The sequence below is a fragment of the Hypanus sabinus genome, chromosome 12, assembly GCF_030144855.1.
Source record: "Hypanus sabinus isolate sHypSab1 chromosome 12, sHypSab1.hap1, whole genome shotgun sequence".
Taxonomy (NCBI): Eukaryota; Metazoa; Chordata; class Chondrichthyes; order Myliobatiformes; family Dasyatidae; genus Hypanus; species Hypanus sabinus.
Genome location: NC_082717.1, coordinates 82,425,651 through 82,714,008, shown reverse-complemented (window position 1 = coordinate 82,714,008; position 288,358 = coordinate 82,425,651). Strand labels below are relative to the sequence as shown.

Below are 288,358 nucleotides of genomic sequence, written 5' to 3'. Positions count from 1 at the left end.
GAGTCTTGGGTTTCCGGCATCTGCAGGTTTTCTTTTGCTTGTCAATGAACTAATCCTAGGATTTGTATCACTTTCCTCCTCAGGTGGGAATCTCTGATCTTGATACTAATGTATGCAGTCTACATCCTGATTATGAAGTAAGGACTCATTAATTTTTAATGTTCTCTGGAACTTGGTGATAGAAACTGCCCGTTAAATAATGAACAGATCTTTATCTTCAACCCTTGAACAGGGCAGCAAGGAGATTGGTAGTCTGCATCCAAGTATATGGTTGTAACGACGGACCCAGTTTGATTCCCATTCTCGGCTCACTCAGTGATAAAGATGAGCTTATTTGTCACATGCACATCAAAACATTGAAACATACAGTCAAATGAGTCATTTGGGTCAAATTAGATTGGCAAGGTTGTGCTGGGCAGCCCACAAGTGATGCCACATTACCAGAGCCAACATGCCCGCAACTCGTAACTCTTTGGAATTTGGGAAGAAACCGTAGAATGCAGAGGAAACCCACACAGTGACTGGGAGAATGTACAAATTCCTCATAGACAGTAGTGGAAATCAAACCCAACCCTGATCTTACAGCTGGCTCTGTAGAGCAATTACCCTAACCGCTAGGACACTGTGCCACCCTCAATGGGAGTTTTAGGGGAGTGCAGTTATGTCCTTTGTGTTTGTGCGTGGCCAAGTGGTTAAGGCGTTGGTCTAGTGATCTGAAGGTCGCTAGTTTGAGCCTCAGCTGAGGCAGCGTGTTTTGTCCTTGAGCAAGGCACTTAACCACACATTGCTCTGCGACAACACTGGTGCCAAGCCGTATCGGCCCTTGCCCTTCCCTTGGACAATATCAATGGCGTGGAGAGGGGAGACTTGCAGCATGGGCAATTGCCGGTCTCCCACACAACCCTGCCCAGGCCTGTGCCCTGGAAACTTTCCAAGGCGCAAATCCATGGTCTCTTGAGACTAACAGATGCCTATAAGTTATGTCCTTGAATGCTAAAATCCACGTGGAAGAACAGATCAGCTGAATAGGATCAACTGAACGGCCTCCTGTGTTGAAACAATGCTGTGGATCCTCCATACTCACTGGAGACAGACTGGCAGGCAGAAGAACAATGCCAGCAGGTACATGCCTATTGGATGATTGACCCATGAAATTCAGCCGCAGCACTTTCTCCAGGCTCCAGACAGGTAGAACTGATCAGCCCCCTGATAACCACACAGGTTCCAGAGAAGCACATAGGCTCAAGTTGCCCACACACCTGGCTTTGGCAGAGTCTGCAAGAGGCAGAGGCAAAAGCCAGTTCAAAGATAGGAGCCACGTACAGAGCAGAGCTGACACCTCTTACATTCCCAGAAGAAGTATTAAAAGTAAGCATACTACAAACTGTCCATGGAGAGAAAGAAACACTGGGCACTCACAACTACTGTGGGGTCACTTACAGTGGTGGGACCGCTGAAGCAGTACACAAGGTGCGGTTTCAAAGGCCTGCTGTCATTTTTCAGATGACAAGAAAGTAATGTTTCACGAGAAATGCTTGACACAGAGACCAGCCATTCAGCCTAACATTTCTCTGCTGGTCAAAACAAGCCGTCCTAGCCTGAACCCACGTTCCACACTAGGTCTGCAGTTCTACCGGTCACACATCTGCAAGTACACATCCAGCTAGGTCGAGGGTTTCTAACTCCCAACATCCTCTCAGTCCCTGAGCTCTGGACCTCACTGCCCCAGTGAGCACAAAAAATAATGCTTTCCTCCCCTCCCCTCGAGGTCACTTTGGATTTTGACCCGAATGTAGGGTTCTCATTATTATCCTTTCTGGACTCCTCATAATTTTATACATTTAAGTCCCCATTCAGCTTCTTTTCCCAGAGAGATTATCCACAGTTTATCGATCTTATTCCTTCGGCTAACAACTTTCCAGCTGAGTAAATCTCCTCTGCACCCACTCCAGTGTGATATGCTGAGTGGAAATGTGTGTGGTGTCGAACTGTGATGTTATACTCGGATCTGTTTCGTGTCCCCAGTTTTATATTTCACCTCACGTTTGTGGGAAGTTTGAGATGGTTGTTAGGTGAAGGTATACAGTATTTGTGGTGGGACCCTGAAGACTGAGACAGGGTTTCATTAATGAGCTAAAAGCAGCTACACTGTATGAGGCCCTGTCAGACCGATGACACCGTGTGGTGACTGACTGTGTTTCTGCTCCTTTCGTTATCTGCATGGTGTGACCGCTGACTGTCAGTCCTCAATCTCTGTGATGATATTCAGAAAAAAATGTCTGCAGTTTGCACTGTGCAACCATTCATAAAACCTCAGTCCGGTCTTGCTTCTGAGGGGTCCTATGTCTACCCACAGAGCAGAACAAAGGCCTAACTGTGCGCTGTAGGTACCTGCAGTTTCTGAAGAGCATTAGCTCCAAAAAATAAAATAGATTCTGAAAGAGCTGGATCCAAAAGGTCGACGGGAAGAAAAGTAGAGCTGACTTTTTGGGTCAAAGACCCTTTGTCAGAGCTGGGAAGGAGACTAAAGGGACTTGTTAAGCTGCACAAAGGATAGGTAAGAAAGATGACTCATAGGAGGAAAGTGGGGTCACCATGGAGATAAGGCTCTAAATGAGGATAACAACCAAAGGCATGAGGTTATCCAGTCATTGAATGAACAGGACAACAGGCAGGGTGCTAGAGGAAGTCAACAGCCGACACTACCTGACTTGCACCAGATCTCAGCACTGCTGCTGTCCTGTGTCTCCATTGAGTGACTGGGGGCAGTTAAAGAATGAGAACATAGACAAGAGCAGAGACAACGGATGCAGAGCAGGAAGACTGGATCAGACTGGACGTGTCCTCCACTCCGAGGAACAACTTCAGTTAACCAGGTGTCACTCCACTTATTTTTATAGAGGAATATTGGTTGAAGGGTGGGATGACATAGCAAATAGGAATGGGGACAACTGTGCTCAGTAACCAAAGAATACCGAGCAGTGGTACAGTGGATTTCTCTCCCTATTCTGTGGGATGCTGGACATGTCCGTTGGAATACAACTGGCCCTGTGTGCGTGGCCAATAAGTCATTGTAACCTTCCATTCATTAGTTCATCACCTCTTGCAAGCTGATACCGGTTGTTGAGTGAGAGGTTCTCCATCTTATCCAGACACCTGTCCCTTAGCTTACACATTGACATCAAGCTGTTTAGAACATCAACATCCCAAGTCAATGGACAACACATCATTGGAACCCTATGTCCTCATCATCATTAGCTCCTCTAATGCATGTACAGGTTTTTGCTCCCAGCGGATGCAGGATGACTTTGGAACTGTAAAACCTACCTGAAAGTCAACTCATCGTCGAAAGAGCGCAGGAAGTCAAAATTGAGTTTATTGTCATATGCACTCGTGTAATGAAAAACTTGCAGCACAATCACAGACTCAAATCATACAAGCTGTATTCATGAGAAGACCATAAATTAAACAAATTATGCACACATTTTATACAAAATGATACAATTGGAGCCAAAGAGAAACAAAGTCCATTGCAGTGCAAAGCGGTCAGAGCTGGCATCACGCTGCTCTACGGAGCTGGTGGTTAGGGTTCTGCTGGTTGGTTCAAGAACCAAATGGTTGAAAGGAAATTGTTGTTTTTGAACCTGGTGGTGTGGCTCTTCAGTCTTCTGTACCTCCTGCTGGGAGAAGATGGCGTGAACCAGATGGTGGGGATATTTGATGACAAATGAGAACCGTCGCTGGGTCGTTTCTTAATTCATTCATCTTTTGAAATCGAGATATTACTGGCAAGACCGTCATTTATTATTTTTAACTGGGCTTGGGAAGGTTGTGGTGAGCTGTCTTCTTGTACCATGGCGACCAGTCTGACGGAGTTGCTTCCATAGTGCTGTTGGGGATTGAGTTCAGGGATTTGGATCAGCAATACTGAAGGAACAGGGATATATTTCCATGACAAGATGGTGCGTGACTTGGAGGTGAACCTGCTGGTGGCCGTGTTTCCATGTTCCTTTTGTCCTTCTCCTTCCTGATGGTAGAAGCCGTAAGTTTGAGGATTGATGACGGAGTAGCCTGGGTGGGTGGTGCATTTTGCAGATGGCACACACAGCATTTGCAATGTGCTGATGTGGAGCAAGTGAGAACGAGGTGGTAGATGGGGTGCCAATGAAGTCGGCTGCTTTATCCTGGATGGTGTCCAGCTTCTCCAGAGTAGTTGGTTCCATGCTCAAGAGGGTAACTAGAGAGTTTTCTGACTCTGCTAGAAACTCGAGACTTGCGGATGGTTGTGAGGCTTAGGGGTTACGTGAGATGAGTCATTCAATGCAAAATGTTCAATCTCTGGCCTGTTGTTGCAGCTGCATTGCTTATTTACCCAAATCAGTTATGTCTCTGATGATTGGTGACCACAGAATACTGCTGGAGAGGGAATGACACTGATAAGTGGTAAAGCCGTCCCCCATTGGAGGTGGCCGTTACCTTGACTTGTGTGACATGAATGTTACCTGCCCATGCCTGAATGTCATCTCGTGCTTGCTGCACGTCAACATGAACCGCTGTCTCTGATTGGCACATTGCAAACGTTGGAAGAGACAGCAAGGTAGAGATCATAGAAGAATTACCATAAAAGAACCTAGATAACCTGGTGATATCAGGGATCAGAACTCAAAATGAAAAGTTGATCAGTCTCATTATTGGGTCCATTCTGTACTTAGTTCAACTTCCACTGCTACTCCATGATTTCCCGTGATGGGAGCTTTGTTCTTTCCAAGGTGGAGCCTTTGGAGCGATTGGCTGGGTGAAGGACTGGGATGTGGGGTAGGCTCAATTTATTAGAGCAGCAGTTTGAGATTGGAGGAACGTGGGAAATAGGACTAAAGGAGGACAGCATTGATTGGAACAGAAACACCCTGTACAATAGCCTGGCCTAGAATAAACATATTATATAATTGAAAACTTATGAAGAAGGAATGTTCTCCATATGTCTTCTCCTGTCTCTCTACAAGTGCCATAGCAATGAAGTATGTACTGGGCTTCATCATAATTACCATGAGAACCTGAATTAATGTTCAAACTTCAAAATATGTGTACATTATACAACCTTGAGATTTGTCTCCTTACAGGCAGCTACAAAACAAAGAAACCAAAAGAACCCATTAAAAAAAATGTGCTTTTGTAGTACAAACTGAATGTGAAAGAATTAACTTAAAAATACTCTAATTTTTGCTAATTACTGCTTGGACCCAGGTTCAACACGTCGATGCAGATCTTCTTTGAGAGCAAGTGGAAGAAGCCATCTGTGAACATGGCCAACGGGAACACAAGTAATGCAGAAATGGATGACAACAGCAACTGTGATGCCACTATGGTCTTACTGAAGAAAGGTAGGAGTCAGGGTAAATAGCTCGTCTTCAGAATCCTTGGAAATCTTCAGCAGGTTTGCATCACACAGCTCAGGTTGAAGGACGTGTTGCAGAAGTGACTGCTGAGGACAGGAAGGAAGGCAGCAGGAGCAGGGAGGACAGTTCAAAACTGTTTGGCCATGGGGAGAAGTGTGGTCATGTTGTAACTCACTGAATTTAAAAGATTTCCTGAGTCCCTGTTACATAGATGTCCAAGAACTGTTGACTGTCTCGGCTGTGATGCCGCTCTGGTCCATCAGCTGGGATCGTCTGGGTTCCCACTGGCTCCTTAAACTTGCTGTTCAATCGGTTTGGCTCCTCAGTGCCTTATCCACCTTTTTGTTTGAAGTATTCATGCACCATACTTGTGAAAGCCACAAATGAACACACTTCCAGCCATTTCTGCCCTGGGAAAAGTCTTCACTTGATCTGTGTGACTGATACAGTCCCACCCTAGCATAACCCCTCATCATTTTAAACACCTCTATTAAATCTTCCTTTGCTCAGGACAACAGTCCCAGCTACTTTTGTTTCATCTTGATGCCTGAAATTTTACTAGCAAGCAGTGTGAATGACTCTGTCTGCTGTCTCACTTATGATGAACATTGCAGGACTACGCCTGATGATAGGGGTTGAGCAAGCTGGGGCTTTTCTCTCTGGAGCGAAGGGGGATAAGAAAGTGACTCGATAGAGGTGTACAAGATGATGAGGCATAGATCGAGTGGAGACTTACTTCCAGGGTGGAAATGGCTAATACGAGGAGGCATAATTTTAAAGTAATTGGAGGAAAGTATAGGGGAATGACAAGTTAGTTCTTTACAAAGGTGGAGGGTGCATGGAACCCTCTGTCAGGGATGGTGGTAGAGGCAGGTACATGAAGAGCACTTAAGCAACTCTTAGATAGTGATGTGGATGATAGTAAAATGGAGGGGTATGTAGGAGAGAAGGGTTAGATTGACTGTAGAGTAGCTTAAAAGGTTGACACAACATCGTGGACTGAAGAGCTTGTACTGTGCTGTACTGTTCTGTGTTCTGCGGCTCAGTGTAGGGGAACATTCTTTAGGGAAGGAAATTTGGGTTCTTTCTCTTATCCAGCCTCTGGCAAGTTTCTGGTCCGAAGCGTACACCCTCGGCTACTTCCAGGTGCAGGCTATACAAGCGAGGAGTGGGAGGAGGCGTAATGTGGCTTGTGTTTGATCAGGGCCTACTTTTGTTACTACAACTTCATTTTGTTACAAGGCACACCAAAGTGGGGAGAGAAATAGACATTTGGAAAAAATGTGACCGGGGGCACAATAAAATCATGAGGGGCATCAACAAGATGAATGCACACAGTTTTTTTTTACCCCAGGTTGGAGTATCAAAAGTTAGAGGGCAGAGGTTTACGATGAGAGGGGAAAGGTATAAGGGCAACCTGAGGAGCAACTTTTTCACACACAGGGTGGTATGAGTGGAATGAGGCGCCAGAGAAAATGGGTGAGGTAGGTACAATAATAGACAGGTATGTGACTGGGAAAGGTTTTAAATTATATGGGCCAAGCATGGACAAATGGACTACTTTAAATATGTGTCTTGGTTGGAATGGTCAAGATGGGCTGAAGAGCTTATGACACTATGATTGAAGAATCCTTCTGCTGTGACAGCCCACGTCCAAACTGTAGGAGATTGTATAGAGTTACAAAGCGTCTCTAGTTTGGGAAAATATACACAACTTTGGGAAGTTAAGGAGCAATGGCAGCCATTCCACTGGTGAGTGTGATGCCGTGAAAGGGTTAACACTTTGCGGCTTTCCTTTACAGCCAACTTCTCCCATAACTCCTCTGTGCTCATGGTGGACGAACTGTTGTCGGCATACCCTCACCAGCTGTCTTTCTCAGAGGCCAGTCTCAGGATCATGATGACCAGTCACTTTGGACCCAAAACCAGGCTAAGCATGGCCAGCCGCATGCTTATCAATGAGGTAACTGAAAGAAACCCAAACAAGCTTGCATTTATATAGCACCTGTTTTACAACCAATGATGTACCTGCACCGTGGTGATGCAGGAAATGAGTCTGCCGGCTGCAGGAGGTATCAGGTGGACAAACTCAGGTTCAAAGATTCTACCTGGCCGCAGGTAAGACATTGCCTGCCTAGTCTGTGTATGTATTACGGTCCACACCCTAGTGCATGCACGTGCCCAGAAGCGAAGTTCAAAATACATTTATTATCAAAGAATGTATAAATTGTACAGCCTTGAGATTTGTCTGCTTACAGGCAGCCACAAAGCAGGAAACCCAAAAGAACCCAATTGAAAAAAATAAAATAAAGAGCAAAACCCACTGCAGAGAGAAAGGGAAAAACATGCAAATCATGTAAGCAATGCAGTGAGCAACAGTGTTCAGAATCAAAGTGAGTCCTTAGACCCGAACTCCAGAGCAGTGAAGTTGCTGATCAGACAGAAGTAACTTTAAGATAATTTAAGCCTTCTCAGTCCATTGTGTTCACTCGTTCCATTTACCAATTACGGTCACTCATAATCTTCACAAGAAATGGGGTGGCAAAGATCAGGACAGCACAGGTTTACTTTGAGAGGCAGGAAACTTGAGGAGGTCTGAGGGGTAAGAGTGGTTAAAATCTGCCAGAGGAGGTGGTAGAGCAGGGGACAATCACTGCATTGAAGAGGTATTTAGAAAAACACTTGTATAGACAAGGCTTAGAAGAATAAAGTCCTGTAACATGGAGTTAGTGCAGGTGGGCAAGAAGATCAACATGGAGTTGTTAGGCTGAAGGCCTGTTTCTGAGGTAAAGTCAAGTGAGACTTCCCCTTGTCCACGTCTGTCATTACACCTCTGACCTTTGTTCAACTCTGACCTTTCCTAAGATGAACTCCACTTGTCACAGCAGCTACGATTTCCCATGGGTTAACAGTCTCGGTTTTCCTTTATCACTTCAGAGAAGCAGCTGGCTTTGCTTCAGTGCTTCAGTGAAGAGTACTTGCTGTGAAAACAATCTGGTTGCCTGCTACCCCCACTGCACTGCCTCAGGACTCCATCTGCTATTGGATGGCACTCCTCAACCACTTGCCATTGTTGCAGTGAAGGTGGGCCACTCAGTGGTGTGAGCACGGCACCTGATTGTCTCTGTGAGGAAGAGGGCCAGGTCGGCTATCCGGTAGTACGGACAGATGGCACGGAGCTGGCCAAGGCCCAGGAACGGTGAAGTCTTCAGAAAGTGGTAGAATCAGACCAGTCCATCACAAGCAAAGCCTTCCCTACCACCAAGCACAATTACTGCATCAAGAAGGCAGCATCCATCATCAGTGACCCTCACTGTCCAGGCCCTGTTCGATTCCTGCTGCTACTATCAGGCAGGAGATATAGGAGCTTTAGATCGAGGTTGACAAGAGCAGATTGGATTGTTAAATTAGTGAGAATTTAATGCAGATCGAGCCTCTTATCGGTGTTTACATGATTTTTCTGAGGTAAGGACTGTGTAATAACATGATGCATATAAAACACTACTCTGTCTTTTCCTCAGCATCCACCCCTGGGTTGCCGTGGTTCTCCCTCTTGACCAAAGCAGGCTTCATTTGCAGTCACTGAGTGTTAGAGAAGCAAATCAAGGGCAACCACTGTTGAAGTGGGGGAACCGGGCTGGTAAAGCCTGTACTTCACATGCAGCCTGCAGTAGCCAATGCCCTTAACATGCCTGGGCACTGCCAATCTCAGGTGGTCGTGGCAAATGGTTAACATCAAGTTAACCAGGCAGGTCAGCAATAAAATTGTGGTCAGTTAATGTGGTGAGCAGCGCCATTATTTGAAAGGGCAAGCCCCACCCAATCTTTGGCTGTGACCCGTTGAAGTAACGGATTGCCAAGCCCGCGCTGATGTGACATTTATTAGGTCAAAAAGCAATACAGTCTTGCACCTTTCCATTTACCTGTCCAGTAATGACGGCTTTCTTTTAAAAATTCCTCTTTCTGAACCTTTAACTAAATCAGTCTTGGCTGGAATCCTCGGGACAAATGGCTGTTTTCCTGTCCACTGTGTTGCAGAGACAAAGGCTGATCAGCAGCAAGGCCATTTCCAATGGCGAGGCCGAGGTTTCCATTAAAATGCCCGGCAAGCACAACATCGAGAATGGAACTGGGCCAAGCTGCTCGGCGGAGAGGAGCGTGAGCGGGCAGTGGAGGGAGGAGGACAGGGCCGAGGCCAGCAATGAGAGAGAGGTGGAGAACGAGGACAACCAGAACAATGAGAATGATGAAGAGGAAGAGGAGGAGGAGGAAGGCGATGGGCCTTACGTGCCATTCCACCTGCCTGGTGAGTGGGCAGCAGGAGGGAGAGGAGTTTGCAGTCCCTCTACCAAGGGTCTGTTTATTTTACAACACCCAAATCACACTTCATTCAACATTACTAATCCCACATCATCTCAGTCAGACAGAGTGATACTCTGCGGATCTCCTGAAATTTCAGCCAAAACTGCCAACATCTGACTTCCATTCCATTTGCCAATGTGCCTCCAGGATCTTCCCAACACCACCCCAAAGCTCCTGGTCTCTCAGTCCATTCTCTCAGCTTCATTCCTCCCTCCACCTCAGAGTGCTGTATGAGTTATGGCCCAGTTTAACTTCTGGGGAGGACAGTGTCACTGCCTCTCTGCGCTGGACGCCAAGTTCAATCCCGACCTTTGGCACTGTCTGTGAGGAGTCTGGACATTCTCCCTGGGATTGCAGGAGTTTCCTCCAAGTGCTCTTTTCCTCCCCCATGTCCCAGTTGGTAGGGTAATTGACCACTCTCCATTGCCCTGGTGTGCAAGTGAGAGGTTGGAGTGTGGGAGGAGTTGATGAGAGTATGGAGAAAACAAACTAAAATGGGAATAATGTAGGCTTAGTGTAAAGGTTGGTGGTCGCAGTGAAGTCAAGGAGCTGGAGATCTTATCTGTGCTCTATCTCTCTGTGATGCTGAGACTCTAATTCTGTCAGAGTGAGCAGGACCCTAGACAGTCCATGCCTACCTTTTCCACAGCTGCTAGATGTGCACACTGCCCACTTCGTTTCACTTTTCACCATTCTGTTGGGTTCACTGCACAATGGTTGGGTGGACCTGGGGGAGTCTAGACAGGAAAAGATAGACATTTGCAAGAGGCAATCAAAGCAGCTCTGTGGCTAACAACTTGTGAGCTGTGATTGGAACGGTGGTGTGCTGCCCGGGGTGGAACCAGCTGTGTTGGAGCTGGCTTACCTGAGGATGTTCAGGCAAGGGGACTTGAAAGGTGAGACTGAGCAGGTGGCCAGTGAGCATTATTCATCCCCTCCTCCCCTATCAGCCTCTATCTCAACCTCCATTTGACTTCTGAATGCTTATCATCTCCCCCCTACACACTCAGTCCTGGTGCAGAGTCTTGACCTGAAACGTCAGCCATATCTCCACAGCTTCTGTCTGACCTACTGAGTTCTTCCAGCCGTTTGTGTTTTTTTTTAAAACTAAACCTGGGAACGTACTCAGTGGGTTTGCAGAGGAACTGGTGGTAAAACTGCTTGGAACTGTGTTACGAAATGGTCTTGGTTTAAAAGCTAACTGTGTCCAGTACATCTGCTTCACTTGCTGTCCACTTCCAGGTAATTGATGGGCAATGTGGCACATTGTGAATTGCTTCCTGACCATCATATCTGTGGTCAGCTGATAGGCAGAAGTATGAAATTGGCAAAGTGGGAAATACAGGTGTTCCCCCCCACCCCCTTTACAAAGGTAGAGCGTTCCTATGAAACCTTTCTTAAGCCGAAGTGGCATAAAGTGAAGAACCATTAATTTATATGGGAAAAATGTTCATATAAGTGAAAATCCTCTTTGTAATGTGAAAACAGGTTACTAATGTAGGTCTTTTGTAAAAGCGAAGTGGCATAAAGTGAACATTCGTAAAGCGGGGGGACACCTGTAGCATTTTACTGTAAATCCCAACAAATATCAATTTTGATCACCATAAAGAGTTACGTGGATTAGGAACTTGCTGTGGTGTGTTGGTCAGAGCGCAACATGCAACAAAAACAACTTTCAACAATTATAAACAATTCTATAAGAAATACATATTTTTAAAATACTAATAGTTAGATTAAAGGACATATGGAATATATAGGCATAAATAAATAGATACATATAGACATAAATACCATCACATATTTACAATGTAATCAGCATTATAAAAAGTGTTTTAAAGTTTCTGCAGTGTGGTGATGGGGGTATTAGGTAGAGGAGTATGTAACTGGGGGGGGGGTAATTAGAATGGTTAATCAAATTAACTGCCTGGGGGAATGAACTTCTAAGATGGCATGAAGTTTGTGTTTTAATAAACCTATAGAACTTTCTGGTTTGTAGGGTGGCTTGTGTCTGCTGAGATTTGGTAGATGCAGCCAATGACCTTTTCTGCTGTCTTCCACCATAGTTGTCATATATTCCAAGAGGATGCTGAACCAATATCTCTGAGTAATATGCTGAGAAGTTTCCACACGTTGAGCCTCGTGGGCTTTCCTTGAGGTGTGGAGCAAGTGCTGTAAATGATAAAATGTAAAGAGAAAATGCCAGAAGCACTAAGGCAGCATCTGTGTAAAGAGAAAGCATGGCCGTTCACCAGGTGAAATCTGAGCTTTAGGGGCAGTGTGCAGTGGATCTACAGTAGTAACTGAACAGCTTCTTTGTCAGCACCTCTACCAGCCGGAAAGTACAGGGAACACACTCATCTTATAGACCCTGGTCTTGAAATGCATCACCTGCCCCCTGTATCAGAATGCAATTGCTCCTGGTGGGAGCTCCCATGTCTGACAGTGTGCCTTTTATTTCTTCTGCTCTCTCCGCAGTGGGAATGTGGGATGTGATAAAGTGGGTAATTGCGTGGCCCCTGTGTTTCCTGATGTACTTCACCATCCCAAACTGTGCCAAGCCTCGATGGGAGAAGTACTTCATGTTCACCTTCGTGGCAGCTACCCTGTGGATTGCTGTTTTCTCATACGTGATGGTGTGGATGGTGAGTGGTGGGGTGGAATGGGCTTCCCCTGATGTTTTCATGGCTGGAGTGACGGCCGTCACTCTTGGTCTTGTGCCCGTGGCAAAACCAGGCCTGCATCGTGCAACGCACACACAAGGTGCTGGAGGAGCTCAGCAGGTCCCTCAGTGGAGGGAGCAGATACTGCCTGCCCTGCTGAGTTCCTCCAACATTTTGTGTGTCGCTCAAGTTTTCTGGCATCTGCAGAATGTCCTGTGTCTGAGGCCTGCTATGAGTTACCCACCCTCAGGTGAGTGGGACAGCTTCAGAAGAGGTGGGCTGCCTCAGCCTGCTTCCATGCGTCCTTTGCTGCACTTTTGAAAGATACTGCCAGGGATTTAGAGTTCCTGTCTCTGGGCGCCGACCTGCACCCGCATATAGATGAGCAGAGTTTGGGTGGGGACGATGTCACCTCTCACTGCTAGTAGCCTGCCCGCAATCACTGTCCATCTTCAAACGTGGCGAGTGGGCGCTTGAGCCAACGCTAGAAGCCAGTTTATGGTTACCCACCATGACCCAGGTAAAGGCCAGTACCAAATCAGAAAGGAAAGCTTCAAACGTGGTGAGTGGGTGCTTGAGCCAACACCAGAAGCCGGTTTATGGTTACCCACCATGACCCAGGAAAAGGCCAGTACCAAATCAGAAAGGAAAGCTTCAAGGTGCCTCGCCAGAAATTTCATTTGCAAGGCTGTGTTGTGTATAACTACATGGTTGAAACACCTGCTAGGCTACACAATTGATGAGAATAGAGCTTTTCTGTTTCGTCAAAAGGGAACATGTTAACTTTTCTTTCCCTCAACATTCAATCAATCAAACGTGCTATTTGTGACTTTAGTTCAGAAGCATTTTGGCTGCCTCACAGTTTATGATAGTCACAGGCTAATGTTAAAACATTTTGAACCAGCCACGCCATTGGCTGCCCTAGTGTCAGGACGCTCCCCATTTCAAGAAGACGCTGGTATGACATGCAGTCAAGTAAACATTTGTTCAGTTGTTCAGAGCCATCTCAGTGCACTCTTAAAGTCTCCCTCAGTCTTCCAGGAACCCTCTGCTTTTCCTAATTAGCTGTTTGCTCACCTCGTGAAATAGCTTCCACTATCCTTTAGAGCAAAGTACCACAGATTCGGGTCCTCAGCTAATTGTGAGATGCTCATAACACTGGACTTCCATTCTGTAAATTTCATGCACTTTCTTGTGTGACATTCACTTGTCAGAAGATTATACGTAGAGCACAGAGCAGTACAATACAGGAGCAGGCCCCTTGGCCCATAATGGCTGTCCCAACCATGATGCCAATGGTCCGTATCTCTCAATTCCCTGCTAGTTCATTGTCTGTCTAAAAGCCCTTTAAATGTTGCTATCACAGCTTCACCTACCATTGTCTGCATAAAAATTTTCCACATAAATCTCCTTCAAGATCTCCCCCCCTTATTTTAAAACCATAGCCTCTAATACTAAACATTTTGGAAAAAAAACTATCTACCCTATGTGTGACTTTTCATAATTTTATGTATTTCTGACAAGTCTCTCCCCAGCTTCTGATGCTCCAGAGAAAACAACCCAAGTTTGTCCAATCTCTCCTTATAATTCATATTCTTAAGTCCAGGCAATATCCTGGAGATCCACTTTGGTACCCACCCCAAAAAGTTTCCAGTGTCTTATATTTTCATGTTTTATTGAAGTATGCCATAGCAAAAAATATTTTTATGAGCAAAATCATTGACATAACAGGTCCTCATTTTGTTGGGCAAGCTGTTGTTTATAATAACGTACTTCCATAGCTCATTCCATTTCTCACAGGAAGGATGTTATTGCACAGAGTGGTGAAAGTAGCTGGCGGTGAAGGAAGCATAACGATTTCTGGGGTAGGAAGTCGTTCGGATTTCCTTGAGAAATTAGCGGTAGTAGTTGGGGAATGTGCATGGAGACCTTTTTAAAATAATCAAGAGAAGTATTTAGTTAAGAGAGACTTAAGTCTGTAATGAGATCTCATTGACACAGCTTCCAGGGTTTGCAGGAGTTGTTGGGGAAAATCAGTACCTAAACCTAGTGAGATCATTTTAGCTTCTCACTTTCACATTCTTGGTCCTTGTTCTTTGGCAAGGTCATATTGACTTTAGAGCAAGTCAATTTTCTACTGGCTAACTTAATGTGTTCTACCACAATGTCTGAGTCACAAGTCAAGCAATGTGGCTGAAATAGGAGAAGGGAGTGCACAGTGTACCATGTGCATCTTGTTACCTTCTGTTACCAGCTCCAGGTATCCTGAAAATCTAGGGTTTATGACAAGTCATTGTTCTGGGAGGGATTTTAGGAATGTCACCAAAGACTTGAAGGAAAATGGAAACCTTGAAGAAAATGGACACTGCTTCCAAGAGCAGTTGTACTGATATTTTAGATCTTGGAATATTTTTTAAATGTACATTAAATAAAACATTGGCAATCACATCTACAAATGGAAATCATTAGAACTGGGACACAAAAATACAACTGCAGATGCTGTGGATCAAAGAATACGTACACAACGCTGGAAGAACTCAGCAGGCCAGGCAGCATCCATGAGAAAAGAGTAGCCAACGTTTCGGGCCGAGACCCAAAGGATCTCAGCCCGAAACGTTGGCTACTCTTTTCTCATTAGAATTGGGATTTTTACTTCACTTGTGACAAAATTTTTGCTATGCTGCAGCTTTTTGATGTTTTTCATCTTTCAGCATTGGGGAAAGGAGCTCTTCCTGTATCAATATCAAGTAACTCCATGTCATGTTCGATCAAAAGAAAGGAACTCTCAACTCTGGGGCAAGCTGGGGAAAAGAATCCTTTAGTGTGGAGATGATTGTTAGTCACTCCAGCTCTTTGGCGGAGTTGACAGCTTCCAGAAATTCTGTGCTTTAGAGGTTTTGGTTGAGTATGGAAGGTTATAAATTGTAGCTAACAAGAGAAAATGTTAATTCCCAACTCTTTGGCATGAATGAATAAGAAAAAGAAGCTAGAATAGACCATAAAATTAATCTGATCAGTTTGGTGATCTAGTTGCTGATTCTTCTAAGTCCTCATTTCTTCCCTGTCATCTGTAATCAGTTTAAAGGGTGATTTGCAATAGCTGTTATCCTAACATTGCCCATATCCCATAATTCAGATAAAAGAATTCAGCAGGACCAAGACTTCTTTGACCGACTGCTTTCCACATTCAAAAATTTCCTTTTGCCTTCAACTTGAATTGGTCTGTTTGGCATTTCCAAAGCTTCCTTTCAGAGTGTGAGTGTTAATGTTTGCTAAAGAGCTGTAACATGGTTTCCAGCATGCAGAGATTTTGCTACACCGTCATTCAATCGTGATCTGATTCACTGCAAACTACTGACATTGAGCAAGTCTAGGGCTCATTAGACTTGGAAAGAATGGGAGGTGATTTCATTTAGAAATGCAGGATTCTGAGGACAGAAGCTGAGAGGCTATTTTCTTTTGCTGGTAAGTTTAGAAACAGGGAGCTCAATCTCAAGGTAAGCCATTGAGAATAGATGGATATCTTATTTGCACACCTGCTACTGTATATAGAATTCTTTGTTTTGATGGATGATTGCTCAACATCCATATATTTAAAATTGAAATTGATGGGTTTTTTTTTGGTCTCTAGTGAATTTTAGTGAAAAATTAAGTGTTAAAAATGGTTTTGGCATTTTGGGTAAGGGCATGAAATAGATGAGGTTTTACAACAGTCCAATAATTTCATGTTTAGTATTATTGACAGTGGGTTTCTTTTTTTCTTCTTTTATTCTTTTGATTCTGCTCCTGAAGTGTGCCTTACAGTCTTATGTAATGAACTGAATCCAAATACCCCACATGCTGCGCCTCTGGATTATTTGTCCAAAATCCTGGACAACTAATCCAGCAATGGAACTGCAATGTGATTACTCTGTAACAAGTGGCTCAACAGATACAAGTCGATTTTCTACTGACTGATTCGTGTTCTTCCACTAAGAGTAATGTGCTGTTGTCTAGGTCACAATAATCGGGTACACACTTGGAATCCCTGATGTTATAATGGGAATCACGTTCCTGGCAGCTGGAACAAGCGTACCAGATTGCATGGCTAGCCTTATTGTTGCCAGACAAGGTAAGGTCAGTGTGTGTGTCGTCACTGAGTCTTTGGGTGGAGTCTTTTTTAGTTTATGGTTGTTAGTTAATGTTGTAATGTGATTGTTTAATTAAACCACAGTAAGAATCCATTCATGTTTACGCATGTACATTTTGATAGATTTTGTTTTCATTGATGACAAGGGACGTTGTAGATCCAAGCTGAAGTTGGGTTTATTGTCATATGCACAAGTGCATGTATGCAATGAAAATCTTATTTTCAGCAAATTAACATACTTCACCTCACATGCTGGTGATAATAAACCTGATTCCGATTCGAGCATCACAGGCACATAACTTCATATTCACAAGAACCTCACAAATTAAAATAAACAGAATTTTTATAATAAATACAATTAAAAGACAGAACCAAAAAAAAAGTCCATATGTTGGGATAAGAGCACTTCTGTTAACCAGTGTCAACCAACATGTCTACTAGACTAGACTCCTAGACACCTACTACAAACTATTTTCAAATTTAAACACCACATCTGCAAAAGACATGTTATTGCTGCCCTGCTGTGAGATCGGACATAATAAAAGCTTATAAAGCTCCCGATAACCCTTAGCAACCTTACTCCAAAGACTCAAGTAACATTTTGTATTAACACTTCCTGGAAACAGTGCCATGTCACATAATTTATATGTACCCAGAATTCAATGAGTGTGTTGATCTTGGAACAATTCATGTGTTGCTTGAACTTCTCCTCACTGTGTCTTACCCTCTGTATTTGTGAGCCACCGTGTGTGCCAATGAACACAATGGTGCTGCATATTCGGAATGTTATTAATGAGGTTTGGTGAATAATACACCAAGCCAGAAACAAAGCAAGTAAAAGATTTTGGGCTGCTGATGTAGCATATGCTAGCTGGTTCATGTGTGTTCTAATGTTATAACATCAAGAAGGTCATTAAGGAAAAATGTTAAACTCCTTAAGTTGCCATACGTCTTAGTGTTTGATGTGGGATTCAATTCTTCAAAAAACAATAAACACATTCAACATAAAAAACAAAGTGCTGGAAGTACTCAGCAGCTCAGGCAACAGCATCTGTGGAAAGAGAAACAGTTAATATTTCAAGCTGATGAGTTTTCAGATAAACTCAGCCAAGTTAGGAGGTGGAGAGATGGAAGAATTGTTTGATCTGCTGAGTTTTTCCACCATTCATTTTTTTTAATTTTAGTGTAACTGTAACTGTCTCAGAAACATGTTTCATTGAGATGTTTACATGTTTTTGTCACAAATTCATGATTATTTTTATGTAAGGTTGTATTTAAGGACCAGAGTGTGGTCCTTAAATACAACCTTACATAAAATATTTTAAGATGATAAAATAATCATGAGTTTGTGACAAAAACACATAAAATAAGCATCTCAATGAAACATGTCTCTGAGACAGTTACATTTAGATTTCCGGGGTTTGAGGGATTTTATTTTGGTTTTTGATCCCATTACTAATCCTTTGTCTTGTTGACAAGATGCACATTAATCTTTCTTTCTGCATTCTTGTTATGGATATTTTATTTACAATCTCATTTCATTCTTCCTTTGCAAACTTAGTAAACCTTCATGGAAGAGACTCGCAGAACATTTTAAGTTACTCAGTGCGTATATGAGATTTATCATCAAAGCCAACCTAAGCTAACTGGAATACCACAGATACATTAACTGCATGGTGTAAGAATTATCAGAAATGTGTTACCATGAAAGGACTCTCAAAGTATATCCTTAAACAGAATCGCACATTTCTCACACCTCAAATGTAAGTCAAAGCAGAAGACACTGAGCAGACTTGAGCTTTCAAACAGAAGTAAGCTTTAGGCCCAAGAGCATTCACTGGGAGTCAAGGGTTTGCGAATAGATCTTGGGCCGTTCCCCCTCCACTGAATCCCTGTGGAAGAACTTGAAGGCCCATGACTGAAGAACCAGAGATAGTAAGCTGGAGTGATTGTCAAATTCCAGACTACTCTGGTCCCTCATAATAAGCTCATCCAGAAAATTGGGATGCTTGGAATCCATGGTGCCTGGGCCATTTTGATTCTAAATTGGCACAGAGGTGGAGTGCTTCTACCTGAAGATCTGTGACTGCTTGTGTTCTTTATGGATCTGTGCCGGAACATCTGCTGCAATGTAAGATTTGGATGAAATCATCAGTCAGTGGGTTGGGAAGTTTGAAGGTAACACATATATTAGTGGCATTGTGGTTAGTGTATAAGGTTGTCAAACAATACAGTAGAATATAGATTTGTTGCAGAAAAGCGGCAGAAAGAATTCAATCTAGGCAAGAGTGAGATGTTGTACTTTGGGATATCAAATGTAAACACCTTTTAACAGTGTTTATGTACAGAAGGGTATTAGAGTTGAAATGTAAAGGGGAAGTACATGGTTAATGAGAGGACCCTTCATTAGTGTTGATGTACAGAGGGATCTTGGGTTCCAAGTCCATAATGCCCTGGAAGTAACCTCACAAGTTGATAGGGTGGTTACGAAGCCATATGGCATGCTTATCCAAGGCAGTGAGTTCAGGAGTCAGGAAGTTCTGTTGCAGCTTTTTGCAACTCTGGTTAGGCCATATCTGGAGTTTTGCATTCAGTTCTCTTCGCCCCATTATAGGAGTAATGTGAAAGTTATGGAAGATTCACCAGGATGTTGCCGGGATCAGAGGCAGCGTGTGGTATAAGGGAAGATTGGACAAACTAGGGTTGTTTAATCTGGAGTGGCAGAGGCTGAGGGGAGACCTGATAATAATGAGAGGTATAGATGGGGTAAACTGCTAGTATCTTTTCCCAAGTTTGAACTGTCTAGTACCAGAGGGCGTGCATTTAAGGTGAGAGGGGAAGTTCAAAGGAGCTGTGTGTTTTATGCAGAGAGTGGTGGTGCCTGAAATGTACTGCCAAAGGTGGTGATGGAGGTAGATACAATCAAGGTGATTAAGAGATTCTTATATAAGCACAAAATAAGCAGAAATGGAGGGGCGCTGACTAAGTGTGGGCAGAAGTAATTTGTTGCCTTTAACTTAATTAGGTTGTCAAAATATTGTGGGCTGAAGGAACTATTCCTGTGGTGCAGTTCTCCCATGAATTGTTACTGGACTTCCTTGGACCCTGGTCCACAGATCTCACCATGATTACCTTAAGGATGCAGAGTTCCAAAAGTTTACTTGTAAAAGTGAATGAGAAATACAGAAAGGCTTAATGTTGAGATAATCATCTACTCACAAGATACCCAGGAAGTATTGAGATAAGATTCTGAATTTGAATTGATGCATGAAGTGGCTGTACAGCTGCTGAAGAAGAGTTGTCACTGGGCATGACTGACGTGGTGCCTCCAGTGAGTCTAGTAAAGGGATTGCAACAACAGGATCTGCTCAGGCTCCAGGGTTAACATAGGTGACACCACTACAGATACACAGATCAAAGTGATACCTCTGCTGGGTCTGCTGAAGGGACTGCAACAACAGGATCTGCTCAGGCTCCAGGATTAACACAGGCAGAACCACTACAGATACAAAGATCAAAGAGAATTGAAAACAGCCAATCAAGTACCCTGTGAAATGTGATTGTCTCGTTAAACTAGTTTCACTTCTACCCCTTCCAAAGGGTCCGTGGTAGTGTAGCGGTTAGCGTGACGTTATTACAGCTTGGAGCGTTGGAGTTCAGAGTTCAACTCCAGCACTGACTTTAAAAAGACTGTACGTCCTTCCCATCAGTGCTCAGGTTTCCTCCAGGTACTCCAGTTTCCTCCCACAGTCCAAAGACCTACCAGTTAATTGTTGATTGCAAATAGTCCTGTGATTAGGCTAGGGTTAAATAGGTGCAGTGCAGCTCATTGGGCCGGAAGTGCCTGTTTTGCGCTGTATCTCTAAATAAAAAATAAATAAAAACAATGTGTGACATCCCTGTGCGACCATATTTGAGCATGTGCACATTCTGAGGGAGAAACCCACATCTTAGACCTTTCCATCATCCCCTTGTAATAATCTGCATGTTACTGCATTGAAGACTGGAAACCTTACACTATAGATGCTAAATAGGACATGTTACTGACTCCAAGGCAGCAGTTAGAACCTTACGGAGAGAGCCTGATCAGCTTCCTCTTGGGTTATGGAAAGATAAATCAAATTCAATATTGTTAGTTGAAATGGATGACATGTTCTCTACCAATAAGCAATAACTTAACAAAAGTGAGGTGAAAGAAGCATTACATTCTAATTCTTCTCTGAACATATAGAAAGCAGTGAGGTAATAATATAATTGGGATGCACAACAATAACCGAGCTGTTCTGATGTCCACAGGCATGGGAGATATGGCTGTTTCTAATTCCATAGGAAGCAATGTCTTTGACATCTTGATGGGACTTGGTCTGCCCTGGACGATTAAGACAATCATGGTGAATTACGGCTCATATGTAAGTTTTATGCTTAATTACTGAGTGTTTAAAAAAAAGTCACCATAAACATGTTTGAGAACTGCCAACAGCATAGTGCACCAATGTAGCCTGCATTCCCTTAACTTTGAGTTTTTAGAATGCTCATCCCAAAACAGGGGAAATGCCTTTTCAGCTCACTGTCGGTGAACTGGAGTGAACTCAACCTTCACTGCGTCCATATCTTCTCCAAGTAGTGTTTTTAATCTGGACAATTTACAGACTGCATTACTGCTGATAATATTCAAAACTACACTCTGTGACCACTTGATTTGATACCTCCTGTACCTAATGAAGTGGTCACTGAGTGTATGAGCATGTTCTTCTGCTGCTTTCCATCCATTTCAAGGTTCAATATGTTGTGGGTTCAGAGATGCTCTTCTGCACACCTCTGTTCTAATGTGTGGTTATCTGAGTTGCTGAAGCCTTCCTCTCAGCTTGAGCCAGTCTGGCCACTCTCCTCTGGCTTCTCTCATTGACCAAAAGTTTTCGCCCACAGAACTGGATGCTTTTTGATTTTTGAACCATTCTCTGTAAACTCTAGAGACAGTTGTGTGTGTGAAAAATCCCAGCAGATCAGCAGATTCTGAGATACTCAAACTGTCCTGTCTGGCACCAACAATCATTCCACGATGCATGATTTTATGCATTGAGTTGCTGTCACATAATTGGCTGATTAGATATAAGTAATAATGAGCAGGGACACAGGTGCTCCTAATAAAGTGTGTAACAATGACAGAACTCCTAGAATTGATCACTTGCCCTTTCCCATCTCAAAATCCACCTATCGGTTTCTAAATGGAGACACAAAGGAAGACCGCAGATGCTGGAATCTGGAGTGATCGACAATCTGACAAAGAATCTCAAAAGGGTCAAGCAACATCTGTGATAGGAAAGGAATTGTCAATCTTTCAGGTCAAGGGTTTCTCAAAATGTTGCCACCCCAAAACATCATTAATTCCTTTCCTCCCACCAATGCCATTTGACCTGCTAAGGTCTTTGACCAACAGGTGGTTTGTTGCATCAATTTCTGAATCTTTATTTCCTGCAAGTCACAAAGATGAAAGATTCCTCCCTTCCATAAACTCTCAGCACCATTGTCCTACCAAGTACTGCCTATTCCTCCCAAACCTTTCACCCCACAATTATTTTTCTCTTCCCTCATTCAGTAATTTTGGATAATGAATACTTAATAATCCAAAGAGATTAAGACCAGAAGTTCCTAAGACATAGGAGCAGAATTAGATCAGTCAACCTAGTATGCCCGTTCTGCCATTCCAACATGGCTGATTTATTATTCCTCTCAACCCCATTCTCTAGCTTTCTTCCTGTAACCTTCGGTGCCCTTACCTATCAACAACCTATCAACCTCAGCTTTAGATATGCAGCTTATCATGACTTGGCCTCCACAGCTGTCTATGGCAATGAATTCCACAGATTCAGTGCCCACTGGCTAAAGAAATAACTCCTCATCTGTGTTCTAGAGGGAAGTCATTGGCTGTATCCTTTCATACTAATCTCCCCCCACCCAACTATAGGAAACATCCTCTCCATGTCCACTCTACCTAGGCCTGTCAATATTCAATAGGCTCCAATGTGATTTCCCCTTCCCCCTCCTTCAAAACTCCAGTGAATTCAGTTCCAGAGCACTCAAACACTCCTCGTGTTAACCCTTTCATTCCCTGGATCATTCTCGTGAAATTCCTCTGGACCCTCTCTGTTGCTAGCACATCTTTTCTTAGATAATGGATCCAAAATTTCTCGTAATATTCCAAGCGCAATCTGACCAATGTGTTATAAAGCCTTATAAGGGCTATGACAAACCTTATCATTCAGCAGTTTCATTCAGAGCCCATCATGGTGTAATTTAGCCATTTTGTTGTTTTTGGAACCGGCATGTAAAGGTAAATAATGCAGTTTACATTTTCACTGAGGCAGGAAATCCAATCTCTCAAGGTCTTAGCCAACAAAAATAGTCACCATAACCACTGTTGACATTCACCTACCACTTGCCTACCTGTGCAGGCTAAGGAGCTATGGACCAACAAGACATTGCTTGGTTATACAGAGCTTCACACAAGTCTATGGAATGACTTTGGCTAAACTACAAGGACATGAGATCTTAAGGGAATTATGTCCATCATACTCCACCGCTAGTCTTTAGATGCAGCACAACATAATTAGGGTGGTTGCATTATATCAATCTATATATTATGTATTACAGAAACACCAGGTTTGCAAATGTAGCAATTTGGAGATGATACCTGTAAAAGAGGGAAATGCTTCAATTAATGGCCATCCATTATAGTCCAGATGGACCAGTTCTTCCATTGTTAGTGTTTCAAATACCATCAAGTGCAGCCTGCAGATTGCCCAGATTACAAATATTGGTTTACAAAGATACAAAGGTTTCAGATCCTTCCTGATTCAGTACTATTTCTAACCAATGATATTAGGACATGATGGATCCTTCCAGATTCCTACCTCCTCATGTTTCCATTGTCATATACTCCAAACTCACTTTCCATGTTCATTCACAAAGAATATGTAGCTGACACAGATGTCCAGTGCCGTGGAGTAGACTGCAGAGTAACCATGCCTTTGCACTGTGCAAGGCACTTCACATGCCACAAGGACTTGTGAAAAGATCATGAAAAGCTGATCTGTGATTAACCAGTTGGTGCTGGCAAAGTATTGGATTATCTAAGCCATTTGACAGGATAGATCAGAGGGAAAAAATTAATAACTTTGCATTGATGTTACGTAAATGAGACTAAACGGATATTCACATCGTGCAATAGACACACCAGCTGGCAAAAATGTTAAACCAACTAATTTAATACAGTGAAATTTTTGAAAAGAATAAAAAAAAATGTTCTTTCTTTTAGTTATCATTGAACAGTCGTGGGCTTAAATACTCGGTGGGACTGCTGCTAGCTTCTGTTTTCCTAACAGTAAGTTTTCAACCCTGTCATGTTCGGACTGTTGGAGTGCCTGAGACCAGTGCCATTGCCCATTCAATGATGTACTGTGAAGGTTGCTTTTTACTTTAATTTGTACTCTCGTTATGCTCTTCATATCATAACAGCTGCGTTTGTTGAATTTCTCCAAAGCTCTAAGTACATATATGGTACGTCACCATAAACAACTCAGAGATTCATTTCCTTGTGGGCATATTTAATAACACAGAATAATAACCATAACAGAATTAATGAAAGACCTCTCAATTAGGGCGTTTAACCAGTGTGCAAATACAAAAAGAAAGAAATAATACTGATAATTAAATAGACAATATATATGGAGAACATGAGATGAAGAGTCCTTGAAAGTGAGTCCATAGGTTGTGGGAACAGTTCAGTGATGAGGCTAGTGCAGTTGAGTGAAGTTATCCCCTCTGGTTCACGAATCTGATGGTTGAGGGGTAATAACTGTTCCTGAACCTGGCAGTGTGAGTCCTGAGGATCCTGTACATTCTTCCCGATGGCAGCAGTGAGAGGACAGCATGACATGGGTGGTGGGGGTCCTACAACAACACTTCATGACGATGTGCTCAATGTTGGGGGTGGGGGTTTACCTTTGATTGACTAAGCTGTATCCATTACTTTTTGTAGGGTTTTTCTGTTCAAGGGCATTGGTGTTTCCGTACCAGGCTGTGATACAGCCAGTCAATATACTGTCTACTACATATCTATAGAAGTTTGTTAAAGTTTTAGATGTCATGCCGAATCTTCGCAAACTCCTAAGGAAGTAGAGATGATTCAAAGACTGGTCCATAGTTCTTCAAACATCAGTCAAAATCTTATAAGCTTCAGACATGTATACAGAAATTCAAATTAACAGACCAGTCTCTGTGGATTTTTGCTCATACACTACCTAATATGAATTTGTTAGCAAGATGGTGTCAAATTGACAAAGACCCTTTCTCTAAGAATCATTAGAAAAATGCTTTCTCACTACTAAGGGCAAGGAAAAGGAGTACTTTTCTAAACCTTTGTCTCAGATGTTTATTAGCACAGTTCTAACATTATTTTATAATTTGCTGTCCTTTTGCATTTTAAAAACAAACTGTTGAGAATGTTCATCCCTGCCTGAAGTTTGATTGGTTAGTAACAGAAAGACAGTACCACAGTGTTATTTTGTCACGTGCCAGTTCTTCATTGTAGAGGGGCCTTGATCTCAAATATTTTGTTATAAGAAAAACACCACTGATGTTTATGTTATCAGGTGATTATTTATTGTCATTTCAAAAATTTTAACTGATTGGAAGACATTTGCTCCTTCTAAGATTCCATCTGTGAAATTAAAATCAGGTGCAATTTCACTCATTTTGACAGTATTCAACTTAAAAATTGTTAATAATTCTGTTTAAATGATTATCCCAGTCCTTAACACTAATCATTTTGCCAAGAGCACACCCTCAATACATATCACAAATGTTGTTTTAGAACAACATTTTAGAAAACATTTTAGAATTTTTTGTATAAAGTTTTATCATCCTTTCCTAATTCAACTTTGATAGATTTTTCAGATATGATTTTTACTTTAAATCCCTGTCAGAAGAGATTAGTGGCTCTTATTTATAATATGATTATGAAGATACAACCAGCGATATCAGGTAGAATTAAACAGGAATGGGAAAAAGAACTTCAATACAATATTTCAACGGAAAAATGGGAAAAAAATTTACAAATGGTTAATTCTTCTTCTATATGTGCTAAACATGCTTTAATACAATTTAAGGTTGTACATAGAGCTCATATGTCTAAAGATAAGCTTGTTCGGTTTTATTCTCATGTTAATCCTCAATGTGACAGATGTCATTTAGATGTGGCTTCATTGACCCACATGTTTTGGTCATGTCCCACTTTACCTAACTATTGGAAGGACATATTTGCTACCATTTCCTCAATTTGGAATATTGATTTACAACCTCATTTTATCACTGCAATTTTTGGTATACCAAATGAAGATGATAGTCGATTCTCCCCTTCAATTAGATGAATGATTGCCTTTGTAACATTAATGGCCAGGAGATCTATATTACAAAATTAGAAAGAAGTATATCCTCCTACCACATTTCAATGGTTCTCTCAAACTATTTCTTGTTTAAGTTTAGAAAAAATTAGAAGTACTATTTTTGATTTATCAATTAAATTTGAAGAAAATTGGGGACCGTTCATTCGACACGTTCATATGAATTAATTTGACTTCTTCCAGATCTTTACTCTTATTATTCTTGTTCTGGTATGGAGTTCCGGAGTATTTTGACACTATCATATACTTATAAACTATTATTATTGCCCATGTTAGTTTAGGTTTATTTTTTTATTATTTCTTTAAATATACATTTTTTCTTATATTTTACATTTTTTTCTTTTGATGATTATTTTTAATCTTTTCATGTATGATCAATATAGATTAGATTGATATTGTATGATCCTTTTTCGCTGATAGTTTAATAAGATATTGTTATCTTGTTACCAACTCAATTTCAAATCTATTGTATTCATAACATATGTAATATAATATTATGTTATGTTTTTTTTTAAAAACTAATAAAAAGATTGAAAAAGAAAGAAAGAAATTCCTTTAGTAACTGATCTGAAGTCAAATCTTTAATTTTTAAAATCTGTCATTCCAAAATCAACAAATTCCAGTTTACTTCCTTTACAATTTGTATTAAAAATTTTACAACATTGGTGATCATCTAATGCTCCAGGTAAAATCACCCTCTGGGGTGTTCTCCTGCTGAGCTATAGATTTCCACAAATCAAGGTTTCATGCAACTTGCCGTCACATATTCTGGACTATCAGCAATCAGTTTATTGGGTATAATGTGCAGGAGAGGTATACCTGATTAACACATGGTAATATCCTTCTGTAGAAGCCGACCTCCTCAGGTTAGGAGTGGAGCAAGCCAAGGATCAACCGTATAAATGTCAGTCTCCTGCCCAAATTCAAAGTTCAGCGAGGTCTATGGTTTAACATGAATTTATTGGGTTCTCCAATCTCCCTCTTGCCCCTTCTGGGGTCTGTGGCCTCCTTGTTACCCACTTTCTGGTATCTTATTCTGCTCTGTCTCAATTTCCCTTTCTGTTTGCTCCCTACAGGGTCTGGAATCCTTCCTGAATGTTTCCGGAACTCTGTTTTCCTGCCCATTCGCTCCATGGGTCTCAGGCCTCCCTCTGGACTCTGGCCTCATTCTCAGCCACTCTCACATTGCTTGGCCTCGCTCCCATCCAGTCTTGTGTTGTCTCTCCTCTCTCTCATTCCCAGAAACTCTGAATGCTCCCAAAGACTCTGGCCTCTCTCTCAATCTCTCTCAGAGGCTGCAGTCTCTCTCTGTGTCACTGGCAGAGACTGTGGCCTCTCTTTCAATCATTCCCAGAAACATGTGTGTGTGTGTGTCTCTCTCTCTCTCTCTCTCTCTCTCCCTCTCTCCCTCTCCCTCTCTCTCCCTCTCTCCCTCTCTCTCTCCCTCTCTCCCTCCCCCTCTCTCTCTCCCTCCCCCTCTCTCTCCCTCCCCCTCTCTCTCTCTCCCCCTCTCTCTCTCTCCCCTCTCTCTCCCCCTCTCTCTCTCTCCCCCTCTCTCTCTCTCCCCCTCTCTCTCTCCCCCCTTCTCTCTCTCTCTCTCTCTCTCTCTCCCCCTCTTCTCTCTCTCTCTCTCCTCCCCCTCCCTATACTTTGAACCTCCACTCTGTCCACTCACTTGCAAATGACTACAGTTAATAAAAAATATTACTGTTTCACAGCCCTGCTGCCTTGTTTGTAACTCGGACACATTTTTTGAAAGTTAATATTGCAGAATAGGTGGGAGATATTGAAATTGGCTGTGGCAGTTAACACTGCTTCTGATGTTTGCTCTGCAGGTAACTTGCGTCCATCTGAACAAGTGGAAACTGGATAAGAAGCTTGGCTGTATATCCCTGTTCCTCTACGCAGTTTTCTTGTGTTTCTCCATCATGACGGAGTTCAATGTTTTCACATTTGTGAACCTTCCAATGTGCCGGGACCACTGACGGACAGTGAAGATGGAATCAGTGCAATATTAAAACTATACCAAGAGCAAAAGTCCCATGGCTTAATGTTGTGAGCAGCAAGGAACTGCTCCTATTGAGAACTGGGTGCAAGACACACTTTCAGAAAGAAAACAAACACCTGTATTGATGTGAACATATTTTTAATGTACTGTATTTATGTGGAGTTGTGACACAGATACATAAATGGAAACACACACACACACACACACACACACACACACACACACAGAAGAAAACTTATCTGATATTGTTGGCTGCTAATCAACGTAAGGCTGGAAGACATACCTGCCATGTTTGTATATTCTCAGTTCTTTCAGAAAGAAATATTTTGTCTTGATAGAGATGAGTGGGAAGTCTACAATGGCATTTGTTATTGAAGAGTATAAGGTGTACCTTAAAGCAAGGAATTATATTGCCCTGTAAAATTACCTCTTACTCTCTCCCCTCTCCATGCCTTCATCTTCCACCCAGCTTCTCCTTTGCCTGAGGGCTTAAAACCAAGAATGTACATATCAACATGATTCACCTTGTCCTCCTGCTCACCAGCTGCTCATACCACTGACGGCAAGTGGAGCTTAAGCTCTGAGCCATGGTGTTTATGCAGAATTTGAGTTATGGAATTTGACATCTTAAACACATTGCAGTTTGTACCCAGATACTACTCCTGACAATGGTTCATTTCTCAGGAGGTACATTTGCACGATTTTTTTTCTTTGTTGGAACAGTTTGCGCAATCAATGGTACACGTGTGTATATTGATGGTATAAAAAGTTGTATATATTGGGAGTTTTTTTTCCTTTTCATAAAGGTAGAGTATGTAAGATATATCACGGTTTTACGCAGCTGCGCAGTGTTTGATTTGGAAATGTTGATTAAGGTACAAACAGTGCAGCTGAGGAAGCAAAGTTTCTCTGGGTTTTGTCTGTACAGGTAGTTTTAAAAATAAAGCATGTTTAATTTATATATTTATATTAAAACCAGCACAGGAAGCCACTTTGCAGTTTCACAGCACATTTTTACAGGACTGTGTGAATGTCCCATGCATGCCTGCATGCTTGACCCCCTGGTTTTAGCCCGTAGTCTTCCTCAACCAATTTTCTTGCAGAAATGATTGTGGTGGGGAAGATTTTAAATTGTCCTTAACTGTTGCTATAGTTAATAAATTTCTAGATGAATTTGCTATGAAATGACTCCACTAAGCTGATTGTAGTTAGTTGTCACGATCTAACTATAACTTGTTCTCTTTCTTAAATGATTAAGTGATGATACCACTGAAATCCCAAATTGTGATTAGAAATGGAGGGTTATTATTCTATTGATCACACCTCACCAAAGTTTATAAGCCAATTCTTACTGTTAAATAAGGATTTCATTAGAAACCAAACCTTGTTTATGTTCTAAAGAAGTAAATACATGAGAAATTTGTTGTGCTTCAAACTTTTCAAGGACTAATGAGCTTCAGGGTTGTTATTGGCTAAGTGAGCCTACTGTAACCTACGGGACTGCTCACGATATATGTATCCAACATCACTATAATTCCGCTGATTTGTGATTTTACTAAGTATCTTTAACGTGCTTTATCTGCCTTTCTTTCCATCCCTCTCTGGCTCACTCCTTCCACCATTAACCCTCATAAAGAAAGCAGTAGGCTCCTTGAGCCTGCTCCACCATTCAGTGCAATCATGAGCACCCCATCAATGCATCTTTTCTCCATGTTCCTTATTTCCATTCCATTAATATCAATCTATAATTTAGAATTTAAGGTGATCTGATATCAAGTGTGATCTGCACTAAGGAGATGCAATATTCTGGCCTCGTTTTTATGTATTTCTTAATTCTCCCCAAACCCTGGCATTGGATTTTTAGACTACTGTATATCTCTAGTCCTAAATAATTCAAATCATTGAAACAAATTCCTCTCTCTCTCCCCTGCTCTCCCTCGATCTCTCAGCACTCCTTTCCACTCCGTCTCCCTCTTAACATCTGGGATACAATTATCAAATTGCCAATTAGTTTTTGAAATTCCAGGGAATGCAGTCCTAGTTTGTGCCAACTCTCCATGCAGTTCTATTTTTCGAATCCAAGTGATGTTTGGCAAGTTTATGTGCATTCCCTCCCAGGCCAGGATGCCTTTTCTGAGTGGTGCTGCCCAAACTGCCGATTTTACTTCGAGAGGTCTAACAGTCCAGATGAAGGGTCTCAACCCAAAACATCGACTGTCCACTTCCCTCCTAGATGCTGCTTGACTCACTGAGATCCTTCAGCATTTTGTTTGCTATCCCCATGTAAATCTCTGAGAAGTTTTGCACATTCTAATTTTCATAGCTGTCTGCTTCTCCACCCTCTGCAGTAACCCATTTCCAGTGTAGAATCACTTTGCTAAAATCTAAAATGAGACGGGGCTATTGCCAGCAAGGCGGAAGACCGAGATGTCAAGATCATCGATCACGAAGACTTGTACATATAAAGGCTTTCTGTTTGTCTACTAGAACCAGCCAACACCATACACATCAGTTGGTTTAATATCTGTCAGTGCTCAAAGTCTGTTAACTGTTGCTGCATTTTATTTCCAGTTAAGGGAATAGAATCATTGTCTTGGTGACAGAGTTTCAGCACTTAATACACACTTCAACTTTTGTTCCTGAACAAAACCAAGGATTTTATCCACTAGCGTTTAGCTGGAATAAATATTTCATAGCAACGTTTCGCAGATCAATGGATTGTAATTTTTGAAATTTGATGTAAAATGTTGGCTGAATCCCCATGATGTGTAAACAGTAAGATTTTATCTTGCAGGCTAGTCTTGTTCCCCAGCGTTACTATATTGAGTTGATTAAAGTTTCAATTTTGCCAGTAAGATGGTCAAATGCGGATTTTTCACAAAGTATTCTCTTCTAAGTGAAAAGAACTTCTTGGAGTTTGAAGAGTTGGGAATCATACTTATTTTGTGAGATGAAGTGGTAAAGAGTGTAACGTGCATGTTAAAACAAATGGTTTGTATTCATGTCCAGTCAGAATCTTCCTACTTTGGGATTACATTAAAAATTTTTCAATTCTTTTCATAACTGGAATACATTTCCAGCCAGGGTAACACAAAGAAATAGAAGTGTGGCCTGTATTACAAAACTATATTTTCATGTCAGTTCTGCTCAACGTTAAAGGTGGAGTTAGGTAGTGCACACGTGCTTTGACTTTTAGGGACTTTATAGAACATTTTTAGAGAGCCTCGTGCCATTTGGTAAATTTCCTTGTGGAGGTAAGAGGCCTTGATATTGAATCAGTCTTGCATTTCCTCCATTTAAAACTTCGCCGTGAAAATCTCCTGGTTGAGGAATTAACTGTAGATCACTCAAATTATACAGCTTATTGAAAAATATTTCCTTGTCTTTGTTTCCACTGGCAGTTGACCAATTAGGTCAGTTGTAGTAAATGCTGAGTGTGCTTTCTCTTTTTTTAAACTATTGTCTACACAAAGTACAAAGCTTACTGAAAATTAGTTAACATTTCAAATGAATCACCAAGGCTGTAAATCCAAGCCACTCAGTTTTGTGGTTCAGCCTGTGCGAAGCTGGACTAATCTGTTTGACTTTTGTGATGAGCTCACCCCACAAATGAGTATTAACTAATAAAATATATTTTTCAAAGTTTCATCAACATGCACCTTTGCTGCATTACTCTAAGTATACACATAACCATATACATGTGCTTGCCACACTGAGCAATGGTCAGGAAAGTGACTGATACCTCTTTCATGAAGGCAATAAGGATGACCTTAACATCAATATTCATTTTCACATAATAATTAAGAAAAGACCTGCCGTAGTATTCACGTAACATCTCTTTAGGTTTCTCTGCTCATTCCCCTTAGTAGAGCATGTTGACAGGCCATTCAGCTCATTTCCCATTGCTGCCTGTAAGGAGTTTGTACGTTCTCTCCGTGACCGCATGGGTTTCCTTTGGGTGCTCCGGATTCCTCCCACAGTCGCTAGGTTAACTGCTCATTGTAAATTGTGATTAGGCTAGGGTTAAATTAGGGGATTGCACAAAGGGCTCGAAAGATGTGTTCCGCCCTGTATCTCAATTGATAAATATATATGTTGCAACACACCTGCCAAGCTAGTGACACCTAATCTCTTCTACCTGCACGTGGTCAATACCCCTCCATTCTCTGCATATTCATCCGCTTATCTAAGAGTCTCTTACATACCTCTATCATAACTGTCTCCAGCAGCACGTTCCAGACACTCACCAATCTCCTGTTTTAAAAAAAAAATCTTGTCCCACACATCTCTTTTGAATTTTCCTCCTCTCGTATTAGACATTTTGACCCTGGCAGTGGGGTGGTAGAAGATACGGGCTGTCTGTCTCTGCCTCCCATAATTTTATAATCCAATGTCAGGTCTCCCCCCTCAGTGTCTGCTACTCCAGAAGAAACAACCCTAGTTTGTCCAACATCCTTACAGTCACTCAAAGCAAGAGTGATGTTCAAAAATAGACTCTGGGAAACTCCAGGAATGTATAGAGCTGTCCTCCAATGATACTGAAATATGCAGACCTTTGCACTCAGTGTGTCAGGAACATTAACCCCAGACCTTGTCATTTTATGTCTTTTGTCTCACAAATATATTATGCCACTTCATTATCCTACACAGCAGATTTATTTACCCTCTGGTGCATGAATCCTGGATGAAGAAACTGAAATGTGTCACTACTCTCAGAGAGACTGGTTTTGTAATGTAACATAATACCATATTACTGAGCAGTAGTGATCCAAGATCCGATCTGGTGTAATGATCCGTAGTTAATTTATGTTCATGGACTATCCTCCAGTTCCGCTGGATTGGTGTGTCACAGTAGTGTAGAGGTTAGCAGGATATTATAGCTCGGGGTGTCATAGTTCGGAGATCAATTACAACACTGTCTCTAAGCAGTTTGCATATTCCTGCATATGACCGACTGGGTTTCTGAGTGCTCCAGTTTCCTCCCACAGTCCAAAGACATACTAATTTAATTGGTCCTTGTAAGTTGTCTTGTGGGCAAGAGGACCTGTTCCACACTGTGTGTCTAAATAAAACTATATTTAAAATTTTGCCTCGGGTGGAACCATGCAAGTGATAAATTCATTGCAACCACATGTATCAGCTTTACTGAAGTCAAGCACTGGTAGTCCTGCTGTTCCTTTTCTGTGAGGGTCTGCTGCTTCTCCCTGCTAACGTACAGAGCCAACTCTCGGCCTTCAAATCCCCATTTACTCCACACAGGTTAAAGTGACGCACTCGTGACTCAAGTTCAATCCCCACCACTGTCTGTAAGGAGTTTATACTTTCTGCCTGTAACATTTGTCTCCACCTGGTGCTCTGGTTTCCTCCCACATTCTCAGGATATTCTGGTTCGTAGGTTAATTGGTCACATGGGGGGTAATTGGGCAGTGTGGGTTCATTGGGCCGGAAGACCCTGTTACTGTGCTGTATAGTGTTTTTAAAAAAATTCATGTTGCATTAAAGTGGTAAATGGTCCCCCCCCAATGAATAGCCCTTGAGTGGAGACAGCATATACTTGAACATATTGTATTAGCATGTAAAACTGCCTGTGGCTCTTTTCTGTCCCTTTAAAGTGCAGCCCTCTTTTAATACAACCAAATTCTAAGCCAATGTCTCTGAAAACATCCATCAACTGAAAGTTCAAGCTGTTGTAAAAACTTGGATTAAACCACATAGAACTTTTCTAATGGCTTTGGATTTTCTGGCAAGTAGCTACTTTCTTGGCACACACATCCCCCAACTAAATCCGATGGAGCTGATAAACTGCTAGGAAGTGCTGGGACAGTGCTGCTGATGAATGTTGATCTTTGACTGTGCTTTGCGGCTCCAGAGAACACCAGACAGCCATCGGATCCATTCCAATGGAAACAGGGAACTCAGTAGTAGATGCCAGAACCATTGCATTCTCATGATATTTGAGCCAGAATATGTTCAATTACCAATTTGGACATACTGCAAATAACACTGTACTGTGAAACTATCTATTCCTAGAATCATACAGCATAGAAACAGTACCTTTGACCCATCAAGAGTGCAATGACCATTGAGAACAGAGTTATACTGATCCTACACTAATTCCCTCATGTTCCCACCAACTCTCCTTTCTGTCATTTTTTCCTTTTTAAGATGGATGGATGCAAGTAATTCTCTATGTATTTTAAGCAAGATTAATTAACACATTTGTGATTGCTTAAAAAAATGTGGTAAAATTATAAAGTATGCACAAAATGAACATTTCTTTCAGATGGAGACACAGCATATTGCAGCCGCTGGAACCCTGAGCAAAAAAGCAAGCTGTTGGAGGAACTTACTGGGTCAGGGAACATCTTTGGAGGGAAGTGGACAGTCAACGTTTTGGGTTGAGACCCTTCATCTGGACTGAAAGATCAAAAGGAAATAGCCAGTATAAAAAGGTACAAGGGAAGGTGTCGGGCAAGAGCTGGCCAGTGATAAGTGGATACAGCTGAAGAGAGGTGACAGGCAAATGAAGGAGAGAGTGGAAGTAGCAATAGAAGCTGAGAGGCGATAGGCCGTGGTGACAAAGGGCTAAAGATCTCCCACAAATACAAGCGTATTTCATTTCAAAATAGAAAGAAACCTTTTATATTTTTTTCTAATGTCATTCAGGATGTTTTGGGGAAATTTGCAGCATGACTGACAACTCTGTAGAGTAGCGGTTGGGCAGAACAATGGCATAGCGATTGGTGCATCACTTCACGGCGCCAGCAATCACCATTTGGGATCAAATTCCGATCGCTGCCTGTGAGGGGCTTTATGTTCTCCCTGTGACTGTGTGGGTGTCCTCCAGGTTTCCTGTTCCCTCCCACATTCCAAAGACGAGGTTAGGATTAGTAAATTGAGGGTGTACAATGTTAGCTCCAGAGGCATGGCAATACTTGCACAGCACAATCCTAACTGATCTGATTTGATGCAAAACAACACATTTCACTGTATGTTTTTGACATAAATGTGGCAAGTAAAGCACATATTTTTTTAATGTTCAAAAAGCATGTAATAATCCAAATGGACAATGATCAGGGTTCTTCAGATCTAAGTTAAAAGGAACTTCTGACATGTCTTATCCTCAGTACAGTGCAGGAAAAGGTAATCTCTTTGCACAGGTTCTATATTACACAGAAGCAGGCATGGGCACAGGCACAAAGGGTACCTTTAAAAGAGCATTAACGTTCAGATAACATCTTGGCTATTTTTGAAAATCAGTATTTCATCATTCTCTTTGTTTTACTAATAACTTCTGTTATATATATTGGTTTATGTATTTATACAATTTATATAGGTTTAATATGAAATAACTATTTTATTATAATGTACTGGTTTGGGCATCAGAAATCATTGCATTGGCACTGGGGGCTTACTTTAAAATTTCTCTGTTCTCTCAAGATTTACTGTAACGTGAAGTTGAACATTGATACCCACAGGTGTGTCATGATTTTTTTGTAGTTTTCTCTCCGAGAGGTTGTGTTTCCAGCCTGTGCAAAAGTTTACTTTATCATCAATCACCAGAAGCAAAGCATCAGCCTAGGCTGAGGCTGTTTCTGCTAATCATTTGAAGGTGGGGCCTTGGAGAATGAAAGCCAGAAGGAGTTACATTAATATAAATTATTTTTGCACATTAGGGACAACAGACTTCGATTGGTGACTTTGTCCAGTTTGGAGTTGTTGTTGTTCTTCAACATCATTGAGCCTACAACTGTCATAGCTACAGATCAGGCTACTGCTGTGTGGGTTGTCAGTGACTGGGTGTTTAACTATTGTCCCCACAACAAATGCAAGGGAACTGCATCCCTGTTTCGATTAACAGAATAGAATAATTCATAAATAGTTTATTGCTGTGGGATGCTAATAGCTTTAAGAAACTTGCCCCTGGATTGAACTATGCAAGGAAGGAAACAGAAAATAGAATGATCAACCTCTGAGCTTGATATGACTAATAGGGAAGATCCAGAAAGCTATAATAAAGAATGTAATGCAGAACACATTGCAAAGAATAGTAGAATTGAGTAGAATCGTCATGCATTTATGAAATAAAACCATATCTACAGTTCCTTGAGGATATAACCGTAGAATATCCAAGGGGAACCAGTAGATGTGCTACAATTGGAATTTCAGAAGGCCTTGGATAAGGTCCCTTGTGGGATTGGGTACTCAGAGTTGGAGGATACGCTGAATGGACAGAGAATTGGTTATCGGACAGAAAACAAAGGAATGGCTGAGACTACTGGACTCACACAGGAGTCAACGCAGAGAGGAAGCTCCAGCTTTTCACAACTTATGTCAACAATTTGACTGAGTAACCCAAATGTCATTTTCTTCACATTTGCTGCTGAAGTAAAGTCAGTGTGGATGTGAATAGGGAGCTGGATGTGGAAATGTTTCAATGGAACATGAGAGAGTGGGCAAGGGCATGACAGATGAATTATAATGTGAAAACATGAAGGAATTCACTTTGGGACCTACTACAGAAAAGCAGATTTTTTTTAAATAGTGAGATTGAGTGATGCTGAAGCTCAAAGGGATTTTGGTGTCCTTCTACACAAAACTCAGTTTCAGAAAACAGGAGTAAGAAGTGAACTGGTATGTTGACTTTTGGATGAGAAAACATAGCAGCAGAATTAGACCTTTCTGCCCATCAAGTTCTTTCTGCCATTCTATCATGCTAATTTATCCCTTTCAACCCTACTCGCCTGCTTTTATTACAAGAGAATTTGATTGCAAGAGTAACGAGGCCTCTCTGCAGTTACAAAGCAACTTGGCCAGACTGTATCTAGAAAATTGTGCTCAGTTTTGCTCTCCTTACCTGTAAAAGAACATAAGTGCATTATAGCAGGGGTTTCTGACCTGGGGTCCATGAGTTCCTTGCTTAATTGTATTGGTCCATGGGATAAAAATGGTGTGGAACCCTTGCCTTAGTGGAAGCTTTGCTGGTTTTATTTTATGTGGAGAGACTGAGCAAATCTGAGTTTGGTTGTGGAATTCAGAAGAGAAGCGATCTTATCCAAACTTTAAAAATATTTATGGGGCTTTACAGGCTGAACACAGAGAGGAGACCTCCCTGGCTGTAGGTCTGGAGCAAGGTCTAGGGAGGCTATTTGGGTGGAATTGAGGAATGGGAAAGGTGTAGTAACACTTATAGGGGTGTATTATAGATCACCTAATGGGGAGCGAGAATTGGAGGAGCAAATTTGCAAGGAGATAGCGGATATTTGTAGTGAGCACAAGGTTGTGATTGTGGGAGATTTTAATTTTCCAGACATAGACTTGGAAGCCCATACTGTAAAAGGCCTGGATGGTTTGGAGTTTGTAAAATGTGTGCAGGATAGTTTTTTGCAGCAATACATAGAGGTACCAACTAGAGAAGGGGCAGTGTTGGATCTCCTGTTAGGGAATGAGATAGGTCAGGTGACGGAGGGATGTGTTGGGGAGCACTTCGGGTCCAGTGATCACAATACCATTAGTTTCAATATAATTATGGAGAATGATAGGACTGGACCCAGGGTTGAGATTTTTGATTGGAGAAAGGCTAACTTTGAGGAGATGCGAAAGGATTTAGAAGGAGTGGATTGGGACAATTTGTTTTATGGGAAGGATGTAATGGGGAAATGGAGGTCATTTAAAGGTGAGATTTTGAGGGTACAGAATCTTTATGTTCCTGTTAGGTTGAAAGGAAAGGTTAAAAGTTTGAGAGCGCCATGGTTTTCAAGGAATATTGGAAACTTGGTTCGAATAAAAAAAGGGAGATCTACAATAAATATAGGCAGCATGGAGTAAATGAGGTGCTCAAGGAATATAAAGAATGTAAAAAGAATCTTAAGAAAGAAATTAGAAAAGCTAAAAGAAGATGTGAGGGTGCTTTGGCAAGTAAGGAGAAAATAAATCCAAAGGGTTTCTACAGTTATATTAATAGCAAAAGGATAGTGAGGGATAAAATTGGTCCCTTAGAGAATCAAAGTGGACAGCTATGTGTGGAGCTGAAAGAGATGGGGGAGATTTTGAACAATTTGTTTTCTTCGGTATTCACTAAGGAGAAGGATATTGAATTGTGTAAGGTAAGGGAAACAAGTAGGGTAGTTATGGAAACTATGATGATTAAAGTAGAGGAAGTACTGGCACTTTTAAAGAATATAAAAGTGGATAAGTCTCCAGGTCTTGACAGGATATTCCCTAGGACCTTGAGGGAAGTTGGTGTAGAAATAGCAGGGGCTCTGACAGAAATATTTCAAATGTCATTAGAAACGGGGATGGTGCTGGAGGATTGGTGTATTGCTCATGTGGTTCCATTGTTTAAAAAGGGTTCTAAGAGTAAATGTAGCAATTATTGGCCTGTAAGTTTGATGTCAGTGGTGGGTAATTAATGGAAAGTATTCTTAGAGATGGTATATATAATTATCTGGATATACAGGGTCTGATTAGGAACAGTCAACATGGATTTGTGCATGGAAGGTCATGTTTGACAAATCTTATTGAATTTTTTAAAGAGGTTACTAGGAAAGTTGACGAGGGTAAAGCAGTGGATGTTGTCTATATGGACTTCAGTAAGGCCTTTGACAAGGTTCTGCACGGAAGGTTAGTTAGGAAGGTTCAATCGTTAGGTATTAATATTGAAGTAGTAAAACGGATTCAACAGTGGCCGGATGGGAGATGCCAGAGAGTAGTGGTGGATAACTGTTTGTCAGGTTGGAGGCCGGTGACTAGTGGTGTGCCTCAGGGATCTGTACTGGGTCCAATGTTGTTTGTCATATAGATTAATGATCTGGATGATGGGTCGGTAAATTGGATTAGTAAGTATGCAGATTATATTAAGATAGGTGGAGTTGTGGATAATGAAGTCGTTTTTCAAAGCTTGCAGAGAGATTTAGGCCAGTTAGAAGAGTGGGCTGAAAGATGTCAGATGGAGTTTAATGCTGGTAAGTGTGAGGTGCTACATTTTGGTAGGAATAATCCAAATAGGACATGCATGGTAAATGGTAGGGCATTGAGGAATACAGTAGAACAGAGTGATCTAGGAATAATGGTGCATAGTTCCCTGAAGGTGGAATTTCATGTGGATGGGGTGGTGAAGAAAGCTTTTGGTATGCTGGCCTTTATAAATCAGAGCATTGAGCATAGGAGTTGGGATCTAATGTTAAAATTGTATAAGGCATTGGTGAGGCCAAATTTGGAATATTGTGTACAGTTCTGGTCATTGAATTATAGGATAGATGTCAATGAAATAGAGACAATACAGAGGAGATTTACTGGAATGTTACCTGGGTTTCAGCACCTATGTTACAGAGAAAGGTTGAGCAAGTTAGGTCTTTATTCTTTGGAGGGCAGAAGGTTGAGGGGGGACCTGATAGAGCTATTTAAAATTATGTGGGGGATAGATAGAGTTGATGTGGATAGGCTTTTTCCATTGAGAGTAGGGGGGATTCAAACAAGAGGACATGAGTTGAGAGTTAAGGGGCAGATGTTTAGGGGTAACATGAGAGGTAACTTCTTTACCCTGAGAGTGGTAGCTGTGTGGAACGAACTTCCAGTAGAAGTGGTAGAGGCAGGTTCGATTTTGCCATTTAAAATAATTTTAGATAGGTATATGGACAGGAAAGGAATGGAGGGTTATGGGCTGAGTGCAGGTAGGAGGGATTAGGTGAGAGTAACCGTTCAGCACAGACTAAAAGGGCCAAGATGGCCTGTTTCCGTGCTGTAAGTATTATATAGTTGCAAGGGTGCACAACCTCAAAATAAGGAGGAGGTAATGAGAGATTTTTTTTCATTCAGGAATGATGAAGTTTTGGAGTTCTTTAGCCCACGGAGCAGTGATGGCTCAGCACTGAGTTCATTGCATTGGAATCCGGGACATTAAAGTAATCAAGGAATGGTGTTATAAAATTACACTGAGGAGGAAGATTGCCCATGACCTTCATGATGCCCAGGCCCATATGACCCACTTCTGTTCCAATTCCTTCTGAAAATACTCCATACAACAGGTAACATCTTAATCCTCAGCATTGATATACCACAACTAATATGCCAAAAATGTCATTCTCAAAACAATCTAAGATACCTGTTTTATTCAGAATTATGTAAATTTATAATAACTGAAGCAAATGTGTTTATAAGAATCATTCCTTGTAATAATTATCAGAGAGAAGCTGTATTTACCAACCAGTAACCTTTATTGTCTCAACTATAAAGCATCTGGGTTCACAAACTAACTACCTGTGTGCATACCCAGTAGAATTACCTCACCCTGCATTGCAACTAAATAAATTATTCTCTTTATGTTGAATTAAAGCTGTATCACACAATGGTGATTTCTGTGTTTATTTCCAGTTTAAATCTTAAATTATTTTAAGTCCATGTTTTCTATTTGTTTTTCTAGACCATACAGTCTCAACTCCCAATTGTCTTTGGACTCAAGGCATCCAATTTTCCTCACCCAATTGCGTTTCAGGATAGGAGAGACAAATACTGGCATATTTTCCTTTACCTTTAATTTTTTGACAAAACCCCCTTGGTTCTCAGGATGAGGGAACTGAAAACATCCCCTTGATAAAACCTGCCCCCATCTTCTTGGAACAGTTGTTCCATCCTCAAGTCTCCCAAATCAGTGCCATCATGTGCATCAATTCCTGGTCATATCATTCCTGTTTCTTCCCATCAATTTCAGCTGGTTGATATGGTACCATCCACTTCTATCTGGAGAAAGAAATACTTTGTACACTGATGAACTTGCTTTGTCTATAATTTCATAGCGAACTGCAAACCTTGGATTTAAAAATGAGGTGGGTTGGTGTATTCTAATCATCACTCTTTGTCCTGGGCTTAATTCTATGGGACTTAATTCTATTTTGAGTCAAAATAGGCTTTACTCTGTTGCTTCTTCTTTCCGCCCTATTTGGTGGACTACCACATAACTGCCCACTTTCACTGTCTCTACCAATTGTCGTACCCACTTTTCTGACACAATCCCATTGATTTTGTATTCTGACAAATCTATTCCTAACAATTCCTCCAATCCTCTCGTGTCTCTTCCGCTCATGAGATTTTAGGAGGTGTAACCTGTTGAAGAAGCGCAAGACAAAACTACCTGCCATGCTGTTGCACCATTTTTGTAATCATATTTTTTCAGTGTTTGAGTCATCTTTTCCACAATTCCACTAGACTGATCTTTAGAATATATGAAATCTCTGCTTAATCCCTCAAAGTGCCATGACATCCTGCATTATCTGGGCCATGAAATGTGTGCCTTGATCTAATTTGATACTCCAGGGTAGTCCCCAGTGAGTGAATATACTTTCCAATAGGATTATTGCACTGGCCTTTGCTGTGTTTGTCTTAGCCAGGAAAGCTTCCACCCACTTCATAAAGGTATCTATTACTACTAGAATATATTTGTACCCTCCTGGGATGGGCGCTAAGGGACCAACATAATCTATCTACAAATTAGTCCAAAGCCCTTCCACTGGTCTAGTGTACCGAAGGGCCCCTTGCTTTATATTTCTGTCAGGATTATATTGTGCACAGATCAAGCAATTTTTGTCATAATGCTCCACATCATCCTTCATCTTAAACCACAGGCCCACTTCCTTGATCTTTTCCAGGGTGCTTTTGCACCCCTGGTGTCCCCAGTGTATCATCTGCCTTCTTCCGCACTCCGGAACCACAAGCTTTCCTTTGTAAAGGGCAACTCCATCTTTGACAAACACTCCCTTCTGCTATTTTTATATTTCAAACCTTGCTCATTCAATGCTCATTCAAAACTCTTCATCTTTCTGCTCCTCTGTTAAATACATAACCTTAACCTGTTGTTCCTTCTGCCTCTCGACCTCCCCGATCTGTGGCTGCTTTTCCTGCCCAATTAAAGCACCTTGCTTCACCAATACATTAGCTTTTCTGTTTCACTCAGGAGATAATTTAGAGTGGGCATTCACCTTTATTACTCCATATTCTTTTCTCTTTGCCTCCTCAGATATATACTGTAATAAAGCAGCAATAATATTTGTTTCCCATCTGCAGAAACAAACCCTCTGGCTTCCCATCAAGGCCAATGTTCTGTAAGGGTGTTAAAAACATACTTACAGTCAGAGTGTATAACTGACCCTGGCGGAAAACATTCTGGGTGGATAACCACATGCGCTACAGCTGTCAATTCTGCTGCCTGTGCACTCATGGTTTTGGGTAACTTTAAAGATACACTATACCTTTCCTGGCTAGATTCATCCTCTACATGTTTGCTACACCCAGTTCTCCTCTCACCATCCTGTACTGATGTGCAGCCATTTACAAAAATTTTAAAATACATTTTTTCCTTTGTATCTTTGTGCTCAGTTATTACTTTATCTGATCTGCTTCCTTTTTGTTTTGATACATATGGACCCTTGGGATCCTTTGCTATCATAACTTGACACTCATGTTCACTTCCTTGGTACACCAGGCTGTCAGCTAATATAGTCAGTTTACTCGCTCTACACTAATATTTCTCCCCTGGAACAGCATTGTCCATCTAGCAATTCTGTTTTGGTTTACTGAACCAAAACAATTGTGTGGGGGGGGGGGGGTTGTCCTGTCATTAATGTAAGTAGATTAAGTCCCACTACTGTATGTAGGTGAAATGTTGTACCCCACCTCCGAGAAAACTGCTAACAAGTGCTTTTCACATACAGAATGCCCCACTCTCTGGTGAGAGCATGGATGATGTATACACTACCGGTCTTAACTTCCCGTCCATCTCCTATACTAGCGCTGCTGAGAGGGTGGTATCAGTTGTGGCCACCTCCAGTGAGAATGGATGAGGACCACGAGGAGCACCTTATCGATGTAGACTCCTTTCCTGGGTAATACATTTGCTCTTCATTGACAGTTCATGAAGGGTCAGAGAATTCTAGTGGACGTGTAAACAGATAGTTAGTTTGTGAACCTACGCGCTACTTATTTGAACCAATGAAGATTACAGGAAAATACAGATTCTCTGAGCCTCTCTGATAATTATTACAAGGGGTGATTAGAGGTTTTAGCTGGTCTTTGTATCTGCTTTTCCCACGTTCTACTCTTTTCCTCAGTGCCCATTCCTCAGCATGTGTGGGTTCAGAAGGATCAAACACTTCCAATGACATTTTAGATTCACCGGCACAGTGAGACACCAGTGTCCACAACCATCGATTTGAGGTGTTGGGCCTAAAATGGTCTTGATCTAATGCTGTTCCATGTATCCCTTGGAATACTGTCCATAAACGGGATGCAAACGGGTGAAAGATGACAGGAAGATGAAGCCAGTTGTTGATAGGTGGATTGAGGGGTGAAAGATGACAGGCGGATGAAGCCAGTTGGTGATAGGCGGATTGAGGGGTGAAAGATGACAGGCAGATGAAGCCAGTTGTTGATAGGTGGATTGAGGGGTGAAAGATGACAGGCAGATGAAGCCAGTTGTTGATAGGTGGATTGAGGGGTGAAAGATGACAGGCAGATGAAGCCAGTTGTTGATAGGTGGATTGAGGGGTGAAAGATGACAGGCAGATGAAGCCAGTTGTTGATAGGTGGATTGAGGGGTGAAAGATGACAGGCAGATGAAGCCAGTTGTTGATAGGTGGATTGAGGGGTGAAAGATGACAGGCAGATGAAGCCAGTTGTTGATAGGTGGATTGAGGGGTGAAAGATGACAGGCAGATGAAGCCAGTTGGTGATAGGCGGTTAATAACACCCCACTGTTATTGGTCAGACAACACAGAGGTCCTCTCCCCACCTCAGTATATACCAACGACAACATGAATTAAAGCTCAATATACTGGTACAACTTGCAAAACGCTATCTTTGTTAGATTAGTATAGGACTGAAATTATTTTGACAACAATGCGTTTTGCCTTAGCAAAGCGGACTTTAGCTGGCTGTTCAAGGGACAAACTGTCAACTAGCTGACAGAGGCTGAAAATGCAGGGGAACAAACTCAGGGCTTTGGTCCGTGCTCTATCTGGCAATAGAACTCCCAGGGTATCCTCTCTGCTTCAGGCGGGAGAAAAGCTTTCACTGTTTCAACGCCTCATTTTAATCTCATTTCACAGAGAAGCAGGGACACAGTGAGTGCTGATTCAGCCGGATAAAAATCACAAGAGCAAAATGACTCAAGAAAGCATTAAAGCTGTTCTCAGGAGAGGTGCCTTCTTCCTCATAAAACAGATAATGGGAGCATAAATTAATTTTAGTTAATAGAATAGAAGGCAGTCTGACAATGGTTCCTCTAAGGTTAAAGCTTGAGACATGTCTTGAACAGGTAAAAATGCTAAAGAATGCTTAGGAATTGAGAATAACAGGCAGTTATCCCCCCATGTCGAGGACATTATAAATTCTTTTGACTTGCAGGAATTGAAACAAAACTTGAAACATTTTGCAAATGTCGATGTTTATGTTGCATTTTATCATGGTTACACTTCCTTTAAACTTCAAAAAAGAATCATCTAATACACAGAAAATTTTCACGGATGATAAATGGCGTCTACCTAATCATTAAGTTATAACCAGGCAAATGGATGACCCAATTCATCGAACATTCTGGCCCATAATGAAACCTGGTCCAGACCAATGAAATAGAGGTTTCCTCTCTGCTTGTGGTAAGTGCAGAGACTTTGGGAATGGCTAATGCTAATTCTCAGCAAACATGCATTGTCTGTACAATGTATGTTTTGTGGTGAACTACATATACCTGTCTGGACACCCCCCCCCCCCCCCCCCCACTGACCGCTCTTGTGGCTCCTCCCACAGACCCTGGTATTAAGGCAATTGGGGCCTGAGCCCTGCCCTCAGTCTCCAGGATGTAGTATGGTGGTCAATTGCTGCTTGTTCTTTCTTCCAGTCAATAAAAGCTGATATCTCGCCTCACATCTCAGAGAGTTATTGATGGTGCATCAATTTTATTGACTGGAAGTTTTCAAACATGGAAAGTATTTTACGTCTGGAAAAATTAGATTTGGACCCCCAAACTCCAGAAGCAGCTCTTGCCTTTGAACTCTGGCTTGCATGCTTCCAATCATACTTGGAGGAGGTTAGAGCAACTGAACCCACTGTTATGCACAGAATTCTCCTCTCGAGGGTCACCCCGAAAGTTTACTCACTTATCAGGGACCTGCTGACCTACCAAGAGGTACTGGACGCCCTCAAAAGACAGTACCTGCGGCCGGTGAACACCATCTATGCAAGACATCGCTTAGCGACACGGTGGCAGCGACCCGACGAGATGAGCGCTGAGTTTCTCCGAGCCCTACAGACACTCGTGCGAACTTGCGACTGCAAAACTCTGACGGCGGAACAACATGCGGAGCTGCTAGTACGAGACGCCTTCGTTACAGGGATCAGGTCTGTGTACATGCGCCAGCGACTGCTGGAAAATGCCAATCTTACCTTACGCTCGGCTATCGAGATGGCCGACACGCTGGAGGCTGCTCTGCACAATGCTGACGCTGTCCAGCCACGCGATCCCCCGCCAGTCCCGTGGACACCTCAGGCCCCACCACCCACGAGCGAATTCACCAACGCTGCTGTCAGTTGCGAGTCCACGAACTCCCCGAACCCGACCACAGCTGCTGCCAGTCGCAAGTCCGCGCAGTGTTAATTCTGCGGACTAGAAAAGCACCCCCGAAAACGCTGCCCGGCCCGAGAAGCGACCTGTTCCAGCTGCGGGAAGAAGGGCCATCTCGCCAAGGTCTGTAAGTCTGAACCACGAGCGGGGTCGGGCAGCACTGCATGTGAGACATGGGGGCCGCCATCTTGCCTGCCCAGCTGGGGGCGGCCATCTTTGTCGGCGCCAACGCGCCCTGCCCTCGACCCACCGGTGCTTACCAGGCACCAAGAAGGCAGTTCAACTCTGGCCTCCGTAACCCTCGACCAAAGCGCCCCACACCAGCTTGCAAGGTCAATGATGGACATCCTGGTGGAGGGGCACAGGACTAGCTGCCTGTTTGACACGGGCAGCACTGAGAGTTTTATTGACCCAGACACGGAGCAACGCTGCGGACTCGTGACACGGCCGGTAAGCCAAAGAGTTACCATGGCTTCTGGGTCACATTCCACAGACATCCAGGGGGGTTGTGTAGCGACATTGGTGGTGCAGGGCACAGAATATCGGAACTTTGCGCTAATGGTCATGCCTCAGCTGTGCGCGCCTATATTATTGGGGCTGGACTTCCAGAGCCACCTCGAAAGTGTGACTATGCCATATGACGGGCCCCTCCCACCACTCACTGTCAGGAATCCTCAGTTTTGTGGGACTTTGTCATATACCCCGCTACTGACCACACACACACACTGAACCACACATCCCACCCAGCACCATGCCGACAGCTGCGCTACTGACACCACTTGCAGTCTCTCCACCCTCAAGATCCCTCCCCCACTGCTGTTCGCCAACCTGACACCGACTGTAAACCGGTGGCAACTAAAAGCCGGAGGTACAGCGCGGGGGACAGGGCCTTCATTCAGTCAGAGGTGCAGCGGCTGCTCAGGGAGGAGATCATTGAGCCAAGCACAAGTCCTTGGAGGGCCCAGGTGGTTGTTGTTCGGACCAGGCAGTAAAATAGGATGGTCATGGACTATAGCCAGACCATCAATAGGTTCACGCAGCTTGACATGTACCCCCTACCCCTCTTCGCAGATATGGTCAACCAGATAGCTCAGTACAGGGTATACTCGACAATAGATCTGAAATCCGCTTATCACCAGCTCCACATCCGCCCAGAGGACCGCCCCTACACCGCCTTCGAGGCGGGCGGTAGGCTCTATCACTTACTGCGCGTCCCCTTCGGTGTCACAAATGGTGTCTCTGTCTTCCAGAGGGAAATGGACCGGATGGTGGACCAGTGCCAACTGAAGGCCACATTTCCCTATCTGGATAACATCACCATCTGTGGTCACAACTGGTCGGATCACAACACCAACCTCCAAAGATTTTTCCAAGTGGCCAAAGCCCTGAACCTTACTTATAACAGGGACAAGTGTGTGTTCGGAACTACCCAACTTGGTAGCTCCGTCGTGGAGAACGGGGTCATTGGCCCTGATCCCGACCGTATGCGCCCCCTGATAGGACTCCCTCTTCCCACCACCCTCAGAGCCCTCAGACGGTGCCTGGGCTTCTTTTCTTATTACGCCCAATGGGTCCCCCATTACGCAGACAAGGCCCACCCCTGGTCAAGTCTACCACATTTCCCCTCTCTGCCGAGGCCCGCGCGGCCTTCAGCTGCATTAAAGGGGACATTGCCAAAGCAACAATGCATGTGGTGGACGAGACCATTCCCTTCCAAGTAGAGAATGACGCCTCCGATTTCGCGCTGGCTGCTACCCTCAATCAGGCAGGCAGGCCAGTAGCATTCTTTTCTCGTACTCTTCAAGGCCCTGAAATTCGGCACTCCGCGGTGGGGAAGGAAGCCCAGGCCATAGTGGAAGCTATTAGGCACTGGAGGCACTATCTCGCTGGCAAAAGGTTCACCTTGCTGACCGACCAGCGCTCAGTTGCGTTCATGTTCAGCAACCAACAGCGGGGCAAAATCAAAGATGATAATATTTTGCGGTGGAGAATAGAACTCTCCACCTACAAATAAGACATCCTGTACCAGCCTGGAAGGCTCAATGAGCCCCCTGATGCCCTATCCTGGGGAGCGTATGTCAGCGCAAAGCTCAACCAGCTATACACCCTCCATGCAGATCTTTGCCACCCGGGGGGTCACCCGATTTTACCATTTCATGAAAGCCCGGAACCTGCCTTACTCCCTTGAGGACATCAGGACGATGACCAGGGACTGCCAAGTCTGCGCTGAATGCAAACCGCACTTCTACCCTCCTGAAAAGGCGCAACTTATCAAGGCCACCTGCCCCTTTGAGCGACTGAGTGTTGACTTTAAGGGCCCCCTTCCCTCCACCAACTGCAATGTCTACTTTCTCAACATTATCGACGAGTACTCGCGGTTCCCCTTTGCCATCCCCTGCCCCGACACCACTACCACATCCGTCATAAAAGCCCTGCACCAGCTCTTCACTCTGTTTGGATATCCCTGCTATATCCACAGTGATAGAGGGTCCTCCTTTATGAGTGACGAGGTGCGCCAGTACCTGCTGGTTAGAGGCATTGCTACTAGTCGGATCACGAGCTATAATCCCTGGGGAAATGGACAGGTGGAGAGGGAGAATGCCATAGTGTGGAAGACCACACTTTTAGCCCTTAAGTCGAAAGGGTTGCCGGTCTCTCGCTGGCAGGAGGTCCTCCCCGAGGCACTCCACTCTATCCGCTCCCCGTTATGTACGTCCACCAATGCCACCCCTCACGAGCGCCGATTCACTTTTCCCAGGAAGTCTGTCACTGGGACCACCCTATCGGCTTGGCTGACATCCCCAGGGCCAGTGCTGCTCCGGAAACATGTGAGGAGCAATAAATACTCCCCGCTGGTCGAGAGGGTTCACCTTCTACATGCGAACCCCCAATATGCCTACGTGGTCTTACCTGATGGGCGGGAGGACACGGTTTCCATCCGCGACCTGGCACCCGCAGGAGCAGCCCGAACACTCCATGGTAACTATGAACCCTGTACCCGAGGTGACACCGCACACACCGAGCCCTACACAGACTCCTCACGACACTCATATACCGGGCGTCTCGTACACGCATATACCAGGCGCCTCGCACACGCATGAGGGATCACTGATGCCTGGTGGGCTGACACCTCCAGTTAGGCCGGAACCAGCACAACCACCGTCTCCGGTGCAATCACCACCGGCACCTGTGCAATCACAGCCGGCGCTATATAGATTGCAGCGACAGATTCGACCACCTGATAGACTTAACCTGTAAATATACTTGTCAGAAACTTCGCCCCATGGGGACTCTCTTTTAAAACAAAGTGGGGGTGAATGTGGTGAACTACGTATACCTGTCTGGACACGCCCCCCCCCCCCCCACTGACTGCTCCTGTGGCTCCTCCCAGTGACTGTGGCTCCTCCCACAGACCCTGGTATTAAGGCAATTGGGGCCTGAGCCCTGCCTCTCAGTCTCCAGGATGTAGCATGGTGGTCAATTGCTGCTTGTTCTTTCTTCCAGTCAATAAAAGCTGATATCTCGCCTCACGTCTCAGAGAGTTATTGATGGTGCATCAGGTTTGCAGCTTGAGTGTAGCAGGTCAACAAAGACAAAAGTCAGGGTTTACATTTTTCCAGATGGCAGAAAGCAAATCAAACTGATCTTTCTACACTAGCCATTAACATAAGGAACTAGGAGAATGGGAGGCAGGAATGGACAATGAATTAATTTGTTACGCCTGGGAGAGGGAATTCAGCAAATTTGCACCAGAGATGAGAAACTTCAGGAGAATCTTGAGGAGTTGAAGTTCTCTTTGTGGCAGACAAACCAAGGGGAATTTTAATCCCCTCATAGTCCTGAGGGGATTTTGACAAAATATGTGTGGAATAATTGTTTTTGTAGACAGGAGTATCAGCAACAAGTGCACAGAGTTAATATTTCTGAATAAAGAACAAGAAATGTTTTGTTTAAGAGTCACAGAGTCATAGAGCATGGAAATAGGTCTTATAGCCAATATGACTATCCCAACCAATGTGCCTACCTGAGCTTGTCCAATTTGCTGGAGTTTTGCCCATAACCCTATCAATGTACCTGTCCAGGCTGCACACCATTATGCATCTTCTCACAAAGTTACTTATGATATCTGGCATTCACCATCTGAAAGGGTGGCAGATTCACTATAATTTTCAGAGAGAAATTGCAAAAGCTACAAAGAAGAAAAAGAAAGACTGGGTGTGGTGTTCATTGGTTGATTCCGTTGGCCAAATGACTTTGCTTTGAGCAACATTCCATGGACAGTACTTCTTCAAGGAGCAGAGGCGAGAAGCATTCAGGTAACTCCTAGATCTACTATGACCGACCCCCAATAAATGTACATACACCCTGAACCTAATGTTTGGAACAGTATTTACCTCGTCTATTAACTAGAGATCTACAAAGTAAATAGAAAGGGGTCAGCTGAAAATCTCTCAGGCGCACCAGCATTGTTTCAGAGCACAAGACTCCTCCCTTGACAAGTCTACATACATTGCTTGTTACTTGAATACCTCTTAGGAAATAACATCTCAGCAGTCCTTACTGAGTGGCAAGCCTCCCCAATCCACCAGTCATCCACATGTTAAATCCACAGCTGAAAGTAAATCAGCTCCCAGAAAGGTTTCAGCAGCTGGTTAGGCCAAGCCCCAGACTTAGCTGGTGACCCAAGTTAAATACCAACGAATGTTCAAAAACATTGCAGGACTAATAAAGATGAAAGAAACTGATGCGAAGGTAAAAACACTTAGTTATTTTTTAAATTATGAAATATAAAAAATAAACTCTAAATATATTTAGATTTACTTGTGCATCATAGAAGAGTACATCACAGCAACCACGTTGGTGCAGTTTAACTAATCCCACCTGCTTGCACATGGTCCATTTCTTTCCACTCCTTGCCTGGTCATGTGTTGTCTAAATGACTCTTGAATGTTGGATTTGCATGTTTCCACCCCTCCCTTGGCAGCATGTTCCAATCACCTACCACATGTAGTGTAAAAATAACTTGTCTCATAAATCCCCTTTGAACATTCCTGCCCTGGGAATGTCATAATTATTTCTAAACCAGTTACCCCTCAGCCTCTGAAGCTCTGCAGAAAGCAATCTCAATTTGTCCCCATCTCCTAAAAGCGAATACCCATCTTACTCTAAATAATTATTACCAACAAATCGCTTGTAGTACCAGAGGAACCTTCACAGAGCACCATCAAGAATGCTTACTGTGCTATCTCCCGCCCACACTTTGGAAAGTCTGATCACCTCGCTGTATTTCTACTCCGAGTACAGACTGCAGCACCAAAGCACCAGTGGTGAGGACCAAGAAGGTATGGACAAGGGAGGTGCAGCAGGGGCACTTAGAGGAATCAGTGGACTGGACTGTATTCAGGGATCCATTTTTGAGTCCGAATGAGCCAACTGTGTCAGGGTCATTACTTCCTACAAAGCAAAGCCCATCATGAATGGCCGTGATGCTTCTCTCCCAGACAAGCTCAACACCCTTTATGCTCGCTTGGAACGGGAGAATTAAGACCACTGCTATGAGCGTTTCCGCAGCACCCGGTGACCCTGAGATCTCCGACTCAGAGGCCGACCTCAGTCTGTCTTTCAGGAGGGTGAACCCTCGTAAAGCAGCAAGACCTGATGGAGTACCTGGTAAGGCTCTGAAAACTTGTGCCAACCAACTGGTGGGGCTGTTCAAAGACATTTTCAATCTCTCATTGCTACAGTCAAAAGTTCCCACCTGTTTCAGAAGGACAACAATTGTACCAGTTCCCAGGGAGAGCAGTGTGAGCTGCCTTAACAACTATCATCCAGTAGCAATCACATCTACGGTGATCGAGTGCTTTGAGAAGTTGGTCATGGCTACTATCACACCTCCTGTCTCAGCAAAGTCCTGGACCCCTGCAATTTGCCTATTGCCACAGAAGGCCTTACAGCAGACGCGATATCAATGGTTCTCCACACAGCCTTGGACAATACAAATTCCTATGTCAGGATGCTGTTTATTGTCTACAGCTCAGAGTTAAACACCATTGTTCCTGTAGTCCTGACGGAAAAGCTACAGAACCTGGGCCTCTGTACCTCCCTCTGCAACTAAACCCTCGACTTCCTAACCGGAAGACCACAATCTGTGCAGAACGGAAATAACATATCCACCTCACTGACAATCAACACTTGCTCTACTCTATACCCATGACTGCGTGGCTAGGTACAGCTCATGTCCCATCTGTAAATTTGCTGACGATACAACCATTGTCAGCAGAATCTCAGATGGTGATGAGAGGGTGTACAGGAGTGAGATATACCAGCTGGTTGAGTGGTGTCACACTCAATGTCATTAAGACCAAAGAACTGGTTGTAGACTTCAGAAAGGGTAAGACAAGGGAACACATACTAGTCATAGAAAGATCAGAAGTGGAGAGAGTGCACAATCTCTCCACTGGGAAACTAACTCTGAGGAGCTAAATTGGTCTCTTCTTGTAACGTTTGGCTAGCGCGTCTACTGGGTCTCATAACAATCAATATTGCAGCCTGTGATTCCTTGCTTGCTGCCCCACCATGTCATTGTATATCTGGCAAGGCTGAGGGTATATTTGGATGCAATCACATTATAATCATTGTCCTTTCCTCGGAGTCATCTAGGCTACTCGCTGATGACTGGTTGTTTGGAAAAGCTGTCAAGGATCGTCTCCGAGATCAGATGTTCCAATATCCTTAGCAACATCTCTACCAAACAGTGCGCTGTATGTTATATCCTGATTTTGATTTCCTCCCTGTGGTGAACTACATATACCTGTTTGGACACCCCCCCCCCCCACCCCCGGCTGAATGCTCCTGTGGCTCCTCCCACAGACCCCGGTATAAAGGCGATTGGAGGCACAGCCCCAGCCTCAGTCTCCAGGATGTTGCATGGTGGTCACTTGCTGCTTGTTCTTTCTTCCAGCCAATAAAAGCCTATATCTCGCCTCACTCCCCACTCTCTGATAGTAACTACGGCTGCCAATCGTGCAAACAATAGCACCAGCTCACGTTGGGGTGTTGGTGAGAATTCCTCAGGAAATGGTGCTTCGTAAATAGCGTAACCGTATCCAGTACCTTCATCTGCTAAATCACTCCAATCAATATCTCCATATTCACCTTTCTCCCCACTTTCAGATCCAAGAGCACATATTATTCCTGTCTGTGCAGCAAATTGGCCCCGCAATTTTTGAATCTGCTTTCAACGCTGCATGATCCCCTACGTTACTCTTCCTTTCCTGTGCTGATTTCTGAATCGCATTCATAGCCGTCTTTAAATCTCTGCACTGTTTCCTTCATCCTTCGCTGGTTCTGCCGCTTTCTCTTGTTTACTCTCTTCTCACATTTCAACTGAAAATGGTTCATATGCGTTAAGTCGACACCTCTCTGACCCTGTAAATCAGCAACTTCTCTAAAAAAGGTTTCTACCTCATTTTGGAGCCTTTTTTGTTCTCCTTGTAACCCATCTTGCTCGGCTTCTGCATCTATGCCGACATTCGTTTTCCGCTTCTAATCTGTGCCGTTCTGTCAAGTCCTCAATGAAACAGCCAACTGCTACTGGATTTTATAATTGTTTAAACTCCCTGTCTGACAGCTTCCCTTGAGCAATTTTCCCAAGGGCAACCCCCTGCAGTTTTTCCCTTCACAGCCAGGGTAACCTTACATTGCGGACACCTCCCCACCACGTATTTCTGGAGGTATCCCCACCAATCTAAACAATCCAAGTTCCGGACGTGGAGAACTTCCTGCATTCTTCATCCGGGGTCAGTAACCGCCAACCACCCAGCCCCAGATCTCTGCTCTTCACCATGTGGTCCGATTCGAGTCTCCCACGGAAAGAAGAGATTTATCCTTGAGTCCCCAACATTCATTCCGTTATAGGAATCACCCCTTGTAATAATTACAGAGAGAATCTGTATTTACCTGTAACCTTTATTGTCTCAACTAAAAAGCGCGTGGGTTCACAAAATAACTACCTGTGTGCAAACCCACTCGAATTCCATTACCCTCCCTGAAAAGTCAATGAAGTCTACACTGATCAGGCGTTGCTCATGGTCCCGATTTCCACGTGTCCATGGGGTCCAGCTCCCATAGTCGGTCTCCGGTTGCTGGAGAGTTATTGCCGCTACGTATTTGGAGCTCCTGGCTCTTCAATTCCTCATCAATTGAACTGATGGATCTCCATCAAATCGACTCAAGGCCACCTTCTTAATGGTTCTTGTCCATGGCTATTATTTTCTGGATCTGCACCCACCCACCGCCAGCCTTGTGTATTTGTGTCTCTCAACTCTGATACAAACCAGTTAAACTAGAAGACCTAAACACTGTGTCTAATGAGATTACAGATTGCTCCTCTGGTAGGTCTGGCATTTTACATAATAAATAACTACTCCTTCAATGTCTCAGGTTTAACATTCAATTGCTCAGATTAGATTACATTATCTAAAAGCAAGCATCAATTCAGAATCTACAAAATGGGGGGGAAACAAAGACAATTGGTTTGTCTGCTTCCCCTCTCCTTGATTCATCTGAATCTACTAATTTGTAGACTGTAGTTCCTTCTACAAACAAATGTTTGTCTGTGGAAAAACTGTATCATCATGTAAATCAACAGGTTGTATTTATACCCTTTTACAGGCCTTACAGAAATAATCACGGGTAAATAGATGTAATTCTGTCAACCTTCTCTTTACAGGAATCCCAATTTTGTTTACTTCTGTTTAGTTTACTTATTGGAATGAAGATTAACATGGTTTGGTTGTAAACTTTCATGTTGAAGTAGTAAGACTTTTTAGATATTTTCACAAAGTCCTAAAAATGTCACTAATTTTCCAAGCAACTGTTGGCTTAGTGCAAGATTGTGTCAGATATTCCTCACATTGAATGTCAATTTTGAAAATCTCAATTCTGCAGCCCAATGAACTATTTGCTCAACAATTCAACATAATTAAGAAAACATTGGCCAACTTCATCTTCTTTCATTGAAGATGGTTGCACATCTGATGAATCTGATTGATATTTGCTAGTTAATATGCATGAGTTAATAAGTGGAATTAAGAAGGCCAGATGGCGCAAGTTATTGAACTATTGTTCCTTCATCTGGTCCATGTGCAATTATGATACAAAGATCCTAACTTAAAGGTCAGGTTTATATACATAGAAAAAAATTCCACCCTCCCCTTCCGCTATTCCCCACTCTGACCTTTCACTTCTTCTCAGCTGCCTGTTACTTCTCTCTCCCACACCCCCCCCCCCCCCCCGGTCCCCTCCTCCTTCCCTTTCTCCTGCTGTCGATTCTCCTCTCCTATCAGATTCCTCCTTCTCCAGCCCTTGACCTTCTCCCCCCCCCCAACCACCACCCACCCACCTACCTAACTTCATCTATCACCTTCCAGCCTCTTTCCCTTCCCCCCACCTTTTTGTTCTGACATCTTCCTCCTTCCGTCTCAGCCCTGAAGAAGTATCTCGGCCCGAAATATCAACGGTTTACTCATTTCCGTAGATACTGCCTGCCCTGCTGAGTTCTACCAGCATTTTGTGTTGTGTTGCTTTCCATAAATAAATACTAACGTGACATTTTCATTGGTGTTAAGGTTTGCATTTCACTCCGGTGCAATTGACGGGTTTTCTAAGTTTTAAAACCAAGGAAAGGAGATACAGATTTACGATACATTCTTGAAACATCCTGCAAGAATTTATTTTCTAGACCCGACTGTAAAATGCCCAGAACCTGACGTATTTAATACCAGCAAGTTTTGTGTCCCATTCCCCATTAATTGCATACCTCAGCTTGATGACCATCTACCCAGTCAGATAAAGCAGATGATTTAAACAGAATGGTGTATGAGTTGATCTGAAATTGATTGAATCAGATGATGTTGCTGTACTCTCTCACCACAACAAAGTAAATTGAATCTAATTTATATGTGAGTCCCTATGCAACTCCCTTGTTCATTCACCCCTCTCCACTGATCTCCCTTGTTCTTACCCTTCCAAGCAGAATAAGTGCTATACCTCCTCCTTCAATACCATTCAGGACCCCAAACAGTCCTTCCAGGTGAGGCAACACTTCACCTGCGAGTCAGTTGGGGTCAGCTACTATATCCAATGTTCCCAGTGTGGCCTCCTGTATATTGGTGAAACCAGATGTAGACTGGGAAACCTGCAGCACAATTCAGGCCCTTCAGCCCACAATGCTGTGCTGAACTTGTACTTACTTTAGAAATTACCTAGAGTTACCCATAGCCTGCTATTTTCCTAAGCTCCATGTTCCTATCCAAGAGACTCTTAAAAGACCCTATCGTATGCACCTCCACTACCGTCACCAGCAGCCCATTCCACGCACTCTCCTCTCCTCTCCTTGCGTAAAAAAACTCACCCCTGACATCTCCTCTGTACCTACTTCCAAGCACTTTAAGACTATGCCCCCTTGTGCTAGCCATTTCAGCCTTAGGAAAAAGCCTCTGACTATCCACACGATCAATGCCTTTCATCATCTTATACACCTCTATCAGGTCACCTCTCATCCTCCAAGTCACTCCAAGGCAAAAAGGCCAAGTTCACTCAACCTCTTCTCATAAGGCATGCTCCCCAATCCAGGCAACATCCTTGTAAATCTCCTCTGCACCCTTTCTATGGCTTCCACATCCTTCCTGTAGTGAGGCGACCAGAACTGAGTTCAGTACTCCAAGTGTGGTCTGACCAGCGTCCTATATAGCTGCAACATTACCTCTCAGCTCTTGAACTCAATCCCATGGCTATTGAAGACCAATACACCATATGCCACCTTAACCACACAATCCAAGTGCGCAGCAGCTTTGAGTGTCTTATGGACTTGGACCCCAAGATCCCTCTAATCCTCCACACGGCCAAGAGTCTTACCATACTATATTCTGCCATCATATTTGACTTACCAAAATGAACCACCTCACATTTATCCGGGTTGATCTCCATCTGCCACTAATCAGTCCAGTTTTGCACCCTACTGATGTCCTGCTGTAACCTCTGACAGCCCTCCACACTATCAACAACACCCTCAACATTTGTGTCATCAGCAAATTTACTAACCCATCCCTCCACTTCCTCATCCAGGTCATTTATAGACATAAGAAAGAGAACGGGTCACTGAACAGATCACTGAGTCACACCACTGGTCACTGACCTCCATGTAGAATGTGACCTGTCTACAGCCACTCTTTGCCTTCTATGGACAAGCCAATTTTGGATCCACAAAGCAAGGTCCCCTTGGATCCCATATTTCCTTACTTTCTCAATAAGCCTTGCATGGGGTACCTTATCAAATAATTCCCTCTCTCACCTTATCTCTTGACCTGCTCATCACCTCCCTCTGGTGCTCCTCCTGTGTTCCTTCCTTCCATGGTATTCTGTCCTCTCCTATCAGATTCCTCCTGCTCCGACCTTTTAACTCTTTCACCAATCAACTTCCCAACTCCTTACATTAACTCCCTCCCCCTCACCGGTTTCACCTATACCTTGTACCTCTTCCTCCCCTCCCCTCCCATCTTCTTGCTCTGACTTCTGCTCCTTCTTTTCAGTCCTGGTAAAGAGTCTCAGCCTGAAACGTCGACTGCTTACACTTTTCCATGGCTGGCCTGCTGTATGTGTTGCTCTCAACTTCCAGCATCTGGAGATTTTCTCATGTTTCTGATTTATACATATATTTTCCAGACAACTATTTCCTACATAGAAAGTCAACAACAAATAACATTTAAAGAGCCTGTCAAATTTGGTGCTTTTATCTTTCAGAGTCTATCAGTGTATGATACCACCTGAATCCAATAATATGATTGAATTGAACCTGTGATAAAGTTATAGAATCAAAGAACACTACAGCACAGAAACAGGCCATTTGACCCATCTACATTAATCTGCACAGTTCAAATGACCTGCACTTGGACCAATGCCCTCAATACCCCCTAAGTCCATGTACAGTACCAATCCAAATTTCTCTGGAATGTTAAAATAAAATACTCTTAAATACTCATCTGTTTGTACTTGAAGATCAAAAGATTTACTATTAAGAATAGCCTAAAGTATAATGATGATGAAAGCAATCTCCTGTGATCCAACATACCATAACAGAAGCAATACTTTTTGCTTTACACAAGGCACCACTATTTTGTACTTTAAATATCAAAAATTTTACTGAAGTAAAATGATGTGATATGTCATTTAATATAATAACTGTTATGTGTTAGGTAAGTCTCCAGCAATGATTTAAAACAGATAATGATGAGAAGCTGCCCATATTTGTGCATTCCATATTATGTAATGTTTTCATTCATCCACAAGTGGTCTTTGCCTCTTTTTTACCTCCTGCTAATTTTGACTTTATTACAGTGTCTGAATAGCAACTAGACAGTCAAGAAAATTCCAAGAGGTTGTGCAAATTCCACTATAACATCAGGAAAGGATAAAAGTAATCCTTTGGAGAAATGTAATAAATATCTAATTTTTCCTATTCTATAGCACTTACACTAACTGTGAAATGACATTAGAACATTGAAGAACACTCCACTCCTTCTCCCTTCTCAAACCCTAAGCAATCACTCATCTTTTACCAAACAGGACTCTGCTGCTTTGAGTCCACAGGCAGAGGTAAGTCGACCACCATACTAATTTATATTTAAAGTGAATGCTATGGGTTCATAGAAGATTTTGTCTGTTATCTAAAAAAGGGTAATCCTTGAATGTTATTTCAGGAGTTTGCATGCAAATATACAAATTAAACCCTGCTGTTTAGAAAATGAACATGTTGAGATAATGTAATGTCTTTTTTCAATAACTAAGATTCTCATTAAAGTCACTTACTCTAAAGCTTACTTGTTGAATCTCTCTGTCAATGACAAATAGATCATTTCATACTTGATGTCTCAGGGTTTCCAATTTCATATATTTCTGGAGATTTTTATCATACCAATGTCTATCATCTATCATCCCATCCAAAGTATTTTTTCACAGATCCAGTTTTTAAACATTACAAGTAAACAAAAGAAAACAAAAATAAGATAATTATAACAGTTTTTAAAGTATCTCTTTTGTCATGGGTTAGTGCAGAAGAGCTCAGGAGATTAAATCATACATACCTGGAAGACTCTAGACAACCTAAGAACTGAATGCATTGATCGGAAATGCAGACTACTGTTGGACATTCTTTATCAGGAACTTAGAGCTCCTTGCTGTGAAGATTTGGCCAAACTTTACCGCCCATCCTAATTGCACATAAGAAGTTGGGATGACTGTGGTGTTTACTGTGCAACTGCTCTTAGTTATAGGAGAGACATGTGGAGCATCTTGGTCAACATGCATGAGTTGAGTGAAAGGGCCTTTTGCATGCTCTATAGCTACGTATGTAGCTCATTGAAATATTTTTAAAGCTTTGATACATTAAATTCTCATTTATCTAGTGTTTATGCATCCGATAAACCTCCTCTCAACCTCTTCTCAAAAGGTATGCTCCCCAATCCAGGCAACATCCTTGTAAATCTCCTCTGCATCCGTTCTGTGGTTTCCACATCCTTCCTGTAGTGAGGTAACCAGAACTGAGCACAGTACTCCAAGTGGGGTCTGACCAGGGTCCTATATAGCTGCAACATTACCTCTCGACTCTTAAATTCAATTCCATGATTGATGAAGGCCAATACACCATATGCTTTCTTAACCACAGAGTCAACCTGCACAGCTTCTTTGAGTGTCCTATGGACTCGGATCCCAAGATCCCTCTGATCCTCCACACTGCCAAGTGTCTTTCTGTTAATATTATATTCTGCCATCATATTTGACCTACCAAAATGAACCACTTCACACTTATCTGGGTTGAACTCCATCTGCCACTTCTCAGCCCAGTTTTGCATCCTATCGATGTTCCGCTGTAACCTCTGACAGCCCTCCACACTATCCACAACACCTCCAACCTCTGTGTCATCAGCAAACTTGGTGAAATACCATTAGATTATCCACACACAGCAAATAAGTTGCACTGTCCTTTTGACATTTAGAATTGAGTGATTTTAGTTTAAGTGGTATATTCCAGTCACAAAGGCTTTTATGCATTGCCATCCAATTGAACTGCAACTATGGAATCCTCCTTAACCACCCTAAATACTTACTGTTTGGTAGGTTATTTAACTACAATAAATTGCCTCTGTGGGGAATGGGATTGATGGAATTGCCTTGGGACCAAGCATAGACTCAATTGGCTGAATGCCTCAGGAAAATGTGAGATTAACTTTCTCTGGTCACCATCAGGAAGAAGTCAGTTTGGATTGCTTTAAGTGATCTTTATCAATAGCTTGTTTAAAATTCTTGGACAAGGCAGGCAGAAGAAGGCTTCCATAGATAACTTGCAGCTTGGATCGTAACACACAAATGCCATCACGACTATACATAATCCGTCCCTTCTAGTTCTGCTCCACGTGGTATGCAACAACTAATTCCATTGTTTCTGTCTCTGTACCAGAAATGTGCAGACAAATTGTACAGTGAATAACACCAGCAATATTCAATAGACACTGATCTAGTGATAGAAATCTTTTTTTCTCTAGTTGGTAATTTCAGAAAAATACTATCAATCCAGTGTCCAGAACTGGGCATCCAATACGTCCTGTCTTGGTTTCCAAAGTAGCTCTTGGGAGTTTAGCACCTACCTTCTGTTCATTTGTAGATTGCATTTAATTTTAAAAGTTTAAGCTAATTAAATATATGAGTTATTGATGAAAATACATTCCTATGCATTTTTTCTTGTGATGGCATCACTGGCAAGGCTAGCATTTTTTGACCAAATCCACATGAGAGGTAGTAGTGAACTGCCTTCTTGAACTATTGCAGACCTTCTGATGAATGTCCTCCTGTAGTTCTGTTGGGTTGGGGGTTCCATGGTAATATACACCTAGTGGCCACTTTATTAGGTACCTCCTGTACCTAATAAACTACACACTGAGTGTACGTTTGTGGTTGTCTGTTCCTGTAGCCCACCCACTTCAATGTTCAAAGTTTTGTGCATTCAGAGATGTCCTTCTGCACATCACTGCTGTAATATGTGGTTATTTGAGTTACCATCGCCTTCCTGTCAGCCTGAACCATCTGCCATTCTCTTCTGCCGTCTCTCATTAACAAGGCATTTTTGCCCATAGAACCGCAGAACTGACTCTCACTGGGTTTTTTTGTTTGTTTGTTTTTGCACCATTCTCTTTAAACCCCAGAGACTGTTGTGTGTGAAAATCACAGGAGATCAATTTCTGAGATACACAAACCACCCTGTCTGGCACCAACATGGTCAAAGTCATTTAGAACACATTCCTTCTCCATTCTAGTATTTGGTCTAAACAACAACTGAACCTGTTGACCATCCATGTTGGCATGCTTTTATGCTTTGAGTTGCTGCCACATAATTGGCTGATTTGATATTTGCATTAACGACCAGATGGACCTAATAAAATGGTTCCAATTGTATACATACTTCAGTAATAAATTTACATTGACTTTGATTTAGACGCAGCAGTGATAAAAAGTCACAGATGCATTTCCAGTTCAGGATTGTGTGTGTGTTGGAGGACAACATGCAAGGGTGGTGCTCCTGTACATTTTTTGCATTTGATGATAGATGGAGAGAATTTGGGAGATGTTCATTGCTTTACTGACATTGTTATAAAATGTAAACAACAGCCCATAAGCAGCTTTCACAGTCTTTGAAAATAAAAATGAACATAGATGTAAGACAAGTTACAGAACTGCCTTCACTTATTTTACACTCATATACAATCAAGAACTACAGATCTGTCTTAGCTTACAAAGCCCTGCCAGAAGTTTAAGTTTTACCCATTGTTTTAAACTAATACACAAAGCTCAAGATTTACTGAACCTTCCCCCTATGATTTGACAATAATTCTATTAAGCATAAGCTATGGGATTTTGTGGTAATGTTTTGGATTATCCTTGCCTTGAGTAAAGCAATCCTTAATCCATCAATATTCCATTCAACCTTTTCCCTATAAATGTGGAGAGATCATTTTCATTTGCTTCAGCAATGGGAAAACTATAGTTTGCACAAAATAGAATTTTATCGTAATTATAAAGCTACTGATATTATGCATTTTGGGTAAACTTAGAAAGTTATGAAGTTATTTTTTTTTAGCAATTTAGTAACTGCATTATTGAGAAACATTTTACAGGTTTGGAAGTACTGCTTATACTTTGCTCCATGGACACCATTAGCAAAAACAAAATACATCTCTTTGATTTGTTATCTTTATTACATTTTAATTGAATCAGTTTGTCGTGAAAATGTTGTTACGTACCCCGTAACTAGGTCACTTACCAGCAAAGATAGAGAGGTCCGTTGAAGTCTGATGGTACTATTTTTAACAGTATTTATTAATAAAAATACACAAAAATAATATCAATGCAAACATACAGATAATATACGTCATCACTACCAAGTCTAAAAGCGCGGGTATAATAATAATCACTAAGAAATAGCTCTGTCGTTGTCTAGGGAATAATGTATTGTCCGATGGAAATATAAAAGTCACTCAAGTTCATGCAGGCTGCAGCCTTTGGTTGGAGTCAAGAGAGAGAGTTTAAAACTTGCCCATGCCTTTTATGATGTCAATCCTTCAAGAGTCATTGGGGCTGATTTCTCCTTTGTTTTAGCTAAAGCCGTTCTTCCGTGGTAAGGCCCACCAATTCTGAGGCAAATGGAAAAGGACGCATGTGGGCTTTCCACCGACTGTCGCTATTACGCTGTTGCAGGATTTCTAGCGTTTCTTCTGGTGTGTCTAAAGGGGCTGTTCCCCAGACCCTCTTTTATCCTGACTCACGGGGTCTCAGATGTCAATCATGTTGGAAGGATGCCCCACTTTTGGTCATCCCCTGAGGGCTTCAAATAAATAGCACAGTACTCAATACACAATTCCGTCTCCAAGAGACAATGGCCGTTTCCGGTGGCTTTGTATCGCTGAGGGCCAGGACATTCCAAATGTCTCTCTCTCATTTCCTGGGTCTCCTGACCTGAATTAATAGCGATCTTACGATTCTCAAAAAGGAGGGGGCTACTTTGGACCCTTCGGCCCCTCAGAGTTGGGCACAGCCGTAACAATGACAACTGATGAAACTCATTGCTTCATGAACTTCAGTTTTTAACAAAACTGATAAAGAAAGTAGATCTCAGCAAAGCTGTTGAAAAAAAAATCTGAAGACAACAGTTACTTTTGTAGATACTTGGATCTTGTTATTTTCCTTAGGGAGTTATTATAATAAATCAACTATTGATTTCTCAATATGCAATGGAATTCTTAAAAGTGAATTCGTGGAAAGTCATCCTCGTCTTAAATACCCTCTCAGGGTTGAGTGTGACACTTCTGCTCAGCTGTGAGGAGACGGGTGTGGTAACTGTGTGGTAAGGGGCAAGGGGGCTGATAGTTGATTGATGAGGTGAGTATGAGGGGAGAATGTTTTCACGTGCTTGCTATGGAGGATCTCAAGCTTCTGTATAATCTCCTGCAGGACTTCCCATATGTGGGTCCAGGATGTTAGACTTTTTCAACGAAGCTTTGAAGACATTTCTGAATCATTTATACAGTTTCCCTGGTAATCCCTTTCAATGACAGAGTTCAGAGTGCCTGCAATGGGAATCCGGTGTTGGGTGTGCAAATAACATGTCCTGACCATCAGAACTGGCTGATTGTGATTAGAGTCTCAATGCTAAGGAGGCTGAGAGAGGAATCTGATGTTGGTTTGCTTATCCAGACAGAAATTTATCTTATTTATAGTTCATGTCAATTGGAAAACATGGGAAGCATATAATTTCTTACACCAGTAATGGGTTGTATGGCCTCCTCTGACAGCTCAGAACTTCCTCATCAGTCCTACAGCCCCACTCATTTTCCTGTCAGCTATTCTCCTTCATACACCCATCAACATTCCCCCCCCCTCACCCACCGACTCTACTACCCATTCACCTACACACTCAGCATAATTCAGAGTGGCCAGGCAACATATCCACCAGCACATTCTAGGATGTGGGAGAACACTGGAGCATCCTAGGTTTCCTAGGATACTACCTGGTTTAGAGGGCATCAGCTATAAGGAGAAGATGAACAAGCTTGTCTTGTGTTCTCAGGAGTGTTGGAGGCTGAGGGAGACTGAGAGACGTTTGTAAAATTATGGGGGGCATAAATGGAATAGACTGGGAGAATCTTTCAGGGTTGAAACATCAAATATTTGAGGACGTGCAATTAAGATGGAGGAAGAGATTTTTAAAGGAGATGTGTGGGGCAAGTTTTTATTATCACAGAGAATGGTAGATGCCTGGAATGGGTTGCCAGAGGTAACGGTGGAGGCAGAGACAGGAGTGATGTATCAGAGGCTGTTCAGTAGACATAGATACAGGGAATGGAGGATGGAGGGATATGTATTGTGTATAGGCAGAAATACAGTTTAATTCAGCATTGCCTTTGCCACAGACTTCATGCGCCAAAGGGCCTCTTCTTGTGCTGTTTGAGACAGCTACAGCATGTAGTTCAGTTCCGAACAGTGATAGTGCAATCTATGCCCGCTCACTACCTGCTAGTTTCAAACTTGGTGTGACCTCTCTAACCGTGACATGATTCGGATTGCCTCCAGCTCCAATCGGGAAAGACCCAGTAGTAGAAGAGATAATAGCTACACCAGCAAAGTGACTTTGCTCCCGTGACTGTGGTGGTGTGAAGCAGCATCTCCAGTAGGACCTTCTCGCTGAACGGAGGGACATGGTAAGCAATTGTTCCTTGAAGACTCTCGGAAGATGTAGTTCCTCACTGAGGCCTTTCCACCACTTCTCCCACTTTGAGCAGGTCGCCTTTCTCAAGACATCCTTTCCTCATCCTGCCCACCATGCTATGTTAGCAAAGCGTTGGTCTGAAATCTCTTAACTGAAGAAACACAATCCTTCCTTCTGCAAGACTGCTGCATGTGGAGTTTATAAACTGCTACAAGATCTGGAAAGTATAGCTCCATCCAATGTTTTGCAAAGAAACTGGAGGTACCTGGTGGTCCCCTTAAAAAGTCCAGGTTGTAAGGATGTTGATGAAAGGGACAGGGATCCACCCTGCTGTCAAACACTTGTTCCTTCCAGATACTGAACATTATTGAACAGATTGTGCTAGTTGCAATGGCAAGGTTCAGTATTGGAGTGTTAGCATCAAATTAAGGTCAAATGCAAACTGGTTTGCATGATCTATGTGTTCTACGTTCTAATGGCGTGCAAGAGTGGCACATGTGGTACTGCATTTCCCAGAATGGAGATCACTCTTGAGTTTTGAATGCACGATGCAGCTAATTCAGCAGCGATGGAACCTGAATAAAAAAATCAGCTCTTTCTTGGCTGAGTTGAGTAGCTCCACACTGCTGTGTGCTTATTAAAGCATTTTGAAGTACAGTATTCTGATACCTTCAGCAGTCTTTGGTTCTACCTCTTGCTCGACAGATTGAAGTGAGCCTGCCAGTAAGTTAACAGTTCAGTTTTGATGATGGTCGAAACAACCTGCCATACTTGGGAATTGCTATTTTCTATTTAATTACTTGTGATTCCTTAGATGAGTATTCAGTTTCGGAATGAGTTCCTTGTCTCCCTGCGTTTCTGCTATTTTTTTCACCCTCACCATGATGAGGCAATGATCGAGAAATGCTGAAACTAGACTAGTACAAGGCGAGATTGACACACAGCCAGATGACAGTGAGAATAAGCAGGAATCCAGAGTTACAGCCAAAAAAAAATGAAGATCATGAATCGATAATCCCGAAGGCACGTCTGAGAAAGAAACGTCTGAGTTAGTCTCAGAATATGACAGAGCGGAAGGGAAACAGCAGGGAAATATGGTATGCTAAACAGCAAAATATGAGAGATGGAAACAAGGTGAAGATTCAAGCGTGTAATGAAATCAAAAGTGGACAGAAAATGAATTTATGGCACCTATTGATCAGAAACAAATGTGATAAGCTAACTTCGCTGCAAGCACTAGAGAGGGCTGACGGGGTCAGGATCCAGTCCCCAGTGATGTAGTGCAGGAGTTCGTTGGTCAGTTGTTAGATCCCTTTCTCTACATTCACCTGTTTCAGATGGATACCATTGATACCTGGTGTTAAGGCAAACCCACACCCTGGACAAATATCAGGTAAAACGAGCTCGTCCTTCAAAGGTGATTGTCATTGTTCCCATTTTCAGTCCAAAATCTGGTACAATGTGTTCTTCTGAATTTGTCTATAGATAGTTAGATTGTCCTTGAATCCTGATGATCTCGTACACATTATCATCAGAATACAGTAGTGTCAATCTGAAACATTAGCTCGGTTTCTCTGTCTGCAGATGCTGCCTGACCCATTGGGAATCTCAGTTTTTTTTTCTGTTTTTACTTAAGATCTCCAGCGCCTGCAGCTTTTGGCTTGTGCAGAAATCTTCATGCTTCTAAGTTTCATCTTATAAACCTACCAGGGTTCGCTTGTGGTAGGTAGGTTGTTTCTTAATAATACTTCTCCCGTATGTTGGTATCAAATGTATCTTAAGGTCTGGGGACTCTCTTTGATTTACATACATTCACACATCAACCGTTTCTGTTTCCATTCTGAAGAAAAGTTATTAACCCCCAGTGATGACTCTGGTTCCAGCTGTGCATATTTTCTGAGTATCTCCAGCATTTTCTGTTTTCATTAGTGATTTCCAGCAAATGAATTTTTCTGGGTTTCATTTTCTGTATTCTTCTGTAGTGGAAAGTTGTGTCATTAGCTGTTCTTGCTGTCTCTGTGTTGCTCCACAATCTGATCTGACCTCACTGTCACAATCAACTGATATACTGTAAAACATCATTTTGGCTATGGCTAGAGTGTTCTGTATAAACCCAGCACCAAGTTTACTGTCTTCTCAGTAGCAGTGATGTGCTCCTTTCTGTATGTTTTGGAGATCTCAGAACAGCAGAGAAGCTCTACCAACGGTGACTCTGAATTCTCCAAGTCTATTGATCAACATAGTTGATTTAACATCTGACCTATTTCACTAGCCAGTGTTCCCAGCTTTGAGGTTCTAATGACAGTAATCAGCTCCAGAAGGCACTTGCATGCCTTGCAAGCAGAGGTCCAAGCTCTCTTGTCTTGAGCTCCAACATGCAATCTACTGGAGATCAGAAACGGTTTCAATGAGGCTCATGAGATCTACTTCATGGGCTGATGGGAAAGTCAGACCAGTGCCTACTGAAAGTGGAGAAGAAGCATTCAGGGTGGCACTGAGCATGGTGAGACCAGGCAGAGGTCAAGTGTAAACGTCACCCCTCCCACCCTACAAACAACCCATCCATCCATTCCACTGAGCACCATCTGCCCCACCTGTAGCAGATGGAATCTTTCAACCACCTCTAACTCACAGAACTGTGGTGGAAGGAAGTTCCCATCCAACCCAAGAGACTGCCCTTCTGATCCCTGCATTTCATCATGTACTGGCCCTGATGCAAGAGCAAGCTACCAGCATGTTGCCAGGGCTCGAAATTATAGTTGGAAGGAGAGACTGTTTAGGTTCAACACACACAAAATGCTGGAGGAACTCAGCAGGCCAGGCAGCTTCTAGGAAAAGAGTACAGTTGACGTTTTGGGCCAAATCCCTTCGACAGGACTGGAGAAAAAAGCTGAGGAGTAGATTTAAAAGGTGGGTGGGGGAGAGAGAAACACAAGGTGATAGATGAAATCTGGAGAGGGAAGGATGAAGTAAAGAGCTTGGGTGTTGATTGGTGAAAGAGACAGAAGGCCATGGAAGAAAGAAAAAGGGGGGGGCACCAGAGGGAGGTGATGGGCAGGCAAAGAGATCAGGTGAGAGAGGGAAAAGGGGTGAAGGTGGTCGGTGGGGGGCATTACTGGAAGTTTGAGAAATTGATGTTCAGGTTTGCTTTCTTTGGGGGGAGAAAGGAGCATGAGGAGATTTAATTAATGCATATAAAATTATGAGAGACCCAGGAAAGCAAACAAAAGGGCCCACTTCCCCTGTCAGAGTGGTCAGTAATTTAAGTTAAACTGCAGAAGATCCGGGGGTGGCGGGTGAGGAAAAATATACATCTCTCTCACGTCATGGGAAAAACCATGGAAAAAAGTCATGATGAGTTTTCATCATTCTATGCTGTAGATTCCTGTATGTTGTACAGTTAAAATTTAATTAAGCTAAGGTTGACTGTGCAGAATTATTACCCTCAATAACAGGGCAGCATTCAACCTAATAAAATGCAAGTTAAAGAGTGATTAATGGAGATCAAAGTAGGAAATGCCTTCAGTGACTGGAGTCAGATGAGCCCTAAAGCAACATATTTTTGTGTCAAGAGTAATTGTTGCACCTCCTGAACTAAACTGCTGCCGCTGTTGAGGAAAGGATCCTCATTGCATCTGCCTTTTGCCTTGTCGTTGGTCACCTATTACCTCTTGACCTCGGGAGCAGGTTGTTCAGCTTCAGCTTCACGCTTTCCATCTCCACTACCTGCCAGCCTCGGCCCGATTCTAGCAACACCTGGATGGGATCTGAGCCTTGGCTGGCAAGAGCATCACGCAAGTTCCAGGAAATGAAGCAAAATCCACCCCCGTCACCAGCTCCTGAACTTCAATTCACCTCAGTTGTTGAGTTATTAGAACTTCACACACTCACACAGTCAGAGCAACGTTTAAGATGCTACTTTGCCAGGGCATGTAAAAACCCAACTGAATCATCTTTCCTCTCCGTGTTCCTATTCTGGCCCATCACACAATAGATTGACTGGATTTACACTTCTTCAGACTGCAAGAATATAATTTCTGGTGTGTTTATTTGTGATTTTCTTAGGGGAAAAGGCCCTTCAGCCCTCCTAGCGGCTCTGACCATCAAGCATACCCATTTACACTAATCCTATTTTAGTCTCCACACATTCCCATCATTGAATTCTATCACCAACCTACTGTGACTGTGAACAGAGTCACTGGAGAGACACCGAAGCTGGTTGATATAAAGCTCTTTATTCATCATAACAAGCAGGCATTCTCTTGGAGATCATCTCTGTAGTGCAGAGTTTCTCAAGCTCAAAATACATCACTTTTTTGTATTTTTAAAATCAAAGGTAACAGCTGGAATTTCAATCCCTACAATGACATTGTTTACTTTTGTATTTTGAGTCTGACAGTGCTTCTGTGCCTCCCTATATCAGAGGCACGCAATCCGACATGACTAAAAGTCTCCCATGAGTCAGCCTCGACCACGTCTCAGAAAAATTTATGATGTCACACCAGACATAACTTTCATTTCCTTTCGTGCAGCCTCATCTCATGAGATTGCCTTTTAAATGACGCATGATTTAATTAGTTTTGATAACTCACGAAAAAATGATCATGTTTGTATTTCAGTGCATGATTCTCATTACCCCCACATTTCCCTGTAACCTATTTCCTCACGTGTACCCCTGAATATCCTGCTGATTCTCCCTCCAGCCAGCTAGACTTCAAGTAACATAGTGGGCAAATAACTTTGTAATCTGCACATATTTGGGATGTGGGAGGAAACTGGAGCATCTGGGGAAATGCATGTTTCCGTAGGGAGAACCTATGGATTCTACATAGATACACCCTAAGTCAAAATTAAATTATTGTTCTAAACCTTGGTGCTATTTCTATCCCTGAACGAACATTGATTCACAGATTTGCAGTGACAGTCAGTTCATCTCTGTAACACTAACCAACTCTGCGAGTGTTCTGATTTGCTTCAACCCCTACTTGTATATTATCCCTGCGTTCTCTGATCTATAAAGGCTCTAATTGGATTTCAAATGATTTCATGGCCTCCGCTCACACAATCACTTAAATTTCCTCCAGCTTTACATCCATCCATCTACAGTACTGACCTTTTGATCTGTCTTTCAGCTTGTATTGTAATTCAACATTAAACCCTCCCAGAAAGCACTCCTCCCTTAAATCTCCCTACCTGTCCTTCTCCTGCAGCTTTCAGTCTAAGTCACCTACACTAACAACCCTCTGCAAAGCTCAATGCTCCAATTTTACTTAGTAACCACCTGGGAAACATTTTGAGTTGTTCTGTTCTCTAAAAGGTGTCATATAAGTACAAATTTTTGGAACAGTCCATTGCATAATGAAGAGCAGTAAATGATATCCTGGTTGTGTTGTAAAATAGTCATCTGACCCTCCTCATCACTGAGCTCCAATAGTTAGTTAGAACCTCAGGAGATTTTATCAGTCTTAGAACAACCAGATATGTATTGGATAGCCCCGGTTGTAAAAAGCCCCAATGGGATTTGAATCACAAAGTAATAGAGCATGAAAACAGGCCATTTGTCCCTTTTTCCATACTGAACATCAACATTCCACTTATACTAATCTACTTTGCTCCCATTTTATTCTCCCCACAGTTCCCTTAACTCTCTCAGATGCTATTGTTCACTGACACACTGAGGACAATTTAAAGAAACTAATTAACCCACATATCTTTAGGGCAAAACCAGAGCACCTAGAAGCCACTCACACGGCCACAGGGGGAGCATGAAAACTCCGCACAGACTGCAGCTGAGGTCCGGATTGCCTAATCGAGCATGGGGCTGTGGACAGTCTCTTTAAATGTCAGAATGGATTTACGAGGGAAGGACTACGATGGAAGAATTTGGACAGAACTGACAATATATTTTTTCAAAAACATGCAGGTGAGAATTTTGATAGTTTATCACAATACATTTCTCATGTAAGGCTTTTATTGTATTTTAGGTTTAAGAAAATCTTTGGCTTTCATTGGGTCTCTTCTGCATTATGTAGCTGTATGTATCTACCTGGTTATACAAAATCACTCAGTAGTCTTGCACTGCAAAATACTGGACTGCATTGTGCTCACTGTGGTTGGCAGATACCAAGGCAACACCAGCATTCAACCCTTCACACGCAAGTAAATGCTGGACTTCTGCTTTATCTAGTAAAGGTCTGAGAATTGCACTCTGCTCCATTATTGGCCAATCTTGTGTTATGATGAGGTATCCCCCTTTTCCATTCGAATTAATGGCCCAACTCATATGTGTGGAGTACTGTTACACTTTTTTTTTATTTTAATGAGTTTTTATTGCAATTTAAATTAAATTAAAGCATATAGATTTTATCAATTTTAATCATTTTGAATGCCTCTGGATATTGGAGATGCTTAAAACTTAAAACTTTCAAACATTCATCGCAGTTCAGCTTCCTGGTAAACTGGTCAATGGGCAGGGTCTCAGGACCACGACGTCTGAGGGTACTATTTGCTGAGGCTTCTCTCGCAGGGTGCCCTCTGGGCATGTAGGATCTGCAAGATCGATCCTCTGTATCCTGCCCTGGCAGGGACTGCAGGTAGCTGGGCAGCACATTATCTTTCAATGATACCTTCTCACTCAAAAGGATTATAATTTAGTCAATGATCCATGAAATAAACTCCAATGACCACACACAAAGTGAGGAATTTTGTCATTTCTGCCCTAGAAATGACAGTACCAACATTTATTGACCACCCTGGTTTTCTCGGAGAAGGTGTTGAACCTGCCATTTGAACTAGAGACAAATAGCCAAGGATTCTTGACCCAACTCTATTTTAGACAGGAACTTGTAGGCAGGCTTGGAAGTGCAGGTGTTTTCATGTGCCGACTTACCCTATGCTTTTTGATGCTCGAGTTCACTAGTTGGGAAGTGGGGTTTTTTGTGCTGACATTGCTTTTAACTAAAACCCTTATTTTCAATCTCCTTCTCTTTTTCTTCACTTTTTAACAGCTTTTATTTTTTTTTGTTATTTAATGATAGGAGACCCATCACGTTAAAGCATGAAGGCATCCAGTGAAATTTGGTCAAACTCAATGAGGTGAGCAAGTTGTTTGATCTGTCTGATGTCCCACCAATCCATAATGACTGCTGCCTGAACAGGTTTAGATTGAAGTATAACAATGTTTTCTCAAGCACGTAAATAATCTTTCCTTTTGAATTGTGATTAGAATTGTGTATTTGATATTGTTGTAAGCATGGATGTCATGCAGAGAAAATCAGTTTCTCTGAAAATCAAAATTCATGGTATTTTATACAGCTTGGTTCTTGTGATAACATTTGATCCACTGAATGTGGGCATGACCAGCTACGGTCAGACTAGTGGACAGGAAGATATCTGGAGAATTCCTTTTCTGAGAATCATTAACCACAAAATCATTCCTGTATAGCAGAATGGACAGACAGCTGTCTGGGATATCACACTGTTCTATGGAGAGGTTTGAGATTGAAAGCCCCTTGTTATCACAACATTGGGTCGGATACAAAATTTCCTTATGTATTGTGACAATATAGCCTCTCCCATTCATAATTGGTCTAATTCCTCTCAGTGGCTTTTTCAGTCCGTTGTGTCCACTTCACAACTATTTGCAAAACTGTTGTTTTCTATTCTTATCAATATTCCCGGATCTCAAGGTTTCAACTCAATTCATTATCCCTATGTTAACTTACACCTTGGGCCTGTCAGGGCTGAGTTAGCAGGCCATCCTGCTTGATGCAGGATGTTGATATGAAACATCAACCAACCCATTGCCTCCACAGATGTTGCTTGACGAACTGAGTTCCTCCAGCAGTTTGTTTTTTTGTTGTTTCAAACTCTAACACCAGCAGTGTCTCTTGTGCCCCTGAATCATCTGCTGTGTCCCTTTGCCCTTGGCCATGAATCTCATCACACTTCAGTGTTATGGCACAATTGTGGTTCATCTTAATGCTAAAGATCTTCATCATTGTTACGTGGCAAGTCGCATGACATGGACGATCATGGGCTTTTGACCTTGATTGCTCTTGGCAAATTTTTCTACAGAAATGGTTTGCCAGTGCCTTCTTCTGGGCAATGTCTTTACATGACGGGTGACCCCAGCCATTATTAATACTCTTCAAAGTTTGTCTGCCTGACGTCAGTGGTCACTTAACCAAGTCCTGTGAGGTGCACCAGCTGCTCATACGATCATCCACCAACTGCTCCCAAGGCTTCATGTGACCCTGATTGGGGGGCTAAGCAAGTGCTGCACTTTGCCCAAGGGTGGCAGAGGCTGACGGAGGGAAGGAACACCTATCACCTCATTTGGTAGAGGCGTTATCTCCACCACACACCTAATGCTAAACATTTTACATTTGGAATTTCTAATTTAAACACAGCTTGCAACAATCTACTGTTACAAATTAAACATAGCGTGCAATAATCATGATTAGTGGCTGTTGTTGATTTTCATAGTTAAGATTCTTAAAAACTCCTTTACGAAATTATGTCATCAAATTTCATCTCTCTCTTTTCCTAATATGGAATAACCATTAAAAAACCTGTCAAAAGGGCAAAGTAATAGTATGCAATTAGTGTCCTCTCGTGTCCCTGTTTTTTTTGGTAGAGGGATGTTCAAGATTGTTTAATGACATTTCCAGTACACAAGTGTCAAGGAAAACAAAATAATTGTTATTCCTGATCTGATGCAGCACAAAAAACACAATAAGATAAAGAACACAATAACTATTAATACGTAAGATAGCTTAAATACATACATTGTATTGTGTTAGGTTGATAGTATCATACATACATTGATTGCATAATTGTCCTTAAAGTTGTGCTAAGCACAGGAGTGTTTGTACAGAAGGTGACTCTGATAGGAAATGATAAAGTAGTGATGGCATCTAGACCAGTGCTGGTGATGCATTGGGCAATTATTTTTCCTGTTGCAGAATCTTCCTGTCTGCTGTAGTGCAGTTTCCGTAACATGCGGTATATTAAGATGCTCTCTACTGCACATCTTAGAAGGGCCTGAGCATTGACGTGCATAGTCCAGCTCTCTTCAGCCTCCTCAGAAAGTAGAGGCTTCGGTGAGTTTCTTGACTGTGTAGGATGTGTTCTGGGACCGTGAGAGGTTGTGTGAGATGTGTACTCCCAGGAGTTTGAAACTGCTCGCAGTTTCCACTGCTGTGCCACCAATGGAAAGAAAGATGCAAGTGATGCAAACGCTCCTGAAGTCGATGAAATCTTGCTGATTTTGAGGGAAAGGTCATTAGCCTGGCACCAAGCCTCAAGCTCCTTTGCCTCCTCTCTGTAGGCTGCCACACCATTGCTGGCGATCAGCTCCATCATTGTCATGTCGTTGGCAAATTTGTTTTATTTAACCTCCAATTGTTGACATATGCCAATAATAAATGTACACAGACATTCCAAGAAGGTTCCTTCTTTATCACAAGAGATTCTGCAGTAGCTATAAATCCAAAGCAACACACACAAATTGCTAGAGAAACTCAGTAGGAATGGAAATGATAAACAGACTATGTTTCGAACTGAGACCCTTCATCAGGAAAGGAAGGGGGAAAACACAAGAATGAAAAGGTGGGGGGAGGGGAAGGATGACATTCATTCCTCCTCACTAATCTCTGTCCTGGCACATATCCCTGGAAGAGACAGAAATGCTACACCTGCCCATTCACCTCCTCCCTTACCTCAATTCAGGGTCTTAAACAACCCTTCCAGATGAGGCAAAACTTCACTGGTGAATCTGTTGGGAGTGAACATTGTACCCAGTGCTCCCGATGCAGCCTCCTCTACATTGGTAAGATCCAACATAAACTGGAGGTCCTCTTTGTTGAGCACCTCCTTCCCATCCACCAAAAGCAGTATTTCCTGGTGGACAGCCATGTTAATTCCTTTCCCCGTTTTTACTTCAACATGTTAGTCCATGGTCTCCTCTTTTGCCATTTTGAGGCCACCCTCAGGGGTCAGGAGCATGTTTCGTCTTGGTAGCCTCCAGCCTGTTGGCATAAAACACACACAAAATGCTGGTGGAACACAGCAGGCCAGGCAGCATCTATAGGGAGAAGATGTTGCAGGCTGAGACCCTTTGTCAGGACTAACTGCAAGGAAAGATAGTAAGAGATTTGTAAGTAGTGGGGGGAGGGGGAAATGCGAAATGATAGGAGAAGACCGGAGGGGGAGGGGTGAAGCTAAGAGCTGGAAAGGTGTTTGGCGAAAGTGATACAGAGCTGGAGAAGGGAAAGGATCATGGGACAGGAGGCCTCAGGAGAAAGAAAGAGGGGGGTGCTTCCCCCCCGAAGCGCCAGAGGGAAATGGAGAACAGGCAAACAACTAAATATGTCAGGGATGGGGTAAGAAGGGGAGGAGGGGCATTAACGGAAGTTAGAGAAGTCAATGTTCGTGCCATCAGGTTGGAGGCTACCCAGCCAGTATATGAAGTGTTGTTCCTCCAACCTGAGTTTGGATTCATTTTGACAGTAGAGGAGGCCATGGATAGACATATCAAAATGGAAATGGGACGTGGAATTAAAATGGCGCTGCCTCCTGCATGCATGCTGAGCTCATTGACTTCATTAACTTTGCCTCCAACTTTCACCCTGTCCTCAAATTTACCTGGTCCATTTCCGACACCTCCCTCCCCTTTCTTGATCTTTCTGTCTCCATCTCTGGAGACGGCTTATCTACTGATATCTACTATAAGCCTACAGACTCTAACAGCTACCTGGACTATTCCTCTCCCCACCCTGTCTCTTGCAAAAATGCTATCCCCTTCTCACAATTCCTCCGTCTCCACCGCATCTGCTCTCAGGATGAGGTTTTTCATTCCAGGACGAAGGAGATGTCTTCCTTTTTTAAACAAAGGGGCTTCCCTCCTTCCACCATTAACTCTGCTCTCAAACTCATCTCTCCCATTTCCCGCACATCTGCCCTCACCCCATCCGCCCACCACCCCACTCAGGATAGGGTTCCCCTTGTCCTCACCTACCACCCCACCAGCCTCCAGGTCCAACATATAATTCTCCGTAACTTCCGCCACCTCCAATGGGATCCCACTACCAAGCACATCTCTTCCTCCCCCACCTTTCTGCTTTCCGCAGGAATCGCTCCCTACATGACTCCCTTGTCCACTCGTCCCCCCCCCCCATCCCTTCCCACCGATCTCCCTCCTGGCACTTAACCTTGTAAGCGGAACAAGTGCTACACCTGCCCTTACACTTCCTCCTTCACCACCATTCAGGGCCCCAGACAGTCCTTCCAGGTGAGGTGACACTTCACCTGTGAGTCGGCCGATGTGGTATACTGTGTCTGGTGCTCCCGGTGTGGTCTTTTATATATTGGTGAGACCCGATGCAGACTGGGAGACCGTTTCGCTGAACACCTACGCTCGGTCTGCCAGAGAAAGCAGGATCTCCCAGTGGCCACACATTTTAATTCCACATCCCATTCCCATTCTGATATGTCTATCCATGGCCTCCTCTACTGTCAAAATGAATCCAAACTCAGGTTGAAGGAACAACACCTTATATACCGGCTGGGTAGCTTCCAACCTGATGGCATGAACATTGACTTTTTTAACTTCCATTAATGCCTCTCCTCCCCTTCTTACCCCATCCTTGACATATTTAGTTGTTTGCCTGTTCTACATCTCCCTCTGGTGCTTTCCCCCTCCCCTTTTCTTTCTCCCGAGGCCTCCCGTCCCATGATCCTTTCCCTTCTCCAGCTCTGTATCACTTTCGCCAATCACCTTTCCGGCTCTCAGCTTCACCCCACCCCCTCCGGTCTTCTCCTATCATTTTGCATTTCCCCCTCCCCCTCACTACTTTCAAATCTCTTACTATTTTTCCTTTCAGTTAGTCCTGATGAAGGGTCTCAGCCCAAAAAGTCGACAGTGCTTCTCCCTATAGATGCTGCCTGGCCTGCTGTGTTTCACCAGCATTTTGTATGTGTTGTTTGAAATTCCAGCATCTGCAGATTTCCTTGTGTTGGCATAAAAATTTATTTCTCCTTCCGCTAATTATTTTTTCACCTCCACTTGCTCTCTTTTTCTCTTCCCCATTCTGACCTCTTATCTCTTCTCCTCACCTGCCCATCACCACCCCCTGGTACCCCTTCTTCTTCCCTTTCTCCCATGGTCCACTCTCCTCTCCTATCATATTCCTTCTTCTCCAGCCCTTTACCTTCCCACCCACCTGGCTTCACCTATCACCTTCCAGTTTGTCCTCCTTCCCTTCCCACTACTTTTTCATTCTGGTGTCTTCCCCCTTCCTTTCCAGTCCTGATAAAGGGTCTCAGCCCAAAATGTTGATTATTTATTAATTTCCATAGGTGCTGCCTGACCAGTTGAGAATTTTTCTTTCCTCTGGTTCCAACATGGGCACTGCAAATTTTCCTCAACCTCTTGAGTTAGAGAAGGTAGGTCAGCCAAGATACCACTTTGGATCAAAGTCAAATTTGAGTTTATTGTCAAGTACAAAAGTACATGTGCGTAAGTGCAATGAAAAACACGCTTGCAGCAGCAGTAGAGACACATTACGTCATATAATTAACGTTCAGAAGAAAACACATCAATTATACACAATTTTACAAGAAACATAATTTGAACAAAAAGCAAGTCTATTTTAATGCAAAGGTATTATATTAGTCAATAAGGTAGTGATTAGGATTATGTCAGTTGATTCAAGGAATATTTGGTTGAAGGGAAGTAGTTCTTGAACCTTTTGGTGTAGGTCTTCAGGTTTCTGTACCTCCTACTGGTAGAAGGTGGCAAGACTTGAATGGTAGTGGGTCACCATTTAATAACAGCGTTGGTTGACTCCTAATGCTCACTATGGCAAGGGCTGGACATCAAATGTAGTTGTGCCACTGTGCACAAGGAATAAATGGGAAGAGGAAGGTTGGATGGTGAGAGATCCTGGCTCGGGAGCAGTGCTGCTGCAGTCAATGACCTGTGCTATTCTTTGACAAAATTTGGCCATGGCATCAAAATAACTCCTTTAGAGACAGGAGAAGGAAACAGAGAGACAGGTGAGAAAAAGTGTTAAATATTCATACATATTTTCCATTGTCTCTCACAAAGAAGAGACTGGCAGTGATCAAATATCAGAATCAGATTTATTATCACTGACATTGTCATGAAACTTGTTTGGTGGCGACAGTATAGTGCAGTATTTTTTTAATATGCATTAAAATAAGAATATTAATTTAAGTAAGAAATTAACTAAGTAGTGCATCATGAGAGCAAATGCACTGAGGTATCGTCCATTCAGAAATCTGATGGTGGAAGCTATTCCTAAAATGTTGAGTGTGTGTCTTCAGGCTCCAGTACCTCCTCTCCGATGAGAAGGTGGTGGGGGTCTATAATGTTGGATGCTACCTTTATTGAAGTCCTTGATTGTGAAGAGTTCAGTGTGGGAGTCCATCTTGATCTGCAAAATGAGCATGCTCTACTTAAGGGCTGAGTGTTCTTCTCACAGATAAATTATCTGCAGTGTTTCATTAATTAATGCTGCTGTAGATCTGTATCTTTAGTTTCTTCCCTAAAAGACAGCATAGTTCACTCCACTGAATGCTGCTGCCTTCAATTCAAAGCAAAGAAATCAAAATAAGCACATACTTGGTCTTATTGTTCATTGTTGTGGGATCTCCTAGACGAGATATGTTCTCCCAGTGCCAGAGTGTGTCGGGAAGATTTGCAGTTTGCTGAATGAAACCCACTGCCACTTAACTTGCAAGATGAATCATCTCTGATGAGAATTTGTTGTTTTTGTGTTCTCAACCACAGCATTCATCAGCAAATTCTCAAGAACAGCGCAAGCACATTTATGACCACAGGATGTAACTGACGACTTTGTGTCCATGAAATGATAAAGATATCTTCATATCATGGCTGGAAATTGGAGACTATTTTTATAAATAAGAAATAGGAAGATCCCTGCCAGCTGATGCTTTCATTCTGTTATCCAAGTGAGTTCTTTTTAAATGAATTGACTTTGTGTTACAGGCTGTAAGGGTCATTTATAAAAGATTTTGAATGAAATGTTCGCAGAGGTTCAGCTATGCACTGGGGCAGCACAATTTTACATTCCAGTTTTGGCACATTTCTTTTTAAAATTTGAGCAAAGAGTTCAAATACATCGACAGTGTTTTTCAAGTCAATGAGTACTTTAATCGAAAGTATAGAAGAAGAGGTGCCTAATGTTGGTATACATAGTCATTTGTTGTTAATAGAAATCGACAAGGTACATTTTTAGAGATACACCTCGGAAAGGGCCATTCCAGTACATGAGCCACAGCACCCAGCAACCTACCTACTTAACCCTAGCCTAATCACAGGACTATTTACAATAACTAATTAACCTACTATCCGATACCTCTTTAGACTGTGGGAGGAAACCGGAGCACCCGGAGGAAACCCACATGCACACGGGGAAAACGTACAAACTTACTTTCAAAGGGCACTGAAGTTGAGCTCCAAACTCCAATGCTCCAAGCCATAATAGTGTTACACTAACCACTATGCTACCAAGTCTTTTTGTTTCAATTATTTCTGCATTAAGCCTACATTCATTAAACCTGCCTGCAGCTGTTCCTAATAATGGGCAAATCCATCATAAAGAACACAATAAACACCAGCGAGCAGTCACTTCCCTGCAGTGCAGGGAAGAGATAATGCATGTGGCAGCTGCTGCTATAGAGCACCAAAGGAGCAAGAGGTTACATCCTTTACAGTGGGTTTGTTTCACCCGCTAAAGATTCTTGGCTACTCATGAAAAACAAACTGGATGTCAATCCAACCTAAACAAAAGCATAGCATGTTGTCAGTATGCAAAATTGTGAAGTTGTTAGAATTTTACAGTCATGGTTATGAATTTAACAATTTTGGACATCAACACATTAGTTCTGAAGATCCAATTTGCACAGTTCCAGAAGAGGAATGTACGTCTCTTAAATTATTCATTCTTTTCGCCAAGCAATCTGGTCTGAGCTCCAGATGCAAGCACAGTAACTTCTCAGCTGAATTTCACTTGGTTACATGTACTTGTTATATTTTTCCCCTTGGATGGTAGAGTTGCTCCGGTCAAATATTATGGTTCACTTTGATGAGAGTGCCAATTTTGAGCTCTCCGCAAGCCGATGAGTGGAAAAATATTCTTTCACTTTCTGCTTCCCCATCATACTGCCCTGGCAATCACACGCTGCTTAACAGAGTAGATCCCTCAGTGTTCTCTCCAACCTGCCTCTCCCACAAAGAGCATAAAAACACAGCACCTGGACAGACAAAAGATCACTCACTTGAAACTATCTCTTTCTCTCATTACAAGTAATCTGGAGTACTGCACATGAGCCCATATCAGGCAGGATTAGGGGGAAAAATAAACGTAACATTAGAAAAGGATTCCAGTCTTGAGGAGAAATACTGTGAAATAGACTTCTTTTTATAAGCTTGCAGCAAAAGACAGAAAACTACATAGCTTATCCTGAGCAGAAGTGTTTTTGTCAGTGAAGTTAGTTTTCCTGAAAAATGATGAATTCCATTGTAAAGGTAAGAACTTCACTGTAAGATCTCAGCAGTTACCTTTGGCAGTGTTCCACAGGATCAAGCACCAACTGTGATCCAAACGTTTTTATGTCTTTCCTTTTCTTGCAATCAAATGTTCCCCACATCAATGAATTCTTCTGTTTGCAGTCATGATGAAGGCACTTCATAACCAGTAACTAGTCCCAAAGTCTTTCGCAGAACCATTATCAGGTAAAATTAGACTGCAAACCACATAAGGATAGCTGACCAAACGTTTAAAGCAGGAAGAGAGTGGTGGGAAAAATTGTAGAGATTGAAGACACTTGGGCAGAGAATTCCAAATTCAGCAATCTTGACAGATGAGGGAAGTTACAACTGCCAGAGGTGGCACAGTTAAAGTCAGGAATGTTCGAACGACCATAAGACATAGGAGCTAAATTAGACCATTCAGCCCATTGATTCTGTACCAGCATTCAATCTCGGCTAAAGTTGTTATCCATCTCAGCTCCATTCTCTTGCCTTCTCTTCATAACTTTGGACACCCTCACTAATTAAGAACCTATTAACCTCTGCTTTAAATACACCCAATGATTTGACCTCCAAAGCCATCTGTGGCAGTGAATACAGCAGATTCATTATCCTTAAGTTAAATCTCTGTACTAAAGGGATCCTTGTATTCAGAGGCTGTGTCCTTCGGTCCTACACTCACCTGATATTGGGAACGTCACCTCTAACTAAGCCTTTCAATATTGAATAGGATTTTAATTAGATCCCCCCCCCCCCGTTCTTCTAATTCCAGCAAGTACAGTTCCAGGGCCATCAAATGCTCCTCATATCTTAACCCTTTCATTGTCGGGGTCAATCTCTGGCCCCTCTCCAATGCCAGCACATGTTGCCTTAGATAAGAGCCCCAAAACTACTCCCCATATTCCAAGTGCAGTCTGACTAATGCCTTATAGAGGAGGCATAAAGTTTGAAGTTCAAAATAAATTTTTTATCAAATCACATATCACTGTATGTCACCACATACAACCCTGAAATTCATTTTCTTGTTGGCATACTCAATTAATCCATAATAGAATAATAGCCATAATAAAATCAATGAAAGACCGCACCAACTTGGGCATTCAATCAATATGCAAATTAACAAACTGTGTAAATGCAGAAATAATAAATAAATAAATAAATAAATAGGCAGATAGATAAATAAATAAATAGATAGATAGATAGATAAATAAATAAATAGATACCTAGATAGATGCATAAATAAATGAATGAATAAATAAATAAGCAAGCAAGCAAGCAATAAATATCGAGAACATAAGATGAAGAGTCCTTGAATGTGAGCCCATAGATTGTGGGAACATTACAGTGATGGGACAAGTGAAGTTATCCCCTTTGGTTCAAAAGCCTGATGGTTGAGGGGTCATAACTGTTCCTGAACCTGGTGGTGTGGGCCCGGAGCCCCCTGTACCTTCTTCCTGATGGCAGCAGCGAGAAGAGAGCACGGCCTGGGTGGCAGGGGCCCCTGATAATGGATGCTGCTTTCCTGTGACAATGCTTCATTTAGATTTGCTTAGTGGTGGGGAGGCCTTTATCCATGATGGACTGGGCAGTAAGCATTACTTTTTATAGGATTTTCCATTCAAGGGCATTGGTGTTTCCATACCAGGCTGTGATACAACCTGTCAATACACTCTCTACTACACACCTATAGATGTTGGTCAGGATTTTAGATGTCATGCTGAATCTCTGTAAACTCCTAGAGGCACGGCCACACTTGCTTCTTATTTTCACTTATGTTCTGTGCGCAGGACAGTTCTACAAGATAATAACATTGAAGAATTCAAAGTTGCTCTCTTCACCTCTAATCCTCTATTGGTGATTGGCTCATGGACTTCTGGGTCTCTTCTCCTGAAGTCAATAATCAGCTCTTTGATCTTGCTGACATTGAGTGAGAGGTTGTCATTGTGGCACCGCTCAGCCAGATTTTCAATCTCCCGCCCATATGCTGATTCGTCACCACCTTTCGTTCTGCCAAAGACAGTGGCGTCATCAACAGACTTGAACATGGCATTGGAGCTGTGCTCAGCCACGCAGTCATAAATGTAAAGTGAGTAGAGCAGAGGGCTAAACACGCAGCCTTGTGGTGTACCGGTGCTGATGGAGATTATGGAGGAGATGTTGGGAGCTAATTCGAACATCTGAACTGAAAGGAGGTAATAGAGGTAGAAAAGTAGAATCCAGGAGCTTCAAGATATGACAGGTAGGAGCTGGCAAGATATTGATACCTGCCAGAAATGGCAAATACTGATGTTAGGTGAGAGGAGAATCTAAGTCTTCATATTCACTTTGCAATTTAACATCTGCTCCCACTTGTGCTTGACTTCGCATAGAAATAACCAACGTTCTGGGGTTGAGTGGCATGCAACATGCTAAACATGAGTAAAGCCACAAACACTGTTAAAAGATAAGCAATAGGAAAAAAAGGTATAAAAATCATGCAATTTGGATTACTGGGGCATATCGAGGAGTGCTTTAGAGTAATTGATAAACCATCAGTGTTCCTCAAAATGTCTGTTTAATTCAAATTATCCCATCATAAATGATAGTTTTAAATGGTACTTTAGTTGGTTTTCACTATAGCATTAGCAAAGATTAAAACCATGCCTTTATTTAATGAAATGAAGACGCAGGATTGACCTCATCCAGAGATTCCTCAGCAGTGCTACACAAAGCCATGTTCTGTGAGGGTGCAGGTGAAATTGGGCATAATTGGTTTTGTAATGTTCTGGGCACTTGCCATAAAGTTGGGGGTTGGGGGCAACAGAGAGAGGTTCCATGGAGACCTACAAGAGGCAGGTGAATTGTGTGACGATTGTTTCAAGGGAAACTGGTTCGGGCAAATGATGATTTACATTTAAGGGATTAAAGTATGCACTGGCAGTGGCTTATGGGCAGTTGGTAAATCCTAAAACCAAACATTGGATCCTGCTTAGGGTATTGTTAATTGTGTGTTGGTCAACAGACTTGCCTAGCAAGTAAACAACCAGAAGGATGTGCAAGCAACAAATTATCGTTATTTGCCTGGAGTGGGCAACAGAGAAAGTTTCTGAACTAATCTGTGGTTATATTTGAAAAATAAATGTCTTCTACTTAGTGGTGGTTGGCATTCCTCTATCTTGAAGGACAATGGGCAATGATGATGATCATCACAAGCCTGGGTGGAAGGTATGGAAATCCTGAGATGCCCAGTTATGAAGATCCCCCTCTCGGCCTCACAAGTGTAGTCCAAAGGAAAGCTTATGAAGCAATACGTTTGGCACCAGCTTGGCTGGACGAACTGTTGGAAGGATGTTCAATGACGTCCAGCCGCCTTAGGGTCTCCATTCCAGATTTGCTGTCTGGGTTTACTCCCGTAGCCTTCATCTCTCCCGAGGCTGCCCACAAGGCAGTGAAATGATTTACCCATAGCTTGGGATCTGGTTCATGAGCACCAGGGCGTGTCCACATGCCGGTGGGCCTGTGTAGTGGCAGGGAGAAACTGACACACTCAGTTCTCCTTTTCACAAGACTGCCAGCCAGCAGTGAAAGATGAAAGTGAAAGCAACAAGAACTACCCACTGCAATACACTACCATATGATTAAGTAGATGCTAAACTGTAAAAGAGAAGTAATACAATATTTCAATGATTCATTTTTCTGAATCCTCCAATCCCAACTAATAGTGAAAGACCTCCAATGGACTTTGGTCTTTCTCCAGCATTATCAGACCAGAGACACATGTGGAAGAAAAGCCAATGTCAAGGGAGTAGGCGATGGGAGGGGTATGATTTATTTACTCAGAGAGTTATGGATGCCTAGAATCTGATTGAATTCAAATTATACTATCTCAAGTATTCCAATTAAAAGCCAGCAAACTACTCAAATCTGTTTGCCTTTTCTGTGCAGAAAAATTGAGACTCTTAAGAGAAGGCTGCTGTCTAGCCTTCTGTTCACCTTAATTCTGATCCTGGGAAATACAGTTGGATTCCTCGTGGGAGTGCAGATATCTTCAAACCTCCCAGCAGCTAGGTTAGGATATCTGTCCACTGAGCCTGTGCCAGCTTGAGTTAGCATTAATAGAAACATAGAAAACCTACAGCACAATAAAGACCCTTTGGCTCACAAAGCTGTGCTGAACATGTCCTGACCCTAGAAATTACCTAGGGATACCCATAGCCTTCTATTTTTCTAAGCTTCATGTACCTATCCAGGAGTCTCTTAAAAGGCCCTATCGTTTCTGCCTCCCCCATCATCGCCAGCAGCCCATTCCACGCACCCACCACTCTCTGCGTAAAAAACTTAATCCTGACATCTCCTCTGTACCTACTTCTAAGCACTTTAAAACTGTGCCCTCTCATGCTAGCAAATTCAGCCCTGGGAAAAAGCCTCTGACTATCCACACGATCAATGCCTCTCATCATCTTGCACACCTCTATCAGGTCATCTGTCATCCTCCATTGCTCCAAGGAGAAAAGGCTGAGTTCATTCAACCTATTCTCATAAGGCATGCTCCCCAAACCAGGCAACATCCTTGTAAATCTCCTCTGCAACCTTTCTATAGTTTCTACATCTTTCCGACAGTGAGGCGACCAGAATTGAGCACAGTACTCCAAGTGGGGTCTGACCAGGGTCCTATATAGCTGCAACATTACCTCTCAGCTCCTAAACTCAATCCGATGATTGATGAAGGACAATGCACCGTCTGCCTTCTTAACCACAGAGTCAACCTGTGCAGCAGCTTTGAGTGTGCTATGGACTTGGACCCCAAGATCCCTCTGATTGTCCGCACTACCAAAGGTCTTACCATTAATACTACATTCTGCCATCATATTTGACCCACCGAAATGAACCACCTCACACTTATCTGGGTTGAACTCCATCTGCCACTTCTCAGCCCAGTTGTGCATCCTATCAGTGTCCCACTGTAACCTCTGACAGCTCTCCACACTATCTACAACACCCCCAGCCTTTGTGTCATCAGCAAATTTACTAACCCATCCCTCTAATTCCTCATCCAGGTCATTTATAAAAATCACGAAGAGTAGCGGTGCCAGAACAGATCCGTGAGGCACACCACTGGTCACCGACCTCCAAGCAGAATATGACCCGACTACAACCACTTCTGTTCCTTCTGTGGACAAGCCAGTCCTGAATCCACAAAGCAATATCCCCTTGCATCCCACGCCTCCTTCCTTTCTCAATAAGCCTTACATGGGGTACCTTATCGAATGCCTTGCTGAAATCCATATACACTACATCTACTGCTCTACCTTCATCGATGTGTTTAGTCACATCGTCAAAAAATTCAATGAGGCTTGTAAGGCACGTCCTGCATTGGACAAACATATTATGCCTCTCCAAATGTTCATAAATCCTGCCTCTCAGGATATTTTCCATCAACTTACCAAGCACTGAAGTAAGACTCACTGGTCTATAATTTCCTGGGCTCTCTCTGCTCTCCTTCTTGAATAAGGGAACAACATCTGCAACCCTCCAATCCTCCGGAACCTCTCCCGTCCCCATTGATGATGCGAAGATCATTGCCAAAGTCTCAGCAATCTCCTCCCTCACCTCCCACAGTAACCTGGGATACATCTCGTCCAGTCCTGGTGACTTATTCAACTTGATGCTTTCCAAAAGCTCCAGTACATCCTCTTTCTTAATATCTATATGCTCAAGTTTTTCAGTCTGCTCAAAGTCTTCCTTACAATTGCCAAAATCCTTTTCTGTAGTGAATACTGACGCAAAGTGTTCATTAAGTATCTCTGCCATCTCCTCCAGTTCCAAACATACCTTTCCACTGCCACACTTGGTCCTATTCTCTTACATCTTATCCTTTTGTAGAATGCCTTTTTTATATACAAAATATCTTTATTACAAATTCAGTACTATATATACAAAAACAGTGACTAACACAATTACTTCACTACAAGTAGAAAATACACATTAAAACAAAATGTTTCCATCTCTGTCAATGATGGCAATTGCCCCCTGCGGAGCCCAACGGTCCCAGAACGTCTCTATGGTTGCACATGTTCCTTATAAATATTTACCCAGGCATGAACATACCCCCTAAACATGGCCAGGTAGTCTACCTGGGCAGATCCTCCCACCACCCATTTCCAACACGGATGGCTGTTTTTGTCAGCCCCAGGAGTAGGTTGACAAGGGCATCCTCATCCCTCCATGCCCCCTCCTTACTGGATGACCATATATAAATAGGGTGGGGCTAAAATGCAACCAGAAGGTGAGAAGTAGCCCATGCAGATACGCAAAAAGGGGCTGCAGCTTCACACACTCCATGTACATGCGGTACACGGTCTCCTTCAGCCCACAGAAATGACATGTGGCTGGGAGATCCCTGTACAAACTAAAGAACTGATTGCAGGGCACCACTATATGCAGCAGCCTCCACCCCAGATCTCCGAAGTGCTTGGGAAGAATTCCCTCGTAAAGGGACTTCCTATCCACCAAGGCCATCTCATGGCCCCTTCTGGCTCTCCTAATTTCATTCTTAAGCTCCTTCCTGTAGCCTTATAATCTTCTAGATCTATGTCATTATCTATATCATTTGCCACTTCCTACGTGATCCTACCACCAACCACATCTTCCCCTCCCCCCCACTCTCGGCTTTCCGCAGGGATCACTCCCTACGCGACTCTCTTGTCCATTCATCCACCCCATCCCTCCCCACCGACCTCCCTCCGAGCACTCATCCCTGCAAACGGAAGAAGTGCTACACCTGCCCCCACACTTCTTCCCTCACCACCATCCCAGGCCCCAGACAGTCCTTTCAGGGGAGGCACCACTTCACCTGCGAGTCCACTGGGGTGATATACTGTATCTGGGCTCCCGATGTGGCCATTTATACATTGGGGAGACCTGCTGCAGACTGGGAGACTGTTTGGCCGAACACCAGCGCTCAGTCCTCCAGCAGTGGCGGGATCTCCCTGTGGCCACACACTTCAATTCCACAGACCACTCCCACTCCGACATGTCTGTCCATGGCCTCCTCTACCGTCAATATGAGGCCACACGCAGGTCGATGGAGTAATACCTTATCTCCCGCCTAGGTAGCCTCCTTCCTGCCGGCATGAACATCCAACTCACAGACATCTGTTGATACCCCTGCCCCCCTTACCCCCATCCCTATCTATTATTTTAGTCTGGTTCTCTTTCTCTCTCTTTTTCCCCCCTCACTATAATCTTCCCCCAGCCCTACCTTTCTTTCTCTTTTATTTCCCATAATTCTCCACCTTCCCCCAGCCCATTTCCCTCCAGCCTATCACTTCCCAGCTCTCTACTTCATCCCTCCCCCCACTTTTTATCCCCCCTCGACCATCCCATGTTACTTCACTCCTGATGAAGGGTTTTGGCCCAAAACATCATCACTACTTCCTCCCATAGATGCTGTCTGGCCTGCTGAGTTCTGCCAGCATTTTGTGTTTTTAGATCTATATCATTACCTAGGTTTTCGAACCTTTCGTAAACTGTTTTCTTCCTGTCCAGATTTACAACAGCCTTTGTACACCATGGTTACTGTATCCTACCATCCTTCCCGTCTCATTGGAATGTACCTATGTAGAACCCCACACAAATATCCCCTGAACGTTTGTCACATTTCTTCTGTACACTTTCCTGCGAATGTCTGTTTCCAATTTATGCTTCCAAGTTCCTGCCTGATAGCCTCATATTTCCCCTTACATCAGTTAAAAGCTTTCCTAACTTGTCTGTTCCTATCCCTCTCCAATGCTACGGTAAAGGAGATCCAGCAGGCCCAGTGAAATCAATGGGAAGGAACAGCTTTGGGAATCACTGCAAGTATGCATTAATTCCCTCTCTCTTTGACTTACCTCATTTGTTTTAAATGTTCTTGAATGTGTGCTGCAGTTTTTATTTTAATTAACAATGTTTTAATCACTTTGAAGTCTGCAATCGTAATTTTTGTTTCTTTTTAAACATGTCACTGTGCTTTTGGAGTCATAGAGAGATATAGTATGGACACAGATTCTTCGGCCCACTGTCCGTGCTAACCATCAGGTGCCATTTACACCAATTCTACATTATTCCTTTGTATTATCCTCCTTTTTTTCTCACCAGCTCCACCCAGATTCTACCACTCACCTACGCACCTGAGGCAGTTTATAACAGCCAGTTAAGCTAAACGCACATGGGTTGTGGGGAGAAGAACTGAAGCACCCAGGGAAAGCCCTTGAACCACAATGGGTGGCATGGATTTATAGTAGTTAGCACAATCGCTTTACGTCTTCGCTGATCAGGGTTCAATTCCCACCACAGTCTGTAAGGGGGTTGTACGTTATCCTCATGACTATATGAGTTTCCTCTGGGCTCTCTGGTTTCCTCCCACATTCTAAAGGCATGTGGTTAGGGTCAGTAAGTTGTGAGCATGCTATGTTGGTGCAGGCTGCTCAGCACAATCCTCGCTGATCTGATCTGAAGCAAATGATGCAACGCGCTATATGCTTCGATGAACACAAGACAAATAAAGCTAATCCTTATCTTTACAAGGAAGAACTTGCCAGCTCCACAGAGACGGTGCCGAGAGTCGGGATTGAACCTGTGCCTCAGGTGCTGAGAAGAGGTGGCTCCACCAGCTGCAGCACTGAACTGCTCTTTGAAATGTTTGTGATGTGAAAATCAGTGTTGACAGTCGCTTCGCCAGGGAAGGGCTTCACTGGGTATCAAGCCACTTATTCCTCGAGAGGGTTGTGCCATGCCAGGCCTCTTCATTCACCTGGGGTTGACTTCCTATCAGAAGTCTGTGTCCGTGAGCCCTCCGCAAGACAGAGTGGGGAAAAGGCCGGGAAACAAATTAGCTTGGGTAGTTCACCCATCACTGTTACTGGGAATCTCCACCCTCTTTAATTTATCTGTAGGAAGGATAACATACAGATAAGAGTGTGGTTCAGTTTATGTTGCTCTGAACCCTCTATGTTGGGGATTGTAGGAGAATTTGTAAAGTAATTAGAGCTTTCATTTTACAGGGGTGATAGCTGCATAGTAAACATAAGATTTGCTTTAATTGTCACATGTACATTGTAAAATCCAGTAAGATGCGTCACTGCGTCAGTGACCAACACAGCCCTTAATAATTTGCCTTTGGAAATATTGTTGTCCTATAACAAACATCTGTTTGTACTTATTATGAAAGTCTGATGAGAGAAAAATACAAGGAAGCCACTTAAAAGTTCTGTGTCCACAACACAAGCACTATAAATCTTCAGTTGCATGTTCAACTGTCCAACTACTGCAGTAGGAAAATCATACATTAGCCCTGCTCCACCTAGATAAAGTCATAGACTAGACCTGTTAACTAATATAAAGGCATACTGCAATTTATTTGAGGAATCAAATAACTCAAACTTGCATCCAAGTTAAAAGGTGATCATAATGTAAATTTTCTTATTGCTGGATTAAGTCTAAAGTTGACAGCTCTGGAGATAAATATTCAGACACAATGCTGACTGTAACCCATTGATTTGAAAGTTTATACCAGTTGTGTGACTGGAAAATCTGGACTACTCAGTATAGGATTTTTATAAGCAAATATTTGTCATTAAATAGGAACATTAGTGATGGGAATAAATAATTTTTCCACTTTAAGTGAGGTGGATGGTGAAGAGATTAAAAAGCTATTCTAGAGGCTCAGAATCAGAATCAGGTTTATTATCATCAGCATGTGTCATAAAATTTGTTAACGTAGCAGCAGCAGTTCAATGTTCAACATAATATAGAAGAAATCAATCAAACAACTACAGCATATGTATATTGAATAGATTAAAATTCATGCAAACACGGAAATAATAAATATTTTAAAAGTGAGGTAGTGTTCAGGGGTTCATTGTCCATTTAGGAATCAGATGGCAGAGGGGAAGAAGCTGTTCCTGAATCGCTGTGTGTGTGCTTCTGTATCTCCTACCTGTTGGTAACAGTGAGAAAGGGCATGTCCTGGGTATGATAAAAAAAAAGATGTGATAAATAGAAGTTACAGTGCAGGAGATTCTAATCAAAAGCTACAGTGAAAATAAAAGTTCTAAGCCTTGATTTAAAAGAGCTTAAAGTTGGGGCAGATTTCAAATCCTCTGGAAGGTTATTCCAGATATGTACAGCATAGCAGCAGCCCTATCAAAGAGAAATGTTGGCTATTCACAGAATGTCTGGTGCCATGCAACTAAAAACATTTTTTAAAAAGACAATAGGTAAAACGTCAAGGGAACAGGAGAAGGATTTCAGGTGTAACATAACTTCTTCTGAAGTTTTATAGTCAATAGGTTTGAATTGTGTCATCTTAACTAAGTTAGTTCTAAGTGAGTGAGAGGATGACATTGACATCTGAGCTGATGCAGACACTGACAGCATGTCTAATCTTCTGAATATTGTCAGTAGAAACGAACTCAAGGTCGCTATATGATTATGTAGAGAGAAGTTCAGGTGCTACTGATACAGGAGGATGTGTGAGCCTGTCAACTGTAGCAAATAAGGCATGTGCATTATTGCTGTTTTTGTTTATAATATCAGAAAAAAAAATGATTGCCTTGCACATCTGAACTCTATATTACAGATGCGAAGACTTTCTTTATAAAAGTCGTAATGGACCTGGAGTTTTGTTTTCTGCCACCTGCATTCTGCTTTGCAACACTCTCCTTTTTGGAGTTTAATCAGTGAGGAGTTTCTCCGTGGTGCTTTTTCTCTTTCCAGAAACTACTCTTACTTTTGTGGGGGTGATTGAATCAATGACATCTGTAATTTTAGAGTTGAGCTGGTCTACAAGATCACTGACAGAGGCTGGAGAGAGGGCAGGTGTGGAAGAAAAGGCCTGTATGAACAGTACCTTGGAGTTTTCAGTGATATACCATTTTGTGATTACCTCTGTTTGAGAGCTACTCGATAGAAACATAGTAATTTCAAAGAAAACACAGAAATGATCAGAAAAAGCAACATCGGTTACCACAACCTCAGAAGTGTTAATGACCTTTCGAAATGACTAGCTCAAGGGTGTGGCCCTTGCTGTCTGTGGGCCCTGTCACACGTGTCAGTCCATATTGTCCAGGATACAGAACAGTTCATTAGCACTACTGTCCCTGGGGCTATCAACATGAATATTAAAATCACCAACAGTCAAAGTCAATGCAAATAATAGACAGTGGTTCAGCAAAGTCATCAAATAAAGTTACACAATATTTTGGTGGCCTCTGTATAGTTAAAAATAAAACATGACCGGAGGATTTCAACTGAAGAGCAAGATATTCCGAAGTTGCAAATGTTCCATATCATATCTGCTTACACTGATAAGAATTATTAAACAGAACATCTATTGCACCCCACTTCTTCATCCTGGTCTCACATATAAAACTGAAAACCTGATCCGCTGAGAACTGCTGCACTGTTATTTTGGTGTATCCAAATCTCTGTTAGAACCATAAAGTCAAGGTTGTTCCTAATAATTAAGTCATTAATTAAAAGTGATTTACCAGCCAAAGATCTAACATTTAGTAAGGCTAACTTTAATGTGCTAAAAACATCTTCTGGAATTGACTTTGGCTGACAGTTATCAAGCTTTGTAAGTTTACAGTGTGTGCTGAAGGCATTTTGTTAACTCTATTCCTTATCAAAACAGGAAGGTTGGAGGTTATGGGAAAAACAGGGAAAACAGTGGATCCCGCTCCGCTATCATAGCAGTAAAGAAGCGGCTCCGCTATCAGAATTTAGTCATGCATGTCGGGGCTAATCAGACTACAGTGAAAAATGTCAACTGATAACATCTGTGAAGCCAGTGGGTTTGGGTGGAGACCATCTCCAATTCAGTGTGGAAAGCTGGGATGTGATAAAGATGAGGAACTAAGAATTATTGGGCAAAAACTGGGGTAGGGTGCTAGAAAGACAGCTCCCAAAGTGTTTGGATCAACATGATGATCTTCATTTGGGAATGGGACCTAACAGGCGTCTGGATGAATTGGTATTGCCAAAGTATAAATTTAGGAATAGGTAGAGGAGGTGGCTGGCTATTCAGCCCCTTGAGTTTGTTCTATCATTCAATAAGAATATTGCTGACCCAACTTTTCTCATGTTCATTTTCCTGTCCTCTTCCCAAGACCCTCAATTACCTTGCTGTTTAAAAGGTGACCCATCTCAGCTTTGAATATATTTAAGGATTCAGCCTCCACAGCTTTCTGACTTGAGGAATTGCAAAGACTCAGTCTTTGAAGGAATAAATTCTTCCTTAATTCTGAGCCTATGGCTTCTCCACTGAGGGAAAGCATCCTGCCAGCAATTACCTGATCAAGTTCTTAAGAACTTATAAATTTTAATGAGAACAAACCCAATCCACTTGAACAGAGAACAAGCTTTACAGCCAACAAAGTTATGCTGAATTTAAAGATTAATTTAACCCTTCATACCTACATAGCCTTCCATCTTCCCATCATCCACATGCCTATCTTTCCTTATAAGGTAATCTTTCACATCCAAGATTATACTCTGGGTTTTCTCTGAACCAGCGCTGATGACAATATTTCTTTCCTTCCATGAAGAGACTAGAACAAACCCCAGTCCCCCGAATGTGCTCTAATTAGTACCTTGTCCATTAGTCAGAGCAGTTTCCTACTTTTACACTCAAGTTCGCTTAAAATAATTGCCAATGTTTCGTTTACCTTCCCAATTCTCTACTGTACCTACATTTACAGTCCAAATGAAGAACCTTGATCCAAAATGTTGATTGTCCATTTTCATCCACAGCACTGCCTGACCTGTTGAGTTTTTCCACCCTCTCTTGTGTTGTTCTAGATTACATCATATCCTCGTCACATCAGCCACATTTTTTAAGCATTCACCATCTGGATGCAGCACAATTATTTTCTCCCTCTCATTCATTAGTGTTGTAAAGAGCTGAGCTCCAGCACTGATCTCTACGACCTCCCCTGGGTTACTGGCTGTCATCCTGATAATGCCTCTGATCATTACACACTATCTCCTGCCAACTGGACAGTCCTCCCTCCAAGTTCACCAATTCCTTAATGCTACAAACTCTGGTCTTGCATAGGAACCTTTTGAGTGGCACTTTTTTTGAATGCCTTTACAATATTCCTCTTAATCCACTCTGACTGATACCTCTTCAAAGGACTCTTTCCAGGGATGATTTCGCTGGCAGGCTGACTTTGATCAGATTATGACTTTCCAAGTGTTCTGCTAATACTCCCTTATCTCAAAATAAGTACTTAGAATTTTTTTTTAAAAAAGCATAGGAAAGAAGAAACAAAGCGAAACTTTTTCATTTAGGGTCAATGCATTCAGTTGTGTTACAAACCACTGCACCATTGGCACTCTTGTGGCCCCCTAAGGTGGGACATACTTTCATTGTCTGAGCTCTGCCCCTCCATGGGTAATAGCAGAAAAAGCCTGGACTGTGGTCCTTCCCCACAGATGTTTTGCATTAGCGGTACCAAGCCTCAGGGCTTCCCTCTGCAGGTGCTCCTGCAGGCTGAAAAATGCCCACTGGCAGCACTCCTTTACTGACATCTCACTGTGGTGGAAGAGCAATGAGCTTCAGGCAGAGCAAAAGCATTCTTGCACTGTGATAATGAGCTTCCAACGGCACTTAATGTCTGCTTGTGTGTGCCCCTGGGAACAGCCTGTAGATCACAGTCTTCTGTTACATAACTGATTGAGATGAACCAAGGCAAGGACCCTTGCATCCTCCTCCGCTTCCTCTCAGCAAAACCCAGTCCGAAAAATATCAGGTGACTGTCTCTCCCCCCCAACACAGTTGTCCCAGGAGCAGCGTGTGCTAGAGATGATAATGCTGTTTGTACAGGAAGGATCTGCTGGTGAGGATGAATTGGTACATCACTGAAAATACTCAGGGCTCATCCCGCAGCGCTCTTGAGAAGAGGGAGCTGAACTGTCTTGAAAATAATCCAATGCTATTTAGGAGTTCTGGAATTTAGACCAAGCGACAATGAAGGTAAAATGATGTGTTTCAATTTTCTTTCAAGGATCAAGGATCCCCTCTCACTGTCAGCCATAAAAAATCTTGGTGCCTACAATGGTGAGTTTTGGCAATGAAGCATTTTGCCAGGTTATTTGGGCAGTTTGCTCAGAAACAGAGTGTCTGTCCCACAACATCTCCAGGACATTCCCCCTTAATCTTAAAGCTTTTCCAATAATACACAATAGGCTAATTGGCCCATAGTTACCATCTGCTGCCCTCCCTCCACCTCTCCCCATCCCCCAGACCTTTTAAATTAAGGGTGTGACACCCTAGATGCCAATCTTCAAATGTCACTCCTGGAATAATTAAAGTACTTTATGACGGTGTTAGTGGTAATGGAAAGTCATGTTGAGGCACCAGGGTAGAAGTATGCCAGTTCAATAAATTATTTGTAATAAAATTATGCTACTTTTTGAGTGAACAGGAAAAATTTTGTTTGTTCATATTAACCTTAGGTTACAAATAACTCTGTAAGGTCTGCCTAGTGCTTCCAACTAAATTGGAAGTTCTGATTAAAACACAGTTGTTGCAACAAACTGTTTTGTTCTCTCTTTAAGGAACTCCAAGAGGGCCGAGTTCTGTAAAAGGAGTTCTGCTGACACTAGATCACTCTACTTAGGACTGAATTGATATGGGTTTGTCACAGTAAGATTGAGATACAATGGAATATCAGTGGGAAGTCAATTGGAGGCAAAAACATCTTTAGGTTACTAAATAGGAATGTAAGAAAGGAAAATAATTCCACTCCAGTGATAGTATAAAGACAAAGAATGAATTTCCTTTAACTTTACATCAATCAAGGGCGCTGCCTCACTCTTTATGCCTGAGCCTCTGGGTTGGAATTTGAACTCATAGCCTTTTGACTTAAGCTAAAGTGCTGTCAAATGAGCCAATAAAGATATGCAGCTCATTTACAGCTGCCACCTCTCTTTCTTACATACAAATCCACTTTGAACTAATTATGGAACATCCCAAATGCTCCAGATTCCTTTGCCTCTTTATCTTCCATTTTGTTTTATAACTAAGTTAAACAGGAGAAAATGAAGACAATTTATTCCTTTTTAGTGAAAAAGATGCTCTCAGTAACAAGAAAACTCACAGCTTCTTCCTTTACATCGTTTTTCACTCATGTTTCATAAAACATCCTTTCTGGCAATTATTCCTTTCTATTAATTACATTATTTTATTCATGTGGGAATTAATTACACATTAATTACTCATGTGGGAGATGAAAATGGGGTTAGTGCTGGATTAGTTTAAGTGAGTACTAGACAGTCAGCATGGATTTGGTGGAACAAATGGCCTTTGCTATCATCTATAGCTTAATATTTTACTTTGAGAGCCACACTAAACAAAGTTTGGTAAAATATTTTACAGTACTTTTTCAATATATATCAATGGAACCCTGCCCTCTATCCCAGCCAGTATTTAAGGCAGGATTTATGCTTATTATCACATTATTCTTTATAGAAGTTTGCAAATTGATTGGCATTACAGTACATGATACTGCATTGATTATAACACATTTCAAGGGGTTCCTACATTACCTGCAAATGCACCTCCTATATTTTTTATTTTATTCTCAGATAAAGCACAACTTCAAAGAACACTAAGACTTTTCAGTGAAACATATTGCATTTTCTTTGTAATTAAAAGAATATTTCTTTGCAAAGAGGTGGAAATTTAAAAGTGGTTGACCGAAAGATTAAACAACAGATGGGATACTGGAATTAAAACATGCAATGGGTCAGGCAATATGTGGAACCTATGAAAACAGTTAATGCTTCAGGCTTAAAAGACTGTGGATTGGGGAAGAGGTCTGACAAATGGTCTCAGATAAAATGTTAACCCTGTCTTTTTTTGCACAGACACTGCCTGACCTGCAAAGACTTCCCAATTATCTATTTTGACTTCAGATTTTCAGCAGCTGTATCCTCAAAGAGGATACTGGAGCCAGGTGAAAGAAAATTGAAACACATCATTTTACCTTCATTGTCGCTTGGTCTAAATTCCAGAACTCCTAAATAGCATTGGATTATTTTCAAGATAGTTCAGCTCCCTCTTCTCAAGAGCGCTTCGGGATGAGCCCTGAGTATTTTCAGTGATGTTCATGTATCATAACTGAGTAATTAAAACAAAAGTAATGCAATGCTCTGTATTTGTAATGTAGATCTATTACTTTCTGACAAATTTTCATCCACAAACATATAAATGCAAAAGATCCTTAGCTAGTATTACTGCTTTCTCAGGTCAGGTACTTAGACTTTTGAAATAACATCTAAGGTGTGTTATCGCAGGAAGCAGCAAGCAAACTGTACAATCTCCAAGCTTATTTTTCTGTTCATTATTCATCTCGCCTATTGTCCATTGTACAAACTCAAAGATAACAGATCAGCTGTTCCAGGGCTTGCAAAATAGTGAAACAGCTCTCCAATTTATTTTCCTCCATCACATTGTTGATCATTTTATCATTTATCTCCACTCTATGATAGTATTATTTCACTGTGTTCAATAGAAATCTGAGCTTCTGGGAACATCTACCATCAATGTTCCCTCTAATTTTTTATTGACCAGTGTGCACATAAATCTTGTGTTGTGCAATTATTTTCCAGTGAAAACAATATGTGCACACCGAATTTTTAATTGGAAAAAAACTGAAGGTTATTCTAAGGATAATAAACTTCCAAATCCAATTTGTTGTTCACTGATCAAAAGAAATAAAATAACTTTCAGATCTCCTATGGGTTTGATCATTTTCACTCTTGTTCATCTGCACTCTCAGAAAACATATGTAGCAGGCTTGTAGTGAGTAATGAAGGATTTTTTCTCACCAGAGCTTTTGCACACCGTCCATATGTGATTTGTATGCTAACTGGTGCTTTAAAAAGTCAAGCTTTCAAAACTAACACCACTTCTGCCTGCTTGCAAGTTCTCCAGCAACTTTTGCATTGTGACAATATACACAGGTACCTCCAGTTTTTATACTGTACATAAATATTTCTCATAGCTGCATGATCCTGACCTCATGAGCTTTCAATGTAGCAGTTTCTACTGTTTCCAATAAGCCATTCTGCTTTAAATAAACTAGTAGTTCTTTTGTGCTTCACACCATTTGCTTTTTTGGAATTCAACATAGTGCATCAATAAAAAGAGTGTAAATAAGCTTGTTCTAAAGTCTGCAGTGTTATCATTTCAGTGGACCTGTCCTGGCCCCAGCAGGCAAGTGCAATTACAAAGACAGCCCAGCAGCACCTCTACTTCCTTGGGGATTACGCAGGTTCAGAATGACATCTGAAACCTTGACATACTTCTACAGATGTGCGATGGAGAGTATATTGACTGGCTTACATCACAGCCTGGTATAGAAACTGCAATACACTTGAATGGAAAATCCTACAAAAAAGTAGTGAATATGGCCCAGTCCATCGTAGGTAAGGCTCTCCCCACCACTGAGCACATCTACACGAAATGTTGCTGCAAGGAAGCAGCATCCAGGATCGGGGACCCCCACTACCCAGGTCATGCTCTCTTCTTACTGCTACCATCAGGACCATTAGGACTCATACCATCAGGTTTAGGACAAGTTCCTACTCCTCAAACATCAGGCTCTTGAACCAGAGGGGATAACATCACTCAACTTCACTCACCACATCACTGAACTCTTCCCACAACCTATAGACTCACCTTCAAGGACTCATCATCTCATGCTCTCGATACTTACTGCTGATTTATTTATTATTATTGTTTTTCTTTTGTAGTTACATAGCCTGTTGTCCTTAACACACTGTTTATCCGCCCTGTTGGGTGCAGTCTTTCATTGATTCTATTATGATTATTGGATTTATTGACTATGCCCTGAAGAAAACAAATCTCAGGGCTGTATATGGTGACATATATACACTTTGATAATAAATTTATTTTTAACTTTGAAATCTAACACATTACTACATAATGCTGCCAGATTTGTTTATATGCAAAATTCCCATGTGGCAAGATGGAGCCAGAGCTTGCTGACTCATTGCAATCTTGTCTCCGTAGATCTACTGACTTACGAATTTCTAATGTCTACTTAGGCTGCGGTTAACAATTAGCATTTTACGCCTCGAGGTGAGCTTATGCTTACTAGAAAGGAATTCTTCATGCTCTTCATTGACTATTGCTCTGTATTCAATACTGTCATCCCCTCATATCTGATCAATAAGCTGTAACACCTAGACATCAATACCGCCTTGTGGAACTGGATCCTCGATTCTCTTGCTTTCAGAACCCGGTCAGTTCGGATTGGCAACAACTTGTACTTCACAATCACCACCAGCACAGGTGCACCACAAGGTGGTGTAATTAGCCCTGTCAGGGAATGTCGAGGACCCAAAAGCAGAGCAGCAGAGACAATTCAATAATGAGTGATAATTTTAATCATAAACTGCAAAATAATAAGCCATGAGGGGCCATGAAACAGGAGAGAACAGGTGCTAAACACCAAAGCAACAAGGTAACTGAAGGCTCGGAGCAAATTGTTGAGGCTGGCTGGTCCATATGAGTGAACAAGGATCGTGGATGAGAGCTGGGTTAAAATTAGCTTCAGGTGATTATTTAGAAATGAGTGGCAGGTGACTTCTGTCAGCTGGGTGGAGACTGGGAGCAGCCTTCATGTGTAGGCCTGACAGAGCCACCACCTCCTCACCCCATGTGGCTGGCCCAGGACAGTCCAGATTAGAACACCTTGGTGAGTGATGGATTCAAAATGAAACTGGATAGCACCCAAGATCTCTCCTCTGGCCTGTACACTTCCTAGTTGACCAGGTCAAGTGGGTAGGAGATGGTGAAGTTGAATTGTTTGAAGAAGATAGCCCAGCGAGCCTGATGTGGGTTGGCTTGCTGGGTTGGTGTATGGATATGGGATTCTGGCGGTCAGTCTAGATCAGGAAGGGCTTAGTGTTTCCCCATCAACAAAGGCCCTATTCCTCCAAGGCCTATTTATTGGTGAGTAGCTCCCTGTCTCCAACTTCATTTCAGTGCTGTGTACGATTTTGTTAATGAAAGCTGGGAAAATAGCTGTCCTTTGTAAACAATGGATAGCATCACCAGGTATTCATAAACACAACCCTGGCAGATGTGGATCATGTTATACATGTTCTGTAGATCCAGTTTGGTGAAGATCTGGGCCCTGCAGAGCATTTCAAATGCGCGATCCATCAATAGGAGAGGATAGCAGTTGTAAATGATGATTTTGTTGAGTCCACAGAGGTAGATGCAGAGACCAAGACCCCCTTCTTTTGTTTTGACAAAGAGGAATCCTGCACTGGCTAGGGACTTGGATGGTCAAATGAAGCTGTGCTTCAGCACTTCCATGATGTAGTCATTTGTGGCTTGGGCCTCAGGAGGCGAGAGGGAGAACAAACACCCTCGGGGAGTGTGGTGCCCAGAAGGAGGTTGATCACATAGTTGTACGGTCCCAGCTTCCCCCTTACTGAAAGCAGAGACAAATAATGTATACCGTTCATGTGGTTGTAGTGTGATTGGCACCCATCTGCCTCGAAGGCCAATGTGTGATTATCATCATCACAAACCTGGGCAGAAGGTATGGAGATCCTGAGATATCCAGTCATCAAGATCCCCCTCTTTGCCTCACCAAAGGAAAGCTTATGAAGCAATAGGTTTGGCATCAGCTTGGCTGCAAGAGCTGTCGGAAAGATGTTCAATGACGTCCAGCTGCCTTAGGGTCTCCACTCCTGATTTGCTGTCTGGGTTTACTCCCGTAGGCTTCGTCACTCCCGAGAATGCCCACAAAGAGCTTTTTACCAATAGCCGGAGATCTGGTTCATGAGTACCAAGGCATGTCCAGACATATAACATATAATTACTTTATTTTACTTTATATGTACTTTTACATATAACACATAATGAATTATGTAAGCAAGCAAAGAATGCTAGATCAGACAATATATTACACAAATTCTGAATATACAACACTCCTTCCTGCCTAGTTATAACCTCCAACACAATATAGAATGTATCTCCACTCAAATATGTAATGCAATGCTCTCTAGCTTATCACACACACAAAAGCCATACTATATAATGGAACTATTATATAAACATCCACAGCACCGTAAACTTAAGTTATCCTATTAAGACCTAACGATTTCATCATAAACACAAGAAATCCTGCTGATGCCAGAAATGCAAAGCAACACACAGAAAATGCGGAGGAACCCGGAGGGTCTCGGCCCAGTGCCACCTGTTTGTTCATTTCTATAGATGCTGCCTTTGACCTGCTAAGTCCCTCTAATATTTTGCTCATGTTGCTAAAGATTTAATTGCTATGAAGGATTTCTTACTCAAGGGATAACGTCTTTCCAGACAAGTGGTCATGGCTCTGCTCAGCAGATGAGACTTCTGTCTGTTATCTCAGGTTCTGGGCCTCCTCTGTGGTGGTTACAGGAGTTTTAATTGAGACTGCAGGAAGTGGTTCTGACATCCCTGGCAACCTTTTTTCTTCAACAATTGCCTCTGTTCTCCCCAACGATTCGATACGTCGTTTCCAGATGACATCAGACGCAATTTCCACTGTGTAGGAGAGTGGTCCCGTTCTGTCCTTAATCCTTCTAAATACCCACTTTTAATCTCCTCTGTAGTTCCCCTCCCCCCCCCCCCCCCAGGACTGCTTGTACAGGAATGAATTTATTTATTTATTTATTGAGATATAACATGAAATTGGTCCTTCCAGCCCTGCACTGCCCTGCAACCCCTGATTTAATCCTGACTGTAACTTCAAAACATTAAACTAATTCAAAAGAAGACAGAAGTCCAGGAATGTGGGTCTAATTTCATGTTTACTTTAAGCCAGGCAAGCATGTATCTCGTGGTAGCGTGACGATGTTTACAATTCATGTACTTAAACACATCACCTGTAATGAATTGTTTAAATGAAAAAGAAAGCTTAATCAAACAATATGTATACTGTATGTACAAGATTACTTAAATATTACTGAAATATTAAATACACAACAGTCCTCCCTGCTAAGCTATAAACTCCAACTCAATAGAGAATACATCTCAACTATATACACAGTATGTTATACAACTACTATATATAGGCAACCACAAGAACAGTCAGTTTTAAATTGTCCCATTCAGTCCTAAAGATTTAATCACTATGGAGGATTTCTTACTCTTGTGGGATAACATCATTCCTTACAAGGGGCATCACTCTACTTGGTCTAGACTATCTCAATGTGCTTTGATGTTTTATATTCTGTGTTTTTCCACTTGTCTTCTTTTTGCTATTTGCATGATTTATAGTGTCCTGCTAACAGCTATGGTGCCACAGCACTCATTGAATCTCGTTATTTGAGGAGCCTTAGCTGCTGATCTTGCATACTCCTTCTGAGACTGGGGTTGAGGAGATCCAAGCACGAGCGCAAGGGACGACCCAGGAACAGCACAGCCGGTGAGTTGTTGGTTGTAGAGTGGGCAGCATTCTGATATGCAAGGAGGAAATAGGTGAGCTTCTGATTCAGGGTCAGTGTGGTGTGTTCTGCTGACATTGCTTGCAATGCTTTCTTTGGTCTCTGGACAAAACTTTCCACCAAGCCATTTGTAGCTGGGTGGTATGGTGCAGATGTAGTATGTCTTATTCCATTCATTTTCAGGAATGACTGAAACTGTTCTGCTGCAGACTGTGGTCCATCGTCACTGACTAAGTGTTCTGGAACACCAGTCCTTGAGAAGAGGCTTCTCAACACATCAACAGTGTGCGCGGCTGTAGTGGAGGCTACTGAGAACACTTCTGGCCGCTTTGTAGCTGCGTCCACTACAACCAAGAAATTTGAGCCTGTGAATAGTCCGTCAAACTCCACATGAATCCGCCGCCAGGGCAATGCAGGCTATTCCCAGGGATGGAGGGGTGCTGCTCTTGGCGCCATCTGGATATGATGGCATCCCAAATAGTGCAAGGCAAACTGCTTGAAATGCTGATCTATTCCAGACCACCAGATAAAGCTTCAAGCCAAAGTTTTCATTTTGACCTCACCTAGATGGCTGGCATGCAGCTGCTCCAACACCTTAACTCTCAGTTTGGATGGTGCAACTCTCAATCCCCACATAAGGCAACTCCAGTCAAGGGCAAGTGCTAATAGAAATGGTGAGACTGGAATATCTAACATCCATTCCAGCCATTTTGGATTGCCATGTCGACCTGAGACAATGTGGGATCTTTTCTGGTTTCCCTTCAGATAATCTCAGCTGTAATAGGGAGGCTTTTGATTTGCACTAGGGAGAATATATCACAAGGAGTGTTCTCTTCTCTAAATTTTTCAAGTATATCCTTTTCCAAGGGTAAACGGGACAATCCATCAGTCCTTTCATGATTATTTGTCCTCTTGAATTCAATCTTGTAATTGCGTCCTCCAAGAACATCCATTCATGCTGCTGCTGTTAGTGGAACACCCTTCCATGGATTGAAAATGGACACCAGAGGTTTTTGATCAGTAATGAAAGTAAACTCTCCTTGGCAAGTTCTGGGATGTTTTATAACCCAAACCAGACTCAAGGCCTCTCTGTCAATTTGTGTTAAGGGAACTTAAGGGAACTTCCATTACCCCTAACATGTGACATGACTATATGTGTATACCATAAGGAGAGGCATCAGAGGCAAGCTTACGGGGCAATGTGGATTACAATGCGTGAGTGCAGTGTGTGATGTCACCATTTCCTTTGCCTTTTGGAAAGCCAACCGCACATTGCTCTGTCCATTGCCGTTTCTTCCCAATCTGTAGTGATGAGTTCAAGGGATGGAACACGGTGGCTTGGTTTGGCAGGAATCTGTTACACAATTGACAAACCCTAAAAAGGGCCAAAACTTCTTGAGCAATATGGTGGTGCGTTCAGATGCAGTGACCACTTTGTCTCTGGGTGTAATAGTTCGTCCATGTCCTGTCGTGTTTTTTTCATTATCACCAAACGCTGCTGGCTATTAAATATACTGTGCACACCAGTCCCACCGCACTAGTGAACTGATTGATGATGTAGAAAGAGGTGCACGAGGAAACGCGCTGGAATCTGGGAACGAATTAGATCAAAGTCCTTCAGGCCGACTCTCCCCTCGTTCTTACTGGTGAACTAGTGTGTTCACTGAAAATAAACTGGATTCCCTGTGCCTGAGACTGAACCAGCGAGAGGGAAACATCTGCGTGCACACCCTCACAGGAATTTGTCTTCAGGGCTCCGTACTCGGTGCGGTCATCCAGCTGGAGGGTTAGGCGCGTTTTGGGCTGTTAGGAATCTGGCGACCTCAGGCAAGACCCACGATGGCGGTAACTGAGGGAGTTCGCTAAATTGTGTTGGTAGCTGTATATATCTAACCCACACCCCCCCTGCCCCAACCACTAATGCTGATGAGGCACTGTGTGAGCTTTACGTCGCCATTAGTGACTTTCAAACCAAACTCCCGATGGTATCTGATGCACCATCAATAACTCTCTGAGACGTGAGGCGAGATATGGGCTTTTATTGACTGGAAGAAAGAACAAGCAACAATTGACCACCATACTACATCCTGGAGACTGAGGGCCGGGCTCAGGCCCCAATTGCTTTTATACCGGGGTCTGTGGGAGGAGCCACAGGAGCAGTCAGCGTGTCCAGACAGGTATATGTAGTTCACCACAGTATCGTCATTATTGCTGGTGATTTTAACCATGCGAACCTGAAGACAATCCTGCCTAAATTCCATCAGCATGTTGCTCTTGCTGCCAGAGATTAAAAAAACACCAGGTGCCTGCAAAGCAGTCCCTGGACCCCACATCAGATCACTTATCTGTAATGTTAATTCCAGCACACAAACCGGTGATCAAACAGGTCAGACCAGTTCTAAAGGTGGTGAAAAACTGGCCTGAGGATGCAGTCTCTGCACTGCAACTGCTTTGATAATACAAACTGGAGCATGTTCAGGGAGGCTGCTACTTATGGCAACTCCATTAGCATCCAGAGGAATATGTGGAATCTGAGACCAGCTACATGGAGAAGTGTACAGAAGATGTTACCATCACGAAACACAACTGGATGCGGGTAAATCAGAAGTCATGGCCTACTGCAGAGGTTTACAGACTACAAAACTACTCTACGCCTCAGTGACCGTAATGCTTCACTCTCTGAGAGTCTAAGTGTCTTCTACACCCAGTTTGATGGGCAGAATAAAGTGTTGGTGAGGAAAGCACCCCGGCCAGCAGAGCAGACACTCTGTCTGGCTGAAGCTGAGGTGAGGAGGACCCTGGCTAGAGTTTACCGAGGTAAAGCTGTGGAGCCCGATAATATACCAGGTTAAGTTCTAAAAGACTGCGCAGCCCAGCTGACGGAGGTGTGTCGGACATATTCAACATCACTCTGGAACAATCTATTGTCCCCTCAGTTTTCAAGACAACAGCCATCATTCCAGTGCTAAAGAAGATGACAGTAACCTGCCAAAATGACTATCAGCTGGTGGCAATAACATAAACCATTATGAAATGCTTTGAGTGGCTGGTCATGGAGCTCATTAAAGCCTTTCTTCCAGCTACACTGCATCATATTGCTCAAATCGATCATCGATCCACTGATGATGCAATAGCCTCTGCCCCCCACCCCAAACTCTGTCCTGTCCCAGCTGGAAAATGGGGTCTCATGTGCCAGACTCCTGTTTATAACTTCAGTTCAACGTTCAACACCATCATACCCCAGAAAGTGGTGGGGAAGCAGTCCTCGCTGGGTCTTAACACCTCCCTCTGCAATTGGATACTGGACTTCTTAGCAGTAAGGGCACAGTCAGTCCGTGTGGGCATCAGTGTCTCTTGTCCCATTACGCTGTGCACTGGCCCTCCCCTCCCCTAGGCTGTGTGCTCAGCCCTCTGCTCTTCACTGTGCTAACGCATGACTGTGTTGCAGGATCCAGCTCAAACCATGTCATCAAGTTTGCAGATGACACAACAGTGGTTAGCCTTATCAAGAACAATGATGCGACAGAGTATAGAGGGGAAGTGGAGAGGCTGGTGGATTGGTGTGAGAAGAACAGTCTAGACATGGAGAAGACTAAGGATATCATTGTGGACATCAGGAACCATGCCCCTCTGCGAATACATGGCTCCTCCAGAGAGAGAGTTCCCGGGAGTTCACATCACGGATGACCTCACCTGGTCCCTGAGTGTCACCCTCTGAACAAGAAGGCACAGCAGCACCTCCACTTCCTAAGAAGATTGAGGTAAGCAAGGCCCCCCTCCCCTCATCTTAACTGAGTTTTACAGGAGCACCACTGAGATCATCCTGATCAGTTGCATCTCCATCTAGTATGGGAGCAGTTGAGTAACGGACCAGAGGTCCCCACAAAGGGTTGTGAGAACAGCTGAGAGGATCAGGGGGGTCTCCCTAATATTCCATCAGGGACATTTATTAGGTGCACTGTATATGCAGGGCCCCTAGTATTATTAAGGAACCTATCCATCCATCCAGCATCCTCTTTAACTTTCTACCAGCAGGCAGGATTCTCCGATGCACAAAGACAAGAACGGTCAGGGTGAGAAACAGTTTCTACCTCCAGGCCATTAGGCTTCTGAACTCCTGGCCGCATCGTATTCGAAGTGTCACTGGTCTGTACCTTAAAATATTTAATCTCAATGCACTTTTGTTTGTTATTGATGTATGATTCAACTGTAGGCTTTATCTCTGTCTTCATAATCTATCATGTGTTATATGTACTACTGTACTTTACCCCCAGGTTCTATATACATCACTGGTAGCAATGTTGTCCGCAAAGTAACACTGAGTGCCTGCACTGCCTTACAACAGCTGGTCCATAGCTTTCTGCAAAAGAGCAGGTGCAAACGCTCACCCCAAAATAAGCCTATTATAGTGATAAAGCCCTTTGTGTGTTTATGGTGAGAAACTCTTTAGACTCTTCTTCCATCTGCAGAAGGACTTAATCCTCATGCAAGACTACTAGAAGCTTAATTTACAGGTTGAATCTGCGGTAAAGAAGACAAATGCAATGTTGGCATGTATTTCAAGGGGAATAGAATATAAAAGAAAGGAGATAATGCTGAGCCTTTATAAAACACTAGTTAGTCTGCACTTAGAATATTGTCAACTGTTTTGGGCCCCATATCTCAGAAAGGATGTGCTGTCATGGAAGAGAGTCACTGTTACAAATGTCACTCCCACGGGAGTTATCTTTTCTCCAGTGTAAGTTCTTAATTGGATATCTGCAGGCTTCAGTCCAATATTTTTAAAAATATCATTCAAACTCATTTTGTGAAACAGCCAAGCCAGTGTCCAATTACATTTTACTTATTTTGCCGTTCACTTCTGGTGTAAGCTATATTGTGTGTCCCTTGTTAGTTTTAAAATTGTAAACCTCAAGGCTACTCAGTCCTGTGTCACAGTCATCTTATCAAACTTTTCATCAATACCATGCAGATTAGTGCCCTTTTTTAAAACTGTAACTTAACATTTTATTTTTTTTCTCTTCCCTGTCCATTTACTTTTGTCTGCCTGACATGGTTTTTGTATGTAGCTTAGTTTGTTACATGTTCTGCAAGTTTCACCTTTATACCTGCACTGGTCTGGTGTATGTGAGTTGCTGCCACAATGGTAACACAGCTTTTTCAGCTAGGCAGGTTTCAGTTCAAGCATTGCAATTTTGTTTCGATGTAGCTCACTTTCATTCCTGACTGCAACTCAATTGCACCTGCCCACTGTTTCCATTGATACGGCAATTTCAACAGCTTTTTAAAATGTAAGTTGTGCTTTAGATAGGAACCTTTTTGAATGATTTCTTGTAAGATTACACAAATGAAACAACCTCTCAATGCATCATTAAGTCCATCACTGAACTGACAATTCTCAGACAATTTCTTCACTTCAGCCACATACTTTGAAATGGACTCCCTTTCCTTTTGATTCCACTTATGAAACCTAAAGAGTTTTGCAATCAATAACGGCTTCAGTTCTAAAGGTTCCTGCATTACGTTCATGATATCAGCAAAGCTCATTTTGGCTGGTTTGGTTGGAGCAGTTACTCTTCTGAACAAACTCTGTGCTTTTCTATCTTTTGCACTCAGTAATACAGGCAGTTGCTTTCCATTGACTATTTAATTTGCTTTAAAATGCTGCTCAATACATTATCTCCTGTGCAATTGCGCACACGCATCTTTCCGATGTACTAAGCCTTTTCTGTTTGTTTTCAAATTTATTCTTATCACCTGGTACTCACTATTTATGAACCCATGACTGCACACTTTGCTTGTTAATTTCACCCATTTTCTGCCTTTTTTAAGCTCAATCGTCTCTCTTCTCTTCAGAAGAAACGTGCTGCATTTCAATCTGTATGTAGTCACCTCGGGTTTGTTTCAAAACTTTCTCATCACCAGTGTAGTGTTTCATAACCCCAGAAATTAATCAAAAGAAATGCACAGGAACATGAGACAACTTGAGTACTAGTTCTTTCTTCAGTGAAAAATGCATACGTGACATGGTGGCCAATGACCTATGTCATTGACGTACTTTTAACCTATAACCCATAATGAATTATGTACACAAAGAATCTTTAATCAACTATATACTCACAATATTACTTAGCACGCGTTCTTGAGGTGTGCCAATGTTCACTGTCAGCGAGAAGGTGTTATTTCCAATTCTCACAGACTGTGGTCTCCTGGTGAGGAAGTCAGGGTCCAGTTGCAGTGGGAGGTTCAGAAGCCTAGGCTTGTTGATTAGAAGTGATGGTATGATAGTGTTGAACACTGAGCTGTAATCAATAAACAGCAGCCTTATGTGAGCCAAGGCCAAATGGAGAGCTAGTGAGATTGCATCTGCTGTTGACCTATTGTGGCAATCAGCAAATTTGCAGTGGGTCCAGGTCCTTGCTTAGGGAGGAATTGGTTCTAGTCATAACCAATCTCTCAAAGTACTTCATCACAGTATATTTGAGTGCCACCGGACGATAGCCATTGAAGCATTTCACCCTGCTCTTGGGCATTGATGCCTTTTTGAAGCAGGTAGGAACCTCTAACTGCATCAGTGAGAGATTGAAGATGTCCTTGAACACCCGCCAGTTGGTTAGCACAGGTTTTCAGAGCCCTACCAGGTACACAATCAGGACCTGTTGGCTTGCGAAAGTTCACATTCTTAAAAGATATTCTGACATCAGTTCCCACCACAAAGGTCACAGGGTCACCTGATGCTGCAGGGGTCTGCACAGGTGTAGTTTTATTCTCCCTTTCAAAGCATGCATAAAAGGAGTTGAATTCATCTGAGAATTGCAGCCATTCATAATATTAGGTTTCACTTGGCAGGAAGTAATGGCCTGCAAACCCTACTGGAGCTGACGTGTGTTTCTAATCTCAATTGGAATTGTTTTTTTTTTGCTTTTAAAATAGCTTTCTGTAGGATATCCCCAGGCAGACTACAAATCTCCTGGTTAATCCACGACTTTTGGTTTGGGTATATCCAGTATATTCTCAAAGGCAGACACTCATCCACACAGGTCTTGAAGTTAGTGACAACTGTGGTGTATTCATTCAGATTCGAAGAAGAATCCCTAAGTGTTGACCTGATCACTAACTCAATCCAGTCCTCAAAGTGCTCATCTGGCTCCATTGACCATACTTCCTTGGTCCTCACCATTGGGGCTGTGATCTTTAGTCACTGGGAATAGAAGTACAGCCAGGTGATCAAACTTACCAAAGTGTGGGTAAGCATTCTTGGTGGTGGTATTAAAATGGACATATGTTGGCTCCTCCAGCTCCACAGGTGTTGGTGGTAGTTATTCAGAGACTTCTTCAAGCTGGCCTGGTTGAAATCTTCTGCAATGAAAAGGAAGTCATCATGGTGTGCTGTTTCATGCCTGCTGATCACAGAGCTCATCACCTCCAGTGCTTGCCTGAGGTGGAATCTATACTGCTACCAGGATGATGGCAGAAAACTCCCTCAGCAGATAAAAAGGATGACACTTGATTGCTAGGTGTTCCAAGTCAGATGACCAGAAATAAGACAGAACCACCAATTATGTGCACCATCATGAATTTATCAAAAAGCATACTCTTTTTCATCTGCCTTTCAAAGACTGAGCGGTCCTGTCTTTGCAGAGGTTGTTGAAGCCAGCGAGCTGCAGCAGTGTGTATGAAATGGCAGGGGGAACAGCCATATTTCTGTGAAATGGTAGCCATGTTCTATCCATATTTTTAAAATGGCATCTGCTGAGCTCATCGTGGGAATTGCAGGTTCTACCATAGATGAACCAGGAAGAGCTTGACAGGGTCAGTAGATAGGTACCTCCAGGAGATGGTGCACTCCTTCTGCCATTTACAGTTCCCAATGTAGGGCCCTAAATGTTGCTTCTCGATTTTGAGTAGTGTCAGTTAGGATTTCCCTTGAGTCAAAGGGGATGTTGCATTTTTTTCCAAGGGACTTTCACATGATTCTAGTATCTTTTCTGCAGTCATGGAATCATTCAGTATGGAAACAGGCCCTTCTGCCCAGTTGGTCCATGCTGACCAACATACCCATCCAAACGTCCCATTTGGCCCATAACCTTCTAAGCAACTGACAACTCATTCCAATACATGCCACCCTTTATGTAAAAAAAAATTTACCCCTCAAATTCCTATTAAATCTTTCCCACTCACCTTAAATCCCCAACTTCAGGGAAAAGACTGAGTGCATTCACTCTTTCTATGCCCCCTCATGATTTTGTACACCTATAGGAGATCAATAGACATCTATAAGTCCAGCTGGTCATGTCTTGCTTTGATGGATTTCAGTTTCTCTTCTACATGCGTGGAATTGTGGATATGGTCTATCTATTGGAGCTGACTGAGCACTATAGAGCATTGATGCAGGGAACATTGGTTGGTGGTTGGAATTGACATTGGAATTCCCATGGATTTTGGATGACTTTGTGGAATGGCATTGATAGTTCCACTCCAGTGCTGTGAGTGTCCTAGAGGTTGTCCATGACTCAGACATTATCAGGAGGGCAGGTAACATTGCCACCCGGCGTCGCATGGACTTCATTCTGGATTTGAGAGCTTGATTTCAAACTCGTTTTTCTCCTTAAAGGCTGTGATGTTGACCTAGTACATTTCATAATCTACCTTCAATATGCAGATTATGTACGGGCAGAAGGGATTAGTTTAATTGGGTATTATTAATTGAATTAGTTTGGTACAATATAGTGGGCCAAATGGCCCGTTCCTGTGTTGAACTGTTCTGTGTTCGTTTAGGCCTGGGCCATTCTTCAATGAACAAATTGAACTTGATTTGGACTCAGCTTCTAAGCAGAAACATCGGCTTGCACCGTTTGTGTACAGCTGTTCCATGGCTCAGGTTTGAGCCACCTTTGTAATGTTGATTAAGCGATTTTGGTTGCGCTCTGGAAATTATCTGCCTTGCAGGGAGAAGTGAGGTGTGGCGAGAAAGATTACGAGAAGTGCTGGGGCGATGACGGAGCCTCGATCTACATCGAGTTTGGCTCTGTTGATGTCTGAGATCTTTGCATGGATGATGTATCAGACGTTGGATGGAGCTTAATTTCTGAAGACGTGTGTAATGTTTTAATGTACCGAAAGAGCCAAGGACTTTCGTACCTAATAAATAAACTTGCATCCGAACTCTCCTCCTCCTCCCTCCCATGGGATTATCTGAGTAAACACAAATACAAACTCGCCAAAGGAAGCCAATTGGTCAAGACGCCTTCCCACAATAGATGTAATCATGGGAGGACACCAGTCTCCCCGCAATAGCCACTTTAAGTGTGTGTCACTCTTAAAGCGAATGACGTGTTACCCGGTTTATATTTTCGCGTCCAGTTCAGAAAGTGGGTTGGATAGATTTAGATTAAAAGTTTTTGTCATTAACCCTGAACAGATAGATTGCTCACCAGGATTTCTCCCGCGCATCAGTAAAATAACAGTGCATTACTGCTTTACGAGAAATGCCTCGTCCTCCCATGAGACTATTTACAAACAGCCTGAGAATAAACAATACCATCGTCGCTGCAACCCTCTCCCCTGCCCCCAAAGAATCACGTGACTTTCCCAAGTTGGATCAAAGTTTACTTTTGTTTTCCTTCTCTTTCTTTGCGGGGAGCGGCGCCTGCGCACTGCGGGCCTTCGAGCCGGGAACTGGCTTGGAGTGCAGGTCTGTGGACGTATGTGACAGTGAGAGGAGGCACCGGCATCCGTTACATCCCTCAGCCTCAGTGCAGGTGGGTGAGCCGAGGCGGAGGAAGGCGGCCAGGTGGAGCCGGAGGCTCGTGAGAGTGCGTGTTCGCTGAAGGAAAAAATAAGCGTTGCGTCTTTTGTCTCTTCGCCTTTTGTTTTCCGTTGATGTGAACGAGCAGCTGTGGTACTGGGCTGGCTGACTGGCTCTCGCGTTCAACACAAGTCGACCAGGTCCCTGTGTTTCCCGGGAGACTGGCTTGAGTGAGTGGAAACAGCTACGAGATGTGTGGAGCCTCAGACTCCTGTAAGTGAACAACATGTCTTGGGGGAGTTCGGATAGTGGTGGAAGAATGGAGGATATGGTAATCTTGGTGAAGAGTCTCGTGCATATTTGAAAGAAGGTTTTGTTTTTGCAGTTCCACTGTATTTACCAAGACGTTTATTGTAATCATCTATCTGTACTCTTAGACAGACCTTTCAACGCACCTGAATAGAATTCGGGGTTCAAACGCTCGTGAGGTAACGATTACGATTTTGTAAAGACGGAGCGAAAGCAGTGTGTTTTTGTTTGTACTGCGAAATGTAGCCCCCCTCCCAATCCGTTTTGGCCACCGTGTCCTTGTCATCGAGAAAAGGAATTGCTTTTCATAAACCGTTGCAATTGTTTGCAAAGAAGAAGCCTAATTTTTTTAGATCGTGGAAACAAGCAAAGAGATCTTAACTCTTGGGAGGAAGACTAGGCACGCACACAGCCTTTGATCTATTATGTAAATTCCCGGACCTAGCCGCCTTGTTCGCTCTGAAATGTGCAGTTGCGATTAAGCCAATCGAAAAACTGATTATATCTTTAATGCCGAATAATGAGGATGGTGCTCAGAAATTAATGCAATCTAATAAATGTATGAACCTCAATAGTCCAACAAAAGATGATCGGTTGGTTTTCAATTGATATACACTATTAAATAAACCCTTATCTATCCAGTAGATTGGGAGGAATTTTCTTCCCGTTTTGGAATGCAATGGCCCCTGGTTGGAATCTACGACATACTTTATAATTCTCGCATGTTTATAGCAAAACTATCTCATTTGAATATCTTGCTCTGTGTTCCTTGTATTATGCAAAATGTTTTGCTTTACTATTGAAGAGTCAGGTATATATAATCTAACCTATTAACTCCAATGCTGTTTAACAGTGAAGTGCATTTCGAGTTTGAGCTTTTTAGCTCCACTAACCGTCATTTGCAGCATTTGATTTCTTTGTGGACCTGTGATGTTTGCGTGATTACAGGCTATTTACCATACCTTAATGAAACCTGTATAATGGTCACTAACACAAGATATGACCAGTGGAGATTTGCTCATCATTGCCGTTTCTATTCTGCCTTTAAGAATGTTGCTCCTTTTAAATGAAGAACGGGGTTTGTTCTTTGCTCTACTACTTCCTATAGATGCTGCCTGGCCTGCTGCGTTCCACCAGCATTTTGTGTGTGTTGCTTGTTCTTCGCTGTTGGCTCTGGTGTTTGTCAATAAAAGATTACTTGATCACCAGAGGTCACAGAAATATTGTTTCTGTCAGGCTTGGCTGAACAGGTGCTTTGGTTATACATGCAGGAAATAGTGCTGCAGTTTTAATCGATACCCGTGGGCACAGTTGTTGACAGTTGAATCACAACCAGGAGAAAATCTGCAGATGTTGGAAATCCATTTTCCTGCCTTCTTCCCATACCCAATAATGCCCTTATTAATCAAGAACCCATCAACCTCCACTTAAATATGCTTAATAATTTAATTCACACAGACAAATGTGAATGTTAATTCTATAAATTCAACACCCTCTGACTAAAGAAATTCCTTCTAATCTGTTCAAAATGAACACCCCTCTATTATGAGGCTGTACCTGCTGGTCATAGACTCCCTCTCTGTAGGAAACATCCTCTCCACATCCACTCTTACCTATACTTTTCGGTACTTGATAGGGTTCTGTGAGATACCCCCACATTCTTCTAAGCTCCAGCAAGTACAGGCTGGATGTTAACCCATTCATTCTCAGAAACTTTCTCATGAACCTCCTTTGAACCCTCTCCAATGCCAGCACGTCTTTCTTTTAAAAGAGAAGAGGCCCAAAATTGCTCTTAGTACTCCAAGTGCAGTCTGACCAATGCCTTATAAAGCTTCAGCATCACATCTTTGCCTTTGTATTCTAGTCCCTTTGAAATGAATGCTAACATTGCATTTGCCTTTCTTACTGACTCAACATGCAAGTTCACCTTTTAGGGAATCCTGCAACAAGGACTCCCCAGTCCCTTTGTCCCTGTTAAATCTTTTTCCTATTTAGAAAATAGTATACATCTTTATTCCTTCACCAAAGTGCATGACTGTACACTTCCTTGGCACTTCTTTGCCCATTCTCCCAATCCAAGTCCTTCTGCAGACTCCCTGCTTCCTCAACACTACCTACCCCTGCACCTGTCTTCTTATCTGCACACTTAAGCTACAAAGTCATCAATTCCATCATCCAAATCGTTAACATATAACATGAAATGAAGTGGTTCCATTACCGACCCCCGCAGAACACCAATAGTCACCAGTAGCCAAATAGAGAATGCCCCCTTTATTCCCACTCCCCTTCATTCTTCTAAACTTCAGCGAGTACAGGCTCAGAACCAGACACTCCATGTTAACACTTTAATTCCTGGGATCATTCTTGAAAGCCTTTTCTTCAGCTGCCATGACACTGTGCAGTGTGTATGTTGTAAACACGAGGAAATCTGCAGATGCTGGAAATTCAAACAACAACACACACAAAATGCTGGTGGGACACAGCAGGACAGGCAGCATCTATAAGGAGAAGCACTGTCGACGTTTCGGGCCGAGACCCTTCGTTCCACCAGTATTTTGTGTGTGATGTTGTGTTGTAGTTAGGTTGGCTGGGGCAGCATGTGCAGTTTATGTTTGAAGTAAATGGCAAAAGGAATGCATGAAATAAATATCCAGAAGCATCCAATTCTTTGTAAAAGGCATCAACCAGCACTGGTATGGCACTTAAAAACATTGTTAGTTTTAGAAAAGAAAGCTTGATTTTAAGGAATGGTCCTAGAGTCTTAAAGGCATATAGGGGAGAGATTTACTTAAACGTAGAAACAGAAAACCTATAGCACAATGCACAATATAGGCCCTTTGGCCCACAAAGTTGCGCCAAACATGTTCCTACCTTAGAAATTACTAGCCCTCTATTTTTCTAAGCTGCATGTATCTATCTAAAGGTCTCTTAAAAGACCCTGTCATATCTGCCTCCACCATCATTGCCGGCAGCCCGTTCCACACCCTCACCACTCTCTGCATAAAAAAAAACTTACCCCTGACATCTCCCCTGTACCTACTCCCCAGCACCTTAAACCTGTGCCCTCTTGTGATGGCCGTTTAAGTCCTGGGAAAAAGCCTCTGACTATCCACGTCACTTTTATTGTCATTTCGACCGTAACTGCTGGCACAGTACATAGTAAAAATGAGACAACTTTTTTCAGGACATTGGTGTTACATGACACAGTACAAAAACTAGACTGAGCTATGTTTAAAAAAAAAACGACATGGAGAAAGCTATACTAGACCACAGACCTACCCAGGACTGTGTAAAGTGCACAAAAACAGTGCAGGCATTACAATAAATAATAAACAGGACAGTAGGGCAAGGTGTCAGTCCAGGCTTCGGGTATTGAGGAGTCTGAAAGCTTGGGGGAAGAAACTGTTACATAGTCTGGTCATGTGAGCCCGAATGCTTCAGAGCCTTTTCCCAGACGGCAGGAGAGAGAAGAGATTGTATGAGGGGTGCATGGGGTCCTTCATAATGCTGTTCCTTTGCGGATGCAGCGTGTAGTGTAATTGTCCGTGATGGCGGGAAGAGAGACCCCGATAAGCTTCTCAGCTGACCTCACTATCTGCTGCAGAGTCTTGCGATCCGAGATGGTGCAATTTCCAAACCAGGCAGTGATGCAGCTGCTCAGGATGCTCTCAATACAACCGTTGTAGAATGTGATGAGGATGGGGGCTGGGAGATGGACTTTCCTCAGCCTTTGCAGAAAGTGGAGACGCTGCTGGGCTTCCTTTGCTGTGGAGCTGGTGTTGAGGGACCAGGTGAGATTCTCCGCCAGGTGAACACCTAGAAATTTGGTACTCTTAATGATTTCTACCGAGGAGCTGTCAATGTTCAGCAGGGAGTGGTTGCTCTGTGCCCTCCTGAAGTCAGCAACCATCTCTTTTGTTCACATTCAGAGACAGCTTGTTGGCTCTGCACCAGTCCGTTAGCCGCTGCACCTCCTCTCTGTAAGCTGACTCGTCGTTCTTGCTGATCAGACCCACCATGGTCGTGTCATCGGCAAACTTGATGATGTGGTTCGAGCTGTGTGTTGCAGCACAGTCGTGGGTCAGCAGAGTGAACAGCAGTGGACTGAGCACGCAACCCTGGGGAGCCCCTGTGTTCAGTGTGATGGTGTTGGAGATGCTGCTCCCGATCTGGACTGACTGAGGTCTCCCATTGTCATTGTCATTATATTTTATTGTCACCAAACAATTGATACTAGAGCAAACAATCATCACAACGATATTTGTTTCTGGGCTTTGCGCTCCCAGTCAGGAAGTCTAAGATCCAGTTGCAGAGGGAGGTGTTCAGGCCCAGTAGGCTCAGCTTTCCAATCAGTTTCTGAGGGATGATTGTGTTGAATGCTGAACTGAAGTCTCTGAACAGCATTTGAACGTATGTGTCTTTTTTTTGTCCAGGTGGGTTAGGGCCAGGTGGAGGGTGGTGGCAATGGCATCATCTGTTGAGCGGTTGGGACGGTACGCAAACTGCAGAGGGTCCAGTGAGGGGGGCAGCAGGGTCTTGATATGCCTCATGACGAGCCTCTCAAAACACTTCATGATGATGTATGTAAGTGCAACAGGACGGCAGTCATTTAATCTCTCATTTTGTGCACCTCTATCAGGTCACCTCTCATCCTCCGTCGCTCCAAGGGGAAAAGGCTGAGTTCACTCAACCTGTTTTCATAAGACATGCTCCCCATTCCAGGCAACGTCCTTGTAAATCTCCTCTGCACCCTTTCTATGGTTTCCACATCCTTCCTGTAGTGAGGTGACCAGAACTGAGCACAGTATTCCATGTTGGGTCTGACCAAGGTCCTACCTATATAGCTGCAACATTACCTCTTGGCTCCTAAATTCAATTCCACGATTGATGAAGGCCAATACACCATATGCCTTCTTAACCACAGAGTCAACCTGGGCAGCCTCTTTGAGCGAACTGTGGACTCGGACCCCAACATTCCTCTGATCCTCCACACTGCCAAGAGTCTTACCATTAATGCTATATTTTGCCATCATATTTAACCTACCAAAATGAACCACTTCACTTTTATCTGGGTTGAACTCCACCTGCCACTTCTCAGCACAGTTTTGCATCCCATCAATGTCCCACTGCAACCTCTGACAGCCCTCTACACTATCCACAACACCTCCAACTTTTGTATCATCAGCACACTTTACGAACCCATCCCTCCACTTCCTCATCCAGGTCATTTATGAAAGTCACAAAGAGCAGGGGTCCCAGAACAGATCCCGGAGGCACACCACTGTTCACCGACCTCCATGCAGAATATGACCCATCTATAACCACTTAACATAGAGCAGAGAACAGTACAGCACAGAAACAACGCCATTTGGCTCACAATTTTGTGCCAAACCAGCTAAAAAGCAAATCATTAATATGACACAAGGAAACTATTTGGCTGGTCAGGTCCCAGCAGATCAATTGCATCACCTTTTTATTCCCCTGCGCCCTGGAAACTTTTACTTCCTCATACGTTAAAATTTCCTTTGGTTGTTTCAGCTGTTAACTTACAGTAAGGAGGTAACTAAGAGCAACGGCCTATTGAGAGGCAGTAGAAAACGGGTGCTCAAGTACTCGCAGGGAGACTGTGGACACAATGTTGACGTCATGATTGAACATGGATCCCTAGAGTTGTAAGACAACTGTTTCTACCCCCCCTTCCTACTATCTGGCAAATTCCAAAGTATTGTTACTTGGTGGTAGATTGATTAAATATGGTGATGAAATAAGCAAGTGGTCAAAAAGAATAATCTCAGAATTAGAGTGTCTCAGGAGATCTCAGAAGATGACCTGAGATAATTACACTCGCAGAACCTCCATTTTGTCTGTTTTCTGAGATGCTGATATATTGCACTGTTGGTGAGGGTTGGAGATTTGAGTGGGGGAATACCCTTTCAGGAATGGGTACCAAGTCCATTCTTAGTGCTGATAAATGGGCACCTAATAACCTAATTTATCTGGGTGTCAACAGTGTTTCACTGCCCTTACGAGTCTCGCACCAGTCAGCAGGAAATTTATCTGGATTAAGGTATTTGGCCTGCATCACAGGAAATTTTATTTACCTATTTGTAAACAAATTATTCAATGGTCTTTGGGAAAGGAAATTAGCACATTACTTCAATGAAGTGTATCTGTTCAACAATCTGTCGGATTATTGATATTGGGAATTTGAGAACTGAGTGAAATTTATGATGTGGTACGATACTAAAGCAAATGTCATGTGAGATTTAGTTATCCTAGCAATTGATGCTTTCTGGTTCAAGGCCAGAAAAGGGTTGGATGTAATAGATAAGACTAGAAGAACATGGAAAAAATGACAAATTTGTGTCCGAAATCTGCATGAAGAAGTTGATGAAATTGACTGGGCAAAACCCTGGCAGAACTGAAGGCAATATTAAAATCTTAGTGAGAGTTTTAGGACAAGAGCAGTTAGGAGACAAGTGATGGAAGTGTCAATCTGTAATGAGGAAGACAACATCTACTGTACTAGCCTGGACCTTGTGAGATGTTTTGTCTTTTATGGTCATGAGCTTAACAGGAAATAATGAGAAAGACGAAAAGAGTTTGGAGGAAGATTTTCCAATGCTAATGTATGGTCTGGTAATAAATGCTCATTTTAACAACATCACCCATGTCTTGTATACTAAGCATAGTTCATTAGGTTACAAGTTTAGTGGCTCCAGTTGAAAGAATGGCTGCAAAGTAGATCTTGAGATTTTCCTGACCAATGAATCACAAATAAATAAACTGTTTCAAAATAGCATAATTCTCAACAAACTGTGGCAGGAATCCACAGAATATTTTTGTGCTTATCCCTTGTGTGCAGTAACATTATAAGCACTGTAGAACCATGTTATTTTCAGAAAGCAAAAGCATGTTTGCCTAGTCAGTCACAAAATGTCCTTTAATAGAATTCAAGGGTACTCAAGGATTGAATACTTTTTACTTGAGTTTCACCATGCTCTGGAAATTACATGGCTGATGCAAAGTGACACAGGACATGTGCAGGAGTCTAGACTCCAGTGTAAATTGGTGCTCTCTGGACTTCGCTAAGGACGGGCCGAGTGTTGTGTTGCTGCTTTATCTGCTAAATTGATGTTCCGTTGCTGTAAGTGAAACATTATGTCTGCTCTTGAAGAGTTTTAAGCACTTGCTTAATTATACAGTGCTTCAAGCACTATGGTGGCCTAGTTCTGATTAATCTGGCAGTGAACGTGCCCTGGCTCCACTCACATTTTGTTAACCTGATCCTACTCTGACACTGAAAATGTTCTGCTGACCATAATTTTCAATTGAACTTTGTTATTTGTTGTCCAAAAGCAATATAGGAGCAGAATCTGTTCCACCATTCCATCATGGCTGAATTATTATCCCTCTCAACCCCATTCCCCTGCCTTCTCCCCATATGCTTTGACACCCTGATTAACCAAGAACCTATCAAACTCCGTTTTAAATATTCTCAATAACTTGGCCTCCACAGCTGGCCATAGCAATGAATTCCACACATTCATCACCCATTTGGCCAAAGAAATTCTTTCTTATCACTGTTCTAAGTGGATGTCCCTCTATTCTGAGGGTGTGCCAACTTGTGTTAAACTGACCTGCTGTAGGAAATATACTCTGTATATAATCTATGTTATCCTGAAGTTCACAGACCCCTCAATTAATGGTAAGGCTCCATGACACAAAAAAGCTGGGAACCCCTGAACTAGGCCTTTCAATATTATATAGGCTTCAGTGAGATCCTCTCCCTTCATAACTCTAAACTCCAGCCCAAAGCCAAACACTCATTAACCTTTGCATTTCTGGAATAATTCTCGTGGACTTTTTCTAGACGTTCTCCAAAGCCAGAACATCTTTTCAGAGATAAGGGCCTCAAAACTGATCACAGCACTCCCAAGTGCAGTTTGACCACTGCTTTATAAAGCCTTGAAATCACAGCCCTGCTCTTATATTCTAGTCCTTTCGAAATGAATGCTAACATTCCTTTTGCCTTCCTTACCACCGACACAACCTGCGAGTTAACCTTTAGGGAATCCTACAACAAGGACTCAAGTCTCTTTGCACCTCTGATGTTTGAACCTTTTTTCCTGTTTAGAAAATAGTCTATGCACTTGTTCCTTTTACCAAAGTACATGACCATACACCTTGCTACACTATATTTCATATGGCACTTGTTTTGCCAGTTCGCTGGTTCCTCATCACTACCTGCCCCTCCACTTATCTTTACGTAGTTTGCACAAACATGGCCACAAAGCTATTACTCCGTTATCCCAGTTGTTGACATACAATGAGAAAAGAAGCAATCTGCCTTGTGTGCAGGCACCTTCTCAAAGGCATTCTGAAAATTCATGTATACAACACTTACTGACTTTCCTTTTTCTATCCTCCATGTTATTGCTCAAAGAATTCCAAAAGATTTGTCAGACAAAATTTTCACCTAAGGAAACCTTTAATAGAAAGAGTGCAGAGGAGATTTTACAAGAATGCTGCCTGGATTGGGGAGCATGCCTCATGAGAATAGGTTGAGTGAATTTGGTCTTTTCTCCTTGGAGAGGAGGATGATGAGAGGTGACCTGATCGAGGTGTAGAAGATGATGAGAGGCATTGATCATGTGGATAGTCAGAGGCTTTTTCCCAGGGGTGAAATGGTTAACACGAGAGGGCACAGCTTTAAAATGCTTAGAAGTAGGTACAGAGGAGATGTCAGGGGTAAGTTTTTTTTTATGCAGAGAGTGGCGAGTGCATGGAATGGGCTGCTGGTGATGGTGGTGGAGGCAGATACGATAGGGTCTTTTAAGAGACTCCTGAATAGGTACATGGAGCTTAGAAAAATAAAGGGCTATGGGTAACTGAGGCAATTTCTAAAGTATGTACCTGTTCAGTATAGTATTTTGGGCCGAAGGGCCTGTATTGTGCTGTAGGTTTTCTGGTTTTTCCCCCTATGAAACCATGCTGATTTTGACCCACTTCATGTGACCACCAAGTACCCCAGAACCACATCCTTAACAATTATCTTCCCAACCTCCGAAGTCAGGCTAACTGCACTATAATTTTCTTTCTTCTGCCTCCCTCTCTTTTTAAGAGTGAGATTTGCAATATTCCAGTCATCCAGAAACATTCCAGAATCCAGTGATTCTTGAGGAATCGTTACTCCACAATCTCTTCAGCTACATTGAAACATACAGTGAATGAGTCTTTTGTATCACATCAAGTCAGAGGGTTGTGCTGGACTACCTGCAAGTGTCATCATGATTCCGCTGCCAACATAACATGCCCACAACACTAAGCCTAACCTTGTGTCTTTAGAATGAGAGAGGAAATCAGAACATCTGGAAGAAACCCGTGTGGTTTCGGGAAGAGCACACAAACCCTACAGATAGTGGTGGGAAATCGATGCCCAATCTCACTGCTGGTGTTAGCCTCTGTAGTATTATGCTGTGTTGCACACCCAACATTAACTTGATGGTTAATTAACCAACAAAAACTTTTGGGAGAAAACTGGGAAACCTACGCCTTTACAGTGAGAAGGTGTGAAGTTCATACAGAGCACCTGAGGTCATGGGTGAACCCAGGTCACTGGAGCATTGAGACAGAAACTCTACCGGCCATGTTGCTGTGCTGCTCCTCAACGCAGTAATCAATGGGCAATATGTTAGCTGTGTTCATCATGTGCTGTTGCAGTGGAACTATTCTGAACACATTCCAGAAGTTGTTGACTCACTGAATTTTTGCCGTATATGTATTGGTTCCAATGCTTTAGGCACCCTGGATATTGCTTTTTGTAAATTTTGTTTTAGATGTTTATCTTCTGCATTAGTACATCAGTAGAAAGGAGCAAATTTTAGATTCCCAATCATGCATTTTCCAAAAAAATTACGGAGAAATTTTTGTACTTCCACAAGGATTGGGGTGCTGAACAAAGGCAGCAAGTGCTCTGGACTGAAGAGTCAAAATTTGAAATTTTTGGCTCAAACGTGAGGCAGTTTCTCTGTAGGAGAGCTTGAGAGTGCTACATGGATGAGTGTCTGCAGTCAACAGTGCAGCACGGTAGAGGTTCCCTACAGGTCTGGGGCTGCATTTCTGGAATTGGATGTTGGTGATCTGCCTAGAATTAATGGAATCCTCAATTCTGAGTAGCACAAGCAGGTTCTCGTGCATCTTGTGATATCTTCAAGGCGGTGTCTGATCGGTCCCAACTTCATTCTGCCGCAGGACGATAACCCCATATTCACAGCCAGGGTCTTCAGTGAAAAGAACAAAGTTCTGCAACAGATGTTATGCCCTCCACAAAGCCCTGATCTCAATATAGAGGTTGGCTGGGAATTACCTGGGAAGAGATAGAACGAAGGGAGACAGCTGAAGTCTGTAGAACTGTGGCAACTTCTGCAAGGATGTTCTTATAAAACTGCATGACAGTGACCATAAGAAAATTGGTGCAGTTTTAAAAGCAAAGGGTAGTCACACCAAATATTGATTTGATTTAGTATTTTACTGTTTACTGCTCTTTAGAATAATTTTTGATAACTTCATTATTTTTGAAAACATCTAGCTTTACAGATTTTTTTACATGTGCCTAAGACCCTTGCACGGCACGCTATACACCTTTTTACATCCTTGAATTGGCTTTCATCTAGTCTGAAATTGCAGTCAAAATATTTTGATACCATCTAGTACTTGCACCAGTGTACCATTAGCTTTGCAATCATGGGTATCTTGTTTCCATACCACACCAAGGCCATTTACATATAAAAGTACTCAAGACTTGTGAAGCAGAATTGCATCAATCACAATTGCCCCAATAGGAATCCACTGTTACAAAGTATTGTTCAATCAGTTATTGAATCAGTTTTGAACATACTCCTCAATCCCAGCATCTTGCACTTTATTACGAGCTTTAGTGAGAGAGATCATTTCAGGTGCTTTATGGAAATTTGAATGCTTATTAAAAACATAATTGCTATAGAAGTTATTAATCTGCATCTTAAATTATTAATTGGCTGATATATTCCAGTTTTAGAGTCCCAGCTATTTCATTTTAGACACTGATCATTAGATTTTCCCAGAGTGTGTCTGCAGCTTTATATATGTAGTAATTATTTCAGTTCATCCAGTTGAAACATCAAGTTAATTAGAGCTGAATGGTGCTGCAGCAGTATTGCTGTTCCTTTCGAGTCCACATCACCCGAGTCCAATCCTGACCTTTAGCAAAGTTTGCATGGTCGCCTGGGTTTCCAGTGGGTGCTTGGACTTCCTCCCACATCTCCAAGATGTACGAGTGGGTAGGATAATGATCTGCTGTAAATTTTGCCAAATATAGGTGGGTAGGCAGAGGGAGTATGGAATGTGGGAGACAGAATACAGGGAACAAAGTGGGTAAGTGACAAGGTGGGATTTCTCCAAGAGTTAACATAGACACAGTGGCCTGCATGGTTTCCTTTGTCTTAAGAAATATCAAAGAAAATAGTTAATTCTTAAATACCATGTTGGTAGTTGAAACTCAAGTGAAACCAGGGTTAAGAAACAACTTAGCCCACATTAGAGTTTGACATTTTGTAATGTACACAGGATTTATTTTCTTGGCTTTTTGTATGCAAAGATAGCATCAGAGTCAAAACCGGAACTCAGTTATCAATAGTTGCACTCCACTTGCAAAATCTCATGGTTTCTAGAATATACTTTATAAAACAATACAAAATCCTAAAATGCCTCCATTTTGTTTGTCTACACAAATACTATTTCCACCCTTCCTGAGCATGACATTTGCATTTGGAAAAATTCACTGCCATTCAATAGTTTATTAAAGTAAGGCTGGAATTCATGTTTTTTTTAGGTGAGAGGAAATGGGGAATAAGGTCAAAATATGATCTTCATCACCACCCTCATTTTGAAACTTGAAAGGCCAATGAAGACAACAACTGACCATCTTCTTGTGATGTGCAGAAACTTCAGAATGCTGCCAAATTCTAATATAACTTAATTGCAAATAAAATATCAGTTTAGATTTGAATCCTGGCTGTGTTAGAGATATAATTTATTGATCCCAAAGTAAATTACAGTGTCACAGTAGCATTACAAGTGCACAGTTATAAAAATATTAGAAGTGAAGTAAGAAAGAATAAGAATTAAAAGTGGTCATGCCTGTACCACTGGGATAAGAACAAAGGAAGTTATATTCTATCAGTCAATAGTAATATAAAGCAGCATACCAAAAGTTTTTTCCAGTTGTATGAAGAGTAAAAGGAAGGTGAGAGTTGATATTGGACCACTGGAGAAATATGCTGGTGGTGTAGTAATGGGGGACAAATGCCAGAGGTTTGTGAGTATCGGGGAGCAGGAGTGAGTGCCATTACTATTACAAAGGAAAAAGTGCTAGGCAGACTGAAAGATCTTAAGGTGGATAAGTCACCTGGACCAGATGGACTACATCCCAGAGTCCTAAGAGAGGTTCCTGAAGAGGTGACTGATGCATTGATCATGGGCTTTCAAGAATCAGTTGGTTCTGACATGGTCCCAGAGGACTGGAAGATTGCAAATGTCACTCCACTCTTTGAGGGAGGAAGGCAAAAGAAAGGAAATTATAGGTCAGTTAGCTTAACCTCAGTGATTGGGGAAGTGCTAAGAGTCTATTAAGGATGAGGTTTCAGGGTACTTGGAGATAAATAATAAGTCAAAGTCAGCATGGTTTCTGTGAAGGGAAATCTTGCCTGACAAATCTGTTAGAGCTCTTTGAGGGAGTACCAAGCAAGGTGAACAAAGGAGAGGCAGTGGATGTCATTTACTTGGATTTTCAGAAGTAATTTGATAAGATGCCACACATGAGGCTGCTTAACATCATGGGATTTTACCTTGTTACAGGAAAGATACTGGCATGGATAGAGGAATGACTGATAGGAGGCAGCAAGTGGGGCCTATTCTGATTGGCTGTTGGTGTCTGGTGCTGTTCCTCAGGAGTCAGTACTGGGACCGCTACTTTTCACGTTGTTTGTCAGTTATTTGGATAATGGAATTGATGGCTTTGTGGCAAAGTTTGTAGATGAAATGAAGATAGGTGGAGGGGTAGGTAGCACTGAGGAAGAAATGTGATTGCAGCAGGACTCAGACAAATTGGAAGAATGGGCAAAAAAGTGTAAATGGAACAGAGTTGGGAAATGCATGATAATGCATTTTGGTAAAAGAAACAATAGTGCGGACTATTATCTAATGTCAGAGGAGCAGAGGGACTTGGGAGCCCTTATGAAAGACTCCCAAAATGTTAATTTATAGGTTGAGTCTGTGGTAAAGGCGGCAAATGTAATTTTGGCATTTATTTTAAGGGGAATAGAATAGAATATAAAAGCAAGGAGATAATGCTGAGCCTTTATAAGACACTAGTCAGGCCACACCTGGAGTATTGTCAACAGTTTTGGGCCACATATCTCAGGGTGTGTTGTCATGGGAGAAAATCCAGAGGAGATTCATGAGGACGAGTCCAGGAATGAGGGGGTTAACGGGGAGTGTTTGGAAGCTTTGGGCCTTTACTCACTGGAATTTAGAAGAATGGAGGAAGGGTGGGAAATCTCGTTGAAATGACTAGATAGGGTGGATGTGGAGAGGATATTTCCCCATAAAGGGGAACTAGAGGGCACAGCCACAAAATTGAAGGGAGACCTTTTAGAACAGAGATAAAGAGGAGTTTTTATAGCCAAGGTTGTCGTGAATCTGTGGAATGCTCTGCCACAGACTGCAGTGGGGGCCAAGTCTATGTGTATATTTAAGATGGAAGCTGATAGTTTCCTGATCAGTCAGGGCATCAAAGGATACAGTGAGAAGACAGATGTATGGGGTTGAGGGGGATCCAGGATCAGCCATTGTGACAGAGCAGACTCAATGGGCTGAATGGCCTAATTCTGCTCCCATGTCTTATGGTAGAGTAGTCTAAAATAATAGAGCATCGATTTAAGGTGAGAAGTGGTAGAGGTGGCTACAATTACTATTTTTAAGTCATTTTAGATGGGTACCTGAATAGCAAGGGTTTAACAAGGCCTAATACCAGGATCCTAAACTCCCTTGTTCATCGCTACACAGCCATCAAAAATGCCAACTGAGCCACCTCCAGCCAGTTTTGGCAATCAGACAGCAGGCCTTCACCCTGCTCACCAAAAGAAGCTGAAGCAGGATCTAGTAAAGAAGATCATACCATACTAGTCTGAGGAAACAGATGAGCTTCTTTAAGACTGCTTTGAATTGCTAGACTGGTCCATGTTCAAAGACTCGGCAGCCAACCTGTATGAGTATGCTGCCATGTTCGTGGACTTTACCAGCAGGTGTGTTGAGGACTGTGTCCCAAAGCAGACAGTCCGGATGTTCCAAAAACTGGATTATAGGAAAACAGCATTCAAATCTGTTGTCCCTGGCCTTCACAATGAATTGATATCAGACCTCCGTGGAGCTATCAGAGATGCAAGGGGACAGTGTTGTTCCAAATTCAAATCTCAGATGACCTGCAAGTTGTGACCTGGCTCATGTACTATCATGGGCTACAAAACAGTCATGCAGCATCACCAACAACAGCATATCCCTCCCAGATGGACTTGATGCATTCTGTGCATGTTTTGAACAAAAAGAGATTGGAACATCACCATCCACGCTGACAGTCTCGAGCGCACCTGAACCCATAGTCACTGCTGTGGATTCAAGAGTGAACCTTCAGAAAGTATCTGGTCCAGATGCTGTACGCCACTGCATCCCTCAATCCTATGTGGATCAACTGGCAGGGGTATTTGCTGTTCTCTCACTGCTTCAATCTGAGGTTCTTGCCTGCTTGAAGAAGACCACTATCATCCCAGTGCCTTAATGACTACCACCCAATGGCTCTGATATCCACCATCGTGAAGTGCGTTGAGAGCCTGGAGTTAATGTGGGCCAGAACCAGTCTCTCAGACAACCCTGACCCACTACAATTGACCTACTGCTGAAATGGGTCAACTGCAGACACCCATCTCCCTGGCCCTACACTCATTCTGGAGCATCTAGACAGTAGGCACCCATGTCTGTTTTTTGTTTATTGAATACGGTTTCCTAATTGAGGGAAAATTGAGGAAAACTCTGTCTGTGAAAGATGGGTGCATTGCAGTCGCATCTGTTATGGTGTGCTCCACGCAAGAGCAAGCAGCTGGTAATGATAAGGTTGACTATGTCGTAGAGTACTACACTGCGGTAGTTTGGTCCATGTAGTCTGGGTCAAACTGTCATTCTGCCATGGCCCATTGACTCACACCTGGACCATAGCCCGTCATACCCTCCCATCCAAGTACGTATCAAACTGATCAAATGCTGCAATTGAACCTGCATCGACTACTTTTGCTGGCAGCTCGTTCCACATTTGCACCACCCACTGAGTGGAAAAAGTTCACCGTCAGGTTCCCCTTAAATATTTTTTCTTTCATCCTTAACCTAAAACCTCTAATTCTAGTCTCTACCAACCCCCAGATGGAAAAACCTGTATTTACCCTCTGTAAACCCCTCTATTTTGTATAGCTCTATCAACTCTCACTTTGTTCTCTTCTGCTGCAAGGAAAAAGCCTTAACTTATTTCAACATTTCCCTACAACTCAGGTTCCAGCAACTTCCTTGCAAAATTTCTCTTGTACTCTTTCAATCTTTTTAATTGAAATACTCCGATTTATGAATGCCAATGTGGCTAATGCTTTCTATGACCTGATCCACCTGTGACACCGTGTTCAGGAAACTATGGATCTGCATTTCCAGATCCCTTTCTTCTGTTGTACTTTTCAATACCATCTGCTATTTTCTGGTTGGTCCAGATCCTCCCCCAAGCTTTGATAGACTTCCTGTGCATCCACTGTACCATTTTACTCTGCAGATCATTGACATAGAGGACAAACAACAATGTACCCAGCACTGATCCCTGTGGCACTCCTCTACTTACAGGTTTCCAGCCAGAGTTGCAACATCTACTACCACTTTATGGCTTCTCCCTTCAAGCCATAGTTGAAGCCAAGCGACTGAACCTTCGTGATCAGCCTCCCATATTGGAATTTGTCAGAGGCCTTGCTAAAGTCCTTATAGACAATGTCCACAGGCTTTCCTTCATCAACTTTGCTGAGACTATTTTTTGAACTGGGTGTTTACTTGGCTAGGAAGCAGTTGAGGATGCTATGATTTATTTTGCAATCTGAGAGATGTTTATGGAATTGCATAATAAAAGGTCAGTCCATTCTGTTCTTAAAAGCTTTGGACTGAAACCCAATAGATTAGGATAATTTCCTGTCACAATTTGATGGAACTTTTAAGTCACCAGGGGAGTAAACAAGAGAACTTAGCTTAATTTGTGTGTTCTTGTATTTTAAGATAGGAAAAGCTTTTTGTGTCTGATTCTTTCTGATTGCAATGAAGTAGTTCACTGTGTTCTCCAATGTCCCTCTTTCTTTTTCCTTTACTCTCACTCAGCCTCCTTCCTCTCCTTTTGGGAGAGGAAGACTCCCAGGTTAATTTACAGGTTGATTCATTTACAGGCTGATTTAAAGGCAGCAAATGCAGTGTTGGCTTTTATTTCAAGGAGAATAGGATATTAAAAACAAGGAGATGATGCTGAAGCTTTATAAGACACTAGTCAGGCTGCACTTGGAGTATTGTCAACAGTTTTGGGCCCCATTTCTCGGAAAGAATGTGTTGTCATTGGAGAAAGTCCAGAGGAGGTTCATAAGGATGATTCCAGAATGAAGAGGTTAACATATGAGGAGCATTTGGTAGCTTTGGGCCTGTGCTCACTGGAATTTAGAGGAATGTATGGGGATCTCATTGAATCCTACTGAATGTTGAAAAGACTAGATAGGGTGGATGTGGAGAAGATAATTTCCTATGGTGAGGGTATCCAGAACTAGAGGGCACAGCCTCAAAATTGAGGGGCAACCTTTAGAACTGGAGTAACTAGGATTTTTTTTAGCCAGGTAGTAAATTTATGGAATGCTCTGCCACTGACTGTGGTGGAGGCCAAGTCCATGGGTACATTTAAGGTGGAAGTCGATCATCTCCTGATCAGGCAGGGCATCAAAGGATATGGCAAAAAGGCAGGTGTGTGGGGTTGAGTGGGATCTGGGATCAACCACGATGGAATGTTAGAGCATAGTTGATGGACTGAATGGCCTGATTCTGCTCCTATGTCTTTTGCTTGATTCTTTCACCTCCTTCTTCCCATATGACTAATCCATCCTCTTGTCTGTCACCAAGTCAAGTAAAAAAAGCTGTTGGTGCCTGGTGGAAATCTAAATATGCAAGATCAGTTATTTGTAACTGGAGAAAATGCAGAGTAATTCTGTCAAATTTGGCCAAATGCATATTGTTTGCCAGCACAGAAATTCCTTTGTCATTAACAGGATTGCACGTTCTGTCTTTTGGAGCTCTAGGCAAGTGATTGTAAGAAAATGGGAGCAGTAATATGTTGTCTGTGCTACCACTCAGTACAATTATGGCTGATCTAACCAGGACTCCTGTTTCGCATAATGCTCAATTCCCTAATCCTTCAATAATTTGCCCAACTTCCCTCAGGCAGCTCGGGTTAGAGGTTTCACAAGCCTCTGGGGAAGAGCATTTCAGAGATTTATCATCCTCTAAGATTTTTCTACAGTTTTAAGTGACAGCCACTTTAGATTGTAACAATGTAACTTTATTAGAGGCTGTAGCCAAGGTAATAGAACTCAGAACTGCAGCTAAGCATTAGCACTTAATTAACCGAGTGTAATTGCTATTGGACAATCAAAGAAAAGTATTGAATGTGTTGAATAAATCTGGCATGTCTGAATGATGTAGTTGTGCATTCTAAATCCAGATCACATTTACCTCTGATTATTGAGGTCATTTTGTAGACTGCCTTATTTATGAGGATGAGAATTTTGAAGTCCTATACTGACCAAGTTTTGGGCTCTTTCTGTCTTTGTACTCTTGAAGATTTGCAAAAATGTCTTGCTTACAATTCTAATACTGCCATCAGAACACTCGTGTAAAAGGTGAAGATTGATTACCAAATTGGAGTTTCCCATTAATTTCTTTGAAGAAATTACTTTTTCCACCTTTACACTCGAGTAGCAGTAAATACAACATTGAAAGTGTATTCATGCGACAGTTCCTTTCTTCATCCTGGCCCGATTCCACCAGCCACCCAGTTTATCCTCTCTCATAAAATGTCAGATGGGTGTTGGATGTTCTGAGGCACATACTTACCATGGTAGGAGACAAATAATCTGAAACTAGAACACTGCCTAAAATTAAAGCTTTGTTTATTGTCTGGGCTAAAAGCAAGTCCTTGTGCTCTTTTTGGACCTCCTGAAGCCCTGAGGAAAATATTATTGTGTACAGTCCTTCAACTTGCAACCAAGGAGTTTGATTTACCTGAATAAGGCAGCTGTCCATGTTTTGAAACTGCAGCCCAGCTGTTGCTCAGTAGTTAACCCCAGTATCTCTAACAGACCACTGCTGTGCTGCTGTGGACCTGGTGCCTTATCATAACTGGACCTGCCATTTGAGACTTGACTTCTCATGGGTCATCAATGCACTTTGATAAGGTCAGCTTCACAGTAAAGTGCTAAGTGTGGAAGTGAAAAAATGTGCAGCAGGGCAGAAGGTGAAGCAGAATAATGAATTTGACCCAATGCCCAACCTAGTGCGCCTCTTACTACTGTTTTTAAAAAAAGTTATCTTGAATTTTGTTTTGGATTGTTTCTAATTTTTCTTCATCTTCATTATTGATTACCCTTTTTTTGTTAAATATAAAGAGGGAGGAGAGGGTGAGGCAGAAGAAATGTGGGTTTTGCAGCATAATTGAGTAGAAATCCAACAATTTACAAAAGAACCACAAGGTCAAATGCAAGTGCAAATGAATCCAGTTTGGAGGATAGTTGAGGGTGCAAGAGATGGAGGGTGGGCAGGGCAGAGGAAACATCTACTACTCTGACAAAAATATTTCTTGGCTTCTGAGAAAATTCAAAACCCAATTAAAGATTACTTCAGTCCACACACTTCTAGCCTGTGAGATTTTATCTTTCACAAGAATATTGTAGAACAAGTAATTCAGGTTATTAAAATATTAATAGGTCAATTACTGTTGATAATGTTAAATTATTATTTGAAATACACATCCACAAAAGACATACATTAGTGGTCATTTCTGCAATGTTTCTTCAAAAATGAGCAACCATGAAAGGGATTAAATTTTCATCATTAATTCTAAGTGAATGTGCTAATTGTTTGGCCTTTCCATAGAACAGTAACAGCCCCTTCAGTCTACAATGTCTGTCAACCATGATGCCAAATGAAACTAACCATGCACCTCATGGTCATTCTTTGAATTGAAAAAGTGAGAGAGCAGCATTGTTACAGAGCATGAACCATTTTGAAAAGACAGTCTTGTTGGGAGTGAGTTTAATTGACTCAGTGAAAAGAAGGGACGTGCAAGTGAAGTGGCTGTTGTGGGAGCAGCAATTCTGTGAAGGGGCCAGTTGTAGAGTGGTCAGGTTTTGCTCAGCAGGCTTAGTGCCTCAGCAGCAAGTACACCCCTTTGGGTATTTCTGGGAGGGATGAACTAACAGGACACAACAGCAGCAACCAACCCAGTAATACTGTTGCCAGCTCAGAGACTTAGCAGGGAAGAATAAAGTCAGGCTGAGCAATAGCAGTGACATGTAGAAGGTGTGTAACGACCAGCTACACAGAGTACATGACCGGTATGTTCCAGTCAGAAGGAAGGACAAGGATGGTAAGGTAAGAGAACCTTGGATGTTGAGAGACATGACAAATTTAGTCAAGAAAATGTAAGTCTTAGAAAGCTAGAATCAAACAGAACCCTGGAGGATTATAAAGAAGCCAGAAAAGAACTCAAGGGAATTAGTAAAGCCAGAAGGGGTTATGAAAAGTCATTGGCAAGCAGGATTAAGGATAATCCCAAAGCAGTTTTATACATCCATCAGGAGCAAGAAAACATCTAGGGAGAGGGTGAGACTAAAGGATAAAGAGAGAAGAATTTGTTTGGATGCAAAGTACGTGGGTGAGGGCCTTAATGAGTGCTTTGCATCATTATTTACCAAGGAGGAGGACGTGGAGGAAAGGGAGATCAGTACCAAGAGTATTACTACACTAGCAGGTTTTAAGATAGAAGAAGTGGTGGTGTTGGGTCTTTTAAAGAGGATTAAGATGGGCAAGTCCCTAGAGCCTAATGGGATATACTGGAAGTTATTAAGAGAGGGTAGTGAGGATAGTTCTGGTTTTGATCAATATCTTTGTGTCCTTTCTAGCCACAGGCAATATCCCAGAAGGCTGGTGAGTAGCTAATGTTCCGTTGTTCAAGAAGAGAACCAGGGATAATACTGGAAACTATGGATCGCTGAGTCCCTTATCAGTGTTAAGGAAGTTACCAGAGAGAACTCTCAAGGATATCATTTGAGCATTTGGAAAACCATGGCCTAATTAGGGAGAGCTAGCATGATCTTGTGCGGGGCAAGTAGCACCTTATTAACTGGGAGTTTTTAGACGAGATGACAAGGGTGATTGATGAAGGTAAAGCTGTGAGTGTTCTCTATGTGGATTATAATAAGGCACTTGACAAGGTCCTCATGGGATGCTCATCCAAAAGATTAAGATGCATGGGATCAATGGTGATTGGGTATTTGGATTCAGAACTGTCTTGCCTATTGAAGACACAGTGTTGGTGGTCAAAAGGATTTTTTTCTGGTTGGAGCACTATGATTAGTGGTATTCCACAGGGTTCTGTACTGGGACCTCTGCTGTTTTTGATGTACATAATTGACCTGGATGAAAATGTAGATGGGTAGGTTAGTAAGTTTCCAAATGACACAAAGATTGGTATGTTGTTGATAATGCAGGAGACTGGCAAAGAATACAGCAGGATATAGACCAGTCACAGATATGGGCGGAGAAATGGCAGATGGAGTTTAACCTGGCCAAATGTGAGATGTTGCACTTTGGCCAATTGTAAAGAGACTGCAGATAAGCAGCAGGATCTTGGGATCCAAGTTCATAACGCCTTGAAAGTGGCTATACAGGTTAATAGGGTGATTTAAGAAGGCATATGATATGCTTTTCCTTTATTAGTCAAGGCATTGAGTTCAAAAGTCAAGAAGTTATATTGCAACTTTATAAAACTAGTTAGGCCACATCTGGAGTGTTGCATTCAGTTCTGGTCACCCCCGTAGGGGAAAGAGGTCAAGGGTTTGGAGAGGGTGCAGAGAGGTTTACCAGGATGCTGCCTGGATTAGACTGTATGTCCTATAATTAGAGGTTGGTTTGTATTCTCTGGAGAGGCTGAGGGGAGATCTGATAGAGATTTATAAGTTTGAGAGATGTGGATAGGGTAGACAGTCAGTAACATTTTCCTCAAGGTTGAAATGCCTCCTACCAGAAGGCATGCATTTCTATGGGAAGGGGTTAATTTCAAAAGGAGATGCAAGAGGCCAGTAGCTTTACACAGTGAATGGTGGATGCCTGGAACGCACTGCCTGAGGTTGTTATAGAGGCAGAAACATTGGGGATATTTAAGAGACGTTTAGATGGGTAGATGAATGCAAGGAAGATGGAGGGATATGGACATTGTAAGGGATTAGTTTAGTTGGCCATTTGATTTCTACTTTATTTGGTTCAGCACAACATTGTGGGCTGAAGGGCCTGTTCCTGTGCTGTATTGTTCTATGTTCCATGTCCCTCCATTCCCCTCATTCACAAGTCTCTCGAAATGCCTCTTGGATACTACTAATTACCTCTATCCACGGTGGCTCATTTCACTCACCTACCACTCTGTGTATCTACAATACGCACTTGCCCAACACATCTCCTTTAAACTGCAGCCTTCTCAACTGCCCCGTCGCTTTTGAAATTTCTTCCCAGGAAAGAGACTAAATACCGTTTATATGCCACTCATAAAATAAAATTAAATGTCAGACTTGTGGAATGCAGTGCCTGTAAAGGGATTCAGCCCCACCCCCACCCCCCCAGAAGTTTTCATGTTTTATTGTTTTATAACATTGAATCACAGTACATTTAATTTGGCTTTTTTGACACTGATCAACAGAAAAGACTCTTTAATGTCAAAGTGAAAATAAATTTCTACAAATTAGTCTGCATTTATCACAATTATTAAACAGAATAATTATTTGTATAATTACTCACCCACCAAGTCGGTATTTAGTAGATGCACTTTTGGCAGCAATTATTGCCTTGAGTCTGCATGGATAGATCTCTATCAGCTTTGCACTTTTTCTGAAATTTTTCCCCAATTCTTCTTTTATAAAGCTGCTCAAGCTCTGTCAGATTGCATGGTGATCGTGAGTGAACAGTCTCTTTCAAGTCCAGCCACAAGTTCTCAGTTGAATTGATGTCTGGACTCCGAGCTGGCCATTCCTGAACATTAACTGTGTTGTTTTTAAGCCATTCCTGTGTAGCTTTGGCTTTATGCTTGGGGTCATTATTTTGCTGGAAATCAAACCTCCTCCCAAGTCACAGTTCTCTTGCAGACTGCATCAGGTTTTCCTCAAGGGTTTCCCTGTATTTGGCGGGACTGTCATATGTTGAAAGATTGAAGCGACTGGGCTCATATACACTGGAATTTAGAAGGATGAGAGGGGATCTGATTGAAACATATAAGATTATTAAGGGATTGGACACACTGGAGGCAGGAAGCATGTTCCCGCTGATGGATGAGTCCAGAACTAGAGGCCACAGTTTAAGAATAAGGGGTAGGCCACTTAGAACAGAGATACGGAAAAACTTTTTCACCCAGAGTGGTGGATATGTGGAATGCTCTGCCCCAGAAGGCAATGGAAGCCAAGTCTCTGGATGCATTCAAGAGAGAGTTAGATAGAGCTCTTATAGATAGCGGGGTCAAGGGATATGGGGAGAGGGCAATAACGGGGTACTAATTGTGTATGATCAGCCATGATCACAGTGAATAGCGGTGCTGGCTAGAAGGGCCGAAGGGCCTACTCCTGCACCTACTGTCTATTGTCTATTTATTTTATCCTCTACCTTCACAAGCCTTCCAGGGCCTGCTGTAGAGAAGTACCCCCACAGAATGATGTAGCCATCACCATGCTTCACAGTAGGGATGATGTGTTTTGGAAGATGTGCAGTGTTTGGCTTATGACAAATTTAGCATTTAGTCTGATGGGTAAAAGGCTCAATTTTCATTTCATCAGACCATAGAAACTTACTCCAGTTGACTTCAGAGCCTCACACATGCCTTCTGGCAAACTCTAGCCAAAATTTTGTAAGTTTTTCTCCCCCCAATAGTAGCTTTCTCTTTGCCACTCTCCCATCTCAGTTACTGAAACTTGTGACCCCCTTAGAGTTGTCATAGGTCTCTTGGTGGCCTCCCTCACTAGTCCACTTCTTGCATAGTCACTCAGTTTTTGAGCATGGCCTGCTCTAGGCAGATTTACAGCTGTGCCATGTTCTTTCCATTTCTTGATTGACTTAACTGTAGTCCAAGGGATATTTAGTGACTTGGAAATTTTTTCATCTCCATCTCTTGATTTGTGCTTTTCAATAACCTTTTTGCAGAGTTCCTTGGAGTGTTCTTTTGTCTTCATTGTGGGTAGTTTTTGCTCGGGATACTGACTCACCGGTAGTCGGATCTTCCAGATACAGGTGTATTTTTACTACAGTCTATTGATACACCTTGACTGCACACAACTCTCCAAAGTAGATCTTCATTTAACTAATTATGAGACTTCTAAAACCAATTGGCTGCATCAGTGATGATTTGGTGTGTCATATTAAAGGAGGGTGAATACTTATGCAATCAAGTATTTTGTGCTTTGTATTTGTAATTAATTTAGATCACTTTGTAGAGATCGGTTTCTCACTGACACAAAATAGTCTTTTTCTGTTGATCGGTTTCAAAAAAGCCAAATTAAATCCACTGTGATTCAATGTTGTAAAACAATAAAAACATGAAAACTTCTAAGGGAGGGGGGTGAATACTTTTTAAAGGCAATGCCTTTAGATGGAGCATTTCATCCAGTGCACATAATGATCAAGACCAGCGCAGACATCTAGTGCAGATAATTGTCTGAATTCATACAATGGTATCAACGATCACCTCCCCATAACTTCATTTTCATTGGAACATACAAAATGATTATAGATACCTTCAAATTCTTCATAATAACACCTTGACTGCACACAGGTGATCTCCATTTAACTAATTATGTGACTTCTAAAAACAATTGGTTGCATTGGTGATGATTTGGTGTGTCATATTAAAGGGGGGAGGGGGAATACTAGTGCAATCAATTATTTTATGTTTTATATTTGCAATTAATTTAGATCACTTTGTAAAGATCTGTTTTCACTTTGACACACAAGAGTCTCTTTATGTTGATCAGTGTAAAAAAAAGCCAAATTAAATCCATTGTGATTCAATGTTGTGAAACAATAAAACATGAAACACTCTGGGGGTGGGGGAAATACTTTTTATAGGGACTATAGCTGTCCTGACCAGAATTATTTGAATTGTGATTTTTGTGATTTAAACCTTTTCTCAAGAAAGGTAACAGGAATAATTCTGGGAATGAACTATTGAAGAGGATTCTTGGATTCAGGACCTTCGATCATTTGAAGAAGCATAGTTTTCTTAGAGATAGTCTGCAAGGCTTTGTGAGAGGCAGGCCATGTCTCACCAGCCTGATTGAATTTTTTGAGGAAGTGACAAAACAAATTCATGAAGGTCAGGAGGATGGATGTGGTGCATGTGGATTTCAATGAAGTTTTCAACGAGTCAGGGAATCAAGTTTGTGCCTTGAGGCAATGTTACAGCTTTACTCAGGTTAGCCCACATGGAGGATTGTGATCAGTTCTGGCTGCCTCATTATAGGAGGAATGTGGAAATTTTAAGAGGGTGCAGAGGAGATTTACCAGAATGCTGCCTGAATTAGAGAGCATGTCTTATGAGGAAAGGTTGAGTGAGCCAAGCCTTTGGAGAGAAAGAAGCTGAGAGGTGACTTGATAGAGGTTTGTAAATTGATATTTCTCTGAGGATGATCCTTGTTGTAGTGGAGAAAGCTTTTGAGTTCCTGAGAGCAGTACCATCGTGAGTGACGATAAATCCTATTCTGATATGGGACTCTATTGTGGCCTAAGAGTGGGAAGAGGGGAAGGGAACGGGAAGCACCAGAAAGACATTCTGTACTGCTGTTCGGCTCATAGTTCCTGGTAGAGTCACCCATGGCAGTCGAGGAAGAGATTCCAGGCAAAGAGCAATCCAACCAAGATGTCAGCGGTGGAGCTGGCAGAAGATGATGATTCGTCACAGCAGCAGTGAATGCAGAGGAAGGCTGCAGCAGTAAGTTATCCTGCTGTCTTGCAACCCTGACCCCAGTCTGTCAAGGGCCATGTGGTGGCTGCCTGTGCTGCCTCCCACATTAAAAAATGTCACGCACTAGCGTTCTCCATTAAGGGAATCCACCCAAACATTAAGTCCCATGGAATATGTGTATTCCAGATCAGTCTCTGTAGCTACCTGAGGAGCTGCAATGCTCTGTGAAAGTCATGGACAAACATATTTAACTAGGGTGCATAAGGCTTTTCCACAGTACTGTAATAATTTTATACATTGCACTGTACAGCTGGTGCATATGTGAGTGTTCTTTCTTTCTTTTTCAATCTTTTTATTGAATTTCATATATAAAAAAATAATATAATAGTAAATAGGTTATAAATGCATAAGACTTGAAATTGAATTAATAGTAGGATAACAATATCCTATTAAAATACCAACAGAAAAACATAGTACATTATCAATCAAGTCTATAATAATTATATGAAAAAAATAAAAATAATCATCAAAAGAAAAAGAAAAAATTAAAAAATACAGGCAAAAAATATTTTAAAAATACTAAACTAAACTAACATGTGCTATAATAATAGTTTATTTGTATATGATAGTGCCAAAAACTCCGGAACTCCATACCTGAACAAGAATAAGTAAAGAGAAGGTCTGGAAGAGGCCAAATTAATTCATATGAAAATGTCGAATAAACGGTCCCCAAGTTTCTTCAAATTTAATTGATGAGTCAAAAATAGTGCTTCTAATTTTTTCCAAGCTCAGAAAAGAAATAGTTTGAGAGAACGTGGTAGGAGGATTTACTTCTTTCCAATTTTGTAATATAGACCTTCTGGCCATTAATGTTACAAAAGCAATCATTCATCTAATTGAAGGGGAAAACTGATTATCATCCTCATTTGGTATACCAAAAATTACAGTAATAAAATGAGGTTGTAAATCAATATTCCAAACTGAGGAAATGGTAGCAAATATGTCCTTCCAATAGTTATGTAAAGTGGGACATGACCAAAACATGTGGGTCAATGAAGCCACATCTGAATGACATCTGTCACATTGAGGGTTAATATGAGAATAGAATCGAGCAAGCTCTAAGACATATGAGCTCTAAGTACAATTTTAAATTGTATTAAAGCATGTTTAGCACATATAGAAGAAGAATTAACCATTTGTAAAATTTTTTCCCATTTTTCTATTGATATATTATATTGAAGTTCTTTTTCCCATTCTTGTTTAATTCTACCTGATATTTCTGGTTGTATCTTCATAATCATATTATAAATAAAAGCCCTTTTGATAGGGATTTAAGGTAAAAATCATACCTAAAAAGTCCATTGAAGTTGAATTGGGGAAGGATGGTAGAATTTTATGTAAAAAATTTCTAATTTGTAAATATCTAAAAAAGTTAGATTTAGGTAACTCAAATTTGTTGGAAAGTTGGTCGAAAGACATGAAACTACCTTCAAAGAAGAGATCACAAAAGCATTTTATACCTTTCCTTTTCCATATGCTAAAGGCTTGATCTGTCAAAGAAGGTTTGAAAAAAAAATTAAGTAAAATAGGACTATCAGAGTAAAAAATTTACGAAATTGAAACCAAATTCGTAATGTATGTTTGACAACAGGGTTGGATATCTGTTTATTGAATTTAACTAAATCGGCAGAAAGAGAAGAACCCAGAACGGAGAATAGAGAATATCCCTGTACCTCATTGCATTCTAAATTTACCCACTATGGGCACAATGGTGAATCCAAATCTGATTTCCAATAAATTAAGTTACGAATATTATTCGCCCAGTAGTAAAATCTAAAGTTAGGTAGAGCTAAACCACCATCTTTTTTAGATTTTTGTAATTGCCTTTTACTTAACCTAGGATTTTTATTTTGCCACACAAATGAAGAAATTTTTGAATCAATGTTATCAAAAAAAGATTTAGGAATAAAAATTGGTAAAGCTTGAAATAAATATAAAAATTTCGGTAGAATCATCATTTTAATAGCATTAATCCGACCAACTAATGATAAGGATAAGGGAGACCATCTTGTAGTAAGTTGTTGAATTTGATTAAGCATAGGTAGAAAATTCAATGTAAATAAATCTTTATATTTCTTAGTAATTTTTATACCTAAGTAGATAAAGTTATCATCAACAACTTTAAATGGTGTCCTTTCATTCAATAAAGTTTGCGCGTTTAAAGGGAATAAATCACTCTTATCCAAGTTTAGTTTGTAACCAGAAAAACTACCAAATTGAGCCAACAAGGATAAAATAGCGGGAATAGACCTGTCAGGATCAGAAATATATAACAACAAGTCATCAGCATAAAGTGATAACTTGTATAATTTCTCATTACGGGTAATACCAAAAATATTAGGAGATTCATGAATAGCAATGGCTAAAGGTTCTAATGCAATGTTAAACAATAAAGGACTTAAGGGACAACCTTGTCTCGTACCACGAGATAATTGAAAAAAAAGAAGATCTGTAATTATTTGTAAGAACAGAAGCAACAGGTTTATGATATATTAGTTTGATCCATGATATAAAATTGGGACTAAAATTAAAATATCTCAAAGTGTTAAATAAGTATACCCATTCAACTCTATCAAAGGCTTTTTCAGCATCTAGTGAAATAACACATTCTGGAATTGTGGGTGATGAAGTATAAATTATATTTATTTTTTCTAATATTAAAAAAGGAATACCGATTCCTAATAAAACCAGTTTGGTCTTCTGAAATAATATGTGATAATACCTTTTCTAACCTAATAGCTAAAATTTTTGTAAGGATCTTAGAATCTACATTTAATAGTGATATAGGGCGATAAGATGCACATAAAGTGGGACCCTTATCTTTTTTAAGAATTAGAGAGATAGTAGCTTCATAAAAAGACTGAGGTAATCTCTTCTTAACAAATGCATCATTAAAAATTTCACATAGTCAAGGGGAAAGCAAAGAAGAAAAAGTTTTAAAAAATTCTATAATATAACCATCAGGACCAGGAGCTTTCCCTGAGTTCATTGATGAGATAGCCTCTCCTATTTCGGCCAGAGAGATAGGAGCATCAAACAAGCTACGATCTTCATCTGTCAGTTTGGGAATATTCAAATTGTTAAAAAAGTTATCCATCATGGACAGATCGCCGTCAAATTCTGATTGATATAAAGATTTATAAAAATCTTGAAAAGTGTTATTGATTTCTTTATGATCAGTAGTCAGATTGCCGTCTTGTTTACGAATTTTAATAATTTGTCACTTAGTCAAAATAGCTTTTAATTGGTTAGCTAATAATTTACCAGTTCGATCACTATGGATATAAAATTGGGCCCTGGTCCTAATTAATTGATTCTCAATTGAAGAAGATAATAATAAGCTATGCTCCATTTGAAGCTCAGCTGTTTTCTTATAAAGTTCTTTGGTAGGAGTCACGGAATAAATCTTATCAATTTCTTTAATTTTATCCACTAATAAAGCAATATCTAAATATCTTTGTTTTCTTTTACCGACAGAATATGAGATAATTTGTCCACGGATAAAAGCCTTAAAAGAATCCCAAAGTATTCCTCTGTCAATCTCTTCTGTATAGTTTGTTGAGAAAAACAAGTCAATTTGCTGTTTTATGTAGGTGATGAATTCTGGATCTTGAAGCAAAGTAGCGTTAAGTCTCCAAGATCTAGTATTATTAGAAAAGTCCGAAATCTTGATAGATAACTTCAAAGGTGCATGATTCGAAATAGCAATAGAATCATATTTACAATCAATAACATCTGTTAATAAACGATGATCAATAAGAAAATAATCAATTCTAGAATAACTGTGATATACATGTGAAAAAAATGAAAATTCTTTATCTTTAGGGTTCAAAAACCGCCATATTTCAGTAATTCCCGAATCAACCATAAAAGAATTAATAAGTGAGGCTGATCTATTCGGAAGAATTCAAATAGGTTTAGACCTATCCATTGAAGGATTCAAACAACAATTGAAATCTCCACCCATTATCAGCAGATATTCATTTAGATTAGGAAGGGAAGTAAATAAATGTTTAAAAAATTCAGGGCAGTCAAAGTTTGGAGCATAAATATTAACTAGAACCACTTTTCGATTAAAAAGTGAACCAGTTATCAACAAAAATCTGCCCTGTAGATCAGAAATAATTTCATGATGTGTAAACGAAATTGAAGGGTCTATAAAAATAGACGCACCCCTAATTTTGGCAGTAGAATTCGAGTGGAATTGTTTAGCTTTCCAGAACCGAAAAAAGCGTTAATTATCCTCCCTCCTAATATGGGTCTCCTGTGCAAAAATAATATTAGCATTTAGTCTATGGAATACTTTAAATATTTTTTTACGTTTAATCGGATGATTTAAATTAGTATTCCAAGAGATAAAGTTAACAGACTTTCCATCATGCCAATATTAATTGTGTATATCATAAAAGGTTAAAAAGACACATAACCCATAAATCAGGAAGAAGGAAAAATGATTCAGGAGCAACCGGAGAACATGACACCTCAACAATATTAATAATTTAAAGTCGGCCCATAAACTAAAAGCAAAAAAATAAAAAGCAAAAGGGTGAAAGAAGATCCCTACCCCCTCCCCCAACCCCACGGAAAAAAGCCAAGCGGCAGGCGCACAAACTAACACTAATATTAGCCCCATTTTCAAGATGGCGACTTCATGAAAAGAAAGAAAAGAGAAACTATATAACACCCAGATATAAATACAGGGTTGTAAACAAAAAGAATATATATCAATCAAAATGAAAAAATAATATAAAAAAGCAAAAAATCATTAATAAAAAAAGGATAACCATTGAAGTTTAAAATAGTGTAATATGCCTTTAAAAAAAATTCCATATTCAAATATAAGGAAATGACGTTTCAAAAACAAAGATTTATGGGAAGAAAAAAGGACATTTTGAAAGGACCATATTACAGAATATAAATGTAAATTCACCAATCTATTTTTTAAAAAAAAAGGTTATCAAAATAGAATTAAAAAAGGGTTCAATAACCACTACTATATATATATATATAAAAAGGTTCAAAAATTTAAAACATTCGTCCCATTCTCAAATACAGGCAAATAAACGCTTACGGAAAGCAAAGTCTTATGAGAAGAAGAAACGACATCTTAAAAAATAAATCATTATTACAAAGTCTTAACATGTATATCTAATCCAGAGGGAAAAAAAATTAATTAAGAAAAAAGACATTATAGTAAAGTTAAAAAAAATCTGTAAATCATGATAATAATAAAAAAAACCAGGTCTACAGACCAAAATAAAAAGCTATACCACAGCTTCATAAGCTAAAGCCTAAAACGGAATGGCGTCTTCTCTCCAAAAGTTCTTCCACATAACACATAGTTCAAGTTGGACTAGAAGAGCGATATTCTTCAACGAATTTCTTCGCTTCTTCCGGAGTATTAAAGAAACGCTGACTGTTGTCGCTCAACGTAATTCTGAGATTTGCTGGATATCTTAAAGCTTGTTTAAGTCCAATCGAATGAACCTCCGCCATCACCAGTTTAAAAGCAATTCTCGCCCTCATTACCTCGAATGAATAGTCTTCCACAATACGAAACTTGTTTTTGTGAGAAATCATACCTTTCTGACGAGCTAATCGAATTAAAAGCTCTTTCTCCCGAGGATAATGGAGACGGACAATCACAGCTCGTGGCTTGTCTTTCGCAGCCGAAAATCTCGAAATTCTGTGGGCACGATCAATAGTAGGTTTAACCCGCAAAGCGTCCTCGCCAAAAATTTCCCACAATAAATTAGAGAAATATTCTGTTAAGTCACCAGACTCAAGATTTTCGGGAAATCCAATAATACGCAAATTCTGTCTGCGAGACCGGTTTTCAAGATCGGTGATTTTAAACTTATACTGCTCCACTCTTTTAGCGGTCGATCGTACCTTCTCCTCCAAAGTTTCGATTGTATGTATTTTTTCACAAATTATCTTGTCAAGAGCCGCAAACTTTTCTTCATGCCGTTCAGTAACTGCTGCCTGCGATTGAAGCTTGATATCAAATGATTTAACGATTTCTTCAAGCTCCGATATTTTCGCAGTAAGTTTGTTTTCCAGACTTGCAAGTTTAGTATCCAGAAGACTGGAGATTGCATCGAGAGTTATAGGGTCTTTAGACCATTTCTTAGGTACAGACATTTTAAGTTTGAAAAAATTAAATCCAGTGTTATTTTTAAAAAGAAAAATAAATCATAAATATCAACCCATATGATTAAGTACGAAAAGATTTGATTAAAAGGGTGATTATAGCTTAAAAAATGAAGAGCGCCTAAAAGGCAGATGTCTACGTCGCCATCTTGAAACTCCACCATGTGAGTGTTGATAAATCTTATTCTGATATTGGTCTCTATTGTGGACTGAAAGTGGGAAGAGGGGAGGGAGAGGGAGAGGGAAAGCACCTGAGAGGTTCTGTAATGTTCAATACACTAATTGTTTGGAATGAAAAGATCTTACCTGATGTCCCTGCCCCAGCACTCATCCACTGCCTCCTGTCCCACATCATACTCAATTCAAGTGAGAGCAACAAGATAAGATGAGAGGCACAGATAGTGAAAAACCAGCACTCATTTTTTTCCCCAGTGCAGTAATGGCTTATATACGAGGGCATAATTTTAAGGTAATTGTAATAAAGTATTGAGTGGGGAGGATGTCAGAGGTAGATTTTATAACACAGAGATTGATAGGTGCATGGAATGCAATACCATCGGTGGTGGTAGAAGCAGGCACATTAGGGCCATTCAAGAGTCTCTTAAAAAGGCACATGAATAAAAGAAAAATGGAGGGCTGTGTAGAAGAGAAGGGTGAGATTGATCTTGGAGTAGGTTAAAAAGTTGGGACAATGCCATAGACTGAACTGCGCTGTAGTGTCCTGACACAACCCTGCAGGTATGAATTCCCCTTCTTTATACCAGTAATACTGCTGCAGTCATGCCAGATCTACTAAAGCACAACTCAAAACATTTGTGGAATTTTAAACACAACTCAGCCCAAAACCAGTTACTTGTGTGTTTTGCCAACCACGTAAGCTGTTTCAAGATTCATCTATTGTGGAAGTAAAAGACATCAGTAATGGTGGTTTACTGGAGAAAAGAACAAAGCCAATAAAGCCACTCGAGCAATGTCACTAATTAACAAATCGAATTACAGTGGATTGTAGTTCATTGGGACACATGGGGACCAGTATACTTCGGCCCAATTAAGCAGAAGTTTCATGGAAATCATTAAAAAGACATTAAAAAAAAGAATAACTACCATTTAACTGAGTAACAAACTATGCCTTCAAATGAAATACAGAACAAATTGGAACACCGTCAGTGTTTCTAACTGTACTAGTTCCTAGTAGTTACTGGAGGAATTCATTCAGTGTACACTGCCATGTTCTTGTAAATGAACCAAATCAGTGCAGACACCAAGAGCAGATAATGGACTGTCTTCGTACAATGCTTTTGATGATTGCCTCCTCCAAATCTTCATTTTCATTGTAACATTCAGGATGATTGTTGATACCTTCACACTCTCATTGTTCCTAAACTGCTAAATCGTTTCGCTTTCATTCCCAGCCAAATCTGACACCTCGAAAGCCTGAATGCTGAAATGGCAGTGAACAAAAGAGTTCTGAGTTGTCTTACTGCTTATTTTCATGCCAACTATCAGTGACAAAAATCACTTCCTTTTAACACAAATACACACAGCTGATGCTATTTAAAAACAATTCACTCTAAGCACAGCGTAGTGTCTAATGGCCACACAAGCATATGTGGCTGATGCTAGTTAGACCCCGTTTGGCAATAGCCTCCTGTTCCAGCTAAGCAACAGTGTCTGAAATAAACAAAAGGAATCCAGGCTATTTTCTATTTTAAGAGTTGTCCTAAATAGGTGGCTGCCCCAATTAACCAGAATAAACTGTGTTCCCTGCATTAAAATGGATTAATAATAGAAGACAGTATCCTTTATCTTCTGAATAAGGAAAAGGATAGTGTCCATCAACACCTTATTCCTCACCTGCAAAAGTCCCACAGTGTGCATCACAAAGAGTAGCTAGAAGTTTTTTCTCTTCCTGGGAGTCAATGATAGAGCTGACTGATTTTACATAAAAACATAAGAAATGAGTTGAAGTAGCCTGTTGAGCCTTCTCTGCCATTCAATATGATCATGGCTGATCTGGCCATGGACTCATCTCCACCTACCCGCCTTTTCCCCACAAACTTTAATTCACCTATAATGCAAAAATCTATCCAACCTTGTTTTAAATATATTTACTGAGATAGCCTGTTAAAATACCTTTTAAACATAGTAATTGCTGTTTATAGTAAATGTAGCAATTAGTACAGTTTAAAATGTATAGTGATAAAGTCTTCATTTGTTAGCTCACACCATATTCTGGTCACCTCTATCTGGAAAGACTCACCCTTTTGAATCTTTCTCCTTTCACCTTAAGCATATGGCCTCTAGTTTTTAGACTAGACATGGGAAAATTACTGACTGTTCACCTGATCAAAGGTTCATTTATAATCAAAGCATGGATCTAACTCTGAAATTCATCTTCTTCAGACGACCACGAAACAAAGTACATCATGGTCATTGCCCCGCACAGAAAAGAACAGCACCCCGATCATCAACCCCCAAGCCCACCTCCCTCTCACAAAATGGAGCAAGAAAATTGACCCCCAAAAGTTAACCTCTCCCATGCACAAATAACTAACAGAATGTCGATACCCTCACTCAACACTGTCCCCTCGCACAACAAGATAGAAAAGGAACGGATGATTATTTTTTAAAAAACACGGAATATAAAAGTCCACAGTCCTTAAATGCAGAACCACGATGCTATCCTCCGATATCACTGACGTTCATCGAAAGAGAGGGACGCCACGAGGCAGAGAAGCCTACCTGCCTGCCACGGTGATGGGCCACTCACTTCTTGGCTGCAATCAAAAGGAAGGCACTTGTCACTGAATTCTCACTCACCACCTGCATTTGCCTTGCTGTCTCAATCTTCCTCGACACTTAATCTGTGATAAGTGGGCACTTTAACTGGCGAAATGGAGATGAACCTTGGCTCATGTTCCATCTCGAAGTTTCTTCGCATCGAGACAGTCCAGGTACACGCTCAATTCTCGCATCTTCTTGGAGACAGCAGAGCACTGGGCCTCTCAGATGACCTCCTAACTGTAAATCACAGGATCTAACTGTCCCAGTAACACACTTGAGGCGAAAAATCAATGTAAGAGAAGTTTAAAAAAAAGATATTTTCGTGAGAATTCTGCAAGATTTCAACCGAGGGAGCGTTGTACGCTGGCGCAATCTTGAGCGGAAGTATCTCTGCACCTCTTGATTTTATGACCCTTGATGACCTTACCGGTCAGCCTGTTACCTCCAGGTTAAACCTTCCTAGCCTATTTTGTCTCTCCTTATAACTCTTAACACCCCTGTCTTGTCAGCATCCTTCCGAATCTTTTCAGCGTCCTCTCTCATTTAATTGTTTCCTTGCTGTGTCCTAGGGTGAGCAGAATTGCACACAATATTATAAAATAAGGTGCAGTTTCATGAAAGTTTAGCTATGTTTATGCTTATTGGTAAGCTGAAAAGAGATTCATTGAAAGTTTCAGGCTGTCGTCCTTTCGTCAAAATTAGGATGTCAACATTGGTGATGCTGTTGAAAACAAATAGGAATCTGGTTAGATACTTTACTGAGGCCTAGATGATGACTCTGCTGCAACTAGGATGGAATAATACATGCTCATCTTTCCAAGGATGTTTGCATTCCACGAATGAATAATTCTTTAAAGACTTGATGTCATGAAGGCAGCAGCTGCTTGTTGGGGTATGTATTTCTCATTTTTCATTCTGAACAAAATCCATTGTCCTTGTCTCCCGCCAGTTATGAAGTTGGGAAGGAAAGGTTGCCCCTGTTCAGTTCTCATCTCATTTCCCACGCGATCCAATGTTTGTCTTGCTGGTTGCCCATCCCAGCTGTGCAAACACCATGAATTGCTTGCTTCATTCAGCTGCACTTTGCGGGCATGAAACTTGGTTCATTTGTTTCACTTGATCAAAGTACAAGTATTTTCTGAAGCTGAATTAATCAAAGCTGGCTTGGATTGGGAGAGTTTGGTTGACAGCAAGCAGCAGAGACTATTTTGCACATCAAATCTGCACTGTTTTAGGACCTGTGTCATTTTTGGTGGAAGCTGTGAGTGAATGATGCAGTACACATGGGAATGATGTATATTTTCTATACCTAAACAGAATTAGAAGTGGAAGCATTGCATTTCATTCCATCACTACGATGGGGCAGATTTGCTGCAGAGTGACCATAAGATAGAGGGGTTGGCCTGTTGGGTCTGCTCTGCCATTTCATCATGGCTGATCCATTTTTCTTCTCTGCCCCAATCTTTTCCCTGTATCCCTTCATGCCCTGACCAATCAAGAATCTATCAACCTTTGCCTTAACTATACATAAAGACTTGCCCTCCACAGCTGCCTGTGGCATAGAATTCCACAGATTCACCACTCTCTGGCTAAAGAAATTCCTCCTCCTCTCTCCATTCTATTCTATTCTGAGTGGTGGGTGACTGACTGACCGATCAAGGTTGGAAGCGGTCAGACTTCTTGGGAATAAAGATGTAAAGATTTGCAACAGCATGACCTGAGAACAGCTGGATGAATCAAGTTTCTGTCTTTGATCAGAACTGACTGGCCCTTTAATGCTAAGCGGTCTATTGATCAATGGAAAATGAGTAGTCTACCAGTTGAGCTCTTAACTATGTACAAAGCACTCGTTCATAGTGCATTTTCACAACGGTGGTGTCACCTGTACATCGAATGCTGATATCCACTGTCATCCACACACACGTGATCCGTACATTGTAGAGGTTGATGGTGTAATTTATATTTTCACATTGACAGATTTTCAATGGGGGAGGGAGATAATGGTGGGAAATCTCACAACTACCAATGTAACCCCTGAAAATTTTATTCTCAGTGAGTTACCATATGCCTCTTGGTGCAATCCAGTGTTGTTTACTCCTGTTTATAGTTTATCTTTGTTTATGTTCTGACTTGGAGGTGGTCATTACCTGACATTGATAAAGGAGCTGAAGATGATCAGCCCTATGATACTGCCTTAAAGAACAGAAGCTGTGTTGCCATATATGATGACTGTGGAGTGCCCCTGAATCCTGCTGATTTCTGTTGACTTCAGTTTAACTAGAACTCTTGATGCCAGACTCCGCCAAGTGCTCCCTTGCTGTCACCTTGCATCTGAAATTTATTGATCCCAAAGGTAATCGCAGTGCCACAGTAGCATTACAGTGTACAGCTATACAGTTTTTGAGAAAGTAAGGAAGCATGGGATCCAAGGGGATATTGCTTTGTGGATCTAGAATTGGCTTGCCCACAGAAGGCAAAGAGTGGTTGTGGACAGGTCATATCCTGCATTGAGGTCGGTGACCAGCGATGTGCCTCAGGGATTTGTTCTGGTTCCCCTACTGTTCCTGATTTTTATAAATGACCTGGTTGAGGAAGTGGAGGGATGGGTTAGTAAATTTGCTGATGACACAAATGTTGGGGGTGTTGTGGATAGTGTGGAGGGCTGTCAGAGGTTAGAGTGGGGCATTGATAAGATGCAAAACTGGGCTGAGAAGTGGCAGGTGGAGTTCAACCCAGATACGTGTGAGGTGGTTCATTTTGGTAGATCAAATAAGGTGGCAGAATATAGTATTAATGGTAAGACTCTCGGCAGTGTGGAGGATCAGAGGTATCTTGGGGTCTGAGTCCACAGGACACTCAAAGCTGCTGCGCAGGTTGACTCTGTGGCTAAGAAGGCATATGGTGCATTGGCCACCTTCAACCATGGGATTGAGTTTAGGAGCCAAGAGGTAATGTTGCAGCTATATCAGACCTTGGTCAGACCCCACTTAGAGTACAGTGGTCAGTTCTGGTTGCCTCACTACAGGAAGGATGTAGAAACCATAGAAAGGGTGCAGAGGAGATCTACAAGAATGTTGCCTGGATTGGGTGCGTGCCTTATGAGAAAGATTGAGAGAACTCTGCCTTTTCTACTTAGAGCGACTGAGGATGAGAGGTGACCTGATAGAGGTACGTAAGACAATGAGAGGCAGTGGTCGTGTGGATAGTCAGAAGCTTTTTCCCAGAGCTGAAATGGCTAGCATGAGAGAGCTCAGTTTTAAGGTGCTTAGAAGTAGGTACAGAGGAGATGTCAGGGGTAAGTTTTTTTTACACAGTGGTGAGTGTGTGGAATGGGCTGGCAGCAACAGTGGTGGAGGCGGATACTATAGGATCTTTTAAGAGACTGCTCGATAGGTACATGGAGCTTAGAAAAACAGAGGGCTATGGCTAACCCTAGGTAATTTCTAAGGTGGGGACATGTTAGGCACAGCTATGTGGGCTGAAGGGCCTGTATTGTGCTGTAGGTTTTCTATGTTTCTGTATTAGAAGAGAAGCAAGAAAGAGTGAAAATAAGTTACCTCAAACAGTCTAACAGGTGGGGGGGTGTCATCACTTCCTTGGCTATAGGTTGTCTCATGACCAAGGGTAAGAATGACCTCATATAGTGCTCTTTGGAGCTGCATAGTTGCCTTAGTCTATCCACTAAAAGTGCTCCTCTGTTCAGCCAAGGTGGCATGCAGAGAGTGAGAAAAATTGTCTGGAATTGCCAGGATTTCCGTAGGGTCCTTTGTTCTACCACAGTCTCCAGTGTGTCCAATTTGACTCCTATTACAGAGCCATCCTTTCTAATCAGCTTATTGATCCTTTTGGCATCACCCGTGTTGATGCCATTGCTCCAGGACACCACAGCATAAAAGATTGTACTGGTGACAACAGTCTGGTAGAACATGTGAAGAAGAGGCCTAAATGCACCAAAGGACTTCAGTCTCCTCAGGAAGTAGAGGTGACTCTGACCCTTGTACACAGCCTCTGTGTTGGTGCTTCACTCAAGTGTGTCATCCAAGTGCACCCACAGGTACTTGAGGTCCTCACCATCAAATGTATCAGGGAGCAGTGCAAGCTTGGTCTTCCTAAAGTCCATCACCATCTCCTTTGTCTTACTGATTTGGAGCTGCAAATGATTCAGCTTGTACCAATTGACAAAGTCCTCCGCCAGGACCCTGTATTCATCCTCCTGTCCTTCCTTTATACACCTAACTATTGAAGAATCATCAGAGAATTTCTGCAGGTGACATGACTCAGTATTGTACCTAATGTTTGGACCAAGGCAGAAATTAGATTTGGGAGCCCCATTCTGAGCCAGTCAAGTAAAAATTACTTGATTACATCACACTGATGATTGAGAGTAAGCAGGCTTGTAATCACTTGGCTGGAAACTCAACTGGGTTTTAAATATAATTCTTCAGAGCTGTAGCTGGATATTGTCTGTCCCTGGCCATTAATGAATGCAGTGTTCCAAACTTCTTCATGATACTTTCAAGTGAACTATATTGCTGATGACTGGCCATTGTAATGCTGGTCATTTTGAGGGAATCATCTACTTGGTACTGCTTGCTAAAAGAGGCCAGTGTCATGAAACAGGCCATTTGGCCCTTCAGGTCGATACCAGCCATCAACCGCTCTTTTTAAGGAAAGGGTTCCCATCCTTTTTTATACCATTGACCCCTACCGTTAACTGATGGGTCCATGGACCTCAGGTTGGGAACCCCTGTTTTATACTAAATTCTACCCCCCCCCCCCCACCCCGAACTTCAATTCTCCCTCCTAGATTTTCCAATTTACCTATGCAACAGGAAACTTTACAGTGGCCAGTTAACGTACTGATCCATTTGTCGTTAGGACATGGGGTAGGGGGGACACCAGAGTGGCCAGAGAAAGCCCATGGGGTTACAGGGAAAAAGTGTAAACTCCACACCAACAACACCTGAAGACAGATTGAATATGGGTCTCTTGAGTCATGAGCAAGTGGTTCTTTTAGTTTTGTCACTCTGCTGCCTAAGTATTGGAGAGAGGAACGAGTAATACCCCAGATCATGAGATCACAGGTTGTGGTGCTGTACATTTCTGCTGTTGCTGATGGTCACTTCATTCCTTCCTAGTTTTGAACCATCATGCGTATTCTGAATGTATCCCATTCATATTAGTGGTAGTGCCACCAATGGAGAATGGACTGGGCATGGTGATGACTCTTGCCTCCATAAACACTGACGTCGTCACTACTACCATCGCCAATATGGATAATGGCATTGCAGGACAAGGTCAACTAAGGTTATATCTCATTAATTCACATCCCAATTTGGTGGCTCTGCCCTTCAGAACTTGGCCAGCGGTGGTGCTAAGAGCCATTCGTGGTGATGAACGTTGAGGCTCTCATCTACAGTACAGTTTGTTTTTCCTTTGTACTCTGTGTTTCTTCCTAGCATTGCTTGACAGTTGAGTGGGGGACGGCAGAGGTGGGCTTAAGGGCATTTCATTGCCCATGGTTGATCTAATTCCCTGTGACAGGAATTTGGATGAGGCCCAGTGTCAGCAATGGTATTATTGAAAGGCAGCATTGGTTTGAGCTGCCTATCCCTGCTTCTGTTCTTGTGCTTTTGTTCCTGTCTAAGCTGAAATATAGTGGTTGGAGACACAAGAGGCTTCAGATGTTCAAATCAAGAGCAAAAAACAGTAAACTTTTGGAGGAACTTCAGCAGGTCAAGCAGTATCTATGAAGGCAATTTGATGGTTGGTATTTTGGGTGAAGCCTCTGCAACAAGACTGAGTATAGACAGAAGATAACTAACTGCTTATCTTTTATTTATGATGAAAGGTTTGATTTGATATATCAGCCTTTACTTTTTTTTGCTTCAGTGGAGTTGCTTTGATGCAGATAATATAATTCACAAGACCAGACTTATTACTGAGGTGGAAAGGAGATCTGGTGATGGTTATAATTAGCTGGATAGTGGACTTTGAGGCATCTTAGAGCTGGACTTAAGTAAAACATTAAATAACTGCAGTTTCCACCAGTTAAACCAAAATCTGTTAGCAGCTCTCACCACAATGTCTACACCTTTAAGTCTTTGCTTTCGCAATGTTTTTTCTGACTAACTTCTCATCTGCCACAAACTAAAGCTCATTTATATCATGTTCTCAGTTCCTCCTGTTTTGTGCTAATTGCTTCCTCTGGTTATCTCTGCCTTCATCGCCCTGATACTCCTGCCTCTTGTTACTTCTAGAAATTGTCATGTCTGAATACTTCATACTCCCAAGATTATCCTGAAAATTAATGAGAGCAGGAGTGGGCTTTTCAGCAGTCATGCTTGTTCCACCACCTGTGGTTGATCCTTTACCTCTGGTGCACAAGTAAAATATCCCCTATCTAAATCTATCCATCTGTCATGAACAGTACTTGCTGTACAAGAACACATTAAATAGTTCACCCTGTCTGTTTTGTCGTCTTGCATATAACTCGTGCCTTTAGCCATCTAACTTATGGAAAACCAGCCATAAACTTTACTAAGTCTCCATGTGCGTCTGTGAAGGCATGTTGTTGAAATATGTTGTGACTAGCCCTCTTATTACCTCCTCCTTCTGTGTAACACTACTTAAATTGTTATGCCTTAGAACATTTATTTATACTAAAAGTTGGAATATGGCCATTGTTATTTTCTGGCACTGTGTTGATCTGCAAATGCTTAACGGTATTTGTAATTCAGTTGAAATCTTCATACTTAAGTGCAATGTGAACTGAAAGGATTGCTGTTCCCAGAAATAAACATACATAAATAAACAAGCTGTGGCATGGATATTTGTTGCAAAGATATCCCAGTCTTCTTTTATTTGCATGCATTATCTTTATCTGCTCAGCATCAGTTTGCTTGCATGGTTAATAAGACATGGTTTTGTAATTCTGGCACTGTTGTAGGTGGCCTTTCTTGGGGAGAGTGATGATGAGTGATTTTGTCCACGGTGTTGGTCATTCCTTGGTCTGCCGAATTTTGTTGCAGATGTTGGTGAGGATGTCTGTCACTGTCTCTTCTCCATCCGCTCAGCTGGGATGTTGTCTATTCCTGCAGCATTCCCATTCTTCAGCAATCTTATGGCTACTTATATACTTCTTCCCACAGAATTGGAAAGTCATTGTTGTTCGACAAGTCCTGACTTGTGAGTACGCTGGGGACTCCTTGGTTCCGTTGGTTGTAAAGATCCGAACAATGCTCAGTCCATCTGTTGAGAATGTCTTCATCTTCTGTGAGACAGTTTCCTTCGTTGTCTTGGATGGTGTTGACTCATGACTGTCTCTGTTTTGTGAAGATCTTCACAATTTGAAATCTGAAACCACAGGCAGAAAAAATAATCGCCACAGATTAGGCTGGGTTCAGAAGTGGAAGAAGTACAACAGAACAGATGAGTACAGTGCAGGAAGTGTAACCAACATCAAAAGCACATCTTCCACATGTTCAAGAAGGTATTCAATATGGTGTGCCATGATGAACCCTGAGTCAGAATGAAGAGATACAATGTGGGACAGAAGCTGATCCAAGCCATCAAGCAGTTCTACACCAAAGCTCACAGTGCGGTTGTTCAAGGCATGGTTAGAGATTGTTTCCGTACATCAGTTGGAGTCTGACAAGGGTGCCTCCTTTCACCCACGCTGATCAACATTTTCCTGGAGCAAATAATAACACATACCCTGGAAGATCATATCAGCACATTTGGCATCGGAGAACAGATCAGAACCAACCCCGGGTTTGCCGATGCCATTGATGGGCTGGCAGGAAGTGAGGATGAATTGGCCTGCCTTGTGAACTGTCCAGACAATACATCTACTGGATATGACATGGAGATCAGCGCAGAGAAGACCAAGCTGATGAGAATCAATCAGTGACAAAAATCACAGTCTGTGGACAAGAACTAGAGGCTGTCAAATGGTTCAAGTATCTTGGTGCCATCATCAACCAAGGATCAAAGCCTGACATCCTTGCAAGGACAGCCCAAACAACAGCAATGCTGGCTAAGCTAAAACCAATTGGAGAGACAATAACATCGCTCTCAGATCCAAATTGAAACTCCTGCAAGCATTTGCATTCTCCATCTTCTTGTATGCATGCAAATCATGGACCTTGACAGCAGAAATGCAAAAAAAAAGATCCAGGCAGTAGAAATTAGATACTTCAGGAGGCTCCTCGGCATCTCCTATACAGACCATGTCTCAAACAATGGAGTGTGAAGAACCATCACCCAACACATAAGACACTATGAAGATCTACTGTCCACAGTAAAGAAGAGGAAACTGAGATGGTACGGCCACGTAACAAGATCAAGCGGACTTTCAAGAACCATTCTTCAGGGAACAGTGCAGGGAGAAAGAAAAAGGGGTGGACAGAGGAAGAAATGGGCAGACAACATTGCAGAGTGGGCTGAAAAGAACTTTGCTGCAACCCAGGCGTTCAGCCACAACTGTAAAAGATGGAAGCAACTGGTGCAGCACCCCTACAACTCTGGTGGGTTGTGGGATCCATAACCTTAATCTTTACCTTCATAAGGAAAAACAAAAACTAAAATTAATGTCTCATATTCTTTATAACTTATAACTTATGACCTGTTTTGTCCAATTTAACCAATTTACATTATAATTTCATAAGAATTTGTCATGGCTCCAATAATAGCCATTTTAATTATCTTGATTTAATGGTGTTTGTTTAAAATTTTATTGATTTAATGTTAGCACTTACATCTCTAATTTCATTCTGAAGCAAAGTGAAGTAATATCTTTCAGAGGGGTAATATTTCTTTAGGCCTGGAACATAAGTTTATAGTGGTGTCAAAATTCACCTGCAAAATTTCTGCCCGGTTAATTCACTGTAACGTTTGGAGAGCTGGGAGTCTTCAGGTCCTGCTTTCTAATTGTTTACAGCTTGCACTGTTCCCCAGTTTCTGCATGTTGGCAAGATATGTAGACTGCTTTGTTAAATTAGTTATATTCTCATCTGAGGGGGTCACTCATGTTAAATAAGGAAGTGTCTAGCTATAACACATGAGCTTCCATTGTTTACAGACTCAGTCGGTTGGAGGTTCCGTTAAAAGTGGTGAGCTGCCTATTGCTAGTAGGGGTGAATAGAGCTAAAAATAATGTTTTCTTCTGAGAGAGCTATGTTGGTATTTCTCAGAGATCTGACTGAGTACCACAGTTTTTCCACCCTATTGATGGACGGAATGATAAACCCAAGTGACAATAGCAGCAATGGTTTACAGCAAGGCTTGTAGATGGCTCAGGAAGTTACAATATGCAGATTACAAATGTAGCAAAAAGAACAGCACAGCTTTTGGCAACATAGAAATGAAGATGTGTCCTGATGATTCTTTGAAATAAGACCTTATATGATCTTATTTGATCAATGGGAGCAACCTTTCAGTATTTACCTTCCCAAACATATAAAATCATCATTTCACTCTTTTCTGAACTTGCAGCAAAATAATCTATCAAATCTTTGCATAGAATTATAATCTTTTGTATCTCCAGTGTCATTTATGTCACATTATTGAGTCTTTGCTGTAGCTTTTCCTGCAGGATATTACCAACACTTCTCAGTCATGGCTGAGATCAATCGAGACTGTGTAGTAACAGGATATACCTGCACTGGTGTTTCAGTTTAACAGATTGGGGAGTGTTAGTCTATTTGAAATCCCAAATTCCATGTGAAGCATTAGCCTGAAGGATCATTTGGACATGTGCAGATCTCTTGGCCTGTGATTGAGAGAGGAATCACGTGGAAGCTATTAGTATTCACTGTTACTAATAAGTAAATCGAACAGCAGCTTCCAGCATCTGAACATGAACAGTTAAATGTAGAAATCCTTAAGCTGTTGTATGATTTACCTTACACCTTTGGGAGCTCTGGAACTCTGCTGAGAGATCTGGCATTTAAACAAAAATTTCTTGAGCTTGTTCCAAAAAATGCACAATCTTTGTATCAAGGAGGATTTAAATATGTGAAAGTATTAATTACAACTTAAAAACAATAACTAATGTTGTAAAATTACTTTTGCATGTTTTATTTGGAGTATCTATATTTTAACAATTCATGAGTTTCATAAAAAATTAAAATATTGTCTTTCTATCTCATTCACTCAATCTCTTTCCATCTTGATTTTGCTTTCTATATAGAATCACAAATCAATACAAGACAGAAAGAGGCCCTTTGGCCCATCTAGTCTGTGCCAACCCATTTTATTGCCTGGTCCTATCTCCCTGCACCCAGACAGCAGCCCTCCTTACTTCTCTCCTCCATATATCTATCCAAACTTCTCATAAATGTTGCAACTGAGTGCTATGGCTTTCCTCTGCTAGGTGGCTCACTCCCTAACTGCATCCAGAACAATGTACAGATCGAGTACACTTTATCTGAAATGCTTGGAGCTAGAAGTGTTTCAGATTTTCAATTATTTTTGGATTTGGAATATATAATGAGATAGCTTGGGGCCGCCATCATTTCTGACTCTGAATTTATGTGGTACAAGTAAGTAGTCTCTACATTTGTTCGTCATGCGTGTGTACTGATAACAGCCATTCTGCAAACTCATCAATGAATTTCTTTGTTACTTTGTGATCAGCAGATGCTTTATCACCACAAATCTTTAAAAAAAAATTATGCTGTGCCTTTTCTTAAATTTCTTCCACCAGCCTGCTGAATGTTTGCAATTATCTTCAATTTTCAGTTTGTCATAGAACATAGAATAATACAGCGCAGTACCGGCCTTTTAGCCCACAATGTTGTGCTGACCCTTAAACCCTGCCTCTCATATAACCCTCCACCTTAAATTCCTCCATATACCTGTTTAGTAGTCTCTTAAATTTCACTATTGTATCTGCCTCCACCACTGACTCAGGCAGTACATTCCACGCACCAACCACTCTCTGAGTTAAAAACCTTCCTCTAATATCCCCCTTGAACTTCCCTCTCCTTACCTTAAAGCCATGTCCTCTTGTACTGAGCAGTGGTGCCCTGGGGAAGAGGCGCTGGCTGTCCACTCTATCTATTCCTCTTAATATCTTGTATACCTCTATCATGTCTCCTCTCATCCTCCTTCTATCCAAAGAGTAAAGCACTAGCTCCCTTAATCTCTGATCATAATGCATACTGTCTAAACCAGGCAGCATCCTGGTAAATCTCTTTTGTACACTTTCCAATGCTTCCACATCCTTCTTATAGTGAGGCGACCAGAACTGGACACAGTACTCCAAGTGTGGCCTAACCGGAGTTTTATAGAGCTGCATCATTACCCTGCGACTCTTAAACTCTATCACTCAACTTATGAAAGCTAACACTCCATAAGCTTTCTTAACTACCCTATCTACCTGTGAGGTAACTTTCAGGGATCTGTGGACATGTACCCCCAGATCCCTCTGCTCCTCCACACTCCCAAGTGTCCTGCCATTTACTTTGTACTCTGCCTTGGAATTTGTCCTTCCAAAGTGTACCACCTCACACTTCGCCGGGTTGAGCTCCATCTGCCACTTCTCAGCCCACTTCTGCATCCTGTCAAAGTCTCTCTGCAATCTTCGACAATCCTTAACACTATCCACAACACCACCAACCTTTGTGTCCTCTACAAATTTGCCAACCCACCCTTCTACCCCCACATCCAGGTCATTAATAAAAATCACGAAAAGTAGAGGTCCCAGAACCGATCCTTATGGGATACCACTAGTCACAACCATCCAATCCGAATATAGTCCCTCCACCATGACCCTCTGCTTTCTGCAGGCAAGCCAATTCTGAATCCACCTGGCCAAACTTCCCTGGATCCCATGCCTTCTGACTTTCTGAATAAGCCTACTGTGTGGTACCTTGTCAAATGCCTTACTAAAATCCATGAAGATCACATCCACTGCACTACCCTCATCTATGTTCCTGGCAATAGAGTTTTTCTATTTTTCATTAATTTCTGTTCATTACATATGTGAGGTCACTTCTCAGAACTGTTTATGGTATGCAGGAACCTGTGCATTGCATGGGAGCCTTCCCAGTGCCTTGTGGAAATTTCCATTTCTGATGCCAAGTCAGCGCCCAGCATTTTGGATTTCAAAGTTTTTTGGATTGGGGGGGGTACTCAACCTGTATTTGTTCAAAGTTCAAAGTAAAATTTATTATCAGAATACATGTCACCACATACAGCCCTGAGATTCTTTTTTCTGTGGGCATACTCAGCAAACCTATAGAATGGTAGCTGTAAACAGGATCAATGAACAACAAACTGTGCAAATGCAAATATAAATAAATGGCAATAAATAATGAGAGCATAAAATAACTAAGAGAGAGTTTTTAAAGTGAGACCATCGGTTGTGGGAACACCAGGAATAAAATGAGTATAGTTATCCTCTTTTGTTTAAGAGTCTGGTGGTTGAGAAGTAGTAACTGTTCCTGAACCTAGTGGTGTGAGTCCTGAGGCACATGTATTTTCTATCTGATGGCAGCAACAGCAAGAAAAGAGCATAGCCATGTTGGTGAGACCAAAAGCTGTTCGGGATTCCAAAAAGTTCAAAATTTAAAAAGTCACCTACCACAGGCACCGTTACCCCTGTGGGAGTGGCCGAATTCCATGTTTCTGATTGCTGTGGATGTTCATTTAAAGTGGCCGGAGGTTATACCAATGAAGTCAACCACCTCAGCAAAGACTGTCTCCCCTCTGAGGATTATCTTCACCGGAAATGATTTACCAGAAGAAATTGTGAGTTACTGCTCCTCAACCCTCAGACCACAATACACATCAGAAGAATTCCGACTGTGCATTCCAAGTCAGCTGCTCTTCACCCAGCAATGAATGGGTTAACTGAAAGGCTTATCCAAACCTTCAAGAAGTCCGTTAAAGTGATGGACAAGGAGGACATTTCTGTGCAGCAGAAGGACAACTTTTTGGGTGTCAGAACTCTCTTCATGCAATGACAAATCAGACACCTGCAATGCTGTTCATGAACAGGAATCTGAGATCTTGCATAGCCTCCTGAAACCAGACCTCTGGAGAAAAGTACAGAATAAGCAGTTCAGCCATTTGCCAAGTGAAGGAGCAAGAGGTTTTGAGATTGGACAGGAAGTCCTAGCACATGATTACCAAGAAGGCAGATAGACAACCAGTAGGATGGACCACTGATGTACACAGTGGATGTTGGAGATCAGACGCGGAGATGTCATGTGGACCAGATTCTGGAAGCTCAACAGAAGAACACACCTGAGTCAACTGCATCCAACAAGGCAGACATGTTAGTCACTGGACTTGCCTCTCTGTGATGATTTCACGGATAGCAACTTGACAGCAGAAACTGAGAATGTTGTCTTGGACAAGTCACCTGCAAACCCAGTGCCACTCCACAGGTCCAGAGGTGCACCAAGTATCTTATCATTGACAAGACACCTGCCAAACCTGATGCCTCCCCACAGGTCCAGAGGAGCAATCCTGAAAGAAACAGAGCACCAAAAGAACTTTAGAACCGTGAAGTTAGTTATGGACTGTTATTGTGGCATGTTTATTTGGAATATGGGTTTATGAAAGGGCAAGTGAATGGTTTGTACACAGACAGTTTTACGTTGCATTAATCTAATGGAGAGAGGAAGTGTAATGTATGGATCTATTTCTTTTAGAGCAGTGACACCTCCCTTACCCCCAGTTAGCTCAATGTATTGATCTGTTGTCTATGCCTTTGCATTGTTCTGTCTCTTTCTTTCTCACTGCAATGTGAATACACCAGTTAAAGCCATCTCCCACATGCGTGCTTTTATTTGATATATATCTAGTTGTGCACAGACGCAACACAAAATCTGTTGGACTCCCACTGGCTATAAATTGCTGTTCAGTAGTCTACAAAAAGACTTGAAGCATAATCTGGGCCACTAACAACATAGAATATGAGGTAGTCATCCAGTTTTTTTTGCCCACTGCTGTTAAATATGCCACACTCCTGTGCAGGTGATAGTGCTGCAGCCTTATCATGCCCTGTCACTCAGCTGCAGTCTGTTTGTATCTTCTCTTTTTGACCGCATGGGTTTCCTCCACTGTGCTCCAGTTTTCTCCCGTGACCCAAAGGCATGCTGGCTGATTGAACGCTGTAAGTGATCTCTTGTGCAGGTAAGTGTGAGAAGAATGGAAGAATGTAGGTGGGCATATAAATTGTAGGACCTCGTGGAAATGAGACTAATAGGATTGCACTGAGAACTGGCATGGGACAAATGGACTAAATGGCTTCCGGTGTTGTATGTATGGGGAACATATTGAGTTCAAATCCAGCGTCCTCTGTAAGGAGCCTGTATTTCCTCTGTGTGCAAAGTGTGGGTTTCCCAGGGTGCTCGGGTTTCCAGCCTCAGTCCAAAGATGTACTAGTTGGTTAATTGGTCATTGTAAATTGTCCCACGATTAGTTGGGGTTAAACCAGTGGGTTGGTGGGCACGGCGCGGCTCGAAGGCGGTAGCGTGCTGTATCTCTAAATAAATAAAAATTAAAGTATTACTTCAGGTTTTATAGTTTACAATGGAATTCTTGGTTGTTAGAATTAGTTACACTATTGGTACACTGGATGGCGCTGGTAATAGTTTTTGTGCTCCTAAGTAATGTTACTTAGGAGAACATTGCAATGTTCGGTGCACAAATAAACCTTGCCAGTTTGTTGTGAGTGGAATGAACAGAATTATTTCGCAACAAGCTAGGATTTATGTTTTCTGTAAATGCTTTTGCTACTGTCAGTCATTTCGTAATAAAACATAGTGCCACCAAGAGATCAGGCCTGCTTCGATGTTTGCTCCCAAATCTTGGTTCACTATTTTCAACAGTAATGGATTTTAAAAGTGTAATGGTTTCTTTAATTTTTTTTACCTTTCTCTGCAAATGCACGTCATTTAATTGATTACGCAATACGCAAGCATTCTGTTTTAGGTAGGTGCTTTAAGTCTAATACAAAAAAATCTAAAATGTTTGTGGTCTTTGCTTATCTGTTTTTAGGGGAGGGGCAAAATGCAATTTACAAATATAGTGAACACTGTCTCCAACTCTGTAAAGTTGTTCATCAGATAAGCTTGGTTTTGTCACATGCTTTAACTAAAACTTAATCTGATCTGCAACTGTAATCATACTGCTAAAAGATCAAATGGACAATGGGATTACAATGTATCACAGAAGATGCACCCTTTGGCACTGCATTGTCAAATTCTGCATTACCAAGTGGTTGATTAAAAGTGCTAAATTCAATGAAGAGTCTGATGTCTCTTACCTATTATTGATCCGGGGGCTATGGAACTGTGCAATAAATTAATGTTTTAGTGTGGGAGAGGAAAGGACTCCTACGTGCAATATCTTACCACCGGTTACTTTGTTTTTAGATAAATGAAGCACAAAAGCACAGGATGATTTTGATAACTTCTGCAAAGTTGTTTTATTGTAAACTGTGTGAAACAGGAATGAAACGGACAAAGTAATTTCAAAGGGGAAAGCAAAAGGAATAAACTGTAATCCTATTGTCATTTTCAGCCATTTAATTGCTTGACATTTCTGTGCCAATGAGGCATAGGCCTACATAGTGTAGGCCTTGAGTTTACAGTAGAAAGATCACAACCATTTCTTTACAGATATTCTATAGATTCCTGCAAACATTCATATGTGAATTTGCTTGCTTGAGGTTTTGCATTTTTTAAATTGAACTCCGTAAGTGAGGTATATGACATTGAGAAGACTGTTTTATCCTAAAAACGAACATGTTAAACTTTTTTACTCTATTGTGGTCAATCCAAGGAAGACTGTTGAGAATCTCTCCAAGAGCACTTCAGCTCACTTGAGGAGCAGCCTCAATACAGGGGCAAGGTCCAGCACCTGGCCGCATAGTGTGCCGACAACAACCTGGCCCTTACACCTAGAAACCATGGAGATCATTGTGGACTTCAGGCATGCTAGGAGCCACACTCACGTCCCCATCTACATCAACGGAGCTGTAGTGGAGTGTGTATCAAGCTTCAAATTCCTTGGTGTCCACATTTCTGAGGATCTCACCTGGTCCCTGAACTCCTCCATCCTGATCAAAAAAGGCACAACAGCCCCTTTATTTCCTGAGCAGCATCAAGAAAGCTCACCTCTGTCCCAGGATACTGACGGACTTTTACTGCTGTACCATTGAGAGCATACTCACCAACTGCATCTCAGTGTGGTATGGCAATTGTCCTGTATCGGACCGCAAAGCACTCCAGTGTGGTGAAAACTGCCCAGCGGATTATTAACACCCAGTTGCCCACCATTGAGAACATCTACTATAAATGCTGCCTAGGCAGGGCGAAAAGCATTATCAAGGATGCATCTCACCCTAACCATGGACTTTTTACTCTCCTCCCATCCGGTAGGTGCTACAGGAGCCTCCACTCCCGCACCAGCAGGCACAGGAAGAGCTTCTTCCCTGAGGCTGTGACCCTGCTGAACCTCACATCACAGCATTAAGCAGTATTGTACCCATATTGAACTGTCTCAGTACTTTTATATTTGTGTGCTGTTGTACTTTTTATTTGCAGTTATTTTGTAAATAACACTATTCTTTGCATTTCTGGTTAGATGCTAACTGCATTTCATTGGCTTTGTATCTGCACAATGACAATAAAGTTGAATCTCATCTAATCTAATCTAAGTAAACTATTTTTAAAGAAATCTTGGATTGATTCCACTTAGGAATGATTGCTATAAGCCGCCAAGTAATTTGCACATTTCAGTCTTTCAGAGTAGGTGGGCATATTGAAACTTTTTATAAGTTTTTAAGACTCTTTCTGTTGTGTAATTAATATTTCAATAATATATTGTTTAAGCATTCTTGATCATTTAAATAACTCATTACGGGTTATATGTACAAATATGTGAATTGCATATGTTAATTGATAAAGTGCTCACTTCCATTAAAGTAAAAAGAAAACAAAGTTAGACTGTCATCCCCTTGGTTTACTTTCAATTATTTCCATACCTCCCATTGGATCAGCTCCAATTTGCCTATTATCACAACTGGTCAATAGCAGCTGCTATTTCATTTGCTCTTCACACAGTCTGGGAACATCTGAATACTGAAGATGCATACAGTACATCAGGATGCTCTTCATTGACTTCAGCTCCGCATTCCACACTGTCATCCCCTAAAGACTAATCAATAAGCTCCAAGACCTAGGCCTCAATACCTGCTTGAACAACCAAATCCTCTATTTCCTTGCTTGCAAACCCCAGTCAGTTCAGTTTGGCAACAACATTCTCTACACAAGTGCACCGCAAGGATTTGTGCTTAGCCCCTGCTCTACTACTCACTTTATAATTATGACTGTGAGGTTCGGTACAGTTGCAATGCTACTTTTAAGTTTGCTGACGACACCAGTGGCTTTGGCAGAATCAAGTGTGGTAATGAGTCCACATGTAGGAGGGATACTGAAAATTTGGCTGAGTGGTGCCACAGTAACCACCTCTCACTCAGTGTCAGCAAGACCAAGGAGCTGATTATTGACTTCAGGAGGAGGAAACTAGAGGTCCATGAGCCAGTCCTCATCAGGGGAACAGAGGTGGAGAGAATTAGCAGCTTTAAATTCCTCCGTGTTATTATTTCAGAAGACCTGTCCTGGGCCCAGCATGTAAGTGCAATTATGAAGAAAACACAGAAGCGTCTCTACTGCCTTAGGAGTTTGTGGAGATTTTTTGACAAACTTCTAAAGATGTGTAGTGGGGCGTATATTGACTGGCTGCATCACAGCCTGGTGCGGAAGCACCAATGCCCTTGAATGGAAAATCCTACAAAAAGTTCTGGATATGGCCCAGTCCATCATAGGCAAAGCACTATGGCATGAAACACTGTCGCAAGAAAGCAGTATTCATCATCAGCAGTCATATAGCAGAGGGAAGAAACTGTTCCTGAATCACTGAGTGTGTGCCTTCAGACTTCTGTACCTCCTTCCTGATGGTAACAATGAGAAGAGGGCATGTCCATTATTAAGGGGTCCTTAATGGACGTCGCCTTTCTGAGGCAGTGCTACTTGAAGATGCCTTGAACACTACAGAGCCTAGTACCCAAGACTGAGCTGACTAATCTTGCAACTTTTTGTAGCTCCTTTCCGCTCCATACAACAGCACCCCCCCCCCCCTCCCCATACCAGACAGTGATGTAGCCTGTCAGAATGCTCTCCACAGTATATCTATAGAAATTTTCAAGTCCTTGGGTAACAAACCAAATCTCTTCAAACTCCAAATGAGATGTACCCTGTTAGGTCTCCAGTCTAAGCCAATTATAGTGATAAAGTGCATTCTTCTGCCATCTTCATCTGCAGGTAGGCCTCAGCTAAGTCTACTTTGCTGAAGTGTTTCACTCCAGAAAGGTTTGCAAAAGTACCCTCTATCCTGGGCAGAGGGTATTGATCTACTTTCAATACTGCATTGATGGTGACCCTAAAATTACCAAAGATCCTGATTGACCCATCCTTGGCGACAGGGACCATTGGCATTGCCCAAGGGCTGCACTCAGTATTGGAAAGAATTCCTTCAGCCACCTTGTGATGTAGCTCACTGGCTACTTTATCTGGCCTCAGGAACCAGACGGGCTTTGTAAAACTTGGGTGTAGCATTTTCATTTAACACTATTTCATTCTTAAAACATTTGAGTTTTCCAATGCCATCCTTGAACACTACTGTAGGATCATTCGGTACCTTTCTTAATTCACTGAACCTGACAATTTTTGACAGTATCTTCAATTTAGTAACGTGAACTGAATTGGGCTCCCTTTCCTTTTAATCCTGCTTATGAAACCTAAACTGTTCTGCAATCAGCAAAGCTTTTGGCTCTTAATGTTCCTGCTCTACCTTCACTGATATCAGCAAAGCTAATTTCTGCTGGTTTGGTTGAAGCAGTTAAACTTCTAAGCAAACTGTTTTTCCACCAATTGCACTCAATGTCACTGGTACTCTCTTTTCATTGGCTATTTCATTCATTTCAAGATACTGCTCAATTGGTTCAGTGCACATCACCCAGTTACAGTATCTATCTTTCTGACATAGCCAGCCATTTCTGCTTTTTAAAAGTGTATTAATATTATCACTGGTTAATGACCCAGTTAATTTTGTCTATTTTCTGCCTTTTTTTAAACTTGACCATCTCTCTCCCCTTCTGAAGAAGAAACATGCCACTCTCCAGCAGTTGTCTCGAGTTTGTTTTAAAACTTCCTTGTCACCACTGTTATGTTTTGTAATTCTGAAAACGAATAGACAGAAAAACCCAGGAGTTGCGGGTTTGGATTTTTTCTTTTCCTTAGGCATTCATGTATGATGTGGTGGCATAGTGATGTCTGCCATAAATGTACTACTTAACACTCTGTATCACCAATAATGAGTTACGAGGGGTGATTGATAAGTTTGTGGCCTAAGGTAGAAGGAGTCAATTTTAGAAAACCTAGCACATTTATTTTTCCTACATTTACACACGTAGTCCAGCGGTCATGGAGCATACAGATCCCTTCTTTGTAGAAGTCGGCGTCTTGTACCTCCAGAAGTGGTCCACAGCAGGGGTGATTGATAAGTTTGTGGCCTAAGGTGGAAGGAGATGATTTATTAACTTCAAACTTTCTGCATCTTCACTCAAAGAGATGAACTGCATCTGCACGTAATGAGAGTTGTATAACTCATCTCTTTCTACCTTAGGCCAAGAAATTATCAATCACCCCTGCCGTGGACCACTTCTACAAAGAAGGGTTCCTTATGCTCTGCAACCGCTGGACTAAGTGTGTAAATGTAGAAGGGGACTGTGTTGAAAAATAAATGTGCTAAGTTTTCTAAAATTGACTCCTACCTTCGGCCACCAACTTATCAATCACCCCTCAAAGGTAAACAAACAAATAGTGCTTAATTAAACAACTTATTTACAATTTTTCTCAAATATTACTGAAATATTCAGTTCACTACAGAGCGAGTCAGTAACTTTAAATTCCTCGGCATTATCATTTCAGAGGATCTGTACTGCGACCAGCATGCATGTATCACTACAAAAATAGGTACAGCCATGCCTCTACTTTCTTGGAAGTTTGCACAAATTTGGCATGCCATATAAAACTTTGACAGACTTTGAGATGCACAGTGGAGAGTACCCTGACTGGTTGCCTCATGGCCTGGTATGAAAACAGCAACGAGCACGAATGGAAGAGTGTACAGAAAGTTTGGATACAGCCCAGTCCATCACAGGAAAACCCTCCCCACCATTAAGCACCAAGGAATGCCGCCACGAGAAAGCAGCATCTGTCAACGAGAATTCCTAACTTCCAGGCTATGCACTCTTCTCACTGCTGCTATCAGGAATGTGGTACAAGTTAACTCCTCCTTCACCAGGTCCAGGAACTGTTATTACCTTTCAGCCATCAGGCTTCTGAACCAGTGGTTAACATCACTAACCACAACACTGAATCCACAGCCTATAGACTCACTTTCAAGGACTCTACATATCTCAATTTTGTTCGTTTATTTATTTGTCTGGTTATTTATTATTTGCTTTTCTGTCTAGATTTGTACAGTTTGTCATCTTTTGCACATTGGTTGTTTGGCTGTCTTTATATGTGGTTCTTCATTGATTGTATTGTGTTTCTTGTGTGTTACTGTGAATGCCTGTAAGAAAATGAATATTGGGGTATTATATGTACTTTGATAATAAATTTATTCTGAACTTTGAACCTTTCTTGTATTAAGAATGCCAAGTCCTTGAAATACATTTCCTACCCAGGAGCACATTCTTCCGTACAGACGTGGTGTGTTCATGGAATGAGCTGCTGGAGGAAGCGGTAGGATATGTAATTAGATCATTTAAAGAACATTAGAACACATATTGCAAAAACATAGAAGGAAATAGTTTAGCATAGATGGGCTTCATGGCCAGTATGGATGAATTGGCTGAAAGGCCTCTGTGCTATACAACTCTGACTTGATAATTTTGATCTCTTCCCTCAGCTGTTCTCTGCCGTCCATTGATTACTGTGAGCAAATGCCTTTCCTCTTACTCCTGACACCTCTCTTATATTACTGCACACACTACCTTACTGTGGGACTTCCCCTTAGTATTTCTCATAAACCCTATCTACCTAATTTTCTTCTGCCAACTTCCTGTCGATTCTGGGCAAAAGGCAGAAAACACCTGAATCAAGGCACTGATTAATTACATCTCGGTAAAAACTTGTAATTGACATGTAATTAGAACTTTATTTTCAACATCTACCCTGTGCATCTTTATTCAGTGCATCACACATTTTCTGGCTAATCATAATCAAGGTCTTGAATGGACTTATCTGTGTTCAAATGGGCAGATGTTTGTGCTTGTCGTTGCAGTGAATTCCTTTTGACTTTTGTTTACTTCCTTGTATGCAGAATATCTTCTGTTGAGCATATTTAACCTCCTGTCATTTTGGAGCTTGCACAAATTTGGGAGATTCTATCTTTTATTTTCCCCTCAATGAGTTGTCTCATGTGGGTCATGAACTTCAAGGAGTTAACTTCCACAGATCCACATCACATCCTGCATGTTCTGCTGCTTCCCAATATGCTACCTTCCTAAAAATGAAACATCTGCTTACTTTTAAAAGTATCTGCCAGATTTATTGTCCTTAGCCGGGATATAGACGCACAGATGTCTGGCCCCTTGTGAAGGCCTTCCAGACGTCTGCACTCCGTGTAGCTTCAGAACTTAATACTAGTCAACTCTCTCGTCATTGTCTTGCAGCACCATATTTCTCACTATTTTCTTCCCTAGTCGAACCCCACAACCTCCCTTCCAAAGCCTGATGCCCCCCCCCCCCCATGATCTCACAGTGGGGATTTATGACCACAACACCCTCCACTTTTGTCTCACCTCCCATCAGTTGCATTTGTAAGAACATAAGAAATAGGAGCAGGAGTAGGCCATCTAGCCCGTCGAGCCTGCGCTGTCATTCAGTAAGATATGGCTGATCTGTCCATTGACTCATCTCCACCTACATGCCTTTTCCCCATAAACCTTAATTTCCCTGTCTATCTAAACCATTTCAAAGACTCACCCAATTCATCTCTTTAAAGATTCAAATGGTGGCAAAGCTATTCACAGACAGTGTAGATTGGTTAATTCTCATTACTCATGCCAAATACCCACACTGCTGGATCATAAGAAAGGGTTGTTGGGCCCACAAAATCTATGCCAACCATGATGCCAATTTAAGGCAATCCCATTTGCCTGCACATGTTCTGGATCCCTCCTTTCCCTTAATGTCAATGCCTGAAGTTGATTTTATGAGCTTAGTTTGTATGTAACTATTCTCTGCTCACAGTACTTTTCTACTCTACCCAACACAGTGACTTCTGTTCATCAGGGAAATAACTCTGCCGGGCAACACACAAAATGCTGGAGGAACTGAGCAAGCCAGGCAGCATCTGTGGAAAAGAATAAACAGTTGACATTTCAGGCCAAGACCCTACTCCAGTACAAGAAAGGATGGAGAGAAGTTAGCGGAAGAAGGTGCTGGAAGGGGAGGAAGAAGCACAAGGGGGCAGGTGATAGGTGAAAGTGGGAGAGAGGGAGGGGGAAGTAAAGAGCTAGGAAATTGGTGAAAGAGATAAAGGGATGTAGAAGGGAGAATGTGATGGGAGAGGACAGAAGACCAAGGAAGAAAGGGAAGGGAGGAGCACCAGAGGGAAGTGATGGGCATGTAAGGAGATAAGGTGAAAGAGGGAAACAGGACTGTGGAATGGTGAGGGGGTCAATTACCGGAAGCTCAAGAAATCAATATTTGTGCCAGCAGCATGAAGCTTGAAGGGTACGCAGTCGGGATATAAGGTGTTGCTCCTCCAACCTGAGTGTGGCCTCATTACAGCAGCAGAGGAGGTTATGGACTTAATTGGGAGATCCCTCTTTTTCTGGCAGATAGAGCAAAAGGTCTCCCAAATATATATTAGGTTTCACCGATATAGAGGAGGCCACACCGGGAGTACCAGATATTAAATTAGATGAGATTTAACTTTATTGTCATTGTGCTGAGTACAGATACAAAGCCCATGAAATGCAGTTAGCATCTAACCAGAAGTGCAAAGAATAGTGTTATTTACAAATTAACTGCGAATAAAAAGTAAGTGTTACAGCACACAAATATAAAAGTACTGAGACAGAACAATATGGGTACAATACTGCTTAGCGCTGTGATGTGAGGTTCAGCAGGGTCACAGCCTTAGGGAAGAAGCTCTTCCTGTGCCTGCTGGTGCGGGAGCAGAGGCTCCTGTTGCGCCTACCGGATGGGAGGAGAGTAAAAAGTCCATGGTTAGGGTGAGATGCATCCTTGATAATGTCTTTCGCCCTGCCCAGGCAGCGTTTATGGTAGATGTTCTCAATGGTGGGCAATTGGATGCTGATAATCCACTGGGCAGTTTTCACCACCCGCTGGAGTGCTTTGCGGTCTGATACGGGACAATTGCCATACCACACTGAGATGCAGTTGTTGAGTCTGCTCTCAATGGTACAGCGGTAAAAGTCCGTCAGTATCCTGGGTCAGAGGTGAGCTTTCTTGATGCTCCGCAGGAAATAAAGGCGCTGTTGTGCCTTTTTGATCAGGATGGAGGAGTTCAGGGACCAGGTGAGATCATCAGAAATGTGTACACCAAGGAATTTGAAGCTTGATACATGCTCCACTACAGCTCTGTTAATGTAGATGGGGACGTGTGTGTGGCTCCTAGTATGCCTGAAGTCCACAATGATCTCCTTGGTCTTCTGGGTGTTAAGGGCCAGGTTGTTGTCGGCACACCACGTGGCCAGGTGCTGGACCTCGTCCCCACAGGCCGTCTCGTCATCCCCTCTGATCAGGCCAACCACCGTGGTGTCATCTGAGAACTTGATTATTGAGTTAAAACCACGTACAGGAATGCAGTCATTGGTGAAAAGGGAGTACTGAAGAGGGCTCAGCACACAGCCTTGAGGCACGCTGGTGTTCAGGGTGAGAGTGGAGGAGGAGAGGTTACCTAACAACAGATTGGGTTCTGTTAGAAAGTCCAAGGTCTAATTGCAGAGGGATGAGCTGATATCAAGCTATCGAAGTTTGGCGATCAGCTTGGAGGGGGTCACAGTATTGAATTCCGAACTAAAGTCAATGAACAGCATTCTGAGGTAAGAGTTGGGGCTCTCTAGGTGGGTCAGGGCAGAGTGAAATGCCGTGGAGATGACGTCCTCTGTTGACCTGTTGGTGCGATAGGCAAATTGATAGTAGATGATCACAATAGACTGGCAGGTGAAGTGTCACCTCACCTTGGAGTACTGTTTAGGGCCCTGAATTACTCTGCTATGGAGGGTTTACTGTATTTTCCCAGAAAGGGATCACTGAATTTTTTATGTTATTAAAACCAGTCAAAATCAGGTGTAATATGACTGCCGTATGTCATGAAATTTGTTATTTTGCAGCAGCAGTACAGTACAGTACAATACATAAAAATAAACTATAAGTTGCAGTAAGATGTATACAGTGACTATAAAAAGTATTCACCTCCCTTGGAAGTTTTCATGCTTTATTGTTTTATGACATTGAATCACAGTGGATTTAATTTGGCTTGTTTTTGTTACTGATCAACAGAAGATGACTCTTTCATGTGAAAGTAAAAACAGATCTCAACAAAGTGATCTAAATTAATTACAATATAAAACACAAAATTGAATGCATAAGTATTCACCCACTTCAAGTCAGTATTTAATAGATGTACCTTTGGCAGCAATCACAGCCTTGAGTCTATGGATAGGTCTCTATCAGCTTTGCACATCTGGAGACTGCAATGTTTCCCCATTTGTCTTTACAAAACTGCTCAAGCTCTGCCAGATTGCACGGGGATCGTAACTGAACAGCCTGTTGGCTTTATGCTTGGGCTCATTGTCTTGCTGGAAAACCAATCTCCTAAATTGCAGTTCTCTTGCAGGCTGCATCAGGTATTCCTCCAGGATTTCCCGGTATTTTCCTGCATTCATTTTACCCTCTACCTTCACAAGCCTTCCCGGGCCTGCTGCATCCCCACAGCATGATACAGCCACCACTGTGCTTCACAGTAGGGATGGTTTGATTTTGATGTATGTTGTTTGGTTTACACCAAATATAACGTTTAGTCTGATGGCCAAAAACCTCAATTTTGGTTTCATCAGCCCATGGAACTTTCTTCCAGCTAACTTCAGAGTCTCCCACATGCCCTCTGGCAAACTCCAGCCGAAATTTCACGTGAGTTTTTTCAACATTGGTTTTCTCTTTGCCTCTCTCCCATAAAGCTGCGACTGGTGAAGCACCCAGGCAACAGTTGTAATATGTGCAGTCTCTCCCATCTCAGTCACTAAAGCTTGTAACTCCTCCAGAGTCTCTTGGTGGCCTCCCTCACTTGTCCCCTTCTTGCACAGTCACTCAGTTTTTGTGAATGGCGTGCTCTAGGTAGATTTACAACTGTGCCATATTCTTTCCATTCCTTAATTTCTGGCTTAACTGTACTCCAATGGGTATTCAGTGATGGGAAATGTTCTTATATTCATCTTCTGACTCGGGCTTTTCAATAACCTTTTTGAGGAGTTGTTTGCAGTGTTCTTTTGTCTTCATCCAGCAGTTGGATCTTCCAGATACAGGTGTATTTTTACTACAATCTATTGATACACCTTGACTGCACACAGCTCTCCAAAGTAGATCTTCATTTAACTAATTATGTGACTTCTAAAACCAATTGGCTGCATTGGTGATGATTAGGTGTGTCATATTAAAGGGGGGTGAATATTTATGCAATCAATTATTTTGCATTTTGTATTTGTAATTAATTTAGATCATTTTGTAGAGATCTGTTTCTCACTGACACAAAATAGTCTTTTTCTCTTGATCGGTTTCAAAAAAGCCAAATTAAATACACTGTGATTCAATGTTGTAAAACAATAAAAACATGAAAACTTCTAAGGGAGGAGGGGTGAATAATTTTTAAAGGCAATGCCTTTAGACGGAGCATTTCATCCAGTGCACATAATGATCAAGATCAGCGCAGACATCTAGTGCAGATAATTGTCTGAATTCATACAATGGTATCAACGATCACCTCCCCATATCTTCATTTTCATTGGAACATTCAAAATAATTATAGATACCTTCAAATTCTTCATAATGCTTAAATTGTTGACGTAGAGAAATTGTTTCATTTTCTCAACCGACCATTTCTGGCATTATCAAGCCTGAAAACCACAGTCAGCACAACAGCTCTGCATTGTCTTAAGCTTATTTCTTGCCAGCTATCAGTGTCAAAAATAGCTGTAGGTATGGTATAATGTCTTAAGGGCCACACTCTGATTTTGCTCATTACGTACACTGGATGAATTCCTCCATTGATAACCATTAGGAACTAATACACTGTTTTATAGTACTGTGGTACTATTGTTAGCATTTTAATGTGTTCTGAGTTGGTAGTGTTGTAGTGGTGTGCTACAAACAGCGCTAAAATTACGACACGGAGTCGGTAACTGCAGTCGAAGGAAAAACTTTATTCGAAAACTTCAGCCTCACTTTTAAGCCTCTGTCAACCGGCCCCCCATGGCGAAGAGGCTCCAAAGCTCTGTGCTCGCAAACCCCCGTAGGCTATCTAATTGTGAGTCGGTTCGCATACGCTAGGAAATGAGCCGCCACATAACCCCCCCCCAGAACCGGCGATACACCCCCCAATGTCCACAGCCTGGGCCAGAACCTGCTTGGGAGGTCGGCCTCTGCGCCGAGGCGCCGGAAACTCGGCCGGTTGCGCCAGGTCCACATGGGCCGGCTTGAGGCGGTCCACCGTGAAAACCTCCTCCTTCCCCCCAACGTCCAGCACGAACGTGGACCCGTTGTTCCGGAGCACCGTAAACGGCCCCTCGTATGGCCGCTGCAGCGGTGGCCGATGCCCGCCCCTTCGTACAAACACAAACTTACAGTTCCGTAGGTCTTTGGGTACGCAGGTCGGGTGCCGCCCATGCTGTGAAGTGGGTATGGGGGCCAGGTTACCGAGCTTCTCGCGAAGTCTGCCCAGGACTGCAGCGGGTTCTTCCTCTTGCCCCCTCGGGGCTGGTAGGAACTCCCCGGGGACGGCCAGGGGCGCGCCGTATACCAACTCGGCCGACGAGGCGTGCAGGTCGTCCTTGGGCGCTGTGCGGATGCCGAGAAGGACCCAGGGAAGCTCGTCCGCCCAGTTGGCTCCTCGCAGGCGGGCCATGAGGGCCGACTTCAGGTGACGGTGGAAACGCTCCACTAGCCCGTTCGACTGTGGGTGGTAGGCAGTGGTGTGGTGCAGCTGAGTCCCCAAAAGGCTGGCCATAGCTGACCACAGGCTGGAGGTGAACTGGGCGCCTCTGTCGGAGGTAATGTGGGCTGGTACACCAAAGCGGGATATCCAGGTGGCGATCAGGGCTCGGGCGCAAGATTCGGAGGTGGTGTCGGTGAGCGGGACCGCCTCTGGCCATCTTGTGAACCGGTCCACGATAGTCAGGAGGTAACGCGCTCCGCGCGACACTGGCAGGGGGCCCACGATATCCACATGAATGTGGTCGAAACGCCGGTGGGCGGGATGGAACTGCTGCGGTGGGGCTTTGGTGTGCCGCTGAACCTTGGCCGTCTGGCAGTGCATGCACGTCCTGGCCCATTCACTGACCTGTTTGCGGAGTCCGTGCCAAACGAACCTGCTGGAAACCATCCGGACAGTTGTCCGGATGGAGGGATGCGCCAAGTTATGAATGGAGTCGAAAACACGTCGCCGCCAGGCTGCGGGGACAACCGGACGGGGCTGGTTGGTGGCGACGTCACAGAGTAGGGTCCTCTCACCTGGGCCCACGGGGAGGTCCTGGAGCTGCAAACCAGAGACTGCAGTCCTGTAACTCGGAATCTCCTCATCTACCTGCTGTACCTCTGCCAGTGCCTCAAAGTCTACCCCTTGGGAAAGGGCATGAACGGTAGGGCGAGAGAGCGCATCCGCCACGACATTGTCCTTACCCGAGACGTGCCGGACATCCGTTGTGTATTCAGAGATGTAGGACAGGTGGCGTTGCTGGCGGGATGACCAGGGGTCGGATGCTTTCGTAAACGCAAAGGTAAGCGGTTTGTGGTCCGTGAACGCGGTGAAGGGCCGACCTTCTAGGAAGTACCTGAAATGCCGGATTGCCAGGTAGAGCGCCAACAGTTCCCGGTCAAAAGCACTGTACTTGAGCTCGGGTGGCCGCAGGTGTTTGCTGAAAAACGCCAGGGGTTGCCAGCGACCTGCGATGAGCTGCTCCAGCACCCCACCGACTGCCGTGTTTGATGCGTCCACTGTGAGGGCGGTAGGGGTGTCCATTCTGGGATGTACTAGCATTGCGGCGTCAGCCAAAGCTTCCTTCGTTTGAACGAAAGCGGCGGCGGACTCCTCGTCCCAGGTAATGTCCTTGCTCGGACCCGACATCAGGGCGAACAGGGGGCGCATGATCCGGGCAGCTGAAGGGAGGAAGCGGCGGTAGAAATTGACCATACCTACGAATTCCTGAAGGCCTTTGACCGTGGTGGGTCGGGGGAAGTGGCGGACCGCATCTACCTTAGCGGGCAGAGGGGTTGCCCCGTCTTTAGTAATCCTGTGGCCCAGGAAGTCAATGGTATCAAGTCCGAACTGGCATTTGGCAGGGTTGATTGTAAGACCGTACTCACTCAGTCGGGCGCAGAGTTGACGGAGGTGGGACAGATGCTCCTGACGACTGCCGCTGGCTATGAGGATGTCATCCAAATAGATGAACGCGAAGTCCAGGTCCCGTCCCACCGCGTCCATTAACCGCTGGAACGTCTGTGCGGCATTCTTCAGGCCGAACGGCATGCGGAGGAACTCGAAGAGGCCAAACGGGGTGATGAGAGCCGTCTTGGGGACGTCGTCAGGATGCATCGGGATTTGATGGTACCCTCGGACAAGGTCGACCTTGGAGAAGATCCGGGCGCCGTGCAGGTTTGCCGCAAAGTCCTGAATGTGCGGCACAGGGTAGCGGTCCGGTGTGGTAGCCTCGTTCAGCCTGCGGTAGTCGCCGCACGGTCTCCAGCCCCCCGTCGCTTTGGGCACCATGTGCAGGGGGGAAGCCCAGGGGCTGTCGGACCGCCGGATGATCCCCAATTCCTCCATTCTCTGGAACTCCTCCTTCGCCAGTCGGAGCTTGTCCGGGGGAAGCCGCCGAGCACGGGCATGGAGGGGTGGTCCCTGTGTCGGGATGTGGTGCTGTACGCCGTGCCTGGGCATGGCTGCTGTGAACTGCGGTGCCAGAACCGATGGGAACTCCGCCAGGACCCTGGTGAAGTCGTTGTCGGACAGCGTGATGGAGCCGAGGTGAGGGGCTGGCAACTGGGCCGCGCCCAGGGAGAACGTCTGAAAGGTCTCGGCGTGTACCAGTCTCTTCCTGGGCAGGTCAACCAGCAGGCTGTGAGCTCGCAAAAAATCCGCACCCAGAAGCGGTTGGGCTACGGCGGCCAGTGTGAAGTCCCACGTGAACTGGCTGGGGCCGAACAGTAGCTGCACCTGACGGGTGCCATAGGTCCTTACTGTGCTGCCATTCACGGCCCTCAGGGGGGGACCCGGTGCCCTGCTGCGAGTGTCGTAACTTGTCGGAGGTAAAACGCTGACCTCAGCCCCAGTATCGACCAAAAAGCGGCGTCCCGACCTGCTATCCCACACATACAGGAGGCTATCCCGATGGCCAGCCGCCGTAGCCATCAGCGGCGGCTGGCCCTGGCGTTTCCCGGGAACTTGCAGGGCGGGCGGCAACGGCGGGCTTCTGCGCCCCACCGCTGGTGGTAGAAGCACCAGTGGTCATTGGGCCGGGGGTTAGTGGGCTCTGCGGCCGGGCCTGGACTGGTTTGCTGCCGGGAGCGTGGCTGGGTGATCTGTGCGATGGACGCCCCGCTCACCTTTTTGGCGTTCCACAGCAAGTCCGCCCGGGCTGCCACCTTCCGGGGGTCACTGAAATCCGCGTCGGACAGCAGCAGGCGTATGTCCTCGGGCAGCTGCTCCAGGAATGCCTGCTCAAACATGAGGCCTGTGTGTCCCTCGGCCAGAGACAACATCTCGTTCATTAAAGCCGATGGAGGTCTGTCGCCCAAGCCATCCAGGTGCAGTAAACGGGCAGCCCGCTCGCGCCGTGAGAGTCCGAAAGTCCTGAGGAGCAGGGCTTTGAATTCCGTGTACTTGCCGTCTGCCGGGGGCGACTGTACGAACTCCGCGACCTGGGCAGCTGTGTCCTGGTCGAGGGAGCCCACCACGTAGTAGTAGCGGGTGTCGTCTGAGGTGATCCGGCGAACGTGGAATTGGGCTTCGGCTTGCTGGAACCATAGGTCTGGGCGCTGTGTCCAGAAACCCGGCAGTGTCAACGAAACCGCATGAACAGAGGCGGCGTCGGTCATTTCTGGTCCAAAAATCGTTTGGACCGTCGGGGTCACCAATTGTAGCGGTGTGCTACAAACAGCGCTAAAATTACGACACGGAGTCGGTAACTGCAGTCGAAGGAAAAACTTTATTCGAAAACTTCAGCCTCACTTTTAAGCCTCTGTCAACCGGCCCCCCATGGCGAAGAGGCTCCAAAGCTCTGTGCTCGCAAACCCCCGTAGGCTATCTAATTGTGAGTCGGTTCGCATACGCTAGGAAATGAGCCGCCACAGTGTTTTAATTTGTTTCATTTAAATACATAATTTGTTATTCAGTTTTTACATTTTTATGTTTTTTTATCAATTTCCATGAAACTTTGGCCAGCTGGGGCAGCCACACGAGGACACATGACTGACACTAGCTAGAACCTGTTTGGCAGCAATCCCTTGTCCCAATTATAGTGTCCCAAGTTACTGGGGGGAATCTTAGAAATTTTTTTGATTAGTTTTTTTTCTTTACAAGTTGTCCAAAATAAATGGCTGCCCTGATTAATCAAAGGCCCGATTAACCCCAAGAGTGAGTGTGTGTGTGTGTGTGTGTGTGTAAAATTATTAGTGCAAACAGAAAGCAAAATTAGTGAAGTAGTGTTCATGAGTTGGTTCATTGTCAGTTCAGAAATCTGATGGCTGAATGGGTAGAAGCTGTTCCTAAAATATTCCAACTGGAGTACAAACACACGTTCTCCTTGGAATTAACCCAGCACCACTCCAGAGCATGTATCGGATGCAGAAATCCAGTGTTGTTATCTTTTAAAATGGCACATTGGTGTTGTATGTCATGTTGCTCCAATGATCCTTCCATGCTGTCTTTGTGAAATTTGTACATTCTCCTTTTGAGCACTTCAGTTCCTTCCCACAAGCTAAACTTGTCCTAAATGGGTGATAAATTGGCTACTCTGAATTGCCTCGTGTAGCTGGATGAGATGTTTGTGACTTAGTGAAAGAGAACAGGTTGTGGAGAAATTATTGGAAGGATGGGTTACTCTGGGAGTTAATACAGACTGAATGGCTTTCTTCTATTTTTTTTGAGGAATTATGAAAATATGACATCAGGTGCACAAAGGTGATTCTCAAAGAGTTAATATAAATTTATTATCAAAGTATGACTTAATGAATGTGGCTAAACATGGCTCTGATGCCATACTCAAGTTTGCTGACAACACCACTCTAACAGGTTAATCAAAGGTGGTGATGAATCAGCATATTGGAGGGAGATTGAAAATCTGGCTGAGTGGTGCCACAACAACCACCTCTCACTCAAAGTCAGCAAGACCAAGGTGTTGATTATTAACTTAAGGAGAAGGAAACCAGAGGTCCATGAGCCATTCCTCATCAGGGGAACAGAGGTGGAGAGAATTAGCAGCTTTAAATTCCTTAGAAGACCTGTCCTAGGCCCAGCATGTAAGTGCAATTATGAAGAAAGCACAGCAGCGTCTCTACTACCGTAGGAGTTTGTGGAGATTTTTTGACAAACTTCTAAAGATGTGCGGTGGAGAGTATATTGACTGGCTGCATCACAGCCTGGTGTGGAAGCACCAATGCCCTTGAACTGAAAATCCTACAGAAAGTTCTGGATATGGCCCAGTCCATCAAAGGTAAAGCATTACGGCATGAAACGCTGTCGCAAGAAAGCAGCATTCATCATCGGGACTCAGGACATGCTCTCTTCTCGCTGCTACCATAAAGATTCACACCACCAGGTTCAGGAACAGTTATTACTCCTTAACTATCAGGCCTTGAATCAAAGGGGATACTTCACTGAATGTCACTTGCCCCATCATTGAAATATTCTCACAACCAATGGATTTGCTTTCAAGAACTCTTCATGTTTTCAATATTTATTGCTTATTTATTTTTATTATTATTTCTATCTTTTTTTATTTGCACTGTTTGTTGTCTTCTGCACTCTGGTGAATTTCATTAATTCTGTTATTGTTATTATTCTACAGATTTATTGAGTATGCCCTCAAGAAAATGAAACACAGGGTTGTATATGTGATATATATGTACTTTGATAATAAATTAACTTTGAACTTTGAAGTATGTGTATGTCACCATATAGTACCTTGAGATTCATTATCTTGTAGGCATTCACTGTAGAACAAGGGAATACAGGTTTGCATGAGACTCACAGAATTGGAGCGGTGTCGAGGTTTGCATGAAACCCACAGAAGTACTGAATGGGATACTATGTTTTGGCATCTTGCAGCAACACGTTCATTCCCATATCAGAGATTTAAAGACGATGTTAAATTCCTTTTTAAAGCAGTGATTTCCTTTTTTACCAAAAGAATTAACTTCTCATTTTATGTCCCAAATTGGATTGCCACTGAATACAGTTTAAGTAGGAGGTCACCTTGAGGGCTCTGGTGATAGAAATTCAGCCATGTAGTACATTTTATCCTCTGTACTGAACACACTTTGTTGGAGGTGATGGCATTCAAACTATCATCACCTACAAAGCAAAACCAAGCAACATAAGTGACAAGGTTTTGCTCCTAGATGACGTGTACAGAGGATAAAATGTACTATGTGGCTGAATTTCTATCACCAGAGCCCTCAAGGTGACCTCCTACTTAAACTGTATTCAGTGACAATCCAATTTGGGACATAAAATGAGAAGTTAATTCTTTCGGTAAAAAAGGAAATCACTGCTTGCGTACAAGGAATTTAACATTGTCTTTAAATCTCTAATATGGGAATGAACGTGTTGCTGCAAGATGCCAAAACATAGTATCCCATTCAGTACTTCTGTGGGTTTCATGCAGACCTCTACACCACTTCAATTCTGGCTCCTTGCATATCTCCAGGTTTCATATCTCCAGTTTTCCACAACAGATGACTATGTTGCAGCTGCACAGATACTAAATCTGCATTCTGTGTCTTTTTAGGGTAACTCCAGTATTTTTTTTTACCCAACTTTGGTTCTCTGCCCAAATAAGATTTTATTATTCACTGTGAAATTATACTTAGAAAAGCTTATCTAGCCCATTTAGAAGCATTTTGTCATATTAAAGATGCTACTTGGATTCAAGTCAGTCATAAGTAGGCTTCTGTTCCTTATTGTTGGTGGAGAACAAGCTCATTGAAAGAAAAGAGCTATGAGAAAACTACATGTACATATATCTTAACACAGGTTAAGGAGCAGTTGTAATTTATGTACAGTTCAAAAATTGCTTAGGAAAGAGAGGAGTGGGTAAATAACTGTATATTATAATGGGTGGATTTGTGTACATGATTACATTGAGTTGATTAATGGTCACCAGTTTAATGGAATTAATATGAGAGCAACATCATATCTGCATGTGTATTGTTAGACGCAGTGACAATGGAATTTGCCCTCTGAATCAGTCCATCCTTTCATCAATATTTCTGTAGTGTTCCTTGAAAAAAATACATTAAGATGATTCCATTGGTGTGAGCTTTGAAAGTGGTGTGATTGGCAATAGTAAATATTTAAGGCATTAAGTGATTATTTTTAGACTGTTTCTCTCCTGTCAAATTCCAGTTTTATTAATGTGGACTTGTTCCCTCAAAGTAAAATTAGTACTGGAAATTTTAAGTGTGTACAGTTCTGGAAAAAGTAAGTATTTAAACTTTTCACTTTCTTTGTTTCCCAATCTTTGTTTTGGATCTGTACTTAATTGAAAGTTGATTTATGTTTCCCGGTTTCTATTTCATGATTTAAAAACTATGGAAATTCTCTGGAAATCTCATAGGACTTTTCAATGAGATGCCTTTCATTCTAAAATATTGAAAGAGTATAAACTCAGTCTGATTAACCCCTTCCTCAAATCAATCTGGTGAGCCTTCGCATTATCAAAAGAATGTCCTTCCTGATGTTGTGAAATCAGACCTTGGCACAATGTTTCAGAAGCAGTACTATCAGAGCCCCATAACATTGGAGCACAGTATTTCTATTGAACTCAAATTATCTTGTAGTATTGGGCAAAATAACAATCATCTTTCTGTTTACTATTCAACCTGCATGTTAATTTATAGTTTTTTTTTTGAGTACTAGGACACCCAATTCCTTTTGAAAACCAATGTCTTTAGTCTCTCACAGTTTGGCAAGTGTGGGGATAATGGGTAGAGTGTTCCACAAATTTCTGTTTTCTGGTCATAACTTACACAAGAACAATGGTGAATTCATTAGATGAAGCCTTTTTATTGGAAATGTGTTCTGCTCATGAGGTCAAAAGAGGTTACTATGGCGGCAGCTGAGCCTAGCAAGAAGCAGCTTCTTTTATTTTGAAACATCACGGACAAACATCAAAAATGAATTTTTTAAAAACTGCCACCTGTATCTCTCGTGTCTGTTGGGTGCAGAGATATTTTCCTCAACTCCCCTTGATTAATCTTTCTCCCTGGAAATAAGGTTCCCAGAACTCTGCACAGCACGCTGGTTACAGCCAAACCTTGTGCATCAGTTCCCAGTGTCCCAATTCATGATAATAGAAAGACTTTATCATCATTGGAAAACTGATATGACAGCATTTCACCAGGACCTCTGAGGTATTGTGCCTACCTCGTACTCCTTGTGAAAGCTGTCATAATGTCAACTGCAGGAAGTATTTTGAAGAATATTTCTGAGATTAAGAGTGAACACACTAGAGCTCATTTGGAAATAAAACAGAGGACTTTGTTACAGAGGACTTTGGTACAGAGTACGGTTGAATATTTGATTGGAGGAAATTTGAAAAACACTGTGCTTTTTGGGGCAAGTCCAGGACAAGGTGTAGAAATCAGATTATCAGGAAGATTCATGTTTCCACCACTGTGTTGCAAAGAAATTCCTCCTAAGCTCATTATTTGACCACTTCTTGTTACTAATTCCAAAGCATGCTCTACCATTTCTTTGTTTCCTATTATGAGTTCACCTGTCCTTGCACCTACTTGTGCCTTCACTAGTCTTTTTCATGCAGCATAGATCTGTTCTGAATAATGGCCCATTTCAAAGCTCGAGATTCCATGAAATGGAGATGCAAGGGAGACTAAATGCTGGGAATCTGGAGTAATACACAAAACGACAGAGGAACTGGATTCCACGTATTAGTTTCCAGGAATCTCCATCGTGATTTTAGTGATGAAAAATGTTGCGATTGTATTAAGTCATAAAGAAAGGGGAAACTAGGGTCAAAGTATCATAACCCCCATTTTGTGCGGTTTCCTTTTTTACCTTGTTAGCCAGCAAACATTTTTGATTTTCTTTCCAATAGCAATGAAGGAGCCTCTTTTAAACATCTGGTGTGTGTGTGTGTGTGTGTTAAGGCCAGCTCACCATGGGTGGTAAACTTATCCCATCAAAAACATGATAAACTGCAAACCTACTAGGCACGAAACATACAGGCAGCCCCAGAAAATCCATGTCATTGCCTTAAAAATTGGGTCTGTGATTGATTGGGAGCATTCCTATGTTGTTGTGTTGTGTCCATTGTATGCTAGCGATACCCTTTTGTTTATTAAAACAGGAAAAGAACAAGCCCTAACACAAAGTACACTGCAGATGCTGTGCCCAAATCAACATGTACAACATGCTGGAGGAATTCAGCAGGTCAGGCAGCATCCGTGGAAACGAGCACCAACCAGCCTTCCCCTTCCCCCACTCACCCCACCTTCTTTATAGGGCCCCTGCTCCCTCCTTCTTCAGTCCTGATGAAGGGTCTTGGCCTGAAATGTTGCCTACTCATTTCCACGGATGCTGCCCGACCTGCTGAGTTCCTCCAACCTGTTGTACATGAAAGAACAAGCCCTGGTTGTTGGCCTTCTTATGAATCTGATCATATTGGGATTCTCATTGTGCAGTTTATCATTTCTTTGCAAAGTAAAGCTAAGGCTATATTAATATAGAGCAGGAAAGCAGATTTGCTTAAGAAGCAGGGAGCAAGGACAAGGCCATACTTGAAGGGAAAACAATTCAGAGCATGATCTCGGTAAACAAACAATGCTTCCTTTGAACAAGAGCCCAGAAGGAATACTGAACGCAGATAACATTCAAAGGCAAATTTACTTCAGAACCAGAATCGGGTTTAATATCACTGGCATGTGTGGCACAGAAGAGACTGGGCAAGAGGAGGTTGGCAGACAGTGCAAGAGGGAGGATAGGCAGGCGATAGAGAAGGGACGCATTCAGACCAAAAGTTTGAGATGTGTCTATTTTAACACACGGAATGTTGTACTTGGAGATATGATGTGGTGGCCATTACAGAGACTTGGATGGCTCAGGGTCAGGACTAGTTACTTAAAGTGCCAGGCTTTAGATGTTTCAGAAAGGACAGGGAGGGAGGCAACTGAGGTGGGGGGCGTGGCACTGTTGATCAGAGATAGTGTCACGGCTGCAGAAAAGGTGGATGCCATGGAGGGATTGTCTACGGAGTCTCTGTGGGTGGAGGTTAGGATGAGGAAGGGGTCAATAACTTTACTGGGTGTTTTTTATAGGCAGCCCAATAGTAACAGGAATATCGAGGAGCAGATAGGGAAACAGATTCTGCAAAGGTGTAATAATAACAGAGTTGTCATGATGGGAGATTTTAATTTCCCAGATATTGATTGACATCTCCCTAGAGCAAGGGGTTTAGATGGGGTGGAGTTTGTCAGGAGTGTTCAGGAAGGTTTCTTGACACAATATGTAGATAAGCCTACAAGAGGAGAGGCTGTACTTGATGTGGTCAAAGAACACTGAGGTTGTCTACAAGAAGGGTCAAAGCCGTCTCTATTTACTGAGGAGACAGGTCCTTTAACATCTGCCGGATGATGCTGAGGATATTCTATGAGGCTGTGGTGGCCAGTGCTATCATGTTTGCTGTTGTGTGCTGGGGCAGCAGGCTGAGGGTAGCAGACACCAAAAGAATCAACAAACTCATTCGTAAGGCCAGTGATGTTGTGGGGGTGGAACTGGACTCTCTGACGGTGGTGTCTGAAAAGAGGATGCTGTCCAAGTTGCATGTCATCTTGGACAATGACTCCCATCCACTCCATGATGTACTGGTTAGGCACAGGAGTACATTCAGCCAGAGACTCATTCCACCGAGATGTAACACTGAGCGTCATAGGGGGTCATTCCTACCTGTGGCCATCAAACTTTACAACTGCTCCCTCGGAGTGTCAGACACCCTAAGCCAATAGGCTGGTCCTGGACATTTCCACTTGGCATGATTAACTTATTATTATTTAATTATTTATGGTTTTATATTACTATATTTCTTCACCATTCTTGGTTGGTGCGGCTGTAACAAAACCCAATTTCCCTCGGGATCAATAAAGTATGTCTGTCTGTCTGTATTGGGAAATGAACCTGGTCAGGTGTCAGGTCTCTCAGTGGGAGGGCATTTTAGAGATAGTGATCATAATTCTACCTCCTTAGCATTGGAGGGAGATAAGAACAGACAAGTTAAGAAAAGCATTTAATTGGACCAAGGGGAAATAAGAGGCTATCAGGCAGGAAATTGGAAGCTTAAATTGGAAACAGATGTTCTCAGGGAAAAGTACAGAAGAAATGTAGCAGATGTTCAGGGGATATTTGTGTGGAGTTCTGCATAGGTAGGTTCTAGTGAGACAGGGAAGTTATGGTAGGGTACAGGAACCCTGGTGTACAAAGGCTGTAAAAAATTTAGTCAAGAAGAAAGAAAAGCTTACAAAAGATTCAGAGAGCTAGGTAGGGTTAGAGATCTAGAAGATTATTACGCTAACAGGAAGGAGTTTAAGAAGGAAATTAGGAGAGCCAGAAGGAGCCATGAGAAGGCCTTAGTGGGCAGGATTAAGGAAAACCCCAAGGCATTCTGCAAGTACGGTATGTGAAGAGCAAGAGGATATGGTGTGAAAGAATAGGACCTATCAATTGTGACAGTGGGAAAGTGTATATGGAAGCAGAGGAAATAGTAGAGGTACTTAACGAATACTTCAGTATTCACTATGAAAAAGGATCTTGGTGATTGTAGTGATAACTTGCAACAGACTGAAAAGCTTGAGCATGTAGATATTAAGAAAGAGAATGTGCTGGAGTTTTTGGAAAGCATCAAGTTGGATAAATCGCTGGGACTGGATGAGATGTACACCAGGCTACTGTGGGAGGTGAGGGAGGAGATAGCAAAGCCTTTGGCAATGATCTTTGCATCATCAATGGGAACGGGAGAGGCTCCAGAGGATTGGAGGCCTCAGTAGTTGATAGAAAAGATCCTGAGAGGCAGGATTTATGAACATTTGGAGCAGTATTAATAAGATCAGGAATAGTCAGCATGGCTTTGTCAAGGGCAGGTCCTGCCTTGCAAGCCTGATTGAATTTTTTGAGGATGTGACTAAACACATTGATGAAGGAAGAGCAGTAAATGTAGTGTATATGGATTTCAGCAAGGCATTTGACAAGGTACCCCATGCAAAGCTTATTGAGAAAGTAAGGAGGCATGGGATTCAAGGGGACATTGCTTTGTGAATCCAGAACTGGCTTGCCCACAGAAGGCAAAGAGTGGTTGAAAATGGGTCATATTTTGCATGGAGGTCGGTGACCAGTGGTGTGCCTCAGGGATCTGTTCTGGGACCCTTACTCTTTGCGATTTTTATAAATGACCTGGATGAGGAAGTGGAGGGATGGGTTAGCAAGTTTGCTCATGGCAGAAAGGTTGGAGGTGTTGTGGATAGTGTGGAGGGCTGTCAGAGGTTACAGCAGGACATTGATATGATGCAAAACTGGGCTGAGAAGTGGCAGATGGAGTTCAACTCAGATAAGTGTAAAGTGGTTCATTTTGGTATGTCAAATATGATGGCAGAATATAGGATTAATGGTAAGACTCTTGGCAGTTGGAGGATCAGAGGAATTTTGGGGTCCAATTCCATAGGACGCTCAAAACAGCTGCGCAGGTTGACTCTGTGGTTAAGAAGGCATAAGGTGTATTGGCCTTCATCAATCGTGGAATTGAATTTAGGAGTCGAGAGGTAATGTTGCAGCTATATAGGACCCTGGTCAGACCCCACTTGGAATACTGTGCTCAGTTCTGGTCACCTCAATACAGGAAGGACGTGGAAAGCCATAGAAAGGGTGCAGAGGAGAATTACAAGGATGTTGCCTGGATTACAAGGAGCATGCCTTATGAGAACAGGTTGAGTGAACTCAGCTTTTTCTCCTTGGAGCAACAGAGGATGAGAGGTGACCTGATAGAGGTGTATAAGATGATGAGAGGCGTTGATTGTGTGGATAGTCAGAGGCTTTTTCCCAGGGCTGAAATGATTGCCACAAGAGGACTCAGGTTTAAGGTGCTGGGGAGTAGGTTCAGAGGAGATGTCAGGGGTAAGTTTTTTACTCAGAGTGGTGAGTGTGTGGAATGGGCTGCCGGCAACGGTGGTGGAGGCGGATTCGACTGGGTTTTTTAAGAGACTTTTGGATAGGTACATGGAGCTTAGAAAAATAGAGGGCTATGGGTAAGCCTAGTAATGTCTAAGGTTGGGACATGTTTGGCACAACTTTGTGGACTGAAGGGCTTGTATTGTGCTGTAGGTTTTCTATGTTTCTATATGTTGTGAAATTTGTTATTTTGCGAAGTACTAGTGTGCAATGCATAATAATAAAAACATAAATTACAATAAAATATTTTTATTAAAAATTAATTTAATGCAAAGAGAGCAAAGAGAAAACGTCGTGCAGTGTTCATTGTCCATTTAGAAATCTGATGGCGCAGGGGAAGAAGCTGTTTCTAAAACGTTGAGTGTATGTCTTCAGACTCCTGTATCACCACCTTGATATAAGCAATGAGAAAATGTCATGTCCTGAGTGATGGGGGCCCTTAATTTTCGACCCTGCCTTTTTGAGGCATAACTTTTTGAACATGTCCTCGCTGGTGGGGGGGGGGGGGGGGGGGGTCGCTAATGACCATGATAAAGCTGCCTGAATTTGCAACTTTCTGCATCTTTTTGTGATCCTGTGCAGTGGCCCCTTCATACCAGGTGGTGATGCAACCTCAGTTAAAATGCTCTCCATGGTACATCTGTAGCAAGTTGCGAGGGTCTTCGGTGACATTCTGAGTCTTCTCAAACTTCTAATGAAATATAACGTCTGTTGTGATTTAGCAGAATGAAGTGCTTTGGCATTGTTCAAAGAATTTTTGGTAACCATATATTTACAGAAGTTCCTCAGGGTCTTTCTTGGGAAATGAGAATTGCACTGAAGAGGATGTTTCACAAGTGTGTCAGAATTGCCACTAGAACTGTGGGAATACTGCCAACAGGCAGATTAACATGGACCTCTATTCCTCCTCTGTTTATCTTTCCACATCCTTTTTCTTTGATCAGGATGTTAGTCTACATTACTTTCCCAAGTTCTTCAGGCAGCAGCCTCATGAGGAGCTTAAGCATGCTGTTGGGGGGGGTGGGGGGTGCAGGATTATGCTGGAAGACATCAAGAAGCCAGAGCAATAGTCTGGAGGCAATGCAGATGGAGAAGGATGTCGATCAGAGTCTACGGGATCTGTCCAACCTCCTCACTCAGCACAGTGACCTTCATCTTTGTGACCTCCTGGAGTACTACTGCTTGGATGAGCGAGTGAAGATGATCAGGGAGCTTGGCGAACTCATCACCAACCTGATGAGCCTGGGAGCTCCTGAGAATAGTCTGAGAGTGTACATGTTTGACAAGCTTTCCCTGGAGGAAAAGGAATAGATGCACCTGAGTGTTTCCAGCTTTAATTTTTGTTACCCTCACTTGTAATTTATAGGAGGTTTTGAAATTGATAGGAACTGAAAATAAACTCCAATGATACACATAAAAGTAGCACAGTACAGAAGCCGGATGGTTAGTGAATTGCTATCACTCTGCCAGTGAGCGGGTTCAATTCTGCTGAGTTTGAATGTTCTTTCCATGACTGTGGGTTTCCTCTGGGTGCTCCAGTTTCCTCCCACAATCCAAAGATGACTGGGTTGGGTTAGTTGGTCACATGACTGTAAATGGGCAGTGCAAGCCTGTTGGGATGAAAGGGTGTGCTGCATTTCTAAGTTAAAAAAAAAACACAAAAAATAAGAAGTAGAAACAGGAAGGGGGCCTCTTGGCCCTTGAGCCTGTTTTTCTACTTCAGTGCCACTTCCTGCACTACCTCCTTGATTCCCTTAATATCCAGATACCAAACCACTGGAGAAACCTACAGGTGAACATATTCAGCGGGAGAAGAGTAATTATGGGTTGAAACTACATCAGAATTCCAAAGAATTAACACCGTCCAAGTGAAGAACTTTCTCCTTATCTAAGTTACAGGTGGCCCACCCATTATTCTGATCCTGCAGTCCTTGGCGTCTTCAGCAAGAGAAACATCTAACCAGTCAAGCCCTGCAATGTTGAGAGCTTCAATGAAGTTTCCTCTTTCTTCAGGGAACATAGTCAGTCTACTCATCCTTCATATGGCAAATCTGCTGTCCCTAGAACAAGTCTAGTGAATCTTCACTGTACTGCCCTTATGGTAAGTGCATCTTTTCTTTGGTAAGGAAGTCAGCCTCTGATAAATTAAGACAGCTTTACTGTCTTCTCTTCAGTTCAATATCTAATGCCATTCTGAATATATTAAATGACTTGTCTTCAATTGACCACCGTGGCAGAGAATTCCATGGGTTCACCATTCTCTGGGTGAAGAAATTTATCTTCAACTCAGCCCTAAATAATCTAGGCAGTATCCTTGGCTGTACCCACCATGAGGAACAGCTTTCTTGCAGTTAGTCTGTCCAGTCAGGGCTTAAAATTTCAATGAGGACCCCACTCTTCCTTTTAAACTCCAGCATTTACAACTTCAATCATCCCAGTCACTCTTCATATATTGGTCTTGCCTTTCCGGGAATCAGTATGATAAATCTTTGCAGCACTCCCTCGTTACAAGAATGAAAAAGCGTCCTTCATTTTTAAGCCATAGTCTATCAGAATAGTGTTTATTATCACTGGCTTAACAATTAACGTGAAGTTTGTTTTCCAGGAGCAGTATAGTGCAAAGACATAAAATTAGTATAAATTACAAAATAAAAGAGTGTGCTTTAAAAAAAATAATAACAAAGTAATGCTCATGAGTTCATGGACCTTTCAGAAACCTAATGACAGGGGAGGTGGGGGGCGGGGGAACAGACCCTGAATCATTGAGTGTGGGTCTTCAGGTTCCTGTATCTGTTCCCCAATGGTAACAACAAGAAGAAGGTATCTTCCAGATAGTGAGGATTCTTAGTGATTGATGCTGTTTCCTTAAGCATTGCCTCGTGAAGATGTCCTCAATGTTAGGAAGTTTGTGTCCTTGATGGAGCTAATGAGTCTATAAACCTCTGAGGCCTCCTGGTGATTCTGTCCATTGGGGCCTCCATACAAGTGCTGCAATCAATCAGAAAGCTCTCACCGGTACATCTATAGAAAGCTGCAAGAGTCTGTAACATACCGAATCCCCTCCAAAATTCCCAACAAAGTCGAACCACTTGCCCTTCATAACTGCAGCCTGGTTCTCCTGCACTTGCAATTCCTCTGACTCTGAAACCCTATATGCTATCTGTTGTACTAACTATCTGCTTACTGGTGCACAAAAACATCCAAACCTTGCTGCATCTGGTCTCTCCTCAATCAGATAATGGACCTTCCTGTTTTGTCACCAAAGTGAATCCACATTTTGACTGCACTTGCCCACTCACTTAACTTGAGCATGTCATTTTGGAGCCCTCTACGTTCTCTTCAGGGCTCGCACTACTCCCCAGTTTCGGGTCAGTGGCAAATGAGGAAGTGAGGACAAAATTTTGGTTTATTCAGTTAATGTAGAAGTAAATTAGTGTTGGCAATTCGTTCTTGGACTCTGCGGAAATGGATTATGAGGCAAGATACTGAAGAAAATGTATACTATCTCTCTCCTTTGTACAAATAATTAATTGAAGCTAATTGGTTAGTAAATGCTAGGAAATACTTATTCAGTTGATCTGATACTGTAACTGAAAAATAAATATGGGTTAAAGGGAAAAGAGCTGGGAAGGTTTGAAGATTGTTTAGAAGTGACTGGTGGGTCTTGCATGGAGTTTTTAATTCAATCCATTTAAGTAATTTTGACATAAACCTAGACATGGTGCTCAGATTTCAGAGGATAAGTTGTGCAGTAAATTATTTCAAGAGTGAAAGAAGCCTCTATTTGCTGCTAGTAAAATGGAGGCTGACATACAATATGAATAATGTGCTGGGTTTTGATTTAAAAAATTGTATTTTCAAGCAATTATTTCCCCCCAATTATCAAAGTAATCTTATATTTTCTGAAGAAAGTTATTAAAGAAGAATTCACTGCCCTTGAGGTATATATCACATTCAACCTAGTTTCTTAGCAAAAGCATCAATATTTCATGATAACTTCATTAGTTATTTTTCCTTATTTCCTTAAAGAAAGTGTTTCTTATACACTTACTGCCCATTGCGGCTGCTAGCATATAGGGCATCAGTGAAGGCCTTCCGTCTCTTTTTGCCCTTGGCCATCTTCTCTATTGTGCCCCAGGTGTGGTTCAGAGTTCTGCAATGTACCAGTAGCATCCTCTCTGTTTTCATTACTGTCAGCCATGCAAGTCCCAGGTGGAGACTCAGGAGTACCATTGCACACAGATGTCGAAGGGTTCTTCATTGCTGTTTCTGTAATAGTTTTATTTGACCAGTCAGGGATGTTAGCCCTGAATTGAACCCATGTACCTTGAGGACCAGTGGACCACTCTTAGTCAGGCCCCTATCCCTTACCTATTTGGCATGGGTGATCCAACCAAGATCCAAAGCATAAAGCTTTCTCTCCGGGTCGTTGAGGCACACAAGCTTTCAAATCACGGCAAGGTTGTGGTCCTCTTGGAGGCCCTTATACACCAGAGGAGACTTTAATGAAACTTTGAAAAATTAAATATTTTAACTTATGTTTAGGATGACGGTTCATAAATTATAAGATGTCAAAAATGTTTTCTGGTTTGCATTTCCAGGAAAGATTGAAATATGAAAATTACCCTGTTCCAAAGAATTATCATTAAACTAGTTTTAAAGCAAGTCATACTTGAGGCAATTATGTTTATTTATTCATCAGGCTTGTTTATAATATGTGGGTGTAGAATGTTTAAAACTTACTGTAAAGGCATCCATTCCTTTCTGTGGTTGCATGCTTTCTGCAGTCTGTTTGAAACGTCTGCTTTTCATGCTGGTTGTCACCCACTACCTTGCAAAAGGTACAGTTATTCACATGGAGCTGTGAAAGCGAGTGACTGTAGTTCTTGCCAGTGCTGAGTACTGCAGCCCAAATTTATTCTGTTGTCACCTGCTACTCAACACACGTTTCCTGTAGTTTGCCAGACATAGCTCAGGAACTAGAAATCTGCCCTCTTCCCAATGCAGGATTAATTAAAATAAATGCATTGTTTGTGTCACTGCATATTATAAATCCCCAACACAGTCGGACTAAACCTGGGTCTTTCTGCTTTACATGTACATTTTCTATCAGAAGGCCTTATATTTGCCATATTTGTTTGTGATATAGAAGGAGGCCTTTTGGCCCATCAACTCTGTTAGCTTTCCCCAGTAACTTTCCCTTGCCTGTGCACCTCTTTCACCTCCTCTGCCCCCAACTCCCTCCAGACCCTTCCTCTTGTCTATAGGCTAGGTGCAATTTACAGTGACTAATTAACCTACCCTGTTGAGCCAGGGAAGCTAAATCGCTGGAAGTATTGAAGGTGGAGGTGGATAATTGGTTAAAAGATGGAGTAATTTAATTGACTTTATTACTTACATCCTTCATATACATGAGGAATAAAAATCTTTACGTCTCCGTCTAAGTGTGCAATGTGAAATTTATAGTAATTTATAATAAATAGTACGTACAACAGGACAGTCAATATAACAGAAATACAGTTGTTGTCAGCGTGAGTTAAACAGTCTGATGGCCTGGTAGAAGAAGCTGTCCCTGAGCCTGTTGGTCCTGGCTTTTATGATATTTATGCCGAGGAACTTTCACCCTCTTAACCACAGATCCATTGATGCCTATAGGGGTTAGCCGGTCTCCATTCCTCCTGTAGTCCGCAACCAGCTCCTTTGTTTTTGTGACATTGAGGGAGAGGTTGTTTTCTTGGCCCCACTGTGTCAGGGTGATCACTTGCTCTCTGTAGGCTGCCTCATTATTATTTGAGATTAGGCCAAAAAATGTAGTGTTGTCAGCAAATTTAATTAGCAGATTGGAACTGTGCAGTCATGGGTATACAGAGAGTAAAGGCGGGGGTTTAGTACACAGCCTTGAGGGGCACCTGTATTGAGGGTTAGAGGGGCAGAGTTGAGGGAGCCCACTCTTACCATAGTTGATCATTGTGGGGAAATGACAGGGAAGAGAAGTTCAGGCCAGCGTGGATGTGCCCTGGTCACATTGAATGGCAGGACGCGCTTCAGAGGCCAAGCGGCCTCCTCCTACTTTCATGTGTTCTTGTGATCCATTTTTCCTGTGTGACCAGGATACAAAAGAAACGTGCTGGAGGCAGATTAAGAGCAGCAGCCACAGGAGGCATCTCCTTTGTTCTGGAGAAATGCAATGACCTTGTAGAGTGACAGTCGGGTACTGCTAGCAGCAGAGGCCTCCCAGGGCATGAGTGAACTCTACAAAAGTATGCAGTTCGAAGACGTCTGTTGTAGGCTGAAAGAAAAATAGCTCCTATCCTTGAGTTTGGGCGGCATTGTAAATGCAGAGGGGAGCACTGAACTGTGAGATGTGGCTGACATCATCAGCTGTCTGAAGGTGACTCAGTGGTTAAAGCAGCCAAGGCACAGTTGTCAGTGAATAGGAGCGATATACTTTGAACATAGAACAAAGGTTTTAATGTAGGTAGAACAAATGCAACAGGGAACAAGCTCTTCAGCCCACAAAGTCTGTCTGAACATGTTTTAAGTGTATTGTCCTGATATACAGCACCTTGTAAAAGTATTCAGCCCCCCAACCCTTTGTTCACATAAATGTTACAACCAGGAATTTAATTTAACTAAGAATTTTTATTTGTGAATTACATAGTTTTTTTTCCACAGTAGAATCCAAAAGCAGGGAAAATTGTAAAGCATAAAAAATTAAAAATTCAAAAATTGAAATGTCAGCAGTTCAAAGGCTTTCATTCCCCTTTGCTCAGTACTTAGTTGAACCCCTTCTTGTAACTATTACAGGCAGGGGTCACTTTGGATAAGTCTCTGTTAGCTTTGCACAATGTGATGGAGCAAGATTTGCCTATTCTTGCAAAATTGCTCAAGCTGTGCCAGGTTAGTTGGGGAACGGCTGTTAACAGCAGTTTTGTGGTCCTGCCAGAGATGGTCAATCGGGTTAAAGTCAAGACTCCGACTGGGCCACTCAGGGACATCAATTTTCTTCATTTGAAGCCACTCCATAGTTGCTCTCGCACTGTGTTTTAGGTCATTGCCCTGCTGAAAGAGTAACTTCCTCCCCAGTTTAAGCTTTCTGGCAAAGGCTAGCAGGTTTTTATCCAGGATCTCTCTGTGTTTAGTAGCATTCATCTTCCCATCAATCCTGCCCAGATTTCTAGTCCCTGCATGAAAAGCATCCCCATGGTTTGATGCTATCACTACAGTACTTTACAGTAGGGATGGTGTTACCTGGCTGCTGCACAGTATTAGATTTACACCACACTTAGTGTTCAGGCCAAAAAGTTCCACTTTAGTGTCTTCTGGCCACAAGACCTTTTCCACATCTTTACAGTATCTTCTAAGTGAGACTTTGCAAAGTCGACGGGCAAGGATATGCTCTTTTTTTTAGATCTAATACTGTGCACCAGCCAGATAACTTCACCCTACTGTAAAGCACGGTGGGGGTAGCATCATGCTATGACGTGGGTGGTTTACAATAGAGAAGATAATACTGCGGCAAACAGATATAGTGCCAAAAAATTGGGTATAGAATTTCCTGCTGCACATTGAGATGTCCAGGGATGTATTCAAACTTGCTGTTCTGGTGAAGCCAATTTCTTTGGGAGGTAGGATTGTTGGTGGGGTGGGGGGGGGGGGGGAGAGAAGTTGCATGAAAGATTTTCAAAATTTCATTCTCAAATGAAAATAGGAAAATAAGTTGTTTCTAATTCAGTGAGGCAGATTCTAAATGTATCCATACTGCCTTAAGGCATTTAAGGTGTAAATATTTAACAATCTGCCTTGCTGGTGACATATATTCTATCTGAAAGGTGTGACTACCTCTCAATTATTGTTTATATTTCATCTTATTTACTGCAGTGTGTATGAGTTGTTCAGAACTGTTTTGCATAGAGGCCTCAAGTCACAAAAATCAGAGAGAGCACTTCCTTTACATTTAACATCTCAGCTTGCGTTCTTCTCAAATCAGCGTCACTAATATCGTGAAGGACGCCCAAAATCCATCATTCTTTACTTTTCAACATTCTGTACCAGTAGTGCTCTTGTACCAGTCCTTAAACAAGTCTCAGAACTTCAGATATTCAGTCCAACAAGTTCATACTTGCTCTGTGCAAAAGCAGTCTAGCTAGTTGCAGTCCACAGCCTGGCCCCAGGTTGCTGAATGTTCTTTCTGATTCATCTCCTTTTGATATGCTACCAACGTATCTGTCCCACCCCTCGCACTACTGTTCTTTCCATACCCCAAAGCCACTGGATAAAAATCTCGGTTATTTCTATTGTCACTTTTGGCTCTCTTATCTGTCACTGTCATTCTGTCTTATTCTTGGTCCTTCTGCCACCGAGAATAGTTTCTTTCTATCTGTTCTAAGGTAGGGACATGTTCGGCACAGATTTGTGGGCCGAAGGGCCTGTATTGTGCTGTATGTTTTCTATGCTTTATGTTCTACAACAGTCAAAATGTTCTACATCCAGCAACAGTTTGTCCTTCATAAATTTTAAATAATTACATCTGACCCTCTTAAAGCCTCATTTTCTGGAGGAAAAAAAAGACAACTACCATGTTTTTTTTCCATTTCTCCACATAATTAAATTGCCTCCTCCCAGGTAGAATTTTAGAAAATCTTTTCTACACCCTTGCTCAATCCATTACATCCTTCCTAAAGAGTGATACCTAGAATGGAACCACAGTATTACAGTTGTGGAATTGATTTCATTTTGACTTCTGTCTGCACACTCTGTAAAGTCTAATGTTCATCTGCTCTTCCAGTCACTTCCTCCACCTGCCTCACCACTTGAAACAAATGTTCCCAGACTTTTCTGTTCTTGTACTCCTTTTCAAATTGTGCCCTCAGATTCCATCACTTCCCTTTCTTCTTTCCAAATATAACACTTCATTTTGCATATCATTTGCCAGCTATCCAGTCATTCTAGCCGTCTCTCTCTATTTCCTTGATTTCAATAGTACAGGCTTCACAATTCCCTGTGCCTCATTTTGTCATCTGCACATTTAGACTTTACCCTTGTGTCAAAATCCGTGTGATCAATACATGAGAAAAGATAGCAGGCACAGTACTGGTACTAGGAGAACTTGCTGTACACTTCCTTCCAATCTAAAAGAAATAATTCTTTTATTACTCCTGTTTCAGGTCACTAAGCCAATTTTCATTCCTTAGACTACGGGCCCGTTAATTCTCTGGGTTTCAGTTTTGATCACAATCCTATTATAAACACGACAAAGTCTGCAGATGCTGGAAATCCAAAGCAACACACACAAAATGCTGGAGGAGCTCAGCAGATCAGGCAGTATCTGCGGAAATGAATAGTCGACGTTTCAGGCCAAGCTCCTCCTCCAGGACTACATAGCTTTTAAAAAACCTCATTGGGGAATTCTATATAAACCACCATATTAATTGCATATGCTGTATTGGCTATCTCTGTGTCATCATCAAAAAAGAACTTCACTGTTGCCTTTGTTAAAGAACAAGTATAATACTGCAAATGTAGTGATATGTATAACTCTGTGGTAACTACTGCAAAAAAATGTTATGGGCAGAAATATAATGTAAAGATTAAATGTATATGTACATCTGGAAGAAGCTATAATCACAAAAACTGGAAATCTGAAACAAAAACATTCAACCAGTCAGGCAGCATCTGTGGGTGAGTGAGAGTAAAGAAGCAGAGTTAATGTTTTCAGTCAAAGATCCAGCAACAGAAGTGGAAACATAAAAAATCAAACTTAGTTACATTGAGGATGGGGGAGGGATGCATTGGACAAAGATCATATTCACCAGGCTGATAAGTTGTACGATGAAGCCGTTTGATGATGGGTTAATAAGGGTAGTTAGTGAGAGAAAGTAAAGCTGTGAAGGTATTGCAGAACTTATTTCTACCTTGCTAGCATTCTGGAGTGAGCCGTGAACCAGCAGTTCTAGAAATAAATAACATTTGGGTAGATCCCAGACGCAAGTCCACTGGCAAAAAACAACGTCGTTTGATTGTAGGCCCAACTTTCCATTAAATGACCTCATAATACAATCTCTGTGAAAGTAATTTTCCTCCTGTTGGCTCCCCCAGTAGAGAGACATGCTGTGGGAATCTGGAGAGCAACTTGCAGGATTCAGGGCGGTACATTGCTTTGTTTCCGTTAATGCCTGAGCTTCATAAAGAATGCTGCTTTTGCCACAGTTCTGTTCAAATTATCTAGAGCTGCTTTAGGTAAGTGTGTTTTGGGAACTGATCCTTGTAGCTAATCTGCTATCGGTGTTTCATGTAACCACCTAATCTGAGGAGTCTGACTCGAATGTTTATTTGTCGTCCAAGAAACACTTCATCTTTTCCTTCTGTGTGTACATAAAACGGCTTTGCAATAGCTTGTGTTTCTGCAGTCAATAACTAATATGTGATATGTTTAATTTGTGTTATGCTTGTGGTATCATAGGGAGAGACACAGGCATGTGTTAAATGAATATCTATATTTAAGGCATTGAACCACTGAATTATTTCTATTTTGACCTTTTGATAGTACTCTAGGGAAGCAATTCCTCTTACTTTTCTGCATAAAAATGGAAGTTGTTGTTATAGTTGGTCAGAAATTGCTGATATAAAAACAAAACACTCAAGAATGATGGAAAACTGAACATGCTGGAAGTACTGAGAAACTAATTTACATTTTGCACAATGTACACAAATGAAGCTTAATTGAGCAGGATCTGCAAGGGTGTATTTGTAATCCTTCCATTTACAGTACATTATCTTGCATACCTCAACTGCTATAGGATAGTGAGGTAATATGCTAGCAATTTTAACTAGAGCTTTTTATCATGTGGGGAAAGTAACTTGCTGTTTGATTTTTTTTATTGTTTTATCATTTATGATCATGTGACAAACTGGAAAAGTTATAAATCATGGCTTTGACTGAAATACTTTGGAATATATTTACTTTTCTATCTGATAATCTTTAAATCTTAATGGAAACTTTATTCCCCATAGTGTAGTTAGGAGGAGCCAGTGTAGCTTAGAGGAGTCAGTGTGGGCAGCTGCATTAGGGATTTGTTAGTTAATATCCAGTTGAACCCTTGTGTAGAAACGTCATGTTTTTCATTTCATGTTATGCAGAGACAGTTCAACTAATGTTCATGTAGGGAGAAAGAGTTAAGATATACAATGAGGTAATCTAGGTGAAGGCTTTTAAGTGTCAGCAAAAACTGACGAGCCAAGTGACTTGTTTTGATACCACAAATTTATTGCAAAAGAAATTATTGGAAGTTTGGGTAAGACAAATAAGTTTCTATTGGTGTATGCCAGCTTACTTAAATTAATGTAGCACCTGTAGATGAATTGACTTTAGTAATATTTTCCATGCACTGCTAGAGTTTTCCGATGCAATATTGCCAAGTCATATAGTGCTCCTATAAGAAGAGAACAGTGTTAGGGACTGGTGTGATAAATGCACAAATGCCCATGACAATTTTTTTGCCGTATTTTAAATGAGGCAAGAGTGGAGCTGTATTAAATTGATTGACGCACCTTAAAATGGTCAGAATAATATTATGAGAGTGTTTAGACTTAGAATGTGGTTTCTAGGCAGTAAAACCTTCAGAGTATTCTGCTTCTGACAAAATTAGTTTCTAGTGAATGTGGGCTGGACAGTGGCGCTCACGAATAGTTGCTGATAGTCCTTGATGTGAAAAAAGTTACTGTTCTGTAAGTCCACAATTTTTAAAATGGAAACAATATGGGTGTAGCTGACAAGAACAATGAATAACGCGTCTGGCCCACCATCCTGCTTTCTTTTCCGCTGGAACCGTGACTATACTTTAATGAATTTGGTTTGACCGTTCTGATTCCTCAGTTGCTGTATTCTCTGCTCAGTTACTGCTAGCCTTGGCAAAGAGTTGAGCAAAGTTTGTGGCATAATTTCAATTTGTTCAAACACTTATCAAATATGGATGTGTGCTTAAGTAAAGCTGTTGGAAGGGGATTGCTCACAACATTATTTCTTTATTTAAGCCAGATTTTTCCATATTTAAATAAAATCCACTGGATCCAAAATGGATGGGCTGATGTTGGTAGCTTTGTCAAGCTATTGCCTGGAGAAAAGAAGCATGAAGTTTTAACAGGAATAGCTTTGTTAGTGAATCTAATTATTGGGATCTATCATTATCTCGATACTTAAGCAGTGTTCTAAAGATAAACAGCACTTGAATCAAATTCTGACCATTTGCTCATCCCACACTGGGACTTACCTCTCACCTAAAACTTCGGAACTTTTTTCTGCAACCTAGCTCCTATACTATTAAGATTCTTCTGAAAACCTATCACTTTGAGCTTTTGGCTGTCTAGTCTGTTTTCTCCTTTATGTGGTTCCTTTATCACATTTTCTTTGGTGTAGCTCTTGTGGACATAGGGCCTTGCTGTATAATTGGAGACAGCTGATATAAGTATAAAAATGACGTGAAATGGATAATGTTTATTCAAACGTTCAAAGGTCCAATGTAATGTCACAGAAATGTATACAGTATACATCCTGAAATGCTTTTTCTTCGCAACCATCTATGATATATGGAGATCTCAAGGAAACCCAAATACATAAATGCCTGGCCACTCCAAACAACATTCGGATAATTGTGACCTGATAGCAGGCCTTTTGCCACAGATGTTGGAAATCACTGGAGGAGAGAGCGGAGGCAAAGAGAGTGAATTGGAGGCAATGTGTACCCAAGACTTCCTATTTAGGACCGAGAGGAAAATGCCTGTAACACTCAGACCACAAGGAAACTTGACTTTTTAAATCTACTTGTTGCTGTGACTGTCTGCCTTCATGATCTTAGTTTTTTAAGTCCCATTGCCAATGATACATTCGCGATCCACTTATCTTTTTATTCATGACCTTTTTAAGCTTTCTAAGAAACTTAAATGATGAGTAAGATGATTGGGTTTCTCAATTGTTATCCCACAGGAATCAGGATGATTAAAATTGAATCTGCATTTATCCACATAATTTGCATCATATCAGCTTTAAAATCTCTTCCCTTTTATCCCTGAACGTTAAAATTGTTCTTAGAAAATCCTCTTTAGTGCCTGGCAAATTAATTAGAGAACTGGTTGGTGGGGGGGGGGGGGGTGAGATTGCAGAAGTAATGTGCATTTTAATTCTGAGTTGCAGGGATTGATTTTTTTTATCCTGGCTGTTATGCCCAGTACCTTTCTTTGTGTGTGCAAGGGCTAATGTCCTAGTTACTTTAATCCCTTGACCCACACCCCTCTTAACACTGCATTCCTGTAAGAAAGGAGCTAGACAGCTGAAGAAGTGGTGAAAGTTGATCACCCCCCACTTCTATCCCTGCCCTATCATTTGGTACATCTTCAAGGATATGGTTTTGACGAAAGTGGATGCACTGTAACCATCTCACAGTATTCTATAGAATCTAGAATAGCTGTTATTGACTGAAAAGTATCAATGTGACCCCACTGTTTAAGAAAGGCAAGAAAGAGAGCAGACCTCAGAACCACCAGTAGTAGAAAAATTGCTGGAATTTATCATTGAGGAAATGATAAGAGGACCTAAAAATATTTAGGCAGAGTTGGGCAGAGATAAGTTGGATTCATGAAAGGAAATTTATGCTTGTGAAAGCTTAGCTTCTTGAGGTTGGAGCTAGCAGAGAAGATCATTAAAAGCCAATGAATGCAGTGTTGTTGGATTTTTAGAAGGTTGTCATTACCATATTACACAAAAGTCATTAAACAAAATTAGAGCATGTAATATTGGGGACATTGGACTGACATGCTTTTAGAATCAGTTAGTGGACAGCCCACAGTAGTAATTTTTGGGTTGGGAGCTCTGACTAATGGGTGTGACCGTGATCACAGCTGTTCACACTTTACCTCAGTGATTTAGATAGGACTAAGTGTAATATATCCAAGGCTGAGTGGAATGTGGACTCCAAGGAGGATGCGGAGGAGCTTCAGCTGGTAATTACTGCGACATGGTAGTGTAGTAGTTAGCACATCACTCGCTTTACAGTGCTGATCGTGGTTCAATTCCTGCCGCTGCCTTTAAGGAGTGTGTATGTTCTCCCTGTGACTGTGTGGGTTCTTCTGGTGCCCCTGTTTCCTCCCACAGTCCAAAGATGTATCTTTATCTCTAAAGTAAATGGGCAAGAGCTTGTCAGATGGAGTATAATGTAGAAAAATATGAAGTTGTTCACTTCGGTGGGGGCAAAAAAGAAAGGCAGAGTAGCTTTTTTAAAAAAAAAAGTTGAGTTGAAAGGTGCTGGCATTCAGAGGGGCCGGGAAGTCATTGTACATGATGAATTGAAAACTATTGTGCTAGTCGGCAAATGATACATTAGTCTGCAAGCGGATTTCAGTGTAAGAGTAAGGGCAGCCTGCTCCAATTGTATGGAATCTGCATCCAGTATATTAGGTACCAGTGTGGACTTCCAATATCAGGAAGAATAATCTGGCAACACAAAGTGAAGTGTAGGTTACCAAATTTATTTCCTTGGATGGAGAGCCTGTTGACTGAGAAGAGATTAAGCAGATTTGGCCTAAACTTTCTCAAGTATCGTGAAAGGGGATGCTTTAAAGAACTCCATCACCCAGGATTATCCCTCTTCTCATTGCAACTATCAAAGGGAAGGTACAGGAGCCTGAAGACACACATTCAACATTTCAGAAACAACTTCTTCCCCTCTGCATCAGGTTTCTGAATGGACATTGAACCCATAAACACACCTTGGTTATTTTTTTCCTCAGTTTTTGCACTACTTACTGTAGTGCAGACAATCTCTGAAGAGTATAGACAATGCCTGGGATCCCCTGTCTTGTAAAGACACTGCCCAGAAGAAGGCAATGGCAAACCATTTCTGTAGAAAGAATAATCATGATCACCTACATCATACGACATGTCATACAGTGATGATTACTGCACTTAGTTTAATTTTTATATATATTGTTACCATAAAATAACAAATTTCACAACACGCCAGTGATATTAAATCGGATTCTGAAGCCCTCTACTCTTTTGCATCCTCTCACAGCTTTTCCTCACTTTGTACAGTCTGCCAATCTGAGAGTGCTGTCTTTGCTCTTAGCATCTAGTAACTGTCCTCTGTCTAAGTAACCCCACCCAAAGATCTCCATAAAAACCTTTCACACAATTCATGAAAAGCCTTTTAAAAGTACAAATAAACTGAATTCTCCCTATTTCCTTTAATTAACCTTTCTAATTACTCCACTGGATTTGTTATACATATTGACCCCTCTCCAATCACTTTATCGTTTTCCTTCCATACACTTTTGCCACTCTGTAATAATACATCCCAGTAATTGCCTAACAATTCATTTCGGGCCACATTGTCTGCACTGCTCAGATTTCACTCCTTGCTTGAATAACCACATTACACTTGACAGTGTCCAGTTCACTGGGACCATTCCAGAGTCTGTGGTAATTGTGGAAGATCAGCACAAACATATCCACACTTATAACCAGCTCCTTTATAACCTTATGAACCTGGCCATTGGCTCTAGGGGATTAGTTCATATTGTGAGTGGAAGACTGATGATTTGTTGAATATCGTCTCCTACATTAAGACTACATTTGGTCACAGCCATGAAGCTAGTTAACAATAATTCCTGCCGCATCACTGAATCGGATGTATTACTATTTTAGTTTGTAAGAACATCACTGGAGTGGTCTTTGGCCAGTCTTTACTGATTTGCATACTCTAAAATGTAAACACTAGCCTTTATTTTGCCAAATCTTTCACATACTGTCAATGTCCAGAAATTAATATAGTAATATTGGTGTGCCTGGATTTATACTGATATGATTCCAAGACTGATACTTGATCTGCACAGAGAGGAAAGCAAATGGTATGTAGGTCTTTATTGCAAGGTAATTTGAATACAAGGGCAGAGACATCTTGCTCCAATTATATGGAAACTACATTGTATCTTGAAAGAGGTCATGCATGAAAGGTTCATGGTGTGGAAAATTTGTCTTTCAAGGAGATATTAAGCAGGCCAAATCTGTACTCTTGAGAGTTTAGAAGAATGGCAAATCATCTTGTTGTAACACAAAAAAAATTATAGTGGTTTACAGGATAATTACATTATTGACATCTCCCCGAGCTAAGGAATCTAGATCATGGAGTCACACCATTTAAAAGGATGGTCCAATCAGTTCCCAGAGTAGAATAGATTTCTATATGCAGAGGGTAGCAAACCTTTGGAATTGCAGAGTGCTAAGGAACCTCAATTGCTGATATATTCAAGACAAAGGTAGATAACTTTTCTGTAGATTTTAGAAAAAGATATCGGTTAGTGTGGGATTTTTGTGCTGATTTTTATTTTTGAAAGCTTATTAAATGGTGAGCATTCAATAAAGGACAAGATCAAAAAGCCAACTCCAACATGCGGTCATTCACTGATCTGCCATCCATGTACTTGTAAGGTTATTTGAGGTCTCACGGTTGAATGTTTTCCAACATATCCATATTGTACACATTGAGGAGCCAGTGGTAAGGCGTAAATTGGGCCCCACGGTAGCGTAGTGGTCAGGAGTACACTATTACAGCTTGGAGCAGAGTTTGGAGTTTAATTCCATTGCTGGCTGTAAGGAGTTTCTTTGTCCTCCCTGCGAACACATATGTTTCCTTTAGTTGCTCCGGTTTCCTCCCACATTCCAAAGGCATATCGGCTAGAAAGTTAATTGGTAAATTGTCCCATGATTAGGCTATGGTGTGATAGGTGGATTACAGGATAGTGTGGCTCATAGGCCCTGCTCCACACTGTATCACTAAGTAAAACCATAAATAAAATTAATCAACTTCCAAACCATTTGTGTCAAATGGCTTCATGCTGTACATTGCTCTGATAGAGAATAGTCTTTATTACACAGCTGCACCTTGTGATTTCAAAATCAACCCTTGCAAGTTTCAATAGAAAAGTTGTTTACTAATACCATTTGTTTTTAGTTACGTGTTCATTAATGTGTGTCAATGCATTTAGAACTTGAGAAGAGGAGCTTTTGTCGTCCAAGTGTTTTGTTACCTGCAGAAAGTCCATTCCCATATCATCACAGGAAACAAGAACTTAGTTGTATTTAAAAATAGCATCAAAAAACAAAAAGAGAGTTCATCTGGGATTTCCAGGTTTCATTCTCAGCTCACACACTATTGTGTTCCCTTTGGTTGAAACTCTTGGTCTAAACCCAAAGCATAGAAATAGTTCATTTCAATGACTATCCCCCAGAACAGGATGAGTTGGTTCTTCCAGAAAAGGAGTGTAACAATTATGTAAGTTACAGCCCTAAAACATACAAGTATTTTTGAAAACATAACACAAAAAGCAGCAGCTGCTTTAATGTGATATGTGCTAAATTCATGCTGGAAGTTATTACTTAGTTACTGAAATATGTTGTTGCAATAAATGAGAGAGTGGCTTTATTCTGAAATATCTGTAAAAGATAGAACTAAATAAAGTAGACTTTGCATCTACCTTGACTTGCTTGAGTTTTTTTGGAACTGATCTAACAGATTGTCCAGACTATCCAACGTTAACTATGAACACCAACACACTTTGAATTCATTTTTTTTTAAAATTACACCCCAGAATAACATACAGTTGCAAGAAAATGCCTGTGAACCCTTTTCAGTTACCTGGTTTTCTGCATTAATTACTCATAAAATGTGGTCTGATCTTTATCTAAGTCACAATAATGGACAAACACAATCTGCTTAAACCAATAACACACAAATAATTGTACTTTTCATGTCTTCATTGAACACATTTAATCATTCGCTGTCTGGCAGGAAAAAGTATGTGAACCCTTGTATTTAATACCTGGTAGAACCTCCTTCAGCAGTAATTACTTCCATTAAATATTTCCTATTGTTGCTGATCAGACTTGCACAATGACAAGGATGAATTTTAGACCGTTCCTCCATACAAAACTGTTTCAGTTCACCATTATTTCTGGGATACCTCGCATGAACAGCCCTCTTTAGGTCATGCCTCAGCATGTCTATTGGGTTAAGGTCTGGACTCCGACTTGGCCATTCCAAAACACAAGTTTTCTTCAGTTTAAACCATTGTTAATTTACTCTTGTGTTTCCGATCATTGTCTTGTTGCATTATCCAACTTCTGTTAAGCTTCAGGTGACAAACTGCTATCCTGATATTCTCCTGTAAAGTGTCTTGATACAATTTTGAATTAATTGTTCACTCAACAATTGAAAGCTGTCCAGGCCTTGAGCCAGCAAAGCAGCCCCAAACCACGATGCTCCATCCATCATTGCAGTAAGACAGTGCGCGTTTGAAAGGAGTGGCCTATCGGGGCCAACCAAAGGTGTACTTTTCTTTTTAAAATGTGTTTTATTAAGACTATACTGTATTCCAAGGACAACAAGTACAGCAGGTCTACCACATCAGTGATCTGTTCATTGTTCAGAGCTGCTGGCCGGGGTGACAAAAGAGCTAGAGGGAGGAGGAGAAGCCAGCGGACCAGGCCGGAGGAGCAGAAGCTGGTGGGCGGGCCAAAGAGGGTTCATAGGAGCTGACCCGGGTGTTAACGGTGCTGCTGCCGACTATGCAAGGCATCAAAGTTGGTGCGTGCATTGTAACCATCTTGGACATTGCTCTTGTGATCCCGAGACCCTGTTGGACATTGATAATGTGAGAAGCAGCATGCCTGTTTCCCTTGTTTGGTGGTGAGGCAGGTGATGAGGCAGCAGCGTGACCTCAGTTGCAGCGAGGACAAAGCCTCAAGCGGGGTTGCCTACTGCTGCAGTCCAGCTGAGATTTGGACTTGGATTATACATGTGTTTTCTTGTGTAATGATGTGTGTGTGTGTTTTCTTTTTCTCTCCATCTTCCCCCCCCCCCCTCCCTCGTATGTTACTCACTTGGGCACCAAATGAACACTGTTTCATTCAACTGTATCCATGTATGGTCTGAATGATAATTAAACTTGATTTGATTTTGACCCTGTTTCACATTTGGGATGAGGTTTTGGTATTGGTGTGCAGTGCCCTTTTGCCTCCAAACATAGTGGTGTGCTTTTCAGTCAAGAAGTTCACCTTCTGCCTCAGCTGTCCACATTTCCACCATCTATAGACGTCTTCTCTTATCGTGGACTGATGAACACTCAGATCTTCAGAAATGCTTTTGTAGCCTTTTCCAGTTTCATGCATCTCTGCAACTCTTCTTCTAAAGTTCTCTGAAAGCTGTTTTGATCGAGGCATCGTGCACACAACAGATCTTTCTTGAGAAGAGCAGGCTGTATCAGTAACCTGACTTTGTGTGTCTTTTTTTATATAGGGAAGGGCACCTCTACAGCCCACACTTCCAATCTCATCTCATTGCTGGAACACTTGACTCCAAATTGCTTTTGTAGAAAGCATTGCCCACATACTTCTTTGAAACTAAACTGTGATTGTTTAAATGGTGCATCAGTATTGATGAGAAGAAGTACAATTGTGTGATCAGTTTAGGCTGATTGTGTTTGTCTATTATTGTGACTTAGATAAAGTTCAGACCACATTTTATGAGTAATTAATGCAGAAAACCAGGTAATTGCAAAGAGTTCAAACTTTTTCTTGTAACTGTAAAAGGGAGTTAATGGGAGTATAGGGGCCTCCAATGAGACAAATATTGAGCTATTAGGATTTTTGAAGAGTTAAATGATCTGAATTTAATAACATGAAACAGTATAGCACAGTACAGGCCCTTTGTACCACAATGTTGTGCTGATCAACATAAACCTTTGGATTTTGATCCCAAGATCTCTCTGTACCTCTACACAGCTAAGAATCCTGCCATTAACCTTGTACTCTGCCTTTAAGTTTGATCTTCCAAAGTGTATTAATTCATACTATTCTGGTCTGAACTCAGTCTGCCCCTTTTCCACCCAACGCTGCATCCTGTCTGTTCTCCATTGTAACTGTGACAACTTTCTACACTATCCACAACACCTCCAACCTTCCATGTCATCTGGTAACTGAGTAAATTTCTTTAAGCCCTATCTGTGATTGGGTGAGTGTGTACGTGTGTAGGAGTCACGAGCAGTTTATTTGGTAACACTCCCACTTCTGTAGTGGTTTAGAGTGTGAGTGGAGTGCTGAATTACCCAGGTGGCTGTGGCAGATAGTGAGCAAAGCCATAGGGAGGACATATCTACCTGACATTGTCTTTGTTAATTTACATGTTGACATTTAATTGGCATCTGTCTCTGACCACGTCAGAGAGAATGAATTTTAGAAGAGGCTCGTGAGGGGGGCTGTCATTTATGAGTCCAGGAGTGTGTGTGTGCACACATGTGCATTGGTATATTGTATATTTCATAGATCTTGAGCAATTGAACTTGTATCAAAGGGATAAAATTTATTCAATATGTTGCTGCCCTGATGTAACAACTTTGAGATATTTGGCTCGAATTAAAAGGTTGTAAAGGATCTTCAGATATGGGCAACTTTTTGAGAATAACCAGTTGTTTGAAAACAATTTTTGCTTTGGCACGGAAAACTAATTACTTTGTGGTCAAGTGAGAAAGGATTAGGTTTATAATTAGTTTAAAAATGAAGTGAATGAACAAGCTTGTTTTCCAGATTTAAGCTTAAGAGCAAGCAGCTGAGTGTTTAACATGTAGTTTCTTCCTGTTTCTGACTTTCTCCCACACTGCCTCAGTAGATGATCCCTCCATGACTTCCTCCCTTTCTGCAGCTGAATTGTCTCCTTCTGTATTGTAATAAATGACTCCAGTATGGTGCTACGTGAACAGCTATTGGGCCTCCTTCGAATGCAGTGCCAACACATTCCCCGATGGAAGTTATAATGATTAACATAACCAAGCAGCTTCTTCTGGCTATCTGCACCATCAGCTTTGTTCCAGGTGTCCATGTCTACCTCATCCGTGCCCAGCTCCAGGATATCCATTCCCCACCCTTCACCCCCTCACCACCATCTCTGAAGTGCATGTTTCTCCCCCCCCCACCCAAACGTAAGGGTACTTCCCTCCAACCCACCTCAAAGCTAACCACAGTGCCTCCTTAGCCACTCCACTGCATTCCTCCCTCATCAATTCCCTGACCTCCCACACAAATTTCTACTCAAAGGAAAACTCTTGCAAGATCTAGGTCAATTAAAAATAAAGGTCCACAGATCAGTTTAGTCACCTCCTGGATAATTGTTTATTGCAGAATCCTTGTACAATGAACCAGCCCCACCCTACAACTGAGACCTTCCTCTGGCTTGATTGCATGATGGAAATAGTCACAACAGCCACTCAGTGGCAAAGTTCAGAAAAATACATTGCTCCTGAAACCAGTCAAACAACATCCTGGGTAAACACCTGCCGCTCCCTTCCAAAGAAGCAATAATGTGCAGCCATCTTCAGATTAGCTAATTATTTTGCAACTCCATTCACCATACACTAAAATCCCTTAACTTGGCAGCATTGGTTTTCTTTGCAAAAGGCAATTTGAAATCCACAAGATACAAATGTAATCATTGCCTCACAATACTGTAAACATGACAGGGACTACCTGTGACCTCCCAGTCTGACTGATACAGCTCTATCTTAACGCAAGGCAGTGCTAGAAGATAGAAATCGATGGTCGTAATCTTGGCAGCAAATTTGCAATTGTTGAAACTGCTCAAGAGCTTTCTTAAGCAGAGTGACACACATTACAAATGTTTCCCTCTCCTACCTGAATAGAAAAGGGCAGTGCATCTCACCCAGGAGGCAGACAGCCATGCCCAGACATGTAAATGCAATGGGAAGCATAATGGTGGTGGAGTATAAGCTCCTGGTGCCAAATACAGTTCATTCCCACACCATCAATGCAATACATGCTGACAGTTCTGTAACTAGATGCCAGGATTTGAAAGGAAGATCTGTCAACATAAAGTCGCACTTTAAAACTCATCCAGATTTCATAATACACATCCTCCCTAGCTTACAAATGCTTGGTATATGGATAACCGGTGTGTACGAATGAGCGTTTGGGAGAGCAGCGGGATGAATTTGCGGGCTACAGGCATCATGTGCCAGAAGGGAGCGGAACATTTTAGCTTCTGCCCCCACTCCCAGTGGAGCCGCGACAGTTAGGGGCTGGGTCAAGCCGTGCAGAGCTGGGAGCACTGAGCCGGCATGCTTACTGACCAAGCCAGTGAAACCAGCTGGTGGCTGCTCTTCGCATTAGCGCAGCTATTTCTGTTCATTTCTGACTTGTAAACAGAAACCTGTTCTGGTTATGAATGGAACCTTGTCATAAACTGTACAGGGATAGTGATCAAAGCATGGGGATCTGAAAAGTAATCTACTTTAAAGTGAACCACCCTTCTCAGCTTTCCTTGTCTGAATCTTGAATCCAACATTTAGAACCTCTGAGACAGCACTTCAAAATTTACCAGTTTCCTTCACTCCAAGATGGCAGCAGTTCCAGCCAATATGACATAAAACATCCCAGGTTGTAAACGCGATGAAGAGTCTGGTAATAATGTGTACAGGCCAGGGAAATTCCCAGGAGCAATTTGTTGATTGGTACAAAGTGAGTGGGAACTCAAAAGGAATCACAGCTCTAAGAACTTCCACTTAAAAATGACTGCCCGAAGCTTCTTTGCAATCATCTTTTACAGCCTGTTCCTGGATTACATGGCAGCCTCTTACAAGTAGAGAGCAGTATTGAAGTGACAGACATAAATTAAAAGTTGTAAGTAAACCCCAGCAAGTTCTGGGAAAAATCTGTAAGCAGAAGCAAATGATCAGATACTTCATCGTGGTTATAAGTACCACTGGGGAAATTAGATGATTATTCTAACTTCATGAATGGAACAATGTCTTTCTTTATTTGGGTGGGCACCACGGTAGCATAGTGGTTAATGCAGCGCTACTACAACTCAGGGCGCTTCAGAGTTCAATTCCGGTGCCGTTCTGTAAGGAGTCCTCAGTGTGGAATGCATGGGTTTTCCCCGGCTGCTCCGGTTTCCTCCCACTGTCCAAAGACCTACAGGGTAGGTTAATTGGTCATTATAAATTGTCCTGTGATTAGTTTAGGGTTAATCGGGGTTGTGGGGATTGCTGTGGCGGCTTGGCTCAAAGGGCCAAAAAGGGCCTATTTCATGTGGTATCACAGAATGAATGAATAAATAAATAAATAGAAGCGATATTTCTAGTATTTGAAAGAGAACTACTTCACTGCTGTCAAGACAAGGATCAATGTGCTATTCCAACCGTGGTTAATAAATATCTGGAAAAATTCTGCAACATAGATCGCAGGGTCACCAGATGCTGCAGGGATTTGCACAGGTGTAGTTTTATTCTCCCTTTCAAAGAGCGCATGACGAGCGTTGAGCTCACATGGGAGTGAAGCATCACTGCCATTACTTTTCACTTTGTAGGAAGAAACGGCCTGCAAACTCTGCCAGAGCTGACATGCATCAGTTGTTTTTTTCACCTTTGAAATAGCCTTCCATAGGTCATACCTGGACTACTTGTATAGTTCTGATACACTAGTCTTGAATGCCACAGGTCTAGCCCTCAGCAGACTACGAATCTCCTTTTTCATCCACGGCTTCAGGTTTGGACATGTCTGATAAGTTCTCGAAGCCACACAGATCTTGATGAAGTCAGTAAGAAATGCGGCGTATTCATTCAGACTCGAAGATGAATCCAGTCCACAGAACTGTAAGCACTGCTCCGTTTCACTTGGCTTCTTGGTCCTCGCCACTGGTGCTGTGGTTTTAGTCTCTGCATATACACTGGCAGTAGAAGTACGGCCAGGTGATTGGACTTTCCAAAGTCTGGGCATGGGATGGCACAGTAGCCGTTCTTGATGGTGGTATAATTGGGTCAAGTGTGTTGGCTCCTCTGGTTTCACAGGTGACATGGTGATAGAGACATCTACAGGCCGGCATTGTTGAAATCTCCCACAATGATAAGGAAGGCATCAGGGTGTCTAGTCTTGTGCCTGTTGATTATGTTGCTCAGTTCCTCCAGTGCCTGCCTGAGATGGAATATATACCCACTACAAGGATGATGGCAGGAAATATCCTTGGCAGATAAAAAGGATGACACTTGACTGCTAGATGTTCCAGATCGAGTGAGCAGGACTGAGACAGAACAGCCGCAATTGTGCACCATGATGAGTTAATCATAAGGCATACTTCACCTCCTCTACCTTTGAAAGGCTGAGCTGCCCTGTCTTTGCGGAGAATGGTGAAACCATCTCACTGCAGTGCTGCATCCGAAATTGCTGGAGTGAACCATATTAAGCAGAGTACACAGCAGTAGCCAAAGAGTTTTTATCCCTACAGAGTGATATTCGGAGCAACACGCACTAAATGTTGGAGGAACTCCACAGGTCAGGCAACCTCTATGGAAATGAATAAACAGTCAATGTTTTGGGTCATGTTCCTTCTTCAGGACTGGAAAGGAAGGGGGAAGAAAGCAGAATAAGAAGTGGGGGAGAGGGGAAAGAGTACAAGCTAGAAGGTGATAAGTGAAGCCGGGTGGGTGGGAGAGGGGGTGGCATGGTAGCATAGTGGTTAGCACAATGCTTTACAGTATGAGAAACCCCAGGTTCAGTTCCTGTTTCTGCCTGTACATTCTCCCTGTGACCATGTGGGTCTCCTTTGAGTGCACCGGTTGGCAGGCAGATTGTCCCATGATTAGGCTAGGATTAAATAGGGGGCTTGCTGGGCAGTGCAGCTTGAAGGGCCTATTCATTGCTGTGTCTCAATCATTAAAATAAAGTAAGAAGCACCGAGGTATTGGGTGGAGAAGGTGAAAGGCTGGAGAAGAAGGAATCTAATAAGAGAGTGGACTATGAGAGAAAGGGAAGGAGAAGGGGCACCAAGGGAAGATGATAGGCAAGTGAAGAGAAGAGGTAAGAGGGGGGCCAGAGTGGGGAATTGAAGTGGAGGGAAAGGGAAAAATTACCTGAAGCTGGTAAAATTGATGTTCGTGTCATTAGATTGGAAGCTATCGAGGTGGAATGCGAGATGTTGCCCCTCCAACCTAAGAGTGGCAGTAAAGGAAGCCATGGACTGATATGTTGGAATAGCAATGGGGATTGGAATTAAAATGGTTGGCCACCTGAACTCTCTGGCAGAGGAGGTGATGAAATTGGATACAAACATTTTGTATAAGAGACATTTGAATGGGCACTTGAATAGACAAGAAAATGAGGGCTATGGACCTGTGTCGGCAACTGGGTTTAGCAGGGTGGGACAAAACACCAAAATGGATGTCATGGACCATAAGGCCTGTTTCTATGTTGTATAACTCTTATTCCATGAATTATTATGTGGGGACGTAACAGGGCAGATGTTGAGTCTGTTTCCTGAGGCCAAAGAGTGTAAGATAAGATACAGTAGAGCGTAGTCTCAAGATTTGGAACCATGTCAAAAAACTGAGATGATGAAATGTGTTTACTCAATATTTTGCAAGTATGCTTGCAGCTGAGATAAATAAACTTTTGACCTCTTACTTGAGTTGGAATGTAAGGGAAGAATGGTTGAGATCGAAGATCAGTAAGTTCTGTGTGGTAGAGCAGACTAATGTGGCTGAATGCCTGGCACCAGTTTCTGTTTCTTAAGGACTCTCCAGGGCCTGGTCTAGTGACAAAGGAGGGTTATCTACCAAAGTATGGGCTTGTAGACTTTTACCAGTGAATTCGTAATTGGGAATTCCTGATACTGGCCAGTGCAGCAAGTTTCTGTTGTAACTTTTCTTTGAGTATGAAGTGTTTTCACCCAAGCCCGTCTCCTGCTGTCTCAAGAGTAGGTATTGCCCTGGTTGATCAGCTGTTTGGGTCATCTATTTCCTGAACAATGAGTTGCAAAAAAAAAGCAGGTTTTGTACACCAGCATCCCACCCAAGTGCCAATGGTGCCTGTAGGTATTGGCTAATATAGATGAGGGGTAACTGTTAGTGCAGAATGAATGTGTATTTTCATTCTACATATTGGATCCCAGGACCCAGTTTTATAACTATAACAGGTTCAGTATTTTCCAACTTCAACTTCTTGTGGTCTATTTGGCAGGTCAAGCTAACATTACTTCCACCATCGTCTCATTTATACATTATATAAGACTGCTTCCAATATATATAGTTTACATTAGTGGCCATTTTATTAACTGTGCCTGCTCGTTAATGCAAAATCTAATCAACCAATCATATGAGAGCAATTCAATGCATAAAAACATGCAGACGTCATCAAGAGGTTCAGTTGTTGCTCAGATCAAATATCAGAATGGGGAAGAAATGTGATCTAAGTGACTTTGACTATGGAATGATTGCTGGTGCCATATGGGGTGGTTTGAGTATATCAGAAGCTGTTCATCTGGGTTTTTCATGCACAACAGTCTCTAGACTTTACAGAGAAAGGTGTGAAAAGCATAAAACATCCATTGAGCGACAGTTCTGTGAGCAAAAACACATTAATGAGAGAGCTCAGAGGAGAATTGCCAGCTGGTTTAAGCTGACAGAAGGGTGTATGTGTGTGTTATAATATTTATTATAAATATTTACTTACTAGTTCAAGAAAAGGTTCCAAATTATTTTTAGCAGAGTTGCTTGAAGGAAAATCTGTATAAATCCGGGCATGTAATTTTGTTTGGGTAACTGCTGGCACATGAGTGATAAATCTGAAAAACCTATACAACTAGCTATTACACAGACTTGTTTATTTAGCAATAGCCTTGCTTCCTTTCTCAGACATTTGCCATCTACCAGAGTACTGTAAATAACTCCTTTAGCAAAAGCATTCTATTCCAAATTTGCAGAAGCCTGAGGTTACGTTTAAAGGCACAGAAGTCAAAACTGTCTTTCCTGTGCGTAGATAACTTATCAGAAGGCTTTGTAAGACCAAGGTCCTATAAATTATTCTGAACATCGAAGTATGTATTGGACAAGTGATCCAATCCTGTCTCATTGGAAGGCTCAAAGGAGCCATGTTGTAACACGGACTGTATATGATGGGATTAGCATGTTAGAATCATAGATCTCAGGCCCACTTTGTGACTCCCAGAGCCAAGAGTCACTGCCACTTCAGTAGTGGAGTGATTTTAGGCAGATGTAGCCATGAAATGCTAATAGGGTCAAACATCTCCTATCTTCAATGGGGCAAAGGCTGTCATTGTTGGGAACCCAAACAGTAAAGGAGGAAGTTTGACTTGGGAATGGACGTCACTGAAGCCCCCCAGACTTGCCAGTAGTGGCTTAAGAAAGGGAGTCCTGAAAGTGTAACTGTATCTTTAGGAACCAGAATGCACTGTGTGTTATGACCACAGAGATGATGCTGCAGGCGGCATAGTGTAGTGGTTAGCACAACACTCTACAGTACCAGCGACCCAGGTTCAATTCACACCGCTGTCTGCGAGGAGGTTGCACATTCTCTCTGTGACCACATGGGTTTCCTCCAGGTGCCTCTGGTTTCCTTGCACAGTCCGAAGATTCACTTGTTGGTAGGTTAATTTGTCATTGCAGATTACAGCTGTGTTAAATTGGGGGTTGTTCGGTGGTGCAGCTCGAAGGGCTGGGAGGTCCTTTTCCACATTGTCTCCATATGTAAATAAATTGCCAAATGTTGTTGTTGATTGGATATATTATGCTGTCCTTCCATGCACGTTATTGATGGCTGGGTGCCAACCCAAATCTGGTGCGTGTGATATTACACTTGATCTGAAAAACGAATCAAATGCTGCACCAAAATATTACCTTTTACGACAGAATTCCTATCCCAATGTATTTATCACTGAGTTATTTATGAACACTGGATATGAAGCCCTCTGAGCCTTCGGAAACTTCCATATCGGGTTATCTTTCTAATACAAAGATGGTCAGCTTGAATAAACTGCAAGAACATTTTCCTGACGAAGGGTCTCGGCCTGAAACGTCGATGGTGCTTCTCCTTATAGATGCTGTCTGGCCTGCTGTGTTCCACCAGCATTTTGTGTGTGTTGCAAGAACATTTTCTTACAGGTTTGAAAGTGGAGAAGATGTAGTTAATGACGGGGGTTATAGAATATAGAAGAAGGAACAGTACAACCCAGGGACAGGTCTTCACCCATGATGCTGTGCCAAACCAATTAAATTGTTAATGAAATGCCCAACTAAACTAACACCTTTTGTCCATACAATATACATAGGCTTTGATTCGTGTTCTTATTTAAGAGCCTCTTAAATGCCGATATTGTACGTTTCCACTACCACCCCCAACAGTGTATTTGAGGCAACCACAACTCTGTGTATTTAAAGAAGAGGCAACTTGCCCTATACCCTGGGGGACAAAAATATCAATGCCTCGTGTAATCTTAAAAACTCCTATCAGGTCTCCCCATGACCTCCACTGCTCCAGGGAAAAAAAAACACAACCTAAGTTTATCAACCTTTCCTTCTAGCATATGCCTCTAATCCAGTCAGCATCTGAAGTAAATCTCTCCAAATTCTCCATGCCCCTCCTATAATGTGATGACCAGGATTGAACACAATACACCAGATGAGGCCTAACTTTAGTTTTATAAAACTGCAAGGTATTTCCTGACTCATTAACTCAGTTCTTTCACTAATAAAAGCAAGCATGCCAAATGTCTCCTTTACCACCCTATCAGTCTGCTTGGCCACGTTTGGGGAACTATGTACTAGAACCCCCTTATCCCTCTGTACATCAACACTTGCCTTCACATCTGATCTCCCGAAGTGCAATACCTCACATTTGGCAGGATTAACCTCCATCTGTGATTTCTACATGCAGCCGATCTAAATCCCATTGTAGCCTTAGACAATTTGCTACACTATCCACAACACCACCAGTCTAGTCACAGACCTCCGGCAGAGTATGCTCCATCGAACTTATCACCTGTGGGTGAGCCAAATCGGAATCCAAACAACCAAGTCACCATGGACTCCTCTTGTGTCATGATGAGGCTGCCCTCAGGTGGAGGAGCAACACTTCATATTCTGTCTGGGTAGCCTCCAACCTGGTGGCATGAACATCGATTTCTCCTTCCAGTAAAAAAAAAGTTTCCTTCCCACTCCCCTCTTCTCTTATTCCCCACTTCAGACCCTTATCTCACCTGCCTATCATTTCCCCCGGGTGCCCTCCTCCTTCCCTTACTCCTTTGGTCCACTCTCTTCTCCTATCAGATTCCTTCCTCAACAGCTCTTCCCACACACACTCGGCTTTACCTATCGCCTCCCATCTATCTTCCTTCCCCTCCCTCCACCTTTTTATTCAGGCATCTTCACCCTTCCTTTCCAGTCTTAAAGAAAGGTCTCAGCCTGAAATGTCACTTGTTTGTCATATCCATGGGTGCTGCCTGGCCTGCTGTGTTCCTCCAGCATTTTGTGTGTGTCAGAATCAGATTTAACATTACTGACATAAGTTGTGAAATTTGTTAACTTAGTTGCAACAGTACAATGCAATACATGATAAATATAGAAAAAATATAAATTGGGAACTGTGTGTATATGTATGTGTAAGTGTGTGTGTGAGAGAGATAGTCACACATATACACACACATACACACAGCACCTTTAAAAAGTATTCACTCACCTTGGAAGCTTTCATGTTGTTTTACAACATTGAATTACAGTGGATATAATTTGGCTCTTTTTGACACTGATCAACAGAAAAAAGACTCTTTCATGTCAAGGTAAAAACAGATCTCTACAAAGTGATCTAAATTAATTACAAATGTAAAACACAAAATAATAGATTGCATAAGTATTCACCCCCCCAACTTCAAGTCAGTATTTAGTAGATGCACCTGTGGCAGCAATGTCACATTGCATGGAGATTGGGACTGAACAGCCCGTTTCAAGTCCAACCACAAACTCTCAATTGGATTGAGGTCTGACTTGGCCACTCCAAGACATTAACTTTGTTGCTTTTAAGCCATTCTTATGTAGCTTTGGCTTTATTCCTGGGGTTATTGTCTTGCTGGAAAACAATTCTTCTCCCAAGTTGCAATTCTCTTGCAGACTGCATCTGATTTTCCTACCTCTATTTTGCTGCAGTCATTTTATCTTCTACCTTCACAAGCTTTCCAAGGTCTGCTTGCAGTGAAGTGTCCACACAACATGATGCAGCCACCACCATGCTTCATGGTAGGGATGGTGTGTTTTTGATAATGTGCGGTGTTCGGCTTATGCCAAACAGAGCGTTCAGTCTGATGGCCAAAAACCTCATTTTTGGTTTCATCAGACCATAGAACCTTCTAGCTGTCTTCAGAGTCTCCCACATGCCTTCTGGCAAACTCCAGCCAAGATTTCATGTGAGTTTTTTTTCCAACAATGGCTTTCTCTTTACCACTCTCTCATGAAGCTGTGACTGGTGAAGCACCCAGGCAACAGTTGTTGTATGTGCAGTCTCTCCCATCTCAGGACTGAAGCTTGGAACTCCTTCAGAGTTGTCATCAGTCTCTTGGTGGCCTCCCTCACTAGTCCCCTTCTTGCACGGTCACTCAGTTTTTGAGGACGGCCTGCTCTAGACAGATTTACAGCTGTGCCATATTCTTTCCATTTCTTAATGATTGACTTAACTGTACTCCGAGGGATACTCAGTGATTTGGAACTTCTCCTGTATCCATCTCCCGACTTGTGCTTTTCAATAACTCTTTCATAGCATTGCTTGGAGTGTTCTTTTCTCTCCTTGGTGTAGATTTTGCCAGGATACTGACTGACCAGCAGTTGGACCTTCCGGATGCAGGTGTATTTTTACTACATTCAATTGAAACACACTATTCTGCACGCAGGCCTCTAAGAACAGATCTCCATTTAATTAATTATGTGACTTCTAAAACCATTTGGCTGATTTGGTGTGTCACCCCCACCTCCCCCCGCTGCTCAGCACGCTGAGATTGCTACCAGTTGTTTTGCTCTGAGCTGAATAATAGCCGGCAGGGTCATTTCACCCAATGATGCAAAGGGGTTGACAAGAAGTAACAACAAGCGTCAAATACCATTTCACAAGAAACCTGCGGATGAAGAAGATGTCATTCATCTCATTTTGGTTCATGTCCAAAGTCTAAACTCCACATTTCCCCTTTCCGTCTAATTAGTTTTATTCCCCAATTTTTTTGTCCATAAATACTTTGCATTATCCCATTGTTTGGAAAAAGTTGCTAGTATCTGTCCTTCAATTTCAATGGGTGAGTCCCTTAATTTAAGGTGGTATTCTAATTAAACATTTGTGATAAATGTTTGAATTGAATGAACTTGAGGTTGAATGAACCCGGCCTTTTCTCCTTGGAGCGACGGAGGATGAGAGGTGACCTGATAGAGGTGTATAGGATGATGAGGGGCATTGATCGTGTGGATAGTCAGAGGCTTTTTCCCAGGGCTGAAATGGCTAACACAAGAGGGCACAGTTTTAAGGTGCTTGGAAGTAGGCACAGAGGAGAACTCGGGCAAGTTTTTTACGCAGAGGATGGTGAGGGCATGGAATGGGCTGTTGGCGATGGTGGTGGAGGCGGATATGATAGGGTCTTTTAAGAGACTCCCAGATAGGTACATGGAGCCTAGAAAAATGAAGGGCTATGGGTAAGCCTCAGTAATTTCTAAAATAGGTACATGTTCAGCACAGAATCGTAGGGCCAAAGGGCTTGTATTGTGTTGTAGAGTTTCTGTGTTTCTATAAACAAGAGATTCTGCAGATTCTGGAAATCCAGAGCATTGTCCTCTCTCTCTCTATCTCTCTATCTCACTCTCTCACTCACACACACAGTGCTGGAGGAACTCAGCAGGTCAGGCAACGTCAATGGAAGTGAATAAACAGTCAATGTTTTGGGCTGAGACCCTTCAGGACTGAAAAGGAAGGGGAATTGTGCCAGAATAAAAAGGTGGGGGGAGGAGGGAAGGATAAGTCACAGAGTCAGTTTGGAGTTGTGGCCAGTGTAGTTATCCACACTGGTTCAGGAGCCTGATGGTTGTAGGGCAATAACTTCCTGAACTTGGTGGTGAGAGACCCAAGTTTTCTCTGCTTCCTTTCTGATGGTAGCAACAAGAAGAGAACATGCCTGGATGGTGTGGTTCTTTGATGGATGCTGCTATTTTTGGCAGCTCTCCATGTAGATGTTTTCGATGTTTGGGGGAGGGGACTTTCCTTGTGATGGACTAGGCTGTATCCGCTACTTCCTGTAGTCGTTTACATTCTTGGGATTCCATATCACGCCATGATGCTCCTCATTGTGCATCGATAGAGGTTTGTCAACAAAAAACTATGTTGTATCTCCTTTCCAGCCTGTAAGTTTGCATTTTGCTATTTTTCCTCATACCTCAGAGCACTGACATTGACCATGCTGTGTTGCTTCCTGTTGGATGAGATGTTGGACCAGTATTCCATTCATAAAAACATAGACTGTATAAACAAATTAATGTAGAAACAGCAGCATTTTTCTGGAGAGGGGACTGTCTGTTGCAGTTGGTATAGCAACTGTTTCAGACATTTCCGGCTCTTGCGGGAATTGAGCCAGTCCTGAACCTTATTACTGAATATGTACTGAATGATTGTCCATTTTAAAGCAATATCTGGGGTTTGAAATGGTTGTTGTTGGGATAAGGCAATGTGGAGAGCACTAAGAAGTTTTCTTAGCAAATTTTAATGTTTCTCTGTCAATAGACTCATTAGCAAAGTTTTAACCATAAGAATATATACATATTATAAAATTATATTTTATTGTGAAGATCATAGACCATAAGATATAGGAGCAAAATTAAGGCTTTTGGCACATTGAGTCTGCTCCGCCATTTCAACTTGGCTGATCCATTTTCTTCTCAGCCTAGATCTTCTGCCTTCAATATACATAAAAATTTGGCCACAGATTTACTACTCTCTGGCTAAAGAAATCACTCCTCATTTCCATTCTTGAAGAACGCCCCTGTATTCTGAGGCTGTGTCCTCTGGTCTTAGACTCTCCCACCACAGGAAACATCCTCTCCACATCCACTTTATCAAGACCTTTCGCCATTCGATAGGTTTCAATCAGGTCACCCCTCAACTCTTCACAATTCCAGTGAAAACAGACCCAGAGTCATCAGATGCTCTTCATATGACAAGCTGATTAATCCTGGAATCAATTTCGTGAACCTCATTTGAACCCTCTCCGGTTTCAGCATATCCTTTCTAAGATAAGGGCCCCAAACTGCTCACAATACTCCAAGTGAGGCCTCACCGGTTCTCTATAGTCTTGCTTTTGTATTCTAGTCCTTTTCAAATGTAAATTGTAAAGTTATATTGATATTAATTCCATTTTCGTAGCAGAAAATTTAGTTCTGATGGGAAATATTTTATCGGTGTCGGTGGTAATTGATCTACCAATGCCAACCTTACTGACAAGTACAAATCCAAGTGCTCTTCAGTGTGGTGATGCTTTCTGCTTCCATTACTCCTTCAGACAAAATTCTTAGCCTCAATATTACCCACTAGATGAAGTTTTCATCTCTCCTCTAATGCTTTCACCAATGAAATCCATGCCCTGCGATTTACAACTCTAAGAAAAAAACAACAGATTTTTCTTATTTATTTAGTTCCTTTGTAATTTTATGCACTCTAGAGTGACAGGCTCTTTCACAGTGGCTGCAGCTGAAGGAGGAAGGTGCTCTGGATGATGTGGCCCTGACTCTCTTGTTAATGAGCGTGTTGGTCCTATTGGAATGTGTACATTCCAATGTCTCTTTATACTTATGCCACCCAATATCCTCTATTCCCCTGTCTTATCCCACACCTTCTATTTCTGTCTAAGGATTTCCTCCTCCTACAAGGCTAATTTTTTGCCTAATCTGCAAACCTCTTTGTCGTGTCTCTGACATTCGGGTTTAAACCGTTAATATACATTACAAAAACCAAGATCTATCTCCTGTTGAGCTGGTTACGACACTCCCAGTCCCTTAATCAATTGTTGACCCTGTACTTCCTGGCACGATATGCCTCCATCTCTTGGATTCCATTTGCTTTTACTGTCATGACCTATCTGCCACCTTGTCAGAAGGCTTGCTGAAATCTACATGGCATATTTGGAACACACTGACCAACATGTCAGTCAGGTTAATAAGACAGGATTTTCCTTAAAATACGCTGATTGCCCTCTGATTAACTTGTGACTTTATAAATGAAGAACCATACTTTCCCAGAAATGGATTGCAAACATTTGCTTGTTACTAAACTTAAGCATCTTTTTTAAGCATCTATTTCTTTCTTACTCTTTTGCTCTTCTAATTCCAACGTGTTCACGATGTCCAATTCCAGTAAGCTGTTGGGGTGCTCGGATGCCACTTTGGCTTCAGTCAAAGGTGTATTTGTTCACCTCTCACAATTACAAGTCACTGCTTGACAGTAAAAACTTCAAGTACTTCAGAACTGTCACGTCAGCGAGTTGATCGATAGCAACGGAGCTGGGTTTATTGTGAACTGTTGTTGTGTTGTTGCCTGGACCTGTTGTGTGCCAAATCGGTGCACAGTTCAAAATAAAATATGTGGGAGTGGTAGTTTTGGACACTTCTATTGTAATCACAACAACCTGTTGGACATCAGTAATGTAGGACGCTGCAAGCCCAATTCAGTGGTTCAGTGGTTCATTGGCGAGATTGATGGCGGGCGAGCTGTGTAGCTTCATTTGTTGTGCGGACAAGGTCCACTTGCCTGGGACTTACCTGTTGTGGATGCTGGTGAAGGAGATGCCGGAGCAGACTGTGTACCACTGGATTTCATACTGGTTTAGGGGCTTCTGTTGATGCTGCCCTCTAGTGTTTGCGCAGTGGAAGAACAAACTGGACCAGGACAGCTCAGGGACTTGATATATATTACTTCTGTCTTCGAGACTGTTTTCTGAAATCATAGCCAAATGAACTATTTATGCTCTGTGCTGTGTACAGTTTGCTGATGGCACTGTGTTTTGCACCTTGGCCTAAGAGGAATGCTGTTTCGTTTGGCTATGTTTGAACGATGATTAAGCTTGAAACTTAAACTTGTATGAAATATACTTCTTTTGTCATATCTTCTTTGTCTTTTGATGCCCCTAGATTCAGCAGTTACACACCAACTCTTTGTGGGAAAATGTTTACCTTCAACAACTTTCTTGAATGCCTCCTGGTACTCTGAGAGTGATTTAACTGCAAAACTATTTTAAGGTAATTCTTACTAAACCACTTATGATCTAGTAAAATTGCGCTTTCCACAAATTAGAATTTTTGATTCTATTTTATCTTCATCCATTTCCATATCAATGATAAATCTAATTGAATTATCACCACCACAGTAATGCTCTCATACTGATACATATTCTATTTCCTAGCAACTTTCACTAAAGCTGAATCCAGAACTTCCCCTTTCTCTATTTGTTCTTTCTTCTGTGCTGATTTGCTAATATCAGTGCAGAAGATTCTCTTGTATGTAATTTAGGAACTCGATGCCTTTTTATATCAACTCTGTGGAAGCTAGTTGAAATCTTCCAAGGTTTCAAGAGCAAAGCAGCTGAGCAGCTGTTACTATTACCTCGCATCTGCGAGGATTCTGAGTTCATTCCTGACTTGAGCACCCCGTGTGGACCCTGAATGTTCTTCCCGTAGTGGTGTGGCTTTCAGCTGTGTGCTTCAGATTCCTCCCACTTTCCAAATACACGTTGGCAGGCTAATTGGCTATCACAAATTGGTCCTCACTGCAGATATGTACAATAACAATCAAAGGAGATTCGATGAGCATGTGAGGGAGTGGATAAGTTATCAGGCTATAAGGAAATAAGGGGAGGTGGAATGGGACGACCCTGCTGGCAGCCACCATGTGGCTGATGAGCTGAATGGCCTGTACAGGTTTCTCCCACTATTCAAAGGTAGAGCATTCCTGTGAAATAGTTCGTAAGCCAGAATGTCGTAAAGTGAAGAAGCAATTACCATTTATTTATATGGGAAAAATTAGTGAGCATTCGCAGACCCAAAAGATAACCTACCAAATCATGCCAAATGACCTAAAATAACAGTAACATATAGTAAAAGCAGGAATGATCTGATAAATTCACAGCCTATATAATATAGGAATACTTTTCAGCAATTATTGCAGCACTGTCCACCGCAGCGAAAATCTCAGGCAAGCACTCTCGGCAGAAGCACTCTTTCCTTTGAAGCTACCAAGTAACACGTAAAAATACACAGCCTGTATAAAGTAGAAATAATGTATGTACAGTGTAGTTTCACTTAACGGAATTGGGAAGACGGTGAGCACACTGATGATGTTGTGTTAGGCTGAGTCGTCGGAGGTTGGGTGGTGGGAGACTGGGGTGTCATCTCATCGTCGTCTGTTTCCATCAGAGCAGGCAGGTCACCTTCTTCTATGTCTGCCTGCCTCGATGTTGAAGGTTGAGTTTCATCATCTGCTGTGGCTGATGTGGAAGACTTGAAAAACGACAGTATGCTTGACTGCTTAGCCTTGCGCATTTTTCTATCATACAGTTCTTTGTAAGCACTCAAACCGTCCTGCAAATATGCCCTAAGCCTACGTACCCTTTCAAAATTAAAGTCCTACTTTTCTGCAATCATTGCAGTGTTGTCAATCGCAGCGAAAATCTCATGCAATTGCTTTCCGTTCAGTTCCTGGACATTTTCACTTTCAGGCCGTTCACTACTGCATTCGGTTTCAAATGTTATCCTTTCCTCTTCATCAGCTCTTCATCTGTCAGTTCTTGGTCATGGGATGCCAAAACCTCTTCAACATCATCTTCGTCAACTTCCACAAACCCTTAGCCAAGCTCACTATATCCTTCCTTTGTTCACCATGATCAAAACGCTTAATTATGTCTAGTTTTACACTAAGTGTAAAACACCCTTAAGTGCTCTTTTAGGTCTTTTCCGATACTTAGAACTCGTCTTGCTAATGGATGCACAAAATAAATCAACATAAAGCACAGTTGCTCACAGGCACATGTTTAAGCAATGCCTGCTAGAATACAGTTCCGGGGGAGGAGCTTGGCTGCTCGGCGTGCGCTGCCTTTCTTTGTAACAGTGAAAACACCTTCTGTTAGCGAAAATAGGTCTTTTGTAACAGCGAGGTGACATAGAGCGAACGTTCAAAAAACTGGGGGGGGGTGGGGGGCACCTGTATTATAATAAGAAAACAGTAAATGGCTGCCTGTTTTTGCACTTCTCAATTTTACCTACAATTCTGCTTTTCTATCCTCCTTGGGCTGCTGTGTTCCTGTTATAGCATGACTACCACCTCTGTACTCTTTACCTCGACCTGTCCAATTGCATTTGATGTTCCTTCCAAAGTATCATGTCTTCTTAAAACTGTGATTTAACTAGCAACAGCAATCTCACCATTTGCCCTAATCCTTAGCACTGGACAATATCACTCCCCCTTTAAGCTATCTTTTTGACGTAGGTGTGGCGTTGCTGCAGAATTTCTTTAAGCCCTATCTGTGATTGGGGGAGTGTGTACGTGTGTCGGAGTCACGAGCAGTTTATTTGGAAACACTCTCACTTCTGTAGTGGTTTAGAGTGTGAGTGGAGTGCTGAATTGCCCAGGTGGCTGTGGCAGATAGTGAGCAAAGCCATAGGGAGGACATATCTACCTGACATTGTCTTTGTTAATTTACATGTTGACATTTAATTGCCATCTGTCTCTGACCACGCCAGAGAGAATGAATTTTAGAAGAGGCTCGTGAGGGGGGCTGTCATTTATGAGTCCAGGAGTGTGTGTGTGCACACATATGCATTGGTATATTGTATATTTCATAGATCTTGAGCAATTGAACTTGTATCAAAGGGATAAAAATTTATTCAATATGTTGCTGCCCTGACGTAACAACTTTGAGATATTTGGCTCGAATTAAAAGATTGCAAAGGATCTTCAGATATGGGCAACTTTTTGAGAATAACCAGTTGTGAGAAAACAATTTTTGCTTTGGCACCAAAAACTAATTACTTTGTGGTCAAGTGAGAAAGGATTAGGTTTATAATTAGTTTAAAAATGAAGTGAATGAACAAGCTTGTTTTCCAGATTTAAGCTTAAGAGCAAGCAGCTGTGTGTTTAACATGTAGTTTCAACACTGAAGAACTGGAGTTGCAGGGCATCTCTTAAGTTTTTTATAGTTAATGATCAGCAAGCTGTTTTTAACATTACGAGCTGAGAGGACACTGGAAGAGAGTATTGCTAAACTTTATGTTGTTTTCTGATTTGCGGCCAGTTTACAATGTTACCTTGCTTTACGGGTTTAAGGAGAGGATAGTGCTGTCATAGAATTTGGCCAAATTTGTTTTGGCTGGTGGTTTTGCAACGCACATCAGTATTTCCTTCAGCATGGAATAACCATTAAATGTCTTTGATTTCAGGTCCGTCTGTCTAACTCTGGAGCTTTCCCAAATAATCACTGAGAATGTCAGGTCTGGTTGAGCCGAGGAAAGGGAGTTTTTTTAAGGTATTGTAATCTTGTTACAGTGCTTACAGAAGTAATTTACAAACCACTTCAACGCGTGTCCTTGCTTTTTTTGCTAGTTTCTTTTTTCCTTTCGTTATTTCTTCAGCCAAACCTCCACCGTTCTGCCTGTTGCTTTTTATTTTGGTCTGGGTGGATATCGTAAGTGGGGGGGAGGATGCAGTCGAGCAGTTCAGTCCTGTCAGTGCTTTACCATCAGTGGACATGCCAGGAAGCATGCTTGAGCAATGAGGAAATGATCCCACCCTGGCTGTGTTTCCTTTTTTCCTGTAGACATACTGCTGAGACAGTCAAAAGCTCAGCTGCAAATGTTAGTAGATTAATTAGGGACAGAGTGGGTGAGAGGACAAGTACAAGCTGATCACAATCCATCAAATGGACTCGTAGAAGGTAAGACATGTTTAACAAGCCTAGATGAACTTCATCAGCGTGCTCGATATAGATGTTATTTATAATTGGCTGCCAATTTGACAACTTTTGATTAAAGGCTGTCAACATAAATGACTCTGGATATTATTAGAGTCAACTTTTTTTATGTAGAGGCTGCGATATGGAAGGAGAATTCTGCAGGATGTAATTGGTACTCAGGCATCTGCTTTTCACCGTAACGTCAGTGAAGGACCGGTGACACGAACTGGTGCTCAGTGCACTACATTAGGTGACACAATAAAAGTGTAGATTGGAGCAGAAAATTGCAATGATAGATCACAAAGTAAACATGTGCAAAACTGCATCAGCTGGAATTTGTTTGTGGAAGTGCAGGGATATTGGACCCAAGACAAAGGGGCTAGTTTAATTTTCTGAATTTCTGTTCAGATTCCATATCTAATTTCCCTTTTGTTGAGTTTCCTTTTGGCGTTACAAGAAGTTATTAACCACGTCAATGAGTTCTTCACAAGAGTATTACAAACCGCAAGTTAACACCAGACCACAGTGAGGTACTAGGAGGTATAGGTGGTTAACTTTAAGCAGCTCTTTGGAAGAAAAGTGGCGAGGTACTATGTTTAGAGAGGAACTTTTTGAGCTTAGGTGGGGGACAAGAGATCTGAAGGCTATCAGTTAAATACAGCAATGGGTAGAACACTTCATCCAGATTAGATCCAGTAAATGAGCTGGTCCTTAGCAAAGAGTGACAGAGAGAGGGATGGACTGGGTGTTTAGAAGAAATGGCGTAATCATTCGCAATAATTGAAGAAAATTCTGTTCTTCCAGATGCTGAACAGACTGAAAATTTAAAAACAATGAAGCGTGTGTGTGGAACCAAAATTGGTTAGATTGAGAAAGCTTGTTCTCGCTGCTTTGTATCTGCTTCTGAAATCCCTTTTTGTTGCATAAATCTTCATAACTGAAGATAATTTAAAGCTAATAAAGCTATATTGAACTTTATTTATATTATAAACTGCTGCTCTTTTTTCTGAGTGATGTAATACAGTCAATATATTTCATATTCTCAAGTGAAAATATATGCATTGTGATCCAATGCATTGTCTAGTTGGTTGAAATGAGAAATACTGTGACTAATTGTAATATACCCTTGGGCCCTAAAAGCTGTCACATAAATGCAAGCGTGTTCCTTCATGGTTATAGCAGAAGTTGGGTTAACTGGTTAAAAGACTGGAGATTCTGTTTTACATAACTGCCCTTCTGTAAGAAATATAAACAAAGATAATCGGTACTTATGTTGGCAAAGAGCTTGTTTTCACAATGTGAGTTCTGTGGAATTCAGTTGTCGTCACCACAGTTTAGAATTTAGGAAGTCTGTTTGTAACCCAGCTGATGCATATTGCCACATGTGACTTTGTTTTCTATTAGCCGCAGTGGAATTTTTAATGGAACAGCCTGCTGCTTCTTTAAAACTTATCTCCAACAATCGTAAGCATGCTGTTTAGATAGTTTGAATTAGGTCACGAAAGCCATTCCTATTGAATATTTTTGTTTAAAGTGCGTCTTGCCTGTCCATTCTTTACTTACTGTATATATAATGCCCTGATATGATGTTTAAGTCGAGATCTATTCATTTAATATGTCATTTTTATTTTTGAGCATCTCACTGTAATGCTTCCTCAAACAGAGGTTCTTCAAACAATCATACTGAGATGCATCAGGATGAAATGGTTGTTATATTGGTTTAGGTTGAGGCAAACCAGTTTGACTTTTAGGATGCAGTTTTGGAATAACTGATGACAGTCGTGATTTGAATTTGTCCAGAGATGCTGATGTATACTGAAGGTATCAGTGGTCAGAGTTGAACTATCCAAACCTTGCAAAGTAGTTGACGTTTAGAAAATGTTTGAATCTTTATTGAAACCAATATAACATTAAAACACTGTAAATATTGACTTTGTAGGCAACTCAGTGTACATAGGTTTACAAATGAAAATAAAGTAACAACCTAACCTTCATATCTTACTTAATTCCAAGTTTTTATGTGGACACAGCTCACCCAGTAATTAAATAAATCAGTTGCTGTCCATCTGTGCAGATCGATCTGGTAGTTTCCTGCTAAACTGCCCTCAATGTTTTCCCATTGTAATGCAAAAGAAATTGAGACAAACCTCTCCCTTTATGATTGTTCCTGCTATACGGTATACTCCCAAGTCAATACATCTTAATCCTTTAGGCTCAGTGCCATTAAATTTTCATGGGAAAGTTGTTGTGATGGGAACTTAAGGCTGATTTATACTTGTGCGTTGCACCTATGCCTTAGGGACCGTGTACCCTACGCCATAGGGTGGTGCACACCTCCCCAAAAAAGTAATTTGTGCATCGAGGCGACGCAGAGCGCAACAACTGTGATTGGTCCGCTTGGTAGCATATCATTTCCTCCTACGCATTTCCGGTTGCTTCTTCTCCACCATGTCTGTACACCGATGCAAAATAAATGAACCAAATTGTCAAATCTACCTGCCGACATGCAAAAATGTTTGAAATGCATTTCCTCGCCCATGTCTCTCACGAAGAAACTCAACACAGGGGCATTGAAACCCCACCGCCAACTAGCGTTTTGGCGCACACCAACACATGCTTACAATGGCATAGAGCGACGCAAAAGTGAAAATTGGGGTTATGGCGTAGGCTACGGCATAGCCCGTACGCACAACTATAAATCACCCTTGCTAACACGTGGAGAATTTTTTTTAATATATACTCTGGAAATGCTGCAGACAATCAGACTGTAAAACCTCTGTGGAGAAAACCAATAAATGTGCCTTGGGTTAATCCTATTTGTTGAAAGTTACTTGTGGACGCTTCTGTATTTTTTAAGTTACTTTAAAGAGGTTCCTTGGTATCTTGTGACATGCTGGATAGAATTTTTGGTCAAACAAGAATTATGTATACATCTTACTAGTGGTACTTGCTTGTGAGGCGCTGTTCTCCTTTAAGCACCTTTTGTTACCTGTGGGATGTTGAACTCCATTATTATGATTGGATATTATGGTGAATCAAAACCAGAAGATACTGTGCTCCAAGGTCATGCCCAGGCCCAATTTGGAGATTTTTATCCCCACTGCGGTAAAATGGCCCCTGCAGATTCTAAATCGCCAACTATAGAGCAAAATTTAAATTGTGTGGCAAAGTATGAGAAAAAGCTAAAATAAACCAAAATCTCTGTACATGCAGTTTTACATTTTCACTGCTAGAGATGTTTGCTGTTGGTATTTGTGATCATTGGTCACTGTCATCAGTTGGGTTTGTGGAAAATTGGATCAACAGAAAGGAATTATCCTGCTGCTTTACCACACTTATTTATGTTTACTAATATCTGCAGAAGAATTTGTGAAATAAAAATGTTTGAAATGACCTGACAAAATGCTTTATTTGTAATAAACAATGTAAAAAGCTCAGTTACTAACATTTTTAATTTACTGTTTTCTATACAGCTGATAGTCCACTGAATCACTTTTTTTTCTGCAATACTTTCAGGATCTTTTACAAAGGTCAATGTTATTTAAGAGGTCCATAAAATGCCTGCATCAATGCGTTCGAGAGTGCCTGCCTTCAATGGGAGTTCTAATGTTTCATTGAAGTGCAGGGGAAATCCTGCCCTAAATACTTAGTGTTCTCAATGACGTTAAAGCTTCTGCAGACCAGTTAACTAGTTATTAGCACCACACCTTTCCATGATCTAACAATAGACTCTTGACTGCTTATCACAGCTGGTTGACACGCTTGCATCCGAGATTGGAGAACTGAAAATGGTCAATTCAGTTTCTGATTTAGACGAAGATGCTCACTATGCTAGGTGGCTACGGTGAGTTTACATGCATATTTAATAATGCATACTTTAATGCACAACTTATTGCTGATGACCTCCATATTAACTAATTGCCTTTCAGCATGTACTGTATTCTAACCCTTAACTCTATGTGGAATTCATCATTCTTTCAGATGAGTTTCACAGTGCCACTGAGAGTGGTAATGTCTTGCTCATTTCTCAATTTATTTATTGATTTGTTTTTTGGTTGGTTGATTGATTGAGATGCAGCACAGAACAGGCCATTCTGGCATTTCCCTGTGCTACATTTTTGGTTGATGGGGAAGCAGTAGTGAATCCATGTTAAGTTTGCATGCATTCAGAAACAACATTACATCCTTTAATTGTTCTGTGGTTAGAGTCCACAGAATTTTGATTTAGAGCTTGCCACTTGTGGTCATTGCAGATTGCTTTACTTTGTTCTGAGATGTTCAATTGGTGCATAATTTCTACCATTTGGGTTCCAGTAGGTACACTTAGTGTAAGAGAAATGTATACAATATACACCCTGAAATTCTTTTTCTTTGCAAACATCCAGAAAAACAGAGGAGTGCCCCAAAGAATGAATGACAGTTAAATATTGGAACCCCAAAGCCCCCACCAGCAAAACAGCATCTGCACCTCCCCCCATCGAGCTCTCAAGCTTGCAGGAAAGCATCAGTAAAGACACAGACTTATAGTATCCCAAAGACTACTTGCTTATGCTTCTCTCATATTGCCCAGTTTGTTCCTCATGCCAGAAAGCTTTTAAACTAAACTTACTTGTGCAGCATGACTTAATATTAATATAAATATTTCCACTTAACTCATCACATATACAGAGCATTAGAAACAGGAGCTGGAGTAAGGTAGAGAGTCCTTCAAAAATAAGAGAAAATCTGCAAATGCTGGAAGTCCAAGCAACACCCACACAATGCTGGAGGAACTCAGCAAGCCAGGCAGCATCTATGGAAAAGAGTGTAGTCGATGTTTCGGGCTGAGTTAATCCTGATGAAGGGATTCGGCCTACATGTTGACCGTACTGTTTTCCATAGATGCAGCCTGGGCAGCTGAGTTTTGTGGTTAGAGCCCTTCAAGCTTGTTTCACTACTCAGCAAGATCATGCTAACCCCATTGATTCCCTGATTTTCATAAACGTTATTAATCTCTGTTTTAGAATGAATGCCTGAACTTCCTCAGCTGAACAGACTCATTTCAGTCTTTGAACGTAGAACAGTACAGCACAGGAGCAATGGTGTGCTGAACTAATTAAGCTAGTACCTGAAATCCCACTAAACTAGTCTCCTCTGTCTACACAAGTCTCCATCACCCTATTCACGCATCTATCTAAAAGACTATTAAATACCTCTTGTGTACTTCCCTCCACTAACACCCATGATAGTACATTCCAGGAGCTCACCACTCTCTGTTTAAAACAATAACTTCACCAGCCCATGTCATTTGCACTTTAAATGCATGCCCTCCAGTGTTTGATATTTTGACCCCAGGAAAAAGAGATTGGCTGTCATCTGTCGGTGCCCCTCATAATCTTATTAACTTCAATCTGTCGACCATCAGCTTCTGCCATACCAGAGAAAACTACCCAAGTTTGTCTAACCTCATAGCACATATCCTCTAATCCAGGTGGGATCCTGATAAACCTGTTTTGCACCCTCTCCAAGGCCTCCACATCCTTCCTATAATGGGGTAATCAGAAATGAATGCAATGAACCTCATGCAGCCTAACCAGAGTTTTTTTAAAGCTGCAACGTAACCTCCCAATTCTTGAACTCAGTACCTTGAATAATGAAATTAGTGTATTATGCACCACCTTTGCAACCCTTTCAACACATGCAGCCACTTCCAGGGAGCTATGGACGGACTCCGATTCCTCTCTACAGCAGCACTTTCGAGGGTTCTGCAGTTAACTGTTATGTCACTTTACATTTGCTTCCCAAAGTGCAGCACCTCAGATTCGGCCAGATTATCTGCACTTACGTCTGCAGCTGATCTATAACCTGCTGTATTCTTAAACAACCCATCCCTTGTTTTCAAACTGTGTCCCTACATCCTCTCTCCTCAGTCAAGAAAACATTTAACCTGTGAAGTTCATGAAGAACTTTGTGATCTCCTTTCTTTCTTTTAAACAGTATAGAATAGAAGCTTAACCTACTCAATCTCCCCATCTCCAGAAAACACACTACTTTTGGGACCAGCCTAATTGATCTGTGCTGCACTTCCTCATGGCAAATATATCCTTTCTTGGCTAAGGAGACTACATTTGTACACATTGTCACAAATGTGGTCTTGCCAAAGCCTTATAGGATATCATTATTTCTGTAATGAAACCCTATGTACCATTTACCCTTTGAAAGAATCACACAGTCCCTCTCCCTTGTCTCTGTCCAATACAGCTGTAGAATTGCTTTTTGCTGTAAACTATTTATCCAATCCCCTTAATTTTTATTGAGTCTGCTTCCATCCTTTTTACAAGCAATGAATCCAAGATAGAAACATAGAAAACCTACAGCACAATACAGGCCCTTCGGCCCACAAGGCTATGCCGAACATGTCCTTACCTTAGGACTACCTAAGCTTACCCATAGCCCTCTATTTTTCTAAGCTCCATGTATCCATCCAAGAGTCTGTTAAAAGACCCTATCGTATCCACTTCCACCACCACTGCCGGCAGCCCAGTCCACGCGCTCACCACTCTCTGCGTTTTTAAAAAACAACAACAGCTTACCCCTAACATCTCCTCTGTACCTACTTCCAAGCACCTTAAAACTATGCCCTCTTGTGCTAGCCATTTCAGACCTGGGAAAAAGCCTCTGACTATCCACACGATCAATGCTTCTCATTATCTTGTACACCACTATCAAGTCACCTCTCATCCTCTGTTGCTCCAGGGAGAAAAGGCCAAGTTCGCTCAACCTATTCTCATAACACATACTCTCCAATCCAGGCAACATCTTTGTAAGTCTCCTCTGCACCCTTTCTATGGTTTCCACGTCCTTCCTATAATGAGGAAACCAGAACTGTGCACAATACTCTAAGTGGGGTCTGACCAGGGTCCTATATAGCTGTAACATTACCTCTCTACTCTTAAATTCAATCCCACGATTGATGAAGGCCAATGCTTCGTATGCCGCCTTAACCACAGAGTCAACCTTCGTAGCACCTTTGAGTGTCCTGAGGACTCGGACCCCAAGATCCCTCTGATCCTCCATACTGCCAAGAGTTGCTATTAATGCTATATTCTGCCATCATATTTGACCTACCAAAATGGACCACTTCACACTTATCTGGGTTGAACTCCATCTGCCACTTCTCAGCCCAGTTCTGCATCCTATCAATGTCCTACTGTCACCTCTGACAGCCCTTCACACTATTCACAACACCCCCAACCTTTGTGCCATCAGCAAATTTACTAACCCATTCCCTCCACTTCCTCATCCAGGTCATTTATAAAAATCACAAAGAGTCCCAGAACAGATCCCTGAGGCACACCACTAGTCACTGACCTCCATGCAGAATATGACCTGTCTAAAGCTACTCTTTGCCTTCAGTGAGCAAGCCAGTTCTGGATCTGCAAAGCAATGCCCCCTTGGATCCCATGCCACCTTACCTTCTCAATAAGCCTTACATGGGGTACCTTATCAAATGCCTTGCTAAAATCCATATGCACTACATCTATGGCTCTACCCTCATAAATTTGTTTAGTCACATCCTCAAAAAAAAACTCAATTAGGCTTGTAAGGCACGACCTGCCTTTAACAAAACCATGCTGACTATTCCTAATCGTATTATGCCTCTCCAAATGTTCATAAATCCTGCCTCTCAGGATCTTCTCCATCAACTTACCAACCACTGAGGTATATCTCACTGGCCTATAATTTCCTGGGCTATCCCTACTCCATTTCTTGAATAAAGGAACAACATTCGCAACACTCCAATCCTCCGGAACCTCTCTTGTCCTCATTGATAATGCAAAGATCATTGCCAGAGGCTCAGTAGTCTCCTCCCTCGCTTCCCACAGTAGCCTAGGGTACATCCTGTCCAGTCCCATTGACTTATCCAACTTGATGCTTTCCAAAAGCTCCTGCACTTTCTCTTGCTTAATATTTACATGCTTATGCTTTTCAGTCCACTGCAAGTCATCCCTACAATTATCAAGATCCTTTTCTGTAGTGAATACTGAAGCAAAGTATTCATTAAGTACCTCTGGTATCTTCTCTGGTTCCATACACACTTTTCCACTGTCACACTTGATTGGTCTAATTCTCTCACATCTTATCCTCTTGCTCTTCACATACTTGTAGATTGCCTTGGGGTTTTTCTTAATCCTGTCTGCCAAGGCCTTCTCATGGCCCCTTCTGGCTTTCCTAATTTCCTTCTTAAGCTCCTTCCTGCTAGCCTTATAATCTTCTAGATCTCTATCTTTACCTAGTTTTTTGAACCTTTTGTAGGCTCTTCTGTTCTTCTTGACTAGATTTACAACAGCCTTTGTACACCACAGTTCCTGTACCCTACCATCTTTTCCCTGTCTCATTGGAATGTACCTATGCAGACCCCTACGCAAATATCCCCTGAAGATTTGCCACCTTTCTTTCATAGGTTTCCCTGAGAACATCTATTTCCAATTTATGCTTCCAAGTTCCTGCCTGATCGCCTCATATTTCCCCTTACTCCAATTAAACGTTTCCTTAACTTGTCTATTCCTATCCCTCTCCAATGCTATGGTAAAGGAGATAGAATTGTGATCACTATCTCCAAAATCCTCTCCCACTGAGAGACCTGACACCTGACCAGTTCATTTCTCAACACCAGATCATGTACAGCCTCTCCTCTTGTAGGCTTATCTACATATTGTGTCAAGAAACCTTCCTGAACACACCTAACAACCTTCACCCCATCTAAACCTCTAGGGAGATGCCAGTCAATATTTGGGAAATTAAAATCTCCCACCACAATAACCCTGTTGTTATTACACCTTTGCAGAATCTGTCTTCCTATCTGCTCCTCAATGTCCCTGTTACTATTGGGTGGTCTATAAAAAACACCCAATAGAGTTATTGACCCCTTCCTGTTTCTAATTTCCACCCACAGAGACTCCGTAGACAACCCCTCCATGATTTCTTCCTTTTCTGCAGCCGTGACAATAACTCTAATCAACAGTGCCACGCCTCCACCTCTTTTGCCTCCCTCCCTGTCCTTTCTGAAACATCTACAACCGGGCACTTGAAGTAGCCATTCCTGCCCCTACACCATCCAGGTCTCTGTAATGGCCACAACTTCATAGCTCCAAGCATTGATCCACGCTCTAAGCTCATCTGCTTTGTTCTTAATACTCCTCGCATTAAAATGGACACATCTCAAACCATCGGTCTGAGTGCATCCCTTCTCTATCACCTGCCTATCCTCCCTCTTGCACTTTCTACAAGCTTTCTCTGTTTGTGAGCCAAACTGGCTTTCCTCCGTCACTTCAGTTCGGTTCCCACCCCCCAACATTTCTAGTTTTAACTCTCTCCAACTGCCTTTGCAAACCTTCCCGCCAGGATATTGGTCCCCCTCAGATTCAAGACCTTTTTGTACAGGTCACACCTGCCCCAGAAGAGGTCCCAATGATCCAGAAATCTGACCCCCTGTCCCCTGCTCCAATCCCTCAGCCACGAATTTATCCTCCACCTCATTCTATTCCTATACTCACTATCACATGGCACAGGCAGTAATCCTAAGATTACTACCTTTGAAGTCTTGCTTCTGAACTTCCTTCCTAACTCCCTGTAGTCTGTTTTCAAGACCTCCTCCCTTTTCCTACTTATGTCATTGGTACCATTATGTACCACAATGTCTGGCTGTTCTCCTTCCCACTTCAAGATATCGTGGACACGGTCAGAAACATCCCGGACCCTGGCACCTGGGAGGCAATCTATCATCTGCATTTCTTCCCTGCGTCCACAGAATCGCCTGTCTGATGCCCTATAGAGTCTCCTGTTGCTGCTGCATAAATGATAGGGGACTGATCATTAGTGTTCATTGAGCAATATAACAAAAGTCATATCCTTCAGATGGCAGTGAGAAGAAAGTATAAAGTGTAATTTGATTGCAAAGTGGAAAAGTCAAATGATAACTTATTGCTTCAAAATTTAATCAACCGTCAGTTTGAGTGATAAAATTGTTCACAACAGAACACATATATCCATAGACATCCAGTCTGGGTGAAATAATGACAAGAAAGAGACCAGCTCTCTGTGACTTATTTAAAATCTCCGCCCACGTGAATCTCCAGAACAGATCAAATGTTTCACAAAGCGGAGTGCCATATTTTACTGTTGCAGTCAGTGAGCATGTTCTTGTGTTATTCGACTTAAGCTGGAGAGTCACCTTGTTATCAGACCTGTGAAATAGTGGGATGGGCAGACACTTGCTGTCATCAGAACGCAACTGTCAACTGTGGCCTCTGTTTATCATGGATAAGGCTTTGGCTGCAGGGCAGAGAAATGGCTCAGAGTCTCTGTTCTGACATGAATAATTAATCGTAGACATCACTGAGATGTTCTTGTCTTAATTTCCTGAAAAAAATTGTTCCCACTGACAAGTTGCACGGTATGTGTTATTGTGGCAATGCAAGGTTAACTGGTTTGGAACTTTAATATGTTCACAGATTTCCTCCATTCAAAATGAAGGAACTGTTGTGGGAGAAAAAATAATCTTTTGCTTCACCTAGTTTAAGCAATAACATTAAGTTTCAGCTTGGTACTTCACTCCTGGTGTTGCTCTTGAGATTAGACATCCAGTTTATTCATCATTGGGTTGGCCACTGTTGTCCATGAAATCCTATATGGCTGTTCATCAAATTTTAGCTGAAAATGAATGCTGCCACTTGGAAGAGTTAATGACTGATCAGCAATATGTCTCCTTCCCCAGTTGCAGTAGTGCTGTTTCTAAATTAGAAAATGTTTATAAAATGTTCTTTAAGGGAAACTGATGTTGAAATTGTATACTCAGTTTACTTGCATCACTGCCTACTTTAAACTGATGGTTTAATTATTTTACTCACTGATGATGATCTCTTGCTCAGTTTGCAAGGGGATATGGATTATGACCATGAGAGAGAACAAGCTGCTAAACACTGGCTGAGGGATTCCGGCTATGAAAGCTTCCTATGCAACCTCAGCATTTTTGATCGACTTCTGCATACCCATCCAGTCTGGCTACAACTCGGCTTGAGTGATGAGGATTGTCTACGCATTCTGCAGCCCGAGGATGCTGGGGTAAGTCACTTCCTTCTCAAAAGGACGGCTGACATACTTGTGTGAGGAGCATCGGGTTTCGCTTTCAAAGGATGCACCTGAGAGAAGTTGTTTTGGCTCAGTTAAAAAAGGGGAAATGCTGGAAGAGTTCAGTCAGTTAAGCAGCATCTGTGGACAGAAACTTCAATTAATGATTTTGAGTCAGGAACCTTCTCAGAACATGAGGATTAGTGGAGTGGTTCGTAGTTTTCAAAGCACAGTAGATGGAGGACAAGACAGAAGGCTATACAAATTGGTTACATCAGTATTTGTGCTCCTTATCCCTGATCTGCCTTAGCAAATCTTCATGCAGCCTTTTGTCTTGCACCACACTTATTACCCATTGACTACCATTGTCGGATTTTGTGAATAAAACACGCAAGAGTTGGTTTTGGTGCTCGACAAAAGCTGCAGCCCTTTACTTTCATTGCAAACAAGCCAAAAGCAGTCACCTTGCACTGACATCATTATGTTAGACTCTGTCTCTTGAAGTGATGGTGTTTGTGAATTATGCAGAACGGTTTCTATTATGAACAATATGTGTTGTCTGTCACCCACTACATTACCCTACAGGCACCCCCCTCCCTAGAATTCACCAAAACTGGCATTGTAAATGCCTGGAGCTGCCCAGCTCAGGTCCTATGTGCCTTGGTTGGAGTACCAGCTGGGACCTCTGGCATGACTAAAGGCTTGCAGACACATATGTGGTCATGTCATCGTGCAGAGGGGGTGTGGTAGCAGAACCAGTGGTGGGCCAGTTTATGGCAATCTGTAGAAATACATTCAGGTTTCAACTTCCTATCTGTAATAAAAGTCTTTTCACCCCATTCTAAAATGGGGAATGGGCCATCGTAAGGGGACTTAAGGGGTTGTTGATGTGCATCGTGGTGGACAAAAATGAATGAGGTAGAACACAGGTCAGCTGGAACCCAAGAGTGCTGAATTTCATGAAGGGAGGTAGGAAACTGTAAAAAAAAACTGTGTTTACTGAGGAGGGCGGGATGCTGCTGAGATTCCAACCAGGCATTTGTGTTGTCAGGAATAAAATCACCCGGCACCCATAGCAGCTGCCTGTACACAGACTCAGCTGCGGAGGACTGCAGGTCCTTTTGTGGAGCCGTTCTGAGCCCCAACAGGACCCACAGGAGACCCAAGATCGTGCCAACACTGGTCAGTCAGGGAGGCCCTCAGAGCAGCCTTTAAGGAACGGTGAAACCGCTCGCTTAGGCCATTGGACTGGGGTGATACGCTGTGGTGTGATGCTACTTAATGCCGAGGTTGTGGGCCATTGGTCAGGAGGAATATCAGATGGGGTGCTGAACTGAGTGACCCAGGTGATAATGAATGCCCAAGCCACGACCGCAGCTGTCGTTGCTGTTAGAGGGGCAAGCTGGCAACCTGGTGTATGGTCTACCATGGTAAGGAGTTACACGAAACCGCATGAGCTGTGAAGAGGACCTACCAAGTCCACGTTGATGTGGTCAAACATCGCTGACACACAGCACAGGCTGCCCTCCATTCTTGCATGTCCTTCCGAAGGCCACGCCACACAATCTTTAAGGCATCTGGTTTCTCTGAAGCCTTTCCGCCTGGATGCGAGAGGCCGTGAATCAAGTTAAAAACCTCCAGTTTGCTGGTACTGTGGGGCAAGGGTGACCAGTTGAGATGTCACACAGGAGAGAAACTCCTGCATCCCCAAACCTGATGTCCCCCAGTCACAGGCCCATGACTGCTGTCCAGTAGCTTGGATGGCGGGCTCTGAGAGGCAATCAGCCATGACATTATTTTTCCCTTTGATGTGCAGTACGTCAGTTGTGAATTCTGAAATGTAGGCCATGTGGCATCGCTGCTGTACAGACCAAGGGTCTGACACTTCAGCCATTGTGGTCAACAGACGCTGTGAAACGTCAACCTCCAGTAGGAAGCGGAAATGGCAGATGGCCTGATAGAGACTGAGAAGCTGGCAGTCAGACGTGGTGTACTTCCTCTCGGGGGAGGAGAGGATGGATCTGCCGGCTGAAGAAGGTGAATGGCTGACACACACCTGCAGCCAACTGTTTGTGCACAGCACCCATGGCATAGGCTGAGGCATCAGTAGTGGGGAGTGCATGGGCCAGGAAAGTTGCATTTGAAGGAGCTCATTTGGTTTCACCAGGTGCTCTCATCATGTCCGCTGACCACTCAAGCATGTTGTTGGGGCACTGCCTTTAAGGGTACTATACAATGGTTCAGCAGCTTGTGGAATGAAATGGTGATAGAAACTCACCATATCTAAAAATTGTTGCAGTGCTTTGGTAGCGCAGGGGTAGTGGACAGTCCATAATAGCAGCAACTTTTGATGGCAGACAAGTCGCACTTCCTGCAGCGATGAGGTGGCTGCGAAAGTCAACAGTAGACAACCCAAACCGGAATTTAGCGAAGTTAATAATTAGCCCACGTTGGCTTAAATGCTTGAGAAGTGTGCAGAGATGAGATAGGTGTTCGATTCTGGTTGTGCTGGCGACAGGTATGTCATTCAGTTAAACCGAAAGAAAATCTAATTCTTTTAACACAGTGTTCATTAATTGCCGGAAATAGGTGCTGCTTTTTTTTTAAGCCCAGACAGCATGCACAGAAACTCAAACTGGCCAAACAGGGTTATAACAGCAGTTTTGGGAACATCCTCAGTGCACACAGGCACCTGCTGGTAGCCCTAAGTCCACTTTAGAAAAAATTATTGTTTCAGCTAATCGTGCTGAAAGGTCTTGAATATATGGGACTAGGTAGGGATTGGGCATGAAGCCCTTGTTAAGGTGGTGGTAGTTCCCACATTGACGGCAACCACCATGAGACTTGGAGACCACATGGAGAGGGGAGGCCCAAAAGCTATTCGACCTTGCGTATAATGCCAAGCACTTCCAGGTTAGCATAGTTGGCCTTCGCGCTGGCCAGCTTTTCTGTGTTTGGTCTGTCCACACAGGCATGGACCGCTGAGCAGTTTGTGGAAATGGGGTACTGAACCCCATGCTTCGAGTTGTGGAAAATGTAGGCTTGGTGAGGGTTGGAAATTTGCTCAGCAGGTGAGTGAACTCACATGGTGGTACGTGCGCTAGACAGAGTCACCGTGGGGAGGTTACTGGGGTTACAGAGTAATGGCCCAAAGACTTCTGCGCCCACAAGCTAGCAGTTCTTGAGATCGACTAACAATTCTTTGGTGCACAGGAAATCTGCACCAAGTAAAGATCTAGTGACAGAAACCCAAGACGAAGTTCCATGTGCAGCATAATCCAGTGAAACGGAGCATCACGTGTCATGTCCCGTAAGTCTGGATCCTGCTACCTTTAGCAGCCTCCAGCAAGGGTCCATCACTCTCTGCCTTATAGTCAGTGGGCAAGGCAGGCACCACACTCACTTGAGCGGCTGTATCACACAGGAAGTATCACCCTGAAAGGGTGTTTGTAATGAACAGTAGATGACCCTGGCAGCTGATGTTCACAGTCCTCCCATGTCACAATGTGCTAGCACTGTCGAAGCTGCGTATCAGTTGGCACTTGGTGTTTGGGCCAACGTAAACGTGATAAAAACATCGACCCAGCATTTTCTGATTCAGAGTCATGTGTTTGAGTATGCTGGAGGCTCTGCTGACAGGACTTATTGAGACAGGGTAAGGAAAAGGATCTTTACACCTCTGCTAGCCTGAGTGTAGACTAGCGGCCATTTTAGCAAGCTCCCTTTAGTCCTTCCTGGGTAGTGCGAACTTGATCAGGCATTTGTTGCGTAAACAGTTCTTGAAAAATAAAACAAGGATGTTGATTCAAGCAACACACACAAAATGCTGGAGGAGCTCAGCAGGCCAGGCAGCATCTATGGCAAAATTACAGTCAACACTATCGAGCCGAGACCCTTTGGCAAGGACGTTGATGCCCAGGAGAGACAGCATGTGGTCCATTAGTTCTGAAGGCCTCGTGTCAGGGAGAGCAACTGTTTGGCACACTCAGACACAAACGGTCCAGGAGTACAGGATGGGTGAGTTTTCAGAGTGAGACATATTTATCACATGCTGGTGGGTCTTTAAGTAGATTCACCACTCTGGCTGCAGAGGAACTACTTAGCAATGCTACGACATAGTAAAGTTTTATGATAACAAAGAAAAATCTAACAAACGCAATGGAGCAAATAAGACTATTCAATTTCCAGTGGACAGTAATTGATTCAGTATTACAGCTTGTTCTTCCAAATACACCTGCTCGTTGAAAATTTGGCACACCTGTTAGGTCTGCGTTTTAAGAAGTTTTTTCAATTTATAAAAAAACTTCAAAGTCTCTTCCACCAAAAAATTACTAAAGGGATTTGTTCCATTTCTAAATGAATAGCTACAGTGTTTGTCTAGAATTTAAAAAAAAACACAGATTGCAGCCAAAAGCAAGCAAATTACTGATGAATAGTTCAATGTAAATCTGCCTGCCACCCACCCCTTCCTACTCCATTCCAGATATGTATCAAATAAACTCACAAAATGTCTATGTAGCCTTGCATACTATGTCGGGGAAATGAAGATCAAACAGCTTGTTTAAACATGAAAACAGCCAGGAAACTACACATCGTTATTATGAATTACGATAGCTGGATTGTAAACTATCTAAATTAAGATTGGTAGTTTTATTAATATTAAAGGTCATTGCTGTGAGCAGCAATTCAAATTAATCTTTTGAAGGATGGACATACCCAGATGTAGGAGGGTGAATGACATGTCTAAATCTTCCCCCAGGTCACTGTGCTTTCTGCCACAGAAACCTTTAATGCTCTGATGTGCTTCATAGAAGCATATTTGGATGCAGTGGAAACCAGGGTAAAGCAGGATGAATGAGGAACGATACCTCAGCCTGGACACACAGGCGATTTTTAGGGAGTCCCTTTGGGGAGGTAATTCTAGGGTGCAAACTCAAGATAGCTGAAGGACTAACCACCATAAATGTGAACAGGGGGTGGGGATATACAAAAGAGTAGAGTTAAAGACATGGAGAGTTTGGGAGGTGGCTGAGAGGGAATACAGTGATAGAGGGAGGGAAAAGCAAGAAACTATATAAGTGTGCTGATGAGGATGTTAAATTGGCAGCTACGGACGAGTTGCTGCCCTCCGAGGGGCCACTGGGCCCAAGGCTCTTGGGGATGTTATCAAAATTCTGAGATTTATGGACCGGACTGGAGTTCAAAGTAATTGTAGTTCATATTGACCTCTTTCAGTTCTCACCCATTCTCTCGTGCTGCTGATTGATAGGCTGAGTGTTTGGGGTTTGATGTTCTTATTGTTTCTCCATGTGAGTGATCCATTATTCTTTGTGCAAGGGAGGTTTGGGGTTTGCGAGTTTCTATTTTTTTTTGTGTGGAGTGTTGATGTCTTTCTTTCAATACTTTTATGTTTCTTTTCTGTATTTTATGGCTATCTGGAGAAGATGAATCTCAGAGTTGTATTCTGCATACATACTTCGATAATAACATGAACCTTTGAACCTTGTAGAAGTCAGGATAGTTTTTTCCAAGGACAGGAATTATGAGTGAGCAGAGGAGAGACACAAATTGCAGATACTCATTTTTTAAAAAATGAAATGCAATTTCAATTGTGTCGATACTGTCTCTTATCTGTGCTTTATCATACAGTTGCAATTAAGTAAGTTGAAACAATTTGTAATCTTGGGCTTTATATCCACTAAATGTGCTGGCTGTCCCCTGTCCAAAGCTGTTGTCTAAGTGATGGTACAACTTGTCACGTGCTACAGATTCAGCAAAAGGCGATGACACATGGTCAAGCACAATTTGTGCAACAAAAGTCACCCTCTAGTTGGTCAGTGGACTCATGGGATTTTAAGAAAACAGACCCTATTCGATATGTAAGACTTGTGTCCATAAAAAAACATCAATCCACTAACTCAAATCCACTTAAAGAAAAATCGGAAGGAAACCATGTTAATTAGCTCAAGTCAGATGATAGTAGTGGATGAATGAACCGGAGTTGAGTTGGCAGATTGATGTTTTTTTTATGGAAGCCTGTATGATGTATAGCTCCGGGGTTGTGCTCCCAATGGGGTTTTTTTGTGTTTTTTTTTAGTTTGTAGGGGTTCTTTTTTTTCCTTCTTTTTCTTTAAAAAAAAATTCTTAACACTTTATTTTCTCTTATTATTGATATATTGCTTGGCTTTGTTAATCAGTTATTTGCTAATTTAATTCCTTATTGTACATAATGACATATTGACTTAATGTATCTTTTTTGATAATCTTCAATAATAATTAATAAAAAAGATTTTAAAATGGACTTGTGTCACTTCTCTGTGAGTGTTATCTATTTCTAACTATTTCCTTGCTCTTGTCTCATGCTATTCTTTATTCTTATGTTTTAAAAGTGACTGCTGCTTTTGGTAGGGTGCTGCATGCCCCTAAAACTTGATCAACTACTTCTCATATCCTCTATCTCTTTGTCCATTTGGTACTGCTTTAAGATTCTGCTGCCTAGGTACAGTGGAAGTAGTTTTACGCAGTATGTTTCAGAAATAGTTACTTATGATTTTTGAATGCATCAGACAAGCTACCTTTTACATTCCCAGCTATAATGGGCAGGAAAACATCTTTGTTTTATCTAAGCTAAAAGGCAAGGACCAATTCCAGCTTCTTTATCCACTATCTTACCACATGTAGATTGACTTTGGATCCATGAGCCCAGTGGAGCTTATGGCCTTTTTGCCACTTGTGCTTCTTTTCAATATTCTGAAAAATGTTTACGTGGATTAAATTTCACCAGTGACCATCAATTTCTTTTCCCTCTACATTCACTTGAAACATTTATTTCTCCCTTCACAGCTCATGACACTCCTTTGCTGCAAATTGTGATCATGCGTCCTTTAAACTGGGTGCAAGTTAATTTCATGTCAATATTGAAAACAGAAATCTGAGAAGATAAATAAAATAATGTGGGAGTTATGAATGCAGAGCAGAAAGAATGTGTCTAGCCACTTGCCTGATGCAGATAGAAATCAAGATGTCTGACATTATAGAGTTCAATATTAAATCCTATTAAAGGCTGTGACATCTTCAGACAGAAGATAAGGTGCTGTTCTTCAAGATATTGCTGGGCCTCAATGCAACAGTTACTATTTAACTAAGTCTTTGTTAAGATGACTCATTTGAAGTGAGCTGCCTTATCATTAGTCCTGTTTGAAATTACCAAGCAGTTCCATCACTTCTGACATCAATATCTGTTTATTGTAACAGATCTTCCTAGTTCGAAAATCATGCAGGACACAGAAGAAAATCATATCTGTACGATTATCTGAGCCAGGACCACACTTTATACAAGACTTTCCAATAAAGGAAAGCCAATATAGTAAGTATCTGACATTTAATTCTGCTATCATTGAAGGAACAAATGTTAATAATGTAATTACAATGACATGATATATCAAGAAACCATCACTGTTTTGAAGAAGCAAAATAATTTGTTACAGTCAATAAATTCTTAGTTTCAAAGTAGAAAATAACAAATGGAAATGGATTTGTTTTCATTTTTCCTAACTCAAAGGAGTGTTATTTCAGTGTGATCTTCCTCTCATTTCTCTTTCATGCTGTGCTGGAACTCCACCAGTTGTTTTTCTGCTGGTTAAAGCAAACCTGGTGATGGAACACAGTGGCTGCCTTTCCAGCTTCCTGCATGTAGATAAGATGCCTTAAGAGTCTTTAGTGGTCAAGTTGAACCCCACCAACTTTTTCTTAATATCACTGCACAACTCAGTATTTCTACTGCCCAGAAGGAATGGACTTCCACCTTCCTATACAAGCCTATCAACTGACTTGATCGGTGTCAACATTCCTATATTAAAATACCAGAACTATGGATGACACGATGTTGCAGCTACACAATTCTAATGACCTTGGATCCTGTCTGTGTTGGTGGTAGGGCAACCATTGATAAAGGTCTGTGTCAATTTTTTTTTGAGGAAGTTGATGAGGGAAATGCAATGGATGTTCTCTGCATAGATTTTAATAAGGACCCCATATGGCCTTAAGATCCATGGCAGGCTAGCAATTTGGATTCAAAATTAGCTTGGTAATAGGAGACAGATGGATTGTGGTGGTCTGATTATAAACCAGGGACTAGTGGTATAAAACAAGGATTGCAGTGGGGCCTTTGATGTTGGTTATATAAATTTATGGCTTGTATATGAATATAGGAGATAGATTAATTAAGTTTGCAAATGATCTGAAAATTGGGAGTGCCATAGATGGTGAAGAGGTTTGTCTAAAGCTCCAACTTGCTATGGCTAAACTGGATAGTTGGGCCGGGCAATGAAACTTAAATCACTGATATACTTAGAAAATGTGTAGTTATGTTTTTAAACACAGAAGATATTAACAGGTAGAGAGAAATGTCAATAAGATGGAATGAATTTAGAGAAAGTTTACAGTAACATTGCCAGAACTTGGCCTGAATTATAGGGAAAGGTTGAATAGTTTAGGGCTTTATTCCCTGGAGCGAAGGAGAATGAAGGGAGCTTTGTTAGAGGAGAATAGATAGGGTAAATGTAAGCAGGCCTTCCTGACTGAAGTTGGGTGTGACTATAAATATAAGTCGTAGGTTAAGGGTGAAAGGTGGATTATATAAGGGGAACTTGAGGGGGGAACATCATTCAGAGAGAGTTGAGTGTGGATCCAGCTGCCAGCAGAAGTGATGAATCAGAATCATTGGCACATTGTTGTTCAATGGCATGTTGAAATTTGTTGTTCATTCACAACGTTTATAAAGTTTGGATAATTACAGTACTGTGCAAAAGTCTGAGGCACCTATGTATATCTAGTGTGTGCACAATACCACATTTGTCGACATGGAGCTGAGAGCGAGCTTGAAAATCTGGTGGGAGCAAAGGATGCTGGGAATAGTGAGGGTGAAGGACTGCAGGAGGAGTTTGGGACAGGTGGCAGAACAGGAGTGCCAGGCACAGGGTTGGTGTGGGTGCAGACACACCCAGCTGTGAGACACCCAGTATATGATATGCCTAAGACTTTTGCACAGCGCTGTACATGGACTGGAGTGACATGAGGGATATAGTCCTTGTATGGGCAGAAGGGACTGGGTGGGCCAGAGGACCTTTTTCTGTGCTGTAGTTCTCCATGACTCTTAAGAGAGCTCCTGAGAGAGAGGGTCAGCTATTAAGAAAGGATGTGCTAACATCGGAGAGGGTTCAGAGGAGGTTCACGAGAATGATTCTGGGAATGAAAAGGCTTATCATATGAAGAGCGATTGATGGTCTGGGTCTTTACTTGAGAATAGGGGAATCTCATTGAAACTGATTGAATGTTGAAAAGCCTAGATGGAATGGATGTGGAGAGATTGTTTCCTATAGTGGGGGAGGCTATGATCAGAGGGCACAGCTTCAGAATAGTCCATTTAGAACAGAGATGATGAAGAATTTCTTTAGCCAGAGGGTGCTGAATCTGTGGAATCCATTGTCCCAGGCTATTGTGGAAGCCAGGTCATTGGGTGTATTCAAGGTGGAGGTTGAATAGTTCTTGATTTGTCAGGGCATGAAAGGTTATGGGGAGAAGGCCAGAGAATGGGGTTGAGAGGAAAATGGATCAGCTATGATGAAATGAAGGAGTGGACTCAATGGGCTGAATGGCCTAATTCTGCTCCTATGCTTTATGGACTGTCCCCACCCCTGCCTCCCCATCGGCAACTCCCAGATTTGGAGTCCCCTGTGAGTCTGGAGTTCAAAGCATGGAGTCTTGGAGTAGATACCAAAGATAATCGAAAAGCTAAGCTTGAGAAAGGAAGTCGGTGAGTTTGGAAGTCGAGACCCAATACTCAAATCTCCTAGAGCAGTGTGTCTAGTAGTTGAAGGCCCAATGGCTATGAATATATTGGTGGTCCGTAAGTGGTCTGTCCTGGGGTTAGAGGCCAAAGCCTAACTATGTGAGATTGGATGGGTGGGTGGGAGGGAGGAAAGGGACTCATTTTGCTGTTGTTGTTGTGTGCTGAACCTTATGGGAATGCTGTGTTGGCACTGGAATGTGTGGCGACACTAGTAGGTTACTGCCAATGCATCCTTAGATTTGATGACTGTTACTGCAAATGACACATTTCACTGTATGTTTCAATGTGCAGCCCATTTGATAAACAAATGAATGGCAGAGCTGGCTTGTAGACTTGAATTTGCCCAATGTGGCTCCTATTTCTTTGTTTCTACATTGGAACTACATCATTTGATACGGTGCTGCTGCTTAAATCTGAATGGTGACCAGTGGCTGCTGAATACAGTCTGAATGCAGGTTAATCCCTTTATCATTGTAGATGGAACAGTGGTTCCAATTTATCCCAACTTGTTCTGGTGCACTCTGGTTTCTTTGTTCCTTGTAGCAAGCTGAAAAAATTAGGGTGAAATAGGAACACGAGATTCTGCAGTTGATTGAAATCCAGGGTAACACAGAGATTGCTGGGGGAGCTCAGCAGGTCAGTCAGCATCTAAAGAAAGGAATAGTCAAAGTTTTCAGCTAGACCTTTCTTCAGGACTCATGAAAGGTCCTGATGGATGGAACAGGAAATTGCCCTGGTAGACTTTGCATGTTGCACACAGCAGGAGATGGCAGCGGCCAAACCTTTGGGATGTCATTAAGTCTAAAATTCTAATGGTTACAACTGTTAAGATCCAGATGTGAATGGTTGGTGAAGTATTGGGTATTTGATCAGGTGATATTTACAGATTGTTTGAAAGTGTTATTGCAAGGCACCTTGGCAGGCCAAGCAAACAAAAGAGTCACAGCATTCCCTTCAGGTAAATAACACAATTTTATTTATCTGCAAATTAACTTAATACTATAGAAAAGATTAACAATGCATAATTTAAGCTACAGCAGGAATTGTCTACAACATCAATCACAATGCAACACACTGCAAATTTTTTCAGCGCAACAAAAAATATATTGTTCTGAGTAACTTCTGAAGTTTTTAAATATTTTTAACATTGCAAAGTAAAATAACAAGTAAAACCAAACCCAAAGCTCATTTAATAAAATGACTCCCATACTCACAGCTAACTTCAAGGAGGTGTGGCTTAGGCCTTGCTGAGGAACAGCAAAGCTGCCAGATTGCAGGGAAAAACCAGAGGGGTAACCGTGTCACACGAAGGGAGGGTGGTGAATATATGGATGAGCTTCCAGAGAAAGTCGTTGTGGCAGGTAAAGTGGTATCACTTAAGAAACTCTCGGATAGGGGAGGGGTGGGACTTTGAGAGACGTGGCTGGAGTGCAGGAAATTAGGATTGGCTGTGTGGGGCACTGTGCTTGGCATAGGCTCATTAGGCTGAAAGACCTGAATCTGTGCTCCCACAAACCCCTCCCCCACCTCCACCTACATGATTTTTGTTAGTCCCCCCCCCCCCCACCTCCTTCCCAACTAACTTGCTAAAGTCAAGAAGGAATGAATTGGAGTTTTTCAATCTGCAGGCAAGTGGAATGCTTATAATAGCCAAGCTAACTTGCATTCATTTTCTCCCAAGGCACAGTTCCTGGGAGACCTGTCGCCAATTCCATTGGCTGTTTCCCAAATTGGGATTGTTGGAAACCACCCTTCCACAGCACTCATGGTTTTTTTGCTGAGGTTAGCAATATGCTTATACATAATTTTAAATAAAAAGCCTCTCCAAACAATAAGATATTAGCAGAGATTTTACAATATGTTAACCATCTGTTCACAAATGTCCTTGTGTTTACCAAGTGGGCAGTTCCACTATTAAATGCTGGAAATGATGGAACTGCAGGAAATTGCACTGGATTTTCAGCCCTGCTGCTCAATTAAATTCAATGTTTTTAATGAAAATAACAGTCTCTATATTCTATGTAAGTGCAATCTAAATATACTTTGTTCTATCCAGGAAGAAAGATATTTCAATAAGCCCTTGAGGATGTTACCACAAGTATGGAACAAGTAAATTTTGGCATGTGAATGGGCCTGGTACAGCTGCTTCAGCTTAAGACAAAACAGTCATGTCTACTTTCTGCATCTCAAAAGCAGACATCTTGCATTTTTTGTTAGTTATGAAATATGTCATGATACTTGGTTAGTTTCCTGCACAGCTTAAAAAGAATACCCAATGCTGTCTGATAGCTTTCTCAGATGCATATGCTGTCTTAAATGGTCTGGTTATACTATTTTGCTCTTTCTTGTTACACAGCGTTCTCGCTTGAAGGTTCCTGCTTGAGCTTCGCGGACTTGTTTAGGCTCATTGCTTTCTACTGTATTAGCAGGTAAGAAAAGCCACAGTCTACAAAAAGTGGTTTACAGTTCAGCATTATATAATGTATGTATGTTCTGCCAGTCTTGCACTTAACTAGGCTCAAGTTACAGAAATCCCATCTCCTTGATGGATTAGGTAATTTGAGTGATGAAGCATAAGTTGTAGGAAAAGAATCCTTTCAAGTTTCCTTTGACAAACCAAAGCAAGAAGAGGATAAAATTTGTGTTGGGTGGTAGTCACAGAGTGAATAAGTTAAACTCTTGTGTTGAACTTGTTATAACAGTAAGCAGGTTGGTCCTTAAGTTTGGTCTTGATGCAGAGATCAACGTGAAATGTCAGTGTTCCCTCCCCACCCCCCACATACAGATTCTACTCAACCTGAGTTCCCCCAGATTGTTTGTTGCTCCTGGCTGAGCTGTAAACGGGGCCAAAAGCTCTCAGTTGAGATGGGTGAATGGGGAGTGGAGACAGAGACATGGAAGAGGAGGAAATAAATTGCATTGTTTGCAAAATCCTGCATTTCAATGAGAAATTGACTGCCCTGTGCAATATCAGCATGGAGCAACCTATTTTCCTATAACATTTTACCAGTGAGGACGAAGACGTTCAAAAATAAAACAGTGTAAATACTAAGCTAAATTACACGGGGCATTTATTCTAGACAGAGAAACTGGCCAGCAATATGGCGGCACGGTAGCTCAGTGGTTAGTGCAATTCTTTAATAACACCAGCAACCACAGTTCAGTTCTGTCGTTGTCAGTTAGTAGCTTCTATGGTCTTCCCGTAACTGTGTGGGTTTCCTCTGGGTGCTCCAATTTCCTCCCACATTGAAAAGACATGGATTAGTAGATTAATTGGTCACATGTGAAAATGGGTGGCACAGGATCATTGGGCCAGAAAAGCCTGTTGCCATGCTATATATCTAAATAAAAATCTGTGATCAGCAGTGTGTGTTTGCAACTCATGACAGCTCTTTACAACTTGGGTTCTCAGTATTAATTTTATTTGCATAGTTTGTCTTACGTACAGTTTTTCATAAAATTCCATTGTATTTTTCCTGTAAGCACCTGCAAGAAAATGAATCTTAATGTAATATCTTACTGTATACTTACAGTATGGTAGATATGGTATATGTACTTTGATAATAGATCTGGTTAACCACTGGAATCCCTTTCAGAAAAGCAAAACTTTTTTGCTTGGTTCATCCTCTGCTTCTGAAATAATTCAATGACATAACTACTATTTAAGACTAATTTTATGCCCTGTTTTTGTGCAAAACGAATGAAGGCTAGTAAATATGAAAATGTTTTTATTTCCACTTTCCACGTGGTGTGTAATTTGGTCCTGCAGAAATGTTAATGATTCTGGTCCTGACCCAGTCAAAATATCCTCCCTCATACTTCACAAAGGCTCCTTGTGTCAAGGACAAGGCTGTTGCTACTTCAAGTTATATGGAACAAGAAACACTTGGAAATACACAGTGGCTCTTTTACCTTTGATCAACAATTCAGGTGGCAATCCTTCAGCAGATGTTGGAGATTTTTACGTTGTCAAGTTCGCTTTGCTACAGTAAAAACAACTTTGAAGTTATTGCAAGGGCTATTGCTTAGAATCAGGTTTATTTTCATTGACATACATCATGAAATTTGTTTTGTCACAGCGGTACAGTGCAAGACAAAAAATTACCATAAGTGTTACAAAAAGGAGAGAATCTGCAGATGCTGGAAATCCACGCAACACACACAAAATGCTGGAGGACCTCAGCGGGCCAGGCAGCGCCTATGGAAAAGAGTACAGTCGATGTTTCAGGCTGAGACCCTTTGGCAGGACTGGAGGAAAAATTGATGAGGAGTAGATTTAAAAGGTGGGGGAGGGGAGGGAGAAACACAAGGTGAGAGGTGAAACTGGGAGGACGAGGGGTGAAATAAAGAGCTGGGAAGTTGATTAGTGAAAGAGATACAGGGCTGGAGAAAGGAAAATCTAATAGGAGAGGATAGAAGGCCATGGAAGAAAGAAGGGGGGAAGGAGCACCAAAAGGAGGTGATGAGCGGGCAAGGAGATAAGGTGAAAAAGGGAAAAGGGGGGGGCATTACTGGAAGATGAAGTAATCAATGTTCATGCCATCAGGCTGGAGGCTGCCCAGATGGAATATAACATGCTGTTCCTCCAACTCGAGGTGTAGTGCTACACCTACCCCTGCACCTTCTTCCACAACTGCCATTCAGGGCCCCAAACAGTCCTTCCAGGTGAGGCGACTCTTCACCTGTGAATCTGTTGGGGTCATATATTGTGTCTGTTTGTGGCCTCCTGTATGTCGGTGAGACCCGACTTAGATTGGGAGACTGCACCAATGCTCCGTCTGCAGGAAAAAGCCAGATCTCCCAGTGACTACCTATTTTAATTACCCATTCCAATATGTCTATCCACGACCTCCTCCACTGTTGTGATGAGGCCACACTCAGATTGGAGGAACAACACCTTATATTCCATTTGGGTAGCTTCCCATCTGATGCCAAGAACATTGATTTCTCGAACTTCTGGTAGTGCCTCCCCCCCACCCCCCCAACTTCACCATTCCCGATTCCCGTTTCCCTCTCTCACCTTATCTCTTTGTCTGCCTATCAACTCCCTCTGGTGCTCCTCCCCCTTTTCTTTCTTCCATGTCCTTCTATTGTCTCCTATCAGATTCCCCCTTCTCCAACAATGTATCTCCTTCACCAATCAATTTCATAGCTCTTTATCCCTCCCTCTCTCGGTTTCACCTTGAGTTTCTCCCTCCCCTCCCCTCACCTTTTAACTCTGATGCCTCATCTTTTTTTCTCCAGTCCTGCTGAAGGGTCTTGGCCCAAAACATCAATTGTATTCTTTTCCATAGATGCTGCCTGGCCTGCTGAGTTCCTCCAGCATTTTGTGTGTGCTACTCTAAATATTAGTTGCTTCTAAAGCATTTAGTGTGCATCTTCAGGTTCCTGTGCCTTCTCCTTGATGATAGTAATGAAAAGAGGGCATGTCCCTGATGGTGAAGGTCCTGAGTGATGAACGCCGCCTTTTTGAGCAACCACCTTTTGAAGATGTCCTTGCTGGGAAAGCTTCTGCCTGTGATGGTGTTGGCTGAGCCTACAACACACTGGTTCTCTTTCAATCCCGTGGATTGGAGCTTCCATTTCAGGCAGCGATGCAACCAGTTGGAATGCTCTGCCCCAAATATCTGTAGAAATTGTCTTTGTGAAATCCACAAAGAACTCCTTGGTCTTGCTGACACTGAGTGCAAGGTTGTTGTTGCATCACCAATCAACCAGCTGATCTCTCTCACTCCTGTAAGCCTGAGATTGGTCTGTGCCTAGCAATACAATCATGAGTACAGAGCGTAGAACATTGGGCTAAGCACATGTACTTGAGTTGTGCCTGTGCTGACTGCCAGTGAGGCAGAGATGTTATTACCAATTTGCACTGACTGTGATGTCCTGATGAGAAGCAGACCAGAAAGGCATGTGTTTAATTAATGCTTTAATGGGAGATGAAGAAAGAAGGACATGGGGTTCTATAAGGAAAGTCAGCAGGTGAGGACCCTTGGGGTCAGTGCCTGATATTTGAGAGGGTGGCTGATTGTTGGGTACACAGAGGCAGTGAGGGTAAGTCTGCTTACTATTATTGAATAGAGGGGTATCACTGTTTTATTGGGGGTGACCAATATTGGAGGTTAACTGCTGCACTAATGAGGAAGATGAGGCTAGAGCTCCAGCTTTCTTGATGTCTAAGGGATTTAGACTGCTGGTGGTAGTATGCTAAATCCCTTTTCACTTGATGGGTGTTGTTAATGAGATGTGGAGCAAGCCGTTTCTGCCTCTCATTCTTTGGGGGAAACATACAGCTGTAGAGAAGGAGGAATTTGAATTTGGCTCCCAGTTGAACTGTGGGAGACTGATTTATATGTGATGAAGTGCATACCTCTCTATGAAAAGATGCACCGGGTGGCCAAAAAATTCAGCTGTACAAACAGCAATATGCATGCATGTGGCCATGTGAGGACAAGCTTGCCATCTTAGTTTTTAAACCTTTCCCTGCCATTTACTAAGCTAAGCTGACATTGATACTTCAGGAAAAGAAGGCTTTCAGACCATTCACTTAACCAGTAGACTGCTGCCCAGCCAGCTGTGGGAGTGTTGGTGATCAGCCAGTTGCCTAAATGAATAAACATTAATCTTTGCGAAGAGGCATTCACCTCTGGTTACTTCTCATTGAGAGATGAAGTAGATGCCCTCTGCTGTTGTGGTTCTTAATGAATATCTAAGAGAGGGAGACTGTGAGGATTAAGGGAATATTAAAAGGTTTTAATTGGATAAATTGTTATTCCTTGGATAAAATTCAACAATGTGGTGGAATAGAGGAAGCTCTGTTTTAAATCTGTAAATCAATAAAACTGTAGATGCTAAAAGTCTGAAATAAAGATAGAAAGTCCTTCAAACATTGGGCAGGTAAACGAGAAAAAAGAGTTAGTACTTAATGTCAGAGACCCTCCATCAGAACAGTATCTGTTCTCTTTCTCAGGTGCCTCCTGACCTGCTAAACGTTCCCAAATCTACTGCTTTATATTTTGAACCTCTTGTTTGCAAACTTGATGTCAGATTGTTACACATGGGAGGATATGTGGCTGATTATGAACATATTACTATGACCCCTTAATTTCTGCTTTAGGATAAGTTAGGAAAGCTGCATCGTCTGGAGTAAAGGAGTTTGAAGGGAGATATTGAATAATAAAAATAATTAAACAGTTCTTTCTGCTCTGGCCCCACTGAATTTGTGTCTTTGTATCTCTACCCCATTTTTTTCCCTTGATTCAGTCTGTTCCTGCCTACACCTGTGACACTTCTTGTGCCTTCTACCACTTCAACAACTTAGAGTTCCTCAGCCTCATTTTCATCATGGACATCCAGTCCCTCTGAACTTCCATCCCCCATCAGGAAGGTCTTAAGGCTCTGCACTTTCTTGGCAACAGACCCAAACAATTCCCCTCCACCACCACCCTCCTCTAGCTGGCAGAACTAGTACTTGCCCTTATGGCACCCACATGGGCCCTAACTGTGCGTGCCTTTGTGTCAGCTACGTGGAGCAGTTCATGTTCCTGCCTCCCTCAGTTAACTTGACTATACCTCTTCCCACCTGTCACTTGCAAAGATGTCATTCCCTTCTCTCAGTTTCTCCATCTCCACTGCATCTGTTACCAAGTTGAAGCTTTCCACACTGATAATGCTTCCCAACTCTCTCTCTCTGCCCCAGTGATTGCATTGGCGCTGCTTCCTGCGTCCCTACTGAGATCATCAGTTTCACATCTGCCTCCAACTTCTATCCTGCCCTCAAATTTACTTGGTCTATCTCCAACACCTCCTTCCCCTTGCTTGATCTCTCTGTCTGCAGCTCCCGAGACAGATACCTTTTACAAATTCATTGCCTCCCACATTTACCTCGACTGTACTTCTTACAACCTGTCATTTACAAGGGTGCCATTCCCTTCTCTCAGTTCCACTGCATCTGTCCCCAAGATGAGGTTTTCCACACCAGCACATCCAAAAAGTCCTGCTATTACCCAGAAAACAGAGTTTCCCCTCCACTACTATCAATACAATCCTCAACAGCATCTCATCCATTTCCCATGTCTGCTGACATCCCATTTCCCTCCCACCCAACATAAGAGTGTTGGGGTTCTCCTCGTCCTCACCTACATCCCACTAGCCTCCATATCTAACATATCACTCTCTACCTCTTCCATTATTTCCATTGGGATCTCACCACCAGGCACATCTTTCCCTCCCCTCCCTTCTCCACTTTCTGCAGAGTTCATCCCCTCTTATCCCACTTATCCCAGCAACTGGACTGAATGTTGCACCTGTTGCTACCTCACCACCATTCAGGGCACTAAGCATTCCTTCTAGAGGAGAGACACCTCTTCATGTGTATCCGTTGGGGTTATTTATCTGATGCTCCCAGTGCGGCTTCCTCTAGATAGGGGGAAAACTTTTGCTTCTTCCACCTCAAGAGCCAGGATCTTTTGGTGGCTACCAATTTTAATTCCACTTCCCATTCCCACGCTGACATGTCCGTCCACGGCCACGATGAAGCCCAATGCAGATCGGAAAAGCAACACCTCATATTCCGTCTTGGCTAACTCCAACTTGACAGCCTGAACATTGATTTCTCAAACTTTCAGGAGCCACTCTCTTCTTCCTCCACCCTTTCCTTTATCCCTGTGGCCCCATTACTCCTTCATTTTACCTCCCTCAGCCTCACAAACTTACCATCGTCCTCACCTTCCTCCTTCTGGTTCCCTACCTCCTTGCCTTCATTGTATGGTCTACTGTCATCTATCAGATTCGTTCAGCCCTTTGCCTTCACCACCTATCATTTCCCAGCTTCCCATTCACCCTCTGGGCTTCCCTCACATGGATTCACCTATCATCTGCCAGCTCCTGCTCTTTCCCCTTATGCTACTGTTTTATTCATCAGTCTTCCCCCTTCCTCTCCAGTCCTTATGAAGGGCCTCGGCCTGAAACATAGACTGTTAATTTCCTTCCTTCATGCTGCCTGACCTGTTGAGTTCCTGTAGTGTTTTGTGAGTGTTGATCCAGATTTCCAGTATCTGCAGTCTCTCTGCCCTGCTCTGTTTCTTCAGCAGAGAAGTGAAAAAGCAGACTAGTAGAAGGATTTGAAGAGAGCGGAGAACATTTTTGATCTGAGTAGTGGTGAGGATTTGGAATTCACTGCTCAAAACAGAGGTAGAAGCAGAACCTTCCATTGTATTTCAGACAGGATTTCCGTGATGTATCATGGTTTAAAAGGATACGATGCCACACTGAGAAGTTTGATTGGACTGATGAAGTTGGAACATGATTTTGACAGGGATGGCCATAATGCTGCCGGGACTGGAGGACCTGAGTTATAAAGAAGCTGTACAAAATTACGAGGGGTATTGTTCGGTTAAATGCAAGCAGGCTTTCTCACTGAGGTTGGATTATGGGTTAAAGGTGAAAGGTGAGAATTTTAATGTGTATATGGGGGAAACTTCACTCGAATGTCATGAGAGTGTAGAATGAGCTGGCAGTACAAGTGGTGCGTGTGAGCTCGATTTCAAGGTTTAATAGAAGTTTGGATAGGTTTATGGATAGCAGGGGTATAGAAAGCTATGGTCCTAGTGTAGCTCAAAAGGTATAGGAAGTTTAATTGGCATGGACTAGATGGACCAAAGGGCCTGTTTCTGTGCTGTACTTCTGACTCTGAGAGGAATAGCCCCTTCCTGTGCTGTGTATCTTCTACAGCTTTTATGAAGCGATTTGCCTTTTAACATTTTGAAATTAGAGTCAAAATCAGGTTTATTATCACTGATGTGTGTCATGAAATTTGTTCTGTGGCAGCAGCATGGTGCAGTACATAAAAATTACCATAACTTGCAGTAATAAATATATTAAAAATAAATAGTGCAAAGAGAGGAAAATAGTGAGGTAGTTTTCATGGGTTCATGAACCATTCAGAAATCTATTGAAGGAGGGGTAAGTGGGCATCTTCAGTCCCCTGTACCTTCTCGTGATGGTAGTAGTGAGAAGAGGGCAGGTCCTGGACAGTGAGGGTCCTTCACGATGGGTGTCGCTCTCTTGAGGTGTCGCCTTTTGAAGATGTCATCAGTGGTGGGGAGGCCAGTGCCCACGATGGAGCTGGCAGAGTCTACAACCCTCTGCAGCTTTTTCTGATGCTGTCCATTGGCCTTCATACTGCAAGCAGTCAAAATACTCTCCACGGTATCTTTGTAGATCTGACCTTGCCCGTGGTTGATGAAAAAAGATAGATTCCTCTTGATAGTATCATAAGCTCTTATAGGTTGACCATGAAGGTCATTCTCCCGTGGTCAGGTCAAAATAATCTCTGCATTTTATTAACATGCTGGTGGGACAAGTGGGTTTTCAGGGCCTGCCAATCAAAATGCCACACTGGTGGCAGCAGTATTATTCCCTCTGTAAGCTTGTCCCAGTAATATTATCAGCAGCAACTGTACAGGTGCAATTTGTACCTGCAGTGTGTCTGATTAATGAATTTTTTGAGCTGGCAAATTATATATTTGAACACTACCCGCTACAATAAAAAATGGGAAATACTGTGCAGGCAGTAACATCTGTGGAATGGGTCGCAGTACTACTATGCTGCATTCTGTTTGATTTGGCCTGTGCCTTGCTTTCACACTTCCTCCACTGCTGGCTGATTCGTAAATGAAATTGCTAATTCAGCCTGACAGATGTAATTGAACTCAAGTTCTCACTACTGCAGGTGTCCCACAAAGTGCTGGGATCAGCAAGCAATGACTGAGGCTCACCCACATTCCTGACCACTTGATGGTCTATTTATGGATCAGGCTGTCCAGGGCATTTTCTACATGTCTCTGATGGTCAAAGTATTTGAGATCGGTAAAAGAAAAATATAATTTCTTAAATAAAGAAACTAAATCTATTTATTTAAAATTCATGTTGTGAAAATAAATTTTAAAATACTAAGCAAGATAGAGGAGAAACAAAACCACTCACCTTCATTTACTTTTAGTGGCCCCTTTCAAATAAAAGGAGCTGGGTTTGGCACGAATTTGAGGGGTCAGATATGAAGTGCATCTAGCTCCTCTATGTATTTCGAACCAGAATTTTCAGTGGAAGATCAGAGGCCAGATACTGGCTCTCTATGCTCAGGATGCATTTCTAAAGACTCACTAAATGGCAGAGTGGAGATGTGAAATGGTTCCCTCTGGTCCATCGCTAAAGAGAAGCACAACCAGACCTGCAGCAGCATCTTTCTTCTGAAGATAGGTCATCAAACCTAAAACATTAGCTCTTTATCCCTTCACAGATGCTACCAGACAAGCTGAGTATTTCTAATTTTGTTTTATTTCATTTTATTGTATGAGACGCTCCACAGGCAAAGTGATGCTTTCTTCAAAAAGTAAATTAGTTTCACTACCCTTCACACACTCATTTGATCCAGTCACCTGAAGCCGCACAAAACAAGTTAATGTAAATTATAGTCTGGTAAAATTGGAAATTTTCTTGGCATGAATACCTCCCTCAACCCTTGTATGCTTTTCAAAGTTCCGAGGAATGTATAAATGATTACAGACAAAACAAGAGACTATCCAAATTTTTTTGTATTTGGTTTCTCAAAGGGACAAAATATTCTCTGTTAGATGACTAACCTCATGTGGGTTCAATATTTGGCTTCAGTTGTGGCTTTTTTTTTGTTTGGAAAAAGGGACGTGCTGCCTTTCCCTTTAAAACTTCCTCATGGAATCAAAACTGCGAAGACAGAGACAGAATTGGAAGCAATTGCTTTCTTGGGTCTGGGTAAGTACACTTTAAGTCTTTATATTTTGCATGAAGTATGAGGATATGAGCCCGGCAGCCTTTGTCTGTAGACAGACGTGATTAAAGATGTTTTCCCTGGTGTATTCAGACTTTGACCCTTTTGAATGCAAAATCAAATGTCTTATTACCTTGATTACATCCGGTAATGTTTTGGATAAAGTGTGATTAATTTATAACAACACATTTTTGGGTGTGTCACTGAATTATTCACATGTTGATAATGAGACATTTGAGGGAAAACTAGTAATTGTTCAGTGACTGTCCCTGTGAGTTAATTTCTAATCCATAATAACATATGCTGTTTGGAAACTAAAACTCAATAGTTCTGAACTTTCCAGCATTCTTTTGTTTCAGAGTTCTGGAGTTCTCCTGTGTACAAGAGAGTAGCCAAGAGCCCTGCACCTCCTACCAGTCCTCTCGGCAAAGGCAGTACTTGCACAGAGACGAAGCAGCACTCGCTCTCCAATGAGCTACATTCCATACGAACACGAACGCCTTCAGAGCTGGAATGCAGCCAGACTAATGGTGCTTTGTGCTTTATAAATCCCCTTTTTCTAGAAGTGCACAGTAAAGATCTTAACAGCAGCCTGAATAGGCAGTGTTCAAAAACCAGGGAGACAGGCAGGCCCTATTCCCCTCCTCCTCGGCCACCGCCACCACGGCTGAGCACGAATATGAACCGGGCAAGCGGCACAAGGACAAGCAGCAACCAGGCGGGTGAAGACACTGGCACGTTCAAGCTCCCAGACTCAAAAGTGACTCCAATTCCACCGCCTCGCAGCAAGAAGCTGGCTACTAGTTCAGAAATAGAAAGAAATTTGACACCTCCGCCGAAGACTGCAGTGAAACCTTTTGATTGCACAGCAGAAGAGGCAGTAACTGCTGGAAGCAAGGGCGAGGCTCAGATGTTGCACAACGTGGCTTGCAGCAGTGAGAGATCAGCTACAAGTATTAGTGCACAGATCCAGGAAATCAAAGACAGACAGCGGCTGAGTGACATGAGCATGTCAACCACATCTACTGAGTCGGATTCTAGCACTATGGACATTGAGCGCAATTGCCCATACAATCATGAAGGTGACACAAACAGCAGCTTGGAAGATTCTGATGCCGAGAGTGATCAAGAGGTTGACCCCCCAGCTTGCACCCCAAAGAAGAAAAGGCACGGGTCCTTCGTCTTCCCAAAAATTGTAAAGACGCACATTCAAAAAGTGAGTGGTGTGTTCAGTTCCTTTATGACTCCAGAGAAGAGGATGGTGAAGAAAATTGCAGAGATGGCCCAGGACAAGCACACATACTTTGGGTGCCTGATCCAGGACTACATCAACTTCTTCAAGGAAAACAGGGACTGCCACGTCTCCAGCACAGACATGCTGCTCACTATTCGCCAGTTCATGACCCAAGTTAAAATCTACTTGACCCAGAGCTCAGAACTGAACCCACCAATAGAGTCTCTCATTCCAGAAGATGAAATAGGTAAGCACTTTGTTGCTGTTATCCCTTGTTAGTTTCAGAAGTTACTTGAGAGTTTGCGATCTCTTGCTGCAGTACATGAATGTGATGAGCAAAAATCCTGAAGACTATTGATTTCTGCAAGTTATTTTGCATGTAATAAGATTGCTGTATCTCAATGCAGGGAGAACAACATTCCTCTTTGTGGAAATTATTATTGTTAGATATTTGATTGAATAGGAAATACTGTAATTGATGAGATTAAAGAATACTATATCGCCAAGTGTGCTGTGCCATAGCCTTTGGACAATCTTTATTTTTGGTTAGAAGAGGCCTTATTTGCTGCCATAGAAAGCTAGTGTGAGAAGTTATATTAAAATTATTCATTTTGTCACTGTAACAAAGCTGAAAATGCATCATCATATTGTGCACAAATAATGTTTGTTCACCTTTGATTCTTGTTGGTTGTGTCCATTAGGGGGTTTATTTAATGGGTTCTCAACATTAGACCAATCTGGTGCCACCCTTGGAAACTGATAGGAAAAATAATTAAGGCAATGTGTCAAAATCTTTTAATAAAAAAAAGTCTCTGAAGTTATAGAGAAATATAACTACTGCTTTATTATGTGGCTACATTATAAGAACTCTACTGTGATATTTCTGAGCCTAGAAACAATATAACTAAATATGGTTTTACTTTTGAATGCGAAACATGTTTTTAATTTCAGTGTTTAGGAAATGCATGAAAGTGCTTTCCATTGTTCACAAAGACTTTATAACTGATAGTCAATCGGTATCTGTTATAATCATTCATCTGAGAGACAAATTTAAAAGAAATCAATGTATTTTTTTAAATGTTTTCACTTCTGACAAAATGTTATATAATTTATTTAACTCTATCAGACTGTTTATGTAATGAGCTAAGTGAGTAGGGAATTGTTTGTAACAATTTGTTCGGATACTTTGTCAGAAGTCAGACAAGTTGAAATGGATGAATCAGACCTTCTCTTGTAATGATAGGAAACATTTTCCATCTAGTTAATAATATCTATTCAGAAACAAAATACTGCTGGAAGTACTAGGCAGCATCTGTGGAGGGAAATGCAGAGTTACTCTCTCAGGTACAGTCGTTCATCTTAATGACAAAAAGTTCATAGTATTTTATCTCATTTGATCTGTACTTGCAGTATCAAAAGAAAGCCTTGCATAGAAGGAAAGATGATACATGGAAGAACTGTCTGGGTTGTTTCTGTTACTTTATCTGTCCAATTTGTAGCAGCACTGATGAAATAGGGGATCTACTAGTTGGCAAAGATGGCAGCTAAAAGTTGAAACAAATATAAAGTGTGTGAACGAGAGGAAAATGTGCACTGTGCTAGTTTAAATTAGGCTAAAGGTAAAACTAGTACTTTGTTTATTGTGCTGCTTAAATGTTCCCCTTCGGAGATTTGCCTTGTATGCCCGTCTCTTGGATCTAAACAGCCCTTGACAGCACTGTGTGACAACCTCTCTAAACCACAGAGGTTTGGCATAAGAATAGCTGACATAGCATAGCGCCATATGATAAACAACAGAATTAGCAATTTTTTAAACAGGATATAAGCAGTCTAATCAAAATTTTCCTTTATCACTTGTGTTTTTATGTTACAAAGTAGCTCCATTTATTAGGATAGTGTAAATGGTCAAGATCTCAATTTCAGGGCTATGGACAGATTGAACTCTGAAATGGGAATAGAAAATGCAAGTATCGCTCTGCAGATCTCATATTGAAAGGAAAATTTCCTCATCAGAAATGAGTTTAACCTAGACGGGTTCTGTTGCCTGTAAGTTATTAGCCTATCTGTGCTCCTTACTTTTACTATGACTTCTGTATTTGAAGTCGATTAACTTTGGAGAAACTGATACTTAAAGGAAGGGCTAATAATCTTCAACAAAACATAGTCCATAGAAGTGGAAGTGAACACCAGGCACGAGATTTCAGATTCTAAAAATAATCAGCACAATACTATCCCCCGCCAGGGGATGATGTCACTCAGAGTTGGCAACTTCAGCATTTTGCAGAGACTGAAAAACTGAATTGCTTAACAACTTCAGTAACTGCCAGAGGCAGCGAAGTAAATACCACCAGTTAACCTTTTAACTGCTGGTCTGCCTTGCTGCTCAGCTGCTCCCTGGCTGCCGGTTTGTTTAAAATATTATGCTGTAGTGCATAATGTCTGTTGAATATTGTTCTTTAAGTCAGCCAGAAGAGCGCCAAAGTTTTAAAAAGGCGAGCACCATATCTAGCGGGCAGCAGAGTGGGACGGCTTTGGCTCAACAGGCAGAGGCGAGGGTAGGTTCCGGTAAGTTTTGTTTTGTTTATTTAGAGTAGAGAGAATGCCAGGGAGGATGTTGGAATGCTCCTCTCGCAGAATGCGGGAAGTCAGGGAGACCTCTGGGCTCCCTGACAACGACACCTGCAAGAAGTGCATCCAGCTGCAGCTCCTAACAAACCACGTTAGGGAACTGGAACAGGAGCTGCATGACCATCCAGATCATTCAGGAGAATGAGGAGTTTATAGACAGTAGTTTCAGGGAGGTAGTTATGCCAAAGGAGCCAAAGCCAAAGGTGATTGGGTTACCATCAGGCAAGGGAAGAGGAAAGGGCAGGCAGAGTAGGCCATTCCCCTCAACAACAAGTATACGGATTTGGATACTGTTAGCGGGGTGGGGGATGACTTACCTGGGACAAGCTGCGGCAGCCGGATCTCTGGCACTGAGTCTGGTTCTGCAGTGCAGAAGGGAGGGAGGAAGAAGCGGAGAGCGGTAGTGATAGGGGACTCCATAGTTAGAGGTACAGTCAGGAGGTTCTGTGCTCGTGACAGGGATTCCTAGTTGGTTTGTTGCCTCCCGGATGCCAGGGTCAGGGATGTCTCTGATTGCGTGCACAGCATTCTGAAGTGGGAGGGTGATCAGCCAGATGTCAAGGTACACATTGTTTCCAGTGATGTAGGAGGAAAGAGTGAGGAGGTCCTGAAGAGTGAGAGTAGAGAGCTTGGTAGGAAGTTAAAAAGCAGGACCTCGAGGATGGTAATCTCAGGATTGCTACCTGTGCCACGTGCCAGTGAGGGTAAGTGTAGGATGCTCTGGAGGATGAACACGTGGCTGAGGAACTGATGTAGGGGGCAGGATTTCAGATTTTTGGATCATTAGGACCTCTTCTGGGGCAGGTGGGACCTGTACAAGGGAGATGGGTTGCACCTGAACTACAGGGTGACCAATATCCTTGCAGGGAGCTTTGCTAGTGCTTTTGGGGAGGATTTAAGCTAGATTTGCAGGGGATGGGAACCAGAGTGACAGAGCAGATAGTGGAGCAGGGATAAAAAATAAATGATGTTAAAAGTTCATGCAAAGTCACAAATAGAAGATTTGTGTGTGTTGGTGGTAATCTTCTGAGGTGTGTATATTTCAATGCGAGGAGTATTGTGGGAAGGCAGGTGAGCTGAGGGCGTGGATTGACACATGGAATTATGACATGATTGACATTAGTGAAACTTGGCTACAGGAGGGGCAGGACTGGCAGCTTAATGTTCCAGGGTTCCGATGTTTCAGACGTGATAGAGGCAGAGGGATGAAGGGTGTGGGGGTGGCATTGCTAGTCAGGGAAAATGTTATAGCAGTGCTCAGGCAGGACAGATTAGAGGGCTTGTCTACCGAGGCCATATGGGTAGAGCTGAGAAACAGGAAAGGTATGACCACATTAATGGGGTTGTATTATAGACCACCCAATAGTCAGTGAGAATTGGAGGAGCAAATCTGCAGAGAGATAGCAGACAACTGCAGGAAATATAAAGTTGTGGTGATAGGGGATTTTAATTTTCCACATATCGATTGGGACTCCCATACTGTTAAAGGTCTAGACGGGTTAGTGTTTGTAAAATGTGTTCAGGAAAGTTTTCTAAATCAATATAGAGAGGGATGCAATATTATATCTCTGATTAGGAAACAAGTTAGGACAGGTGACGGAAGTGTGTGTAGGGGAACACTTTGGTTCCAGTGTTCATAACACCATTAGTTTCAACTTGATCATGGATAAAAATAGATCTGGTCCTCGAGTTGAGGTTCTAAACTGGAAAAAGGCCAAATTTGAAGAAACGAGAAAAGATCTAAAAAACGTGGATTGGGACAAGTTGTTCTCTGGCAAGGATGTCATTGGTAAGTGGGAGGCCTTCAAAGGAGAAATTTTGAGAGTGCAGAGTTTGTATGTTCCTGTCAGGATTAAAGGCAAAGTGAATAAGAATAAGGAATCTTGGTTCTCGAGGGATATTGGAACTCTGATAAAGAAGAAGAGAGAGATGTATAACATGTATAGGCAATAGGGAACAAGCAAGGTGCTTGAGGAGTATAAAAAGTGCAAAAAAATACTTAAGAAATCAGGAGGGCTAAAAGAAGACATGAGGTTGCTTTGGCAGTCAGGGTGGAGGATAATCCTAAGAGCTTCTACAGGTATATTAAGAGCAAATGGATAGTAAGGGATGAAATTAGTCCTCTTGAAGATCAGAGTGTTTGGCTACGTATGGAACCAAAAGAAATGGGGGAGATATTAAATGGTTTTTTTTTTGCATCTGTATTTACTAGGGAAACTGGCATGGAGTCTATGAAAATAAGGCAAACAAGTAGTGAGGTCATGGAACCTATACAGATTGAAGAGGGGGAGGTGCTTGCTATCTTGAGGCAAGTCAGAGTAGATAAATCCCCAGGACCTGACAGGGTATTGCCTTGGACCTTGTAGGAGACTAGTGTTGAAATTGCAGGGGCCCTGGCAGATGTATTTAAAATGTTGGTATCTACGGGTGAGGTGCCGGAGGATTGGAGGATAGCTCATGTTGTTCTGTTTAAAAAAGGCTCTAAAAGTAATCCAGGAAATTATAGGCTGGCAAGTTTGAAGTCAGTAGTAGGTAAATTATTGGAAGCAGTACTAAGAGATAGAATCGACAAGTATTTGGATAGACAGGGACTTATTAGGGAAAGTTAACATGGCTTTGTGCGTGGTAGGTCATGTTTAACCAATCTGTTAGTTTTTCGAGGAGGTTACCAGGAAAGTGGATGAAGGGAAGGCAGTGGATGTTGTCTACATGGACTTCAGTAAGGCCTTTGACAAGGTCCCGCACGGGAGGTCAGTTAGGAAGATTCAGTCGCTAGGTATACATGGTGAGGTAGTAAATTGGATTAGACATTGGCTCAATGGGAGAAGCCAGAGAGGGGTAGTGGGGGATTGCTTCTCTGATGGAGGCCTGTGACTAGTGGTGTACCACAGGGATCAGTGCTGGGTCCATTGTTATTTGTCATCTATATCAGTGATTTGGATGATAATGGGGTAAATTGGATCAGCAAATTTGCTGATGATACAAAGATTGGAGGTGTAGTGGACAGTGAGGAAGGTTTTCAAAGCTTGCAGAGGGATTTGGACCAGATGGAATAATGGGCTGACAAATGGCAGATGGCATTTAAAGCAGACAAGTGTGAGTTATTGCACTTTGGAAGGACAAACCAAGGTAGAACATACAAGGTAAGTGGAAGGACACTGAGGAGTGCAGTAGAACAGAGGGATCTGGGAATACAGATACATAATTCCCTAAAAGTGGCATCACTGGTAGATAGGGTCGTAAAGAGAGCTTTTGGTACATTGGCCTTTATAAATAAAAGTATTGAGTATAAGAGTTAGAATGTTATGGTGAGGTTGTATAAGGCATTGGTGAGGCTGAATTTGGAGTATTGTGTGCAGTTTTGGACACCTAATTACAGGAAGGATATTAATAAGGTTGAAAGAGTGCAGAGAAAGTTTACAAGGATGTTGCCAGGACTTGAGAAACTGAGTTACAGAGAAAGGTTGAATAGGTTAGGACTTTATTCCTTGGAGTGTAGAAGAATGAGGGGAGATTTGATAGAGGTATATAAAATAATGATGGTTATAGAGTGAATGCAAGCAGGCTTTTTCCACTGAGGCTAGGGGAGAAAAAAAAACAGAGGTCATGGGTTAAGGGTGAAGGGGGAAAAGTTTAAAGAGAACATTGTGGGGGGGGGGGGCTTCTTCACACAGAGTGGTGGGAGTGTGGAATGAACTGCCAGATGAAGTGGTAAATGCAGGCTCACTTTTAACATTTAAGAAAAACTTGGACAGGTATATGGATGAGAGGTGTATGGAGGGATATGGTCCAGGTGCAGGTTAGTGGGACTAGGCAGAAAAATGATTTGGCACAGCCTAGAAGGGCCAAAGGGCCTGTTTCTGTGCTGTAATGTTCTATGATTCTAAGTGAACATTGATCAGTTGTAAAAGCTTCCAATGAGATCATTTTGAGCTTTTAGCTTACTGTGTAGAAAAATAAAAATGTAGCCCCATGCCATCCTTATTACTGTGACTGTTTTGCTTAACCAGTTTGTATCTTTACTATGTATATTGTGTGTTAGAGAGAGAGAGAGAAAGGACAGGTGTTCCTGTTGAGTGAATGATGTCACGGGAAAAATATACTGGCAGGTGTGAAGCAGCTTCTGTATTCGACAAAACAAGATACAGAAAGCATCATTTTGGTGGAAAGGCCTCATTGGCCGAACATGCGGCTCAGTATTTTATGCATTAAACATCAAAGGACAATTCCACATTTACACACAAACTTTACATCTCCTGATTTGCACCCACACCACAGACATCTAAATGAAGTTTAATCATCGTCAGGCCTATGATTCACGGCTTTTAAAAACCTGTTGTTTCATTTAAATTAAATCTATCATTTACATTCAGATTTGAAGATTGGTGACTGAGAAGTCATTTGCTAAATGTGAATGTGCTAAACCCAAAAATCACTCTTAACAGTTTCCCATCCAAACCATGTCAACAGAGCAAGCAACAAGACACATTTATCCTAAATAGAAACAGTCATTGCATTAATATTGTTTACATGATAGATATGATTGATAAAGATTCAAAGTGCATTTGTTATCAACGAATGTAGAAATTACACAACCTTGAGATTTGTTTGCTTATCAGGCAGTTGCAAAGCCAGGAACCCAAAAGAACCCAATTCAGAAAAATCAGACCAACCCCCAGTGCCTACGGAGAAAGAGAAAAGAACAAAACAAATCATGCAAACAATAGATACAAGCAGCAACAACAATAGTATTCTGAACCAAATTGAATCCTTAGAACCAAATTCCTGGAGCAGCTCTGAGTAGGCCCAAAGCCTCATTATTCAGTTCACCATATTAGCAGGGCAAGTCACCACAAAGTTCACAGACATGAAGCACAGCAACCTGGGGCAGTCTCATAGCCTCTGTGTCGCAGAGAGAGGATCCCCCAGACTATCTGGGCCAGCATTTAAATTGTCCAAACCTCACACTGATAACCAGGTGTGCTGTGGTGAATTGCTCTGGGCCTTGATTTCACTGCTGGAGAAGCCGTTCTGGACCTCTCCAAATTGGCTCAGTGCTTAGCATGATCCAACCTCATCAAAGTCTCGACACCCTGTCCTTCCAGTCTACTGGGCTGGTGTTTAGAGTGTCCAAAGTGCATATTGTACCTTGCATTAGGACCCAGGCCTCACCTTGGTGAATTGTTGGGGCCGAGAACATGCCGCCCAGCCATTCGCTTTGGACCTGGATTTCACTGCTAAAGAAGCAGTCCTCAGCCTCACCAAATCAGCTCGGCGCTTAGGGTGATCCATCTCCGCGCCCGGGCCAGCTGGACAGGCATTGGAACTCCTCCACCCTGTCCTCTCTCATCTGAATCTTCTGTTCCAGCCAGTACAGCTCCAATTCCAACTGCATTGATTTTACAGCGCACCGGCACGGCGCTACTTTTGTGTTCTCTTTGCCCTCGTTCACCTCTTCATTGTTTATGGTGATAGTTTACCATAATTTACTTTTTTTAAAAAAAAGCATTACTATAATGTTCTTAATCAAATTCGTTTGCTTTCAAACCACTAGTAAGCAAGCTGTCGCATGTCTTCAGTAGCGCCATCTTAAACCAGAAGTTGAAATTCTGCTGCCAGTATTCTATTTCATGCTATGTTCTATCCTTCTCATTTGCCTTGTGCACACAGGCATGCACTGGTCGAAGTTCTCAAACACTTCATATTTGAAATTTACTCTACAAGGGTGTAATGAATAAGAGCGGAGGCGTTAGAGCCTGCTGTCCCTTCAGCAGGATCCTGGCTTAGCTTCTACCTCCATGCCATTTTCCTGCTCTATATTCATATCCCTTGCTTCTATTAATCTTCAGAAATCTATCAATCTCTGTTGTGAATGAATGCAATAGCTGAGCTTCCACAGCCTGTTGGGGTAGACCTTCCAAAAAGAATTTTCTCCTCATCAATATCCTAAATGTCCTATCCTTTATCTTGAGACTGCCATGCTAGGTGGAAAAAAGCTTTTGCTATTTACTAGTATCTTTGAAACTGTAGGAAATTATAGTACCTCAACAGGGAATATAATGGTTTCAGTGCAGTGTTATACACCGTCCATGCATCTAACCTGTTGAACCCTGGATGAATCAATGCAATCACCTCTCATTCTCCTGGGTAGGCTCAATCTTCGAAATTTTGTTCCACACAGCAAACTCACCATCCCTGAAATCAGTCTAGTGAGTCTTCTCTAACAAGTACATCCTTCTTAAGGTAACATATTTGGTCCCTTCAACCAAATTAGTGATATAGTTCAAAGTACATTTATTATCATGGTATATATTCATTGTACAACCTTGAGATTCATCCCCTTATGGACAGCCACAAAACAAAGAAACCCAAAAGAACCCAGCCTGCAGAGAGGGGGGAAAAAGGCACAAATCATGCATGCAATAAAAGTAAGCAAATAGCATTGAGAATGGAAGTGAGTCCGCAGGCATGAAACCGGGCATCACTGCAGCTGGAGCAGGCCACAGCCTCCGTTCAGCACAGAGCTGAGTAAACATTGTGAAGTGGTGAGCAGAACTGGCCCAACCCTCGCCTCTGGTCCAACACCTTGCCTTTTCAATCTGGCCCAGCCTTTAAATCATGTCGGTCAGGTCCCAGCACCAGTCCTGTGTTACCTGACTAGTAACGGCCTGACAGTGTGAGAAAGATCCAGTGTTCTGTTAAATAATGAATTGTCAATCCAAGTAGGTGTGGTCAGTGCACACTAACTTCATTCATCCCTCTGATCAAATCACTCCACAGCCTTGTCCTTGCTATCCCTATCACACCCTCCAGCCTTACAGGCTATGGTGAACTCTGGTATCTTACCCAACATCCTCTTCCTTCACCTTGATTCTGGCGGCTGTGCCTTTAGCTGTTAGGGGCTGAAATGCTGGAACTCTTTCCTATAGTTTCAAGAAGCTGCCATTCTCTTAAATTTGAGAATTGGTTAAGTTACTGGACTAGCAGTAAACTTACCCAACTTATTGAAGCAAAACACAAAGATAAAAATAGGAATTCAAAGCCCATCTTGCAGCTTGGTAATTTAAATCTTAAATAAATCTGTAATTCATTGATCTGGAATTGAGCATATCAGTTAGTTAGATGTGGAGTTGGGGGTCGCGGGTGGGGAAGGCTATTGCTATTTACTAGAATCCTTAGAACTTCAGGAAGTTACAGTACCTTAACAGGGAATATGATGATTTCAGTGCAGTGTTATACAGAAAACCCAACAATATTGTCCCGTGAGCCTCACATAGAATAGAGCAATTTCTAGACATTTGTCTTTAAACTGGAGGAAAACGGGCAAGCATCCTGTTCATCCATATTTAGAATGGTTTGCTTCATCAGCACTAGTCAATTGTATATGTTCTATGCATAGCACCAATATATAAATTAAGAGTAAGAATAACTTCAGGGCTCTTATTTCTTGCTCCAAAGCAATAATTTGCATTTATAGGCATTTAAATTGACCTAAGCACAGATGGGATCTCTCAGCAGCATTTCTCCCTCTTTTCTCACTATTAGTGTTCCCTTGTGCTGGCTCTCATGAGCTTTCTCTTCTTTCAGCCTCAATACCTCCCCCGTCAATTCAGAGAACCTTTGAACCCATCCTGAAACTAACAATGAATTGATGTCTGATATTGCGTTGCTTAATGTTGTGTGTCTGAAATGTTAATACAATTTCACCGACACACCATCTTCTCGTGTTATTTTAAAACTCATCTTCTTTCATTATGTTATATGATGAATAAAATGTTTTTATTTCTCATATAACACCATGAAAGAAGAATACTTGTTCCCTTTCACCAAGTTATTTAAATAATGCAAACTTTCCTTTTAATTTTGCCTCACCATAACTTGCAGTAAGTATCAGTTCAGGTTCTTTACCTTACAGGTTTTCAATATGTGGCATGTGTTAATGAGATTTATTTGTTGTGAAAGACATGGTCAATTATTATAAGGTGTACATTGCAGACTTTCTGAACTTTTCATTTCTTGTACTCTTTCCAGATATTGTTTTAGAAAAAGCAATGCATAAATGCATTCTGAAGCCCCTGAAATCTTACATTTATACGACCCTTTTACAATTTCATGCTGCTGATGGTTCCTGGAAGCAGTTGAAAGAAAATCTACTCTCCGTTAAGCAGAAGGTACCTCAGGAACTGGGAGTAAACGCGGCCATCCCAGATACCATGACCCTGGAGAAAATAAAGCATAAGTTTTCAAAAATGCGCAAGACGTATTCTCCTGAGAAGAAGGTGTTTCTCCTGCTCAGGGTCTGCAAAGTTATCTACACTGTAATGGAAAACAACTCAGGTACAATACTAGTTAACTGATTTATCGGTAGTTTAATAAATGGATGATTTTACTGTCTCAAGCAAAGGTAAATTGAGGGCGAGTGTTACAGAATTATAGAAATCATATCTCAATAATTTCATGAAATGAATGTGGATTGATAGGGTTGGTATGTATTAATTGGCAAAAGATGTTTGATAAACAGGAAACACAAGTTTGATGTGAGAACACAAAAGTTGTATAAATGACTAAGTAGGAAGTGCTTCTAGCTATGAAGAGACCAGTAGGAACTTCAAGGAAATTATAATTGGAGAAAGTTGATGCCAGGATAAATTTCATGGGGAAGAGGGAGAGAGATGTGGATCTAATTAGTGGTCCTGGATAGCTTGCTTTCGCTTGCATCATACACTGGGGTGCTCTCTTCAGAATTATACAATAATAACTAGATAATGTGTCCCTCACAACCGGACTTGGACAGACCTCCCCAGTTTGTGCTTTTCAAAGATAGGACTAGATATTTTTGCATGGCATCACTTTCCATTATGCAAATCAAAATAGAGTGTATTAGATAAAATATATTGCACTTCTGCATTTTTAACAAGAAAACATGAAGAATAGATAATAATTAACATGCCCTGTGCAGAGTTGGAGCCAGATGGCTATTGTGGGTGGGATGAGAGAGTTCATTGTTAATGGATGACCTCTAAGTCTTCATTGATATTTTATCTACAAACTGTGGCTTTGTGTAGATCTGCTCAAATCCACTTTCTAAATAAATTATACTGCCTAAATGTAACTTAATCCTGAAATCTGGAAAAAAAAAAGTGAGTCATCTGCTTAGGAAAATACACATTGGAAATGGAGAAGGTAATGCTGAAGCCGGAAGTGGGGCTCATTGGTGCTGTGCTTTATGGCGCGCTTCTCTGTTCCTGGGATCAGTATTCAATCTTCTCCTTAGGCCTTGTCTGTCTGGAATTTACATGTTTTCCTCTTGACCATGTGGTTTTCTGCTGGGTGCTCGGGTTTCCTCCTTCATCGCAAAGACGTGCCGGTCTATTAATTGGTTGCTGCAAAATAACACACTGTGTCAGTAGCAGGCAAATAAGCTAAAGTGGGTATGTGAGAGAGAATCAGATGTGAGAATACAGAGGAGTAAGAGAGGGTGATTGAGACTGATAGGAGTAGTCTTTTGGAGCTAGTATGGACCTGATGGGCTGAAGAGCATCCATCTGTTGTTTTACTTAGGAAGCAAGCATTCATACCAATAAGATCAGCAAATATTAGAAATACTCAGTTAGACAATGTGTGGGTGGGTGTGGGAGGTGGGGAAAGAGAGAGTGAGAGATGGGTTTAATATGTCCTGACCTTTAGTCAAAATCAGGATAAGATAGGACGCAGACATTTTTTGCAGAGAATTGATGGGTGGGGTGTTGTAGAGAACAAAGGAACAGTCGGTGCCTGTCACAGAATCCAAGAGACCAATAATTCCAGTGGGAGTTGTGAGATGAGGATTTGGTATATGGTTATACTTAAATTATTTTGCTTTAAAGTTTTTTTAACTTTTATGGTGGTTTTTTGTGTTTGGGTGGCTTTGTTGTTGTTTTAACAATTCATCACAAATTGTAATCAGTGATAGATCTTGGAGCCAGCCACCCTCAGCTTTGTCCGCTGTTCTAGTTTATTTTGGAATGGAGCTTCCTCAGTGTGATGTTCACAGTTTAGCCACTGAGATTTGGGATGCGGAAGGCCAGTAATGTTGGCTAACTGCATTCAGGTCCATGACGCAGTTGGGGCATGATGAATGCTTCCGTATAGAATTCCGACTTTATATTCTGTGAGTGAGATGACCTGACACAATGTCTGTTCTGTCATCAAACTGAATGCAGTCTCAGAACCAAACACCAGTGGGTATCTCAAATTTGACAATAGAATAATTTAAGCAACAGACAAAATGTAGGCACGTGGAGCAATGTGAATTTCCACTGTCATTTTCTACAACCTTTCTGCCTACCTAATGATTGTTATATTTATATAAGTAATCTGAATCTTACTTCAGAACAATTTATATTTACATGCAATAGTGCCATTCCAGTGTTGCCAGCTGATAAAGTTAACTGCTTAAAGCAGCAGGAACAACATCGCTTAAAGTAGAGTTTGAGTTTGCTATTCTTGTAATAGGAATTATAACTGAAAGTAGGTGGGTTGGCAAATTCAGTTGCCTAGGTTGCAACCTACTCATGCTGTGTTGGCACTAAGGGGTGCCCTTCAGCCCCATTTATCCCTGCACTTTTTATCGTATCCCCACTGGATCTATCAGTTCCAGTTCTTTCCCGGTAATCTGTAATGTTTTCTAACCATTTTTCAACTTAGATTTTGTTTTGCATATTTTAAATGGGGCATTTCAAAAAAATATAATCTCAGTAAAGGTAAACAGGAAACATGTGGTTCCTGGCAGGAACTCTGCCTTTGCCCAGTCTGCCCACTGTCTTAACTTGCCAACGTATTTGTTCCGAGTTCCTCATGGACAAGGAATGATTGAGAATGAATACCAAGTGGAAGCTATTGTTTAAAAAAAGTACAACATCCTGTGACTGAGAGTGTTTAAAGTACAAAAGCTCATTTTCTTTAAAAAAAATGCATTATGCTATCATAAGAACATTGAGAAAAATCTTCTAATCAATGTGTAATTGTATCCACAGGGAGATTATATGGGGCAGATGACTTCTTGCCGATGTTGACCTATATAATAGCCCAGTGTGACATGCCTGAGTTGGATATTGAAATTGAATACATGATGGAGCTCTTGGACCCATCACTGCTGCATGGTGAAGGTACAGCTATAATTCATATTGTTGATTAGAATGGAACTAGCCACACAATTTACATCAGCTCAGTGATGTGGAAATAGGTCTAATACAAAGATTTATTTATGTAATTTGATGAATTGTATGAGTCACGCATAGTCTGGCAAAATCATGCTGAGCCAAAGTCAAATTTAGAGCCATTTGCACAAGAACATCTATGCACGTGCACTGAAAAACTTACAGCATCGTCACAGGCGCACATTGTATCAGATAATCAAAATTCACAAAATAAGAACATCACTTAAACAAATTATATTTTTATAAGGAAGAACACAATTATATCCAGTGGTCATAGTGTTGCTGTACTGATGGAGTGATAAAGCTTGAATGATTAAGCTTGAACAGACTGATTCATAAATCAATTCGTTGAAGGGAAGTAGCTGTTCCTCCAACCATACAAGAAAGGAAGGAAATTATTTGCTTCCACGGTTATCCAAAGGGCAAGCTCTTGTGTTGTCGGAGCAAGTAGTGCGGCTTTCTCAAGTGGGAAAGGAGATTAGAGAAAGGTCAGCAGTTATATCTACTTAATAAATGATTAAATGTGTCATTGTCTGTACTTTGAAATTGCATACAGCTACAGAGAATTTTAGGAGAGGAAGAATAGAAGACAGATAATTTTTCACATTACTTGTTTGTAATTGGGCTGAATCAGAAATATGTTGTCTTGATGTAAAATTGAGATAAACCACTATTTAATCTGTTGTATTATAGATTCAAAAACTGAAGTTGAATGAATTGGATGCATGATTGTTAAATAAATTCTCAACAATTCTGTTGCTTTTGAGTGAATAATGAAATGAATACAGGGGAACTCGTCAGAATGCATTCCTGGCACTTAAATAGGGTTTAACTGGGAATGATTTTGCAAGAAAATAGTTTGTACATCCTGTTTACAAGACAGAAATTTATTGTCTGAGTACTCGGTGTTCTTCTTCCTGCTCCAGTTTGCATTTTGGCACAAGTGTCTGTGATGCCACATAAGCACACTTAAATAGGAAATGTCTAATTATAAAGAAAATCATTAATTTTAGAACCATGTCTTAACTCATTAATTGAATTAAGTTTCTGGCTGTTCAAGAATCAGAATCAGGTTTATTATCACCAGCATGTGTCGTGAAATTTGTTAACTTAGCAGCAGCAGTTCAATGCAATACATAATATAGAAGAGGAAAGAAATAAAATAATAACAACAAGTAAATTACCATATACATATTAAATAAATTAAAAATTATGCAAAAGAACATAAGTATTATATATTTAAAAAGTGGGGCAGTGTGCAAGAGTTCAGTGTCCATTTAGGAATCGGATGGCAGAGGGGAAGAAACTGTTCCTCAATCGCTGAGTGTGTGCCTTCAGGCTTCTGTACCTCCTACCTGATGGTAACAATGAGAAAAGGGCATGTCCTGGGTGCTGGAGTTCCTTAATAATGGACACTGCCTTTCTGAGACACCGCTCGCTTGAAGATGTCCTGGGTACTTTGTAGGCTAGTACCCAAGATGGAGCCAACTAAATTTACAACACTCTGCAGCATCTTTCGGTTCTGTGCAGTAGCCTTCCTCCATACCAGACAGTGATGCAGCCTGTCAGAATGTTCTCCACAGTACATCTGTAGAAGCTGTTGAGTGTATTTGTTGACATGCCAAATCTCTTCAAACTCCATTTGATTGAACTTCTGAAATGAGTGACTTCATCCATTCTGCTTGTAAAAAAAAAAGCCTACACACCACCAGAGTTCACCACACCATAATCAATAGTCCAACGATGTTGACTTTTTCAGAGAGTGGATCCCAAATGGAAATAAATTGCTGATTTAAACATACTGTGGCCCATTTCATGTGGTTTCAAGAAATCAGAGGTTAATTTATTATCAAAGTATACAACTCTGAAATTCTTCAATTCTCAGGGCAGCCATGAAACCAAGAAAGTAAAGAAAAGAAAGACAACAAAATCATCAACCCCAAATCTCCCCTCCTGCACAAAAAAACTGAACAAAGTAAATCAAGCATGTCAACCCCCAAATCAGCCTCCCTGCACAAGAAAAACCGAGAAGATCAGATGAAAAAATACAGAATGTAAAAACTGTAAGACTGAGAAATAGAGGTTATAGTCCAAAGTCCACATCCAAAACGTGTAAAAAACCTGGGCACGCTGTCCGGGTGCAACAGCAGGCTCTCTCCTGTCTGGGGCAGAGGAACCAATCGAATGACAAATGATATAGTACCTCAACAAGACAACCTTGTATAAGAGGTAGCACTGACTCAGTCTCAGCCTGTCAAATACTAGCCAGCATTAAATTCAGGTGAAAATGAGCAAACTTCTAACACAAGCAATGCCATTGCTTTGGGAAAAATCCATCTATTTATGTGGGTTTCCTCTGGATGCTGTGGGTTCCTTCCAAATCCCTAAGGTATACTGATATGTCAATTGACACAGTAGATTATCTTCTAGTGCAACTGAAGGTGCAAAGTAACTCAGGGGAATAGATGAGTACATGAGGGAATAAGTGTTAAGTACAAGGTAATGGGAAAAGAATTGATAAGAGTCATTATGAATACTATATCCTTCTGCACTGCCAACAACCTTCTTAATCACATTGCCCATCTTTAAATTCAAACCATTGTCACTAAAAGAAATTCACCCTTCACTGTCACAATTCATGTTTTTAATCTTATCAATTCCCTCCACAATTCAAATTAACATTCTGCCAAATCTTCCAGCTCTGCATAGTGTAACCACCCAGAACCAAAAAAAAAAGACGTGGGAATGGATATAGGACCACGAAAATGAGACCAGAGAAATAATAATGGGCACCAAGGAGATGGGAGATGAACTAAATGAGTATTTTGCATCAGGCTCCACTGTGGAAGACACTAGTAGTGTGCCAGATGTTGAAGTGAGTGCAGTTACTCTTACAAGGGAGAAGATGCTCAAAAGGCTGAAAGACCTTAGGGTATATAAGTCACCCAGACCACACAAACTGCACACTAGGGCTCTGAAAGAGGTAGTAGTAGAGATTGTGGAGGCATTAGTAATGATCTTTCAAAAATCACTGGACACTGGCGTGGTGCCAGCAGACTGGAAAATTGTAAGTGTCACTCCACTCTTTCAGAAAGAAGGACAGCAGCAGAAAGGAAGTTGTAGAGCAGTTAGCCTGACCTCAGTGGTTGGGAAGATGTTGGAGTCACTTGTTAAGCATCCTTAACAAGTGACTCCCAACATCTTCCCAACCACTGAGGTCAGGCTAACTGCTCTACAATGTTATGGAATACTTGGAGACACAGGACAAGATAGGACAAAGTCAGCATGGTTTCCTTAAGGGAAAATCTTTCCTAACAAATTGTTAAAATTCTTTGAAGAGATTACATATATGATAGATAAAAGGGATGCAGTGGATGTAGTATATTTGGACCATCAGAAGGCCTTTGATAAGGTGCCACACATGAGGCTGCTTACCAAGTTAAGAGCCTATGGTATTACAGGAAAGTTACTGGCATGGTTAAAGCATTAGCTGATTGGCAGCTGGCAGCAAGTGGGAATAAAAGGATCCTTTTCTAGTCATGTTTTGTAGGGTTCAGTGTTGGTACCATTTCTATTTATGCTGTATATCAGTTGATTTAGATGATGCAATAGATGGCTTTGTTGCCAAGTTTGCAGATGATAGAAAGATTGGTGGAGGGGCACAGGTAGGATGCTGAAGGACTTAGACAGATTAGGAGAATGGGCAAGAGAGTGGCAAATACAATGTTGGAAAATATATGGTCATGCACTTTGGTAGTAGAAAAAATGTGCAGACTATTTTCTAAATGAGGAAAAAATCCAAAAATCTGGGATGCAAGGGGACTTGAGAGTCCTTGTGCAGAACACCCTTAAGGTTAACTTGCAGGTAAAGTTGATGGTGAGGAAGCCAAATGCAATGTTAACTTTCATTTCAAGAGGTCTATAATACAAGAGTAGGGATGTGATGCTGAGAGTTTAGAAGGCACTGGTGAGGCCTCACCTTGAGTACCGTGAACAGTTTTGGGCTCCTCATCTTAGAAAAGATGTGTTGGCATTGGAGAGGGTTCAGAGGAGGTTCACAAGGATGATTCCAGGAATGAAAGGGTTATCATACAAGGAAAGTTTGATAACTCTGGGTCTGTACTCACTGGTATTTAAAAGGATGAGGAGGGATCCTTTCAAATGTTGAAACGCCCAGATAGAGTCGATGTGGAAAGGATGTTTCACTTGGTGGGGGAGTCTGGGACAAAAGGGCACAGCCTCAGGATAGAGGGGCCCCCATTTAAAATAGAGATGTGGAGAAATTTCTTCAGCCAGAGGGTGATAAATTTGTGGAATTTGTTTCCTCGGGCAGCTGTAAAGGCCAGGTCGTTGGGTGTATTTAAGACAGAGCTTGATAGGTTCTTGATTGGACAAGGCTTCAAAGATTGCAGGGAGAAGGCCAGGGATTGGGGCAAAGGAGGAGAAAAATTGATCAACCATGATTGAAAAGCGGAGCAGACTCGACGGGCAAAATGGCCTAATTCTGCTCCTCTGTCTTATGTCTTACATCTAGAAAACCAGTTACCTTGCATAGTTCTAGCTTTCTTTACTTATAATTTTGTCAGTTGTACACAATACATTACTTGAGTATGCACTTCCCTAATTCTGCCCGTTGACTGCATTTTCCTCAGTGAACTAACAAGACATCGAAGTTCGTAATGTTAAGGCATTTAAGTGCTTGTGATATCAGAGTTTTAGCTGGATCCAGTCAGTTCATTGAGGCAGTCACTACCTTTTGAAGTGCTGTGCTTATAATCGCTGTTGTCTCATTCCACCTAGGTGGCTATTACCTGACAAGTGCATATGGAGCCCTGTCACTAATAAAGAATTTCCAAGAGGAGCAAGCAGCCAGGTTACTGAGCTCCCAGACCAGGAACACTCTGAATCAATGGCACAAGAGAAGGACCACTAACAATAGAAGCATTCCCTCTGTGGAGGACTTCCAGGTGCGGCTCTCAAAGAAAAGCAGCAACAGCAATATGCACAAAATGCTGGAGGAATTCAGCAATTCGGGCAGCATCAAATAAACAGTCGACGTATTGGGCCAAGACCCTTCATCGGGACTGGAAAGGAAGGGGAAGGTGCCAGATTTAAAAGGTGGGAGGAGGGGAGGGAGGAGGACCAGCTAGATAGGTGAAGTCAGGTAGGTGGAAAAGGTGAAAAGGCTGGAGAGAAAGGAATCTGATAGGAGAGGAGAGTGGACCACGGGAGAAAGGGAAGAAAGAGGGGCACTGGGGGAGGTGATAGGCAGGTGAGGAGAAGAGGTAAGAGGCTAGAATGGGAATAGGAGAGGGAAGGGGAGGGAGAGAAAAAAAGAAGAAGAAAATTTCCAGTAGGAGAAATCAATATTCATGCCATCAGGTTGGAGGCTACCTGGATGGAATGTCGAGTGTTGCTCCTCTATCCTGAGAGTGGCTTCAATGTGACAGAAGAGGAGGCCGTGGACTGATAGCCAAAATAGCTGTTAAATTCTGTGTTGTTGAACAGTCTCTTGCACTATGAGCTTTACCCTCAAAATAGAAGCTTCTGTATGAGGTGTAATTAAGTAATTAGAGAGCTCAATGGTTGTGTAAACCATTATCAGTAAATCCATAAATTACTGATGCACTTAACTTGATAATTTTTGACAGTTTGTATAACATGGTTTATGTTGAGTCACTTCCTGCACCTTAAGCCCAGTGTTGATTGGTAAAGACTGAGGAACCAGTTGGCCCTGGCATTGAACAAGTTTAGGGATGCAATTAGTAAGCTACTGTAATAGCAATATAGCACCATAGACTGCATCTTCTATTGGTTTTCCCAGTGGCTCCAGCAACAGAAGCTGTAAGCATGGATATAATTAAATCACATCAGGCACCACTTTAATAATCCAGCAAAACCCAATTGCTTTCATTTTCTTTAACCTGAAATCATGCAGTCCATTAAACATTAGAGATTTTAATGTTTTAAAAAAAGAATAGCTTCTATGTAGTTTGGTCTTTTTTCAGCAGTATTAGTCTTTAGCAATGATTGTACCTCATAGGTATTGTTTTATTCAAGCTCAATCGATTATCCATTTGTACTCAATCACTTATCCTTATGGAGTTCCTTAGATGTGATCAACTTTGTGCTTCCTAAACACAATGCTACAATGATCTCCTTTTCCTCTCTCTCTCTCTCCACATAGAACTACCTACGTGTGGCCTTCAACAACATGACAAGCGGCTGCACAGCCAAGACTTTACTGGTACAACCATTTACTACAACAGAGGAGCTGTGCGCTCTTTGTGCAGCCAAGTTCCAAGTCGAGGACACTCACAACTATGGGCTATTCCTCCTCATAAATGACACTTGGCAGCAGTTGGCTCTCGACACCTTCCCACAGAAGATCAAAGCAGAGCTACACAGCAGGCCTCAAACCCAGCTTTTCCATTTTGTCTACAAGCGCCTGCACAGTGACCTTCCCAACAACAACAACGTCGTTTCTGAGGAATGTAACAGAACTTCGTGATCAAGGATTTTTGCTGTCGTCAGACACCCTGAAGGCCATTTCATTTTATTTGTGCTCACTTTAATAGCATGCTGAGGGTGCATGCTTTTCTAACCCAGTAAACCTTAACATGTGAAGCCTTGCCAATGTTCATGGAACCATGTGCAATGCTTTGCAAGAGATGCAGCTGGTTATTGGGTCACTGCATTATCTTGCAATAGGAATTCGCTCTGTGTGGCAAAGACCAGTTAGATGCAATGCATCAGTAAAACTGTCACTGTAGTTGGATGATTTGCATCCTGCTCTTAGACTTAAAACAAAAAGTGGGAATAAAATCAGTTTGGGCGCAGGCTGCATAAATGGTTTTATGTCTATAGGAAGACTGTTTCTGTGGATCCCAGAGACGTTAATTTGATAGCAGTTGCTGGTTAACTGAGAGCTCTCTTATTATTATATTTTATAAGCCAGAATTTATTATTCTTGTAAACATCTGGGCATATAATGGTAACAATTAATTTGGGGATTTTTTTTATTATTCACTATGTATATTGTTTTTTTTTTAAATCTTGACCATAATGTTTGCGCTGATGAATGAAATTATTCTTTGGATCATTCTCCTTACACATGTTGTACAATAATGTAGTAGTGTGTCAGTGCTTTCTGTCTTGCAACATCATTGGTATTTCGATTCGGCCCCAGCATCAAAATGGATTACGGTATCATGCTGTAAAATATTTGGTGGCCTTTGTACAGGAAAGGGATTACTGTTCCAGGCATAGTGATCGGTGTCCATTTCCACGTTGGTGCAGAACAGATTTATTGGAACAATGTCTGGGATTCAGGACAATAGATATGTGGAGAGACGTTAAAAACCTAGGTTGTTTTCCTTGGAATAGACATGTTTAAGAGGAGGTGTAATGGAGGTCTTCAGTGAGTAAGAGGAATGTTTTCCAGTTGATAGAATCAGTAATCAGCAGGCTTCGATTTAAAACAATTGGCAAAGGAATTAGAGGTGACATTTGCAGAGCTGGAATTTGAGCAAAGGGCTATCATTCCTATGAATCTGGAGAAAACACAAGGTGTGGGAAACAGTAAGCTGGGTGTTGAAGCACGCTAATAGTGATTCAGTGTCACACAGCCCTGCCCCACGTCTTCATTCACCAGGTCCAACACTTGCCTTTATTGGATCTTGCTCCTCCTTATACAAGTCAGCAGGTTTGTGGGGCTGTGGCCAGGGTTAATCTGGGTGCGCTTAGGGTTAGTGGGGGGGTGTGTCCCCTTGGACCTTAGGACTAGGTTTGAGGGTAGGGCTGGTGGATGTATTGTGGGGTTGGGATAGATAAGGTTGTGGAGTTGTGTGTGGTGATGATGTGAGGCTTTGGTGGATAGGGTAGTATAGTGGCTGTGGGGTTGTGGCCAAGGTTAATTGGGGTGCACCTCAGGTTACAGGGGGTTGTGTGCCTGCTTGGACCTTAGGATTAGGTTTGAGGGTAGGATTGACAGATGTACATGTGGGTCTGGGAAAGATATAGTTGTGCAGTTTTGTGTGGTGAAGTTTGAAGTGCTATGGCAGATAGAATAGTGCAGTGGAGCCACTTTAATTTGGCCCAAGCCTTTCATTATTTTGGTCCAACACCACTTGGCTTAGTGAACTGGGTCTTCAAAGGGACACATCATCAGTAATGCAGCCTGGGGACATTGGATGTTTCGGGTCTTTAATCATTAGACACTCTCTCCGATGCGATCCAGCCAGGGTTGATCAGGCCCAGCTTGTGTTTATCCCATGGACCAAGATAATGAGAGGCATGTAATTCTGAGGGTAATGATATTTTTAAGCCTCATTACCTGGCATCTGTATGCCTGGGATTTGCATGGGGTTAAATTGACAGTGTTTACTGCAGATTCAGTATCCCTCCACACTCTGATGGAGTTTAGTGGTGAGTTATTTTCTGCGGACCCAGCTTGGGTTTAACTTACTGGTTCTCCCTCACCTAGCATGCTGTATCTAAGACAAGTGTTTATGAACACTAGATGCCCAAAGTGAAGAATGCTGTTTTCCCTATAAGTATCATCACTCATTTGATGAGAACAGAATTCATGTTATTGGTTCAGCCCCTTGGAGCTTTAATATTATAAAGTTGGGCATTGTAAAGTGTGGATGAGGAAGGGATGGGGGTAAGTGATTGGCATAAGAGAAAAACAAAATGATTTGGTTTCTCAGAAGGTCAGAGTGAACTGAGCAGGGAAGAAGACAGACCTGGACAGATAATCATAGATTTGGCTTCTAGCTTTACCTCTCACTTACAGTAAGTCCACCTACTGTCATCCTTTGCTGCTGGGATGCCAGATGATATTCAGGGTAGAAAGGAAAACCTGATACTGTATCTAAAGTCAGTTGTTTACATTACTGTATCTTTACTGCAATCAATTGAAACTTCAACATTCCAAGCTAGCAGTTTTGAGTGTGCTATACTAAATGGTAACTTTTCAATAGCCGCTATCTTTACAACTTGCATTGAGGACCCCACTACAAATTACTGACTGTAGTCTGCGTTGACCTTTTGTGTTATACTGTGAAATTAGATGAACTTTAAAGTACTTTATTCATGTCAACAATTCGAGTGAAAATTCAGCCAAGATTAACACAATCAAGCACTTCTTTGTGCTGTAATTGGACTGTTGTAGGAAAGTGGTTCTAAAGTTGATGGACTGAGTTCGAGGCACTTAAAATGAGTGGTGGAAAGTGGAAATCTTCACATTGTAACAGTGAGGCCATTTGGAAGACCTGCTTCCTGGTCAGTAAACGGGAAGCATCCATGATACACTGAGCCTGTCCGATCCTGGCACTGTTAAATTTCCTGCTCTGCCTAAGTTTATAGTCGACCTCATGCCGGTATTCACAACGGGAAAATCAGGAGCAGGGCCTGGATCTTTGAAACTCACAGCGGAGGATATTCTAGTTGTCAGTGGAAGAGAAAGAGATACACACATAAAACCATGTCCAAACTATGAATCTTGTGATTCCATTTCTGATTTACCTCTGCAAATAAGCACTCCACAAGTGTAGTTGCTGGTAAGAGGAGTGTCTTCTGAAACTTTGTTAGTGTGCTCAGACTGGTGTACATTGGTCAGATTTGTCCCTGTGGGGAACCTTGGAGTAACAAAAAAAAAGATCATAGATAACAGGAGACTGCAGATGCTTGGATCTGGAAAAAAAACACAAGCTGCTGGACAAACTTAGTGGGTGAGGCAAAATCTGTGGACCTGTTCTGATGCAGATCTCAACTCAAAACACCAGCTTTTCTGTTCACCTCCACAAATACTGACTCACTAAGTTCCTCCAGCACTTTGTTTTTCAATAAGATCAGCAACCTGGGTCTCCAATCTTTTGCTCCTTCCTGGTTCATGGAATGGACAGTCCCCAGAAAAAGGGGATTTAGCAGCACCAAAGCTGAATGTGCTCAGTGATATCATTAAAAGTGGAGCACAAAATGCTCCACTTCCTTGAACCATTCCTTCCTTATAGCCTCAATAATATAATAAAGAGCTCTACCTTGTTTCTCCAAACTTTCCCAACTGATTGTAGAATGAAATTATTATTTGCTTATAAATCCAAAGGAAAAGCTTGATGCTGAAAGACATGGAAGCAAATTGAGGGTAAGAGAAAAACAGAATGGAATCAAGTATTTTAAGTAAAATGCTATAAATCTGCTCTATATGCAGTTTGTATCTGCAGAGTGACTGGGCTCCATGTAACAAAAGGGTGGCATCTACATTGCCAGGATCTGACATTTTTGGCCTCTACAAAGGTGATTTGTTAAACAGGCAAAGATATTTCTAAATTCTACATGCAAAATTTTCCACAAATAGGGCACGAGAGGCATTTGTATCATTTGCACATCAAGTATGTAATCCCATTCTTGAGCTGCTCACTGTAGTCCTGGCTGTTTGCCAATTATTGGATAAATATCCTGAAGTCTTCCAAGCTTAATCTTGACTGCCATACAAAGTATGATATCTTTCTTAGCTGCAAAAAATGTTTCAAACAATTTCATTTCTGATTCTCTGTTCAACCACATAAGCCAGTAAGATATATATTCTGTACATGAGCCCCCCTTGATGTTTTCAGCAGTTGCAAGACTGATAAATCACAAGAGAACCACAGGCATTGGGAGTTGCCGTGACTCCCATGAATTGGCATTATATTCTTCTAAACAAGCCTGTAGTCCAGGAGTTTCTAGATTTCCATTAGCTTCATTTAAGTTTATCTTCTTTTATTTTCAAGGTTTTCATGAACCAGATCCTGGTTTTAATGCTCGTTTACTTGTATATTTCTAGAAAAGTTAGGCATTTTATGCAATGGCAGCTCATTCACTGGTTAATGCAAGTTTCTGTTTCAGTGATACAATTGAGCTTTGTTCTGTGCATCAGACGGTTTAGAAAGCAAAATTGACAATTGCCAGTTCAATGTAGGTTATACCATTGTAAACTATGGGAACAAATTGTTAACCTAAAATTGGCTTGCATCAAGATTACATTTAGGTAGATTGTCTCTTTAATGAAACTGCATTTGTGATTTGTATTTGTAGTTTAGAACAGCACTAAGAATTTGTATACCATTGTGACAAAAATACTTGGATACTTCAATCCAAACCCCTTTAATACTGTAGCCACATTCTGTGCATACTACATACAACCGAAATATTGAATTTTGCACTCAATAAAAATTGAATGTTTCAGTTATGTAGTGTGTGTGTGTTTCAGTTCTAATACCTGTATATATTGCTATCTTGTTTCATTAACAGAGGGAAACATGAAGCTGTTTTCTTCATAATTATGTATCTTATCCAGTACTTTGGTGTTCCAGCAGATAGCAATTAACCAAGAGTTAGCCTAAGCTAAATAACCTGTTGCTTGTGACCTGCCATTTTCAGGGCGTGTAGTCATTCTTGTATTGAGCAGAAACAAGCCCTCTTCACACATTCCCATTATCTCGCCACAGATACTAACATCCAGCTACATTGTTACAGCAATTTGTTAGTGCTAATTAACCTACTAACTCACATGTCCTTGAAATATGGGAGGAGACCAGTGCACCCCCAGGGAAGAGTACAAGCTCCATGTGACTGACAGTAGAGGTTAGCATCAAACTTTGTTCACTGGAGCTCTGAGCTCGCAGCACTACAAGCTCTGCTATTGTGCTGTCCATGAAGTGCATAACATCGACTTGGATAAATAAAAGCTGGGCCGACAGCTATTGAACCTTGTGCATGCAAAGCACAATGGCACCTAAAATTCAAACACAGAAGTTAACCAATATTTTTCAGGAGTTTTCCTGTACATGTAAAAGTAATTTCACAGCCCAGTGAAAGAAAGTTATCAAATGTAAGTTGCAGCAGCATCCTGTTCGTACAGCAAAAATTTTTATAACAAACTCAGCTCATGCCAAATGTCATCACATTTTTAGGAAGTATTTAATACAACAGAACCATTCCCATAAAGTATTGCATTTTAAATGGTGGCTGCAGAATGATGAAATAATTAAAGCTGTAATCTTGCAGCTCCTTTGACCCAGTTCAATTTTGTCCTCCAGCATTCTCTGTACAGTTTGCATGCCCTCCCCCTAACCAGGCTTCCTCCCACACCTTAGAGATGCATGGATTGGAAGGGCAGTTGACCGCTGTTCCTTGCCCTTACCATATACACTCAGTGGCCATTTTATTAGATACCTCTGTACACCTGCTCGTTAATGTGAATACCTAATCAGCCAACCATGTGGCAGCAATTCATCGCATAAAACATGCAGACATGGACAAGAGGTTCAGTAGTTGTTCACACCAAACATCAGAATGGGGAAGGAATGTGATGTTAGTAGCTTTGACCGTGGAATGACTGTTGGTGCCAGACAGGGTGGTGTGAGCATCTGAGAAACTGCAGATCTCCTGGGATTTTTGTGCACAACAGTCTCTAAAGTTCACAGAATGGTGTGGGGGGGGGGGGGGGGGAACAAAAAAAAATCCAGTGGGTGGCAGTTCTGTGGGCAAAAACACCTTGTTAATGAGAGAGTGGCCAGACTGGTTCAAGCTAACAGGAAGGTTGCAGTAACTCAAAAAACCATGCATTACAACAGTGGTGTGCAGGAGAGCGTCTCTGAGACCACGACACATTGAACATCGAAGTGGATTGTCTACAGCAGCAGATGACAACATTGGGTTCCACTCCTGTACCTAATGAAGTGGCTACTGAGAGTAGGTGAGTGGTAGATTCTGGGGAGGTAGCTGATATGGGAAAATAGAATTAGTATAAATGGGTGTTTAATGGTGGGCTGAAGGGCATGTTTATATGCTGTAAGACACAATGATTAAAATAACATAACCTCGTCCTACAGCCAGTCCCTACAGAATTTCTGGTGCTAGCCTGAAGCTAAATTTCTGATCAATGCTCTTGTGAGTAGCTGTCAAATCACAAACAAGAGAAAATCCACAGATGCAGGAAATCCAAGCAACGCATGCAAAATGCTGGAGGAACTCAACAGGCCAGGCAGCATCCATGAAAAAAAAATTACAGTCAACATTTCAGGCCAAAACCCTTCGGCAGGACTGGAAAAAGTGAGGTAGCCTCCAACCTGATGGCATGAACATCAACTTCTCAAACTTACGGGAATGCCTTCCACCGCTTCCTCCCTGTGACTTCACTGTCATCCATCTCCTTTTTCCTCCCTTACCTTATCTTCTTGCCCACCCATCGCCTCCCTCTGGTGCCCCCCCCCTTTTCTTTCTTCCATGGCCTTCTGTCTCTTTCACCAATCAACTTACCAGCTCTTTACTTCACCCCTCCCTCTCCAACATTACCTGGTCTTTCTCTCTCCCCTGCCCCCATCTTTTAAATATACTCCTCAGCTTTTTTCCTCCAGTCCTGCCATAGGGATTCAGCCCAAAACATCAACTGTAATTTTTTGCCACAGATGCTGCCTGGCCTGCTGAGTTCTTCCAGCATTTTGTGTGTGTTGTGAGTAGCTGGTGTGCTTTCCTATTTATTTCCACTTTCCTGTTTTGAGAATGGTGGGGCTAGTCATTCATAGAAAGTAATTACATCTGACCTGTCAACCAGCTGGTTTACTGGATGGTTTGATGATGTAATAACACCTTTAATTTGCAGCTTCCAATTCATTTTCTGCATTTTTGTGAGTGAATTGCTTCTAATAATTAAAAAGAACATTTTGTGAGCTAAAATCTCTCCATGCATTTAAACCAAGAATTTCTCTACACTATGTAATTAAGTTTGACACAAGTTTAGAAAGAACTTGAACACTTTTGACATCATCATCATTCTCCCAAATGCTTAAGTATATGATTTTAAACACAATTGTAGAGATACAGCAGGTAGTGTGAAAAGAATGTCGTTTCACCAGACTGCGAGGCAAATGACCATTCTGGCAAAAGGAGAAACTTGCACCACATAAACTCAAGAGAAAAGTTGGATTTCTTCTCTGTTTCTTCCTTATTTCACTACTGTACATTTATTGTGATTTATGGCTTTTTATTATTATGTAGTACAATGTACTGTTGCACAAAACAACAAGTGTCACGGCATATGCCAATGATATTCAACCTGATTCTGATTGAGGAATAAATATTAAAAAGCACACCAAGAAAAGCTCTTTGAAATAGTGCTACAGAATCTCCTACATCAGTGAACCCTCTCGAGTCTTATTTAAGAGCTCATCTGCACACATCGGCTCAAACATTGCAGCTTTTACTACTGTTCTGATGTGACAGCCTGTGTTTCTTCGCTCAAGCCTGTGCAGAGTATCATTTGCCAGACGGAAGCAGCTGAAAGAGTTTGTGGTTGGGGTGACTGGAGTCCCTGATAATCCTCCGGGGCCTTTTTTACGCCTTCTGCTGTAAAAGTCCTGAAAAGAGGAAAGTTCACATCCACAGATTTGCTGGGCTGTCCACACCCACTCTCTGCAGTGCCCTGTGATTGAGTGCAGTTCCCGTGCCAGGTGGTGACACAGCCAGTCAGGTTGCTCTCGATGGTGCCCCGGTAGAAAGTCCTGAGGATTTGTGGACTCATGCCGAACTTCTTCAGCTCTCTGAGTTGAAAGAGATGTTGTTGTGCTTTTTCATCACACAGCCAGTATGTACAGTCCAGGTAAGATCTTCAGTGATGTATATACTGAGGAACTTGGAAAATGATCACCCTTTCAACTGCAGTCCCATCGATGTCAATAAGGGCTAGCCTGACCCCATTCCTCCTACAATTCACAATCAAGTCCTTCATTTTTTTCAACATTGAGGGATAGGTTGGTTCCTTGGCACCACAGTGTCAGGGTGTGGACACTGTTCTCTGTAGGCTGTCTCATCATAGTTGGAAATAAGGCCTATCAATTTTACGTTGTTACGTATTCAGGCAACAATAAATATATGAGATCAGCAAGGGTTTCTTATAACAAACAACACGTTTATTAAACACCGAAAACAAACCCCCCAAAAGTAAACAAACACTACCGTAACTGGAAACAGCTGCTGAGCGGCTGTTCAAACAGTTCGTAAAGTGGTATTCCAAAACAGTTCTTTAAAGTGGTATTGCCAAAAGTTCGATATGCTCACAGTCCATTTAAAAGGAGAGACTTTATAGGACGATTTAGGTTCTCTCTCACGTCGCTTGCTTCGATCTCCAACATTGAACTTCCCACGAAGAATTCACGAAACAGAACGGCTTAAAGGCACTGACCTTTCCTTCTCCACTACCTTCAATCCTTTCTAGGTAAACCTAGGGATTAACACGAAGATAGTCAACAAAATCCTTCCAAATAAGGATCAAACAAAGGTCGCCCCCGTTTCACCGTAGAAAGCGATTCTCCTCGATCTTTAACTTCCAACTTTGAATCTTCACTCTCCTCTAATTGCGAAATAACAGAATCATAAAGAACCTGCTGGCAATGACCTTTTAAACTTTAGGCATTAAATAAAAATTTCATCCTTCAACTAAACTGCGTCATCTCTTAAAACACGCAGTGGCATGAAGTCAACTTGGCAAATCCAGCCACGAACTGCCCCTCCTCACAGGGTGGGGTCAACCTTTTATAACCTGTAAAAAAAACCCGTCACATGATCTCTACTGGCGGGAAAATGACATCATTCCACCATCACAAGACCATCACCTCAAGTCCAGTACAGCTTCAACCCCAGTCACATGACAAGGGCACCACTGTCATGTGTCACGAGTACGTAACACCTCCCTCCAAAAAAAACATTTTTGGTCTGACAAGAACAAAAATTTTTAACAATTGCTTACAAGAAAAACAAAGGTATAAATTTTATAACATACACAATACACAACACCATCATATAACAGCTTATAAGTCACAATACAGTAGGAGTGTTACAATTGAAAAAAAAACCACTCCATAAAAAAAATTACAGTGTACATTCAATATCGAGATAGACAATCAGCAACCACA

General features: G+C 42.1%; 2 protein-coding genes and 1 pseudogene across 11 annotated transcripts in view; all 3 read left to right on the top strand.

Moving 5' to 3' along the window:
* The window catches only part of slc24a3 (solute carrier family 24 member 3), a 324,655-nt gene extending 293,041 nt beyond the window's left edge, over positions 1-31,614 (top strand). The window contains exons 9-17 of the mRNA XM_059986300.1: positions 84-137; positions 5,245-5,381; positions 7,199-7,359; positions 9,435-9,702; positions 12,234-12,400; positions 16,415-16,529; positions 20,844-20,956; positions 23,863-23,928; positions 27,844-31,614. Coding sequence (XP_059842283.1) covers positions 84-137; positions 5,245-5,381; positions 7,199-7,359; positions 9,435-9,702; positions 12,234-12,400; positions 16,415-16,529; positions 20,844-20,956; positions 23,863-23,928; positions 27,844-27,993 — 1,231 coding nt within the window. The 3' untranslated portion in view covers positions 27,994-31,614. The remainder of the gene's footprint in view (positions 1-83; positions 138-5,244; positions 5,382-7,198; positions 7,360-9,434; positions 9,703-12,233; positions 12,401-16,414; positions 16,530-20,843; positions 20,957-23,862; positions 23,929-27,843) is intronic.
* Positions 31,615-111,183: 79,569 nt separating this feature from the next.
* On the top strand, positions 111,184-283,631 carry LOC132403056 (ras and Rab interactor 2-like). Of its 10 annotated transcripts, XM_059986290.1 has the most exons (13): positions 111,190-111,537; positions 220,769-220,876; positions 224,069-224,154; positions 228,330-228,424; positions 235,491-235,683; positions 242,944-243,055; positions 247,896-247,968; positions 257,235-257,326; positions 257,702-258,823; positions 269,236-269,541; positions 272,220-272,351; positions 277,203-277,369; positions 278,590-283,631. In XM_059986290.1, the coding sequence occupies exons 3-13, from the start codon at positions 224,113-224,115 to the stop codon at positions 278,911-278,913; spliced, it is 2,658 nt and encodes an 885-aa protein (XP_059842273.1). In that variant the 5' UTR covers positions 111,190-111,537; positions 220,769-220,876; positions 224,069-224,112; the 3' UTR covers positions 278,914-283,631. The 10 variants fall into 10 exon arrangements, with proteins under 10 accessions (XP_059842272.1, XP_059842273.1, XP_059842274.1 ...); XM_059986289.1 differs by lacking the exon at positions 220,769-220,876 and having other exon boundaries at positions 111,184-111,277; XM_059986291.1 differs by lacking the exon at positions 220,769-220,876.
* LOC132402397 (ferritin, heavy subunit-like) lies at positions 153,462-187,168 on the top strand (annotated as a pseudogene).
* Positions 283,632-288,358: the final 4,727 nt, after the last annotated feature.

Excerpts from the sequence above, each read along its gene's own strand:
- LOC132403056 (XM_059986289.1), top strand. The coding sequence starts at position 224,113 with ATGTCAGGTCTGGTTGAGCCGAGGAAAGGGAGTTTTTTTAAG. Across the intron at positions 224,155-228,329 it reads GGAAAGGGAGTTTTTTTAAG|CTGGTTGACACGCTTGCATC; the intron begins GTATTGTAATCT and ends TGCTTATCACAG. Across the intron at positions 258,824-269,235 it reads CATTCCAGAAGATGAAATAG|ATATTGTTTTAGAAAAAGCA; the intron begins GTAAGCACTTTG and ends TACTCTTTCCAG.